Source organism: Apis cerana, linkage group LG4, assembly GCF_029169275.1.
Source record: "Apis cerana isolate GH-2021 linkage group LG4, AcerK_1.0, whole genome shotgun sequence".
NCBI lineage: Eukaryota > Metazoa > Arthropoda > Insecta > Hymenoptera > Apidae > Apis > Apis cerana.
The window spans coordinates 10,307,987-10,595,178 of record NC_083855.1 but is presented as its reverse complement, the minus strand read 5'-3'; the positions used below and the strand labels follow the sequence as shown (position 1 = coordinate 10,595,178).

Here is a 287,192-nt window from a genome sequence, read left to right as displayed (position 1 = left end):
CCGGGAGCCGTTATCCCGTTATTTAAAAATCCAATAGCGCTCCACTCGTCGATCGACTTGCCGCGCGTCGAGGCAGACGTCTGCTCAAAGCAGATCCCGTTTCACTTGGCCGGCGAGCCTGTCCCAAGGCCGTTACTCGTTCGATCGACCGACGCCTTTAAACCAGAAACCACCATTTTCCACCACCACTTTTCGGACACCCCATCAAACACCTCGCCGCCGCCGCCGCCTCGACGTTGCCAGACAGTTCCATCGCCAATTCCCTTCCTTAACTTCTCTCGCGATCAAACGCTTCGCTCACTGCATCCTCCTCCAACTCTTTTGCCAATCTCCGCGCGACTGCTTCTTTTTTTACAGCGTGAACCCGATTAAACGCGCGATCAAATATCTTTATCGTCTCCTTTTTTTTTTTTTTTTTTTTACGGGTCAGCCACTTTAACGAACCACTTCTCCTTCAAAACGTACGAGAGAGAGATACTTTCACGTACGTTTCGAGTCTCGAAAAGGAGTTACAAAAGATTCGCGCGTTTAATTCACATTTTTTTTACCAACTACTTAGCCCAGTTTTTCCCTCCTCTCTCTTTTTCTCTCCATCCACGCCCAATATATCCCTTTGTTCGTTTTTACGTGTATGCTGCGACGAACGAACGAGCGAGCGAACGCGTGCAAAGAGTAAAATTTAGATCGTGACGAAAGGACAGAGGAGGGGAGGAGAGAGGGAGAGATATAAAAACGCAGGGATACAAAGGACGTTACACGCGATTATCCCGATAATCAAGAATCAAGAATCGATGGATCGATCGACCTCTCGAGAGTACTTGCGCGCGAGCAAGGTTTCGGCGAGCAACGGCTATGCGCGCATCTCGAAATCCCCTTGAGCAACTGGGCGTACGTGAGCTGGATAAAGGATTAGCCTCGTTTAGGGCACGCGAGTTGCGGCGCGCCGCCCGTGAAATCTTATTAACCGAGAAACGGATAAAAAAGATGGGAAGATAAGACGCGATCCAAGGTGAAACAAAGATCTCCATCTCCGCGGATGGAACTTTCGAGAGAAAAGAGAGAGAGAATGTTCCCCTTTTCGATGCGGACAAACTTGCCAGATTGGGACGAATGAGAACAATTACGACATACGCGGTTTTCCTCGAGTTCCAGAGGAGCAAGTTTCAACACTCGACGAAGTTTCGAAATGCCACACGGGAGATCGGCTACTCAAAGAACTGTTCCACGTTGCTCACCGAGCGAAGAGCGGACTCCTCTTTAGTTTCCCTTCCCTTTTTTCGCTTCCTCCTTTCTTCTCCCAATGTTTCGTTCGACGAACCAAGCGAGCATGGACAAAACGGAACATTCAAACGGATGGCTTAATTGGCGAAACGATTGATTGGCCGCGAAGTGGAAAGTTCTCCTCGATAGATCTCCGCTCCGTTGGTTCCGTTAACTTTTTATACATATTACGTGCTCTCGTGCTTCCCTTGTTCAAAGTCCCTTTCATCCTGCCGGCACAGACGGATAAGATGGCCGGAGAAAAATTCGTTATCGTCGACGCGCGACGTGGAAAGTTAATTAATTAAAATCGATTGGAATTGGAACTGCGCGAGCGCGTGTCGGCTCGACGAGTGAAAAATGACGGGGGAAATATACCCGTGCCCTGCCGATGTTCACTGTCAGCCCGCGTCCGGCACAATTGGCGACGCGTTCACCCGAATAGAAAGCGGGTGGTTCGCGTTCAACGAGCGAGGAATAAACACCGGCTGTCGCAATATCGGATCGCGTACCCGGCGGTTGGGAAGTCGGCCGAATCTAGATTACGATGGACGTCGATCCCAAAGGAGCGTCTCCAATCGATCGAAAGAGCCTTCGATGTGCAAAGGTGACGCGCGCGTGACAAGTTTTGTGACGTGATAACACGTCTCGAATGAAAATTTAAAATTAGAACCGCGGAACTTGCCAGACGCGAGATGTTTCGCGAGGCTGATCAAACGGAAGAAAGCAAACGAATTCAATGAAGCGCGTCGCTGGAACGGTGCCCGAAACAATCGCGGCGAGTTTTGGTAAGCCAGTTTTCACTCGCACGTGCGTTTTAAAGGGGGCCGCAAGGTGTTGGGGGTACTGGCTCGATAATTTCGATATATTCACGCCCGATCACTCTGCTCTCCGTGACTGTTAACGAAGAACAAAGAAGTTCGAAAATTAATCTCGACTCGTAGTCGCCATGTTCGAGTTAATTAGCAACAAAATTTTCCCTGGCAACAAGTTTCCCTCGAGAGAAAATGCGGGAGTTGCCGCGGACAGGAGGAAGCTGTTGTAAAACTTGCCTTCGATAGGATATCGGAGAATCGGAGGGGGAAATTTGACGAGGAAGAGATGGCCTCGCATTCGTAAGCACGACTAAGCACTTTACGGACAGCGTGCAACGTAAGAGCGTGTCGGACGTTATCCGCTCTCGACCTTAAGTCCTTCCTGCTCGCCTCGATTCGAGTGGTAAGTGGGTTAATCAGATAAGTACGCGAAGGCTCGGCGTATAATGCGGCGTGAACGGTGGAAACGATGGAGGGAGCGTTCTCGCCTCCGCCATCCCGGATATAACCTTTCAACGGTGAATACCGTTCTAATCTGGTGTAAACACGGACGTGGCGCGAATCGCCATTCTGACACGAAAACGCGGCCGAAAATTTGCAAAGTGATAGCACCGTTCCGGCCTGGATTAGTCGACGCGGAATGGCGTGAATGCCACTCCGCAAACGTCCTCGCTTCGAACACCCACTTTCCTTCGCGCCGTTTTCGAGGCTTTGGCCGAGCTTACTTAGCGTCACCAATGAGAGGGTTAGGGGAACGTCGAAATCTGCTGAGACGCGTTAATAAAATAATTTTTCTTTCGTTCGGGTATTTTTCGAGTCCCATCCGAGCGGATAAAAGAATTTTCGACGCAGGTGAAAATAAACCATTCGCGAAAATTTCTTCTTTCGCCTCTCTATTTTTTTCTTCTTTTGCAATTTTTCGATTCTCTCTCTCTTTTTTTTATTCGTGCGATTCGACGACGATTTTTTTTAATCTGCATCCGACGCGTTTCCGCGACTCGTTTCGGTTGTCATTTAACAGGGGCGACACTTTAAACCCCGTACAGGGTGTAAAATTTACACCTATTACGCTCAATCAACTCGGCGGTGCAACATCTAGGGCCCCCTCGGCTGTGTGACCTGGTTCTCTGTGATGCGCGTTTCAGCAAAGGATGCTACGCAGTATTTCAGTAATTCTTGTTTCTCGGCGAAATCCAGATCCGTGTTTCAGTTTATCCAATAGCGACGCTCGGCTATTCGTAATTAAACGTCGCTTAAACGTTACCGAGTAAGAATCCTTCTCAACTTGGCTCGTAATCGTCGACACGAATCAAGAATCCAAGCTCCTCGACATAGACAGAGACTAGCCAGTTACACTCTCCTCTCCTTTGCGTATTTTTAAGATCGAAGCTATCGAATAGTTTGCCGACCTGCCAAAGTATTCTTCTACACCTTTCTTAACCTCGAAACGTTAAAGCAACGTTGCTCGTTCCACGAACGAAGGAAGAGACCGAGCGAACGAAAAAATAAACCAAGCATAAGCCGTAAATAAAAACATCGCTGGCTTCGGAAGGAAATAGATTTTCCTTCCTTCCAACGGGTTACACCCATTGGTGGGGCAAGCACCGACTCGAGCGAATTCTTCTTTTCTTTGATTAACGACTCGTTTTTCCGGAGGAAAACAAATTTCAGGAGGAGGGGGTCGGCGGTTGACGGATGGCCGCAGGCACAATTCCCCAGAGGAGGGGACGATTTTAATATTTTCCCCGGGCGGAAAAAGGAATATCTGGAAGCGTGGCGACGCGAGTCACGTTCACGGCCGATTAAAATCGAAGCGGGGGCGTTCGGCGGCAACTCGATTGTCCGTTTCGTGACGCGCGAAAAACCATATCCCATTAGCGGCGCGCTTCTCTTGTATGACCATCGAATTATCGGCCCTCGCCTTCTCCTTCGTCCGAGCCTGGTACGCACGCACGTTTCATTAAATCCGACTCGAATTCCACTTCCAACCGGAATTCTATTCGAGCTCGATGTCCACACGCCATTTCCTCCTTCGAATATCGAAGCGGCTCGCGCTTCTGTGATTCAACAACATTAATTTCTAATTCTAGCAAACGTTTTTCAAACGTTACAGAAATTTGAACTCTGCCGAAATTTTATTTGTGGTTTTATTATTGTGGTTTTATTATTGAACGTATAGCCAGCGGCACCGCTGTTCCATAATTGTTTCGATACGTTTCGATACGTTTGAAATAGCTGTTTCGTAAACAGTCAGGCCCAATTACGTATCATTATATGCATTCGGTCGAGTACATTTTATTTATCTTTCTCTGTTAGTTCAGTCAACGCGAAAGTTCGAAGAAGAATTATCTTATAAATTTTCCACCCGCGCGACAAGAAAAAACAAAATATTCTCATCTTTTAAATATTTCTCTTCGGACAAAAACCATCCATATTCAATTCCAATTGGAAATTTTATACCACCTTCCTTCTGAAACGTCTTCAACTCGATCGAGTAATCCCGAAACGAATTTTCCCCCCAAATTAATCCTCATTTGTATCCGATCGATACGCGTGAAACGGACACCATTATACGCTTGATATTCGATGTGCATTCGTACGCGGTATAAACATACTTTGCGGATGACGTGAATGGTTACGTATGGACTGAACGAGCCATTGTCGCACCGCCGTTGGTAAATAGCTGGCGCGCTAATAAAAAAAAAAGCATTTGCATTGGAAAGCGTGATAAAAAGCGACGTTCCTAGGCGGAAACGAGGGAGGGAATTAGTTGGAATGCGAATCAAGGTGACGGGGACTCTTGCTTGGGAACAATACGCTGATAAAGGAGAAGTTATGCGGAAGCGCTTTGCGATTGTGCTCTACGACACCGCTACCACCATCGTACCAGCTCGAAAAGAAATCGATGTATCGGGTAATAAGAGGTTACTCCGTCGAGACGCGCGTTCTCCAATTTTCTTAACCCGTCGGCCGGTTCGTCAAGCGAGTTAAAGAGGGCATTTTACGATCCTCCTTCTCGCCCGGGCGAAATAAAGTCAACGTGCCGGGAATATCGGTGGCCGCCCTCGGCTCCCCGTGTGAAATATCGCGAGACGGCAAGGCTCGCGCGACTCCTCTCGTAATTAACTTTCCGATTACGCCCCTTGAATTAACGAAGGTCATCCGTATTCGAGCAAAGGGGAGAAAAATCCAGGATGGGCCATCGAACGAGGGAGAAACTTGGTCCCTTGCTTCTAACTACTTTGCAACAAGACGGATATCCGTAACCGTTGGCTTCGAGTTAATTTCTTCGACCTCGACGCGAGTTATGGGTCTACGGGCAGAGAGCAAATTAGTTTCTTCGCTTTTAGTCGCCGCTCTCGCCCGATTTAACCGGCCGACGAGTCGAGAAGAGTTGAGTTATTAATCGGCGTTAAAAAGAACTCGAAACGTTGTTGTCTTTATTGGATATATTTATAGGAAAGTGATCGAGCGACACGTCGTTGAACAAACCGTTGTTAAATAAAGTTAGCGGAGGAGAAGAACCGGCGTGCGAATTTAACGAAAGCGATAAAAGTTGCGCGTTTGTTATATATTACTTTCCAACCTACTGAAATGCCGGTGAACTGGATTTATGAGATAGGGAAAGGGAGAAAGAGATTACGAACTTGCTACTACGTTTAATCCTAATCCCATAAATCTAGAGCGACGTGTATAGGTAATGCTTTTAGCATTAGCTTGTCTACTACGGATCGCCGACTCGAGTCCTGCATATGCACGAATCAAAAGTTTCCAAATATGCCGGCGGACTGACAGGCTTAAGTCCGAGGAACAACATCGTCGCGAGCAAAAACCATTTCCTCCACTTATCCCCGTAATAATTACTTGAGTCGTTCGTTTCGAAGCAGGGGAGACCCCCTGTCATTCGTGTCGCCAACGATTAATTCTCGAGATCACGACACACAGATCCTTCCATTTTCGAATTTTCGAATCGCTGACGACGATCTTTCGCATCGACAGCCCGTCGCGAAAGATGATCGAATCGAATCCCCCGAGGGATTCCCTCGCGAGCCAGGAAATTGCCGTCGAGGGTGTACGTTAATTAGCAAGGATGCGTCGCGTTATTTGGGTGGAACTCGGGAGGAAAGTTGGGGCGCAGCGCACGACAGGTTGGTTTCGTCTCGCAGGAGGCGTGGCAACGAATAACACACGACCGGTGCACCTGTCGCAACGATGCGTCCTTCTCACGCGAGCGAATTGATATCTTGGAAAAAATTGGAGTGACGTGGGGCGTCGACGGGGCGCGTGGAATACGCGATGGATCTCATTGGAACGTTTGCTGCCTCACGTACGCAACAAATTGTATTTTAATACAGCAGGGATATCGATCTGCTCGATACGGCGGATAGGAGACACTTGATTCTCTCGTAGAGATCTCGTAATTCGATTTGCACGGCGGATCGAACGTGGGGAATCGAAAGTACGTTAAGGATCGGTGAAGATGTCGAACAGCAACGTCCACAACGTCCGTTTATACGCGTGGATCGATCGAAGGCGCGCGGATAATCGGTTAACGAGCTTTAACGCAAAAGAATCGAGTGGAGTGGAAAACGTTGGAAGCCGAGTCGAGAGCGGATTGTCGGACAATCGCGAAACACGACGCTCCAGCAAGCTCTCCGTCGAATATTCGCGAATAATCCGGATTGTTTGAGAACAATCCCCGAGGGATAGTTAGCCTTCATCACCTTCATCGCGAATTCAGCGCCAGGTATATGCGATATTTATTCGAGTTCGACTCGTAGCGTAACTCGACTCCTCAGAGTGTTTGCGCTCCGCTTCCTGTTTCGTCAACGATATTTCGTCAACGATTCGGCCGACCGATCTCCTTTCCCTTATTCTCTTCTTTCGGCCCGGAGAGTGAGAGCGAGAGAAGTTTCCGAGGATCGGGGTTGTGCTCGGTTCGAGGGCGTATCTCCGAGGATTGTTGAAACCTGGATCGAACGCGATAATCAGAGGCACGATAATGGGTGGGCGAGAATGCCGTGTGATTGATGGATGAGAACATGCACGTGTTACCTGCTGGCATTGTGACGTATCGGAGCCAGGGGTTAGGTTAGGTTTAATGCACGTGCAACGGATCCGCGAAGGTAATTAATCGTGGACGCGCCATTTTTGCTGATCCGCGTGTATCCCGTCCACTGGCCCAGGAAAGATGCGTCCCGTGATTGAACACCGAGCAACCGTGTCCAGAGGCCGGCGCATCATCATCCGGGGAGAATCGACTGCCAACTCTCGCCGCACGACGAAGTTGAAAGTAGCGGGAGAAGAACCGGAGGGATCGAACGTTCGAAATCCTTGCGGTGTAATCGAAGAGGAGGAGGGGAGGGAGGAGGAAGAGGAAGGGCGCGAGAGTCGAAGAAGACGAAGTAGGAAGTCAAAGTTTGAAATCCAGGCTTTCGAACCGAGTGCTAATTTTCTGCGAGTTTCGCGTTGTTGGCAAGTTTCTCGAGTCGTCGGGATTAATTCTATCCGAGATCTTCTTAATTTTGAAAGATTCCAGGAAGGAAGGATACGACGCGGTTGAATCGTAAAGTTGAACGGATGCCGGTATAACCGAATGGTTTATTTAATAAGCTTGATCCGTTGTCGTGTCGCCTTGTTCCATCGCTGCGTCAGTTTATCGCGCGCTCAAATATTCGTCTCTTACGCCCTCGTTATTGTCGTTTCGCTCGTAATTTCCGAGCGAATGGCAGTAGCGAAAGGAGTTTTCGATTTTTAAAACTGTTAACTCCATCTCCGCTGCCTTCGTCCCGCAACGATTTTTCATTTTCATCCCATTCGAGATATCGGAACGGAATATCAACGAGTTTCGACAGAAAGGACGCCACCTATATACGTAATCTACATGGGCAATTATCGAATTTAATTTTCGAACAATCAATCAGGACGAGGACCGCGATTCGGATATAAAATGAAAAATCGGTATTCTCTCGGCCTTTTTTTTGTCCTTTCCATTCCGCTCATCCCGATCAATCGTCTTTCAATTTCCTCTCGTCGTTCGCTCTCTTCGGTTGCTTTTTTCGCGAGAGAGGCGCGAGGAAACGAAGGACTTAGACCTTTCCCCTTTTTTTGTTTTCGTCCTCGTCAAGAAAGAGATTCCCCTCCCGAAATTCGATTATCGCGGATTCAACGGTCCGAATTACAAATTTATCATTGTTTCCATAAACGAGACGTCGTAAATACAGTGGCGCAAATGTTCCCTGTACGGTGCAAACCAGATTCTGGAACAATCTCGTATTTGCCATTCCTGCGCGTGCAACGATATATTATTCCATGCAAGGCCTTGTAAATGGTTACAGAACTGTGCTAATTACACATTCCGAATAACGTTGCCGCTCGTGTATAACTTGGTTAACACATTGGCAATTTTGTTTATTGACGAGAGATAACCCACCGTTCGTATAATCTCTCAAATATTCTTCATATTCTTTGATACTGGAAACTGCAGCGAAAAATACTCGCTCATCGAAATACATGGAACCGATGGAACAGAGTTTCTTTATAATATAATTGTTTCCCTGACTTTAGAAACTCGTGGAGCGAGGGGAAACTTGCACGTGTAGATCATTTCCCTCGATTGATTCGATATCTATCCAATCCTCGGGGAGGAAACTTTCTGAAATGTCCACAAGTAGTAGGTAGTGGTCGTCAAGCACGATGTTGGAGAAAGTGACCGGCAACTTTGATCACGAAATGGATGCAGCGGGGAGTCGGTCAAGGGAAAGTTACCAATAAGTTCGAGCTTCGAAGCACTTGTACGAATCGAAGGCGAAATAGTTAAGCGAACTTCGATTCGAAATATTGCTCCTTCTACCAGGAATTCCAACCTGGAACGATAGCTGTTTAACGAGCTTTCGCGCTCCGATATATTCTTTAACCATAAATATATATGTATATATATCGAAAAGCATCGATCTCTGTATAACCATTAATAAAAATCCTCGCGAAGAATAATTTACATTTACGAAACGAACACGATTGAAACGTTATTAAAGGTAAAAACGTTGGAAATTTTATAAATCGCTCGTCCGACTGGACCCCGCTCCGAGCCATGTACGAAACGGGGATGGAAAAACGTGGCGAAATTGGGGGTGAAATTTTAGGTCTGACCGCGCAGGATGTATTAACCACGGAAACGGGGACCGCTCCGCTCTTCAACCTACTACATTCAATAGTGGTTAACGTAGCGTAAACTGTGCTACCGTGAACGGTGCTCGAACTGTGTGAGATCGGCGGTCAGCTTAACTGAAATTAGCGATTCCATGCTCGAGGGTAATAACGTTTATATCGCTCCACGCACCAAACCAGATAGGTACGAACAGAAAATACCGATGCTTAAATTATCATCTTTCGATCCTTCGATCATACATATACATGCACGCATAATATGATATAAGATTCAATAATAAGAGGCAGATCATCTCGTTACCATCGCGTTTGCACAGCGCGCAACCGTTTCCGCTTCGATCAATCTGATGGACGGCGCTCGTTAACTCATTCGTCGGACACACCTCGATCGGGAGAGGGGGAGAGGGCCAACGCGACAGGGGAAATTGCGCGTCAGGATCGGATTTTTCCTCGACTCGAGGTCGTCGCGGTCAACCCGTCACAACCCTCGTTGTTCCTTCCTCCGTTGGAACGCGTGAGGAAGGTTCACGAGAGAGAGGAGCCGACAGATTCGACGAGTTTGGTTCGTATTCGGCGGATAAAACGGACGAGCTGATAGGGAGATAACGATAACGATCGGACGGACGATAACGTCACGGAGACGGATGCGCATTAGTCGCAACTTGCATCCGATTAACGCGAGCTGTTATCCAACGTTAACTGGCTCTTGCATCGATGCAACGCGCACAATTCCCTGCGAGGCGGAGGATGCTCCTTCACGCGCAGATTGCATCTCAATTTGAGGGGACGAGCCGCGATGAAATTGAAACTCTCTAATTGAACCCATTGTATTCAGCTTTTAACGGACGCTAATGGTAGTATCAGCGCCGATTACCGGTATAAAGCCGATCTTTGTCCTTTGGCAGAAAAAAAAAAAGAAAGAAAGAAAGAAAAATAAAGTTTCGACGGGTCGGAAAATATTCCTTTCAGATATATAAAATATATCTCTTAAGCCTCTTTACTCCTCTTGCCTGGATCCTCTGTTTATTCGAGAATTCTTACCGTGGAAGTAGTATAAAAAAAGTAATCGCGTCTAAAGCCAATTATGAACGGAATGCATTAATAGTTCTTGATAAACTATTAATTTTCCCGGCGAATTTGTAACGATCGGAACGGGGAACAGTTGACTTAGCGGAGCATACGATAAACGTCACGGTACGAGTCATTAAACTGTTCATATTGATTGATAGCGTATACAAGAGGTTCGCAGCTTCGATTCAACAATGTTTGCGGTTATCGGTGATAATCAACGAGTGGGAACAATCCGTGGTTCGCAAGGATGCAGGCTGGAACAATTTCATCTCGAAATCTGCGCGTCCAATTTAAGAAGAATGCATTTCTATAATGATAAAAGAAGAGAAAGAAAGAAAGAAAAGAAAGAGAGCGAGAAAGAATCGAAGAGAAAGAAGTGAATAACGGACGGGAAAAATCAATTAGGAAAATTTCAATCAAAAAGTTCATCGTAAAAACCGAACTACACGTCGTGCGCGTTTCGTAAGCGTTTTTTCCCCTCGATTTTTTTTTTTTTTTCCTCTTTTTTTTTTTCTTCCAACTTTTTCACCCGGAGGATGAATTAATCGCTCATTGAAACGCGTGGAAAATGAATTGAGCGCAGCGACGGCGATGCCGGCGAATGGCGGCGAGTCGTCGCCATGCTAAAATTTTCTCCAACGGTCGAGGTTCCGAACGGATCGACCGTTAACCCCGCGAAATCTGCGAACTCGCGCAGCCACGTTTCCCGATTCCCCGCGCGGTTATCGCGACGTTTATTGGCGATATTTTTACCGGCAACAGCTTGCCCCCTACTTTCCATTGTTATTCGAATTCACGGCATAACGTATTTCCCCCTCCCCCTCCCCCCAACTTCCGCATAAGCCATTAAACGTGGATTTTGGATAAATTAAAAGTACCTCGCGCGATTATCACGAACCGAATATATATATATATATATGTATGTATACAGAGAGAGAGAATAATATTTTAAAACGCCGCCCCATTCTTCAATTCGTAATGTATTTTTATGCTTAATCCAATCCGACTCGTACATCGTGCCGTAAAATCTTCACGTATTAATTTCATTTATACGAACGAAATTTTACCCGCTATTTCCGAGCTTCGCTCCAATTACGTGTAAATTCTTATTAACCGGACGAAAAATCGTATCGCTGGAGGGAAGGGAAAATTAAACGGAGTCTAATTATTATGTAAACGGTTGTACGATTCCACTGGCCGTGCTCCTCCCTCCTCTCTCTCTCTCAAAAAAAAAAAAAAAAAAGAAAGTTCGCTTATTTTCGGTTCAAAGTAGACAGGAAATTTTAATTTTAAACAAATGAAAAAGTTTTGTTGCATGCAAAAACTGTCGTTTGAAGTTTATCTTTCGAATGATACGCAATTTAACTTTGCGTTGGGTGAACTCGATACGCGGGCGCACACAGCGTGACGTATCGCTTCAAAATTCAAAGGATCGACCTTTCTGTTATTTTCTAAACTGCCCCGTTCGAGCTCCCCTCTGAAATTTCTCTTACACATTCGTAACGATCGAATTAACTTTTATACGATGTTGCGCGGGCAACGCGTTGGAAAGGAGCAGATTGGTTGGAAACAGGTGGGAAGAAACGGGTAATAATAAGATGGGGGAGGGAACAAATCGGTGGGCATTAACGCGGGAAATCGTGGGCTATTTAAACGTAACGCGGCCCGATAAAAGAGGGAGGCCCCCTCCTTTGTTCCTTCCTCCATTGTGCCGACCGCGAGCAATTAAAATTAATCCACCAAGGGCGCGAAGGGTAACGAAATAATAACCAGGGAGAATGTTGCTTTTAAGCTCGATGAAGGAAGGAAATTTGGGGCGAAGCGAGGACACCGATTAACCGTTAGGACGTCGATGGGGGAGGGGGGTAATTCGTGGCAATTTCGACCCTCGATTTCGCGTGTCCGCGAAGAGGGAGGCGAGAGATAAAGATGAAACGATCGAGATGATCCGCCATTCCTCACGCGGCTGAAAATCGTAAGAAACGCGGATAGAAATTCTCCTTGAAATCCGTGATGAAAAATTCGTTAACTTATCTTCGAGGGGAGGGAGGGGGAAAGGAGAGGTGGTCGCCCGGTCCTCGAGGAAAAGGAGAGATTTCTCCGTATGAAGAATTCAGAGAAGAAATATATCGTCCCCGATCCCCAATCCTCCTGATAGGGGTTGTTTAATTTTTGAAACGAGGCGAGATTTCGAGGAGATTGTGACGAATACCTCTCTTAACGTCACAATTAATACACGATGCACGAACGATCTAATCGTCCGACCGGTTCGTATAAATGGAAGTAATTCGAAATCGAGTCGGACACGTTTTTTCGAAACAACAACGTATAGAATCAATTTTGTGGAAAAACTACTACGCTGGTTAAACGCTGATCGAACGAATTTAATGGAAATAAAAGCGCGTGGACGGGAATCGGTGTAATTCGATCATCGTTTTTTTTCCTTTTTTTCTCTTTTCGTCTTCTCATCCACTCTGATCAATCGACAATTGGCCGATAGCGGCCAATCCATAGGTGCGATTTATATAAGCTCATATAACCGCGAAAATAACGCGGGATACGGAGACAAGAGTGAAGATTCTATTAAATTGCTGCGAAGAAAACAGCATGGAAATCTTGCCAAATTTAGAAAGTTGGATCGAATCTCGATAATATTCCAACTTTTTTAATTATCTTCGAAATGGAAAGAGAAACCATCGAATCTTATCCAATATCTACGATTTCTCTCCCTTTTCCCCGCTCCTCTCTTCCAACTGATCGATAATTTACCTGAAAAAAAAACCTTCTTCCATACTAGCTGCAACTGCATACGATACGATTCGTTAATATTCGCAGTTCATCCACATAATGTCGCATCACAAAAGATTAAATACTGCAAGCTCGATCATTATACGTGCTCCATTATACAATTTTTCCGATTTTTCGCTTCTGCTTCAAGTTCGCAATATTCGTTCAAAGTAGCGGAACAGATGGGTCGAATAAATAGCACGAATCACGCGTGCAATTTTCCAACAAGAATGATACAGAGCTTTGCCTCGAGTTTTCGTCTAGCGAAAGTTGGAGCCGGCGGTTGTTGGGAAACCGCATGCTTCAAAATTTACTCGCACGAGAGAGTTTGTTCCTTTCTCGAGAACGTAAAAAAGAAAAATGACAAAGCGCACCTTTCGACGCACGATGATCGAAAAGGTTTCGAATTGCCGTTCAGAACGAGACGTCGAATGGTATCGATGCCATCGATATCTAGATTGGTAGAGCGGATAATCGTGAATAATTTTCGTTTCGAGAGCGGAAGTTAGTATTCGTTACGAGCGAATCGCGAAGGCTTCGATCTTGGGGCGAGAGAAGAACGAGAGAGGGAGACGAAGTTGGCCACGACGGAATGGCTTTAGGGTCCTCTCATGGGCGTCCCTCTCATGAAAATAGAGTTGTCGCTGGTGGCGTCGTAATATTTCATGTTTGAGAGAAAAGAAAAGAAAAGGAAAGGAAGGGGGGAGAAAAAGAAAGAAAAGAAGGAAAGAAAAAGGGAAAGCGGCGAGAAAAGGGATCACGGTTGATCTAGAACAACAGTGGGGTGCGCGATATATCGAGCTTTAGGTCGGCCATTGGTCCCGCCACCATCGACCTTTCGATTTCCTACACCAATACGGAGCCTTTCCCCTTTGTGCCCCGTATTTCAAGGAACACGGCACCCCCGGTAATCCTCTTTCTATTCCACCTGCAATCTACTTCGCTCGACCGCGACGACGATGCGGTTCATAATCAATCGGCGGATAAAATGGAATCGAACGAGCAGCCGGCGTGGATCAATTTCCCCATAAAATTTTCAATTTCGATAATTCCATCTCTCGTCTTTTGATTCTTTCCCCTCGGATTCCGCGATCGCCTCTTTTTTTTTCTTTATCCAACGATCTGTATCTCGGTTGCCGCGATATTACGAGGCAGGCATCGCGAATATATTCCCGAGAAGAAAAAGGAGAAGAAGGTTTCGAACGGTAATCTCGATGAATCACGAGGATCGAGAATTTCTCGACGACAAGGTTATTCGACTTTCTCGCGATAGAATGGTTGTAGGTAAATGCATCATATCAACGTTTTATTTATTCACGATTCCGTTACTTTTGTTTTGAATGTAACCACGCGTAACTTTGCGCTTTCCCATTACTTGAAAATAATAGCGAGAAATTGGATGGATTATGACTCCGCGTTAATTAACAATGCGAAACTGCGTATTTGGTAACTTTTACGCTCGATAGAAATCCCTCGCGTTTTCTCGCTTATGCGGCTAGTTTTCGAAAATTATGAGGAGGGTCGTAGAAATGGAGCTCGTTACCTCTTTTATTTGCAATAATTATACCGTAAGTTTGGTCAGCCTGAACGCTCGAACTCGACGTAGACGCGTACCGTACACGTGGAAATAATTTATATCGAAAGGGCGTATTACTCTCCTCCGCGAACGACGAAATTTGAAATTCGAGATAACGAATGTGTATACGCACCAATATTGGGAACGGAATCGTTACCACCGTTTGTACAAACCTGATTGCAATTGGATCGTTTATAATCTAATATTTATAATGTAAGAGTTTTCGTCGAGAATATTTTCCAGCGGATATTTTTTTTTCTTTGCTCTTTTTTTTTTTTATCCACCATCGATACACGCTGTCGATCGATTAAATTATTTTAAATGTTTGCTCAATTCGACACGACTCGAATCCATCGAGCGAGTATCAATTTTTTACCAATTTCCATCATATGAATGCATATTTGTCGAGTGAGCGGAGTTGCATCAAAGCTGGGAGCCTTCTATAAATTCGATCCCTAGCAAAATTTCGAATATATATCTTCCTCCTCCTCCTCATGCACGCGCGCACAATGACACTCGAAGCAGGGAAAATAATAGAACCGCGTCGTCGTATTTTGTTTCCTCTGGGAAAACAAGTTATGAAATTACGACAATTGCGATCCAAGGGAATCAATCCTCCAATCTCGGATTTTCCGCTCGATATTTAATTATATCATTTCATTCGGTGAATACGGAGACTTAAATCAAGCCTCCCCTTTCTCAAAATTAATCGTTGCAATTAATGAGAGGCTCACATTATCCACAGACAGGGATGCATCTCTGGAGCCGAAGCTTAGGCCAATGAGCCAATGATTTATCATTATTTCGATCACACCTCTTTGAAAATCTCGTTCCCGAGGTAACCGATTTCAACATCTTTCTCCATTATTGTCTCGAAAGACGCCATTTCAGAGAAATTAATTTTCCAATGCGTAATCCGAGCTATGACCGGTGTAAAATTTCCATTCGTAGAAAAGAGCTAACTTTTCAATCTTAGCTAACTTACACGGTTAAAGTCGCGGGATTATTTGCAATTTTCATTTTAGCTTTCCTCGAGCAATTTTATCGAGAATGAGAAAATGGCGAAAGATCCATCCCAAAGATCCGAATATTTCGAATGGTATTTAAAAAAAGAGAGAAAATTTAAAGTTCACTCGATAAATGAAGTTGCCTAAAAAAAATTTGAACGTAAAATTCGGTGGAAAAGACGATGTTTGATCTCACTTTTCACCAAGTTGGCCAACAAATTCGGGACGTCTTACAAGCGCAAGCAAACTCGCTCGTCCATCTTGGAAAGGATTATCCGGCTTATCGTACCGAGCGTACCGATCGTTCTTTCTTTCTTTTTTTTCTTTCTTTTTTTTCACCTTTCTAGGGAGGGAAACTTTATTCGAGACGCACGTGTATATACCGATAATGCCCGATTTTATTATTCCACGACCTTTTTCTGAATAGAATTCCGGTTTCTCGAGTTCGATCGACGATTCTTTATCGCGCGCTAAAGAGGGGACATTCATTCTTACCAACTCACCAGGGGGGGAGGGGATGAGATTCCCGCAACAACTCGACAATTTTGTTATTCCGCGCAGTCCGTGGAAAGTGAAATGATTCTCCCCTTGAAAATATTCTTTCCACCGATAGATCGTGGAAAGTTGGAAAGTTTACGAGTATTTGTTCAACGTGCGAAATTTGTGAGAGATTAAACCGATATTTCGTTAAAACTGGTGTATCGTTAAAATATTTTTCGATATTATTGCTCGTGTCGAATATTTCAGAGAATATCGAAACTCGGATAGAAAATTCGTTTCGATTTTCGTTTCGCAAAATTTCGCAACAATTCAACGGAAAATTTCACTCCAAAATTTAATCCTTTAAACCGTTTTCGAATTTCATTCCTCTGGAAAAAAGAATTCTTTCTTCCAGCAAGCAAAAGAATCCAAGACAAGACGCAATCCCGAATCACCTCCTTTCGCTTGTCGCGCGAAATAAAACGAATAGCACCGAATCGATACGATCGAGATTCGCGGATACCTGCAACCAATCTAACGCGTCCTACGCGTCTAATGATCGTATTTGCGCGCGACGCATTAGTTGTGCATTAGTATGCTTGGCACGATCGCAAAACGCGCTCTCGCTATAAATAAGCCAGGCGTATCCCTCTCCCCTTCCCACGAACATGACCATAATAACCGCACGACATTACCATAATTCTGATAAGCGAGCAGTGACACCTGCAATTGACGCAATTGTTTCCGCATTATTACTGGCCACGTCCAATCACCGATAACTCGTCGAAAAGAAAACCGCGATCGCGCCTTCGTTCCTCGATCCCTCTTCATCCCTCGACAGAAACAATAACGGAGAATTTATAACGGAGGCTATCGATCGATCGCAATCGTTCCATCGTTAATTCCACGATTTTCCTACGATTCTTCGCGAAGATGGAGAGGGAGGAAGAGACGTAGCGTGCGCCATGCTTCACGCGAAATAAAATAAATAGGAAATTTATCCCGGCCGATCGATCCACGCTCGTCCACGCGGAACTCAACGTCGGGATATCGATCGACGACGCTTATTTATCGAGGAGGGGGGCAATTCGTTGCAGAGCGTTAAACGGGGGGAATGAAATCCCCCGGTAGCTCGCTCCACAGGTCGTTCGGCCCCGCGGTTTTATCGTAACCGTTCGCCAAACTTCACTTTCTCTCTCGCATAAATTTCCTCCCCGCCCCTTCGTAAAACTTTACTTTCGAGGGGAACGATAGACGTTCCGAAAACTGTTACGCGATTTTGATACCGTTTTCGGACGGGACGAGATTTTCGAGCCTCGAAAATCAAAACTTTTCTTTGCCTGGAAATATTATTATTTTCGCGAAATTATATCCCGAGTTAGGTAAATGGTTAACGCCGAATTAAATTTCGTGCAATTTTCCGCGTCGATTTTGCATTATTGGAGTAGACGTCGGGATATTCATGGTGATTTTTTTTTTTTTTTTTTTTACGATAAATATCGAATCGCCGTGTTTGTCGAACTTTGCTCGTGACTAAATAATGGCGTAAGAGCTTGTTGCAAAATACAATATTGTTAAATCGTAACACGTATTGATTGATGGGTTGAATGTGAATATTTTTCGGCGTAATTTTATAATAATTGTTGAAACGTTTTACGCGTATATTTTTACCATTTCGTATTTCCATCCAATCATTTTTATTTTTTATGGAAAAATTTCATGACGGATGATCGGAGCAGGGGTGTACGCGGGAAGGGAAGAGAAAAAAATTTGAAAGGCGTATAAGTGAAAAGTTGCGAGGAAAAATCGCGTGAAAGCTCCCGGGACTGTTTTATGATTTTCGTAGATTCCTTTTTCCCTCCTTTTTTTGGAAAATTCCGATATTGTTGGTTGATTTATGATTTATGCGCGAGAAAGGGCCCGTGCATCCGAACAATGGATTAATCGTTCGGATGCACCTATTCTATTCCGGGAAAGATACCGAGCGCCGATAAAGACCGACCCTTTCCTTTACTTTTTTGCACGTACACGCTATCCATTCGACATCGCATCGACTCCGCCCGCTCCCAAATAATTCATATCACGGATCCACGGATACGCGCCTCCTAATAATTCGTTCCCAATGCAATACGTTCGACACGCTTCACGGTCGCGGCTTTTAATTTCGATTACCACGAATTAATCCCCGCGCCGATCTCGCTAAGGATTAATATCCAAAGAGGCAATCATGGACGCGATATGGAATTTTAATGCTGAATCTCACCCTGATCCACGGAAAAGGAGAAGAAGGAGCGATAAAAACCGCGAATCTCTCTGTACGTGTCGCGGCAGTAAAACGGAGAATTCGTATACGCTCAGAACATTCAGTAGTTGATTCGCAACGTGATATAAAAATCACTGAAACGAATTATTTCGCGAAATTATATCAACGGATGATACAACGTCAATAGCAGCCAATAATGATAATAAATTGGCGATTGATTTCTGTTACCGACAAAACTGTTACGTCGAGTTTGTTGCGTGTCTTGAACACGGTGTACGCGCGATTCCCTTGGAAAATTAATTTTCGCCTCCTTTTCCTCGCGTTCAACGATAATTCCCCCTTCCCTCCTCCTTCTTTCCACTATTTGCATTCGTGTTCATTGTTATATTGTATACAATTGTAAACAACTGTCCGGGACGTGATATCGCGCAACGAAAAAAGAACACGTACAACGCCGCTCGTTACGTTACGCTGAAAATTTCTATTTAAATACGTCTCTCGACGTAATGGATACTTTTTTTAACTCGTTTGAAATTTTCCCCTCTCCGTAAACCGCAAGAGAAAGAGAGAGAGAGAGAGAGAGAGAGCACGTGACGGAATTCGTGATTTTTCGGAGCGGTGGAACAAAAAACGAGGAGCGAGAAGAGCGAATCTAGGGCCACTTTTCCACCCCTTATTTTATTTCGATCGTGGAAATTCGCTCGCAGGTACATTCCACGCCATTATTAAAACGTGGTCGAGAACTTTTTGATCGCGAATTTCGCGTGTACACAAGGAGAAGAGGGGGCGGGGAAAGTGGCTCTCTGAATTTCCCCCTCCCCCTCCCCTCTCTTCCTTTTTCTCCGTTTGAGCCGAGAGAAGAGCCGTTTCGCAGAAGAAAGGGTGGAATAAACTCCGTGTTAACTGGGGAACACTTCCAACGTCGCCCGTAGCCAAGTGGGTTGGGACAAGAAAGTCGGCCGGTACGAGGCGCACTCGAAGCTGGCACGAGAACTTTTCCCTTTTAAAAGGAGCAGCAGTTTAAGTTTTCGAGCGTTTCCTACGTGTAACGTGGCAGAGTTTGTTCACACACTCGCCTTATATACGCGTTATCCTTTCTCGCTCCTATCCTCCCTCCTCTTCCTCTTTCTCCTCTTCTTCTTCGCGGCTTTAAATGCCGCGAGAATCTCCGTCCGGTTTTATGCGTCCTTCCAAAAAACATTTCTGGACCGGTTGCGGAGGAGTTGGACAATGGAACCTCCCGACGACAATGAACCCGTTGTAAAAGTGGCGTCTGCTGCTTCGAAACAGACGCAACGCGAGCGATCTTTCCTCGGGACGCGGATACTCTTTCATGGACACGCGACGTGCCACGAATCGTGGAAGGAAGGAACCTATAGATTGCCGACGAGCGTGCCCCTCGAACGAATACGTCGTAATAAAAAATATAAAATTTTTACGTACGTGTTGTCGCGGAAACACGTTTGGAAAATTGGCGGAAAGCGCGATCGGCTTTGAACGCGCGAATTTCGCAGAAACGGTGGTGAAAATTGAATTGATTCGATCATCGCGCGAATATCGATATAAATGGCGATCGAAACGAGAATTCATTACCAGAGCCAGACGGTCTATTGATTAAACGAGTTTCATCGACGAGAGACCACTCCTTCCCTCCCGGCTATCTCATTTGGACATCGCGTTTCCGGCGTGCGCGTGTCCGCCTGATTCAACTCGAGATTCGAATTCCACGGATGCCAAAGGAGAGAGAGAAAAAGAGAGAGGGAGAGAAAAACTTACGTAAAAAGAGGGAGAGGGTAAAGAGAGAGGGGAAAAATGAATTCTCGTTTGCGCAAAAGAGAGGAGGTCCAAAATTAACATGGACACGGGTGGAAGGAAAGAGGAAACGCGGAGGAGGGAGGAAGAAGGAAGGTTGGATCGCGAGGAAAGGAGGGAACGCATTCACTGTATATTTAGAACGCATACCGAGCATTGTCAACGATTTCAAGCCAGCAAGTGGAGCGTACGATCGTAAACGCGTGATAGCTTCGCGGGAGTATTTAATCGGCGATTCTTCTTTGTTAACCAAAGGTTAACACAACGACCACGGTGCGCAACGATTGCAAGTTTCCAAGTTTGTTTACGATACTCGCGTTCTCCAGTTATCGCGCGCTCCAATTTTAACTCGAGTTAGTGCGGGAGAGGAAATTTCTATCTATGGGAAAAAGAAAGTTAATCGCGCGATTAATAAACAATAACCGAATGGAAAACCGGTGGTAGATGCTCCCTCCCTCCCTTATCTTCTCGATCGTTCCAAATTATACATAAATACACGAGCATTCGCCGGTCTAAGTAGCGGCGAACAACTATGGAATCCATTAAATTTACGTTCGGGCTTCCAACTACGCTTCTTACTCCCCTTATAGCTCCATCTCCTACCCCTCTCCTTCCCCTTCCGAAAGACGAATTCATTATCGCAAAACCGTAGCCGTTGGGCGTGTTACGGGGCTCGTGTTACGTATTTTACACCCGCGGATCTCCTGTTTCTTCGAGACGAGGTGCGGTTAACGTCTTCCTGATATTTATCGAGGAGAGTAGAGGAGAGTAAGGTAATCTAAATCTTCTCCAGCCAAGAGATCCAACGGGTTGTTTTAGAATTGTAAATTGATTTCGCTCGAGAAATCTTATCTTTGTCTTACTCGAAACGAAAGGAATTTCTCGTCTTAAATTCACGGATTGGCGGACGAACGTCTTGATGGACGAGGCAAGGAAGTGCACAAGTTTGCCGGGAAGGATACTTTAAAAAGTACGACAACGCTGAGAGAAGGAAACATCGGTCGGGGAGTACCATTTTCGGCGAGTGCACGTTGATCTTGCAATTAACGTCTCTCCGCTAATGGCTTTACGCACGCGGCGTAAGCCATTTTCACTGGAAAATCCCCGAGGAGAAATTTCTATTGTAAATCTTGGCCGTGGCGGCGGCGTGGGCCGGGCAAAGTCAGCGAAAAAGATGGATGGCGCGGGCCACGAACGAGACGAGAGGTTGCAGGACGTGCAACTCTCGCCGAGATTCGAGCGGAACGGGTTACGATCCTCGGCCGGTCGATGGTTACTGGCTTCGAGCCCGGTTTTCCTTGGAACCGGGCACCATCGGGGTTTCCGGCCACCAGAGTTCGACCAGATTTCTCGCGGTTCACTCGCGAAGAGCTTGCGCTCCCCGATAAAAAGGGAAGGAAATAACTCTCGTTGTAATCTGTTTAACCCGCGTGGAATTAGAGTATCCTCGGGGGGACTCGTGAATTTTTGACAAAATAAGAAAAGGTCGAGCCGCTCGCCGTGTAACTAACCGTGAACCAGCCACGGTGCGCCTCTGCTGAATTTTAATGGAAGAAGAGAGAAAGGAGTCTTAATTTTAGGGAATTTCCGCGGGCAGAAAACATCGAGACGTAAATTTCCCTGCGAGCGCAAACTTGCAGGATCAGGAAAGAAGAAGCCAATCCCCTGAAAGGCGTTAAATTATTAAACCGAATGGAAATGAATACGCTCGTCCTTCATGAACGAGATGCAGACTCGCTGCTTCTCCGCCAATGAATTTCGCCCTTCGTTAAACATTCCCTCGATTACTTTTTAAATAAGCACCGGCAAACCGTACGCTTGCGCCAACCCTCTTTGAAATATCTAACGTGCCGCTGGCTACTTGTAACGTCAGGGTCCCTCGACTCTGTTACCACCGTGGGAGAAACGCGAAACGTGTACATCTCTCCTCATCGATGTTAACGCTTGCTCGATATTGAAACAATGGGTCAACGATCGGATGAATCGGATAAATCGGACCTCTCCTTCCTGTGGATTTCGATCACAGGTTTGTCGATAGTTTATGGAGGAAAAGGGTTTAAAAAACTTTGACTGGCTGAAGAACTGGTTGAAGAAATTCGGGACGAACCGTTCGCAAATCCGGATGTCGTATCCCGACCTGTCTATTCCGGATGAAAGCTAAATAAAATTGAACGAACCTGGCGCGTTTCTCAACTAAAAAATACCGATTCCGAGTGATTTTTCTTTTTTGAAAATTAATCAGACTTGTCGATGACAGGGATTCTCTTGTCGTGAAAATACACCGAAACTGTCAGGAAACTCGAGAACAATCGGAGAAGGAGGAAGATGCGTCGAATTCTTTCTATCGTTTCTGAGAAACGAGATCGTAAATTGGAAAGCGAGCGTTTCACGGGGGAACAGGAGGAGGAGGAGGAGGAGGATGTGGCGGCATTTTAGTATAAAGAATGCACCCCCCGACATGCCTCGGCTTGAGACGAGCAACAACGGATTTTTGTCGACGTCGAGGTCGAGTCGCGGCGGCTAATCGGATTTCCGCCGTTAAACTTTCGATCAAAAAATTCTTTACCAACTCCGCAATTGGACACGAACGTTTCTTGAAAACGCGGCGTTATCTCGCGAGTTTCCAACGCGCCACGAATCTCGGGCTGAATTAATTTGCAACATCCGAAACGGTAATGGAAAAGTTGGCTTCGGTTGTCCGATTCGACTAAGTTTCTTCGAACGCGCTATTACGAAGAAACAACAATCGTGGAAGAATCTCGACGCGGCCAAACTTTCTATGCAAGAATTTCCTCCATCTCCCTCGAGAAGAATCAATCGTTACTTATTGATTCTTCCTTGCACAGATTCTCGAAAGTAGCGTTTCATGTACGTACATTTCCTCGAAAAGCATCCACGAATAAAGACGAACGACGAGATAAAGAAGAGGGATATCGTTCGAATTTACAGCTCGCAGTTTAGCAAATGTCAATCAACTTGTTCATCTTGTTCTTCTCGTGTTCGACTTTTAAATACCTCGTCTCATCCTCCTTTGAACTTGGAGAACAAATATGTTTCGCGAACAAGCGTTGAAGCGTTACTTTGAACACGAACATTTCATTTTTCGTTCACGAAGTTTGGAACGGATCTGTAATCGAGATGAATAATTAATAGCGAGAGAGAAAGGGGTTGGCCGAAGGAAAATGAATTTAGGGGCGGAGATAGGTCGGTCCATAAAGTTGCAGGCAACGAGGAACATAAATCAGACGGCATTGGCCCGGGTTTAACGAAGGGTCGAGTTGTAGATTCCTTTTCCCTCGTAGTTGGCTTCGCGCCCCGGTTCGTTCCTCGTATTTTACAACTGACCACGAATAAAACTCTATAATTCATTGGTAAACAACGAACCAAAGTTTTTGTTTCTGCTCGATTGACTCTACGACCGACGCTTCGGGATATATAGCAAATATTGCTCTTGATTTTGTTGATTCTGCATCTTCTCCCTCTATCGATCTATCCAGATTGTTGACAAATCGATATTTGTGAAATTTATTCCGGTATAAAAAGGTATCGTTCGTTGTAAATATCGAATTTTTTTTTTTTTTTTTTTTTTACGATACTTCATCCCCATCATCTACGATATCGATATTGTGTACAATATCAAATTGTTACGTACATAATAATCGTGTTTTTAATAAAAATACAAATATTTGCATCGATAGCTATTGTTCGAGAGTACGATTCGATCGGACCAATTCCCTGTTGCAACGTTGCCCTTTTTTTACAGGGAGAATTTCATAGCGCGTCCATCGTTGAAGCTAAGAAAATAGAATTTTCACGGACTCGTCGCACACGTCCACGGTGTATCGCGATATTTTGATATCCGAGGCAACGCGCGATTGACAAAAGAATTTTTATTAGGCGGCGAATATTTCAAACTATACAATTTCAAAATGTTTTCTCGCGCGATGGAGTCTGTTATATCTTTTTTTTTCTTTTCTTAAAAACAAAAATTAATCATAAACGTAATAAAAATCCGTAAGAAATGGACACATTATCCCTGAATTATTTTTCAATCGAGTAACGATTTTCATAGCCTGGTCATAGACGATCGGTCGAAAGTTGGTTGGCAAATTTTGTCTTGCAGCGCGATGTAAATCTATGTTAGTTTCTCGAGCGAGTTAGCAAAGTTTCCAATTTGTATAACGTTTCAGCGTTAGTGGCGCAACAAGTTTTAATCGCCATCCAACACGTCCACGGCGGAAACGCACCGTGCCTTGAGTCGAAATTTAACAGACGTGGATCAGGGATGAAGATAAAGGTAAAAATACTTATCGAGCATGAAACGTTGGCTCGATATGAATTTCTAAAAGCGATATATCCCATTCCTTGGGGGAGAGGAATCCTCGAAGACGCGGAAAGATTCCTATATTCCAAAGGATTTCTGGCGCGAAACTTTTTCGATATATCATCGAGTGCTTACCGTTGCGCGAGTATTGGTTGGGAAAGGCAGCTGGAACCCGGCAACTTGGCCAAACAAATAAATTTCTCGCTATTCGAATCGAGGAATAAAACTGTTTCTTCCCTTGCGACGACACGCGCGCAGAGATCAAAATCATTTCGATGATCAAAATCTTAACGGCGATTAAATTGAACGCGATTGAAAAGAGAAAAAAAAAGTTTATCCTTTGGCGAGATTGGCCGTTAATCAAAGAAATAAATAAAAATACGCGGGGAATGTATAATTATAGACTCGCATGTTGAAACAATTTGCATTTGGCAAATATTTGGCTGACATATTTCGTACGGTGTTTTCATACGGTTTTAATTAGGTACACGCAATTTTGAAATATTGATGATACGCGTTGTTATGCGCGATACATGGCGCGTATTTAATTAATTTTCATCCATTCCGCGGTGAATCTAGTCCATCGGGATTATTAACCGCTTCTTTCATAAGAAAATTCTACCAGGAGAACGTAATCCGTAATTTATCTATACGAATAGAAAATCTCCATTTTACAATTATATCATTAATTAATTCACATCTGAAAGTATCATCAAGTTCCAACTCATCCATATCCTTCCAAAATTCGAAACACTCGACGTATATACATATATTTAAATCCATTTCGTTTAAAAATTAGCTTCTTAGAAAAGATTTTCTCACTCATCGCAAACACGTTGTTCGAAACGACCACTGGTTCGGTGTTATTCTCTAAAGAGGCACTTCGTGTCTCGTACGGGATTCCGAGAAAGAAAACTCGGTGGGCGAAACGAGCGAAACTTGGGCGCGTAAACGACGGGAAAATTTATTTTGCAAAATATGATTCGACGGGCCGGTGTTAAATTGTTGTACGCGGTTGTTCCGTTAATTGAGTCTCGGAGCGTCGCCAATTAATAGAACGTTCGGTGGCGGAACCACGTGCAGGCCGGCCTGCGGAGAGAAAATGAATTGGCGGCAAATTAAACGATTAACAAAAGGAGAAAAGAAGGCGGCGCAGCCGGGCCAGATCGTTGCGCAAAACCGGTATCCCGTGGGAAATTATAAATAGAAGGTAATACCGAGTCCGGTACGCGGGCTGACATTGCGGCAGGTAATATAAATAGTTAAACCGGCCTGGCGAATTATACATTCGAATTATCACGTAGAGCAATACTGTAATAATGAATTGAACCGTGCTCCACAGCTAGGAGACACGAAATAATATTGTATACGTAAGGATTATTACTTTATTTACTTATTTTAAGCGATATCTTTATTCCAATATCCTCGACACGCCATTTCCTCGGTTTTTATCGTAATAGTTGTAGTCTTGCGTATTTTATAAGACACTTGATTAATCAAAGATGTATTGTTTTTAAATTTTTTCCACGTTTTCTCTCAAGGAATCTTACAATTGTCTGGGTAAACACTTTTCTTTCGTAGGCCCACCGAACTCGACGAAACTTTCATTCATTTCTTCGATTCACAAATGTATTAGCGATACTAGAATCCCAACGACGATAAAACAGCGCGATTATTTCACACATACGTGGGAACTGGATTGATCAACTACTAAAATATGAAAATGTTCGCGTTTAGCGCGAAACCCGCCAGTGGAACAATTTCCTGGTTGGGGATGGGAAAAAAAACACGGTGATCACGTAGGAAGGAGCACGAGAGCATCGTGGCGGGTTGGAGAAAGAGATGAAAAGCACGAGGAAGAAGCACGCTCGTAAACAACGTGGTAAAACCCTGAGGCGCGCGGAAGAAGAGGGATAATGCCGAGTCGTTCTTCCTCGAGGCATAGCGATGGAAGACGAAACGTGCTTTTAAAGCCGAGACATTAAACGGAAGAGGGAAAAAAAGGAAGAAGACGAAGAAGAAGAAGAAGTGGCGGCAAAAGGAGAGGGGAAAAAGGTAAACTGCAAGCGAAAAGATCGGATTTACGTGGCCAACGTGGCAAGATATACATCTTCTGGCTTTTGCGCGAGGAAATCAACCACGGAAACGCTTCAACCACGCCAGAACTCCTCGAGATCCTCTGGAAAACGTCGCGTTTCCAACATAAACCAGAGTCGCGAGTTGAGTGGTAACTTTAATAAAAAAAGAAAAAGAAAGAAAGAAAGAAAGAAAGAAAGCTTAGATCTTTAAAGCGAGAATTGCGTGTAATTCGCTTTTGAAATTGCAAGCTACACCGCCACGAGTGAATTTCGAAAATTATTATCTCTTTTTCAGAGAAATTAAGCAAATTTGCTTAAAAATTGTCATAAATTATTATAAATAACAACGAGTTTGAAACGACACTGGCGAACGAATGGTGGATATCGGGAAAAGGGCTGAAAAAAGCAACTTTTCCATTTTCATTTTTCTATACCGGTTCCGAGTTTCATGTTTTATCCTCCAACTATAAACACAGAAGAATGAATTGAACGTCGGATCGTCGGACGCATTGAAGCGATAGCACACGAGTAACAAACGTCGAGCAAACGAACGGTGGGCGAGTATGAAAACGTCCGTGTTCGAGTTATAACGTTTTCTCCTTGAAATGCAAAAGGAGGGAGGGTGAGAAAGAAATGGCCAGTCGGAGACACTCACCGTTATCTCACGTGTGCTAATGTTTGCTAATCAAATTTGCAAGTTCCACGAGCAGCTCGTGGTTTGGGAATGCGAGTTCATTCATACGACATTTCGTGGGGAAAGAGTGCGTCCATAAATGATGCAAATTGATGGTCTGGCCGCGAAAGAAGATGACATATGGCCAGTACGGTTAATGAAATTAGAACGTTGCATTTTTCGTTAATATTTTATCGTTCTTTCAAACGAATCATCGAGCGCCAACTCGATGCTCGCGATTACGACATTATCCCGGTGAAAAATCCACTCATCGAGCTATAACTTTTACGAGTTATTTTCGCAGAAAATACCTCGTTTCACTCGATAGTTTAAATTTAATTTTCAAAAACGTTTTCGGCGAATACGTTTCAAATATTTCGAGGAAAAAGGAAAACACTCGCGCGAAAATCTTTGAAATTTCTGCGTTAAAATATCGATACGAAAGAGACCCACGTTTATTTTTTTCCCCCCTTTTTCTCGCGCGAGAAGCTCGAATCGTTTCGACGTGACCCATTCAACGATTTCGCAATTTCACTAGACGAGAATGAGGGAAGGGGGTTGCCACCAACATCGATGGTGGTGGCCTTTCGAGAAAACCGGGCACGCAAAGTCCGTGACAAATCCAGTTACGTATCGAGCGGAATTCGACTTCGTTTGTGCGTCGGCCGATGTCAAATCCAGATCGCGCTGCGTTGGCGCCACTTTGGCGAAAATAAAAAAAGCTCAAACTCTCGCTCCGGGAGAGATCGGTCGAATCGCGAATTTTTCCCAAAATCCCAAAATTTCTCCCCTCTCCACTTTTCCCCTCCCCTTGGGGAAACTAATTTCCAACCAATTATTTCGCGATCCCCATTCATCCTCCATTCCTTCCGTCCCTTCTCCCGTGCCTTCTCATGCGCGAGAAGTCCTAACCTGGCAGAATGTAATTTTCGAAGAATTAAGGTCGACGTTGCGGAAGTCGAGGCGCCCAGCCAGCTAGTTAACCAGGTAGGAGGAGGAGGAGGAGAGGAGAGCGTAAATTTCTGGTACGTGAAAAAATTCGAGGCCTGTCCCTGCCCCCCTTGAAATTAGCCGAGCGACGAGAAATCGATGTAGGCGGATCGAGTATCGTTGATAAAGATATGTGAAACAAATATGTGTAATCCAGGTAACGAGATTTGGACGGGTCGTTAATGTTTCAGTGACTGGGGCGGCCGCGGAAGCCACGCGCGAGGAGGAGTCACTGTGGGAGACGCACGAGGCGAGGAAGGGAGGCCGAACGACCTTTGCATGGTCCTCCAGCACGGAACGCACAACCGGGGAAACGAAATCCATGGGAAAGTTTGACCGGACGACGTCCAGCCACGCGGACACCTCCGATTCCCGGGAAACAGGGAGCCAGGGGTTGGTAAAGGCCGCCACCACCGCGAGCCCCGACGGGGAGGAAAGGGAGGAGAGGATAGAAATGCGGGGGAACGCGTTGCCGACGTCGAGGGAGAGCGATACGGGGAAGGTGAAGACGTCGAATGGTCGATACTCGACCGTGGCTTCGAGGAGCATGGACGACACAGGGCGAAAGATAAATCTGTCCGCCGGCGAGACGTTCGTCCAGTCGACGGCGAGGCGACCGAGCTTCGACAAGAACGTCGTTTTCACCAGAAATTTCGACAACGTAAGTCAGTGTCACGTTTCCTCGCCGCTCAACTTTCGAAAGCCTGCGCTTCTTCCATCCTCCTCGATCCTAGCTCGCGCGATGATCGAGATGGATGCGATGACGCGGCGATCCCTCGAGCACGGCTCGTTCATTGGGAAAAATTGGGGACGAAGGGAAATCTAAGCGTGGCTCGTACGCGAGTTTTTATGAAATAACGTACGTACACACGTATTTCCATATGTATGACCAATAATTTCGATAAATTATTGGCAGGTCGATAAATATAATTTAACGCTATCACGATACCAGTTACCCAAAGCGTCGTTGCCCGGTTATATAATTAACGACCTGACAGCCGAGGATTAGACGTGGATTATCGCTTATCGATCGCGTAAATTTTCGATCCTGTCGCGATTTTAAATTGGCCCGTATCTCAAACCTTCGTCTTCTTCGTTGGCGATTGACGAAAACGAAGGAAAGTCACCGCCCGGTTAACCGCGGCCCGGCTAAACTGTCACGTAACTTTGAAATATGTGCAGATAGTGGCGACGAAGAGAACCAAGTTATCCGAGAATCCTTCGAAAAATCAGTGGAACGCCGATACGCCGAGGACGAAAGCGTACAACGTGAACGACGTCATACGCCGGCAAATGAGGCACGTGCCGGACGTGTGCGACAAATTCAGCGTGGGCGACGAGTCGAAACGGGAATTTTACAGCCCCAACTACCCGGACAACTACCCCAACCTTACCGAGTGCATCAAGATATTGAAAGGTGAGTAAACACGTTCGTTCATCATCCGAGTCGACGCGAGATTCGATCGAACGAAAAATCGAACATGTTACACCGATATAAAATTTCGACATTCACGAGGCACGAACTTGTTCTCGACACTCGATTATTCCCGATATATATATATATCTCGAGTATCGAGTGGCACGTCGACGCGTCACGAAGCGGGTGAAATTTAACGTTAGAGGATCGACTCCCCCATTTATCGGTCCAACTCGAGGAATTAACTCGACTCTTGGTCTCGACTTAACTATTCAAGTTGGGCTGTTTGATAATTCGCTCGTTTCGTATGTATAAGTCGCTCGTAGCAGCTGGTTACGGAGCAAACTTGGAAAATGGGAGAGGAGAGCCAACACGGCTCGGTGATTGATACACTCTGGTGGTTTCCGACGAGGAGAGAGACGCCCTTAAATTTCCCTCCTGCTCGTCGTCGATGCATTCGCGCACGAGTCGACGAGTCGGCAGAAGAAGCGCTTCTTTTTCTTCTTCTTCTTTTCCCCCCTTCATCCCTCGACGATCGAACGTCGTCGAATCGAACGCGAGCACCGAATTCGTAATAAACGTTGGCTGGGTGGGGAGAAGGGAGAAAACTAGCGCCGCTACGAGAATTAATAGCGTCGGCCACTAGACGCGGTCTGTATCGTCGCGACCGATCGCTCGTAAAGGAAATGCATTACGATTCGCGACGGGCAAACAACCGCCGCGCCACTTTTAACCCGGGTTTTCGACGCGATATGCCGCCTTCCTTCTTCCACCCTTTTCCCATTTTTCCGACCAACGTGGGAAGAGTAATTGCGTAAAACGATCCAGCGGCGAATGCGGGTCGGAATGATAAATCATGGACAGAAAGGGGGGAGGGAGAGGGGGTCCAAGTTTCGATAACGAATCGATAAATCTTGGAATATACATATATATATATATATACATGGATGTATCCATTTTCGCGAAAATATTTCTCTGCTCGTGAACGTGGCGCAGCGCGTAAAGACTCGATTCTTTCGAATATTTTTTCGTCGCCCCCCTTTTTTCCCCAAGGTTCCCTAAAGAATACTCTCGGTTTGTATTTACGATTCCGTTACGAATCACGAACCGAGGGCGAACTCGGTTGCTTCTTTCTATTCGTAGTAACTCGGGTAGGAGAGAGAAAGAAGAAGAGAGAGAGAGGGGGGAAAAGATTATTCGCGTTCGAGAAACGGTCGGTTGTTTGAAACGGTTCGAAATGCGGCGTTGGATCGGGCAAACGAGGGCAGCCGGGTCGTGTTCGAAATTGAGTCAGGGTCGGCGAGGCTCGGACCGTCGGTACACGCCGAATCTTCTTCTCGTGTACCGAAATAGTATCCGCCGCGATTTCTGGTCCTCGGCCGAGTTTTGGAAACGATAAGCTCGTCCCGCCCGTCTCCCCCACGAATTTTCCTCGAATCGCGGAATCGTAAAACTCCTGCTCGCCCTCCTCCTCGGGATAAAATAAATACGAAGCGGTGAACGAAACGTTATAAATCATTTATAAAGCGAGTTGCTCGTGGTGAATAAATTCATATTGAACCGCTTGTAAATCACGCGCAGCCGGATATCGCGCTACCCAACACCGATGCGTGCCTTATTTCCTTTCTGCCCGTTTAACGTCCCGTATTGGATTCTCGGATTTACATGGAGGCGGTATTCGTCATGGATTACGCGATATATTACGTATGTACAACGTTGCGCGAATACGTACGAGGCGGCACGTTTTCGTTACGATAATAATATTCTTTTCACGGACACCGCGATAAGGAAACTAAGCCAGCTCCAGAAATTATCTCCTTAACGCCCTCCCTTACGAAGAGATTATAGAATGGGGGGCGATAAAAGGAAACGATCTCCAATTTCGTTACCACTTGAACGACGCGACTATTCGCCGAGAACTGTACACCGGAATACGTAATTTCTAGCGGCGCGACACGACTGTTAGATTTCGCGCGGACGAGGATGGAGGATTTTGAAGAAAATCGGCGGAAAAGGAACGGAAAGAAAGGGTGGAATTGGAGCATAAGATGGATTCGAACGCGCCACACTTGCCATCCCATGGAAGTGATTACGACATATCGAGCGTAAATTACAACACCCAATTATCTGAACATCGATATTGGGTCTGGTAGGGATTTGGGAAGTCTCGCCGGCGCAATTCTCGAATCGCTTCGAATCGTATGAATTATCCAACGCTAAACGGCCGTTGAATCGCGCGCCAAATCTCTTCTCTTTCTCTCCCCGTCGAGTTCGAATTGAAGAGAGCAATCGTTGTTATTTCAAGTACTGTTCTCAGTTCTCGACTCATCGTTTTCCACCATTTCTTACGTATCAGACAGAGAGGGGGACTCTCGTTAGAAAGTTCTCGACACACGGCGACGATTCGTGGAAACTTTTGGAGGATCTCGTCGAGCAAAGGTCAATGTTCCAATTGCCGAATTTCGAAAGTTTAATTGGAACAATTGGAACTCTTCTCGTCCGTGTCGCGATGCGCAAAGACGAGAGATTCGCGCGAAAGACGGGAGATCGATCCGATTCGGTGGACGATCGAGTCAAAAGGCCACTCGATTCGCTCGACATGGCGCGAATAACGGCCGATGCACGGTCGGAATTGGAACCTCTCTCTGCATCCGCGATACGGCCTCAAATTTACATCGATCCCGTTTTCGAAAACGCACGGTTAATCTCGGCTGGGGTGCGATTACCGAAACGACGCGCAGCTTATTCGTCGCCGTTTCCATTTGTTCGAAGAGGTCGCATGGCAAAAGTTTCACAGATTACCGATCATTTCTACGGGTAAATTCGAATGCATCTCGATCCCGCAGTCTCGTTAAGAAGCTTCTAAGAAGACTCTATCGCCGTAACATCCTCGAGCGAAATCTATTTTATTCTTTTTACACCGAACACCAGTCCCCTGATATTTTACCGATATCCTGTGGTACGCGTCGCTAAATCATTACGAGGATACAGCATTCGAATAAAGCAGCAGATCCGGAATGGAAGAGGCGTAAGTTATCCGGGCGCGATGAGATACACGGAGGATCGAGTTTTTGTTGGGAGAAGATCGGTCGACTGTAAACTAAAGATTTCAACTGGTATTCAGTTGCGCGAATAGGAATAGGGGGAGGAAACTGGGTCGAAAATCGAGTCAATGGATCGGCACCGCTATATATAACGCTATATACTCTCCTCTTCTTTAATTCTTCCTTTTCTCCGGCGATTCTCCGTAGATACGGGGAAGAGAAAGAGAGGAGGGATCGCAAACGGGCCAAGTAGCCCTTCCGGTGTACCCGTGGGATCGGAAGGAGATCCTAATTGCACGGATGAAACCGTTTTAATTGCTCGGTCGTGAACACGATAACGCGGTTACACCGGTTCATCATTATGAAATGTGGGACAGTTTTAAGCAGGCGGGAGCCACTCAGCCACGTTAATGAGATCACAGTCGGTTGGAGACCGAATAAGCGACGGATCGAACCTCTTCGAGGGGGTTGGACGTATAACGAAGAACTCGGCTGTGGGAACAGCAGTTCGTTAAACGGGTGCGCTTCATCTCCTTCGAGAAGAGCCGGGTCCAAACGACGCAACTTCTTTTCTAATTAATCCGAATAACCACCCTTCCTCCCCGCCGTAAACGGTCGAAAAATTGATCGATCGCTGCTTGATCGAACATATTATTCTCCAATAATATCTCGCATCGATCCTTCGATCGACGAGATCCTCGAATCTCGAAAACTCGATAAATAAGAGAGAACTCGTTGTCTCGCGAGAAAGGTAAGCAAACCAAGAGGGAGAAATCGTTGGAAACGAATGAAGTTTCGAAAGATCCTTGGACGAACTCGTTTGGAGGAGCAAGGGGAAGCCACAAGACGCAACAAGACGCTGTTTCTCGATACTTGCTCGTTACTTCCTGTCTCGTTACCTTCCACCATTCACCGCCAACCCAACACAGTCGCAATTTAAAACGCGTCATCGTCGGTTTTTCTTACCTCTGCCAAGTTTCGCGTTCCGCGCCGCAACAGACTGCAATAAAAACTTTTCCCACCCCGACGCGTTACATCGAAACATCGTCCGTTTGTCTTCTTCGCCGTTTATATATCGCCATTATCACCGTTTTCCACGTTGCACGGAATCGGGATCGTGCAGGCGAAAAAATACGACCTGGCTACTCGATAGCAAAGCTTATATATATATATATATATATATATATATATATATATAGAGAGAGAGAGAGAGAGAGAGAGTTCCTATACTTGGTTCGAGCACAAATCGCGTGGGGAGGGTGGAAAAAGAGGATGTCGGGAATAGCAAGTTGTTAGAAGCCGGAGAAGAAAGGATCTGTGGAAGCTTGGAGGATGGAAGGAAGTCGTGGCCAAGTTCCAAAGTGGACGAGCAAATCGAGTTATCGACCACTCAGCGAGGTAAGGGAGCATCAAAGAAGCGTTTAATGCGATCCCACGTAAATCAAGGGCGACCGCCCCTCTGCCGTCTCCGCGTTTCGTGGAACATCGAAATACTCTAATGCAAGGGGAATCTCTGCGAGGGAAGCCATTAATTGCGGCAAGACGCTGCGCTTGTCCTTGAACCAAAATGGCGTTAAAGACCACCCACAACCGTCCTTTCCCGATCCATCCATCAATTTTCCCTCTTCCGGCGAAATTGCGCCGATCTCGATGGAACGGTTTAGCCAGTTAAAAGTACGTAACTTTAAAATCGATCCAGATACTTTGCCACGAAAAGAGATAAATCAGCTAAAAGGATCAAGATATCGTTCCACTGCAGTTATTTCGATTGCCGAATTCTCGAATTCATCGGGTAAATTGATTGGAGGAGCAAGGGGAGTTAAAGTCGGCGGTGGTTAATCCCTTCCCGCGGCCGGTTCGTCCTCCATTGTCTTCCATGACGAGTGGCGTCGTCGAACGCGCCTCTAGCAGCAATGAATCACGAAACCGGAGATCTCGGCCGAGCGACCGTTTAAGCGCGTACTACAACGAAGCGCATCCGTATAATCCTCCGTCCATCCTGTCCTGTCGCGCGTTATGACGGAACGACACTGCGTTCCACTTGGCCACGAGAACATCGTCTTCGACGTATCGATCCGCTGTTAATCCCGTTTCTAAACGTTGAACGAGGATCGAGCCTCTTGAAATTATTATCTCTGTTCGAGAAGAAACGCGCGCTCGATTTCTCGATCGGAAATCGGCATATGATTCGCGCGATACTTTGGAATTTGCGCTTTGCCAAACGTCGCGGATACGACAGGAGCGAGAAAAAGATGTTTGGAAGGAATCCAAAGGAGGGAAACGAAGAAACGGGCGAAGTTTGGTATTCGAATTACGTTATCGCGGGAAGGAGTTGTTCTTTTCCGGATTCGCGTCGATCGAGCACGCGTTTCGTCGGCAAAAGCACTCTCGTCCCGGAGAGCGGCAGAGATAAAGAGGAGCGGCACGTAAAACGATCCCCGGGAGGATCCGGCAAACTCTCCCTTTCTTCTTAACCGCGTATCTCCGAAAAAATGGCTCGGCTCTCGGGATGGTTCGTGGTTCATGGTCATCCTCTTTGTGCCGAGTGCTCGTTAAATGTTCTCACTCAACGGGATACGACTCGATGCGAATGTAAAAGAAGCTGGTCCGCTCTATTTCCCAAACTCGTATCCTCCCTTAAGCCGCCTAATGCCATGTAAAATATAGCCACCCCCTCCCCGACCCACCCTTTTCCGCTGTAAAATATCGTCGTCCGGACGTTTTACCATCCGCCGCCGCGTAACTACGCTGGGATCCAATTCGTTATTTTTCCTTCCTCCGCCCTTTAATGAAAATCGTAAAAATGTTTCGCACTTTTTACGCGGGATGATCACGATCCGATCCTTTTTATACCAACTTTTTATACCCGGGCCCCCCCTCGATATATAATAACGTTTTTACTTTGCTTTTTACACCCCGACCAAACACGGACCCTTCTCTCTAATCATTTTTTCGTCGCTCGATATTAGTCGTCACATCGGGAAAAACGATTCCTCGTAAACAACCAATCTATTATCCCCTTTGTCGGCTCGATGCCAGTCGTATGAAAGTTAGACGGCTTATCCGAATGTACCAGCGGTGTATTGTACATCTGAATAGGGCGTTATAAATCATCCGAAAGGAAAAAAATAAAGCGGAACGAGGAAACACTTTTCGACGAATTGGACAAAAAGCGAACTAGGGATATTCCCTTGGAGACTTTGTTCTGGCGTACTTATTTCGTATAAAGGAAAATTGAAGTGGAATCAAATAGGATAAAGTTTGCTCGTTTTCAGCAAATGGAATGAAAGCGAAACACCGAAACGGGTGGAAATTCATTTATATATCCGTCGTTAAATGGTTAGCCGAATATTTTGGCGAAAGTCGTCACGGTGTATAATTTCATCGTTTCGAGAGCAGAAATTGTTTTTATCCGCGACGAATTGGAATTTAATCGAAACAAACGAGAATGGGTATGATAGGCCGTCGATAAAATAATTAGGGCGAAAATTTAGGGGAAAAAGAGATTGTTCGCAAATCCTCCAAGGATTAAGCCGATTTTCGCATCATAAATTTCCCATTACCCTCCAACAGAGAGACCTCTACACCGCCACTCGAATTGAAGAATAACCAGGACGCGTTGTGCGTCGCGAACAGTGCAGGCAATTAACGTCGAAATCAATTGGCAACACTGTTTTTGAACACGGTGTGCGTACATTTCCAAACGATCCTACAATCTGCCGTGTATTCGTAAAATTTACACGTAAAATTCTACTTTTAACCGTATATATATATAAATATAAATATACACGAAATAGTCTCGTTTCCGCTTAAAACTTCGCACCGTGAAATCGAAATCCAACGTAACGTTTTATTATAGTCGTACAGTCGGGATAAAGATATACGGTATAAATGGAATAAAACAAAAATTCGTGTTTTTTTCCTTTTTTTCCTTCCTGAATTAGCAAAACATCTTGTTTACTTTCATTTCATAAAACTTACGCGATATAAAACGGCGCTACGTTTTTATCCACTATAGGAAAAGTTGGTAAATATTTGCGGGCGGTGTACGAGTTGGGAACGTATATCCGATTCGAGGAAAGAAGGAAACAACATTTGACGAGTTTGTGAGACGAGACGTGTGATGATTCAACTGTAAGGGCAGGTGGAAATCGTGTACCTTTTACGGTGAAAAATTCTTAATGGAAAAATTCGAACGATCCATCCGTGGGAAACACGGATCGTTAGAGAACGAAAAAACATCTCTTCGTTTCTTTCTTCTTTCTTCGTGAAAACGAGCGAAACTCGTAAAAGATGCTTACTCGGATTAATATCCGGCGTATCTTCTGAAACTCGTTACATCTTCCAAATCTTTTCGTTTCGCGTTAAATTTGAACGATCGCTTATCGGATATTCAAAAAACGCGATCCTTTCCAATGTATCCATCCTCGTGGATGAAAATCCACGCTTCGTAGTTATCGATCAACTCGTTCGCAATCCCCTTCGAATCGAATCCTGACCACGTTCGAGTCTAGAAATCACTTTCGACTCTTCGGGGAATCACGGTGGAAGATGCGCGAGAAATACAAAAATTCGTATAGATCCGAAACGACATTGGCGAAATTTCAACAGGATTATGAAGGAAGGAAAGGAAGAAATTGGAAATCCAAAGAAAATGACAAATGAATTCCTGAGGGAGGAGGATAGGTCTCGTAAAATTTCAAGGTTGAACGATGATACATTTCGTCGTGGGCATTCCTCGAATTTCATGGTTTGAAGGTTGCCTAGAACGGTCGAAAGCGTCCGCGTTCCCCCCGTGCGATGCGTGCACGCTCAACTTGCGAAAGTTGAGATATCGACAAAAAGTTTGAACCTTGTCTATTTTCCGAATCCATGGTCTCGTAAATAACAAGGTTTTGTTGTTCGCCGATAACCTCGTAGATCGATAGAAATTCGCGAGTATCTCTCGTCGCTGTTACAAATGGCGATGCAAAGTTAGAGATGTAACTTTACACGGTGAAACTTATCTCTTGAATAGGGATGGAAATTACGCGAGAGGGAAACGGGTGCGGACGAGTTTAAATAAATAAGTCTTGGCAGGTGAATATATAACGGCGGATTGCGAAACCCCTTTGAGAATGGTCCTTAATTTCCACTGACGATGATTAGAAGCGGAAGGTGGTACAATCGAAAGATAATGAAGCGCGAAAGTAAGGAAGGTAGGCTTGGATCTCCCCGCTGCGAAAAATGCGATCGATCGGTATTCCGTTGCGACTGCGGTATTTCCATGCGAAAGCGGACGAGATTCCCGCCTCTTTAGAGTTTCCTTCTCCCTCTCTTCTCCGAGAAAATGGTCCAGACGCGTACCTTTCCTTTTTTTCTCCCTTTCCTTCTTTTCCTCTCCCCCCTCCCTCGCCGCCCACCGCTTTCTATCGTTTCTTTCCTTTCCCCCCGCGGTTTCAAAGAAAGCCACGGCTTCGAGCCCTCGCCATTCAAGTAAGAGGGACGCTCGTTGTTCGATGGGAGAAGTCGCGACACTATTGCGCCGCGTACGATTTCATTCTTCGAGAGGATTCGAGGAGGACGCTGAAGGGAATCGTGAATGGCGATTTTCCTCGCCTCGAAAATATTGCGTCCATTTCCTTCGCATGGAAATAGAAGGATGGGTTGATCAGGAAGATGGCCAGAATTTTCATTCATACATGGTTCATAAATATCCATCGCGCGAGTCGCGATTCGTAGAGAATGATTCGCGTCATGGATCTCTGGTCTCTCCTCGATGCGCGAGCGCGATACGTACGGAACGTTCTAACGTTTTTATCATCGACGGGTATCTCGAAATCATCCCGCACATGGAGGATGACCACTAAATAACTCAGGATCGTGTCTTATCTGGATCAACCGGACGATTTATCATCACGCGCGTCTCGACTGCACGCTCGATACACGCGCATGTCGTGTATTATTAATGGAAATCGTTGGCTCGCTTTTAATCGTCACGAAAAAAAAACGACGTCTGTTTCTTCGAAATCCTCCTCCACCAAGAACGAAACGCGCATCCTCCGTAAACGATCACGTAATTCTCACATAATTTCCTCGCTGTCGCGAGGATCCTTCCGTGTAAAATTCCCCCTCGATTGGCGATACATACGAACGAGATATATACTCGCAAACGCCAAATATTTATGATCGAGCCGCGTGTCCATCTACCTTCCTCTTCCTCCATCCCCTCCCCTTTATTCGCGTCCCTCTTTTATTTCACCCATTTCCAGAGTTACGAGATACGAATCGTGCAACGTCGAAACCTGGTTTCGAAGCTTGGAAACAATTTCGCGCGGCGGTGCAAACGCGAGTTTCATTTCCGTGCGTTCCATTTAAATTTTTGTTACGTTGTAAACGTTTTGTTACGTTGAAATAATTATATACGTGCGAGCAACCACATAGAGAGAGAGAGAGAGAGAAAGTTGGTCGCTGGATAATTAGTCGATAGACCGATTACGAAGCTTTAGCAAATGGAGCGAAAACGCGAAAACGCGCGCAGTTGGGAACCGCAGGATTCAGCTCGTTGGTGTAAAGACAAAGTGAATCCTAACGATCGATTCGCGGTAAATAATTTCCGGATAATCTTGCTACGTGCCAGGAGAACGAGAACCGCATTTGCATTCCAACGGCTTCATTACGGGCCGTATCGGGCGGAATTTACGCCGCCATTTCGGTAAGAAGCAGTCTCGTTTCGTCGCGAGGGGAAGAAATTTGGATCGTCGGGGTCGCATTCCGGACGGGGGAAGCATAGATCCATCGATTTACGATATGGAAAACTCGTATACAACCGGTTGGACGAACTCGTCAGCCATTAAAGATCGCATTTGTCGAAGAATGGAGGAAGCTGCTATGGATAACCGTGTTACGAAGACGATAAGCTTCGACAACAGAATTTTCCGCGCCGTTGCCCTTTTAACGATCGATCAATCGTTCGAATCTACGTCTCGACGAACGATTCGCTCTGCTCGTCGGGTAAAAAAGAAGCGCACGGGAAAGTACGATCCACTCCGAATTATCCACTCCTCGGAGCGGAACGAAAAAAAAATCGCGTGACGAATACCTCGAATAATTTGGTCGGACGCCAGAGCGGCATCCGTCGCTAACGATATTAAAATATTTATCGGCCAAGCCGACCAATCAACTAGATTAGTACGGGGAATTCGAACAATAGAGCTTTACCTCTCGATCGTTCTTCTGAAAACCAGTTAATCCGAAACTATCCCTGAATAAAACTGTCGATAAAAATAGAGAGAGAGAGAGAGAGAGAGAGAGAGAGAGAGAGAGAAAGAGAGAGAGAGAGAGAGAGAGAGAGAGAGAGAGAGAGAGAGGTGTCGATACAGATGTAGAGAATAAAGAGATGACACGTTTTTTGTTCTTTTTTTCTTTACACGAAACAAATTGCGAACGGACGAGGAAGAAGAAGAATGACCCGATTTCCCACGATTCGTACGATCGGTTACGATTTCTAACGACAATGTTGGCTCTTTCCTTCGTTTCAGCCGAGAAAGGGATGCTGCTGAGGCTCGATTTTCGGGACGATTTCAAGCTCGAGGAAAGTACCGACTGCCGTTACGATTTTCTCGAGGTACGTGACGGCCAGCACGGGTTCTCCAATCTCCTCGGCAACTTCTGCGGCAAGAATTTCCCTCCCGAGATCACGTCCAAGACGAGATATCTTTGGCTGCGATTCCACAGTGACGAGAGCATCGAGGGAAAGGGGTTCAGGGCCGTTTGGAGTATGATACCAAGGCAAACCAATATACGTAAGTCTCACGATCCTTTCACGATCCGCCCGCCCGTCACGTTGTCGTCCCGTCATTCTGAGATTTTCTTAGCCGAGCGTAACGAGGCCCGCTGAAAATTTGCCACGCCACGCCGTGATAATAATTCACGAGGCGACGCGATTGAATCGGCGAATAATTTCCAACTCCGAGCTGGGATTATTTCGTAGATTGAGAGAGGATTTGTACTTGCGCGTCACGTGTCGATAGGGCTAGGACGTTGGTTAATCAGGAGACAGATGGAATGGATGCTCTCTGTATTTCGTTCGCGCGATCGAAAGTGATCGTTAGATGCGTGACAGGTGCATCCATTTTTAAAATTCAATTCTTGTAATTAAAATTACGTTTAATTATATTTTTGTTTATATGTTCCCGTATCATCGATCCACTTTCTTTCTCTTCTTTTTCTTTCCATATAATTTTCACGCGAAAAATACGTACGTTGTGAAGAATCGCTATGATAATAATCGTAATAAGACGTGTATATATACATGTATTCATTTTCTTCTTTTTATTAATTCACGCCTCTCTCTCTGCCGTAGAACCGAGACCGATGAATAATCATGATTCCGCTTTATTAATGAAGGTTCTACCGTACATTTCACGCGAAATTTCGGTCATTTCGAGGAAACGGAAAACATTTTATGTGACTTTGATTTTAATTGTAACTTGTTTCGGGAACAACGCGAAGTGAAAAGTTTTTGATTCGTAAGTCCATTATCCGAAACAACCGTGCAGTCGCAACGTGTCAACGTTTTATATAAAACGTAAAGAATCCGAGCGTAAAATAAACCGTTTTGTCGTTCAATATTTCGGCCTGGGAAATATTAGAGAGGTATTTTCCGTGTTGATAAATTCCACGCTTCCGCGAAAGTCGGCGCTCTCGCGCGGAAAGGGAGGGACGAGTGGGAATTTATATACCGCGGCAAAAATCGTTGTTCATTCATCGAAAACAAACGTTACTGGCGAGTCGCGGCACTCAGATTAGAATACTCGTTCGGACATTAGCCCCGGCGACATCGACCAACCAATTGGGAAGCTTCCAATCCAACGGGTTTCCCCGGCCACCCAACTTCTGTCTGTGCGGGGGGGAAAAATTTCTCTCTCTCTTTCTCTCTCTCTCCCTCAATTTCGCCAACGATAAATTCTACACTCGCGGACATTCGCGTATGGAAAAAAAAAAAAAACATTCTATAAATAATTTCAATATTAATATCCGTCACCGTGCCGAAATATTACCACTATTTGAATAATTTCTCGGCAACTTGCGAAAAATTACATTGGGAATATTTCGAGTTGGAAAAATCGAGGAGAAATAATTACTCGTAATGGAATGGAAAGTATTGTTAAAAATGCTGTTGAATGAAAATGACAAAAATGTGCGCGTCAAGTATTAATTTGTAATTCGTAATCGAGATCGTATCCGAATTTTCACATTCAAAGTAATTTCGATACAAATTCTTTACCAAACTACGAATCGGTGTGAAAAAATGATCTATAACTCGAAACTCGATCGTTAAATATAAATGTGGTGCAAAACGATTCTTCAATTTCCAGATCGTATATAATCTCTTAACTTAACTCAACGGAACGATTTCTCGTTACATTCGACTTTTCGTCTATACGATAACCGCGGTTTCGAATAAATCAGATTGCCAGGAGCACGGCGTCTCGTACACTTCATTATTTCCCCGCATTTGCGCGCATCCGACGCGATAAATGCCGTTTGAGCATTCGAGTATTGCTCTTAACACGCCCCAAAACGCGTCGCTTTCGAGAATCGTTCCCGAAATCGGTTCCCTAACGAGGGACGTGGATTAAAATAGCGGCGCGTTGATATCGTGGGATTCGAGAGAGGAAATTAATCAGATGCCGAGAGGAGGGAGGGGAGGGGTTGAATCTTTCCGCGCGTTTCAATAACTCTCCCTCCTCGGTGCCCATTGTGCACCGATGCTCGCCAATTTCATAATGCCAATTCGAAACGGGGGAAGGGGGAAATTAATTATCTCTTAAACAATGGTCCCGCGGATTTTTCTCTCCTTTTTTTTTTTTTTTTTGATTATTCCACAATCGGCGTTTTTTCCCTCCTCTTTTTTCCTCTCCTCCCTTTTTTTCTTTTTCTCTTTTTTTTCCCCCCTCGCCAACGCTGCTTGCTTCGTAACGGAACAGGGCTCTCTCTCCTCATCGGCTCTCGACGAGCTCTCGTTCCACCTCGTAAATGAGCGGATCGCACTCTATCCACGGGAAATGAAACGTGGCGCGCGAATAAATATCCGATACAGATATATAGAGCGAGTGTAATATTGTAATAGAGGCGGGAGTGCCACCGGAGCCGGAGGATTGCGTGAGGGACGTGAGCGGCGTGCAAGCGATCATTAGCAGCGAGGACGTGGTAGACAGGAAGACGCTGTCCGAAAAGGAAGGCATCCCTCTCGATTGCTTGTGGAACATCACGGTGAAAGAAGGATGGAAGGTAAAAAAAAAAAATTTAATCATCATTCTCTCTCCCCGTGAACGCCATTTGATCATCGCGTTCCATTTCCTCTCCTCGTTCCTCCGCGATGACAACTGCTCGATCGCAAGCTCGGAGCCGAGAGAGAATGAAATATAACAGGTGCGAATATACGTGGAATGGAATACTTTATGGAGTCGAAAATACTGGATGACGCCGACATCCTTTGCCGCGTATCCTTTGATCCCTTAATTTGTACCGTTTCTTTCCGATCAAACGAAATCCTGGGCCCGTGACAAAAATGCCAGCAATTACGACATTCCCCCTCTCCCTCCTCGGTGAAACGCACCTCGTTCAATCGAGAGAGAATCCTTTGAGTTTTTTTGATTCGTGGATAGCGGGGATGGTGGAGAAGTGGCGTTTATCGGGACACGCGTACAACTTTCAGATTCAGCTGACGTTCTCGGATCCCTTCAAACTGCAACGACCGAACGAGTGCGACGCCAACTTCGTGGACGTGTTCAAAGAACGCACTGACATGTCCTCGAGAGAGAAGAATTTCTGCGGGAGTATCGCCGACACCGTCGTCATCGGGACCAATACCGCCTTTGTCAGGTTTTACACGGAGCCTAAAGCGCTGAACAGCAGCTTCGAGGCCGTGATGACAGCGCTCAGGGACAGAGATCCCGGAGACAAACGTGAGTTTCTCCATTAATTGTTCATCCGTTGTCCGCGATAGCTTTTATCTCATCCTAATAATCGTCCACGGATATATCATATTTCGCGGAGCGAGGGCCGTTCTCACCCTACCTTCTCTCTACTGATTAATCATTCTCACCTCCCCGCTAACACGCCGGCCCGCTTAAACATCGCCTTTCAATTTTCTCCTCGCGCTATTCGATTCAACGATAACTCGAGTATCTTAACGCGGAAATTTCACCGTTTCCCTCAAATTAATTTCACATTCAAAATGGGAAATGTAATTAGTTCAATTTCCAACTTATGCTTTTATTATTGATAATTTCCAGCCTGCGTAGATTAAATTAGTTGCGTGTCCTCGTAACGCGACGAGCGAGTGGCTTTAGAAAAATGCCTGGTTAAAATTTGCATAAATCCGTAGTGCAGTCCATGGTAATTAAGACGTTGTAATTAATTACGTTCGAAATGGCGGTGCGCCGTGCCGTGCGACTTTCACTTACGCTTATCGAGAACGCGTAAATTACGCGAGGATATCGCGGGAAAACGAGATACGCGTTTGGACGAAATGCAGAATTTATTTGTTCGTTTAATAAATTTATTAATTGATTAATTAGCGAAATTGTTGATGAATCAATCCGGGGAAATTATTGAAACTTAGCCGCGAATCAGGTGGAAACGAAAGAGGGATAAATCAATTATATCCCTCGCAACGATTTCCCTCGCGGTAATAGAATATACGTGCTAATAATCGGGATTTTACGCGCGTATCGCGAACAAGAAAGTTTAATTTTCATCATAACGTATGCCGTGCGAGTATTACGCGGAGATCTTTGTTCGCGGCACGCAAGTAATTCCCGATGTTAAGTTTCATTAAATTTAACACCCGTGTTCCTCGTTTGCCGGCACCAGTGTTCGTGCTCACGGAATACGGAGAATACGCTCTAATGGAAATCTATAAATTAACATCGTTGCTCGCGTATTTCATATATATATATATAGCTAAATAAATAAACGACGGGGAAAGGGGAGGAATATAAAGGAGGAAGAAGCAATTAGTTGATTAGTCTAATCGAACGTGAAGCAAGAAGAAAGAAAGAAAGAAAAAAAAGGTCGTTCCGCCATTGTTGATTCACGAATCGTGAAATATTAACAAGGCGAACTCCATTAACCGAAATGACTCGGTAACCAGTAATTATTAATAAAACGAAAAATCGATATGCCAGTGGAACAACAATGGCAAATTGGAAAGTGGAATATATCACGGTTGGGCGGAGAACGCGATATATATATATATATATATATTTCACTCGAACACGAGATCGACGGAAACAATGAAAATTTTCTTACGTTCTGATATCGTCAAACACGCTTCCCCCCCTCCGCGGCATATTTCGAATAGTTCTCTTTTCGCAGGCTGGATGGAAGAATATATATTAAATTTTCCCTCGGGCTCGAAAACCGCGAGGTCGTACGAAATATCGTTAAAATTATATCTAGAGCGACGCGTCTGGAGGGACGAAAGGGGAAGAAAGAAAAAGAAAGAAAAAGAACACGCGTTTATCCCTATTATTCGCGTCGGATTCGAAGGTGAAAGAAAACGAAGCAAACTGGACGAACGCCCGGGGCCAATAATTACAGTGATATCGATAAAAATGAGTTTATCGATTTAACCGGTTCATATCGGGGGAGAGAGAATAATCGGGCGTGAAAGGATTCGATTTTCGAAATTAATGGTGGTAATGCCGCGGTTGAATGGCAAATGGAGCGAGCCGGGCAACGAGTGCAGATACGCGTACCAGGATCTCTCTTTGCACCTGCCACCCCCTAGGCTAGGACTAATATCTTACGAGTGACTTGATCGCGGATTCGGTGCCACCTACACTCCCCTTCCCCCATTCTCATCTCTCGTACGATAAGATTTCGTACGAAAATTTTCTTGTATCGAGAAAGGATCGTTCAACGATCCACGAGAGGATTATCGCAGAAATAAAATTTGTAAACTCGTACGTGCCTCTTCGAATTCAATGGTAACGTTTAAAGAAAAAGAAAAAAATTAATTTTTCCAACGTTCTTCGTTCGTTTCAGCTTGCCTCGATAACGAATTCTACTGCGAGGACGCGACTTGCATCGCTGCCGAATTGCAATGCAACGGCAGGGTGAATTGCCGCTTCCGATGGGACGAAGAGGATCAATCTTGCAGCGTGAGCAAACGTTATATCTCTAAGAGTAAATTCAATAGCGATCCTTCTTACCGTCGTTAAACATTTTCCCAATGTCCGTACTCGAATTACGCTCCACCCTTTTTCGCTCGTATTTCCGCCAACTCTTATCTACGTCACTATTATTTTCCCCTCCGGTGAAACGTCGCTTATGCAAGGCCAGTCGACGCTTTTCGCGTTATCGGAGGAGGGGGGAGTAGCAGGAAAAGTTGAGCGCAATTTTGTTTTATATATGTCAACGTGAAACGGGCAACTTCAAAGATCTCGAGCAACTTTAAGGAACCGTAGCGAAGGGACGGCGAAGTGGGTCTTTAATAAGATCTCTTCTTTTGTCATTGTACCGTTGCGACTAGGCAGACCCATTCGAAAGCACCTCCATTGTGCTACAGCGAGCCGGTCTACTTTAGAGAAGGGCCGGAATGCTCGCGTATACATTGCAATAGAAAATTCCTTGGCCTTACGTACGCGTGTAACGCATTATCAAGGGGCGCAATGTGATTGCGATCGTTTGATGAATTTAACACCGATTTCCTGGGAAAATATGAAATTATCCTCCTCGGGATATTCTCTAAAATTAATCAATTAGTAAACACGGTGCTCTGGTTTGGCATCTGGAGGAAGTGGATAAATTGAAGCAATTTGCAGAAATTTTCAATCGTTTCCTGCGTTTCACTGAGATTTTGAATTAAGCTTTTCCATATCCAGTGCGTACAATCCTAACGAAGTCTTAATATTCTCCCGTCTTCCCCTCCTCCCTTCTCTGACCGCGTGCTGGGTAGTTAATTAATTTATTCAAGGCTGCCTTTGCCTTTGCCTGAGCCCCGGTGGCTCTGCTTTTCTCTCGCTCCCAGCTGCGGACACAGTTTCGCGATACGCGCACCGTCGCAACCGTCCCTCTCCAAGAGGGGAGAAACGCATCCGGTTCCGGGGAGAGGTGTAAAATAGTATGCGCTTTTGGCAAACTGCCGAAACAACAAGCTATCTCCGAAACGACGCCGTTGTGCCATCGACGGGATATTAATCCAGGGCCAAATAATGCCACGCTATCGTTCGATCGCGTCCTCCCCTCTTTGACTTTGGCATCCGATATGCAAATCATCGAGTGCAACCCGTTGATCGGTTCGTAAGAAGTAACGGTTCGTCCTTGCATCGTGTGATCGATGGCCCCCCGTGGATCGATATCAATTCATCGTTTGGTACCGTTTCGATGCGATGGTGTTTCCATGAGAATGAGAAACGATCGTTTTCAACATCAATCGCGTTCTCGCGAGAAGAGAGAGGAGGCATCGAACGACTCGTTGAGAATCCAAGGATAAATCGAACGAGGATGATCGGCGAACGGGAGATCTCTTTCTTTGCCGAGTGAAAAGTCAAAGATTAAGGTAGACGCGAATAAAGTTGGTCGACAGTTGGGGTAAAAAAGGAAGTTGTCCGTTTAAGGGGAGAAGAAAAGGGGGACCCTGTTTGAGGTCACTTGTTCCGTAATATTCATCGGATTCAGAAGACGAAGGTGAACTTCTTGTCCCTGGGAGACGGCCCGCGTTAAAAAGGTTATCCCCTTGAAAGATGGCCGTTCGTGGGGGATTCCTTTGTGCCCGTACGATTTATCGGGAACGCGGGCGTACAACAAAGCCTCCTCTTCTTCTATTTCACCGGTGTGCACGAACAAGAGAATCCATTTCTATTTTACCCGGAAACTTGACGAGCGTGAAAAGCCACGATATAAACAACTCACCCTCGCCCTCCCAACCAGCCTCTGGCCGCGTTCCACCATTTTTCTTTTCTTCTTTTTTTTACACGTTACGTGGCTTTCGTCGTCGTACACGATGCAAATGTTTTTTAATGCACACGATCGTTTTTTTTTCCTTTTTATTTCGACGTGACATTTTCCTTACTACTCGTTCACTCGTGGAAAATGTTTCGAAAGCGTTTGTCGATTCCGCACGTCCCCGACCAATAATCCTGATTTCGCCGTTTCTAATTCCACCCGTTCCAGCAAAGCCGACACAATAGAGCGAAACGCGTTCGATTCATCGAACCGTATCCGTGACGTATACAAGAATCATCATCCGCCACCGTATCGATAACTCTATCGAAACCTGGACCGTGCAACCGTACATTCCATCGCGAATTCGTTGTCTCTCGAGATCGATACATTTACATTCTCGCCTCTTGTTCCTGTTGCTCCTTCACCCTCGATATCTCCTGGCCACCTGACACTGCGGAAGCGGGATCGTGACGGAACGACGTAAAAAAGGAATGATCTCCACTCCATTTCCCTTCCCTTCCGCGATTGTTTAATCTTTCAGAGGGTGCGCGGAGAATTACGTCAACGACCGAGATATTTTTTTTTTTTACGGGGCAAAGATAAGAAACTCGGGATGGATGGTCGGGTCGGTGATAATAATAAATTGTAATATTTCTCGGATTGTGGGTTGCGCAAAGGGGAATATCGGGAATTGCGGTCCGAACGTGACGCCGCGTGCGGCGATAAGTGTCGGGAATTAGAGGGATCTTTAACTTGGAGGTGGTAAAAAAAATAACGTTGATATTCTTGATGCGAAAGAATTATTCCAAGGATAATATTTCTACCGCTTGAATCTACCGTTTGAGAATAAAACGACAAAAGAGAAAATGAAAAATCGTCGCCCTTCGTGTTTACGAAGCAATATTCCCTTTCTCTCTCTCTCTCTATCTAATCATTTCGTTACTATTATTCCCTACCTGATTCCTATCCCAGGACCATCCGCCCTGTCTCGCGACCGCAATAAAGCACGACGAGATTATACGGGACGATAACGGGTCCGTTCGCATGGGAACGCGGCCACGAAATTGAAGGAATAGAACGTGGGACGAAATCGTGGCGAATATAACATGGTAATCGTCCCGTCCAATTTTATTTCTCTCGAATGGAAAATGTATCGTTTAACGTTTCCCCGGTAAATACTAATGGGAGAGCTGGAGAAAAGACGTTGTAAAAGGAAGAAGGAAAAGAAGAAGAAGAAGAAAAAGAAAAAAGAAAAATACAAAAGAATAAATAGAAAAAGAAGATTCGATGGAGAAACGTCGCTAGCAATGTTCCCTCGCGCGTTATTAAACTATGCACGCGATTAGATAAATGGAAGGCAGCCGAGGTGGAACGAAATTTTGCATGGCTGGCTCGGGCGCGAGTTAAGAAGAAAATTCGACGGATCGAGGATTGATAGTCGGGAACCTCCCCCTCCCTATCCCACTGATTAACTTTCGTTCAAGTATCAATCTTGGAGATTCAATTGCACGCGACTCGAACGAAATAAGTCGCGTTTGATTCTTTTTCCGTTCGGCTGGCTTCCTCTTCATTTATATCCATCGTCCTTGAGCCTGTTCGCTTTAAGATATCGATCCCCTGCTACCATGCCGTCGAGATATTCTATGATAATTACCGCCGTAAGAATGTTCTTTAATTATCGGTATTTTCCTATCCTTACCCTTCGGGCAACGTGAACCGGGAATCGGGAACATAACGAAATTATCATCCTCGCCGAGCATTCGTTACTCCCCCTTCCCCGTTAATGAGAAGTTCTTCAGCATTTTTTGCGATCGAGACTAATTATTATTCCTTCTCCCCCCCGAAAGAAGCGAATCCTCGGCCGGACTTGTTATTTGATTAATTTGAACGCGAACGCGAATCCAGTGTCTCTCCAGTGATCCGGGTCAAGAAATGGAAGGGGAGGAAACCTGCGCTCGAAACGGATGTCAGACGATTCTCGTCCTGGCATTAAAGGGGATGTTTGATAAAATTGGGATCAAGAACTAAGCAAAATACGAATTGTAACTGAGGTGGTAACGAGGATGTTGTCCCATGTTGGAAGTAGTTCTTGAATAATTAATTAATCGCGAAAATGTACTGTGACGTTACGCGATTTTTAAGATTAGACTCGGCGGCAAGTCATCACGGATTTGACAACGAAATATTTCCCGCGCCGGAATTTTCTCGTTGGATTGTTACGCGAAATAAAAAAATGCAGACGGGGAAAAAGAACGAGGAGGACATATTCGACCGACAGTTTGAAATTCTTTCATCGTGGAATACGATATACTTGGAATTACGAAAAGAAGAAATTTCGGGCGGAAGAAGAGGATTTTCAAGCGAAGAGGAGCGATCAAAGCGAAGCGTAACGGCACGAGTTACAAAATTTTGCAGAAAAAGCAAAATTTTTCTCGGGTATCTATGCCGCCTCTCGATAAATATCGAAACAATCGAAACTAGCGGGATGCCGTTTCCAGGCCGGGATAAATCCCTGCTCGATACCTGAGGAAAGCATCAAAAGTGTGTCTCTCGTCACGAATGCAGTACCCGTTCAAAATGTATTTTTGCATGGACTTTCACAAACACGCGAAACGCCCGTTGAAGTGTGCTCGCTCATATAAGCATAACAATAAACCTCTCGAGCTTACGGAAGCAGAAAGAGGCATTTCCAACCCCTCGACCAGAGCTTCGCGTTCTCCCCTTGGCCATCCCTTCGTTCCTTTTTTCCCCCTTCACTCGCACCACCACCACCACCAGGTTCAAAGTTTTCCCGAGAAATGTTAGCATCTAATGCACGGAAATCTCGTTCCATAGAAAAAAATGCTTTTCATCCGGTGAAAACCAGGACCGCGATAATTCGGTCTATTTCGGTTAATGTTCGGAACGTGCTCTTCTTATACTTGCATCATCCTTATCCCGGTTGATGTATCAACGTTCAAAAAATTCCACGAGAAATGAAAATCAGGAAATGTTGACCGTCGCGATACATTATATTCGAAGCAACCAACCGTTGATCCCGGCCAACTGTTCATTCCGGTTAATATTAAAGAATATCAGGCGGATTTTTATCCTTTATTATCTTTCTACCCAAAGCGATACGCTCTTTCCCGTAGAACCGTAAAAAGGAAGTACCGTGACCATATTTTTTTTTCCTTTTTCTTTTTTTTTAATACACGTTCGTAAAAGTTATGGAACAAACGAGAGGATTTCAAAATTAAGCCTTTGGCGAAATATGTTCGCCCATACCCCGCTAAATTCCTACCATTTGTTATACTTAGGATGACAACAATGCAACAACAATAGAGATAAGACGAAACAAAACAAAAAGGAAACGATAATCATGCTCCTGGGCGTTGGGCGATATTTCCACAAGGGCGTGCGATAACGAGAATTTCATGCTTGTACTTTAATCTATGCACTCACAGGGAGGCGTATCATCGCGGTGGAAATTTTGGCATGGTTTGAGAATTGAGAAGATGCGATAAACACAGGGTATTTAACGCCGTGGGATCGTTACGTAATTAATCACGAATTATTTTACCTTATTTTCTGCCCACAGAAGAAGAAATCGCGGCTGATCGATTCCCAGCATATCGTTATAATCCTGATCGTTTTCTCGTTGATCATGTTCGGCATGAGTTTCGCCTTCGTATTCAATTGCGTGAGGAAATTGATCCGGGACCATCGAATCATCCAAGTAAGTAGATCTTTCGTCTTTTATCTCGCTTTGCATCTGCAATCTGTAAAAGAAAAAAATCGAATAATTAAAAATAAGAAACGTGTAAAAATATCGTTGGATGTTTCAACAGATGATACATTTTTTTTACAAATGTTTCTCCACCATCTTAACATTTTAATTCGTAGTTAATAACATTTGTAATAAATATATGAATTTATCGTGTATAATTACATAAATATATATATATAATTAAAAATTGGCTTGAAAATTTCGAGAGATGTGAAAATATTGTGTACAATATCGTGGAAAACACGAGACAAACGTCGTATCGACAAATCATGAAAGACTAGAATTTCTTTGTGCATTACATAAAATTCACTCTTGTTTCACGTTCCCAGAATTTCAATTACTTTTCGAACAATGGTGAAATCTCGATTCGATCCACGATTCGTACTTGTCACGTACAATCATACGTGTCTAACATTCACGCAACGCGGAAAAAGGATTGATACGGTACAATTTGAAATAAGTCCATGGTTCGTTTCATCTATTCACGGAGGAACGGAGAACGGAGAAGATTAAAAGGTTTTGAATCACAAAAGATGAGATATTTATATATATTAACGAAAATTAATTTTAAACGAATACTCAACTTAACACCGCGGCAAAAATTATTAACATATCCTGTGATATTTCAATCGTAGCATTTTATTTAATTAGAGTTATGAAATATTTCGCTTCCAAATACGATTTTTCATTTATTTCAACGGGGGAACTAAATATTCCTGTACTATATCCCTCGCGGCAAAACGATACTATTGTTTGATTATTCTGGAATTACGTCATTTGTAATATAGATTAAATAAGGTAACCGGACGCAGGCAGGGTTTATTTTGTTTAAAAAAAATAAAAAAAATTAACGAAGAAAAAAAACATTTAGTAATGAAACCCACGATTTCTGTAAAATATTAATAGAATAATGAATGTTTTGCAATTTTAATCTTTTAATCCTGTAAATCAAAAATGATGTACAACGTGTATTATATTCGTTCAAAGTCAATAGCCGCTGCGTCATTTGCAAAGCTTTTTGAAATTGAAATGAAGAGTGATTTAAATAACGTGTAACGAAATAAAATATTTAAAAAATGGATAATGTTTTATATTTTGTAAAACAAATAGTTTATTGCAACGCGTGTCCACAGTTATTAATCAAATAACCGATGGTGGTTGAAGATAATGTAATTTGTAAACATTCGGGAAATGATGCGCGGTTTAAAAAACGCGCATGGCCACCGCGAACTTAACAGAGAGCGACAACTTTTAACGAGCTTGCGCTATTTATTCTTCGATATTTGTCCGACTAATTGAAAGAATTCGTTTTTCTTGTCCAGGAGCACATCAGACAGTCGAGAGAAAATCGATTGGACGAACTCGGTCGTAAGGCAACACCCTGCCCGATCTCGTCTTCGAGAACAGACATCAGGGACCGAGTGAGCGACTCGCCGAGTCTGGAAGTGATCCCGAGCAAGGAACTTTTACCACCCACTACTTTAATAGCGCAAGATTACACGAAAGATCTGGTGCTCGAAATGGCTTACAATACGAGAGATATGCACGACATACATCAGAGTAACAACGTGAGCAACGCGACGCAGGAACGTTTGCAAGAATCCAGCGACGAGCCAGAGATGCGAGACAATTCTTGTCAAACGCGAGAAAGCCTTTTCGAGACGCGAATCCCTGACAACGTGATGCCCGTGGGATTCACGACGTTCGGTGTCCGCGGACCTAGCTCGCAAAACGGGACCAATCATCTTCATTATCACCGTCATCATCATCTTCATCACCAAAGCCCGCCGCAATCGCGTCAAACATCTCAGCCTTCCCAGCAATCTTCCGAGCACAGCTCTCAACAGCAGTGCTCGGGTTGTAGCCCGGCATCGAGAGGTCGGGACGGCAGCATGGGTATTTGTCCGAAACACAACCCAATCCCCGCACCGCCTGGTTGGTCTACCCACGAGTCTGGTTATTCATTGCCTCCGCATCAAGGATCCGCTTATCCCGAACCCCCGGATTACCCGTCGTACCAGAGGTTTCAAAGCCCGAAACCAAGTAGGGAAAACAGTGTCTACCGTCAATCGCCGAAATTATTGAGGCAAGGAACGATCGGGTCGGGCGAGAGGTACGGCAGTTCTATCTACGGATCCGGCCACGGATCTAGTAACGCGTCGAGCACTCAACACTCCGCTACGCCGAAATGCCCAGAGCAAACGACACCCGATCCTAGGTACAGGGCAGAGGCGGTGATAGAGGTGGATCAGAGGCGACCTTTCAGCATAGAGAGCACAAAGAGCGCGCCGGATGTGATCGCAACGCACTGACGCCGGGGTCCTGGGGATTGGGAGCCCTACAAGAGACGCCATCCCCGTCAAACTGTCACTGATACTCAGTCGCCCGCTAGGAATGACGGAAGCAAGGTCACTGTAGCCACCCAAAGCTCCTTGGACGACGATGCTTCGACCAGTTCCACGATAGAAGCCAACTCGTCCTCCTGATCCACGCATATCGGCGCGATCGATCGGCCTGATCAACTGGAGCGTGCAGATACGGACGGTCTTGGTTCGTCCTTAGACAAATCTACTCAGCGCGTAATTCGGGATTCCGAGACATCGAGATTGTACGGGGCGCAAAATGATCTTCCGTTAGCGAGATCGGTGGAAATGGACGGAATAAAAGAATCAAAGACTTGTTTAGACAACACCGGTGAAATAAGCGATATATCCGTTTCGGAGTCTATCGGGAGAAATACGGGAACATTTCGAAGTGATATCACAGCGATCGTACAGTCGAAGGAGAATTTTCCAGTTTCGTCGGTCCGACTGGCTTTAAAATCGAACGATCTCCCGATTCTGAGGCCCCCGGAGGCCTTCAGGGCTCCCATTTTCCGCTGCAAAATGCCTACGCTGGCGTGGCAGCATTGCGATTGCCCATCGCATTCCCACTTGCCACCGCGAAGATCCTCCGTGATCTGGAGTGCCTTGAAACACTACAGTCAGGAGCCCTTCTATAGAACTTGGCCTAACAGAACCGCCAGAAGGTTCATTCGACCATCGAGGAGGACCGTGGGCACTCAAAGTTCATTGGATGGCTCGCGATCGTCCCTTAGCGCTATTCGTTGCGTGGTCAGATCGATCGATATGACCGAAAGTTCGATGGATCTCGAGATAGGCGCCTCGATACCTTTCTAGTGTTTATTTTTCATCCGAGAGGATTTTCTTTCTGTGTTGGATCGATTGGATTAAGGACCAAAGAGTTTTCAAACGAGAACGCAGTACTATCTCAATTATTGTTGATGTTACGATACGGAACGCTTACAATCGTTTCTTGTTATTCGGAACGCTATTTTGCTAATCAGTGTGTTAGATTGCGAATTATGGTTATCATTACACGGCTTTCGCTACTGCTATATCTGTATATTCTTTTTAACGTAAACGGTACGTATCATATCGCGTCGAAACGAAAACGTATTAGCCAAGTATACGTCGCGTCGTTTGTTTTTCACGAACGTTCGTTTCCCGCCATTTTGTACATTCGCAATATCTTAACGGTCGTTCAATCAAAGAGAAGGACTTACCATAATTTTCACTGCTCTCTTCAATTACATCATACGTTGATACCAATAACTAAAGTACACTTTGCAAAATACAATTTGTGATCTAACACTCGTATTTGTTGAATAAACACAATGATTTTCGCGCGAATAGAATCGAGCCGAACAGAATGTAAACATATCGAGACCGAGACACATTTCGTACTGACGGTAGTTATATCTGGATGTGTGCAGATGGCGTTTCGCGGCGATCATCTAGTTTTAATCGAACTACTTTGAAGTGATCACGTAGTGTTTACACGGTTGAGTATAACTCGAAGTGAAGTGATAGAAAATTTATTGTGAAAAGCTGCAAGCAGTTATAAATAAGTTATCTCGGGCAACGAATAAGTAGATTTCTGATTAAAATATGTCGACTCGCCTAATGAACATTGATACGTTGAACAAGTTGAACATAGCCTAACCCCTTTTTATACACGGTATCGATTTCGCGATTCGATTATCGAAAAAACGTATGGATATGATATTACAATAGGCAAACTATTTTTTCACGGTATTTCCACTAATAGTCGAGCATGAGGCATAGTTATTCGTATCCGATTAAAAAAAGAATCGAAAGAATGCATTTATGAATCGATAACGTGTTACAGCTCGAATATGTCCGATACGAATCGATCGATATCGACTACGTCAATCGTCGTGTTCCTTGAGCGAGTGAAAAAAATTTGTTTGCCAATTTTTGTAAAGATTCCAAAATGACGAATAATCTAATTTCCTAATCTCAGGATCACTAATTTCAGAATCACGTTATAAAGACCTTATCTTTTTACGATAATATATTCGACATTTTTTTTTAGAAAATGTAATCGTGCACGCACGTTTCATTGACAATCGACTCGTTGCTTTCAGTTGTATGCCATTCGTCGATCGATCGATTGATTGAAAGAGAAATACAGGCTTTCGTGAAAAATTGGAATTTCGAGAGAAGCGTGCACCAAACATCTAGTAACAAGGTAAATAATTAAATTAGTCAATTAAATATTAAACAATCGAGCGAGGAAGTGAAACGAAAATGAACGAAAGAGATAAAATCGTGTTCACTGTAAGCGTTGTATACAGATATATTGTGAAGCTGTCAGGAATTTAGCGATTAGTAATCGACAAATTTTCGCTTCTGTACAGATTACGTATTAACGTTCATCGTTTAGGACAGAATGTACAGAGTGTACACATTTGTATATAAATGACACATGATCGTCTGTCCAAATGATACGTCAGACGAATAATAAATAGTACTTTTAAAATAATTCTTATAATTGATCTAACCTCATCGTAATTACAATTTATAGAGATCCAATCTTCCTTTCCAATTTTTCATCGTACAATTGTACCATTTATTATAAAAATTTCTTCAAAACTTTTACGGTACTTTTAATAAAGGTAAGTTCGTATTATAACTGGCAATTTTAAAAAGTCATATTTTTTTCGAAAAAATGTTTTAAATTGCCAAATTATTCGAAATATCATTTTATATTAAACGTAATAAGTTCGATACAAGAGATTCTGAAACGTTATAAACGGCATTTTCTATATTTTTTCTTCAATTATCGATGCTAATGTTTTAATCGAATTTATCTGAAGAATGATAAAGTATTAACAAAAGTATTGACCATTTTATTCGTTTCATTCGTTTAGCATTATTAACTTTCTCAACGCTTTGGGCGTTTCGATCCATAATGCAAACTGCTTCCTCCGTATAGCTTTTAATTAGCTTTAAATGATTTACAAATCGTTCTGGAAATTTATTATTAATAATTAGTTATTCTTTTATTTTCAATTATTCGCCCTTTATCTTTTTAAAGTAAATCGCGTGATAAGATTATCGTAACGGATTGAAATTACTTTCCTGTAAAAGGTATAACTGACTATAACTGACAAAAAGAGTTAATATTCGCAGACTTTGCGCAAGAAAGCATAGCGTTAAACGATAAAAAGAATCCCGACTTACTGCTTCTTTAATGGAAATCTAGTTGTTTGGCGAAGGTAGTTAAAAAAAACCAAATAATGAAGACAAATGAGTTAAATCGCGGCAAAACATTACTCTGTTGAGGCATTGCATCCTACATATTCATATAATATATGTACACGAGCGATATACTATACATACTATCCATCTATGCGGTCATACGTGTACTGTGCTCAGTCACCTTTATCTCTTCCGCATAATTTGTAATTTATGTATGCGCTCGGGTCCCTAATATACACGTTGATCTGGGAAACCATATGACAATGATACACTATTTCGTGGCAATTCTTCGCTTCTCGCTGATATACCAGATAAAATTTCGAAGAAATTTGAATTCCAGATTCCCGTTACGGAATTCTAACAGAAAGGACAATTCGCGTTGATCTTCGTTACTTATTGAAATTTCGAAGAAAGTTTTTATTAGATTACTCTCCCATTTAAATGGAATAAGAGAAACAGACAATCAAATAGTTGTGCTGCAATTTAAATTATCGGATTTTAATTGATTACCTAAAACGGGATAATTACTGTGCGCCACTGTTCGCATTAAATTTTCATTGGAAAGTACATTCAACCGAGGGGGAGAAAACTAGCGAGTGGACACAAAAATACACCAGAAACAAAGAACCGCAACTTGCATTAAACTTATGTACGAAATCTTTAATAACGTCGAGAGTTGTAAAAGAGAAAAAAAATGACGATTAAATTTTTACTTTCGGAGGATAGAGTTTTGCTGCCACGAAAGGACTACGGTTTTTAGTTACGTTTAAAACTTTGAACTTTTTACGATAGTTTCCCTCCATGAAAAATATAAATAAGGATAAATACATGTGTATATCTCTGCTGGTTTTTGCTATATCCGCATTATTTGTAGGAAAAGGCAAATAGGAAACTTATGATGCGGCATACCCTTAGCCTCGTTGCATGTTTAAATTTCATTTGTGCGTACGAATATATATCTAGTAGTCTAACTTTGCCACGATATTGTTACGGGACAGTTGCTACTAACTCTAATTCGCAATACCTTCTCTCATCTCGATTTTCAGCTAAATTCCATCTAATTCTCATGTTTACTGAGTTAATCTTTTTATGCACTTCTATTATTTTCTATTATCTCCGGTAATATCTCGCAATAACATTTGCAATTTGATTATTAAATTCAATGTAAATAATACAATGTATTAACAATATCTTATTACACTATATTTATTTAAAATATCGATTGATCGGATGTTTATACATGCACTATGTAACAATGACTCGCAAAGGTTACTTTAATATTTGATTATAAAATAAATATAAATATTAATAACGCGAATAATAACGAGTTTCATAAAAATCGTCGTTCAAACATTAATCTTCAAATCCCGAGTTAATTTTAATTTAATAGCTACGAGGTATAATCTAAATTTTGAACACTGTATACACGTTCCCTCCCAATAATCCATATGTAATTAAACTCGCGTATTCCGATCAAATTATTCATTACTCATAAACGAGTAGGAAATTTCAACGTTATCACGAATATTCGACTGGTCGTTTGACAAGAACAATAACGGACAAAGTTCGAACATTGATTTCCATCCACTGACTTTTCAATATTGTACGCGATACCAAATTCCGTTATACCGTAATTCCGTGATATCAAAATCGCTTAATCCGATTAAAGACCTTTTAGAGACGAAGATCAACCTGTTACCCGATTCACCCGAGCCTGTAATCTTTCGTCACCTGATAAATTCCTGAAAAACGAAAGATGTCAAGGAGATATAAAGATGAGAGATACGAATCAACCTCGACTTGTCTGAAAGAATGCGCGAGAGATAAAAATTTCTCACCGAGTGTAACGGATATATTCTTTCCATTTCCTCTCTTTTTTATCCTCTTCTTTTTTATTATCAGTCACTTCCGTTCCTTGATGCGACAAGTATTTATCGAGAACGATTACAGATTGGCTTCGGGCCAACGTATATTCCCCCCACCTCCTCGTCCGATCCGTTTCGTACCATCGAATCGATTTACATCGAAATCAACAAAATTATGAGAATGCACAATTCGAAAAAATCTATCTCTAGAAGTGATATGGAACTCACTCTTCCATGCGAGTTCCACGTTTCCGGTGAATGTTTCGTTATATTAAGAAATCTCGATGAATGGAACGAGGTGAGAAGTTCCACTTTCATTCTTGAAAGACGATCGGGCATTGGTACATGTTACGTTTCAACCGGTAAACGAAATGAGCGAAAGAAAATAGAAAAGGAACGGAAGAAACAAGCCTCTACTTTCCACCCCATCTGTATTTATTGAGATGCCCCTGGCTTACGAATCGAAGTCGAAAGTTTTACGCTCATTGAAAGATCGTGCGCCTTTATGACGCCGCCCCGTAAAATAAGCATTTCGAGAGCATTCCTTGCGGAAAGAGGATCTTTTCTATATATATATATATATATAAATACCGAGCTAGAAGTAGAAAAGAAAAGGAATCAGGTTTATATAGAAGAGCGAGAGCTGTTCGAACAGCAGACGTCGCGGTAAATACATATACGTGGCCGGTGCACACAGGAATCGAGGATAGACTCTCTTTCCCAGGGAAAGATCTATGTTTTTGCCGAGCCACACGGCAAGATAAATTTCCCTTTCCTTTTCACCGCGCTGTTTAGCTTACGGGGAGGAAGTACCTTCCTAACCGTTCTCTCGAGAAAAATTCTCGAGATCGTATTCGATGACACGATACAGAATCCATCCGGCTGTGTCTTTTTAAAATGTATTACACAGCGCGGCTGTTCCAACGCCGCCGTTCTGTTTCCACGGCGACAAAAAAACAGCGATCATCGGCTCTCGAAGATTAATGTTTTCGCCGAAGAAAGATTTCGCGATGTAACGATGGTGGTAAATTTATTCGAAAGCGAGAAATAAAAAAAGAAAGAGAGAAAGAAAAGGCAAAGTGTTTGCTCCGCGCGGAGAAGTTGATCGAGAAAGAATTTGCCACGAGAAGAATTACTTATTGCTCTTGGGTAAACGGGAAGAAGAAGAAGAGGAAGAAAGAGAAAAAGAAATTTACGCTTATTGGAGGATCACGATTTCATGACGCTGCGACGTCTCGCGCGGATTGATATACGACCACTAAAAGGACTTTTAGAACGCGTGGTGCCAACTTCGTGGTGGCAAGAATGCCTATTGGAAAATTGCACTCCTCGTCGCAGACGAGTTTGGTGGCCCATTATTCCTTGAAGGGTAGTATATTTTCTAACGTCTCGTAGGGTATAAATACACCTTAATGGCCGTGTCCTCGGAGGCGCGATCGACCTACTTATTTCGCCCGGCGGACCGACGAAAATTGGACAATACGTTTTATCGCCCCCCTTTCTCTCCCCTCCTCCCCAATTCCTCCTCTTCGCAAATATTCCTCGCACTTGAACGAGCTTTTAAACAAGCGCACTAAACTGGAACACAAAAGCTTTTAAACAATCGCTTCTCGGCCAATTATTATTAGATGAATCAACGATTTTCCTTCTAAGATATCGATACCATTGTCGATTATAGATTCAAAGTTTAATCGTTCCAAATGTACGAATGTTTGATCCATTTACACGTCCCCTCGATCATTTCCTCGTTGGACGGCATGGATCTTAACTCAATTACAATTTCACACGATTTCGTTCCCTAACAAAATTAAAAAGCTTGCCGATACTTTAATTAACTGTGATCCATATTAAAATCTGCTGAAACTTGGAATATACTTTGAATACGAAGTTACGTAAATTATCCGCACTACCCCATGAATAACTTTCTTAATTAATATATCTTCGATACCGAAAACTTTCTTGCAACCCCCCTTCCCACTAAGCGTGTCGATACACCTTTTGCCCGATATAATAATAAATTAAAAATCTACCTATTTGAATCTACCAATTATTACTTAACTCCTCTCGACTCCTTCCCCCAATTTCTTTTCTCCCTCTCAGTGTGAAAATAAAGACTTGGTGGTCTAAATTTTCCGGTCGATCTGTCACGGGATAAAGATAGATCGATTCGTATTCGGCCCCGTGTAAACAACCTCGTTTCCCAGTCGGTTGGAAAAAGGGAGGGAAACAAGGGAGCGAGCAGGAAGGAGGACGAGATGAATGTTATCAAAGCGGGTGAAAGGGCGGAGGAGGGAAAATGAAGGGACAAAGTTTCAGCTTTACCGCGTGTTGTTTGGCCTTGCTGTATGTGCGCCACGAGATGGCCGTGGATCAAACCTCGCATCTGCATCGTTCGCCCCGCATCTACCGGCGGCATACCGGCGGTGGACTCGTAATATCGGCGGGATCGCGATTTATGCCCACCACCGTCGGCCGCCGTCACTTTTAATAAAATGTAAATACGCGGGTCCGGCGATATTCTACGGAAACCGCATCGATTCGCATAATTTTATTCGGACGATAAATAGGAAACGGGATTATGACAGCTATTTTTATAACTCTCCTCCCTTCTGTTATCATTTCCTCTCGATCGATTGTTGATTGTATTGCTAATAAAAGCTCATTTTCGTTCTCGATGCGTTCGGAGAGACGTCGGTTCTCGCATGGCACGCGTAAATATACGAGTAGAGAGAATCGTTCCAAGTTTATTGGAATTTTGTGAAATGAAATCGATGCACACATTCTCTTTCTCTCTCTCTCTTTCTCTCTCTCTTTCTGTGTCGGAGAAATTCGAAATTCATATTTCCCGATATATATTTTATTTATTCCAGCTTATTTTATTTTAAGGTTTTAAAAAAATTTTATTCGAACTCGTTTGACAAGATTAAAAAAAAGAGAGAGAGAGAGAGGGAAAAAAGGAAAAAACGAAAATTCGAGAGGAGAAATGTATTTAGCGGCGTTAGATTTAACCGCGTGATTTTTCGCTTGATATTCCCTCGCGTCGTTTCTTCTACGTTTAAATTTAATCCCGTGCATTCCGCGCTCTGTGCAATTTCTCGATTCTTCGAATCGAAACGAGACATTGAAACGAATCACTAGGCACAATTTCCATTTACGAAGATTCGCAGATATTACTTTTTTTCTTCTTTCTTTTTTTTTTTTCGACTTGAATTATGAATATCCAAAAGTCAGCGAAATTAAATGTGTTTCCAATGGAGGAAGGGCGGCGTAACAAATCGCGAAAGAGATGGTGGGGTATTTTGGAAAATTGGGATTGGACAGCGTGATATTTGTTGGGAGGAAGGTCAGATGAATGGAAATTTAATTAACCCGGGTAAACGGGAAAATAAAGGGGACTAGACTGGCTAATTCGATCCGTCGAGCTTAATATCTTTCCTTTCCTCGCGAATCCGCTTCCCTTTTTCATCGAGTTATTCTCTTGCGGATTATCGTCTTTGCAAGGATCTGTTCGTTCGCGTAAAACCTATTGCCGTGTATTATTTCTTATTCAACGTCCCCCTCTCCCCCTTCTTTCCTCCGGCTTCGCTGAAATAAAATCATCGCCTTTTCCTCTCGCTCTTTAAACTCGCCCCACTTGCAATATCGATCGTGCCCCTGACTTTCCCGCTTTCAACACGCGAAAGGAACGCGAGGAATGCATCAACACCGACCAACGGATCGACATCTGCCACATCCAAATTTCATGGCCTCCTAGAATCGAACCTCGTGCCACTGAATCGAAACGGTCGAGCGGGCTAATTTTGCCCGTGGCTCGCTGGAGAAGCTTACGTAGGCCAATGCTATTTATACGCATTTAGGTACGCCGATGTTTTCCGTATAAATTCCGCTGTCCTGTAACCCGCGTCGTCGTCGTGCCAGACGTTTCGTTTCGAATTAGAACTTCGGTTACGAAGTCCGTGAAATCCACGGAACGATCCGAGTACGCAACGCGATATTCCGGGACACGATCGTGTCTTGGATCACGTTTCCGCGCCGCGGCGTAACCTTCTCTCTTTTGTTCGGGACTGCCTGCATTATGCGAGCTTGTTTTCGTGCTTTTCAACTCGACGGTTCAATTTGGTAACCGGAGAACGCGATTCAAACGGATGGATGGGATCGTGGGCAAAATTTAATTCGACCCTTGCGAGCGATGATGTGAAACGAATGATGGAATGATTTCGCGAGTGAATCGATTCAAATTAATCCGATAAATCCGTCGACGGAGACGGAATTTAATTCGGCGAAATGGTGCACGCGCCGACTAATTACCAAATTGATTCCGCCGATGTCTATAAATAAACATCGAAACGGCGAGACGGAGCATTGACGATAGGCGCGCAAAGAGCATCATTTTCGCGGGCGAAGCGCAAAAGAGGAGGCAGCTTGTCCGTCTAATTTCTATGCGAATCGTGAAATCAAGCCGAGCGAGAGGCTTGGAAGAGAATTTGATCACATTAACATTCGACGCGCTCGAGATTATGTAGGATTATACGGTCGAGTCAAGTTTTATAAGCGGTCCGCGAGTTAAGTTTCCAAGTTAGCCCCATTCAACGCGGAATAATAAACTGCGGGGAAGAGTTTGTCCTCGCTCTTGGTTTTACGATCGATTTTATCGAATCGGTAATAACTCGAAGCACCTTTCGCATCCTCTTCTTTCGATCCGCGTCGAGTTTGAAATCGATGCCCGACTACTCGATCGCATCTTCCCCGGTCAATATTCAATTAAGATTTATGGGAAGGGATCAAGTCGCGGAACTTTAATCCCTGTCAAATGGCCGATGGATCGGACGAATTGCGCCTCGATGTATACCCGTATCGGAATTACGAGACACTTGGACTTGAAATTGCGCGATATATTACCCTTTTACTTTAAGCCGTAGCTCCAACGACTGTTTATTCCCTTGCCCGGCTCTTACTGTTCACCGGTTGACAAACTTTATTATCGCTTCTCATGGCGAACTCGACACCATAATGGAAAGAATCGTAGACGGGGAAATTTTCGAAGGAACCGTCGGTTCCCTCATTCTTCTCACGGTTTGGAAAGCGCTCGTGCGAGAATTTCTCCTTTATCACCGCTATCACGACTCCTTTATCTTCGTTACGTTATCGTAAAGTATGGTGTATTTAATACCTCTCGACTCGCTTTGAAGAGGATTTGAAATTTAAGTGGCATGCGATCGATCTTCTCTCGCCGAGAGTGAAAAGAACTTCAGGCGAGTTGTTCGAGGATGCATCTTTTCGTTAAACTTTTTTCTTTCTTTCTTTTCCTTTTTTTTTTCTTTCCTTTTTGCTCTTTCCACCATTCCACTCCTTTATCCGTGAGAGCGTTCGCGTTGGCGAGGTATTTAAACGATGACTCACGGATGAAAATTAACTTCTTGGTGAAATTACCGTTGCTCTCGAATGAATCGCGCTAATTAATGCGAAGATGGCCGTCTCCCGTTATAATTGAGATAATTAACTCGGTTAGAAGGCCGATAATGCAAATGCTAGATATTGTTAATTAATGACACTCAGCCGTATCGGATTTTTCCGCGTTAAAAAACCCCATTACCCGACTGCCACTTGAGAAACACTCGCTTTGTCCACCCGAACGCAGCAACTGGCTAACGATTAATCCTTGTCCCGTGAACGCTTGCTCGTGGATTTGGAATTAAAACACGCAATTTAATCGCGCTTTGTTCCTTCGAAATGCGATTGTGGTCGGAAAAAAGCACTAAAAAAAGAGAAAAAAAATTAGAAAAAACATCTTATCGAAACGATTCGGTTTAATTCGGATAAATTTGGTTTTCCCCTCGTTTCGTGATTCGTACACTTTCCTCCCTAAAAATTATTCACGCGTTGGATCGAAAAGTTAAATACTACATCGCCAAAAAATACAAAAAAAAAAATACTTTCCTTTGAACCCATTTCCGCTAAAGTTTTCATTAATTTGTGGAATCTGTAAAATCTCTGATTTTTATCAAAGATTTTTATCGTTCCTGTTCCGCTCAATATATATTATAGCGTCGACGGACTTTCCGAAACAGCGAAGCATATGCTTCGAAACTTTCTCGCCTCAATTCCATCTTTTGTTATCCCCTGCTCGCGACAATCGAAAAGTTCATCGCTTGTCCAATTCGCGGGGACATGGAATGCGGGCTAAGCGACTGCAGAGGACTACGTTCGTATCGTCTGCACTCGCTTATCATGCGAACGAGGTGTCTAACACGTAGCAAACGCAGCCACGTGCCGGTTTGCTCGGCCCCGGCTCCCAGGTTGACTCGTTCAAATCGTAATATCCCCGTGCGGGGACGTTACGGAAATTCGGGATCGCACTTCTCGATTCTGGAAGGAGATTCTGGATCGTCGACCGGGGAACGGAACAATGGAGGAAGCAGGAGGGAACTGGAATCCCGGCCGAACAATTTCTCCACCATTGTGCAAACTGGGCTGGAAAACAAATAATAGACGGAGGAGGAGGAGGAGGAGTAGTGGATTAATTGATCCATCGGACAAGAAACGTCGTTTGCGCCGTTGACAAGGAGGGATGAGACGTCGGTCGACTCGCTGACCCTTCCCTGAATCGTGACGCGCGATTTAAATCGGATTTGTATCGATGTACAAGCAGAACCTTATTACCCGTTATTGTGCCAACCAATGGAAAAGTGGATAGCGCGGATAAAATTTACGTCGCGTTTATTTACACCGATTGTTCCACGCGAAAGAATTAAAGCGGGGGAGGGCACACACCTGTGTTTTCGTTCGAATGGCCCCTATATATTTACGAAACGTCGAGTCTTATAAAATAGCCGTGACACAAGCGGATCGTTCGTTAAAGTATTAACTGTTCGGTTCGGACGTACGTCGATACGTGGAAAACGGCGAACGAACAAAAATTGCTTGCGAATATAATGGATAGCGACGATCGAATTTTCGTTTCGAAGCTCGAAATCTCGATGCCGGAGCGCGAAACTAATAAAACGCCAATGTCCAATTGTTCGCGACACGCTTTTTTCTTCTCTCTCTCTTTCTCTCTTTTTAACCACGCGCTCATTTTCATTCCGATCGAAAAAATAAATAACGAAAAGCACGCTGATTTGACAGTTTCGAGCGAAATTACCGTGGACAACGATTACGCCAGCACATCATTGCTTAAGATTCGTTTTTTTTTTGATTAAAAAAAAGAAGAATAAATAAATAAAGCGGCCGCCCCTGGTGTTTACTGAGCCTGGTGTTGATCGAAAGCGGTGAATAAGCGGGGAGGGGAGAAAACGCCAGTAAGAGCAAGAGGGAAAGAACGATTCTTCCAACGGCCTCGTGGAAATAAATAATAGCAGTGGCCGAAAGGAAATCTATTATTCGGCCGGAACGTGGAATAATTAATCACACTTTTACGCTGGTTGCAGAAGGGTTCTACTCAAGGTTAATTCTGGTCGAGGCCGTAGCCTGATTACCAGTTAACGATGTTAAACGTCAACTATTATTTCGTCCTTTATTCGCCCAACAATGCGTGCTCCCACTTATTCGCACTTCCTTCGAAATTTCTTCTCGGTATTTCCTCCTCCCCACTCGCCGATTATTTTGTAATCAAAAGAGAGAGGAAAGGAAAGGAAGAAAAAGGAGAAAAATGAACCATTTCCACCAAGAAATACTAAACGTTATTCTCATCTCCGAACAAGATAATTCAACAGAGTTTTATCGTCCAAAGATAAATTCTTTCTCGGTAATCTTTCTCTATTCCAACTTTTCGTTTCCTCTTCACTGTATAAGCAGCATTTTTCAAATTAGCCGAGTTTTTGATTCTTCTTTCTTCTTCTTCTTGCGAATCTCGACTCTAAAAAGTGAATCCGCAAATCTTACCGCTCGACATTCTTTAGAAAATTAAGCTTTATCGTAATTATCAACTACAACGAGATAGCACCCTTTCTTCCAGAATGGCGCAACCGATGCTATTAAGGAAAGCTTTGCGAACCCGCCGTTTTCTACTCCCGTAATTATCCTATGAATTAGTCTCTCTCTCTCTCTTTCTCTCTCTCTCCATCTCTTAATTATATTCCACTAATTCTTCTCTCCATTCTTGATTTTATCTACGAGTCTTATAAAACGGATAAACGACGAGCGATTTTCCACCGCGATTTTCTCGTTTATTCAAACTTATCGTTATTTAAACCGGAAAATATTTCCAATACAAATTTCCCTTTATCCAAAGGGAATACGATACACGTTAAAATATACGAATCTCTCCTTATCCTTTTATTTATTACTCCTGAAGGAAACAAGTAAAACCGAACCGACGTTGTTCAATTAAATACGAGCTCACCTCGACAAACGCGACTCCACCGCGTCGAAATCTATTATTTCATCTCCCAATTTCCTTTTTCTTCGCTGTACGACAATAACGTTAATCACGAACGAGAAAGCACAACGTTTCCTTTCCTCTCTCTTTTTTTTTTTTCTTTAAATTGACCTCGTCCAGCGTTCTCGATGAAAGATCGTCCAGCACCGCGAGCGTGATCCGAAGCGGGATTCGAGTCGTCCGCAAACCCGCTCGTTATGGACGTTATTCCCGGGGGAAGGCGGGAATCCTCTGGCTCGTTTCGCCCCGTCACCTCTTTCATCCCTGTGGGAGAAGCCAAAGGCGGGCGATGCGGCGGCCGCGCTTTTCCAAACACCCCCCCTCCATCGTTCTCCGTCTTAACGGGTCGAGGGAAAAAGAAGAAGACGAGAATTGGTGAAATCTCGAAGATTAAACTTCTTTTCTCTCTCGCCGTCCTTTTCCACATTCTTACGTTCTTACAAGTTTCGAAAGTTGACAGATCCGCGAACGGGTCGAGGGAACGGGTCATATACGAGGAATATTTTTATTACAAGGATACGCTTTGATCCTCGATACGACGGAATATCGCTACGTTTGCTTGGTAAAATATTTACGATTGGAATTTCAAGTCTCGATGTCCGGAGGAAGCGTGGCTTGTTTGGCGAACTTCACCTGGGATAGATTAAATTTTCGATGTACCGCCTAGTTTTCCATTCCAGCTCGCGCAAAGGTATTTCATTTTCTCGTCCGGCGAGCGAAAACAAACGCGCAAAAGGGTTTCCACCTTTTGAGGGAATGTAGGCGGCCCAAGTTTTAACGGATCTGGCTCTTTCGCTGCGGATCTCGGGGAAAAAATTCGAAGAAAACCGTTACGTTATAAGAAAAACCTCGCATCGTATCCCCGTGCACTCTTGATCGGAATCGATGGGAGCGACGCGGCGTCTCTCTCAAAATTTCAAAGGCACGGATCTATGGGAAGAAAAGAAAAGAAAGAAAGAAAAAAAAGCTTGGTTCATCGATCGATGCATTACGCCGACTACATGCGGACGGAATTCACGAATGCGCACAGCTTGCGAATCGGATTGTCAATACGCGGGCGAAACTTGTCGGTTTCCGCGCGAATGAACCGCGATTTCAAGCTGATGAACCGAACTCTCTCCCTTCCTCCCTCTCATCCCCTCTATAGTTCCGCTTTGTCCTATCTCCCGGGATAATTCGCACGAAGCCGTCGATGCGGAGGAGGAAAGTTTCGCAGCCGAGTTGAAGTCGCCGGATAAATTTTGTTTACGGGCGCATACGTACGCGTCGCGAGCGGAATAAAGGAATGAGGGGATGCGGCGTTGCGCCGCAGGAAGGAGGGGTTGTTTCGCGGGTGGAGGGAAAAGGGCGGCGAATCGAAGCGGAAAGCGAGAGGCGAGAATCGCTGGGAGAGTAATAAGCTCGGGGAGACCAAGTGCGCCGAAGATGTTATTAAAGTGTCGGGGGTATCCGCATTGTTAGCCGCGGGGAGGCAACGACGGAGGCAAGGAAATGGAAACGCAATCGGTAAGAATTACGACTAGCCGCCGGTGTGGAAAAGGGAAACGAGTCGGGGGAGAAAAGAAAGATTCTCCCTGCCATGATAACGAAGTCTGGAGAGGGAGGGGGAGAGGGAAACCCTTTCTCGTGTCCTAATATACGTGTGTATATATACATATACGTGTGTGTGTGTTTCGTGGTTATTCGCGCGTTTGAGAAGGGTTTTGCAGGGTTTTAGGAAGGGTGATAGTTTGCGACTACTGGGTCCGCTCAACTATCGGGATGTTGGTTAACTTTGTTCGAGGCGAAGCTCGCTCGATATTTAGCAACGAAGAATGCGTTAAAGCGAACCAACTTTGAGATCGATGCACCGATTTACAGCGTGAAAGTTATTACAGAGGTGGTACTGCGAGTCGGGGTCGCGTCTACCGAGGGGGAATATAATGTAGATAGTGGATGTCGTGCGAGAACGGAGGCCGCGCTTTTTACTAATAAATAATAAGCTCGAACGAGGCGGAAAAGAACGGCGACGTTCGATTATTCGCGCCGGTGCTCGAGAATCGAGCGTGGTGGGGGGAATGACTTTGCGTCTCTATTATCGTATCGGCATTGTCGTATCGGCTCTCGTTTACGTAGCACGTGTGCGAGTTTTCTCCGTAAATTTCGAGTCAATTTTCGAGAGATTTTTCGAATCGGGGAAGAATTTGTCGGATCTTTTACGAATTTTTTAAAGATTCGCAAATGTGGGGAAATTCGATCGCAAGAAGGGTCGATGAGAAGGGGCGGGTGATTATTAAAATTCCAAGATTCGATTTCGAGGATCTCCCCGAGGCGCTGTCTTGACGCTTCTGGCATCTCGTTCTGTTCCAAGTTGCCTTATCGTCTCGTTCGTCGGCCAAACGTAATTAATTCGACGGATGGTTTCTCCCCGAGCTAACTTCCTCTCCCCTAGACTTTCGCGCGTCTGCAATAACGACGACCTATTATCGAAACGCTTTGTCGGTAGTCTAATCCAAAAGCGGCGACGCCATCCCTTTCATTTTCTTCGGGGCTAATTTATCGTTCACGCCGCACTTATGCTCTCTCGTTGCCACGAGTTTAAGTTTTAAATAATATGTAATAAGTTTCGCATATTTCGGAAATTAGAAGAGGATTATATCGATTGATGCAACGTATTTCTGGAACGATTAGCACCATCATCTTCTCGAGACAGAAAACAGAAAGATAAAAACGAGATAAAAAGACGAAAATATCTCGTATCGATTAACAATTTCAATTGTGCCATCAATATAAATACAGCTAATTCGGATTATTTAATAAATTAATTCTTCGGAAAAATCACAAAACTGAAAAAATTGTTAACTTGAATGGGATTAGAAGGAAAACGATTGAATATTCGACGTATAAACATCGTATTACGAATATTCGGATTGACGTTATTCAATTCCGTTAACGAATAGAAGAAACTCTTCTATTAAAAAAAATAAATCGTAAGGCGAACCTCGATTTACAAAAGACTGTGTTATAACCTCTCGTCATTTTCAAAAAAAAACAAAAGATATAAAACATAAAAAACATAATTGTATAATTGTTCTCTTAATTCACAATTATTCACAAACTATATTATCATTATACGATTAATACGATGAACGTTGTATAACAATGAATTATTTACAACGCGTTCCCATTCTCATTCTGTTTTTTTCATTATCCTGCTCATTACGTGGATATGCGTAAACGTGCATAAACGTAACGCGGAGGAATTCTAATAAAATGGCGTGAAAAAAAAAAAAAGAAGAAATAAATGGAACAGGTTTCGTAACGATCGATATACAAGCCGATGCACAAACCAGTTATCCGAATACCGCGTTGATTGCGTTTGGCCGTGTATTTCGTGTTCGATTCGCGGCCCCACACTTGAAAGAACCGCAATGACAATTAAACATTTCGAGAGACGATCGCCGGTAGATCGTTTTTCGTTCCCCGGTTCGAAAACTTCGTTTTCCATTCAACAAGTGTTTCGACACGAGCGGCACGCTCGATTGTTGATGGAAAAACAAAGGAGGAGGGGAAAGGGTAAAAAAAAGGAAATAATATCGCGCGCGATATCGAATAATTCGCGATATAAGAAAAACCGTTTCGATTTCCTCTTCGAGGGACCGTATGTATATTTTCACCCTGGTAAACTTGGAAGCGTTGCTCCACCGACGAGACTTCGGACGAACACTTCGGTTTATCGGTTAACAAACTGATAACTGGAAACACGACAGAAGGAAGTCGGCATATCGAAGTTGGAGAATCGGCAAGGGACAAAGTTCGTGGAAGCGAGCTGCGCCACCTCGAGTTGCCGTGATCTTGAGAAATTTTACTGGTATTGGAGGTAACTTGTTCGAGTGCAACGATCACCCTCCCCGTTGAAACGTTTTCTTGTATCTTTCTCGCTATATACATTAATAATAATAGTACGCATAGTACGCTCTAGTTCCATCGAGATTATTATTGGAAAGCAGAACGATAAACGGTTGCAGCTCTCTGTATCGTTATTTTATGAAACTCTCCTTTCTTATACAGGTCAAAGAGCCGTATAAGCAGAAGAAGTTGTTTCCCTCGAAATCGAAAGAAAGCTTTTAAACAAGGGCGTATATAGTTGGTCAAAAATTATTTCTTTCAATTTTCCTCCCTGCAACGGAGGAACAAGTTCGCACAGTTTTATTTCTTATTCAAGAAACGGTATTTACTTTGATCCCCAAAAGAAAAGTTCAAAAGTCGCTCGCTGTCTCCCTGACCGAACTGGAAAAGATAGAACGGACAAACCCGCGGGCGGAAAGTAAAGATGATAATCTTCCACCGCTCTATTTTAAAATAAAGAGAGAAAGAGAAGAGAGCGTTTAAAGATATATCGGACAAGGTATTTTCCTTTGCGAGAACGAGCTCCTCCCGGACAAATCTTCGAATTAATATTTCTCGCGTCGTGGAAAAAAGTGGTGAAAAATATCCTGGCGCGTAGTCAGGATTCAAGTTTAAAACTGTCTGCGACGCGGGGAAGGATACTATTATTCCCCGATTGGAGTTAATATCCGGCGACTGGGGACAGAATAGGACGTCCAGGAATTTCTCTATCTTGGCGCGGGCGTGAGATGGAGATCGCCGACTTTCGAATCTTTCCAGCGGCCTCGATGCCCAACGTACATAAAACGGTACGTGCCATCGATTGCGCCTAGGCATTGTGCTGGCCGAAACACCCGTGATCCCGGCACAATTCAGATCCCGGCTCAGCTCGTACCAGCTCTGCCCGCGTACCAGCTCTCTTGATCGCGAAAAAAGATCGCGTCTTATTGGGAAATCGATCGGCATTCTTCCCTCCCTACCTTATCGAGCATAATGCGCTTTCTCCCCGCCTCATCCTCCGCCTTTACGCGCTCATTAGATAGGTATATTGCTTCTGGATGAACTGGTTTCCTTCCTGGAAGGATATATATATATATGTATTATTCGAAAATATACGGTGAAAGGAGGATCTGGAAATATTCGTGGAAATAGGTTTTCTTTTTTTTTTTTTTTTTTCCATTAAATGTGTATATAACAATGTGTCATAAAGTCTACTCGTGGAGTATCTGGATATCGAAGTTTGTGAAAAGCAATCGAGGAAAGTAGCGTTGGTAAAATTTAAGATAATATTTTCTGGTAGATGATTTATCGTTTAGGTGGGTAGTTAAAAGTTTTCTCACTTCTCCGTCGAAGAGTAGAACTCTGGCGTTGGAAAATCGGGAGGAGGGAAGAAATAAAACATTGGAAAACACACGCATACACACACGTATACACTGTGTTCACTTCCACCTGTGAGTATATATACTTTGGCGAGTTAAATAAGCGGGGAGGTGGAAGGCAGGTGATTAACTTAGAAAGAAAATGAATACAAAGGGGGAAGAAGGGAAACCTTTTGCAATGGTTTAAAGATGATTAATATCCCAGCTTCATCTGTGTTCAACTTGCGGAAACTCGTTACAAATTAATTAAACCACCCAAGTGCCGGTAAATCGTGATTTATTATGTCGGATCACGAGATATCGCGAATTGTCGTGAAAATTGTCGCTTCTCGAACATAATTTTCGCGATATTTACGCGAAAAAAAGAAATAAAATAAAATCGCACGACATCCCATCCAATCTTTACACACAATCGATTAATTATCGGCGCAAAATGAATAAATAAGAAAATCACTTTTCTAAAATCGATTACTCGACTTTCGGCCAGATTAAATACCGATTTTCCCCTCCTTCCTTGTTAATCCGCCATTTTCGCCATATCCGTTTCACGATTGTTTCGTTAAAACAACTTTTGAAAAAAACCATTGAAAAGCACTGACCGTTTTTCGTCATTGAAGTTGGCTCGGCCTGGCAACGAATTACGAGCGAATCAAATTTTTCCCTCCACTCTCCCGCGACTTTTCGATTTGTATCGACTGGGCCGATCCGCGTCAACGAGACACGGAATAATTTGTTCGGTTCGTATCGATAGCGGCCACCGATCAGCGTACGCGCGTCGAAACAAAACGAGGGGAGGGGGAGAAAGGAGCGTGGTTCCATGAATGAATGGAACGAGGCACGGATCGATCTTTCACGAGTGTGCGAATAACATAATCGAAAGTTGTTGGGATTAGTTTCATCGATCTAGTGGGAGGGGGTCCACCTCGTTGCGGCCTCTCGAGATTTATACGACCTCGCTTCGGCAAACTCTTTTCTGTTTTTCCACCGACCCCGGATGGGATAATATTTTACCCGGATGCACGGCCAATTTCCCTCCTTGCTTACAGATTGTCGGATTGAATTCGATTTCGAGAGAATAACTCCTCTCTCCGAAGAGATTATCTCTTTTCTTAATCCCTTTCCCCGAAGAGATCGTATCGAAACACGAATCGTGGATATCACGCGCGCGCTAAATATTATAAAATATAATGAAGCATTCATCGTCCGTCCGAATGAATTTATTAACAGGCCGACGAGCTTCCGACGCGGTGTATCTCTTATTAATAGGGAAATGAAAATTGTTGCAACGTTGCCCGACGACGACGTAATACCGCGATTGAAAATCGAGATAGCGCAAGCTTCTCGTTCGTATCGATATTTCCAGCATGATCTGATCCAATTAATTCCAATCTTTACGAGTATTACGATCTTACTCTCGAATTTGAAAACAGACGCGTGTATAGGATATTTAGGGAGATTTTACAGATACTTAGCTCCGAGAAACGTTTTCTATTTAGTTTAACTCCACGGGAGAGATTAGAGCCCTAAGTTTACACGCGCAATATAGAGGCTTGTGAAGTTGGAGATTGCTTCGCCAAGTTTGTGCATACAATGCAATATAACTCGACAAATCGGCCGTCCGTGGTGAAACGCTGGACCAAGAAACTTTGGACGAATATTTCTCATTAAGGGTGTCATTAAAGGTATCGTTGCCGAATCATCAATGAACCAACTTCTAATCTGTCTCGACGATCTCTTTTCCCCTCTTCCTCTTCCCTCCCTCATGCGACGTTGTCTCAACACAATGCAAGATGAGCATATTGTTCACCAAGCATATTTTTCTACCTGACTTAATCCCCGCTCCTTCAGGAGCGAAACACTTTATCACAAAAGGGAGGCTAAATTCCAGATAAAGCTTAACTCTCGTTCTCTCGACTTGTACGCGTACTATATATTTATATCGAACTTTTCTCAACTTCTCTCGCGAGGAAAGAAGCGGTCGGATTTTTCCTGTTCGAAAAAAAAAAGAAATTATCACACGATGTTGATATTATATACAATCCGAAATCATTCTTTTCGGCGAGAATTAAATTTCATCCGGGCATTTCGCCGTTAAAAAGCTTAACTAGATTTTTCCTTCCCGCCCTTTATCATCTCGCACGATTTATTACAAGACAAGTTTCTTCGCGTTGAACGTTCACGGAGAAGAGGAAGAAAATGGAAACGGATTCTTTGTCGCGTGGTTTCTTGCAAAGGAAAAAAATCTGATGATGACAAAAAAGAAAGAATAATTACGCGACGACGATTCGCATCCTGTGAAACGTTGCACCCTTCATCCTCCATCCTCGTGGAACAAACGGTATCTTACGCAAATTGTCATACGAGAACGCAATGAAATTGAATCCGCGCGGACGATCCCGTTGACGACTTTGTTCCACGAGTCTCTCTCTCTCTCTCTCTTATATCCGCAGTTGCCCTTTTCTCCACTGAAAAACGAGAAATGTTTATTTCGAAACGTTCGAACGGTTTCATCGAGGTTCGACGCGTTTATCTGGGAATTTATCATGATGTCGCAGCTGCGGCGCAGCTTTGCCTATTCAAACAACGAGAGATGGGACAAAAAAATAAAAAAAAAAGTCGCGGTATCGCGTGCAACGGGTTTACGAACAATCGAAAGAAAGACGTAAACGAAAAATCGAACGGGATTTTCGCGGTATACGAAAACACGCACGGAGAATAATGCTTTATATTCCGTGGTCGAATTCGGGACGAGCGTTTTCCACTATCGGCGATCCAACGTTTCCACCGCACGCGTGTTTCTTTCCCTCTTTAATCTCGCGTCGAGAATTTTCCTAGTGTTTTTTTTCATGAAACGAGTTGGTTAGTTATTTGGCGGGTTGTTTCTCCGTCAACCATCATCGATCTTTCGCCTCGGGCTCGGTCAAATTGACGCAACAAGTAAACTTATGGGAGCGTTTACATATCGAGTAAACTAGCCACGATCGAAGATATTTTGATGCGAAAACCAGCGCAGATTTTCAAAGAAAATTGAGCAAAATGGAATTAATCATCGCGGACGCAACCAAGAGTTAAAGGGAATTGGATCGCGAAACGATTTGTTTAATGTAAAATCATATCTGATAAAGGATGCAGTCTTACCAAATTGTGAAAAGTTCCTTAAACGTTCAAAGGTAGAAAAGAGACAGAGAGAGATGAAGCCAATCTTTTAGGGGGCGATTTTGGTTGTGAATATACATAATCTTTTTTTCCTTTCAAAATGTTCAATTTCGAGACGTAATTCTAAAAGCAAACTTTAAACCCTTGGAGGAAAAAAGGTGTCATTCCTAAAAGTAAGGCGTGTAACGTTGTTCGCGTTGAAAATTTCGCTCCCAGCCGATCCATTAATCCGCTGTTGGCGAATTCGTAGCTCGTGTGTGTACAACTTATTTTCCTCGTCGGCTAATCTACCGACGAATCTGCCCGCCCTGTATACGCGCGGATACACTGCGGAACATGTGCACGCCGTAAGTACACCGAATTCGTATCGACAGTGAACAGATTGCGTTGTATTTTACGTGCCTGTTCCCGCCATTTCGATTCCTGCCCTCTCCTGGAAAAGCTGATAACGTGGCACGGCCACTCGTCGTTGACGTATCGCCACTTTCGAATCACAACCGAAACAACCAAAATCGCCCCCTAAAAGATTGGCTTCATCTCTCTCTCTGTTTCTTTTCCACCTTCGAACGTTTAAGGAACTTTTCACAATTTGGTAAGACTGCATCATTTCACGGAGGAGGTCTGAGACTCGTCATAGATTGGATTTATTAAAAAGTGACGAATCGTATCGAAGAGTTTCATCAAATTTTCAAGTGGTTGATAGAGTGTTCCGAGCGTAAAGAATCGTCTTTTGTTAAAAATATTAGAATTGGACAGATTTCTTTTTCTCTTTGATGCACTAATACTATTTGCGATACGATTATTCAAAATGTTTAAGTCAAAAAAGATCAAATAGATATAATTTCAATTGGGAAAAATTTCATTGCGAGTTCCATGGAGAAGCAAAATGAAAGGAGGAGTACGATCCCTAGAGACGAAGCACGAGTGGCTAATATGGCATTTAAATATCTTACCTCGAGATATTCGCATCGGTATAATGGCCGATGATATATTATTAAAATAAACTGAAAGACGAAGATGGTACCCGAGATTTATTATACGATTCACCGGTTTGCGAGTTATTCATCCGAATCACTACCGATTCTCATAAAATCGAATAATTTCAGAGTTTCTTTTTGCAAATAACTTTTTAGACAAGTTTAAAATAAATATTTAACGAGACAAGATTTATCGTTACGATAAATATCTGGCGCGTATACAACTCCATCCAGGAATTATGAATCATTGCGATGTGGTTTATTCACACTGTCAGTATTCGATGCAAGGGGCGATGATTTTCCGCTCGGTCAGCCGATCGCCGTTAGAATTATCTCAATAACAAATGATGAAAGGAATCGTACAACTCCATACTCGTAATCACAAACGTTGTCAGCGAAGCGTTATTCGAGCGAATAACTAATTAATTCCATCTGCGATCCTCGCTGCTTCGCGATCCTTCGTGGCCGATGATTTAATTCAATCCTTTCATAAATCTACTCCCCGTTGGGATCCTGAATGCAGCGCGTTTCCTCGTGAAAATGTGAAAATCTGGCAGCGGAAGAAGCTTGATTCGCGATGGCAACGCAATATGTATGGTAATGGAGACACGAGGCGAAAACTGTACCCCGGGCTTCGAGCGTTCATCTTCTTTCCGCGAGCCGATCTTTCGCCGCTCCCGACACTTCTCCAAATGCCTTACCGTCAATTGTGTCTCGCGTCCAACAGGATTGAAACAAATTCGAAAATTTCCACCTTTTTTTCACCTCGGCGAACGAGATTTTGACCATTGTTGTTTGCGGTAAACAAGTTTTTTGTTTCTTTTTTTTCCCCCTCCCTTCGTGACAAAACAACTTCGATCTCGGTTAAATTGAATACACCGTTGGTGGAGAGATTGGAATTGAAACAATTCGAATACAACTCGTATTCCTTTCATTCCTTTGGGAGGAAATCAAAAAATGGAAAGTTTGGAAACGAAATATGGAAGTGTTCTTTTGTCGAGGATTATCGACGAAAGAGAAAAAAAAAAGAGCATCTCGAAAGAATTTGTTGGAGGGGAGAGGGAGGATGCAGCATGGAATAATACCACGATGATGAAATTCCCGAGAAAATTAATTAATCGAGACATCCGTCCATTTAATAGTCGAGTGGTGTCGCATTTAAGAATCATCAATTACACGATGGAACGGTGATCGATACGAGAGTCAGTTCAGAAAGTGAAATTTTTTTTCCTCCCTTCGATTCGAAGCGATCGCTTTCAATGGTGGATCGAACGATCGAACGGAACTCGATCATCATTTGTTAAACGTTTAAAATCGATTCGTTCGAATGAATTTAATCTGGATCCGAGCCTGGATGAAAGCGATTCAATTTGAATCTGATTTGTTCTCCTTCGAAAAACCTTCGAATGACCATTCCGAATATTGATTCCAAACGATACCCGACTTCTTTGAAACGAAAAAGATCGAGGATATATTTTCCTCTCTATTATTAATTCTTTAAATTTCGTTCTCCCTTTTCTTTTTTTTTTTTTTTTGAGAAAAAAATTTTAAAACGTCAAGAGAGGCGAATGCGAAAGGGGATGAGAAGAATCGATGCTCGAGACTAGGGACAAGCGAGGGATGCTCAGGTGGCGCCCATTTCTTCGAGGAAATTCTCTCGTTCGGGAGGAACTCGTCGAGATTAGGGACGGCCAGAAGGAAGAAGAGGAAGAAATGGCAAAATCAAGGTTAACCTCCGAGTCGTGTCCCTACCAGACCACTTACAGAGCTTTCTTTTCGAACCTCGTTCTTCGTCTGACCGCACATTTTCCACTCCCCTCTCTTTCTCTCTCTTCCTCCCCCCGTTATTTCCTCTCGATAGCTTTTACACTCCCTCCAGGATCCTCGTCCTGCTCGATTGTCCGAAAAAAAAGACCCGGACTACCTCTCGTTTCCGTTCTCCTCGAACAAAAACGTAAAATAGATTGTCTATTTTGATATTCACTCTCTCCCTCTCTGTCTCTCTTTTCACTGGAATCCGCCAGAAATATTAAATCAGTTTCCTTTTTTCCCTCCCTCTATCTGGTATTATAAAACTGAAATATCGATGCGTTCCACTATTGCACGTACGTTCCTCCCCATAAATCCATAATTTCCCGAGCAGATCGGGGGATTTTCAATCATAATTTTATGAATGTCAGCGCATCGACGGTAAAAACGGAGCGGAGTCTAATCGAGTTTAATCGCACGGATAGCCAGCCGGCCAACCTCTTCCCGCTAATAATTTAATCCTTTTGATCATTAAGCATTCCAGCAGCGGGCTCTGCATCGAAAAGCAAAATTGGAGCTGCGCAAAACAAAGAGAGAACAGTTTCCTGGGTTAAGGTAAAATGCTGACTCGTCGGGCTCTTAAAATTATGGTCGATGGATTTTTAAAAAGCTCGCCAACCCCGTTTTACACTCGTATTTCCATTCTTTCGTTCCCTCCTTCGACTTCGCCTCCTCTATCGCAGAACATAAACAACGATTCGAATTTAATCAACGACCCTCGTAACGAGCCGGCGCATCGAAAACTCGGGAATTTGATCCTCCATCCTCCGAAATCGACCGCCTTCTAAAGATAACGGCTAACTGCTTTCTCCTCTTTGTTTCTCTCCCGTTTTCGTATCGGGCATTTCCGTTTTATTGCAACCATAATTCGGAAGATTCGTTGGACGGAGGAGGGAGGATCGCCGAACTTCTTCCACTCGGGCGAGAGTTCTAAAAATTTTGAATAATTAATATCCCGCGAGAGATGGAAGATGCAGGAGGAGGGGAGGAGCGAGAGGAATGAATGGCAAAGTCAGCCCCAGAACTGGAAATTAAAACGAAAAGACAATGAAGGTAGAAAGGGAGGAACAACGACAAAGAGGAATGGTAATCCTGGAATAGCCGACGGTTCCCTTAATCCTGCTATTTTATACCGCTAAAATATCAGCGCGCCCCTGTATCAATCCTTTACTTGTTATCACGTCCTTACTCATCGTACTCCCTTTCATCGTCCGCGGTGAAATTTGAACGGTCGATACGTAGAAGGGGGATGCGATTTATTTTTTTCATCGTATAAATATTTGTTCAGCGGTCTGATCGATAATCGTTAATGAGAAATCAAACGCCCGCCGTTGCAAGTCGTTGCGCAACGATATGAAAAAGCGGGAGGATACACGTTTGGTGTTCGTGTATGGGGTAATTACAGAAATTCCAGTTGGATAATGATCGTCCTTGTAAATAATACCATTGAATAAACGGTGGTGGAGCCGAAATTAACGGAATCCCGCGCGAGCGTGCGATACTGCGGAGGAGGAAGCAGCGGAAGCTGCCTGAGAACTATTTAATAGTGGCCACCTACACAAATACCAGGCATGCATAATAAAGCCTTCAAACTGAGCGTTAACCGTGTGTCTTGTGTGTCCGAGGATTCGCCTTAAGTAGGAGGACCAAGTATGCAAATACGCGTGCGATTTAATGGAAGATGTACATGCATCGCGAATCCTCTCATCAAGGATTTTCATGGACGAAAAATCAACGTCGATCCCTCGAGTGGAAATATAACGGGGGAAGCGAACGATCCTCTCGATGAGTGAAAAAGGGAAAAAAAGGGGAGAAAAGCGTGTCATGAGAGAGACTCGACGATTGAAGAATAATTAAATCCAGGGAACGGAAAACAACGAGTTGGAAAAGTGTTTCGAAAGAGGACTTCTTACTCTTTCTCGGTCGCGCTTTGAATGGGCGAGGAAACGATTATCGTCCGATTTAAAAACACTGTCTTCGAGGGACTTGGGCCGCGTATAAATGCAAATAAGCCACGGAATATGGAAATTAGAAGGCACTAACGAGAAAAATCTTGTGTATCGTCGATCGAGATATTAAAAGAAGATCTGGTTCACCGGTTCACGAGATTCAATTTTCGCGGTATTAAAGCGGAAACGCTTGGACTCTCGCGTAACCAAACGAGTCGATTGTTCCGCGTTTCGTGCAAAAATCGAAACAATTGAATTTGATTTTTTGCCGGGGAAATTTTCCAAACAATTTTGTCGCGCAGTTTCCAAACAATATGAGCTGAATATTTTTCAGTCTCTCAAATTTTTAATATAAATTTACAACGATACATTGTACGTGGAACAATGAACAAAGGGAAATCGCAGATATTTGTGTGTATATGAAACGAATTGGCCAACTTTCCTTCCTTTTTATCCAACTGTTTCAAACGATTCGTAATTCGTTAAGAAAAATCTTTAAATCTGAGAAATTCCGAAATTAAAAAGAAAAAAAGAAAGAAATATTTCACAAGAATACTCTTATCGATATACCGTTCACTGATAATGCGAATTACTTTTCTTCCGGCCAAGATGCTCCCGTCGAACAGATAAACTGAACAAAACGGTTCAAAACGTTAACTTAGAATATATTCAGAAGTGCGCATGGAAAATGTTTCTCGAAACAAGGAAAGATTCTTATCGATGACAAAAACAATCGAGAAACTTGCCAGGAAACGGGAAAGAACGCAATCCACCCATGGTGGCGTGTTGCCACATATCATGGCCTTGAATTTCCCCCGATTCCTCCGAGCGTATGATATTTGAAATATATCACACTTTAGCTATAATATCGCGGTTGTAATAAATCGCGGCAATAACGGGAGAAAAAAACAAAAAAAAGAAATGGAATCGTTGGAATGAAAAATCTTGCTCGAAATCAATGCGTACTTCGCTCTCGAGAGCTTTTCTCGAAACGCGCGCGAGGCGATCGAACGGCACTCCCTGCCTCAAGCATCGGGAAACAATCGGGGGAGGGGAACAAGACTCGAGATAGACTTGCATGTTTCCACATCTCGCGCGATTCCGTCTAAGCGCTTACGGATTAAATTAACATTTAATTCATTTCCTCGATCGTTGCGTTGAAAGCTGCGGAGTTTGGTGTATTATAAACGATGGTCGAATCGATCATCGCAGGGTGGTATCGAATCGAATCACGATATGATGAAATCCGCAATAATTTCCACGTAGAGGCGAATTTATTTCTGCACGGGCGATTTTCCTCTCGCGGCGGGAAAAACATTGACGAGTAGAATTTATTACACCGCACATATTACAAGCGAATTTCGCTCAACGGGGAAGAGAGAAACTTCTTATTGGAGTCACGTTTAATTAAAGCGTTTCCCCCGTGATTCTCGTGAATTCGCGTGCGTGCAGCCGCATGACGGTGTTTCGCGAATTTTAATAAAAAATTTCTCCTCCTTTCGGTCACGTTTTAATGCACTTTGCATTGGCACGTGCTTCGTTTCGAACCCGTTTATCGTCCCCAATTCCAACGATTGTCGTTTCGAAAAAGTAAAAAAGAAGGAAGGGCGGAAAAACGCGGCGTTTTTTAAAAAATCGAAACAATCCAAGACAATTTTACCGGATCGAAACGGAAAAATGCTCGCGTCGGTTTTCTATCACCGCATCCCCCGTTCGTTGTCCATCGACCCTCCAATTATCGGTTTCGCGTCCAATCCAGAGATTTTCCAACGTTCCAGGCGACAGATCTGTCGAAAGAGATATGAAAGTTGCCGCGTTATCCCGAAATCTCGTATCGTTTCCCCGCTTCGTAATTATCGAAAGCGGGGATGATCTTCCCTCCCCGCGAGGAGGAAACGGAACTGATGCGAATCGATTTTTAATTCGCAGCGGCGATCCTGCGAATTAAAAGTTTAAAACGTTGAATTCCGGGGGATGGCGCGATACGCATCGATTCTGCCCTTGTTCCTCGTAACTATGAGAGAGAGAGAGAGAGAGAATTCTCGTAGGCATCGCGAAGACGGCTTACAATTCAATTACATCGAGCTACGCGTCGCGTCGCGTGTTTCCTTAATGCTTTCTCGCTTTCTCGATAATTAAATTAACCAACTTAATAAAAGCAAATACGTGCCCGACTTGGCGGGAATAGCGATGGAAGCTTCCCCAACTCCGATCGACCTTCCAAAACTTTCCCTGATAAATTCCCTGATAAATTTTTAATAATAATTGTAGAGTGGGGGAGGGTGAGGCAGATCGTCGGGCAAATTCTTCTGGTTAACGGTATGAATTTATGGATGATGATCGATTCGCTGCATCGTTGTGCAGAAATTAGGATTCGGGGAGGATTGATCGAAGAAATTTGACGGGGAATGGGAATGCGTTTCGAACGACGTACAACTCGTCGTGTCTCGGCGATATGAAGAATACGTTACTCGTGCATCGATCAGTGTTCATCAAGGGAGAAGAATAAGGTTACGTTGTGTTGTTGATCGAAGTCTGACAAAGGTTGGTTGTGCAACGCGAAAATGGAAATATCAACGTAGATGGGTAGGTAGGAATGATGGATTTCACGCGTGTTCGCGTGGCGCAAGAAGTTTTAATTAATTGGAAAGTGTTGAACGATTGATGTTTATCCAAGTATTAAATAAATTAATTCCTACTACGGTGCAGCATTTATAACTGATGTTTCGTTGGCGGAAGAAAATTTCCATCGATATTACAATATTGCAAATATATAGATTGATTTTAAATATGTAAATTCAGTGATTGGTGTAATTACAGGCAAAATAATATAATATGTTTTTTTTTTTTTTTTGGATGATCGTTCTTAATCATTTTTCAATCTTTCTTTTCTGTTTTGTCTTTTCCATTACCTAGGAATAGAAATTGACAACAATTCTCGAAATTGTTTTCCCACGATTTTTTCCATGTCCAATGCGGAAACGTAATTAATAGCGGAACAAAAATTGACCTGCGAAATCCGTTTATTTAAAGCTCTATCCGCATTCGGACGATTCAAAATTAATTGTATTGCTCTTATTGTTCTAAATTCTACTTGGACTTAAATTGCGTTGATCCTCCTGCCCTTTTCCTACTCTCGTCAAACCAAATGTTATGCTAAAAACATTTTATTCCTTTAAAATGTTCCTTTCCCTCTTGGCACACGCAAGATCTCACCTCTGAAGAAAAAAAAACACTCTCCTTCGTTCGAATATAAATCGTTTCGATGGAAACATCTTTTCGTAACACGGAATAAATTATCTTTCGTTGTTTTCGAAATTTCTTTTTCGCTACTTAAAAATATAATACTAAAAAAACAAGCAGAAGCGGTTGTCACGGCTCCTGTTTGCTTTTCATTTTTCGATCGAAGGAAAATACGATTTCTGGATGGCGATGAATCCTCCATAAGAGAAAAACAGGAATTTATCCATATAGAGACTCGCTTTTCTCTTTCAATTTTCAAATCCCTCGATAAAAAAAAAAGGTGAATATAGAAACTTTATAAAAAATTATTGCGTCCAATTTCAACGGATCTCCGTATAAAATGGGTACGCTTGAATTGTCGCAGGAGCAGCATTAAGAATTCTCGAATAAATCTCCCGGGGGACTATTCCCCCTTTTACCTCGATCATCTCGCCCACTTTGCCGGCCAATTTTAACCTGTATTTCGTTCCGCGATACCTTTTAATTGACGTATCCAGCCGTGAATTTCAGATGAATTTAAAGGAAGGAGAGAAACGTCTGGAACAATGTATGCAAATTGTCATCGAGCTTGTGAACCGGTACTCCCGTCGAACTTCCGTCTTAATAAACCGTCTGCCGTATAATGATTCGTCTCGCGAGCAACATAATAACGAGATTTATGCCGGCGAAATATGCGGGGTAATAACGGTGAGAGAAAAGAGGGAGGGGAAAAAATGGCTGACATGTTTCCCGACTCGACGAGGAATTAAGATGCCTCTTCGCTCGATTCTCAACTCCGTATTTTCACGTTTTGTTGCCTTCCCTGCTGTTCCCTGCTCGCGCGATTTCTCTTTCCAACCACGAGACAAGAGGCTAATCAGATCCCCTCGCTGTTTCCACGCCCGAGAAAAATATATTTTTCCTTCTCCTCGCCGGGTCATCGTTCTACATATCTTTTCGATCTCTCCTCCGGAGAATTTTATCTAAGGGGAAAAAAAAAAAAGATACGAATCCAATACGAAAGATTTCGTTTACTTAAGAGGGGAGGAATGATATGGCGTGAATAATAACGAGACCTTGTCAAATTCGATCATCCAGAATGTAATCCCGTTAGCTGGTATTCATCGAAGTGTCGAGTAAATTCGACTATTCAGGCTCGAACAAAGCCTAACAATTCCGCGTTAATCGATTGCGTTGATCCGCGGAATAACTTGGTATATAATCTCGTTCGCCAACGTTCTCGACGAGAAGATGGAATCCTTGGTCGAAACTTTGATGACACCTTCGACCCCCTCCGCGCACAAGCCTAAAACGATCTAGCCTTCGCGATCAGATTGGTCTTGAAAAGCACCAGTTGCCCCGCAATTACGGGTTTTACCGGTGAAAAGGCCGGCACCACTGTGCCTGCAAATTGAACGTAACCGGTATTCCATTGTTTGCCACGATCGACCACTTAAATTGTCGCAATGGTGTATGATCCATTCATTGTCGAACTGTCGATATTATAAATAGATCGGCATCGTTAAAAAAAAAACCGAGATTCGTTTCATATTCAAACGGTTTTTATCGTCGCCTCGATAATCGATAATCGATTTTGCGCGTGAACACGCGATTGAATGGAATCGAAACAATCGGTTCATCCGATAACTACTCACCCAGTTATCAAATTATAATCGTTGGGGAAAGTTCCATGGTAGCGACAACGGTTTATATTAACTATTCAGGAAAGTGAAATTAATCCCCCTTTGTTACGAAATGAATAAATTCACCCTGTAGCGTGTAAAGCGAACGACGGCATAGAACCACGTCTTATTTAATAACCGAAAGCGGTGGAAGCAACGAAAATCCCAATTTGCGATTCACGATCGCGTCTTATGATCTCGAATTTCGTCACAGACAGAATTTTTCCCTCGCTTTCTGTCCTCGGCGAAACTTGTGCGAATTCTAATTAAAAGTCTCGATGATTAAAGGAAGCAACTTCTTCCCTTCGAGGAGCTGCAAATCCTCGTAAAAATCCTTCTCGATCGGATCCTCTCGTATTTTCGGATCCGTAAATCTGATTACGACAATCAACGAGTTAATAAGTCAAGGAAGAATCGACGCGGAAGTGAAGGGATTATCGATACGAAATGCACGTAGCGGGAGAGGGAAAAAGCGATGCACGCGTAGAAAGAAAGGAAGGAAGAAAGAAAAGAATCACCGGAAGCGGAATACCGCGTCTGCGTTTAATTAAGCGGTCTACTCGCGGCGAAAATGTTGGGGCGCGTTTAAAAAAGGAGGGTGCAAGAATCGGGGGAAAGAGCGTTGCCGATGCGCCGCGTCGTGAATACGCGGGCAAGATCCTGGGTCAGGGTGGAGTTTGAAGAGCGCCTCCTCGAATCCAGAGGCCGTGCGACGCGCGACGCGCTTCAAGAAGCAATTTTCGAATCTCTAGAGCGACATCCTTGCCGGGGCACACCCACTTCAATGCGTGGTCCATAATTAAGGCAGCGAGATAACGAAGTTACCATCAAGAACCGACACATCGCCGAGCCGGGCTTCACGTCATCATCCACTTTTATCGTCACGTCGACGTACCCTCTAGAATTACGCGTCTGCTTTCTAAACTCCAACTTACTCGAATTCTTTTTCTTATTCGGATCGATCGAATATTTCGTGGCAAAATATTTCGATACCTTCGTCTGAGAAGAAGAGAATCGAAGAAAGAAAATTGCTGCTGCTTCGATTATTGATTATTAAACGACGAACAAGGTGGAATGACGTTATTTGAATTCGTTGCTGGGCCAATGCCACTCGGCGTAATTGGTGCAACCGAATTCGTTAACCTCCTGTTTCTCCATCACGATCTCTATTATGTACGGTTGCAGATAGCGATAATTCATGTCCTGCTCGTACGTGATCCATTTTTCCCTGGGTAGATTCATTTTCAGAAAGTCCAATTGCGCCGCCCGTATGCTCCTGGATACCAAATTCCGTATGAGTCCCGGCTGAGTGGTCGATTTACGTGCATAGTCTCGCAAATATGCGAAATTACGGATATTCGGGGAATATCGAAACTCGTGATTAACACGACACGCGGAAATACCTAAAATTTCTCGCGTCGAGCACTTCTTTCGGCAATCGACGAAGCGCCTCTTTCACCACGGGGCTGTCGTGATATATCACGTCGTCGCTGTACAATCCGTATCTGTTGTATCCGGCCAAATTGAACACGAGCTTCGACATCATGAACGTCCAACTGTTTTTCTTTTCCGGCCTTTTCGGATGCTTCATCATTGGGGTGACTTTAGCCAGCATACCCAATTTCGTGCGGAACATTCCGATCCACGAAAATTCTAACCAAAATTCGTCGAAATTCGAAAGACTATCGAATATCGATTGTCGATCCTCGGCCAACTTTGTCTCGTTTCAACGCGAAAGGCTTCTCGTAATCGGGAAAGAAAGATTTGACGAGGAAGAGGAGAGCCGCTCGTTCTCCTTTTAAAGCGAGCAAAGCCTCTACGATCCAAATTCGGGGAAGAAGCTGTAAAAAGAGTTTCGCGTGCCATCACGGGACAGTGCTCGGCGGAAACGCGTTTTTTTACGCGCTTCTTGTCTCGTTTCGCCCGCGCCTTCGCTCGGCAACCGTTCTAATATCGAGGAAATAGCAAGTTACGGTGTAACAAGGTCGCGTCAAGGAAGGCGAGAAGGCGTTAAAGGCGCGGTCCCACGATCCACTTTCGCCAACTTTTCACGCGATTACCTCGCGGCAGTTTCCTCTGTTTAATATTCAGCTTCCGGTATAATCCGTCTATTACACCCTACGCTCTTTCAATTTTTCCTAAAAATTGAATTTCCCCCGCGAGAAAGGAAAAAAAGCTCGTCGCCTCGCGATCAAAGATAGTCGCCTAATGGACCGAGCGCGTAACCGTTCTCGATAACTCTTGGATCCTTTTTCTTCTTTTTGGACGGGGAGAGGGCTGTAATTCGATCGCCTCGTAGCAGAAACCTTGATACGATCTTTCCTCTCGTAACGAATCGATTATGAATCGGATTGAACGAAAAGTTGGGAAGGTAAAAATCTTTTTAAAACAATTTCCCGCTCGACAACCCGTCAACCGGGGTTGGAATTTTATTCCTCGTAAAAAAAAGGGAGGGGAGGATAAACTAACTGTCCATATAGAACGCGAGAATTCTCGTTTGTCAGGGAGAGAATTCTCGGTTGTCAGGTTCCGGTAACATCGGCAATATCTCACCCTCCTCCCCCACCCCAATTTCAGCCACGGTGCGCAAAGTGTTGAACATTAAAATACGGAGGCGGGTCGCGCAAAAAGCGAACAGTCGGGAAATTATTCTTGCAGTTTTCCATGGGATCCGGAGGAAACGTTGGTCGGGCGATTTATGCGCGAGATCTGAGCCGAGACAAGTCGCGCGGAGAGTACATACGCGCGCATATGTTTCCCCGCTGAAGGAACACGCTCGCGCACGAGGAGAAGGAGGAGGCATCACACGGAGGAGGAATAGGATTTATGTGCGAGTTGGCATCGACTGACCACCCCTTTTTCTCGTTCGAGCTTCCGTTCCACCTCCTCCTCCCCCTCGCTCTCGCGGCTGATCGCCGCTTTCCGCGCGAGCGATCCTTCGGCCCCGCTTATCTCCTCAACGCGTCTTCCATTTTTCCTTCGCCCGTCCGCAATTCGTACACGTCAGCGCGGGAACACGCGTGCAATTTACCCCGTTTTCGAAAACGCGTCCGAAAACCGGACGTGTCGTGTCAGTGGGAACTCATTCGTCATTCCCGTGGAATATCGTACGAGAGTTGCGTTAACAAAACGACGAGGAAAAAAAAAGTGGGCGCGATTAAGCGTTACGAGTGGAATCTTTGGGACGATCGTTCATCGAATGGTATCCCGTCGTGCGAGCCACATTTTCCAGAAAGATGCGATAAATCTCACGATCGACGTCACGTTTACGCGGCGACATTCGTACGCGATTCCGAGATACGATACACAGGCTCGATATATAAAAATTAATAACGAATCGAACGATTTACTTACGTGCTTCTTGAAGATTGGAGTTACATTTTTCGATTGTATTTCAGCTTGAAGAAAATGGAATACTCTGTTCGATACGTAGAAAACAATTAGATACGAGATGTTCTTTTCTTTCTCAATTCGACGGGGGTTGAAATTATTCGAGAAAGATTCTCTCGAGGAGGCATCGCGATCTACGAATCTCTCATTTTTCATCGGATTGATTCGTTGTTGTCACGGCCTTGGAAGGGATAAAACAGGGTGTGCAGGCTGTTCTATAAAAAGTAATCCGTAAGGCGAATAAAAAGACGAAGGGAAACGGAGGGTTCTCGTTTCCATGAAAATTTCTCCTCGGGTATCGTTAGATCGATGAAAAAATTTTCTTCTCGAATTCGCGCATTTTTACGCCACGATTGAAATAAAAAATGGTTGCGAAATACTTTTCCGAGTAAAAGAAGAAGAAAGAAAGCTCGATTTTAAATTAATTAAACGAATTAAGCCAAGTCGAGTAAAATACCTTGTTGTTAATCGGTTCAATTTAATTCGATCGTTTCGCTCGAGGATATACGTATCTCTCCCGTTGATTCGATTATTCAAAGTAACGAATGAATCGATAATCACGATATTAATACTAAACCGATTTACTCATCAAATATGCATTGTCCAACGGAACGTGATTAATTAAGGAACGCGTTTGCTGATCGTTACCTTAAATTTCGCTGGGGGTATAGCTAATTCGATATCCATTCACGCACGAGTCATTATCTCTCTGGTCATTAATCCTGATACACGTGGACGATAGGATTTACGGCGCAACACCTGTTACGTTCGAAATGCTATGCCTAAAGTTTATGTATCTCTTGGTTTCGATGGATGATTCGAAAGATGTCGAAAAAATCTCTCCAAAGATGAACGGTAACGTAATCGGCGAGCTCTCTTTCCTCCTTCGAGCCATCCTCCACTTATTTCCCGCGACTCTCTCGATAACAGCACAAACTCTAATCCTTCTCCATTCGCCCTTTCTGTCTCCAATGTTGTCCTCGACGTTCGCGTACGTGTTCGAAGGGAGCCAAACTCGATTATAACCACCGTTCTATTTATTTTTCAATCGATGTGTGAGATACAATTTGCGAAGTGGACGTACGCAACAAAGACGATAAAGCGTCTTCGATGTTTTCGAAACGCGATCATTTCTCTTCTCAACGATCCGTTCGATTCGAGATTTTGTCAATTCTCGATTTCGGGTTTTCGTCTCGGTTTAAACATGTTGATCAGAAGATTGAAAATCTTGACGAGAGGGTAGCCAGGGAAGCTATTCATCATGAAGGATCCATTTTTAAATGTAAACAAGGCCGAAAATTTGAACGACGAACCGCGGCGTTGATTATCGCGATTCTTCTCCTCCCCTCCTTGTTTCTCGCCTTGGAAAGTTTCATCGGTTTGTCGCTCCCGCGAGTGTTGTTGATCACCCCGGCTGGAAAACAAAAGAAAGAAGCTGAACGCACGCGGATCGAGGTTAAGTTTGCCGTTCAGATTGAAAGCTTGCCTGGGGAATCCGGATTCGCGAATGCCTCGCTGCTTTCTTTCTCTTCATTCGCCCATCTTCGATTCAATTTTCGCGAAGGAAAATTGCCCGATTCCGGCATTTTCCGCCAACAAAGTCAAAGGAAACTCGTCGCCTGGACGTCGTGTTTTTATTCTTCGTTAAATCCTCGACTCTTCTGACTCTTCGACACGATTTTTTTTCTTTTCTTTTTTTTTTTTTTTTCGTTAATTTCTCGGAAAAGTTTAAACGAACTCTTTTCTACCGTCTATCTAGGGCTCGTTACGGCGCCCTTCTCGCGAAGGAAAATTTCTTCCAAATGCAACGAAACGAAAGAATAATCAAGGTAATTGGACCGCATTGTCACTGGAACCCACCTGTCACAAGTTTTTCCGAAGAAATGGCGGAACTTTGTTAAATGCCTCGTTGGAGGGCATAGATTCTCCTTCTCCCCGTGCGATTGCTCGACTCGCGTATTTTCTAGATTCGGGTATTCAGAATCTCCATCCTGAATCGATTGTCCCTTGCAATCGGTGCTCGAGAGGAAGCAAGAAGAGAGCGTGAAGTAGAAGAGAAATGTCGAGAGTATCCTCATTTTAATAAGGATAACCGTTAATTTGAATTATTCGGAACTCGATTTGTGATCGGCTCCGTTCGGTGGAAACCAATTGGCTTTTATAGGAGAATTATTTGACAAATGATTGAGAATTTATCGCGTAGATATGATTGTCGTTTACACGCGCTTTTACGTCCAAGTCTCGCGCACGGAATAATTATTGGAATTTTATATCGAATCGAACGCGAGAAGTGTCTGGCAAATTGACTGGCGTCTCGAGGACGTTCCTATCGAGGACTATTTCCCGGAGAAAGAAATGTTTTCGCGAAAAAAAGGTAGTTTCGCGAAGTTTTCTTACGAAAAGCAAGGTTTCTGGAAAAATCGGTTAGTAGCTTTTGAAGTCAAAAACGCGAGGTATATATCAAAGAAAAGTATATATATATATATATATACACAAGTTTGGCAAAAGAGGAAGGCACAAACTTTATCCAACTATCGTCGTTTTTCAACCAACTTTTCCGCTTCCTCTTTTCGCGTACACTCGTAACATTTTCCTCGGAAACCGGATCGTTTCTTGATCTCGCTGTATCGACCTGATGTCGATGATACACGTGGAAACGATCGATTGAATTCCTTCGATGTTAAAATTATTCAGAGACCAATATATACATAAAGCACGTGAAAGAAGAAAAAAAAAATGTTTCTCTTTCAATCAACGTCTCCTTGTCGCGCACCGCCATTCTTCTCCCGCGAACGAACGAACGAAGGAAGATAGAGAGAAAATTCTGCAGTTTATCCGGCGTGTGAAAGAGCGGCAATTTTTCCCTCCACTCCTTTTCCAGGATCACCACGGCCTCGTTCAAAACCTCGCTAATTGTGAACGGGCCTTAACACGCGACGCTCCCCATTGCATTTTAATGCGACACCGTGTGGACCGTTTCTCGCGTAGTTCGCGTTTCGCGATGAAAAGAGGGGCGCACAAAGAAGCTTCTTATCCAGCAAAAGTCTTCGAAATAAGACCTCTCGTTCCCCCTTCCTCCCCGCCCGCCTTCACCACTGTTCGATGCGCGTGAATGAGGGAGGACTCTCCCTCTATTCGGCGGCTCCGTGATAGGAATCGAACGATTTCTCCGTGCGATCCCTGCGATGCTATTTTTCTTCTCCAGCGGTGTATATAGGTATATATGTAGTGGAGTGAAATTCCAAGTGGAAATGCATGAATATTGGATGGTGGCGGTTTCTAAGAAACGTTTCGAGCAAATGGAAGTGCAATCGGAAGTTTCGAGCCGGGCGCGTGTACAGTGGCCGCGATGTTTCGGTCGGCAATTACTGCGACCGGAAATGGAACGGTGGCCATCACGCGCTACTTGGAAGGGGGAGGGCAAAATCGATGCCCGATAAGGTCTGGTAAATTTGATTTCTCGAGGCCCTCGCCTCGATTTATTATGAAACTTGTGAATGATAATCGTTCACGGAGATAAATTGGACGCTTGGAATTACCCTCTTAAGGATGGTTCCTCCCTCGGTTATTATCGTCGTTGCCGATACGATTGAGCGGGACGGATGGTTATTATCGAGTATGGATTGCTTGGCATTTATTGTCTCCGATCGATACAATTACAAAGATAAGAATATTATGCGCGTTCTACAGCCGTAATTATTCCGGTCGAGCGATATCGTGCGAGCCAGAACGTGTTACACAGATTCTTGAGCTTTTCTGTATTCGAACACGCTTCCACGTTCCACGAATCCTCGAGGTTTTCTCCGAATCGATCCCGCTCTCTCAACTCCGGGAGGACCGTAGCCACCGCCTCCGGGAGTTTCCAGTATAAACGTGTCCTGCGTGGAAAAATATTACAATGTAGAAGGGGACAGTCGGCGATGATCGGCGTGCCTTTCCACGAAAAATAAAATTGGAAATGGCGCGAGAATAACGGAACCGAGTTTCGAGAAGATAGGTTGGGAACAATTCGTATTCCATATTTTCCTCTTTCGCGCCGATTTCTCTCGAAATATAATATCCCGTTCCCGTTTCTTCGATAAATATCGGGGAAAATTTTGTCGCTGAAACTACGCAGGGAGAGAGGAAAACAGGGAGTTGGAAAACAGAGAATTGGAAGAAACAGTTGCGATCACTGATGATAAAATCTTTTACGGGGACGACGATAAAATGCGAATAGATTCCTTGTTGTTTTGCGCTTCCCTTAAATCGGCGCGACAACGTGTCGGTTTTTACAACGTGTTTAAATTTTTATGCAAAGTCGTATTTATTTATACGGCGAAATGGCGAAAGAGCCGTCAGTTTTCTTACCCCTGGATAAACGGGTACCGCCGTTTTCGGCCCGAGATTGATCTTTCTACCGTCGGCTTTTACCAACGTGTTCCTCCCTCTGCTACCCGATCCTCCCCCAGCCAATCCAGGCGGGCTATTCACCCTTCTTTCCGTTAATACGGACAACGTCATAGGCGCTCTGTAAGAAAGAAAACATTGGGAGGGGGACGTGCGACAAATTTCAACCTTCATTTTACCTGAACGTCGTTTCGCGGATAACGCCATCGCCCCCTCGATGGACACCGGCTCCACCGCTTCCGGTTCGAAGAGAAAATTTATTAAGAATGACCGGGTAACGAAGTTCCAGTATCTCTGGGTCGGTGATTCTCGTGTTCGTCATGTGAGTGTGCACTCCTCCCCTGCCGTCCCAGGTCGGACCCTTTTGCGAACAATCATCGAATCAAAATGCCGCGGTTTGAAGAAATGCGCAAGTTGAATCTCTTACGGCTCCGCTGCCCCCGGCGACAGTTTCGTAATAACCCCACTCTTCGGTGCCGAGCGTCACGTTGTTCATGCACCCTTGTGACGCTGCACAAGCTCCGAAAGCTCGAAGAACCACGTCGACCACGCGTTGCGACGTGAGAACGTTGCCACCGACCACCGCTGCCTCCTCCGAAGGGTCCAGTAGCGATCCTTTTGGAATTATTACCTTTACAGGCTTCAGACAACCCTGACGGAGTTGAAAACGAGATTGTTGTGCTTTTCGTTCCACGGATAATAAAGAAAACGATGAAGGAAAATTATGGTTACCTGATTTAAAGGAACGTCTCTGCCCACTATGCATCTCAAACAATAAATCAAAGCGGAAAGAGTGATAGCCCTGGGTGCGTTACAATTGCCCCACACTTCGTACCCTGTGCCGCTAAAGTTTCGATCATTTTTTTTTTAAGCAAAGAATCCTGTGTAACAATTACACCGATATGAGGAGAGGGGGAAGAACTCACGAGAAATCGCAGACCGCTTCACCCTTGTCCACGTCGATGTTCAAAAGGAATTGAATAGGACTGCCATCGTCCAGATAATCGATCGCGGTTGCCACGGTGTTTCCACTTTGTTCGAGAAGCCTTTTCCCGACGGATTTTAACATATCTCTCACAGCAACTTCGGCGTTGCGTTGAATGTGACCCATGTAAGCTTGCACCACGTCGAGGCCGTATATATCGATCAACTCGTTGACCAACGTCGATCCCTACGACGAAGTTTCGTAGCAATTTCTAAAAAGGTACGAATGAGAAAAAGACGGAGACTTGCGTGAACGATTACTTTGTGATTTGCCGCGATCTGAGCCTTGAGATCGCTCAGATTGTCGGACAGATTCCTGGTTCCGGAACTTCCCTCAATTTTGCCCGGTTCCATCAACGCTTCCGTTAACTCTTTCTCCCTGAACACCCCTCTGTGCACCAACAGGAAACTTTTAAATGTCGCCCCTTCCTGCGCAGAAGAGAATAATCCAGTTTTCCCAATTACCATTATTATTAAAATTTCCAATCAATTACCTGAAGCAAACAAGTCGAATGCGGGGGCATGGACCCAGGCGTGATCCCCCCGATATCGGCATGGTGTCCCCTGCTGGCCACGAAGAACACTGGCTTCTCAACGTCCCTGCTCAAAATCACACAAAACGATAACAACTGAGTCGAGTCAGATCGAATAACGACGAATAATAATATTCCAAAATCGGAGAAGAAATACTCGTAAAAGACAGGAGTGATGACGGTAAGATCGGGAAGATGGGATCCCCCGGCCAGGGGATGATTCGCGAGGATCACGTCTCCCCTCTCGAATTCACCCTTGAACGCCTTCATCTGGTATTGAACGGTCTCCTGCATGGCGCCCAGGTGCACGGGTATATGGGGGGCATTGGAAACGAGGCCGCCGTCCGGGCCGAAAACCGCGCAAGAAAAGTCCAGGCGCTCCTTGATATTCGTCGAGATGGCGGTACGCTGAAGGATCCTTCGATATCAATTAAACCGTGATCTGTTATTGATTCTCGTCAGCCGCGATTCTTTGCTCCATCGAGATCTACCTGCCCATTTGTTCGGCGATGCTCATGAAACGATGAGAGAATATGCTCAATTGAACGGTGTCCAATTCGGTGGTGACCTCGGCCCTCGATCCTTGGCCGATCGTTATCCTCGCGTCGCCGCGAGGCGTGATCGACGCGTAGCAATCAGGCTCGATCAGAAGAGTGCTCAGGCTGTCCATTATGATCGCCGGTCCGTGAATCGCGTGGCCGGGCGACAGAGAGCGCAATTGGTACACTTTGGTCTCCTGGTAACCGTTCTCGAAATAGACCATGGTGGTCTAATTTTGTTGGAAAAAGAGATCGAGATATTCGTTTGTTTAACGTTTCATGGATGTTCGTATTCGACATTGACATTCTTGCCTTTTCGAATTTCGGCGGCTCGTTGGATGAAGGTAAAATTGGATCTTCCTCGATATCTGTTCTCCCCGTGCCCCTTATTCTCACGTCGTTTACCACGATCTTTCGATTGGGCATCGTGAAACCGAACTCCGTCTCATACCTTGATTCGAATTTAATTAAGATTTCTATTTTCCATCACTATTGATACCAACTACTTTACCTTTCCAAAAAGGTACTGAGAAAGTCCCCGTGTTTCGTACCCTTGTGTTTGGTATCTTGACTAGCTGTACACATTAGAGCGCAGTCTGTCCCTTCATAACGCAAATGTAGAAAGGGTTCCGTTTTTATGTGAGATTCGGGGAATCCTTGGGCAGCCAACTTTGCACGAACTTTCTTCTCCAAGGCGTCCAGTCGTTCGTCCAAACGTGCGAACGACTCTTGGAGCAGAGAAATAATAAATAAATAAATAATGCAATTTCTAATCAGTATGATATTCGTCAAATTTTGATTTTATTTATATTACTAAACGATACCCTGTTCGTAAACCTCTGCGCTAGGTTCTTGAGCCTCTTCCACGACGTCAGCCAATGCCATTCCGTAGGCCGACAAAATTCCGGCATATTTGTGGACGAACACAGTTCCCATTCCTAAGGAACGCGCAATGGCACACGCGTGTTGTCCCCCTGCACCCCCGAAACACGCCAAAACATGGCGAGACGTATCGTAACCTTTCGCCTGATATAAAGAATATGTATATTTAAATCTTTCCGAAAGTAAATTATTCGTAAATTTTTGATCATCATTTAATCGATAATACCTGAGTGAGGGCTCGTATTGGTCGACACATAGTTTCGTTAGCAACTCTGACGAATCCCATGGCCACCTCCTCGATGCTCATCTTCACGCCGTGCCCCTCTTTCGCTAGAAATTCGTTTATCTACAAATCAGAGGTAATCCCATAAACTACTTGTCGCTTATTCCGACGATATTTTAATAAAAAGGAAAAATAAACAAAGAAACAAACTTCGTACTTGACTGGTGAGAATTTGAAAAGCTTCCATCGTTCGAGACTTGTCCAACGGTTCGTTCTCATTCGGGCCAAATATTTTCGGGAAATATTCGGGCAAAAGTCTTCCGAGAGCGAGATTCGCATCGGTGACAGCCAGGGGGCCGTTCTTCTTGTAACAAGCTGGGCCAGGATGTGCCCCGGCGCTCTCGGGCCCGACCTCGAACAGACCCGATCTGAAGAAAAGCATCGATCCACCCCCTGCCGCAACTGTGTTCACGTCCAACTTCAACCCAATTTTTGTCGAACCGTTTCAATCACTTTCTCTTGTATAACACTCTTTGATTAATTACATCCGACTATATCGAGCCGATTAACGGATTTTGACAAAATTATCGTATCGTTTTCGTAAAGACGATATCGTATTGGAAATTGAGATTTACTCGAATATAAAGGATGTACCTGTGCAGCTTGGATCGTGACACCTGCGGTTGTGCTCTCGTATACATGCTCGTAACTACCACCGAAACGACTGACATCGGTAGAAGTACCGCCCATATCGAATCCAATCACGGGCAAATCGGTCTCTCTGCTGTAAGTGGTGATCGCATAACCGACGACTCCGCCCGCTGGGCCGGAAAGAATGGCCCGAGACCCATTGAATCTACGTAAAAAAGAACTACGCGTAATTACGCGTAATTGTTTTCCGTGGCGATTCGAATCTGCACTCACGAATTCATTGGAGTCAATCCACCGTCGCTTTGCATGAACAGCACGTTCACATCTTTCAATTTATCTTTGAAACCAGAAGAGAATCCCTAAAAATTTGATTTCATCGGATGAAAGATTTATTCAGAAAATTTTTATTTATCAAATTATAGGAATAATATTTTTGAAAAGAAATACCTGTAAGTATTGTTTAATGTGCGGGGTCAAATATGCATCGGCGCAGGCTGTGAATCCTCTAGGAACTATTCTGACCATAGGCATGATTTCGTGCGAAAGCGAAACTTGGGAGAAACCAGCGAGTTTCGCCAATTCCCCTATTCGTATTTCGTGTTCGCCGTATCTAAGACAGATAATGAACGATAATAATAAAAGTAATGGTTGTAGATCGTAATTATTGGTATATATGCGATGACAAACGTGTAACTGTGCGCGAGGACCACGGCCAAACTCTCGATTCCCGATCTTCTCAGTTCCTCCAGATCTAATTTCAACTTTTCCTCGTCCAATTCTCGAGTGATAAATAGATCCTCCCCCGTAGATCCCTTCACTCTGCGCCATTTCTTGTTATCCAACTGACACTTTCCAACCGATGCGGGTATCACTCTGCACTTAACTTCGACTACCTTCTCGTACAATACTTCTGGAGTGATTACTTGCTAAAGAAGAATAAATAAACAAAGAATCTTTCTTGATTTAATTGTATCGTGATATACCGTTGTGACGACACGATAAATGTACGTTAAATATTATACACACACCAAGTCGAATATATCGGGGCGTGCTTGATTCCCGATAAAAAGAAGATCTTTGAATCCTTCGTTGATCAACAGCGCCATTTTCGCGCCTTTTCTTTCCAAAAGAGCGTTCGTGGCAACTGTCGTGCCCATTCGAATCCACGATATCAACGATGCGTCTATCTCTCCTTCGATCTTCTTCCCAGTCTCCTGCAAATTTCTTTAATTACCATCGATCCAGGATCAAGATTATCGCGATACTATAAATATGAATACCTGTTCGAGAATCCTGCGAATACCTTCGCGCGGGGCGTCGTCGTAGTTGGCAGGATCCACGGAGAGCAGTTTCATCACTCGAATTTTCCCGCCTGGACACCTAGCGTACACGTCGGTAAACGTGCCGCCACGATCTATGGCGAACTCGAATTTATCACGATTTTTACTCATTTTTACGCTTCACGCTTCACGCGCCGACGAAACACTCGAGGATTGAATCTGCTCGACTGAGAATCGAGTTAGACGAGATTTCTGCGCAATAATACTTGATAAGATCTGACAAGACTTTAACAATGTGTACATAACAATGTAAACAGAGCGCGCGATGATTTTGATGATTGTTGACTGAACCACGAGGGCACGGAACGATTATTCACGCGACTTTCATCTCCTCGAGTCAACGAAGATAATCAATAAATCAATAATGAACTTTCTCTCGACGTTGACATTGATCGATGACACACTTCTTGATCGATTCGAAGCAAAGTTTCGAAGTTAGTTTCGACGAATGTCCTCCAGAGCACACTAGACACGGTGACGGGAATCGACGCAATACGGATTCTCTTGTATCTTTCCATTTTTTTGGTCTGATAACGAACGCGATTACGTAACGCGACCCGACCGCAAATTCTCTCGCATCGAGGTTGATAAAAACGGTTCTCATTCGGGGAAACAGGTTCGAGGTTAGACGCATAAATCATCACGGTCGGTCACCGGTCTGTATATTAAAATAATCATCTTTGTCGCGTCGTTCCGATCCGGGGAGAAATACAGAGAGTGGTATTTTTTTTTTTAAACGGAATTAATTCGAGCGACTGAAAATTGCTTTATCGATCGTTTTTCTTTTTTTTTTTTTTTCTTTTTTCCATATAAGAAGATTGTATTCCTCTTATCGAAATACGTTAACCGAATTATTGGCTCCGTGAACCGAGTCGTGAGGAAGGAATATTGTATCTGATACTTGACAGACGGCCCGATAACGATGAGGGTCACTGTACTCGAACGGAGACTGCGCACCAACGATTTCTGCTTTTATTAGAGACAATACTACGGGTGGGCGTACTGTAAGGCACCTCCAGGGGACAAAGTCCAGCTCGAATTGGTTTTTTTTTTTTCAACAAGGGGACAATTTATTAAACTATGACGCAGAGTTTCATTTTATACACGGTTACTTTACAGAGTCACAGTCGTTTCGCTCCCTTCCTTCACCATCTTCTTATAAAATAACTTAAAAGTCTTAAAATCTCTAGGAATTCCATGCGATGGACAAATGTTTAAAAATGATCCGTCTAGGCGATCAAAAATTCACCAATTTTTTCAAGAGGTAAGTTTCTTGCAATCGATACTTTTCTTTTTCTTTTCTTCTTTTTTTTTCTTTTTTCTTGAAATACGTGCATCTATTGAAATATTATCTATCTCTTACAATTCTACTATTCCGAAACTTTCTTACAATTTCTGTTATAAGAATCGTAAATTAAAATAGATATAAAAATACGTATAAATGTGAACAATTCTCCGATAGCAAGTTGGCTGATAAAATTTCGTTCGGAAATATTGTTGATATTTATAGACAAAATATTTATAGACAAAAGACAAATCTGTCTAAATAGATTATTCCTCTCGTCAATAAATAGAAATTATACAAGAAACGAGATTGTTTATGTGATTTTTGGTGAACTCGTTAAAAAATTACGAATTCACAATCGAATTTTCCCCTCCAGTATATTGTTGTAAATTTCTTCCGTCAACTTTACGTAGACACCAGAGTTGTCGAGGAAATAAATCGGGTCTGTGATCTGCGGAAACGGAAACGCGATCAAATCAACGTTACGTAGAATTTTAATGTACATTTATCTAAGATAAATTAAAATATTTACCTTTTTAATATCGAATCCATCTTCTTGAAGATCTTTCTTCTTCAATTTAAACGTGCCTGAGACAAAAGAGAAGAGTTTCAGTCAACAGTTCCGAGCGAGCGAGAACAATCAATTGTATTTCAATTGTAATTAAAATACTTGCCAGTCATCGGCAATTCCGACAACACACGAACGAAAAGAGGTCTGGCATAGGATGGTAAAGATTTCTTCACGCCGTCCGCCATTTCTTTGATGTTCAAAGTATATTCTGGATCGTAAATGGCGACCATTCCAGCCTTTCCTTCGGTTCCAGGTACCTGCCAATTGCACAACATCGTAGATCAAGTTATTCTAATAAAAATTGATCATCGTTTCGTTCGATCACCTCGACTCCATATACAGCTGCATCTTTTAAACCTATCACATTGCTGACGACAGCTTCCACCTCGGAAGTGGCAACGTTCTCGCCGTGCCATCTAAAAAAAAAAAAAAAGAAAAAGAAAGAAAAAATGGAAGATAAAATTTAAATTCTTCGCTCGAACGAAGATGGAATAAAATAAAAATTTTACCTGAACGTGTCACCGGTCCTATCTTTAAAGTAGAAATATCCGAATTCATCCATGAGCAAAATATCGCCTGAACAGAATAGGCACGTTTCAATTATGAATTATATTTTTTAAATAGCTCGATGAATTGTCTTTTTATTTCAATTACCAGAATTAAAGACTCGATCGCCTTTCCTGAATACATCGCGAAGAATCTTTTGTTCCGATGCCTTTCTATCCACGTATCCAGAAAAATCGTTCAATACCCTTTTCGGATTGATCTTCCCCACAAAGATGCCCGATTCTCCTTAAAGGAGAAAAAGAAAAATATTTTACCACGTGTATAGATTGGTGTGTCGAAAATACCGATTAAATTTCAAGTTTTAAAATAATAAAAAAAAAAAGTGTGCTATTAACCAGGTTTACAACGAATGCAGAGGCCATCCGATCCCCTCAACGGTTCTCCAGTCTCTTCATCTACTCTTAATAAAGCCACGGGATACAAAGAACTGCCACATAACGGGACAAATCCAACTGCTCCAATCGTGTTATCGATATTCACTGTTCGAAATAATTTAGATAATAATAATTTTACTTAAAAACGAATAATTTAAAATCGTCAGATAATAAAAATACTAAATTACCAAGATTCGAATTCCCTTCCGTTGCACCGTAAAATTCTCCTATTTGCTTCACACCGAATCTATCCACGAAAGGTTTCCATATCTGGGGTCTGAGACCATTTCCAAACATCAGTCGAACTTTGTGCGTTGTATCGCAAGGGGCAGCCGGTGCAGTGAGCAGATATCGGCATATCTCGCCGATGTACTGAGCAACCTATGACCGAAAAAGAATACAAAGAATACACATACGGATAAGACGTATTAACAAGGTCGATATATATATATATTTCTCTTATTTATTTATTTAAGATTCAACGAGATCTAGATCTAGATGGTAGTGGAGGAATAAGTTTACGGTGCACTCGTAATGAACACAATCCGGCCAAAATTTGGAAGCGCTGAAACGTCTGCGAAGCACGACAGTGATTCCTCTCAGCAATGCTTGACCTACTCCAATTAGACCCCCAGCCGTATGATAGAGAGGCAAGGAATTATAAATACGATCGGTTGGCCGTAGATTCAGCATGGAGTTAACGCCGCATGACATCAGCATGTATCTAAAAATGATAATTAATCGTTGATACGTCGAGATGCAAAACGATGATCAAAACAAGAGAGAAGTTCTCGGATAACGACAAGCGTATAAGCGGATGTTGTCTCGACGCAACGATAACGATAGAATTTTAATATTGTCGAAGAAATTAAAGAATTTTCTTTAATTGATACTGACAATTGTTTATTTAATTTTTGCGAGTCAGTGGAAGAAAATATTGATTTTTTTATGCCAATTTCAAGTCTCTGTTTAAATTATTCTTTATATAAAAGGATGGTAAAAGATGTTGAAAAAATAAAGAGACAAAAATAAGAAAATCGTACCTTAAATTTGTTATAACGGCAGCTTTCGGCATCCCTGTGGTACCAGACGTGTATATGTAAATCAATTTGTCCCTAGGAGTACCGTGGCCCACTGTGTCCAGGGGTCCCGAATCTACGCTACTGATTTCCGGGTTCAGATCGATCGCTCCTTCCAGGCACGATGTGTCGGGAAGTTCAGACCATTGATACAAAGCCACATTAGGAATTCTCTCTCTAATTTCGACCATTGCTGAGAAGAGAAAATTGCTATCGGTCAATCTTGTCAATCTAATCCCCTCGAATAATTCACAAATGTTTAAACGATGCTGTTATTCGAATAAAAAAAATATATATATATATTGGAACTAAAGATAAGAAAATGGAAATCTCGGATATGAATGGTAAAAAAAATTTCTTTCCCAAAATCACGAGCTTACCGTCCTTAAAATTCGACCCGAAGATGACAGCCTTGCAATTGGCTGCTTTGATACTGTGGATCAAAACATCCTGTCGAAGATTCGTGTTGAGAAGAGCGCCCACCAAACCGGCTTTGCTCAGACCTAGCCAGATTCCTACGTATTCAGGTCGACTTTCCATAATAAGGCCAACGCTATCTTCGCGGGACAAGGATTTCCCAGTGAAGTAACGTCCAATCCGATTGCTGTATCCTTCCAGCTGCGAATCAAAGAGGATTACATACGTCGCCTCGCCCTCGAGTGCCGCGATAATTAATTCAACTCACCTCTTTGTAAGTCCATTCCTTGTCTTCGAAGATGAAAGCGATCTTTTCCGGATTAGCCGTGGCTTGCCTGCTGAATATCTTGGCCACGGTTAATTTTTGCCATTCCCACCACCATAGCAACACGTTCACCCGAACGAATCTGTACGCGCCCCTATCGCATCGAAACAAAGCCATCTTTTATACACCGGTTGATATACGAGGAATCTTTCATCATCGTTGCAAAATTTCTTTCTCTAAGGCTCTAATATTTTTAAAACTTAATATTGAAATCGAGAAGTTATTTTCCTTTTCTTTTCTTTTTCTTTTTCTTTTTCTCTTTTTTTTTTTTTAAGATAATTCAACGGATATTTCCTACGCGATATAGATTTTCATAACAAGAAAGAGGGATCAAATGAAATGATTAGAAACGAATTACGGGCAATGGATACGATTGCATGTTTTCTGCAAAGATGATACGTATCTCTGTCGCGCCATCGCCACGTTCCTCCCTGACGAGATACGTCCTTCTCTCTCCAGAAAGCAATTGAGTAATTTCGCGCCTCGACACGCGCGTTACATGTGTGTCCACGCGAACGCGATCTTTCCACGATCCTTTTCTTTCCCACTTCTCCAATTATCGTTTTATCGAAGAAAGAGATCGTTCGACGCTCGAATTATTCTTCTTCTCCTTCTTCTTCTTCATCTTCTTCTTTCGATTCGCGGAAGAAGAAATTTCCTCAAAATTATACTCGAGAATCGTCGAAACGGGACAGTTAAATTTAAAAGACAGTTTGAATATATTTACGAAAATTCATAAGAAATGGCATCGCAGAAGAATTGTTACTCCTCCACTCCCCTCCCTCCCCCATTACCTACGCCTTTGTCGAAACTGTCGCATCCGCGGTGAGCATACGATACCAGCGGTCACCCTCTTCCAACGCTTCCACGGTGATTAAATGAAATCAAATAAAATAACGAAACGAGCTGTCCGTGTTACGAGGAGGTATGACCATCATCGGACCATCCGTGCATCGCGGTTTCGTTGCCATGTGTTAATCCCACGACCGGTTAGCAGGATCGTCACGCGGCGATATACTCTTCCAGCAAACATTCTTCTCGTTTTCCTTGAATTCCCGTTTCGTTCCCGTCCCTATCCTCGAGGGAAGAAAAAAGAGGGAGGGAGGGAAGGAGAGGTATCGATGTTACAAAAAGAGTAACTTTTCACGAATGAAATAGTCAGAAATTATTATTGAAAAAATTATTGTAACTCGATCGTGCTACACTTTGCACCAGCCTTCTCTTCTCGTTCGCATTGACGGATCATTGAATCAAGAGTAACTCGTGTTTTGATACTTTGTCATATTTTCCATATCAATCTCCTTCTCTTTCGCTTCTTCTTGCTTGGAAAGATCGATTTATAAATAGTATATATCTCTTGAGTTAAAATACGTAAATCCGTTATTATGTCTGTATTCGATCAACCGAGGAAGAGAAAATTTAAAAATATCGCAACGAGGTCTTACCAAATACCAACGACATGTATATCGTGTCATGTATATGTGGAGTGAAGGAAGGAGGGGGGATCGTATTATACAAACACACAAATTTCCTCCAACTGTTCATTTCTTTTATTCAACGATTATAAAACATATACCTTTACATTGCACTCGCATCGTTCGACAAACAAATTTCCGTGGAATTGAAGGGGAGAAAGAAAAAATAAAAAAAGGATAGGGGAGGGGGGGAGAAAAATTGTAGCCTCGTAGGAAACTGCACCGAGTACACCACTTCGGCACAGGGCAAATGAGACGGTTGCTGTTCGAGTGGCGATAGACCAACGTTTAATGGAATGTAAACGCTGGCATCCACCACTCGTTCGCGGACAAGGCCGTGCCACTCGCTCTGTTTATCTTTCGCCAAGACAATTTTGCAAATGATGTTTGTACGATTATGCGCGTTCCGCGTGCAATAGCAAAAGTAACGAGCCCGCAAAAGTAAACGAAACCATCCTCGCTTGTAACATATGATATTTCAACAACCTGTTGCGGTTTGTTTCTAAGCGACTATACGATACCGATTCCACGCCACCGTTTCTCTCGCATTCGGTTCTAATCGATTTTAATCCGTGGAACGTGGAAATTGATCTTCCATCGCTCGAGCGCGAATATTCTCTAGATCGGTGATCGAGGATCGGGTTATTGGAACTTGGTTCTTGTTCTAAGATCGGAAATTTTGTTATCGTAGAATTAGCGGGGAAAAGATAAAGGAAAATAGAACGATTTTTTGATATATTTTATTTTTAAGATTTGGAAATTTGGAAAGGTGGTACAAGAAAGTATTATTATTGATTATTTTTGCCGGAGGATACGTTTCGTAAGTGAATCGTATGCGTTTTTTTTATCGAGCAACTCGACAACAAAATTAATGTTTCCTTTGTCTTTCGCAATTTAATTAAAATTTTTAAATAATTCAAATTAAAATTCAACCGAGAACCTGACATTTCATATTCAATCGACTGTTCAAGAATTTTTAAAAGCTAATATTTCAAAGTTGTTTATAATTTTATCGATTATTTTAATTACCACGATTAAAAATAAACCATCGACCCATATCATTCGAGCGCTTTTGTACGATCAATGAATCGATCGAATGGACAATCCGCTAAAATTACATCCACAGTGGCACAGTTTCGAATAATTATATAATTCTCAAACGAAACACAATACGAATATTTTTCTAATTTTATCCATCAATTTACTTATTATTCCTTATCTCCTTTTATCAATTCTCTATCAACGTTTAAACTTTCGCGAAAAAGATGTTATTTGAATAAAAAAGAGAAAGGGATAAAGTAAAGTAGACCGATCCAGACGAAACCAGATCTCTCGATACTCCTTTTGCACGATGACCTGATCGAGAATGATGATAGGTCGAAAACAATGTTATTCAGCCGGCTGTTTAAATTCCATGCGCTCCATATTGGCCCTACAATAGTCGTTCACGATGGCACAATGCGCTCGATGCATCCGCCGATGAACGTGCGCGCGGCTACGCACCATGCACGAACAATATTCTCGTGGTCTTGCTAAAGACCCCTGAATCAACCGATTCCGCTTATACGAACTTTATCAATATCGTGACAGATCCGTGACAGATCTATGATGCTTTATTTACTTTACTAACGGATCCTCGGCTGATGACTCTCGAGTTTCACGAGATCGTTCGAACGATCGTGCCACGATCACGCGTTCCCGCGGGACCTTTGAACGCGTTCAATAGTATCGTAAAATTTCTTAAGTGATCTAATTGTACAGGATGAGTTAGGAGAAGGAACTTGGAGTATGTTGCATGTACTTGTCGCGTATAGTCGTGAACCGTGTTGCTCTATTCAGATTCGTTTGAAATGAATGATGGGGTGCGTAATGAGTAAATGAAATGTGTCTACATTTTTTTTTCTTTTTTTTTTTTTTTTGAAAGCGAAAAAAAACTCGACGAACGATATGTAAGAACAATAACTTCGAAAAAAATAAACAAATTAACCTATACAATGGTAATTAACTATTAACGATGATAAGTTGCAAACGATTATACTCTTGACAATCCATTATAATAATTACACGAATCTCGATTATCAACACGAGCACGTGGTCAAACTTGTAAAACGTCAAATGCGATCTTGAAAGACCGATTATAAATGATTGCCAATTATGAATATTATTAAATATATATATATATATACGATTTTTTTATCAATATATTATTTAAATGAATATTTGACGCAAATAATCAAATCTAATATGCAAAATTGCAAAATCGATCGATGAAAATAATTATTTAGATTAAATATGTTTTAATAATTTCGTTAAATTATACAGTATATTTTTTCCTATTTAATTTGCTGAATCATTATTCTTTTTTTTTTTTTCTATTTTTCAAATACTCACAGCACATCTCTAGGTAAGGTTTTGTAGAGCAAGTAAATGAAGCGTCTTCGTTTTCCTGTGAGCAAGTAGGCGCCGATACACACGGTCAGAACCGCGATCACTAATTCGGTCACTCCCATGATTTTCTAATGATTTCTAATAAAAAACGTGCCTCGATCAGGCGCGTGATCGATCGGATGATCGTCGTTCTTGTTAAAAAAAAAGAGGGAAAAAAAGATACAACAAAAAATATAGAAACACACGCTCAAAGTTAATTCGATAATCCGACGACGTGCGAAAGCGAGCAAACCGTTCGATACGGCGATCGAACGACGACTAAACGTTCACTGAATAGATAGTGTATGCGGTACGATTGCATCTGCCGACGTGTGTACACTCGTATTCGTTTCGTCTCGCGCGAAACGTGCTAGTGTTCGTCATTGATAGCCAGCGACGTAAAATGTGGGGGTTCCAATTGGGGGGATCTTGTGTCCCGCGTTTCATGCAGAGCGCGCTTCTGTTTCCCCTTCTTTCCATTATTTTACGATTGTCCTCTCCGTTATTTTCCAAATAAAATAATTTGACGCTTGAATGAAAGGTAACAAGATTGAATCCGATCGAAGTTTTATCGCCTTATCGTTACGATAAATTATGTAACGAGATAAGGAATAAATTTGCGCATTATAAAAATACGAAAATGTTTTTAAATTGTCATCTCTAATATTGCGAATGAATCGATTCGAAAGGCGATTTGCGATAATGGAAACGAATCGAAAATAAAAATAACAATATATGTATTTATATAAACTTATGATAGTAATAATACACGTGAGTAATCCATGAAAGACAGGTACAAATATAAACGTACGCCCGCAATAGTGGTATATCAGTCTGGAGGGAGCCTTGGTTACGAATATTTCACGGCGATGGATACTGAAAAATAAAACGCCCATAATGCGTACACGGTCGATTGTCGGCGAGGTGTCAAAAAGCGAAATCGTACACAATCGAACGATCGAACGATGAATAGTGTCAGAAATGCAACAGGGGCGCTTGATAAATTGTTATGTTGAGTTATGCGAGAAAAATTTTGCAACAACATTGAGAAGATTATCTACTTGTTTGTTAAACAAGGTAAAAAAAAAAGAAGCTAGAAGGATGGAGGCGTGTAAATAGATTATACAGGGGTGAAAAATAGTGATGAATACCTGGAATCGAACGATCGAGGCTCGTTACACCGTGTTCGCTATCTGAGAACCAGGTAAAGCACCATGATGTCCAGAACTGAAAATGATACGCGTCGATCTAACTGAATGAGTTGTGCTTAAAACCATTTTCTTTTCTTTTCTTTTCTTTTTTTTTTTTTTTTTCTTTTTTTTATGCAAAAATTATGCGATCTGCAGTGAGAAAGATAATGCGGTGCACGATGTTCAAGATAGATGAACCTAGACGTTCGATAATAATAAACTGGAAATGCTCAATCGAAATTGGAAGTATTATATGTATTCCATAATTAATTTCTTGGAAAAGATTATTCTATATTTTTAATTTTATTTTGAGAGCAATAATTTTGTTCTCGAAATTCAAGTATTATTTTAATTTAAAAAATAAGACAGATTAAGATTGAGCAGTCCTGTTTTAAATGTTCTGTGTAACACAATAAAAAAAAAAAAACATGCGCTTATCATGCACTTTGAACGATAATGTGCACCATACCGATGATGCAGACGACGACCGTCACTGTGATAGTGACAAGAATGATTCTCGTTTTAAAATTCTGCAGCCACGCCCTTTGCTGAGCTTTCCTCGCCGCTGCCCTAAACTCGTTTCCAGCCATGGTTAAACGATCGCTAACTTCTTGTAAATCTTCCAACTTCTCTCCACGTTCTATTACCTTTTGCACATTTTCCCGCATCACCTCTGTAACTTCTTGTATTTGTAATCTTACGCTAGAAGAAAAAAAAATAAATAAATGAACGTCAGTGATACGATCTTAAATATTTCGTAAGTAATTATCGTTCCTTAGCTTTTAATCGATTATCCGCTACAAAAAATTATGTTGAAGCATAGCACAAAAGCAAATCGAATTCCATTTACGAAAATGGAAGAAACTCTTACCTATCCATCTTGCCATCCGCTTTAGTTTCCGTCACGGACGTACTCGGTCGACTAAAATGCAAAAATGTAATCATTAAAATATAATAGAATCATTTCTACGACAAAGAAATAGAAATAACGATTCGATCCATTCAACTCACTTGAATAGCATATTTTCATCCGGATCGCTGTCGTGTTCCAACAGTAATTCCTGAAACGATTCAAATTTCAATTTCCCGCCACGTCATCTCTCCGTGGCGCTGTCGAAGCTACAGCTTCGCACCAACTTTTCGCACATTACTCACCTTTTCGTCTTTTGCTGCAGTTTTTATGTCCTCCGCGGACAAATCCCACTTGTTACTCGTCGACATGCTGAAGATCACCAAATCGGACGATCACGCGTTGTTAAATCGATCGTTAAATACCTCGCGCCATAAGTAAAGCTTACGTCCGTGCCAAAAACACGCTACAAGAACACTCGACACGTAGCCATATTGCTACGGACACGGACTGCATCGAGAGCTCGAGACACGGTCTGTCTACGAGAGTGTCTCTCTTCACGATAGATGGCGTTGTCGATGTATCCGGTATGATGTGCACGCGGCTACAATTTGATTTCCCGCTATGCGCGTTCTTTCGATCTTCGTCGAGGCAAACTTGATTTAGAAAAAAGAATTTTTTTCAAAGTTTCCTTTTCAAATAATTTTTATCTTTCACGAAGATGATTAAATAAACGAAAGAATAAATTTGGGGAACAAAGTGGTTATGTATATTGCTTTATATTTCGACATAAACATCTAAGATATAAGTTCTACGACAAGTATAGAAGTACATCACGATAGATAACAAAATATGTTGATTGTCGTGTGAACGTGCAGGGACTTATCGCGGAAAACGTTGGAACAATTAAGATATATAATAAATTTCGATAAACGGTAATTTCGTTCGCAAACATCGAAAATTTAATCTCTCCAAAAAAAAAAAAAAAAGAAGAAGAAAAAGATAGGAGAAAAGAGAGCGAAATAGATTCGTTCCCTGCACGATTTTCTCGCATACGTGGAATCGTTCATTCAGAGTAGAAAAAACATCGATCGTGTGTGAATGATAGACCGTAATAAAAAGTATCGGACGAGATTACGTATATATAAAAATAGACCAGCCTTTCATTCATAGATATTCATATAACTGTGAGATATCCACGATTAACGATATCCGTATAATAAATCGTAATCGAGTCAACGCATACCTATGATTCAGAAAATATTTTAATCGTTTACAAACTCTTATTTACGAACCGATACTCTATGAGGAGGAAGGGATAGAGCGTGACAACGATGGCGCGCAAATGTCTACGATTAAATATGAGTAATCGATTGTTTCTACCATATACAAGCCGCTGATCGATATGTGAAGCGCTTATCTAACTTACGAATATTTGTAATACATTATTGCGAAAATTGTTGCAATTTTCGATCGTTATCGATAATCAGCTGGCCTTTTATCAAAATAATAACATTAATAACAATGATACAGTAAGTTTACATGCACATATACCGACGGAAGGAAACTTCTCCATCCGTCTTGTACGTTTTTAGGCCGTCCCTACTCGATTGAAATTTTTCTTTTTTTTTTTCTTTTTTTTTTTCTTTTTCTTTTTCGTTTCGACGATCCTATCGATATTTTTCTAAACACGTGACACCAGTTTTCGCGGCCAAACCATCTTTGTTTCGTGGGAGGGGAACGGAACGGAAATCGAATGCGCGTCTTCCTCGATTGTGGAAGACAAATTAAAAATACATCGAAGATGGATCACCCGCTAAATTTATTTTTAATCAAAGCTGCCCTCTATTTTTAATCGCGGAAAATTACAAGAATTCTCGAGTCAAGACTTCCAGAATGATACAGGAATTCTTGGAAAACAACTTATTCCATATATATAATCGTTTAACTATCAATATTACCTTAATATATCTATACATAATGTCGTATAATAATAAGAAACGTTTTGGACGTCCAGCGTCGCTCGAATTGGACGAAACCAGCGTCCAGCGAGATGAACTAGATGCTTCGATTCTCTTCTCAAAGCGAAATTTCAATATTTCAATCAGAAACCGACATCTACGTAAGAGTGTTTTTTTCTTTTTTTCCATTTACCCAGCTAATTTAATTAATCATGGATCACGGAGATCACGGTAAAGTCTCGATCTCTTGGCAAACGTAATCGCTTTGAAAATCGAGCCAGACGATTCCGTGGATAAGTTTCGCTTTGACGCGAATCAATTTGTTTCGAAAGCAGACTACGATCCGCCCGTTTTTATCTCCGTTAATAGAAATCGTTTAATCGAGAACTGCGTAACCGCAATTATCGGAAAATTCATTCTTTCTCTCTTCATTTCCGCGCAGGAATTCTCCACAAATCTCCACAATGTGAAACGGAAAACGCGATCGTATTGACGTTTTACGAATCACCTTGAATACATCACATCCGTGCAAATTTTATCAACGCGAAATTAATACGCGAAATATTTCTTTGAAATTTGAATTTCGAGAAAATAATAAATGTACATATTCGTGTATGTGTGTGTGTGTGTGTTTTTTAATTAGAAACGAAAAGGAAAGATTGCGATCGATAAGTTATTCCGAAAGACATAGAAAGAAAGTGTAAGTAATAAACCTTGAAGTTCTTTTAACACCTTCCAGCCCATAAAATACCGTGCTTCGGTACTTTTCCCCCCAACTTGTGGAACAAGCGTATCGATCGTTTTCGCGAGGAATCACCCAGTATATAAAGGCAGCGTCACAACAGAAGAACCGGTTGCAACACGAGATACGAGGACACGTGTTACTCATTAAGTCCTAATAAATAATCGAATCGCGCGCGGAACGCGCCAAATTTATTTCTGCTTCCACGATTAATTTCTCGTCCCATTCGTCTTCGATTCTAATTTGATAAAAATTTGCGAAACGAATGAAGAACTCTTTCTAATCGATCCTTATCAGAAAGATTCTTAAGACGATTATTATTTTCTCCCGATTTTTCGTCAAATCATTCGTCGTTTATATTATCTAACATTCTTTGAACTCCAATGTTGCAGAGTTCAACGCGATCAAAAGATTAAAAATTCGATAAATTCGATAAATAATTATTACTATCGAGAAATATCGATCGTTGAAAATTCGGCTAGAAACAATCGCCGATTTTCTTCAATTTTAGAAACGAGTTATCCACTCGGTTGGCACCATTCCGGAGCCAAGCAAATATTATTCGATCAGAGAGGGATTGGTGAAAGTTTTCTTGTTTGCGCGTGGATCTGGACGTGGCACGCATAGGCTCCTGAATTCGTTATGAGAGTAAAAACGCGGCTGGAAATCGATATCCGCGGAAAAACCCGATTTTCTGTGTACACGCTTCGATTCAAACTCCGCCATCTCGCTACATCCATTAGCTCGAACGATTTTAATAAAATCCTCTTAAACCCCGAAATCCCGATCTCGATGATGCAACTTTTCCATTAATGTAATGTCGATGTTTCGTTGATCGATACTTCGCCACAGCACAGTTTTTTCAACAACGAAATTACCGATTTTTCATCGGCTAAAAACGTTCCGCCACCAAAGTTTTTTCCCTTCGATCTCCGCCTCTGCCCTTCCATTCGCGCGATCCATTAGGAAACGAATTGAAATATCGATCGATTTAATCGCCATTATCTCTCCCTTACAACACGTGCAGATTCTCGCAGCTTTTGCTCTTGCTGTCGTTCAAGCACATCTTGTTCAATATCTCCCTGGCGAGATTCAGGCTGAGCGCCGTCTTACTACCGTGCAGCTTCGACAGTATCCTCCTCTTGCTACCCTGCCGTTTCAGCTTCTTGTCACGATTCTCCCGAAGCCGGATCTGCTTGAGCACGCCTACCAGAAGCTCGTCCACATTGTGCTGGATACCGCTGGACGTCTCGATGAATTTGCACTCCCTCGATGCCGCCAACTGCTTACCCTCTTGAAACAAAACCAACGGTGATTCCCTCACTGGTTTACCGTCCATATTTTATTTATATCGAGGAACTTTTGTTTACCAATTTTCGAAAACAGTTCTCGCCATCTTTCCTATTGAATATCGTATTGTTCGAAAAGTTTGGGAAGGAAAAAGAATTTTTCTTTGACTTCAAAGGGGAAAAGAAATCCAGGAACGCATTGAATTTAAATCACTCTCGAGCGGAGAATATTAATTTGAATTAAAAATGTTTGTCGACTCGCGTAATTTATCCGATTCGATAAATTAAAATGACAGAAATTGAAGAGAAAATGAAGCAATTTCTCGAGATAACGAATCGAACAGATATTTTTCTTTTTTTTAATTCCTCTGGCAATTTAAGGGATACATCCACGTTTTTATCGGTTTGTCTGACAATTGTATACTCTCTACAAACTGTTTTCACGCGAGAGAAATACATTCAAGTTGAAATTCACGTGTGACCATTGAAAATACGTATTTTGCCTAAAATACGTTTACGCTTACCGTTGGCCGTGATCGTTCGACTTCTCGCAAGGTCTGATTTGTTGCCGACCACGATCACGGATCGTTCTTGCGTGTAATGCTCCCTCCACAGATAGTTTAAAATCTCCTCGGCGACCTGGAAACTCGTTCGAGACACGGTAGAATACACAACGATGCAGGCGTGCGGCTCGTAGGTGGACAAAGAATTCTCGACCTACGCAAAAAATTCGTAAAAAAAAAAAACGATCGTGGGACAATTCTCTAAAACCTCTCTCGTCCACCTTTCTGACCATGAATCCCCGTCCAAGGATCTTTTTTTGTTTTTTTTTTTTTATTCGTCGTTCAATATCACTTCCAAAAAAAGCGTGGAGAAACGTGTTTACATAATAAATTAATTAAACATATTCTCGTCCCACGAGAAAAGAAATTCAGCCGCGAACGGGTGAATGTCGGCCACCTATTTTCGCTAATTAACCGTCAAATTAATTGAAATATCATTTATTTAAACAGTTCATTTTCCCTGCTTTTGATACAAGTTTTCCCGTCGAGTCTCGTTATTATATTTGTTATTCCTATCCCTCCCCCCTCCTCTCCCTATTTTGTAACTTTTTACCTTTCAACCCTCCCCCATCCCCACCCATGGCGCAAAATTGCGTTTATAGAAATTTTAGTGAAATCTGGTGGCGTGGTACGAGCACACGTGGGCGTATAAGCTCGCTCGAAACGAGAATGGTACTTACGCTCATCTCCACGTGCGGATGATCGATAAACACCATTTCTGACTCCTCGCCGTCCAACAAAATTGACACCGTCTTCTCGCCGAACTCGTCATCTGTCGATCAATGTAATTAAGCAATAAAATGTGCAATAACAAGGGACGATCGTGCAACAACAAGAGTGCTGAAACGAGGATTACAGGGGGAGGGGGAGATATATAAATTCCTCTCGAGATTTAATTAAAACTTGCTTTAATACGTTTCGAGGAATTAAAGGGAAGGCGGGGAGAAACTCATCGATGATAAAACAGAACCATTGTGCGAAGACGAACTGTCTCGTTGTCGAGCGCAGCTTGACTCGGATGAAGGTTTTAAATAAAAACCATGAACTTGTACCCGCGGGTACACGGAGGGATTGAATTTCCGCTTTCCAGCCGAGTGAAAAAGAACGAAACGACGGGATATAACGACGTGTGCGTGTTGTATTCCGCGGATGTATTCCTAATACTTACTTAACAATAACGCACAGACAACTCGTAACGATTCTCAAGATACAAGATTAACAAGCAACGCCAATTTGGAATTTTCGTTGGAATAATTGGTAATCGAATTAAAGTAAGTTGATTTCTCAACTTTTTAACGCAACCAAATTTATGGATAGAGGTATGATGCAACTTTGCTTTCAACCTTTGCTTCTCTTCGTGATATTCTTTTTTACTTTACGTTCGAAGGAGCGACTCGGATAAAAGGGATAGTTTCTCTCTTAACGTGTAAAAAGATATAAGAACCGAATACAGTACTTGCGCAAAATTTCGACATTAATATGAAAATTCAATATCTCGTTTCATTCGGAATTTAATGATTTATTTATTTGCAATGCTTGTTTTTATTATCGCGATTTATTTACTTAACTATATATAATATAAAACCGAATATATGAAATTCGACTCAACTCCCTTTATCGTTGATCGTAACACGAAAATTGTGTTCGATCGATGTAAATACGTGGCACGATCGTTTTTTTTTTTTTCGAATCGATCGATCGTTGAAAAGGCAAACACGCGAAGAATGTAGCGGAAGTTGGCCGTTGAGTATCGTCGCGCATCGTGTCGAGCAATAATTGTCCTGTAATAAGCGAGACAGCTTCGACAGGTGGGTGTACAATCATAGAGAGGAGGAACGTTAACGATCTACATTGGCAGGGTTACATGAAACCGCCATTATCGCATGCTGCGCGGATCGTGTTCGTTTTAAGCGGAAACTGAGCTTTGCTTGGGGAAATCGGGAACCAGAGTTTCCTGTCTGATATACAATGAACGAGAATCGATAACTCCGGCGAGAATGTTCCGCGAGAATCGGAGATTCGTCTTGGGGAATTAAGAAAAAGTAAAAATTAACGGTGGAAATATATGGAAATTCTTCAAAATTTTTCGACTCGATAATATCGATATCTTCTTTTTATCGAAAGCGTTCAAATCTTTCTCGAAAATCAGAGCTTTCGATTCGGTAAATCTAGGATAATCCAGCTAATCCTATGAAAAATCATACAAATTCTGCCCGTCGATAGATTAGATTAGATCTTTATCCGTCGATCGAGTTAGAGAGAGGTTCGAGTAAGAAAGATAACGAAGAGATAACGTGATAGCGATCTGGGCGAATGGAAGTCACGAGCGTGTTAATTAAACGCGAGGATTAAATTCCACGGCCTCGGCCACGATCGCGGCCGGGTGAAATTGTAAGGGCGGTGGATGAATCCGTTAAAAAAATGCCAGCTGGCTATAGACGGGAGTATCGGAATAACGAAATGCTCGTTATATCCACGACCTTCTCCCCTGTGATCTCACGCGTGCGTTTATAATTAACGTTCGGCGTAACCGCGAAACTCGTTTAAACCGGGGATGCATCGAGCCTGGATTTGTATCACCGCCTCTCGACGTCTGAATGAAGCCTTCGTTACGCGTAAATAAGAGAAAGGTTCCATTGTCGAATAAAATATTCAATCCAAATAGATAGTAGACATATATCGCGTATAAATTTCTCGTGATAACGTTTATTAAAAACTAATCCTTTCTGTAATGGAACGATATTACGTGAAAAGAAATTTTGAATAATATCGAGAGAAATTTTTAATAATAATAATAATAATAATAACGAGGTCTCAGAACATTATATTTAATCCAGCTAATAATCCAGCTCGTGACCAGGCATACGATATGGAAATTTTGTAACTTGTTGTGAAACTTACAAACTGGGATTATTCAGAATTATCAGAAAACACGCCTGTCAACAAACACCTGGTGAATTTCACGGCATATTTCTCTCCGCTTTTTCTTCTTTTATCTCGACCACTCTCAACGCGTTAAATTTTTCCATTGGAGCGCGGAGTTGTCGCTCGATCCCGGAATACGTATCGAACGAAACAGTGAGGAGAAATCGTGAGAGGAGAACAACGCGATAACGGATTTATCGGAGGCGAAAAGTAAATCTCCCGTGAACCGGCCACAACCCTGCGAATCCATTATGCGAATGAGTATCCCACCGGCGCCGAATAAAAATACGACTCGTTTCGAGATCTCGTTACCGTGCTTAAAAAAAGAAAAAAAATTGGGAAAATAAGAAACCCTCTTTCTACCTCCCGTTCTATTATTAACTGAACTCTCCTCTCAACTCTGCTCGAATTTTAATCAAGACTCTCCTGGTTACAGGGAAATGGAAGAGAATACACTTAAATTTTGTGCGCCGATCGAGAGATACATCTGAAGCTTACCTAAACTGGCGTCATACGTGTTTATGTACTCGCTGGTCATGAATTGGGAGACGAGGGCTGTTTTCCCGACTCCGGAATCACCGAGAAGTACCACCCGATATTTGGACACCTCCTCCATTTCTTCGCTCTCCGTGCTATCCGCGCCGACGCCTTGCCCGCTGCAACAGGAACCCTCGAACGGCGATCTTTCACCCGAGACGTTGCTATTTCTGGAAAAACAGGAAAGAAGTGTCTTTGGAAATTCTAATACATCAGCAGGATTTAATTCGCGATACGTGTCAAGAAGAAGAGAAACGCGTGGAGAATCGACTAAACGTCAAAGCAATTTCAACCGGGTGGATAACTCGGATTAAAAAAAGGAAGATGAAACGAAGTGGAGGGATGGAGTCTGCGATCTCTTCGATCTAGACACGAGAGAGAAAGATGTGTGTATGTATGTGTATATAGATATATATATGTACGTACGACGGTATGCAAATTTTCAAACGGCGAACCCTTCCATTATCGATCTATAATTAGATCCTTTCCTTTCGAGTTGATAACGTTCACGGAATTAGTTTAACGTTCAAGTATCGCGTATGACTCGAAGTGGGAAGATCCTATTAGCGAGATTTATTCCCGTGGAAATGGATTACGCGATTCCTCGTCAAACGTACATTTGATATTTTGTTGCATACGTAAATAACTTTCAGCTGCAGCAATCGATCAGCTTGCGCAATAATCCTATTATCCCCCCGCTGATGTGAAATCAAACTCTCTGGTTTCTGGAGGAGGAAAGGGAGGGGAACTCGTCGTCTTCCCATACGGGAAATATACGCGTACGAAATGCTCATTGTCTCGGTTTGTTTCAGGAATTTCATCGAAAATTGCATCGTCGATCGTTTATTAAATTGTTAAATGTCGAGAATAGAGGCGCTTCCTTGAATCAGCGTCGTTTATTCTTTTCGCGGGTGAACTAGCAGGCAACGATTGTTGCGAGAGTGATGCAACGATGCGGTTCGATACGAGGGATTTCGGGAAAGGTGACAAAAGTTTTTGGCAATCGCGAGTTACGTTATAGCCGATGGAGTCGCATAGTTGGCGTGATTCGATCGAACGCACCAACGATAGAGAAAAATACGGATCGTTATAAATAACGCGCGAATTTCGAGGAATCTTGCAACGAGGAGCGGATCGTTGTGCGTTTCCCGGATTTTTCTGCCGCGGGGGGATTGCGTACTGCTGCTACTTGGTCGAAAACCAGGTCATCCGGAACGGCGGGGCGGGACCACGAAAATAAGAGTCGAGGAATTTCAGAGGGAAGTCTCGATCGAGGAGGGATCTGACCAGAAAGATGTCCCCTTTTCTTCCCATTATTATCGTTCGTTATTTAGAAACAGGGAGAGGGAGGACGTTCAAAAGAGTACATCTCGTGTAATTGTATCCCGATAGAGAGGGGAAAAAAAAAGGAAGAAAGAAAGAAAAGCGAAAGGTTAATGGACCAAAAGCTCTCGATCTTCCGACCGTTCGAGCAAAGAGATCGGTGGTGGAATCGATTCCATCCGCGATTGGATTTCGACGGAGTCAGCGGAACATTACACGAAACATTACGTAAATCCGGACAAGTTTTCGAAGAGGCGGGCGGTCGATTGGCTATCGGTGGTCGTTCAACGAGTCGAAAAGAAGCGACGGATCGGATCCGGCTCGGTGAACAAAATCGCTACGATGCCGCAGCTCGACCGATTCGTACGCGTTCGCTGAAAAATAAAACTAACTCGGACGAGCAAATTGTTCGACCGATTCCCCGTGTTAGAGATTTTGAGCATTGTTTTCCTGCTGCTACGTTTTTACATGGTACGTAGAATCAAAAATTAATCCTCGCTTTTTTTTTGGTATTTTCTCTTTCCCTTCCAGTTCAGAAAATTGTTTCCATTTAAAAAAAAATCCCCCCCAAGCACAATCGGAGAAATACAGCGTCGGTGACAGTTGGTTTCGACAAATACGTAAGCTGCGAATTACAATTCTCCTGTTCTGAAATTATCAAACGCTTTCTGTTCCAAAGCGCTGAACTGAACCTGACAAAAGACGATATATCTTTCCTCTCCCTTCGTTCTTTTCTTCTTCTCCTTCTTCTTCTTCTTCCCTTCGTTTCGCTCGTTCGAACATAGCCGGGCAAACTTTTCCTCCGATCGGTTGTCGGTGTCTCGCCGCAAGCTCTTATCGATCGCGTGCCTGGGCAACTAATCAAATTTACGTGCATAATGTTGGACACAAAGTGGAACGCGTGGAAAGGAATATCTCCGTGTATACCTGTTCCGTTTCAGGCGAGATTGGTGATCTCGCGCGTGCATGAATCCGAATTTCGAAGCGTGATTCGATTTTTACGCGAGGGGTGGGAAGGAATTGGCAGGAATTTTATTTATTCGGGGGAGCAAAAATTCGAATCGATCGTGATACAGCGCGATAGAGGGAGGGGGAGAGGTAGGAGGAGGGTGAGCGAATAACACGAATGATCGGAACGGTAAAATGGAAATGTAATTTATTAGCAGCGAGGGCGAATTTAAAAGCAGCGTGAACGCATTAATTGAAAAGCGGGCGACAAATGAAACATGTTCCGCGCGAACGATTCCTAGCGTGTCAATGGAAAAGCATCCGCTTTTGTCCGTGGCAATATTTAGAATTCCAATAAAGTCGGCGATAATCGGTGCTTATTTATACCATCGATAGTTAATATCCGGTATTATATATCCATCCATCGTATCTCGATACCACCTTTCCTCTTCGATGAAACTGCCTTCGTACGCCTTCCTCGTACATCTCTCTCGGCACGCGTTTCAAACTCGAGATAATTCGAAATATTCTTGTAGCTAATAACCTTTCGAACGAGAACGGGATCCATTAAATTGATTTGGAACGCTCGATTTAATAATTCGCCCTTTGGACGAATTATTTCCAATTGCTAATTCTTTCCACGCGTTTCCTGTGAAGATTCGTCTCGATCGTCCTCGAGATGCGCGTTGCGTTCTCGGCCAAGAACAATGCAGAGATCGTGCATTCCTCGTCCACACGTGACACGTGTGCAAGCGCTTACTTACACCAAGATGGCGCTGAAAAGGTTATATATAAACGGAGGGGGAGAGGAGGGCGAGAAAGGGAGAGGTATCCGGCGAGAAAACGAAAAATCCGGTGCAAATATTTAGACATCGTCTATTCGAAGAGAGCGGAGAGCGACGTATCGGATCCGATCTCTTTCTACCCTCCTCGTACTCGACGTAATAATTCGCGTAACGATCGATAACGATCGAAAGCGAGAAAGAAAAATTCGATCGAAAATCTGTTATCGTATGGGCGTAATAACAAGTCGAGTTTCGATTCGACGGATAAAAGAGGAGAGGTTATTTCTATCTCCTCTTTCGAGGAACAATCACACTTTTCACAGTCGTGGAATTACTCTCTCCTCGAGTGAATTTGTATGCATTAAAACGAGAATGGGATTAAACATTCGTGTCAATTCGTTCGTGAATGGTGCGTTAACGGAGAATTTAAAAGAATGGAGTTTAAATAGGTTGGAAAGTCAGGTTCAATTTCTTGCATCGATTACCGTTCACATCGTAAACGAATGAAATATTTCTTCTTTCAATTTCCTTCTTGATGCAAATTTTTGACGGATCGATCTTCTAAATCGATTCATTCAAATTCATGGAAATATCACCTTTGTTCTAAATCGTGATGGATCTTCCCCTCGACTTCATTTTACCGCCGATGATATTTCGAATTTCTTATAACGGAATTGGATCTCCAACTGATAACGCATTACCACAGAAGGAAACATAAATTCGAAGAGTTAGCTGTTTCGTAAAAGGTTGATGAGGTAGGAGAGGACTTGCCACGGAAACTTTTCGCCCGATCCATGCGGAACCGACCTCCCTGCGTGAAACTTATTTTCCCGGGCTCGTTCCCTGTGGGATCGCTCTCGGTGCTCTAACTAATGCGGCCCACAAACTAACCCGTGACTATTTTCGGCTATTACGAAGTTTCGAGAGAACCAACCCGTCAAATCTAAAGGAAGCTCGCCATAACGCCAATGTTTATATATATATATATATATAAAACGTGCATATTATTACAAAAATTTAAGAGGGAGGTTCGAGGAGTAGTATGATAGAAATACGATAAACATTAGGGAAATATAATTATATTTTCCTCGCTTAGTATTAATGTCAAATTTTCGGAATAATAATTGTGAGAGAAATATCTTTAATTTTCCTGAAAATTGTTACAAATATAGATGTTTCGCCGCTAGAAATTTCTGATGACGACAGGAAGTCGTTCATCACGAACATTTTATTCGATTTTCGATCGAAATTTTGCAAAACGAAAGTCACCTTGAACGAGCTCGTTAAATTGCGTAGAAATAGCGCAACCTTACTCACATTTTGTTACAACAAATATAAATAAAAGTACTATTCTAGCAGCGGAGATCGGTTTGCCAATATGGGTGACGCCTCGCGCTCGTGTGTACAATAATTAAGAATTCCGTGTCAAAATTTTCCAACGATTAATCGCGATAAATTCGACGTTGAGTGACAATTATCACCAGGCTTAATTCATTTCTGGGTGCACGGCTTTTGGACCGTGTCCACGGATTAAAATTCGAAAACGCCTCGAATCGTTCCAACGTGTATGAATCATCGATTACTATATCTACTCGCGTAACCGGGAAACGATGATGCTCGGCGATCGATTCTTACTCACCGAGCAAGTCTGGAAAAGTGAGCCTTTTAAATTTAATCCGATGTTCTGAAACGAACCGATTCGAAAAAGACGATTAGACAAAGAAGATTCTACCAGATTTCACGAAAACCTGGCGAATATTCAAGATTTCCCGATGTAAACAACTGTTTCTCTGTTGTCAGCGTGATTCAAGCAATCCGAGAGATTTGTGAACATTTTCTGCTCGTAAAGAGCATGACTCAACCGAGATTCAATGAAAACTCTTTTTTTTTTCTCCGATTGATTTTTGAATCGATGCCCAGTTGAAATTTATCTCAAGCGTCTAGGAAATAGAGATTCGATCTAAATAAAAATTACATAAATCATTTCTTCTTGTTCCACGATTCGTTTGATCTCGTCCAACAAAAGTTCCCTTAGAAGACAAAGCGTTGTGCCTCCTCTATATATATCATCTCGCTTACGTGCACGTTCTCTTAATAATCTTTCAACTGCTAGGATACGATCTACACCGGAACTCGACAAAAGAAAATTAAAAATCGGAAGGCGCACCCGTTCGGATCGTTCTAAATCAGTTGCAGGAGGCTGTCTATACGTGGCTGTCGGCCATACGAAAATCAACGGCGATGACTAACGATAAGCTAGACACGCGTCACGGAAGAACATTGACTCAGAGACAGACACGGGACGCATACGCGGCGAGCCATTCGGAAATTCCACGAATATTCCTCACCGCCACCTCGTAAATGCCGTGAAACACGCCAAACGTTTTCACGCCCTCGTCCCCTCCCCCCTGCCACTCGTGCATCCTCACCGCCACGTGATCGCGGGCTTTCCCTCTCCATCCGATGGGTTTAGAATAACCCAAAGCTCCGCGAGTTGTTGGGTCCATTCGCGAGTTCGATCTCGAGTCGTCCGTTTCTTCGACAGGGAACGCGCAACAGGACAAGAGTTTCTTTTTCACCTCGACGATGGAAATCGCCAAAGGTGCGTGGTGCTAATTCGATAGAAACCCCATTCTAACTCGATCCCTTTCGCTTTCGAGAAATGTCGTTCTTCGTCCTATATTTCTATGCAATTTTTCTTTTAATTATTAATCACGCGAGAATTTCGTACTTTGGATTATTCGTTTTTATTTTATTTAGCTGTAGCCTCGCGATATTGATTCGTCTTTGATTCGTGCGAGGAGGATTCTCGTTAATTCGAGAAAGCTTTTTTTTTAAATTTTCAACACAGATTCATATTCACTTTCGAACGAAAATAATAAGGATAAAAGCCTCGTTAGATCTGGAATCTGTCTCTTCGTTCAAATTTCTCCTCCTCTACAAGCTTGATTTCCTAATTATTAACAAGAAACGTTGCTTGCATTCCTCTCCATATAGTGAACGAGAACGCGGGTAGTCTCGTGGAGCAGTCGATGAACATCACGGCGGAATCAAAATCCGTGGCGACGATGAAATCCGTGGAGAGCGTGCAGACGAAATCCGTAGTCGAGTCGTCGACGTCGATCAAATCCGTGACTTCGTCCTCGACCAGGTCTCATCAATCGATGGAGTACGAGGAGACGATCGAGTACAGCGACTAATCGACCCTCCACGAAATCCACGCCGAATCCAAGTCCACAAAATGCGACAACGTACCCTTATCTTTTTTTTCTTTCTGGCATCGAAATCGCAGAGGGGAGAGTCGAGACGCGATAGAGTCTCTGCGAGTCGACTCGAGCTCCTTGCCGAAAATCTGTCGCTCGAACGCTTCGAGTTTTCGAGGATTCGAGACTGGAATAGCCGAGAGTGTGGAAACGTGTGGTTTCGTTCCTGTCAGCCGCTTCTGTCGGATTCAAAGGGAAATGCGGTTAGAAAGCGGGTGGAAACTCTGCTCGCGCGTTCCGCATGCTGATTCGCACGGAGAAGTTGGAAAGGAAGAAGTTGCGTCACGAAGAGGTGCACGTTCGAAGAATATTTTTGGAGAATAATGGAGGAAAGATACGTCGAGTCGAGTCATGGAATGACCGATCGACGGGTCAAAGTGTGGATGGGACGACGGGTTTCAGAAATAACCGCTCCCTTCTTGAGTTGCTACGAGTGATAATGAAAAAAAAGAAGAAGAAGAAGAAGAGGAAAAGGAAGGAACGCGAGCTCTGGCTCTCCTCCAATCGGCGTGGTTCATCGCCAAATAACGACTCGCCCCATCCTTTTCTCCCTTCCTCGAGGATCCTCCATGAAGGTCCTCCATCCCCCTGATCCTCTTTTAAATGTCTGTTTAAGCCTCTACATCATTGTCACGTCTCGCGATCCCACACTTCATTGTGAACTTTCGGTTATCTTTGTATAATAAAGTTTCTAAGATATTGTTCTCTGGCTTCGTTCAATCTTATCCTTCCCCATTATCGCGTTGCAGAATAGCAACGTGATTGCGGCTCGTTATTCGAATGATTTAAAGACCTAAACGAAAGGAGGAAATATTGTTGAAAATTCGTTCAACGATTCCATTCTTTTTCTCAAATTCTTTTCCTCTTCTTTCTCTTCTTCTTTTTATTTCTCATCACCGCGATGCTACGATAATTTCGTCAAATGACACTCGTTTATTACTCGCCCTTAACCTTTGCATTCGATCGCAGGAAAAAAATGTCATCGTAGTCATGACGAAAGTCAGGGACGACCGATAATTCAAGCTGCGGTTCCGGATTCGATGTTGGATTCGAGATCCAATTAAACGACGTGAAATGAAAACCGTGAAAAGGGACAAATTTTCATTTACGATCACCGTCGATCTCTTCGTCGCGAGAAACAATCGAAAATTTGGTCGAATCAAAAATAGAATGTTTCGCCACTTCGACCACGAAACAGTGAATTCGCCAAATTCTTTTAACCGATAGAAGATACTTTCTTGTTGGAACATATTCTGCACCTCGCTGAGATGAACAACAAGATTTTTCACGTCTCCTCGCGAAGAAATAAAGTTGTTGTTGATCCAGTCTCGCGAACAAAGAAGTAGGTTGCCGCTCACCTGGAGCGAATAAATTGTATGGAAGATCGAGAGGAACAGAGGAGCGTTTATTAAGCGAGAAGTGGAGATTGGAAGGGAGGGGAGAGATATGGAGATTTATAAATGATTTTTTTCAGACGTGAGAAAGGAGGAAGAAAGAGAGCGAAGAATCTCTCGATTAAAGAAACGAGACGGAGAGGAGAAGACGAAGGTAAGATCTAGGAGGAAAATCTGGAAGAGAGAAAAATGAACTTGTTGAACGAGAGAGAAACCTACGCTAAACGAAACGTTGACTGGCATTGATTCACGATCCGGGGCGAGGGATTAAAGTGAAAACGAAATTGTGTAGCGAAATTAATTTTTCTTATCGAGTCGATCCGGAATGGAATCTTTCGAAAGCAATTTGATGAAACGTACGATATAAAGCGGCGAGTTAACCGTAGGCGGGATTCATTGAATCCATTCCGGTGCCGAAATTAAGTGCTGTTCCCAGGAGACACGCGGGGATCGCGCGAGTGAAAGTTTTACAAGTTGCCAAGAGGGTTCCCTTCGGGTTTTACGACAGTTTCGAAACCGAGGCTGAACGGTGCTCGCACCGTGGAAAAACAGTTACCGATATCATCTTCCAAATTTTAAGATAATGAATTTCAACGGTGTGGACCGTGAAAAGTTATCGAATGAAAATAGAAAGTTGGCAATCGATAGTTGGCAATCGAAAGATAGAAATTTATAGATCTTAAAATTAGTTTTATTCCAATGAGTTGTGTAAATGTAGCGGACAAAAATTTGGAAAACTTTTCTAGTCTACCTATAGTAGCCTATGTCTAGCGATTTTTCTAATAAATATAAAATTTTAATTCGATTCTTTTTCAACTCTTTTACGAAATATATATTAATATAACTCTATATATTAATATAACTCTTTTACGAAATATATATTAATCACTCGAAACTTTTAATCTCGGTCGATAATGTAAAATTAAAAATTTTCATCCGCGTTTCCATTCGTAAAAAAAATATCAACCTACGTATACAAATTTCCACCGACGTCGAACGAGCTTCCGTAAAAAGTAATTTTTTTATATTTCTCTTTCCTTTTTTAAGGAGATAAATCAAGTGAACGAAGTTGTATACACGGAACGCATAATAGATAATTTCTTCTAACCAACGTAATCTTTATTTATATAGGATGGCTTATAATCTTTCGCCGGATATCTATCAACTAAATTTCATTCCACATTATCTTTTTGTTCTACGTTCTTCTATAAACTTCCTCCTTTGTTTTCCCACCTCCTACGTGAATAAAGTTGGACTTTCATTTTTCGAACAATATTGGAAAATAAATGTTCTAAATATATATATATATATCTCTAGCTACGTCACATTCTAAGTTCTTCCTTGAAATTTATCTCTTTAAAGGAACGACTTACTTTTTCCCTCATCTCGGAAAAATACGATAACTGGCAAGCCGTTAAATTATTCATACGAACGTATAAACACAATTTCACCCGCTAGTTTGGATAATCAAAATAGCATTGTACCCGTGCTTGAAAACTTGGAAGAAGGAAAAAAAAAAGAAAAAAGGGGGAGAGGAAAAATAGACGTTCGAAAGCACGATCGATTCGTTTTTATCGCGAGGCAAAACCCGATAATCTTATCGTGGCTGGTCATCGAGAAACGCGATTCCGAAATAAACAACCCCTTCCTTGGTTCGTTTATCGTGGCCGAATTAAATTTTCACCACGGCAGCCCTGATTGTCATAAATTTTTATCCTGAGAATCGGTTTCACCGAGGGGGCGAAAACACCATTCCCATGGGCACGAGCGATGCTTCTCTGTCAGGAAAGGGAAGACTTATGGACTCTCGTAACGGAAACTCGAAGGGAATCGAACGAACGAGAAAACGTGTCGCGTCGAGTCGCGTCGCGTCACCGCGTTTCGCCGGAAACGTCGTTCCACCCTTTGTGCTCCATCGTCGATGGAAAGGTGAATTTTTCGAAAAAAACTGGAATGAAAAAAAAAACATCGATCGATCCCGTCTCTCCAAGTGAAATTGCTCGTTGAACGTGAAGATATATATATATAAAGGAATAAGTTATTCGTGACACTTTATTTCATCGAGGATACTGGGTAATGAATTATGAAAATAAGTTAAAATATGTCGAGAATATTATTATGTTAATTTTCGTTAAATCCTGTAATTTCTGCTAAGTACAAAGGAATCTTGATGAAGTGGTTTATAAAGAAAAAAATGGATAGTAAAGGAATATTGTTGTAATTGATTTTTGTGGATAACGCATCATCTCTGGTCGATATTTAAAAAGTTGTTACAGAGAAGGATATTTTTAATTCAAACGATATGGATTAATTCGGACAAAGAGAATAGAAATACGAATATTGTGCGATTAAAAGAGGATTGAAAATTGAAATTAAATGTCGGGCCGATAAGTCATTCCCTAAACATAGGGGATGGTGATCGATGAAACGTGCATTTCGCTTGTCATTGTTCTAGACGATCGAAGGGTAGGAAGCATAATCGTGCTGGTGTTCGAGGAACGCGTTTTCGATTATCGGTTTCCCAAATTCCCAAAATTGTGAATCGCGCCCTCGTGCGAGCGTTCCATCATTGCACAGCCCGATAATTTCTTTTCTCGCACGGTGCACAATCCGAATCATTACCGTTTCGAAATTTTTTTTTCAATTACCAAAAATCTTCAAAGAGATTTCAATGTTTAAAATTTTTTTTAATTCTTATCCTCATTCTTATTTATAAATACGTGTATTTGATTAAATCGGCAATCTTTTTTTTTTCAGGGATTAATTACCTGCTACTGTTGACCGAGGTGTTGCTTCTGCTGCGCCTCGAGATAATCGAATCTCCACGATTAACGACGCCTTTATGGGTGATGCTGAATGCCCGCAATCTGTACAGATCCTCCCCCGCTCTCGGATTGTACGCTTTCTCCGGCAGGCTGTGCACTCGTGGCCTGATGTGATCCGGCACTGAAACGTATCGATGAACGGTTAATTAAAACCAACCTATTAGTTCAACGTAAATAGATCTAAACGCGCGGACATTCCATTAATTGGATAGATATCTCCTCGTCGATCTACATTCCAACTTTTGAATTTATCTTTTAATCAACTAGTCGAAATAACGATTCTCTCTTCTTATATGGAACATTTATATAGGATTTATATAGGACAAATATATCGTGCACGAATATTCGATCGGTTAAGAAGAGGGAATAAAGAGGGAAAGAGAAAAGTTTGCGCATCTTGAATTTTTAATTATTTGCCCGTCAACAAATTAATCGATCGTTTTCGATTCGCGTTAAACTATCCATCATCGATTCTCCTTTTTTTTTATCCCCTCCCTCCTTCTTCCTTTTCTCTCTTTAGGTTTGGAAATTTTCCAATTGCGAAACAATCCTCGTGATCAAAGCGACGCGACACGTGGAACACTAGCCATGCTTCTGCCTTCGAGGGCTTCCCAATTTCCTGTCCCAACAACTAACTAGCCAACGTCTTTTATGTCTGCCTGTCAATTTCCATACGTGGTTCTTTCTTTCTTTTTTTTCTTTTTTTTCCTTTTTTTTCCTTTTTTTTTTTTTATATAACACTTGAAACACAAAGCAAGCGCGTACAGCAGCGCGTATATAGGGAGGGGGAGGGAAAAAATGATACTCCATTTTTCATCTCAATCTCGAATTTCGCGTACAAATTCGATTTATCTCTCTGCGCAAATTTCACGAAATTTTGTTTGGTTTCAACAAATGAAACAACATGAACGTTCCCTTCAGTTTCAAAACTAACTTTTATAGTGTACAATTTTATTAAACTTTTTAGAGATTTTTCCTATCCACGTATCATCTTCAGGGCCAATAATATTATTGTACGCGCGGACACAATATTTTGTCGGGCGAACCGGCCATCTATCTCTTCGCAATCCATTTCACGTTTCATGTATATTTGAATATCAATCTATAGAAATATGAAACGATATAGGGACTTGACGTTTTAGGAATACCCGTGATCCTGCATTCACAAAGAGGCGCTCCGAAACGCGACAGCGTCGAAGTATCATCTTCTCCGCCTTTATAACTTGACCACAGCTGACTTATATATATATATTAGATCTCTGTCGGATCTCCGTCGAATAAATTACGACGTAGGTATATAGTTTCATAATTATTTCCATAAATACGCTTCACTTCGAAATCGTATTTATTTTAATTTCGCTTCCCTTTCATCCTTCATTTCTCAACTCTATCCTTTTTTTCACAGAAGGAGGAGCCGTAACGTAGATCGAATTAAATTGTCTCCTTCGTATTGATACATTCAGGATTCGGAATTCGTCCAAGTCGACCAAAGTGAGGATGCCAGAAAAATGCAAAGATGGACGATCCACGATTTCTCTCCATCTAATTTTCTCCGATATTTTCTTCTGCGTTCGACGAGCGATACTTCGTTAACACAGGGATGCAGAAGTTTGAGAGACGGGCTCGAAATGGAGCAAGGGTCCGCGTAGCGTTTGGGCGCATCGACAAAGGTTGGCTCCACCATTTAATGCGGTTACAACTCGACGAGCCACTCAAGAAGTTCGTCTCCCGGACCGAGTAGCTAATTACGGGAACGAGGGCGGGTGTAACTTCGCCTCGACGAAATTAACGGCGAATTTTCGTCGATTCCGTGGGAAATTTCAATGCCAGAGACCGGACTTGGACGGAACAGAAACGTCCTTCGATTAATTAGACGCGAGTTGAATCCGATTTTCTTTTCGTTCGAATCATCGGCGAAAGGATAAAACTTGGACAAATCGAGGTGTCGAAATGCCGAGATATAGAATTGAGAGAAAGATGGGAAGGGAGGTAAATCATAGTTCGCGCACAATTTAATTATCCGCACATAATTTAATTTTAACGAAAAACACTCGGTGGTTGGGTTTCGCTCTCGAAGAAACAGCAATGACGAATAATTAAATGGATACGAGAATGATAAATGAAAGAAGGGATTTTGAGACGTTGGATGCAACGCGTCTTACTCTACTTTCTTTGCTCTTCCAACGAGAGGCAAGGTATATGTGTGTTGAAGTGCAAGTTGACTTTGAACGAAAAGAGATGCCTGAAACGAATAAAAGAGTTCATCCTTTGCTGTTTGTATTGTGAATCTTCGTTTTCAATTATCATCTTCATTTTTGCTTAACTGAGATTGAATTCACGATTGATCAGATTCTCCAAAGGATTGGTTGTTGGATTCTAATCGATTTCTGCTTTCTGGAAACTGTGAATCTTAATTTTCCTTCTAATAATTATTCTTGACGAAAATATAATTAAGAGGGACTTAGAGAGAACGAATGGTTTCCAAGAAACAATGAGTTATCGCGTATATCGTGTTTGAGGGCCAGGATCCTTGCAACTGCTTTTCCGATCATTGATCGCAAGACACTTGACGCGCGCAAATATGATTTATGAAGTGGTTTCCATTACCATTGCATTTCAATAGTTTCTGGAATACTTGCTATTAAGAGTTTGGAACAATATGAAACTTGTTCGTAAATTACTGCTAAGAAATTGGAAAATTAAACTATTGGGAATATTGAAACTATTGAAAAAGTGAAATTCGACCTATCTTACTTTATAGATAGTGATTATCTTTTATTCTTAACAATATATACATATATATATACATGTATATATATGGAATATGTTATAGAATACGTTTGGAAAATCAGATTGTTCGGATTCTAAAGCAAACACAAGAATTAATGAATTATAAACAATTGAAAATTCATTCTTTCTACACTCTCAACTGATATATCAATTTTTGCCTTCGTTTTGGCGAATATGCATATGAAAAAAATTGCAATAATTTTTTTTCATCGAATTCAACACGTATATACCTGATGAAACAACTGATGAAATAAGAATGTTGCGATACTCGTACTCTTGAAATATTTACCAAGCGAATGAAAATACGGTATATACATATTTTTTTTTGCAAACGATATTTCACGTGCCGCGAGAAAGAAAAAAAAACGATAAAAGTATTCGACAAAACCTATCAAAGAACGACTCGTGCAAACGTATCGTATCTGACCGTTGCATCTTGTGTGCACTTTCTCGGTCATTCTTTCCTTTTTGAAAACGAAACTGAAACGTTTTGTTCCCGATCTAAGGATTCCTCCCTTTCACGAATATTATCTCCTATATTTTCCTTCTATATTCACCGCGTTAAATAATACAACTTTTCCTTTAGAGAGGAAAACTCGCCTGTTATATCTCAAGATTGTCCTTATTATACACTATGTTATAATCCTATTGTAGGAGGCGAGGAAAAATGAGAGAACCTCGTGGAATTTGAAAGCCTGCTCCCTCGCTACATTATTGCTCTTTTATGGCGAATCCAATCTCGCGCTATTATTTGAAAAGGAAGGGAGAAAGAGAAAAAAAGAATAGCAACATACGCGTTTTAAAAAAGTCTTACAGGGAAGTTAGTTATATACGTATTTGCTTCAAAATTGGAAAAAAAAAAAAAAAAGAAAGGAAAAACGTATCCATTATCATCGACGATATAGAAAATATTCGAAATGCGCGTTATCACTATTAACAATAAACCGATAATTTTCCCGTCGCATCGATTTTCTATATCTCTCTCGTTAATGAGAATTCAGATTCGAGAAAAAATTCGTTATCGCATCGATTCGTTCGTTTTTTCCACCCTTTTTTCCCCTCCACGAATCACAGCCAATTAGCAACGCTTTCTAATATCTCTGGTTTCAATACCGCATGCTCGGTCCCCGCGGATCATCCAGGGGGGAAAAAAGGGAAAGCCTATCGCGATAGCTTGTTTACGGAAAGTATTTGCCCAGCGACGTAATTAATTTCCAACCTACTCCTCGATACTCGAGGGTAATCCGCCACTTTGATACGCTGTATCGACGTGCACCGTCAGGAAATTCCAGGATGAGCGAATCGACAGGCGCATTGCGAAACATTAGGAGACAAAGCTATTCCTTTTTCGCGACATTTACATTTCCTCGATGATTCCTCGTGGAAAGTTGCTCTCGAAGTCGCGCGGATCGAAAAAAAATCGTTTTCGATGTGAAATGGAAGTTGAACACGCGATCGTATCGACGAGAAGTGGAAACAAATCTATGGGACGGGACTTTTTTCCATTTTTCTTTTCCTTTTTTCTCCTCCCTGTCATCCCTGTTAAACAGCGACGTTTTGACGAATGAACGCTACTTAAATATTGATAAGAAGAGAAAAACCGCGAGGGGAGGAAGTGATCTCTCCTGTCAAGACGGGGGTGGGAGGGAGGAGAGGATCGTTCGAATGCATCAAGTTGAGTACGCGTGCACATTTATTTCGGTTTGACGGAGGAGAGACCTCGTTTCGAATTGTGCATTGAAAGTTTAAACGAGGGCGAGCCGACGACGTCGACGCTTCCGATACGATTCAACGTAAACAGCAAGGCGCGATTAAAAAATACCGGTAACAATACCCGTGTTGATAACTTGACCCTGTTTCTTTTGAATCGTTCAATCGTCGCGCGGCTGTGTTACGAAAAAACTTTTACGAAAGAAGAATCTCATCCTCCTCATCCTCCCACGCGCTTGCTCGAAATTCGCCTTCCACTCTGAGTAAAATTTTTCGTAATGCCCGATTAAGAGGAAAAGATAAGAAATTAACGATACCCATGTCGATAGCTTGACTCTGTTTCCGTTCGATCGTTCAATCGTCACTCTGATCCCCCACGCGAAACTCACCTTCCACTCTGAGTAAAATTTTTCGCAATACCTTATTAAAAAATATCCGTGTTGATAACTTGATCCTCGTTTCTGCTGAAATTTTTGGCGGCACGTGATCGAGAAAAGAGAGAAGAAGATTTAAAGTGCACGCTTACCGGGTAATTCCAAGAAATTAGAAGTTCTCCGCTGCCTGGCACGAGGGTGCGCTGTGAAATTCAATGGGCCCACGCTCTCGTTGCTGACGTTCGACAAATTGGAGCACTGGCTGTCGCGGGAGCCACGTCTGGACGCGAGATAGGCTGCAACACAGAGAGAGAAAGAGAGAGAGAGAGAGGGGAGAATTTGATGAAACCGAAATTCGGGGCACGTGGCGAGCTTCGAAGGGATTTGTCGCGGACGATCGAGGGATTCGGGAGCCACGACAGGTTCACATCGCTAATCATCGTGGAACGAGAAATTACCGAGAAATGCCGATTCACTGCGATCGTGACCGTGTTCGTTTCCCAATCGTGCCTGATTCGAACGGTATATAGTCCCTTCAGGATTAAAGATCGAACGAGATTAGGGGATTAGCCGGTCGAAATACGCGAGGCGGCCTTTCGTTCCCGATGAAAAAGAGGAGAAGAGGAGGGAGGACGAGGGAGAGAGGAAAAAATGGAAGGTAGAGTGGAAAAAGATGGAAAAGGGAGCTTTTTCTATCCCAAAAAACCTTTAAACGAGAATTCAATTGGGAGAGGTAAGACGATCCTGGAAAAATGATTTACATCGAGCCGATTTTTGAGCCTCTCTCCTTGTCTACCGCGCAACCAGATTGAGGGAGGCTGCGCAATAATAGATTATGAGAAACGTGTAGGGCGAGTTGTTCGGATGGATGGAACTTTTCGGTCGGAAATAATTTCGAGGGAATATCGGGGGTATCGCGGGCTTAAACCGTTATAATTATGATCTGTGCGCGGTCCCCACGCTCGGATTGCAATTTATAAGGAACAAAACTCTCCGATTTAGGAAACAATGGGATTTGAAACGGAAAGCTAAGCAAGCAAATCGCGTTCTCGCCCGGAGAAGCGGACGAAATAATTTCGACGAAAGTATGCGTCACGTTTCCAAGATTTGACGAACGAACAATCTCTTCCCTCCTTCCGATTTACCTCGTTTCCTCTCGTTTTGTTTCTTTCTTTTTTTCTCTCTCTCTCTATAACGATACCGCGTCGCGATAACCCGTGTTCCCCATTCTTCCTTTTCCGCTTTATTACGGGATAATTCGAGAGTTCGATTGCGAGGGAAAATTCGAAAAAGAAAAAGCACGCGGCTCGTTATCGACGCGTTACTCGGCAACTCGAGGGAAATCTGTTCGAGACGGGTGGAGGATTAATTAAAACCGATAATCCTGTCGTCTATTAGAAGCACCGTTCTAAAAAAAAAAAAGAAGAAGAAGAAGAAGAAGAGGAGGAGGAGGAGGATAAATATCGATTGTGCAATCGGTTATAATAATTTTAAGCCGATCGACGGATCCCTGTTCTCTCGTTAATCGGCACGCGGGAGTATTGTCCCGCGCGGATGATCCGCCGTTCGAATAATTAGAGACGTTCGGGAAACGATACATCTCATTAATCGGATAATATAATTTGCGATTTCATCGGTCGTAACTCGCCCACGCGATAACGAATCGATAATTAACTCTCTCTCCTTTGCGCGGCAATAGCCCCCGTTAATTGAATCTTTTTCGCGCTCGTTACATTTCGCAAATGCTTTTAAAACGAGGGGATGATTCCTTTGACGGTGGGAGTCAAGGACTCCGGATCGACCTAGTTTGACCGAACGAATATTGTTAATTATCTCTCCGCGCCACTTTTTCCAAATTAACTAATACCCCGACGCGACCTTTATTAACTTGTTTCAGTAGTTATCAAAGATAAATTTGCAATTATACGTACACCTGTGTGGATTAAGTTTTCCCCCCTTTTTTTTCATCAAAAGAAAAAAAACCCACGAAAGTCGAACGAAAATTAGAAAAAAAAGAAAAGAAAAGAAAGATCAAAGAAAAGAAGCACTCACCGAGGCCACCCTTCATGGATCCTCTTCTTCTGGGGCTGGACAACAGAGTGACTTCCGTGTCGGCGTCCCCCATATCGGTCAAGTCGCTGGTCGACCTCCTCGAGATATTTCTTCCATTCTTCCCGTAAACGTCCTCTTGGCTCTCGCTCCGACTATTCTCAGCCTCGTTCAAACACCCTTGACTGCGATTAAAATGACTGCTCCTCTTCCCACCGCCCCTCTTCCCGCTCGGACTATCGCCTCTCTCCCTCGACGAGCCCCCTCCCTCCACCGAAGCTGGCCTCGATCCGTTCTTGTAACTCGCGGTGCTCCCCTCTCGTTGCTCCACGCCCATAGTTTTTTCGCGCTCGTGCTTCGGGCTAGACGATCCGTGGCCTATAGACGCGGCCATCGTCGCCGACATACCATCCCTCTTCGATCCGTTTAACCCGAAACAAGTGTTCCTACGGTGGCCCTCGAAAGGCTTCTTCGAGGCGAAACCCGCGGAGCTGGGCGATCTTATCGGGATCGCGGGTGTACCGCAGGCGGGGCTTCTCGGCGGATAGCTCATCGTCTTCCCGAGATTCTTACGGGTCTCGGGAACGAACTGAAATATCGGCGACTTTCGACCGGGCGAGGAGTGCGCGTGGTCCGGGTTAGGACTCTTGGGACTCCTGCACCCTTGACGCGGGTAGTAGCCGGGGCTCCTCTGCGCCCTCGCCTCGGCCTCGTTCAGCCCTCGCCCAAACTCCTCGAAGTCGAAATTCGTGTTGGGCGTCTCCGGATAATACTCGGGCGGGAACTCGAAGACCAGCGGCGTGCCAGGCGACTTGCTCACCGACAACTGCGTGGGGCTTCTCTGCCCGCCGATCGGGATTTGCGGTAATTGCGGTAGCTGCCGAGGACTACGAGGCGATTTCACGTGTATCGATTGTCCCGGACTGTTCGTGGCCATCTTCTTACCGCGCCAGGGGATAATGGATGTTCCTTCTTGCTCTCCCTTTTCTTCTCGATTCTCCTTCCTTTTTTCTTCTTTGTCTTCTCCTCCTGCTTTTTTTAGTTTTCTTTCCTTTTAATCTAGCGAGAGAATGCAGCAAGCCTCGCGCACGATGAAACGCCGGTGACTCTTTGTTGTGCCACGAGTTTCCTCCGAGCAACGCGCCAATCTTCCGGAGCGGATCGAATTCTCATCTCCGCGTCCAACCTTCCCTCCCTCCTTTCACGGTTTTCTCGCGCTTTTCACGCACTGCTATTAGGGAATGACGCGTTCTATGGAAAAGAGGCCTCCTGGACGAGGGGGTCCTTGGGAATTTTATCCATGGATGGCCAGGTTAAAGATCACCCTTTGGAAGCGCCTGAAAACGACGAACGGTTTTAGAAGAAATTGGAAATATATTCGGAAGAAATCGTTGGAAACTGCGAAAACGTTTCCTGTTATCAAACAAAACATCGCGAACATTTTTCCTTTTCGTGGAAATTAATCCACGATTAGTAATTAATTCGATCGGCCGAGCGAGTATCGGAGGAAAAAAACAATCTCTCCGAAGAATTTCATTTTCCTCGAATCTATCGTGAAACAATTTTTCCATTCCTTTATTTCTTTCGGCAGAGGAAGACTTTGACTATGAGAAAATTACGTATTATTTCCAGCAACGGGTGCAACAGTTTCGGATTCCCGATCGACGAAATTATAATGATAAAATATAAATAACTTGGGATACAATGAGTTCGAGTTTTCGCCTTCATTCTCGCGAATTAATTTTCCAGGTAACCAAAATCGATATTAATTGGCAACCGGTATACCATACTTCCGATAAGCTACATCACGAAACCATCTCTTGAAGATACATATATATACATATATATATATATAAACTAGAACCGAAATTACTATACCTAATTAACCTTTAATTAACCACACTCCAAAATTCTTACAGCTCACATCGTACACGTGTCGATAAACGATCCAACAATTTTTCAAACACGCTCCACCCTCACGAATAATATTATACGATCGCTCTACATTACATACGCGAACACATTCGAGAGAAACTCACCGTTAGTTTCGATTTTCGGCTGGGAAGAATTAACCTGTTGATCGCAACGGTGCGAGCAAGTATCGTCACGCCGCTCTCTCCTCTGTGGCCACTCTTTCCTTCCACCCTTTTCTTTCTTCGTTCGATGCGGACGATTTCACGAGCGAAATCGGATCTCGACGGGGGGACACGAGGTAAGGCGACGGGGCACGAGAGGGCACGATTCGAATATGGAAGAGGGAGGACACGCGGAACTGAACTCGACAGAGGTTGCCGCGTTACTGAGGGTTGGAGCGTGCAGACCTAGAGAGCGTCTCACCCCCCGCCACCGTGATTTCACCCTGCTCGACCTCCCACCTACCCCACGGTCCCCGGGGCTTTTCTTTCTCTTCGCACGTGTCTCTTTATCAATTCGATCCATTTCGCTTTTCCTGCGGGATTTCTGCGGGCCACCATCTCATCCCGCATTTTCATCTTTCCAGGGGAGGGAAATAAAATAAGCAGCAGACGCCTATAATGGCGCGCGTCGAAACATCCCTTTCGAGTCGATTCCTTCCGCTACTTTCGAGTTCGAGAGTAATTAGATCGATCGTGATCGGTACATGTTCCATTCGCGATACTGGTGAAGGTGGACGATGCGATTTGTGAAAATTCTTAACACCGTGCCGCTATCGATAATGAAGATCAACGCGAATAAGATGAATGTTTACTTAATAACAGTTTGTGTTATTATCGAACATTTTATCTATGAATTTTTTTATATCATACTCGACCAGCATTCTTATTACTCCGATTGAAGAATATCGTGGATCGTGTATATTTATCGCTTATCGAAAATCACTTTGATCCCCTTTCGAAATTAATTTACAGAATCGGACGATCTGTGAAAAAATCGTGTTAAACCTGGACATCGCGTACGATTCGAACGTTGCTCGCTCCTCGAATTTATGCACGAGGCAAAATATTATTGGAGTTGGGGAAATTTTATTCCATAATCGGATCCAGAGGAGCACTCGGCCCTCTCGGAGGGAAATTGGATTCCCGTGTAAGACCGCAGCCGGTCACCGGCGCGGCACAACGGTCCCTTTGGGGTAATCGATGCGTCCAACGACACGCTGCATAAACTATGGCCGAGATTGCGCTCCGTATTCGCACCGCAACGCGCGGTGATTGCGCGCGATTCATACTCCCCTCCCACCTCTCCGCTTCCGCGGTCAAACACGTCCAACAGGTAAACGCCGAATCGGTCACGGGTCGTCAGAGATCAAAGCTGTAGGGGGATTATCGAAGAGAGGAAGATTACCGCTAAGATTACTTTTCGCCAAGAAAATTATCTGGAACAGATCTTTGTTTACGATCTACGTAGCTTTGTTATTAGAGGAGGAGTTGAGATATCGATCGCGTTACGATCGATGTTATGTGTTTTACAAGTTTTTTTTTTTGCGTTGAAAATATAGATCGTTGCGTTTCACGTAAATCGAGTTGTACGATAATTATGTCAAGAGTGTATATGTACGAAGGCGGGCAGGAATTTATGATTTAGAAAAGATTTTCAAGATAAGGATTGGAATGAAAACGTGAAACGTTTCTGTTATTTACGGGGTCGTCGTTACGAGAGAGTAGGGAGCGGCGAAGAAATGAAATGAATTCGTACGTGTGACGCGAAAATCGAAACTCCCGCCTTTGAATTATCGATTGCGCTCGTGGAAACGTGCTTTGCCAAAGGGGAACGCTCAATTATCGTTTCAAACTTCGTCTCTAACATAATGATCTGACAATTACAATAAATCCTCGGACAAGTATAAAATTTCCTCCAATTATCGCGCTCGATTCTATTTAGCAAATTTTATCTTCGATTATAATATCGATACATGCAGTAAATCGTGTTTACGATCTTATCTATTGATTCGATGCCTGAATAGCAACACGTTGAAACTTTTGATATAAATTCAATGGAAAGAGTCGATTCGATCGGTATTGAGCGACATCGGAAAAATTTCTTCCGATTCTGTGAATAATCGTTCTTTGAATTTTGATATATTTTTTTCCTTTTTTTTTGCTTTCCGTTCTTTTCTTTCAAACGTCATATGATAATAAACTCGACGTACGATAAAAAAGATTCGTATGTAGTAAAAATAATTCTGACGCAAGTGGGAAATATTATTGGTGCATTATGCCGTCGTTGAAAACTTTTCGCGTAGAATTCGATCGACCAACGGCTACGTATCTTAGTGGCGAAATTGTCAGTGGAAATATTATTGTGAACATAGTGAGAGAGAAAGAAATTAGAGGTGAGTCTTTGATAATGTCTTTTTTGAATTTTAAACATTTTCAATTACTTATTAATGCTAAATCATATTAGTATACTCGATAGAAACTGTAAATGTTGATTGTGAAATATTTGAACAAGTAAGTAAATTCACTAAATAGTTGGATAAATATTATATCCATCGAATGTTTGAATGATGAATCTGGTGATTTTTGACCGATGAAATGATCAGGGGGACCAAAAATTTGATTGTTTTTCGGTTATTTTTGACTATTGAAAATGAATGATAAAGAAAATTATTTGATATAAAAATAATGTGATAATTAAAAAAAATCACATTAATTAAAATTGATTTATATTCAAAAAGATGTTCGAATATTGTTACTTTGCAAATGTAAGTGTTAATATTTATAGATGACAATAGAGATGATAAAATATTGACAATTTGATAATGAAAATTTAATAAAGAGTGTTAAGATTAGATTAAGATATGAGATATATTATACATGAGATATTATTAAAATTGTATTATTAAGATCATATGAAAATCGCAAGCATTTCTTGTTTTTCTTCTCGCCGATTTTTGGTTGTCAAACGAAATGAATATCAATGTTGAAAAAATATTCGAAAACTATAGTTTCATATTTTTCACAAGATTGTCAAATTTTTGAGAATATTTATTTTAAAATTACAACTCGTTTAAATTTGGTTCAACATCACACACTTTACATAGTAGAGAATTATATGTATTATATTTTATATTTATATATTACGTAATCTTAAAAAGTAATAAGTTGAAAGTATGAAAATATGAGAATAAGAATGAAATACTAATCAGTAAAATTTTGTTTGAGATTTTTTCCAGAGTAAATATAGTTAAAGAGAGCAAATAGTGAAACGAGTATAGAGATAAGATAAAATTGCAATCGCGCCATCTCTTGAGTATTTTGAAAAAATATTTTATATTATTTATATTATCGTTCAAGAGATGGGGCTGATAATCAATTCTTACCGTATCTCTATCTTGCTCTTATCATTTTCTGTCCTTTCTATATGTGTTTCATTTGCGGCACTCTAGAGATGGCGCTGATTGCAATAATTTTATCCAATCTCTGTCTTTTTCTTCTTATTTACTCTCTTTGTCTATCCTTTTTTGGCGCGATATAACGAGACAAGAATTTGAATTCATTTTCATCATTTTTCTATAAAAACTAAAATATATGTTATATGTTATCTCTAAAAAATATCTATAAAAAATATATTTACTATGTATATTTACTTGTATATTTTCATATTATAAAATTATACAATTTCAAAACTTTTATTAGTAGAATAAATTTTCAATCTAATTGCCCACAATCTTATCGCATATATATGGTATTAATATTAATATATTAAGTATTAATTTTTAATTATAGGATTATTTTTTATTGCAACCGGCCAAGCTAACGTGAGATGGACCGAATATAATCATATAAGAAAAAAGAAGAATCATAGGCATAATATTGTCTACAGGAATTCCGAAAAATATTTCGAGTTCGAATACAATATAATTGCTAAACACAGAAGTGAGTAAAAGCATCGAAAATAAAAAACTTAAATGTTTAAACAAAGAATCATCGATGAAATTAATAGATAACTAAAATGAATCTATGAATCTAAATATATTATTACATTAATTATATTAATTAATTACATATTTTATAATTTTTCAGCTAATTCGCGGATCAAAATCCCTTTTGGATATCACAAGTATCCATTTAATTTTCAACTACCTCATAATATACCAAGCAGTTTCGAGCATAAATACGGACATGTAAGATATACTATAAAAGCCATAATGGATAGACCATGGAGATTCGATCATCAAACCAAAATAGCATTCACAGTTATTTCAACTTTGGACTTGAACGCACATCGTGAAAAATGTGTAAAATATTGATATTGATATTATCTCTTACCATATATTATATACATTACGAATTCAGATGGATTATTTTATTTTTTGAATAGCTAGGATTGGATGATGAAATAATAAAAAATTTCTTTTCTTGCTGTTGCAATCAAGGATCAATTAATTTTCAAATTAGAATACCATCCTCTGGATACGTTCCAGGCCAATCAATAATCACAATGATGAATTACGTGAATTCCACAAATAACATACAAATAACGAAGATCAGTACAAAATTGTTACAAGTGAGTGATGATCACGATCGAAATATCAATTTCATGATTTCATGAAAAATTATTTATATCTTTTCTCCTTTAAGAAACTCAAATTTTATGCATCTACGCCGCACACAAGATTGAATTCAAGTACTGTTGAAATCGTAACTAAGGACACTTCAGAATCGTTCCTGACTCGTGGACAAACCACATCAGGCATTTTAATCCCACCTATACCACCGTCCTATCTGGAATATTGTAGCATAATAGATTTGAATTACGAATTACTCGTTACTATACACGTTTCAGGAATGTAAGTATTACATAATACCTAATAACATCGTTATTGTTATATCTAATAACAGATATAATCAATGATTTCATTTATGTTTAAAATTAGGCATTTTAAAATGGAGAAAAATTATCCTCTTTTAATCGGAACGATACCACTCTATTATCCGCCTTCTGCACCATCTCTGAACGATATAAATGCATCCACGACGATATCATTTCCAATCCCGACACCAGGTCAATTTGATAGATCGCATCTTCCACCGGAAGCTCAAACTATTGGTTTCGTTTCTCCAGAACAACCCTCTGCTTCTTCAAATAATCTGGATATACGTAAGTAATTAATAATAGTAAAGTTTATATACATATAAATGAAAATGAAGAAAATTGTTAGAATCTATTACCTTTTTCTCCGTTTAGCACCACCATCCTATGAAGAATGCATGTCTGGAACTCAGGATATCATGGATCAAAATGATTCGAAATATGTATTTGGTGCGAATACCCCTTGGGCACCTAGATATCCAGTATTCAATTATCCACAAACAAGTAAAGTTAAAATTTTCTTCTATAATTTTTATCTTTGATCGTATGAAATAAGATTTTCATTTGTATCTTTCTTCTTCAGATATACATCAATGAACGAAAGATCATAACGAATATAGTATCTGCCAAAGTTTTAAAGTCAAGAAAACAAGAATCAACAAATGTGAATCTACTCCAACATAGTATGTTATTAGCACGTTATTATATCTTAATTATATAAAAATTCGCGAGATATTTTTATATAATTTTATCATCGATTAGGCACGAGGGAAAAGCAACAGTTTTACGAAAATGATATATTTACACAATTTATTTTTATATCTCGACATCGCCATATTGTAATCATAATCATCATCGAGTCATATTATAATTAGCAGAAAAAAACCGATTATTATTTTTAAAAAGATGAACAAGGAGAATAAAGAATTTCGCGACAAAAAGCAGTAGTACAAAAGGAATGAGAGATTCGTCGGTAAACTCCGATAAAACAATAGATCGCAAATCGGTCGTTCTCAAAAAGATCTGAATAAAGAGGATAGTAAAAAACTTACAATAGCTCCTGAGCGCGTCTGCTTGTGTAACATAATTGGTTAAGAATATGGAGGAAAGTTAATCAACAAGTTGCGAACATATTTCAGATCATCACTCATATAACATCTTCTACTCTATAATGTATACAATTCAACTTGACGCTTTAGGAAATACACATGGTACAATTCGCACTGTAATCACCAAATGCCCGATAAACGTGTCATTGTAGGAACTGAACCCAACCATCTTAATGTTAAAGGCTGTCTTAAATACAATGAACAGACACGGTTGTCATGCCTTTCTTTTCTTTTCTTTTCTTTCTTTTCTATTCAAATATGACTTGCTATCGGATGACTGTGAAAAATTTTCTTTCAGCTTTATTTTATACTATTAAAAATAAAGTACAAGTAAAAAGATTAATATATCATCGAGCATATTTAAAAAAAAAAAATGCACTTGATTGAACAAAGTCAATTCCAATAGTATCATTACGGTATGACGTTCGTTATGGCTGGTCCCATTTATCCCATACATTTATCACTCATAATTACAACAATCGTTCTTAATAAATTCATTCAATATAATCGAGACAAAAATTTCACTCGAACGTCATTTTGTTGTTTTTAAATAATCATACAATCATAACAATGTTCACAAGAACATCCGACGCAATAAAAAAAAAAAAAAAAAAAAAAAAAAAACAGATAAAATTGTGCTACGACAATTCATTTTTGTTTCCAATATGCTTCATGTATATTATAAGATACGAGTGTGTACTCCTAAATTGGCATTCGGTGTCGTAGAAATATTCGTGATTACTAAATATGAATTTAAAAATCGCATGAAACGTAAATATATCTATTCTTTTTTTTTGTTTTTTTTTTTGTTTTTTCAGTAATTACATTATGCTAGAAATAATTTTTAAAAAAGGAAAAATAAAAGAAGTCAAGAATTAAATCGAATATATTAAGAAATAAGAAAATAATAGTAGTAATAGTAGTAGTAGTAATAGTAGTAGTAGTAGTAGTAGTAGTAGTAATAGTAGTAGTAATAATAATAATAATAATAAAGCGAAAAATATAATCCATAAGCTTACGAGAGAAATAAAATTAATAGTTCAAGATAAAAATAATAAAATTTTTGGATATATTTATGATATTATATAGTAAAAGATAAAATAGTTTTTATGTTAATAACGCATGTTAATACATACGTATGTTCTTGACTCGATAATGTTTCCTGACTTTCTTTTCTTTAAATCTCTGATTATTCTGATTCATCGGAAGGGGAAAGGAACTGTGCGCTCCGACTTTACAAAAATTTGCTTCGCTTATATTACAATAACCTTCCCTCGATTTAAGATATTCAACCCTTAATATATATTATTATCATAAATAAATTTGGTCTATCGGTAATATTGTGAATACGCCGGTATAAATACTGGCAGTATTTGGTTAAGTAAAAAAATCATGATCACTAGAAGAGGTAACTGGTACCGATTGAATTAAACATGAGCGAAACTATTACTTCAATTCCAATTATAAATATTCATCGATGAGAAACGACACGATTTATCAATCTACTTATACTATATTCGGTTGAATACATACACACGATTATTGCTTGAAATATTAGAGATATTTATTCACATCAAAGTTTTTTTTTTTTCTTTTGTTTCAATTTCGTGTTTTTTCGATTGAATAAACTTTTACGTGAATAACCATCTAATATTCTGAGAATAATTTGAGAAATAATTGTGTATATACACTTAAACCAAATATATTGCAAGTAATAAAAGAGAGCAATAATACGACACGCATGTTACAACTTCCAGTAAACTTGATTTAACATTCTTTCATGGGATTATCGGGGTATTGCAGATCTATTCACGATATGATCTAAATTTCTTGCAAGTCAATGCCAGCAAAACTATATGTTATTAATATAACAATGTATAATATACATTGATTTTCTAATACGTCATACAATTTTATTTTTTGAATATATTTTATTCGAGTTATATTACAAAAAAGTATTGCACTCTTCTTTACAATAGAAAAAGAACAGTAAAAAAGTTACTTTTAGTCATATATAAACTCAAGAAATTTTAATATTTCGTGAATAAATCTACTATAAAACCACCGATAGGAAAGTATAGTGAGTCAATATATTCATTTTAAAAACAGCAGTTGTAAAGATGTCTTTTAACATTTCCATTTGATCCACAAAACTGTCTCGTGTATTGTAAACTATGGTGACCCACTTATTAGTTTTTGCAGCACTTTGTTTTAAAAAAATAATCAATGTTGCTGTCGCCACTACATGGCGCAACAGGTTCAAGACAAACATCAACATTTCATCTCTACCATATTTGTATACATACATTCAATACAACATTAACATTAACTGAGATTAAGAAAAGGCATAATTTACATTGTCGTGGTATGTTGATCCAAGTCATGAACCAGAGGACACTGAGTTGTGCACACGTAGTGTGTTTTTTATAATGTGTGTTATGTCTTTACGCAATCACTTTACATTATTACACTTTTTTCAGTCCGCACGCTTCCCAAAATCCTGGAAGAGGAAGTGCAGATACCAGATTGGATAAAAGCATAAAAATAATAATCAACTAATAAAATTTAATTCTTACCATAACTATAAGTGCAACTTTAACCCTCTCTCTTAATGGCACCTGGTGCTTCTGCCAATCCTTTAACTTTAAGTCGATCAGCAGTTTTAAGAAATGCAGGCAATTGATCTTGTGAAACGTTAACTTCTCCTGCATACATAAATTCCAAAATAGCTTGAAGATGACTGTATGCGACATCTTTTAAAATTATGATGGGATGTTTGGACGGATTTTCCTATAAAATTTTGTTACTTAATCCTCTTATTGTGCAAAAGTTATATTTGAATTAGCACAATAATATCATACCTCTAATAAAGATTTAAAATAAGGACTACAAGCAGATAACACCATCTTATGTGCTTTACAAGTTTGACCATCACAAGCTAATGTCACATCCGTGAAACTTTTTTCATCTCGTAGATGTTTAAACGACGATACCATATTAGATTGGAAATCATTCCATTTAAGAAAAAACTGTTGTTGTTCATCTGCCATTGTTGACACCCAATGTTTTAATGAGCTTTGCTTTTATTTTAGAACTGGAAAAACAAGTTTCAATAACATAACAAACTAAGATATATTAAACAGAATAATATGATATTAACAATAACAATAACATTAACATAAACACGAGGATAAATTGAAGGACACATTGAATACAAAAATCTTTATTATCAAATATTTATATGAGCAAAAAAAAAAATATTTATTTAATGTAATAATTAAAGAATCGTAACAAAACAAGAGAGCGAGAGAGCGAGAGAGAGAGAGAGAGAGAGAAAGAGAGAGAGAGAAAGAGAGAAAAGGGGGAAGGAATACACATTATAAGACGAAGGTCAAAGTTTCTAAAATGTAGACGAAACAAAATGTTGCTATCTCGTGTTGAATTGTATGTACCAGATTTTGTTTAGGTTAAGCCTAAAAATATAGAAACGATTCGTATACGATGCGTTTGAAGATATTTAATAAAGTAAAATTAGAAAAAAAAGAAAATGTCACGCTATAACATAAATTCGTTCTAATCTAGTTTTTGAAAATGCTTTGCATGACGTGTTACTTGTATTTTGTCATAACAATACGCGTACATGATACGAATCGTTCCGTCAAAGCACTCGCAGAACCACAACGAACCAACAATACGAAACGCGCGAGAAAAATAACCTATCGAAATTCATTACGTACCTTGGCTTGACGAAGCACTGTATTCTCTGGTACAACGCTGAATCACAAAAAGAACGCGAAGAACATGTATTGCCGAAAAGTTTTCAAGCGAATGTTACCAATTTTTTGTTGTGGCTAATATCACGGCAAAGAAATTCGGTCGAATTCGGATCTTTCCGTTCTAGATCGGTTCGGAAACACTGTACCGACTGGTAATAATTTCGTTCTTCCTCTTAAGATGTCGCTGGCGGCGTTGATTTACGCGCTTGGAGGAATATTCGAAATTCTCGCAACATAAATGTCAATCCAAAATTGTATATCGACGTCATTGCAGCGCGCAAAATGCATTCCTAGATATAACATCAAAGGACGCGGTCTCCTAAAACAAAGATAGAACAGTTAAAACCATGCATCATAAAGTTCAAATTCTCCTCTCGACGAGATGTCGTTCCAAATTTAAACGAAACCGCTCGTAATATTTTACGATACGGATAAAAGACACTTCGGTAATATAAACATCATTTATTATTCATTCAATCCCTATAAAATTCATGCAAAAGATCTTGCATCTAGCACCGATCATATCCTCTCTCTCACTTTGTTACTGCTAATTGCGCAATCTCACGCAAGCAATTGGACAGATATCAGCATGCGCTAACTGACAAATCAAATGTACCCGCTATTACATAGAAATCGGTTCCGATCGAGTGCCCAACGATGACGGTAACGATAATCGTCGAGTAGCTTGTCCCGCGAAACAAATCGCGCATTCTCCATACGTTATATAGCGAACGAGGCTATCGTCGGGAGGCGCATACACAATCGGAAGAGAAACGATTGTACAAGAGAGAAAAAATCGGGAGGAAAATTTTCCAATTTCTGTGGAAAATCCGTGTATCGAAAGGACGGTGGATTCGTATATAAGTTCTTATAAATAGAACCGAGAAAGGCGAGCACCGGAAAAGTTTTCCTGTCGCGCGATGCCGCGACGGAACACGACAGCATGTCAGCCTCTAAAACGAACAAAGAAAGATTTAGCTTAGGAGAGAGGGAAAGAGCGACAGAGAAGGAGGAAGGGAAGATAGAAAGGAGAGGAAGAAAGAAGGAAGGAGTAATTCGAGAAAACTGGAGAGGGAGAGAGAAAGAGCGAACATGGTGGACGCGCGGTATCCACGCTCTTAGCGCGGATCGGTTCACGAGGAAAGAGACGGGGAGAGCGGGTGAGAGGGCGAGCGCAAGCGCAATGAGCCATGGAGTTGCTCTCGACGCACGCCACATTGAAAGCTTGCGACATGCCGCAAAGCCGCTCAGTCGTGCGCCAGCTCTCATGCGGGTGGTATCGTTTTCTCGGTTTCTCGTCATTCCTTGTGGTGTACCGTAACCGCGAGCACGAAAAAGCCCGCGTAGGCGTGGTGAACGCGTTGGCACATACGAACCACGCGGTTTTAAGCGAAGAAGAAACAATCGCGTTTCTCTGAAACGATCGGACATTAGGTGCTCGTCTTCGTCCTCGAAAATTGGAATAGTCGAGGGTCACGTTTTGATACTTGGACCAGTGTCAGATCTCGGCTCGTCCGCACAGGAAAATTCCCGGCTTGCCATACGAGCTCGTTCTCTCGTGGTAAAGTTTCATACCGATACGTTTGGCTCTCTCTCTCTCTCTGTTTTTTTTCCGTGGACAACATCGTGACACCGAGTACGAGAGTACGCGTAATTATTATTAAAAGAAAGTAATAACAAGGATTAAAGGAACAAGAATCGATTTTACGGACAATCGGATATCTACTCGGTAAAGAGTAAGAAAAAAAGAGAAAAAAAAGAAGAAGGTGATAGGACAGAATTGCGGAAAGATATTACCTTATTTGTGATGTGCGAGTGAAGGCAATGGAGTCACCAGTCATGTACGATTCAGCGGCCCATCAGGCTCAGGCCCACGGTGCGGCCGATCTTAAGAAGTCTCAGGTACTCAACAACAACAACAACAACAACAACAATCATCAGAGCAACAACAACAACAACACCAACGCTGCGAATAACAACAACTCGGCTCTTCAAGTGAATCACAATCACAGCCAGCAGCAAAGCGGTTCAGTGGTGAGCAAGGTCTCGGCGAGCAAGGCTAGCCTTCACCAACAGTACGCGGAACATTGCGCCGCGGCCGGCGAGCTGACAGACCTGAACACACCCGAGATATCGTTAGATCTGCAGCACCTGATCGACGACAGCCACTTCAACGACGGCCTGTTGGACATGTTAGGGGCGAACAACGGAGCTGTGAAACACGTGAGAACGCCCGGTTATCCACGCACCACGCTCGCCTACATGCCCCAACCTGTCCACAGCGGGGCGAGTTATCACCAGGGCAGCAACAGTTGTAGCGACAGCAACAGCTCGAGTTCCGAGTCGCCCAGCATCAAAGAAGAACCACTAGACCCGGCGGATTATCGCCGTCACTGCCCGCAATATCCGCCCGGTGGATACAGTCCGGTCACGAACGGGCCGTTCGCGAACGGAGCGCCGACCTTCACCACTTTGACACCGTCCACGGTACCGGGTGGCCATCCCGGTGCACCGGTGCATCAACCACCGCCACGGGGCGGGCCGATGAAACCGGTGATGGCCCATCAACACCACGCCAACACTGCCGCCGCCGTTGCCAGAAAACAGACAAAGACGATCGACAAGGCGAGCGACGAGTACAGAAGGCGTCGCGAGAGGAACAACATAGCGGTGAGAAAGAGCCGCGAGAAGGCAAAGGTACGATCGAGGGAGACCGAGGAGAAGGTGAAGCTGTTGGTGAAGGATAACGACCTGCTCAAGAAGAGGATCGAACTGCTCACGGAGGAACTGAACGTTCTCAGGTCTTTGTTCAGCAGCGTCGGAGTGGTACCGGAACAATTGCACCGAGAGATCTCGAGGCATCTCGATCAGTTCCAGCAACACGCGGTGGGACCCATGTAGCGCACGACGTCATCATCCTCGTCGAGCATCGCGGTGCCATCGCACCGCGTGTATCGCGCCTTTCTCTCGTCCACCGGCGTCGACCTTCGTCCCTTCCCTTTCGAATCGATACCATTGCGAAAGAGACGCGCCTCGAAGCGACTTCCGCTTTCCGGATGCGAGCCCGACGCTCCCTCTCGATCCTTTCGCGTCCGCGTCATCCGGGTAAAAGTAAAGAAGAACGTCCTGGATCGAGCGTCGCGGCCGTTACTGCGTCTTTTGTCCCGTTCCATCACGTGGAGAACGCGAGGTGCACGTGCGTCTCCTCGAGAGAAACGACACGCGGATCGCGGACAGAAGAAAAGACGCGGTGGGAATGGAGAACAGAGAGGAGCAGAGAGGGTCCTCGAGAGGAGGAGGGAAAGAAGAAGCGAGGAATAATAGGAGAAGGAGGAAGAGGCGTGACTCGTTTGAAGAAGAGACGCTCGTCGGTTTCGCCCGAGGAGAAGCTTTTCGGCAGCTGGAGCTTACGTCGACGACTTCACGTGTTGGAAGAAAAGTGCCTCCGCTCATGGCGAACTTTTATTTACACCAAGTGCATCGGACACTTTCTCTGTTCGTCTGTTACACGACGCGTAACAATACGGAGAAAAAGATATGGAGAAAAACGGGGAGAAAAAAAAAAAAAAAAAGCCACGAGCAATTTCGAGATTTTCGCGCAGCCGCCATGTTGCGACTCTTTTCTTTGACCCTTTGGAATTTACGCGAGAGATAAACATAAAAAATTAACATTAAAGACGGACGATCGATTCGTCCGATCTTCTTTGTTTCTTTTTTTTTTCTTCTTCTTTTTTTCGTGTCTAACTTTTATTTTTTTTTTCTTTTTCTTTTTTCTTTTTTTCTCAATGTACGTAAGACTGGGTGGTGATCACCGCGTGTATCGCGGGTTCGCCGCCTCATTCGATCGCGTAATTCGCAACGCGGAGAGACGCGTTGCGACTCTGAACAAATCACGCATCGATGTGTACAAAAGCATCAATTACACTCACTTACACACACATACACACACACACACAACAATCACACCTAAAAGAATATTTGTAATCAACGCGCGCATACGTAAATTCGCTCGCATAAATCTTCGATTCTCTTAATGTTATACATTTTCGATGCACCTTACTCCGACCGCACATACACACGTGCGAAGGAAAACACGCACACGTACACTCATAGAACATACACACATGGCAGAGTACATATATATGTTTACATATTGTGACGATGCGATGGACGCGATGCACACGTGCGCCGCGTTACGTTCAGACGTATATGTATATATAGATATATATATATATATATCGATCGATCAAATTAGATAATCATTCTCATTACCAAGTACCTAAAAAAAGGCATCATACCGAGATACCGTAATTTTTGCGAAACAGTATCGAAATGAAAAATAACGACGTTACCTAACGCTACCTTCTTGACTCGCGCATTGTACTCTTTCTCGGCAGGAGCGATGCGACCCGACCAACCGAGGAAAGGAAACGCGAACGACACCCACATATGCCCACAGAAAAAAAAAAAAAAAGAAAGAAAAGCACACTCTTTATCACACACGCCCTTGTATTATAGCTCTATATTTTAATTTTATTATATTCGAGATGTATGTACATAAAAAAAAAAAAAGCTAATATATTTTGTTAGAGAAACGAAACGAAGCGGACTCGTGTTTTTTGTGAGAGAGAGAGAGAGAGAGAGAGAGAGAGAGAGAGAGAGAGAGAGAGAACGAAAGAGAGAGGACGAAAGAGAGAGAGGGAAGAAGGGAGAAAGAAAAAGAATGAAAGCGAGAGAGAAAAAGGATGAGAGCGCGCGAGAGAGAGAGAGAGAAAGAGAGAAGATTAAAAAAGAAAAAATATAAAAAATTGTCGAATGTGTGCGAGCATGTGTTCAATAAACCGATCGTTGTAATTATTACGTACGTTTTAATGCGAACGACAAGTTAGGAAATATGCGGCGAGAATGGAAGAGAGGATAGATAGATAGATAGATAAAGTCGCCGACGTTACCTGGGACTCGGCCCACAACCGAATCCCTTTCCACTTTGAGTTACCGTAAAAATCGCGTGAAGCGGGCTTCATTCTTTTTTTTTTTCTTTTCCTTTTTCTCTTTTTTTCTTTTTCTTCTCATCGTCTACCTTGTCCCGTAGAGGAACTTCTTCGCGCGCGAGAGAGAACGACACTTGTTACCTTATATACGTACTTGTGCGACAAGTTTAAATATTTCCTTCTTCTTCTTCTTCTTCTTCTTTTTCTTTTTCTTCTTTTATCCTTTTATTTTATTTTATTTTCTTCTCTAAGAAGTTTTTCGGGTCTCTCGGTGATGCACGACTCAAAAAAAAAAAAAAAAAAAAAAAAAAGAAAAAAACGCGTGTACGCGTACATCACACGCAAAACGTGTGTACGCATGTCCGTGAATATCGCGCATACCCGCGTACACGCGTACGTGTACGTTCGTGTGCACGCGTTCCTTGGCGTATGACTGATGTATGTTAGGTATGAGATTACCTGTCACGGTTGTCTTCTTGTCTATGCACAAATATATTTTGATATAAAAAAAATTATGGCATTCTTTGATCATCTTCCACACTACTTTGGTATAATAATCTAACACTTGCTATATCCCCTCCCCTCTCGTCACATCTAATTCAAATAAAAAGTGAGATAAACAACGGCCACCAGGGAGAACGGTTTTAAGAGTACTACTTTATCTCTAGACAACGTACAGATAACGTGGAATATCCATTAATACGAAATCATTGAGTCATTCATAGTTGCTCTCATAATTACTCATAATTGTGCAAATTCGTATCGAAAAAACAAAATATATATACATATATATATAGAGAGAGAGAGAGAGAGAAAGTGTAACAAAGTGTTTCTTATCGTTGTTCTTATACTTATACTTATACAAAACAATTTAAAAATATACATATTTCTACCAATCCATCAATCTTCTACATCTCTCTCTTTCTCTGCAAAGTACAACCATGACGAGACATTTTTATTATTTACAGTGGAAGAAATTTTCTTACAGTTCGCATAAGAAATCGCGGGATTTAAAAAAAAAAAAAAAAAGAAAGAAAGAAATACAGAGTAGATGAAGAGTATTACAAATTTACTCTTCTTTATTCTATAAAAAAGCGACGATAAAAAAGCTTGGCTGGTTTATTAATCGAGCGAATAAAAATGAAGCGTAGTCGTAGACGATGGGCGCGCGAGCGGAAAGCAATCGTCTCTCTGAACCGCGCGAATCCGTCGGCGAATGAGTCAGAAGATAAGTTTGTTGTTAGTCAGATAAATAGATTAACACCATTGTGACGATCGTTCTTTTTGCACCGTGGCGGAACAGGATACGAGCGTGCTGCGTGCTCGACGATCTCGACTTTACACGTGCGAGCCCCGCTGCACCGGGTGAAATTGCACCCGGAAGCGGACTGGTACGCACCATGCAATTGGACAAACGAATTTTTCACGGTAGAGTATGTTAAAGAAACGACGAAACGCTGCGTTTCAACGCTACGTTTCAACGCTACGCAGCGTCGACGTCTATTTTTTTTTTCTCTCTCTCTCTTTTACAGATGCGAACGATTTACGATTTTTATTTACTTGTTTATTTACTTTATTTTTTCTCTTTGAGTTTTTCTTAAAATTCGTATTAATGTATGTAAAAATTACAAAGGTAGATGAGAAAATAGCGCGGAATAATTTTAATCCACGTGGCTCGGAATCGATCAACAGGTTTTCCAACTTGCTGGATGCGACTTGACGCACGCGTGTTCACTTCCTTTCAAACTGCGATGTTACTATTCAGTAAAATATACAGAGATATAAGTTTTATATAGCAAACTGGTGGAAAAAAAATTGCAACTTTATCCACGTTATGATAAATAGACATTATTAGCAATTCAATGCTGGAATAACCATTCCATATATTTACTAGTAATTAAGAATACAAATTCATTCCTCGCGAGACACCAATAGATCGCCTATCATTCGTTACGATGATTATTTTATTTATTTATTTTTCTTTTTTAAAAATTTTTTTTAAAACGAAACGAAAGAAAACACCGTGCAGAATAAGAAATGGACGATTCTTGAAGAACCTTATCGAGGATAAAAGATGCAAAATTTACGATTCGCTTGCCACTTGGCGTCCTAGTCCAGAGGGTAACATAATTAGTCGTTAGCTTACGTCAACTTGTCCCAGGCTAGAACTACCGCGATCTAAATATATCGAAATACGACTGCCACGCGCTGCAAAAATCAAACAACAAGATATTCCAATGGAGAAACAATCGAGCTTAACGCAACTTTCTTGGAACAAAGCAAGTATTTCCTCGATCGTTTAAAAGAGGGAAACGTTGGAAGAACGTGTGCCATCGATATACGTATATTTCACTCGATCGTCGATGTAAATAACGAGGCGCGACTTTCCGTTGGTCTCGTGACGCGAGAGTAACGTTGACACACCTGCTGCGAACTAATCGATACTTTAATTATCCTAAACGTTACGTAATCAAGAACCTGATATGCCCAGTTAATATACGCGTATTCGTTTCGGATTCCAAGAAATCGTTCCCAAGAAGTCGATCATCTTCGAGGAAAACGGGGAGGAGAGGGATCGAACAACAGCGCTTCCGTTAAACGGTTAGAAATTGTCCAGATGTATACAATTGTACAGGTGTACGTGATACCGTGTACCGCGTTAAAAGTGTGACATAACGAGTTTTGACGCCGGGTTGTCTACGTGTACGATGTCGCGGTCGTCGCTAGTTTTAGACGCGAGCAATGCCAACCAATACACGGTCGAAGAGTGGATTTCGGCATAGCCGTGAGAACAACGGCGTGATTCGCTGTTCCATTGACTCGACACGTAGGAAATATGCTAAAAGATTCGTGTTGAAGGTGGCGGACTGACATTCAAGAATGACATTTTGAAATTCTCAAAGTCGAATAATTCGAATGCTCGCATCAATGACGAGCGGGGAATCAGAGTTCAAGAGTTTGGAATATAAACACGTAACATTCGTTTCCCAAGAACAAGGGGAATAACATTTTGAAATTCCAAGACGGATGCTCGATGAGCAAACGAGGAATTCAAAAAATTTGGAGTCGATGATATTTCGCCTCGAAGATGATGGAATCTTGAAATTTTTCAAACTCCAGTAATTCGAACAGTTTCGTCGATCGCGTTTTCTTTCGACGACAGTCGAGTTTTTAAAATATTATCATTAGCTACACGTATTGTACCACTATTGTTTATCCATTTATCATTCGTTCGCTCTCTATTCTGGCTGCAAGAGTATATAGGTTAGGGCCAGGTCTATCGTTTTTCACCCACGCACCCGTTTCTTTTCCCTTGGTCAAAGAGGAACGCGTACAAGCGAGCGTATTCACACTTGGTCTCGGTCTTGTTTGAACACGAGTGTTTGAACGGTATGCTTCTTAAGCTCGTGATATCAGATAAAGGAAAAACGTGCGTATAAAATATATACACACACGTACACACACACACATATATATATACAAATCGATTTGGAAAAATTATAATACCAGCGAAAGCCGATGACAGTATGGTTGACGAATTATCAGGAAACACCGCAACACCTGTTATTACCTGTTATTCCACTAAAAACACAATAATACCGTGCTCGTGTTGCAAATAGCAAACAGCCAAGGTCTTCGATGTGTTATAAATCGAAATGGGAATACCCTCGGTGTGATTATTTCTCGGAAGGATGATTAAATTTTCCTAAAAAATTCCTCGAAAAGTGTTCACATTCTTATCCGCTTTTAATTATCTCCTCTCCAACTCCTTCTCAATATCATCTCGTTGAACCTTCCAAGTTTTATTACTCCGTCGACCCTTTAAGTAGGACATAAAAGATCGTCCGACTCTACTCGAATCGAAGACAACATCGAGTCAAGAGCGAGAGAGAGAAAGAGAGAAAGAGAGCGATCGAGAGAGAGAGAGAGAGAGAGAGAGAGAGAGACTTGAAAAACTAGTGAAAATCCGTTTGTAGTAGGGGGAGACCCTTTGAAACAGGGAGGGAGAAAGGGAAAGAGAGAGAGAGAGAGAAGGTTCCCTCACCTTCCCCTCCGTACGTTGCTCTCTGGGGCCGGATTGAAAAGTATCTTGGCAGCGCGGAGTTAAAAGGGGAGTCTCGTAGATCGGCATCGCGGTTCACTGCTGCGAGCACGATGTGGGTGTGACCTGGTTTCCGAGAGTTTCACTTTCCTGTAACATCGTTGCACGGAGGAGGTAAGGAGGATTCGACCCCAGAGTTACGTCATGCATTGTTATGCCGGCCGTAACGGGTCGTAGACGTACGTGCGGAACTCTGCGGGAATTAAAATAAGCGGCCGACTCTATTTTGCCCAGCGTCGACGCGAGGGCCTGTGCCTAGAAAACTGCCGCGAGGAAGGCAGATTCGTTTCGTTCGCCATCGCTCTTTAGTCACAAAAGCCACGATCGAAACCGTTTTCCCTATTTCCCCGCCTATTTAAAGAAGGAAAACTCTCTCTCTCTCTCTCTCTCTCGAGTAGCAAGGCAGCAGATCACCAATCGATCCTACCTATCGAACGGAGGCGGTTGATCGATTTATGCCGATCGTGCGTCGCACAATCGCGATACCAACGAATTCATAACGCGTACGATGCGTAATGCACGCGCTCGCGTGTCCACGTTGGCGCGCGCGCGTACGTCCACCTTCGCCACGAGCGTGTGTGGCGGCATATATAAAAGAGCGTTCTAGCGTGCGACCTATATTCCACGCCTGCATTGCTATATTAGACGCGTACGACGCATCAGGGACGCGCCTGAAACGCGCCTTCCCCTCCTCACCTGATGCCAATCAAACACCAATTCACCGAATAATTCGGCGGCTTCTTCCATTGTCCGCCCGAGGTGCGGACATCGCTCTTCCCTCGCTCGAGACGGGGACGAACGGAGTAGATATACTTGTCGTTGCGTGACGTACGATTTGGATTTTTTCTTTTTTTAATTACGAACGGAAAGGATGGAACGGTAAAGTGAAATATAACTCGTTTGATTTCGCTCGCGGTACGTTTTCCTGGTTTCGCGCATGAGAGAAAAATAACGGGGAAAAAAGGAGCGTGGTGATTGAGATAATTGAGAAATAGCGATGCGCCGATGCGAGAGCAGAGAAGGCAGACCTACGCGTATAATGATATAATGGTAACGATTCATTCGTCGGGTATACGGGGAAAAAGAACGGTGCGTAACGTTTACGCGTCCAGGCGGAGGCACGAGGAAGCGAAGAATTTATTTTTATCGTGGTTCTTCCCGTAGAGAACGAAACGGTGTACGCTCGCGGCGGCCGATCGATGGACCGGCACCGCAAAGACGACACCGTCCCTTCCAAGTGTAAATTACAATTTGATGAGTCGACAAATGGCTTTACCGCGTTGCTCTATCTCCGTCCAAATACAGGCGTCGTACGCGCTCGCGCGATATAAATACAGATGATCAAACACGGATTGTCATTTCGTTGCTCGACAGGCGCCACCACGGTGGCGGGAAAAATGGAAAACAATCGCAGAAACCTCGCGATACGCGGTTTCCATGAAATCCACTCTGTGTTTGTTTTATACCAGCCGAGATCTCTCGAGTTCCCTTTCAACCCATAAAACCGTGAGTAAAATGAATCAACGGAAACTGTGCTCGCTCCGTGTCGAGAGATAGATAGCTAGAGACAAAGAGAGAGAAGGTTAGAAAAGATCAAGGCGGGTAAGGCAGAGATCGATGGATCGTTCTCAATGGCAATATCGTCGATCAACGTCGATCGATTCGATTGGCAAGAAGCTCGGCGATAGACGGACGATTCGGAGTTGGCGCGAGGCGCGATATTAATAACCGAAGCGAGAAAGAAATGCGACGATTCCGTTGGCCATATGGTCAACCTAAATTCTAAGAGGCCGTCGTAACTAGCATAACCGGGATAACCTACATAAAGAGAGGAGATACTTCAGGGCCCGGCTGGAGTACGTAGCCGCGTCTTGGCGAACCGATCCAACGGATCCAAAGAATCCGCACAGCGCCGGCCACTGTACAACATATGTACGGCGAATGTCGAGAATTCCTTCCACGTTCCTCGACCGCGGAAAAAAAGTGAATGAAACGTCCGGCATAACGAGGCCCCACATCCACGTACGCGTTATGGAGCTTATTAGAACGTCTATCTAGCGTCGATGCTATCTAACAGCGTCTCTTTGCGAGCCTTGGCTCGGCGATGACGATCGAACGGGGCGGAAGACGATCGGCAGAGATAAATTAAGATTCGAGAAACGTGAGATGCTTGGCTCGGTTACATTCGCGCGAATTCGCGAAGAAATTTTGAAAAGAGCGAGAAAAAAGAATGGGAAAGAAGAAAATAGGATAGAAGGAAATGGATCGAGCAAAGCGTGTCGCGTTTCGCGATATTAATGTCCATTTTCGCGAGGCGATTCGATTCGGCGTTCTCTCCGATTCGACAGCCGGTTGTGCACAGTCGTTGTCCTCCTATGGACTGCGGTCGAGACTTCTCCCATTAAATCACAAATGAATGACATTAGCGGTGCTATAATATCGTACCACTATTACCGTGACGGGTATTACGTGTCACGAGGCGTGCTCTCGCTCCCTCTCGCCTCCTTCCTCTTCTCACCAGAGTGGCCGCGGCTTGCTCCGTCTCGCTCCCTCTCCCCGCCAACTCTCTCTTTCCATCTCCCTGCGCCACTCTCTGGAAACACTCTTACCGTTGCATGCAAGGAATCAGGTCACTGCGCTGCAAGAAAGCAAAAGCGACGGTACGAGCCGCGGATTAGTATTATCGAATATATATACCTATATCCTCCGGAAAAGGACGATGACTAAGGCGTCGTTTCGACAGAACTTTCGCGTACACGTACGGCCGAGCATTGGCACGGCTTAGGCGAACCTCGGCGTATGTTTCACGGGAGCATAGCTTTTGTTTGTTTTCTCGGCTGGCTTTCCGACCGGCCGAGGGAATAAACGAGAGCGTTTTTCGTTCAACGACCGATCGACGATGATGATCGCCTCGATCATACGTTTTTATTGGGAACGAACCACTCGCAAGATCGTCGAAAAAATCCAAACGAAAAAAAATTTGAACTCTCGAGACATTGGTCGAGGTTTCTTCAACTCTTGATGAGAATAAAATTTTTATTATTAGGGAACCCTAGAAAATGTTAGGAACGATATCGTTATTGGATCTTTTCAATTCCTTGAAAAAAAAAATAGAAAAATAATTTCGGAATGTACAATTATAAAATAACAATTCTAAATCAAATTAAATTTATAGTAGACTCTTGTCGAGAGGAGTCGTGGTTGGAAAAAAGTCGTCAAAAAATCATGGTGGAAGTCGGGTCATCTAGCCGGGTCGTAGTTCAATGTCGCTTCGTGTATGTGTATGTCGTAAACGGCGTAATCTACGCTACGGGCTATGCGTAATCCGGTTGGCAGACAGAGAGAGAAAGGAAGAGAGAAAGGAAGAGAGAAAGAGTAAGAGAAAAAGAGAGGATGGATTGGTTAGCGAAGCGTGCACCGCGAGATTATTATAAACACTCCGACTAAGCAAAGAACAACGGGGCTTAATTGATCGGACGATTGATCGCCGGCATCCCCGCGGTGGATAACTAAAAAGAAACACGAGTAATAAAATTCACGGGTTAAGCAGCGGGTTCGTTAAAAAAAAACAAATAGAAAAGTTTCAAACCGAGTCGAACTTACGAACACCCGGTTTATTTACGTTTCATTCGACTACGAAACGGGAACGCATCAAACCGGCTTACAACTAGGCTAGTTGAAACGCGCAATAACAAAGTTCGTGTTCCTCGGCCGCGATGCGTGAACGCGATAATTAATTAGAAATGTCGTGCGATTATGCATCCCCGCGGTACGACTTTTAATTATATTCTCGATTCTGCTAAGTGCACGTGTACATGCCTGTTAAAGTTCACCCCTTATTAGAAACGTCGGATGATGCAGCGACTGGCAACGATTAGTACCCATCACACGTACCTTGTTAGAAGAATAGCCGAGTTGAGAGCGAAAGTGCGGCGAGGCCATTTCTTAGCGATCGGCCGCTATCGGCTGGATAAATCATTGGCAACTCTCGTCTTTTTCCTCGGAGTTCGCGTTTAATTTGCATTACGATTATTATCTTTACGAATTTCTATCATATCCTAGAAAATTTTAAGGACAATATCGTCTATATACATTTTTTTTCACTTCACAAATACGAAGCGAAAAATTTGAAATGACACGCGTATTTTATCCTTTAAATGAATAAAAGGTTGGAAAGCTCGTGCAGGGTCTAAAAACGGTCTAATTTATTTCGATCTTAGCAGGAACGACATAAGAAAAATAATAGCAGCCTTTCGTAAGGCGGAACAAGCATAAAGTGGCCGATTGTGAAGTTATCATTATCGATATTATTCATGCGTTCGCAAATTTTTCTTAGATACGTGCCACGCAGAGCGTACAATCGTCGTGTCGGGCTCGTTCACTCGTGCAATTTATGACACGTCGCGCGCCCGTTTGACAGTAGAAAAGGTCGAATATACGAGGACACGAGTCTGACCACCGACGGTACTCTTTCCACGAATCGACGATCGCAGGTCGAAACAAAGCATCGCGATAAATCGTCCCGTACGTGCATTACGACTTGGTAACTGTGCACGGGTGCATCAGTGACGTCGCGTTGCGTTTTCTTTTTTTTTTTTTTTTGCGCGTGGAACAAAATATCGATATCGCCGAGTCGACAGAAAATTTCGCTCTTTCACGGTGGCACAGCTTGGTCTTTTGTCGTGTCATCGAACTGTCGTCACTCCTACATACCTGCCCATATTCGATCGCGCGATACAAAGTTTTATATATATACATATATATATATTTACTTATTCGTTTTTGTTTTCTCTCGGTTTCAGGCGTGATTCGTGGCGGCCCGTTTCCTCTGCATCTTCCCAATTATATAACCAACCTTTCGGTCTGAGAAGGATGATAAAAATGCCACGACGAAAAGAGGACCGGTTTCGCGCGCTCGTGAGAGAACGCTTCTAATTTTCCACAGAGAGAAATGGTCAGCCTCGAAACCACTTCCCGGATTCCACGAGCAAGGACGAACAGATCTCATCCTTCGAGATTTCTAGATCCTCCTCTTGCCTCGCGATCGCCCAACTCGCCACGAGATCCCCCTTCGTCGATCCCGCGCGAACATTTTTTTCACGTTTTTTTCACTAGTTCCCAGTACGAGTCTTCTTCGACTCGTCAGCGAATAGCGACCATAGTTCCATTTTCCCGACCAACGCGATGCACAAAGGAATGATCGTTTTCCGCGAAGCGAACGACGAAGTAAACGTGACTCTACTTGGAACTGGAATTAATCGAAGGAGAAACCTAGAGCGAAACCTAGAGCGCGGTAATCTTCCCGATCGGGTTGGGCGCCGATTTGAAAATTTCGCGAGTCGCGCAAATTGCACGGATAATCGTTCACGATCAAATGATTACGGATAGCAGATAACCGGGCAGTGGCTGCAATCGGCAACAGTCGCAATAATGACGGCGGCTGCGACGACAATGCGATCATAATAATTATTGCATAATGACGACGGTAAAACCTGCCTACCGACGAACACGGTAGCAGTCACTTTCCTTTTTCAGTGGCCTGGATCATCCTATCTTCCTCTCCGCGAGCTTCGCGATCGTTATCGCCCCCCTCCCTCCTTCCTCGTTTCCATCGGCTCTACGAACCTACCAACGAATCGGTACCAACTCTCGACAACGAAGTCATCGGATCGAAAAATAATAAACTCGGTGAATACGTTTTTTCGTCCATCGAAATTCTTTTCGAAAACGAAGAACGCATAGAATCGGATCGAATCGAATAGTTTACTCGAGAAAAATTTTCTATAGAAATTATCTCTCGATTGGATTCAAATTATATTGCAATTAGTAACGAATCAATATATTGAATATTCGAGATTAAAATCGCGAAAATATAAAATTCTCGCGTACCGATGATGGAATTATCTTGCGACCAGGCGGCAAGGTAAACAATCCCGATGGAATCCCAACCGCAAACGATCCCCTAAAATTCGACACCTTAGCAAACTACCTTCGCTCGTGCGAAGACCGCGAAGGGTCGAAAGACTCGTGGCTTCGTCGCGATGCACGCTAGGGATCCAAGATTTTTTTTTCTTTTCTTTTATTTTTATTTTTTTACGCGAAGGAAGCCTCGATCGAGGAACGTACGTGGATCGAGTGACGCGGTGCATCCACTTGGCGCTCCTCGGCCACGTGTCCATGGGCACATGCGTGGTCGCCGTCGTCGTCGTGTTCCACGCAGCACGCACACACACCGGGGATCGAGAACATGCCCAGACACCTTTTATACCGACCGCGAGCCTCCACAGGAATACTAATGCTCTCCGTCCTCGACTGTTCTACTAGCGGCAGCTCTCGAACCGACAGCTTCCGGTCACGTCGATGCGATGAAGAAGCGCTTCGGGAAGAAAAGGTTCTCTCGAGAAAGTAGGGCTCGAAATCTCTTCCTATATATATATATGTACTTATTAATATTTCCCTCGTATCGAGTTTAACTTTAATACTCCTCCAGTGGCGGTGAGTTTAGAAGAAGGATGATCCGTTTATATTTATCCGAAACAATTTCTTTTCCATCGATTTAAAAGAATATCGTCGTGCTCGGCGAGAATCTATCTATCCAGCAACGAGCGTAATTCGTAATCGATCGCGAGGAGCGGTTTCAGCCCGATCGGCGGCGAATTTGCGTCGAGATCAGCGGAATCCGACACGACGGTGTTGCATTAAAATTAACGAATGCAATTTAAAAACAGGCAGGCACACGCCTGTCCTTGGGCCTCGATCCGAATCGCGCTCTTATTTAGGTTACTCGTCTTGTTTAATCGACAAACAATTCCGTCATTTCTCATCGTCGAAACGCTATTGTGGGGCGTTAATAACATAATACAAGAAAATAAAGACGAGTTTCGTTTCCAAGTGGTGACGATGTTTGGATTAAAGGAGAGGATGAAATAGAATATTTGCGTGTTTAATTTTAAAAAAAACACGGGATAGGGAAGCGAACGAGTGAATGATTTGGGTGTAGGAACTATACCACTTTCGATCCTTTCCCTAGCTCTCCAATGCTTCTCGTTCGTGGCTGTGGAAGTGGGTCAACCAGATACGAAGAAGCGTAGGAGAGGAACATGGCAGCACATCGTGTGCCACGAGAATAGGACGAACCACGAGAAACTCCGTTTCTTTCCTATCTTTTCCAATTTCTACCCGCTTCGGTAGATAAGGATTTTTCGATCCCCGAGATAATTACAACAAGTGAGAGACGTATTCGAAGTCGGTAGTTCGATCGGCGAAGCGCGGAGGAGAAGGAAGGATTATTTATCGCGAAATTTCTTTCGATTGTAGGATTGTTGTGACATGTCATCAGAATACCTTGATGACGCGTGCAAACAGCTCTCTTCCGGTCAAGAGATACGAGGCAAAAAGTGATCGAGGTGAGGTCACGACGATAATACGCGACGCATTCTTTCGCCTCTTTTTCCTTCAACACCATTAACTCGTCATCCTCGTCTCTTTCTTTTTCTTCTTCTTTTTTTCCGGAATTGTTCGTGCATTTTGTTTACGCGTACAACTTTCGATACGTTACTGGAAACTGGGAGAATGAGCCTCGAATATCGTGGCACGAATTTTAATAACGAACTGCGCAGAAATCGGTACGAATCGGTACGATTAAAGCGGCGAAGAAAAAAAAGAGATAGCTAGATAGGTAAGAGTGGAAGAAATAACGAGACGAGATAACAGAGGGAGAAATAAAAATGATAAAAGAGCTCGCGTGCTACTTTTTATCGTCACAGACGGTGCGCGTTGATCGCACACCGATGTTTTTATTCTATTCCGTGTTTACCGGTCTAGAAACGGAGAAATAATTCCATTCTTCCCAGTGTTTCCACTCCAATTTTCTAACGTCAGCGAGGATTCTAACGCCGTTTAAGGCGATCTCGAACGCTCGCGCATGTTTTTATCGGTAACGCTTCGAGACTATCTCTAAGTTTTGATTCTCGAGTTGAGGCCCGTACCACATTGTGCTCGCGTGCACCGTATTGCGTCTCCTTTTCCAAGGAAAAATCGCGGTGAAAGATCCGGAAACGGGCGTTCAAAGAAGTTGGACAGATCGATAATTCCGAGTGATTTAGCAAAGATAGGGAATCAGCGAGCGTACAGTCTGCGTCGATATTTACACTTCAAGTCTGTCTTCACTGGCCAGATAAACGATATTTACCAATCATCATCGCACGCCTCGACTTTGCATGTGCTTTTTCGTTCGATCCTTTCAGCCCGCTAGAGGATCACCACGCTCGATGTACCCGGTTACCCGGTTCGTCCAATTTTAACGACTCGTATCGATGCACACGGTCGGTTTCTTGGTACAATTCCGTTATCAGTTATAAATTTCGTTGGATTCGCCGACCAACGCATTCGAATCGATTTTAATCCTCGTGGAAAGCGTTTTAATCGGTCACGATAACGCGAAAGAGAAGCGAAAGAGAAATGATAAGTTCTCAACATTTTTCTACGATTGATTTACGATTATACCATAATCGTTAATTGTTTGTCTCGGAAACAGAAGCGGAGAAATGATAACTTCTCCACATTTTTCTAAGATTGATTTACGACCATCATTATAATGCCGTAATCGTTAATTGTTTGCCACTATGGTTGGTAGTTTTTTGGAGCAACGTAATTGATTCTTTTTTATTTTTTTTTTTTTTCCGACGATAGTCACAGATAGACGGAATCGTACGAGAACGATAAACGTCGATAAACAATCGATAACCCAACGGTAAGAATTTTCAACGTCGTCTTCTATCATTTTTGTGACCTTATCAAACGCGTGCAGATATAACCTTCGATTTATTATTAGATCTATCGGAAACTTTTGAACATTTTTCGCGTTCAATGATTCGTGTTTATGCACCGCTCGTCTGGTACATTTCCAAAAAGAAAAAAACGAAAGAAAGAGAGATACAACAACCCAGCCAAATATCCCGCTATCAACCGGCAATAAATAAAACAATAAAATCAACCGATATCGCGAAACCTTTCGACATGGAACCTTTCACTCGTCGCCGCGAACGTCATCAACAAGGAGTGAAACAAAAGATCGTTCGATCGAGCGGCTCTGCCCGACGAATAAATTACGAGGAACGGCCAGGGCCACCGTTACGAGATCTAATTATGCCAGCGGGAGTAATTCTTGCCGGATTCCCCGAGAGAGGAAGGAAAACGAGGCGCGAGCGTGACCGCGCACGCGCTTACGCGAGGCGCACACGCACATGCGCAGTCCGGACGCACCCGCACACCTCTCCTCCCAGCCCGTTATTCGCGCGTGGCTCGCAAGGTCGTGCAATGTGCATCGTGTAGAGAGCACTCATACTCGCGTAAGGGGAACACGCGCCTTCTTTCTCCTCCCTTTTCCCGCTTTCTTCGCGTTCCTTCTCGCGATTATGCTCGGCTGCGGTATCGCGCGGGCAATCCGGATGCGAAACGAACGAGAGCAGTGGTGGAGATGACGCAAACCGACCCTCGCTCGTGTCGCGTTACCATGTATTTATAGTGACGGTAGTATGAGCGGCCGTTGGAGGAGGGAACGTCGCGAGAAGGACGAGACTCGACCGTCTCATTGAAACGGAACGAAACCGCGAGGAAATGGACATTCGTCGGATGGATGGCCCTCTGAATCACGGCTAGAGCTGCGAACAGGAGAATTTCTTGGTCCAACGACTCGTTACACGTCCTGACAGAGAGAATTTTCGCCTCTGTCTCGACTCTGTTGCAAACAGAGAGTATTATATAGTTACACAGAGATCCTACCTTATATATATATATATATATTTGTAATTTTTGATGATCCATGACGAATCTTGGCAATAACAGACGATTGTTCGCTCGGGTTCCGATTATACTTACGCCCAATTATTTAATCCGTGTTCGTGTACGTGACCGTACTCGACGAATTTTTCCTACACAATGGAAAGGGGGGAAAGCGCGAGGAGGAGAACGTGGAGAAGTTATCGCGGATGGTAGTCGCGTTGGCCTTGGATTAGCGCGTGGATCGGGTGGAGATATCGGGCGTGGAAAAGAAAAGAAGAAGAAAAAAAATACTTTCGCCGCAAATCGAGGATCGGCCGCGTTGTTCCTCCGCGAGCGGAAAAATACGAGGCGGCTCGTTGTTACGCGGGAAAGATGTAAGCGCCGTCTACAATCGCGCATGTTTTTCGATAACGAGAGAGAAGACGCGTAATCTGTATCAACGTAACGAGAGAGCGCGTGGATGTGGCGCAAATACGGGTGTTCCCCGTATCGTAAACGTTCCATCGAGAATTAATTCGGCGAATTTCCAAGACGATTGACAAATGATCCGTTTTTAACCGTAATAGTTTGATAGAATTCTCGATTTTCGAAAGAATACGAATAGAGGAAGAGACGATGCATCAACTGTAGTAGAATTATTATATGCAATAGTTAGAGGTGACATAGCTTGTCGATAACGTATACTAATTAATCGTTGTGCTAATAGGCGACGACCTTTCGCGAGATGAAAGACAAAGATCGGGGATGGGGGACATTAAAGGTAAAGCCTATTGTCTGGCGAGCCGACACGTCGCGCGGATCAAAGTGATCGCAACGATCGAACGCTGGTTCGACGTGGGCAGTCTCGGATTCATCGACACGCTGCGCCCTCTTCGCGATTAACGCGAATTCGTTTCGTCATTCGATCGAGCGGTGTCGTGTTCGTCGTGTAGCATTGTTTGTGAAAGAAGATTGGAGAATCGGTGGCCGAAATGCTCGAATGGGTGGGGAGGGGTGACGAACGCGGAAGTTGGAGAGGAGCGTTTTTCCGTTACGGTTACGAAAAACGACACCTCGAGTTCAAATGTCCTCCGCGTCAGCTCGACGAACGAAAGAAACGGATGGAAACGATGTGCATGCGGCGGCGAAAGTGAGTCATCGAATTGTTGAAACGTAAGTGCACGGAGGCCATTGGCTCGTCGTTAATGACCGTCGATCTGCTCGTCAAGCACGTCCCCGTTTCGCGATAAACGCCTTTCCTCTCTCACTATTTTTCCTCTCCCCCGTGAACAAAAATTGATACGCAACTCCTCGACGAAAAGACGACGACGGGAAGAAAAGCGATAAACACGATTGCATCGTCGCGCTTATCGTCGTACACAGACGATACGACGATAAGATCGTTTCCCTTGAAAACGACGTCGTTGCGAACGACACGTGCAACACGACGAAACTGACGAGATCATTGGCTGGATCGATCGCTCCGACATAATCGAGCACAGATTCCTGGAGAAATTCCATTCCAACTCGAAGGAAGAGGGTTTCAGCGGGAGGGGAGGAAGGGGGATTAGCATCGCGCCGGAATTTAAGCTGGATGAATTAATCGACGTGGCAGAACGCGTGGGTGCGCCCGACGACCCACGTCCTGGCCCACGTGCGCGTCTTCCATCGTGGATTTTAATTCAACCGTCGTCGCTTCCAACGCTAATTACCTGACGAGTGCCCCGTACGTTCCGACGAAATCGCAATCGTTCGACGATATCACGAACGAGGTCGTCAAACTTCCTGCCCTCCCCCTTCAATCTCTTTCAATCACAGAGATATTCGATCATCGATCATCGAGGGATGGACGCGGATTTCGTTTCATCGCGACAATGATCGTGTCGACTATTATCGCATATTGCACGTAAAAATAAGCCCGTTCACTAATCTATGATAATCCGTTGTCTTCTACGAATAATATGGCGCGATAAGTTCGTGAGCAACAAGTGGATCGAGCAACCTTCGTCCCTCTTAGATTCGTTTTAGGGAAAAAAATGATCGCGCTTCGGAGTCGACTCATCGTTGAAAGAGTAGTGCTTTTCGAGTACTTCGGCCATTACAAGTTATTCGCGGTTGTCGTTATTACGTTTCGAAAAAATAAATTATTATAATTATATAATAAGTATAACTTCGACTATTGAATTTTCAAGCCATGATTGGCTTCCATTGGCGCGTTAATTCCTGATGCACGCGGCATAAATACAAGACTCGTTGAATAAACTTCTCGTTGCCTTTCTTCTTTTCACTCCCACCGTCCGATCCCGAAACGCGTAGGTGCGCATACCCTCAACTTTGACAAAGAATCCTCTTAATCCGTTCGAATCTTATTTCTGTCCCGCGTTCTATTTTCAATCGCAAATATTGATTCGATGGGAAAACGTGCGAGCATTCGACGCGATTGCATCACGATTGCATGCGATCTTTCAGCCATTGGTTATTATCCCCTTTACCGATAAACATCGAGCGTTTCGAGGCGAATTTATAGCTTTTCACAAAATTCGTCTTTGCGAACGCGACAAGCTTTTCTCTTCTTTTCGAAGAAAAATGATCGAACGCGTCGATTTTTCGCGCGAAACTCGGGAAATTTCCCGGGCACGCGACGTGATTCCCGACTTTCCTCTCCTTCTTCGTCTTCGTCTCGAGCACGAGGAAAATTCGTTATCTAACTTAAGCTCGTTGTCACGGTTTTACCCATTCTCGCGGCCGGCACAATTACGGAATTACTCCCTCCTTTCGTTTCGAATTATTAATTTCATAATATCAATCGCGAAAACGTAAATAGCCGGAGAATCCGACGCGAGGGAAGGAAGAAAGAAGTATTTTACCATCGGTGCAATTATCTTTAGGAAAAATATTTCCTTATACCTTTTAATAAAGCAAATAGGAATTTCGAGATAAAGTTCGATTTAACGAGTTATCGAGAACGCTATCGTTCAAGAACAAATAATAAAACTAACCGGTTAAATCGCTTATATACAAAGTTCAAACAATTTCAATGGATGATATCAAATTAAATCGTGCATTGTATCAAATTGATTGCATCATAATTAATTAATTTATTTTATTCCTCTTTTTCCTCGCGCTCGCAAACCTATTAGCAAAGACATTACTTTCCCACACTAAACCGACGTTGGATCGAAATTGTGAGAATACGGATCGCGAACAACAATGACGAGATTTCTCGTAATAGCGCGCGATATTGCACGTGCAATTATCGGTCGAAATTACGCGGGCAATTAACATTTCATTTAGCGCGAATCTCTCGCGTTCTTGAGCAGCGAGACGATTACAATGATTCCTCGACGAGATCCCCCACAACGTCATCAACGTCATGAACGACGATGATGCTATACGGTCAAGAAACGTCGTCGCGCACACGTACCGCCTCGGATCATGAATGAATAATACGTCTCAGAAAATGCGACAACGCGAGGTTACGCGTAATCTGCGGTTATTTTTAAACGAGGCGCAGACAATTATCAGCAGATCCTCGCCAGATAACGAGGCTCCCTTATCGATAACGCGAATGTTCCCCCCGTGGGCCGGCGTAAAATAATCGTCACCGAGGACAAAGGTGTCTCGAAGGAGAGAGAGACGTTCGAGAAATGGGGTTAGTCTGACGAAAGCAAGGAGATCGAATTCGTGTCGTTCGTTGTGTCGACTCGTGGCTGTTATCATCTTGCCGCGATAGTCATTGTTTCCATCACGCGTACCTTATCGGAGATAGATATCGATCGAACGTGTCGTGTGGCAGAGACTGATCGAACGAGAACAATGCCGATCGAAAAATCGCGGATCTATCGTTGCAAAAGCTTATACTTTCTTCCTCTTCTTCTTCTTCTTCTTCTTTGGACAGCGCGTTGTCCAATAACAAGTCTGACGATAAATTTCATTTCCAATGGAGCTATAGAGTACGCTATAAAAAAAAATACCTCTGGGAAACTAATAACTTTCGAACGCGTTTTACGAGCGCGAATTCGAATCGAAACGTTCGAGAGTAAACATTTTGTAATTTGTTCGAGAATTTTGCTCTGCGTGTCCGATTGTCGAGGATAATTATCACTCTCGATCCAGTGTTCACGAAAAATAATTGTACTCGATACTTGTACATGTTTCCTATAAAATATATCGCAGGAATTTCAGAAATACAAGCAGATAAGACGATAGGAAGAAGGTGTCGTCGAGGAGGAAAGCTCCGTTCGAGAGTCGGTCGCGATCGAGGAGATGGATTAAGGGGGAATTACTCAATAAAAAACTTAATCCATTGCTCAATTCGTTGCATAATGATAAGGCGAGTGGGCCAAAAGCCGCGAACAGAAGTCGGTGAAACTCGGTGAAACCAGGCGTCTAGCCGGCTGCTCTCGGCAACGTGGAAATAGTCGAGGCCGAAATTTCTCGGTTGACGAATAGAAGAAAGAAAAAAAACAAAATGACAAAGCGTTTCTCACTTTCACTGGATTAAATCCAACCGAACGATTAAACGCTCTGCCTAATCTCTTTCTCTAGCACGCAACGGATTTTTTAATGGGAGCCGGTGGGAATCGAATGGCAATGGGGCAGATATTAATGATACTCGTTTTCCTTTTTTCTTTTTCTTCTTTTATCTTCTGCCCGAAATCGCGCAGGCATCGTTTGATCGTCCAAACTTGGAGAATTTTCGCCTCTCATGGACGAGTGGTAGTTTTGTGGCTGCGCTAGTAGCCAAATATTATTACGGCAAGAACAGCGCGTATCGTTGTAACGGCAATTAAAATATCGTTAACGATTATCAAAGTCCATACTTTCTCCTCGCATTCTCACGTTGCACTTGACTAACAAAGACGAGCACGACTCTCGTTTTCAGGAATATTTACGTAGATGGACAATATATTTCTCGATATAATAATTTATTTATACCTGTTGTAAAAAATTTAAGATTATTTTAAACGAGGAATATATTTGAATCTGAATTAAAATGACAAGTTTTCTTTCTTCTTTCTTTTTTCACGAAAGAAATTCCAAAATTTGACTCGAGATATTTCCCTCCACGCGCCATCAAATTTCCTCGTCTTAACGTACCGAAACATTTGATTTTTCACTCGACGATATAAATAGTAAAAAAAAGTCATTAACAATCTTGATTATAAATATTAGTTTAATTACTTTACCAATAAGATAAACTGGTTATAATATTAATTGCTCAACAATGTAAAAAAAAACTCGACAAATAATCGTCGAATATTCAAAAAAAAGGAAAAAAGAAAGAACAGAGAAAGAGCAAATAAATATAAAACGTAAGATTCTTAAGACTAGAAATATTACAAAATATCGTACACATCGTGACAACCCGCGAAAGTATTGCCGCACAAAATGACAAGAAACGAAATTGAAATCCCTACTCCTTATACACGGCGAATGTCGCGGCGCTGAGGTAAAACGGAGCGCGTCGACGAAGCTAGGAAAAGAAACGAGTCGAGGAAGAAGAGGAAGAAGGAGAAGAAGAAAAAGAAAGAGAAGGAGGTACTTGTACCTCCTCTGGTTATGTAAGGTCCGAGCGATTCTCGGAGTTAGCATACGTCTGTGAGGTCAATTTGTTGCTCGCATCGGGTGTTGATTCTTGCACTCCCCGTGTTCTTGCAATAAAAAAAAAAGAAAAAAACTATAAAAGAAAAAGAAGAAGAAGAAAAGGAAAAGAAAAGTAGGAACGATCTCCACGATAGATAATAATTAATCGCGATTACCATTGGATATTATATAGCGTGGAAGAGTATCACGATCGCGGAGAGAAAGGCTCTGTAAGAATGAATCAAATTTGAACTCGAGGCGTGAGAATGAAAGGAAGAGGCTAGAGAAAGTCATTACCGTGAGAAGCTCAGTTATCGATAGATAGTATATGCACTACGCGCGCAACATGTTACGCGTGCGTGCATTATGCGCGTCAGCGGAGTCACGTGGAATTGTCCTCTCCGTATCCGGACAACAAGGTAACCGGCCGAAACAGGCGAGAGTTTAACGATCCGTGGAATACGACCGAAACACGCATATTCTTCGATCGAGACGAAACGAAATCCATTTTTCGATCTCGCCTAAGCAACGTTTCGACTCGTTCCATCCCACCCAACATACGTATATACATATATCGACAGATAGATAGATAAAAAGCTCGCCACGGGATACGGAGAAGAAGAAGAAGAAGAAGAAGAAGCTTTAGAATCGCGATGGTAATGAGAGGGAAGAGGGAGGGGAAGCCAGAGAAAGGGCGGGAAAGAGCGGGGAAGAGCGGGGAGGACAGCGAGCGCGGTGGATCGTTGTGTGTGGATCGGGCGAGCTTGGAGCCGTGTACGGAGCGGAGTCGAGTGGAGTGGAGTGGAGTGGAGGAGCGCGCAGAGAGTCGAGTCGACATCGAGTGGAGTGGAGTGAAGTGGAGTGGCGTGGGGTTGCGCGCCGGTAAGTGTGCCAAGGTGCACTTCTCGAGAAAGCCGGACCGACCGGACCCGCTACCGCCGCGCGGCGTGCCCTCGCTATCCCGAGTCGCGCGCGCGGATTCGATCCTATTCCATTCCATCGAGGAGATACACGCCGTTCCCTATCCGTTCGATATCCGAGCGTGCGTGAACGGTGCACGGTGAACGGATTTCTCGGTTGCATCTCGAGGAGATCCTCGCCATCCCCTCGCCTCCGAGTTCCATCCGTTTTCCAGCCTTCGATCTTTCAGCGTCGATCCTTCTCGGCTCGGAGTTGGATCGACCGATCTCAGATAAGATCGGATCCGGCGATCGCGGATAACGAAAGCCTAGGTCGTGATGCCTAGGTCGGAGCTATGGATCGATGGGGAATTGACGGATGGCCAACGCGAGGAAAGGTTTTTTCTCTTTTCCTTTCTTTTCCTCGCGCGTGAAAAGAAACGTTTTATCGAGAATCGACAGAGATGAAATTATCCGTCTGTTCGAACGACGTTCTCCAGTTAGGGAAGCAGAGGGTTCTCGGGGAAGAAGAGTGGAGGAGGCGAGAAGAGGAGAGAGGAAGCTCGACTTCCGTCAGGGTTGACTTTCCGTTCGCCCCGATTCCGCTCGATTTTCTAAATATACACGGCCGAAAGCTCGTTTTCGTATCTTCTCTCTCGAGGAACGTCTCGTGTCTCTCTGCTCATCGGCCGGCCTAGGCCAGCTGACCGGTCCTCCTCGCGTGCATCGTTGCCCCTAGACCCTCGCTATACATAGGTGTGTATAAGCACATGCACGCACGCCTACTTACGCATGTGCGTATATGCTGAATATAGATACCGGTATTGAGGGCAGCTACCCTAATAATAGAAGTCGAGAAAATTTTTAGCCCTTGATGCCGGCCGGTTAAACGAGATAGAATTCGATTTGGGTCTCTCGAACGCTGTTCGCGAGTAGGCAACGAGTAAGAGAAAAACGATGGATAAAAGGGGGAAAGGAATATAGACAAGCATTCGGTGTAATTGCAATTTCAACAATTATCGACAAACCGCGCAATTTCTTATCGATACGACGCCTTGTCGACGAGTCAACAAAATATTACTCGGTTTCGCGAGAACCGAAAAAAAAGAAAAAGTAATTTTCCCTCCCAATCGTTATTACGATCGACCAAACCGTTTCTGATCACACAACACGTGACGCACAACCCGTAGTACACGTATTTCGTTCTCGATGCAGCATTAGTCGGCGCCACGGACTTTTCTTTCTTTTTTTTTTTTTTTTATCAAACTTACGTACGATATATCCGCGGCGATAACGTAGCCTCGAAAGAAAAAAAAAATAAAATAAAATAAAGAAAGAAAGAAAGAAAAAAAAACTTCGATCGTTGGTTCGTTTATTTATTTATCGCGTGTAGTTGGTAGGCGCGTGCATTGTCATCTCTCTCGATCATCCTCCTAATCACGATTTCAAGTATATTCGAGATATCGCCCCCGATAATACCGTCCAGTTACACGCACATACGCATACGTAGCACGTATACACACTACGTCAACCTTCCATTTCGAAGATTCATGACGTCGCAATCGAAATCGTCCCGAGGAATTCCCGATAGAGATACACTTTCTTACACGCTTCCGTCCCTGCTCGTAGTCGAAACGTTTATTCCGATTCGTGAGCGATATCAGGCCGAGCGATAAGATACACGCATTGAAAATAAGATAACGCGTTCCTCACCGTACTATGCACGGTCATCGACGCTTACGTGGATCCGAGGAATCGGCGGCGTCACCGTAAAACGTCACGTCACCACGAAAACGGATCCCTCCTAGGTTTATTCACGGAGGAGAAGGATGAGGAGAAGGAGGAGGAGGAGGAGGAGGAGGAACGCGCGCGAGGACAACACCGCTATGATAAATATGGAACACAGGACGCGCGGTGGCCTTTACGCATGTACGAAAAACAGTTGGACGAATTTCAAAAACGGATCAATAGCTTTTCTGTTTCCGCTCCGATGGTAAATGTCTCGCGAGTTACGTGCGCCGCTTTTCCCCTCTCCTCTCTCCCCTCCCTCTTTCCTTCCTTATTTCTTCCTTTCTTCCCTTCTTTCTTTTTTTTAAACTTAATTGTAAGGCGATCGCACGGCCATTTAATTGGGATACGAGCCTCGCGCGCTTCGGCCAAGAGGCCTCGTCGTCTATTCATAGTCGTACTAGAACTAGATTCGAAGGTGTCGCGACTTTGATCCGAAGCCTCGTTCCGCGCGTTCTTAAACGCGTGACTATTATTCCCATCGTGAGATCTTCATAGAGAGAGAGAGAGGGAGAGTAACGGTAATGAATCGTTGACGCGTGCGTTGGAAAAATATTTACGTTGCGAGTAGAAGGAACGAGTTGTTCGAGACGCGATAATGTAGCGATGGATATAGAGAACAGAGGCTGCCCTTTTTTGCGTTTAATCGAGAACGAAGAAGGAACGAGCTATAATTCACTTTCTCGTCCTTGATCGTCCCGGGAAGGCACAAAAGCGTTTCAGTTCCGGTTGCCGGTGAACGCGGGTTTCACAGGGCCCACGTAGGAACCAAAGTGGGTCGTGGTTCAGAGATTATTCGGCGATACGTACGACCCAGTTGATCGAATCTCTTCGAGGCCCGCTCGTATGATAACCGATGATACGCGAGCTGTTATTACGGAGAAGAAGAAGAAGAAAAAAGTGTTGCTCCTCGACGTAGTAACGGAGAAGGGGAGAAGAGAGGAAGAGGAGAGAGAAAGATGTGAAAATTGAGAGGATGCAGAGGGGGGAGGAGGGGGAATATAGAAGCGTATGAGGTTTAAAAGATTAGAAAGAGGGACGAGCGAGCGAGCCGCGTCGGGAAGCCGCGGCGAGATCTAACGAAAAGCCTAGTGTTCCCGTGGGTCGAGGAGGAATCCGAGTTTGCTTGGCTGGCACGCTAAATTTACCGACGAACACCTAGAGGTATTTCGGCCGATCGAGGGATGCCATTCAAGTATTTTCAATTAGAACGTTTCGCCGAAGGGGCGAGAAGCCGTGTTCAGTAGGAGGCGGCGAAACGTGAAGCCATCCGTGCCACGGAAATAAAACGGGCCTTGGTCGCGTTCCCTTACGAGGAATTGATGAAAATTAAAAGAAACCCACGCGGTTACGATAACGATTGGAAAGAAGAAAGGAAGAAGAAGCGAGGGAGGGGGGATCTCGAGAGCGGGGGCGTTGGATGAGCGCGGTCAAACGCGTAATGCGAATTTCCATAATTTCCAATTAGTAATCGGTAGTCGGTAGCTGCGCCTATATTGCCTTCACCTCATCACCGCCGCTGCCAACTCTCCGCCAGAACTATTCGCTTCGATACGCAGCGCGCATTAACGCGCCGCGTTTACAAGCGCACACGCGTCACGTAGGCATGCACCAACACGTAGACGAGCCGTTCGTGCGTGTGGGTGAACGACGGCAGGCCGTGCCTGACCAGTGTGCCACTTTCACTACCTCGTATTTGGGTCATCGCATCCACTTTAACGGCTCCTCACCTCCCTCTCGGCCGTTCTCCTCTCGAGAGGGTTGGAAAGGGGCGCGGTATGCTGTTGTTGTTGTCGCTCTTGCGTACTCTCTCTCTCTCTCTCTTTCATCGTTCATTCCTTTACCTGCTCCTCCTCTTCTCTCTCTACCTCTTTCCATTTCTAGCTTTTCGGCTCGTTCTTCGTTAACCTTTAACCGATCGAGCGTCATTTCCGGTTGTTATTTCTTCGTGCAACGATTCCTCGCTCGAACGATATATCCCCGCGATACAACGGCGACGGGGAACACGATACTCGACATCTTGCGTTTCCCATGCTATCGCCGCGAACGGATCAAACCGCTCGGATAATATCACCGAACTCGCGATCAACGATCGAACCGCGAATCCGTTCGGATATGGATGCTCTCTCTCTCTCTTTCTCTCACATCTTAACACCTAATGAAAACCTGTTAAAAAAAAGAGAAGGAAAGAGAGAGAGGAACGGTTTAATCGGTAAGGTGGAGAAGAGGGAGGGGAGAAAAGGAGAAGCGACGATAGATGTTTAATTTGTAGTCGATACGCGAGGCGAGCAAGAGGCTCGCAAGAAACAGCTCGTGCCGCGTACCTTTTACGAATTCGTGAGGCTGGCCTCTCTAAGATGGTGTGGCTAGTTTAAAGAGAGACACGCGGAGAGGCAGCCTTAGGACACGGACACACACGGCTCGAGTCGGTGGTGCAGGCGCAGATTGTGGTTCTCCCATTTACCCAGTTCCCCTCGCGCTCGCGCGCGCGTACACGGGTTATGTAACCAAGTGAAAGTGGCACAAGCACCGAGCGCACACCGAGAGGACCGACATCGACTTGGACTCGCGCGAGCAACCACCATCCACCATCCGCTACGAGCCCACCTCCGGCACCCATCCACGACCAGATACGATCCTGTTCCACGGCTCGCCCGATAATCCTTGCCTCGCTTCCCTAAAGAGTACGAGACCTCGCGCCGAGGAATAAATCTTCTCCATCTGCGCACCGCCTTCTCTTTTTCCTTTTCTCGCTCTCGTCTACGCTCTCTCGTCTCTTCTCTACCTCGGACCTCCTCCTTCGTACTCGGCCGATATTTGTTTTTCCAACCGCAACGCTCGACCGCGTTTCTTCTTCTTTCGCGGGCAAATTTGAAAATCCGACTGTTCCAGGATTAGATCGAAGGAGGAGGAAGAGTAGGGATCATTTGTGGAACGAAGGATGAAAGTATCGATCGTTATTATCGCCCACATGTACGAATCCCGTATATAGTCGGAATCGTTTACCTCTTTAATAAAAACTGCCCATTATTTCTTCGTTATCTCTGTTCGCGATAATCTTTTCCTCTTAAAGGACGTTTCTAAACGTTTCTGCGTCATCGATAAAAATGACCTCTCCTCCCTCTCGATCGTCGTCTTTTCCTCGCCTCCAACATTCGCCTCCTCTCCTCTAACTTCGAGGCGAAGTTACAAGAGGAAAGAAAAAAATTGTTGAAACGAAGAAGCGCGCACGGACGAAACGCATCTTCGCATTCCTCGCCAAAGGTGGAAAAAGGTGGTCGCGCGCGCGCGTAGTTGACTTCCAATGTAAACAGACAGTGGCGTAATATGTTTCTCTGCCGGTCTGACTCGATCGGTCATCGAGATAGACACGTAGAGTTACTAGCTACCGCTTCGGCTCTCGAGAGCGAAAGGAATTCGCTGTTTTGTCGCGAGAACGTAAGAAAAAGGGAAAGGGCGATCACGCGATTAGATATGCATTACGATCTGCACACCGCTTAACCGGCCACCGCTTCGCCATCTCGCTGCTTCCCCGAGAAATATATTCCTGAATCGAGATCGTAGACAACTCTCCGTAACGGCGAAAAATGATTACTAAGTACTGTGGAATGCTCGATCGAACGTGCGTGTTCACCATTTTCCGCGATAAATGTCGATACATTATAACCTCGACGTTTATTATCTATCAATAAGATGGTTATCTTTGAAAGAGTAAGGGAAATATGATTTAGAAGTAAGGACGTTTAACGTAATTGGATACAGGCAACCGTGGAATCGGTTACGATACGCGCATGCGTTTCGCGGGCGAAACTGCGTGATCGAAGGTGAGGCTTTTTTCGTAACATCTAAAATTTGGATCGTTTATCCTCTTAATTTGTCCTATACGTCTCGAGTATTTTTTTCTTTTTTTTTCTTCTTCTTCTTCTTTTTCGACGATAAAACGCGAGGTTACGTGGCGGAATTTTCGAACGTTGAAAATCGATGATTTCGCGAGAACGAAACGGTTAATTCTTCCTCTTTCGATCCAATTGTCAAGACGCGATAAACACACCCTGTTTACGCTGGAGCCTCGTTGTGGTAAGCGGCGCCGTGTCTCGACACCACGGCCTATGAACTCCGTTTCAACCGGTTATATAACGGCTTAATTACTCTGCCCCATTTTCACGAGGCATTGTCTCGATGGGGCACTTACTTTCGAACCTCGCGCCTCGAACGAATCGTGCAGCGGCTTAGAAGCTTAGAGGAGACTGCGGCTCTCTACAACCACGACTAACCGCAGTCGAGAGGCTTCTTGCGCAAGGGGCCTCTCGCTCTTTTTCTTTTCTTTCTTTTCTCTTTTCTTTTCTTTTTTCTTTACCTTTCTGCCCGGAACTTTTTGCCCGGAAGTAGCTCTGCCAGCTCTCCGTTCCCATTCCGGATTCGATTCGCATCCCTCGTTCGTTTACCAACCCTCTTCGATCCCTCGAGCATCGAAAGAAGCTCGTTACGAAAGAAAATATATTTACAGACAGGGTATCGAGAAATTGGGGAATCCCGAGACATCGTACAACTCGTTTTCGTTACATCATCGTGTTGCGTCCAATCCAATTTCCTTAACGAGACATCTCGCCTTCTTTTTTTCCTTTTTCCTGCTCCATTTTCGCGAATATAGAGAAACCAACGCATGACCCAACTGTTTTCACGCATCTCGATGAATCATGACCTCGTACAATCGCTTTCCTTTCCGTGGAATTAAAAATAAACCGTATCAAGAGTCGGTGAACGACCATCGGCGAGGAGAGGAAAGAAAGGACGAGATTCCCCGATGACCTCGTTTCTCGCGAACTCGCGCCCCGTTCTGACGCGCATACGCGCACGCATGGACAGAGAGAGAGAGAAACAACTCGCGCAGGATGCCGTCGCGGTTCTGCGGAATATAATTAAGCTCATTCGTCATATCCTCCGCCCATCTGGTGGTGCAGCGAAGACTCTGAGAAATCTGTGCCCGTCCGCGGCCGCGTGGGCGATCGACACATTTGAGTCATCCACGGAATTATTGCACGAAGGGAATTCTCTGCCATGGGAAGTTCCTACCGCAACATCCTCATCGTCACTTCCTTCCGACCGAACGTTTCTATTCGCGAGCAAAACGATGGCCACGCTACGAATCCGGCGAACAAGCAGAAAACAGGTAGTGGAAAGAGCTGCTAACCTCCTTTTTCTCTCTCTCTCTTCGGTTTTCTTGCCACGTCATTGGCGTATTATCATTAAATCGGGCTGCCAGGTTTTAACGGTAACGAGTCGGATTAATAATCCGGTCGGTGAGAATGTTTTCTACGGCAATTAGAATTTTTTAACCCGCGTTTTAAGTCGCGTTTCGAAAGAGGCAACTCGGTAAACGAGCGTCGGGAATAATTCATCGTTCCGCTGCACGGATCCTGGATCGCCTTCTATCCTTGGCGCAAGGACGATGATCCCGCTCGCGATCGATACAATTCGGAATCTCGCCGCGGCGCGAAACGAGATGGACGTATATCCGTGCGGCGATAATTACAGTTATCCACTGCGGGGGATAACGTTTAATTGAGCGGGCTCGGGCGTAATTAGCGTGAATATTGAGCAGGATCGCGCGGTACGGGAAACGAGAGACGAGTGGCGCGCGCTTACACGGATCGGCAATAAACGGTAATTGCCAGCCTGTTGCTCAATCCGGCGTGCCGCTACTAGATTTTACCCCGCGCCGCGCCCCATCGTATCGACCTGTTGATGTTTTCTCCGCGTATCGCCTGTCGAAAATTTCCATCTCGTTTCGCCCCTCGATTAAACGCGAGTTCGTTGTGTGCCGGTCCTCTTCCTTGCCGCGGCTATTTCGATATTTCGACCCACCGTTTTGAGCAATTAATTTATAATTAATTGATTTACGAAATCGGGAAATCGGCCGCCGATTCGTTCTCGTTATACCGTCTCGAATAAACCGATCTTGCGTGTCTCGATTTCGAGATATATTATATAATCCACACCGTGGTGGAGCGGATTTTAATATTTTTCTCAGCTATTCTCGGAAGGTCGCCAAGCTTCTTTTAGATACAAAATTATGCACATGCATAAACCGGGAACGACATCGAAGACGATCTTGGAGGAGGAGGAGGACCGTAATTTCTTCCTCCAGAAGAAGACCCGTTACGACGCGCACACCAGTACGTGGCATCTCCAGAAAGAAGGCGACCAGGCGTACCGAAAGCGAAAATCGATTTATTCGACAATAAGGAGAGGACGAGAGAGCGGGGCCGATGGACGATGACTAAGCGGCGAGCGTGTACCTCTCGGCTCGGTTGCTGTTGCCCGATTTCGAGAGAAGGAACGAGAGAAAGAGAGAGAGGGGGAGAGAGAGAGAGAGAGAGCAAAGAGGCTAGGGAAGGCAAGGCAAGGCAAGGCAAGGCAAGGCGAAGCAAGGCGAAGCAAGGCAAGCGAGCAGAGAGCCGAGCGATCCTACTAAAGTAGGCTGTTATTTAACGATTTTAGTGAAACGTTCGCGGCATTATACAATCGGCCTAGATCCCGAGTCACGGAGCGTCACGGATCGTGAACGCTGCCAACCCAGTCACAGTGATTGCCTTCACCGCAGAGAGAGAGAGAGAGAGAGAGAAGCTTCGCTTCGTTTCGCTCCTCGAAAACGAGGATCCCGAGGTGGGTTGACACACGGTTGACACGTGCACGTACCTCGTCCATCCTCGAGAAAGGGCTCGAGTTTTCACCTCGAGATCCAGCTTTATTAAAAGCCAAACGCCGCCTCTGTCGTTTCACGGCTTAGACTCACGCTTATTCCACCTAGTCTTCTAGAAGCGAACGAACGTCTCTCTAGATGCTTCCGACTGATTTCGATTATCTCGGCTACGATCGTGGAATAAGTATAATTAGAGAAAATGGTAGTTTAGATATTCCGTGTTATTAAGAGGAAATGATATGAGAATGAAAAGATAATACGGCCAGATACGTTGCACGATCGAAAATCAGCGAGAGAGAAAGAGAGAGGGGGAATTTCAGATCTATCCCGCTTCTTTTCCACCGAACGAACGCTTTTCGACGTGCGTCAGCAACCGGCGTTTTTTTTTTCTTTTTTTTTTCCTTTCCACGCTGGTACACAGCGTTACTTCACTCGCTAATTTGTTTCGCGGGCCTCGGATCCCTGAAATAAACGTTGTTGCCAAAGATCTCGGTGCGCACCGAATCGTGCCCGCCGTATAAACATTCGCCGCGATTCAACCGTTGATCGATAATTTTCGCGATTAATCCTAGCTTCTGCCTTCTGGACACCGTTACATACTCCGTTCGAAAGTTATTCGAGACCAGTGGCGAAAAAAATGTGACAGGGTAGGATGGTGGCAGAGGGGGTAGAGGACGAAGGTAGAGAAGTATTTTTGGAAAGTGAAATAATCCGCATTTCGCGCGCCGCCGACTTTGCTCGCGCATCGTCACGAATTATGCCCCAAAGGTCGCGCGCATTTCTAATTATTGCCCACCTCGAGGTTTAACCTGGATCGCGCAGAAATCGAGAATAAATCGATCGATTTTCGACATTCCCCTCGGGAAAAGGGGAAATTCGCCTTTTTTCGGACGAGGTTGGAGCAAACAGTCGACCCACTTACCCCGAATTTTCCGCGCACCTCCCACAACCGCGCGTAGATACGCGGTTACGCAACGCGAAGAGAGGAGGATTACGAACGACAAGGAAAAGCAAGCGCGAGATACACGCTCGAGACGCGAAACGCAGAGGCACGATCGCATTTTATTTGCACTCGCTAGACCCGCTGACACACTTAGAGCGGCTCGCTCCGGGAAGCGTGGCTCAGGGGAAAGTGACGATGATCGGCCACGGCGAGTCCAACAGCTCGTAACCGCGTTACGCGCACGATGATGCGCCACCGGCATACCATTACATCCCGAGATCACGTTCCACGCGTTTCGCCGTTTATTAAATCGAAATCGAGGATGACGAATGTCGAACGGCCAGAACGAGGCGTCGAATTACGGCCAACTCGAAGGAATTTTCCAATGCTCGCGATGGATGGAACGTCGGAATCCTTCGATTTCTCGTTTCTCTCCAGCGAGGATGTACTTTCTTATCGCGAGTTTCGTTCGAGATTCAATTGTCGATTTTCTTTCCACGATATATTTCCTCGATCGAAATGGAAAGTGGCGAGAAACACTCGGAGGGAAGAGGAGAATCTGCTCGAATGCGTGTCAGTGGGTCTGTCGAGCGGCTGTCAAGTTACGTCACATAGGAGAAGATTCGCTTCCTTCGAAGCGAAGGCGAGAGGAGACGATTGTTCGGGTTGACGAGAGGAAAGAAGCGCGATGCGATTATTCCCATGCGCCACCACGGGGATTACCTCATCGAGATTCGAGACAATGAGCCGGCTCGAATCGGCCGAGCTTTTGCTTTGGGAAGGACGGAAGCCTAAAAATAGTGGCGTGGCTGCGGATCATACCTAATGAGCCAGCCACAATTAGCGAGTCGGATGCTACCTGCTTACATGCGAGGAGAGTTTCACTTTCCTTCTCGTTGCCTCGACACTTCCGCCGCTTATTTTCGTGTTGCCTCGCGCGCGTGGCTATGTATATAGACATCCGCGACGCACACACGCGCGTGTCCTCCGGAGAAAGTTCCAAATTTCGAGGGCCACGAACGAAAGGGGCCTTGGAGGAGGCCGTGGAGAGCAAAGGGAGGCAATGTGCACACGTGTCGAGCGGGGAAAGGGCTCGGGAAGAAGAACGCGATATACGTCGCGACCGAGGCTTTCCGTGGGATCGCTGGGCGGGAGAGCAACAGGTGGTCCCTGAAAACGGTAACCACGCCGCAGGAACTCGCCGCGATAGAAATATACTCCGTCCATACCGAGTGAGTGGGGGTTCGGAAGGGAGGTACGCGCGGTATCCCTTCGCTCCAAGCCGAGGGAAAATTAATCTCCTCGAGATATCGCGTTTATGGATGGAGGAAACATTCAACGGTGAAGATCCATTTGAGAGAATTTTACGAGGATAGGCAGCAAGCTCGGATAATGGGAGACGAGCCAATGGGAAGGTGGTGTAAACGAAATTTGTTTAATTTCTTTTTCTGCAATTGTATTAGTAATCCTGTAAACGACGTGCGACTATTCTGCCGATTGATGGATTCTGCCTGTTCGAGGAGTTTTACGCGGAACAGGCAGATTCGTATAATAACAATAACAATAATAAGTTTTTTTCCTTTTTTAATTTTATATAGAACGAGGAATTTTGGAATAAAAGAAAAGGAAAAAATTGAATTGGTACGATTTATTTATTGAGTTGACCCATTTAAATTCGAACTCGAATCGTTTATATCGAATAATACTCGATCTTTTAAAAATGTCCCCACTGATTCTTTTTTTTTTTTTCATTTAACATCCTTGCGCGTAATCATCGAATGATTTTATATATAAGTTTTCCTTTTTCAAATTTATATAGAACGAGGAGTGAATTTTGGAATAAAAGAAAAAGAAAAAATTGATGTACGATTTATTTATTGAGTTATAAAATTTAAATAAAATTAAAAATTAACTTATCGAATAACTCGATCTTTTAAAAATGTCCCCACTGATACCATTTCTTTTCTTTTCTTTTCTTTTTTTTTTTAATTTAACATCGTTGCGCGTAATTATCGAATGATTTTGCGCGATAACGTACATACGAATTACGTTGAAAGTTATACACCTATGAGAGATTACGTAACGTGGCACGAATTACAATGAAGCGGGACTCAGAAGCGAGAAACGTCGGGTATACGATTATAAATTTCACGGAACGATGGAATGCGCGTCGGGCGAAGATGATCGAGCTTCTCAACGATCATTCTTCTCCGATTATTCGTTAGAATAATTATGATTTATCTACGACCGGTTGGCGAAGAGGGGAGGGGGCGGTAGAATTAGACTGCAACTCCACGATCCGTGTTTAAAAGTGCGTGGCCGTTCGAGGCCGTGGATCGCTCGCCACGCGAGGCGAACTCTTTCAAAAAACGAAAGTCCCGCCTCTTCCCGTATTCCAACCTCGTGTCGCACCAACGTCGACAGAGTTTCACCCAACGTTCGCTACGTATGCACGCGTCTAACATCAACGAGGAATCGAAAAGTCGCATCGCGAAGGAACGAGGAAGGAGGGAGAAAGAGAGAGAGAGAGAGAAAGAGCCGAGGAAACTTCGTAAGTCGAAAATTAGAATGAATTATCGCCGATTCGAGAATTCGAATTCTCTACGAACCGGGATATCGAGACTTGGATAAATCGAGATTGGAGGAGACGAGAGAGAGAGAGAGAGAAAGAGAAAATAATTTGCGGACGATTCGAGGCGAAAGGGAGAGATAATGGAGGAGGAAGAGTGGAAATCCCCCTCGCTGTTATCGAAATACGTTCCGGGTAAGACTGGCGCGTGAGACGAGCGTCGACGCTAGACGAGTCGATCAACCTCCTCGATGGTCGCGGAGCGTGGCGTCGAACGCTGAAAAAGTGAAACTCGGCTCGCTGCGCGTGTAACCTAGAAACGTGCAAGCGGTGCTCAACTGTGCGGGCGCCCGTACCCATCGCACGATTAACCCGCCAATTAACCGGCCAGGATTATCTCGAGAAAGAAAACACGCGTAAAACCGTCGCGCGTTTTCTCATCGCATTTCCGTCCCTTTTCGACCCGCGAAACGCCCGACCACCGCCGGGGCTATTCCCCTAGCGCCCTATTTCACCTTTGCTCGCCGCTCCTCCCCTTCCGAACCAGGTCGAAGGGGATGTGCCAATTAACGTGTTATACGAGTTTATTTTTAAACGATGGCGTTTAATTCGTTAAAACGAATACGACGAAAATATAAATAGATTTCATCGTAGATGGACGATATTAAGATGGTGGTTTCGTACGTGTATTCTTTCGATGCGTATTATCGTAAACGTTATTCAACGTGGATTAACGGGAGAAGAGGAAACGAATGCAAGGAAAAAAAAGTAAAAGAAAAGGAAAGAGCGGTAGAAAAAGAAAGGCAAATGTCACCCGGTTATCTGGTCGGATCTAAGGAGATAACGGTGACTCTTCGTCGAGGGAGAGAAAGAGAGAGAGAATAGGAGGGAACCAGTTGAGAACCCGGTTCCAAGCTCGGTTCTAGCTAAGCGAGCATAATGCACGAGGTACGTACGATACTTGGTCGGGATAGGACAGGACAGGACAAGGCAGGATAGAGTACTTAGTGAAAGTAGCAGCGAGTAGCAGCGAGCTCGGCCCGACTCGAGCGCCAAGGATCAAGGCCGGCCGCTTAGACGACGACAACCACGACGATGACGAGGAGCGCGGAACGCAGAATGGAAAAGACGCGTTTTCCTCGCCTCTGTTTTCCCCGAAGAAAACGACGCTTTTCCCTCTCTCTGCCTCTCCTCCTTTCGTCCAAAAGAATCCCATCGACCCTTTCGTTCGATCCGCCGGTGTTCCACCCTGTCCGCAAATGAGCGGGAAAAGAGAGGAAAGCGAGAAAAGGAGAAACGCGACGGTGTTCTGGTCGGCTTGGAAAACGGAGGAAACCGCGGTGACGCAGCCTCGAAAACGCACTTGCCGCCGAGTCGCAACGAGTTCGTTGGATGTCATTCTACCGGCCGTACTCGGTTAATCCTATCTCCTCCGCTGCACACCTTTCTCTCTAGTTCCTGGCTAGTTTGGACGAAGCCTGGACCGTTACACGGTGTCGCAACCGCGCTGGCCGAGTTCTTTACCACCGATTTTTCGTGGCGAACGAGAAGAAAAGGAAAGAAAAGAAAAGACAACAACAACAAAGCGTTGTAACGGGAGTAAACCGATTGGATGGATGCGTGGCGCGAAAGTTGGCATGGATACTGTAACGATACTGTAACGATTCGCGTGGCGAATCTATCCTCTCTGTACGTTGATCGACGATAACGCCGCATAATTATTCGATGCATCTGACATTGATATTGTTTACTCCCCTGGTCTTACGAACGCTAACCTAATTCGTAACTTCTTTTCGCTCATAAATAAACCTCGGCCCTATTGAACCACCGGTTGCGACACAGCTTTATAATTACGTGGTCCGAACCACGTCGAGAATCTCCATGGTGAGAAGAAACACGTCGTTCTCGAATCGTGGAACGATACGATTCCAAGGAATTTCCGATGACCAAGGAAACACGTAAAAGGACGTGTTCGAAGTTGAACTACGTAGTTCGTTACGTCCACCGCGGTGAAAAAAAAAAAAAAAGATGAGATTTTTACTTTCGTGCCACGATCTAACGCGAGGCCTTCTTCTTTCGCCTCCGTTCCACACCTAATGCCGCCTACATCGTGCTCCTTCGCACGTATCTGGTACGTGTACATGTACGAGGCGGTCATTCGGCGTGAGAATTTACCACACGATTGTGCGTACCACGCCTCGATTTCCTACGCATTTTTCCCTTTCCACCGATGACAAAGACCGGCCGCGATTTAAGCGATATCAACGCCTTTTCGCGTCCTCGTTAGCAAACCGAACGTATCCGGAAAAGTCGCGAGATCAGCCTTTGCAGCCTCCTAAATCCCGAATCGTTTCACGTCGGAGACGAAGGATTTGCCGATCCTTGGAAAAAGACTCGATTTGGCCGGTTCGAAAACAAGACCTGGTAATTCGAACGTTTGGTCGTGCGAGGCGAAGCATACGGATCGGTTCGAAACGGCGATGCAGACAAGCAAGCGAGATATCTGCAATTCAGAGGCGGCCCGATTATTCGCGATGCCGCATTCACGTCCGAATCGCGCGATTCGAGAAACGCCTAGGACAAACTCGGTTCGAGAAATTTTCACGAAACACGACACACAGATACATCCGTATATGTATCGATACTTATCGTCTAGACGCGGTACACGAGCGGTGATTGTAAAGTAGAAGAAATGTATTATTCCGTTCAACTCGAAACGAAGGAAACTCGACGAGTATTATTTCCTTCTTTCCTTCCACTTCGTGAATCTTCTCGGAGCGAAACGGAAGAGAAACGGAAGAGGAGGACGGACATCGTAACCTTCGCATAGCAAATCTCTGCACTTTTTTTTCCTTTCTTTCTTCCTTCACTCGTCCAAACATCCCAAAGATCTCTCGCTTTTTTCCTCGCATCCGAGATACTTCTCTTCGAATATAAGAACGACTTCTCGACACGTCCCAAGAATTGCAAAATCTACCTACGCGCGTATTCTTGAAACAAAGTAGAAAACAAAGAAACGTTATAAATCATTCGTATAAGAAAACTTCCAATTTTCCAACGTTGATACCCAACCTGTTCCAACGACTCTTTTCGAATTTACTCGAATATTCGTGCGGCATCCTCGATCGAGATCCCCCGATCCTTGAACAGTCTTCGAACGATGCTCCGTTCGGAGAGCTTGTTGCCTCTCCGCGTTGCCCGCTACGTAACGGCGGCTGTTGTGTCGTTACGCAATCGAATTTACTCCGTGACACACGCACCCGTGTGCACGCGCGTGCGTGCGTTTACGTTGGAACGGTAACGGCTCGCGCCAAAGGTCACGATCAAGCGCGCTTTTTCTCTCCCTCGAGTCGCCAAGGACGACGCGTGTCGGGATCTTGTAGGAGGAAAGATCGCACGCGAAAAAGATTCGGTCCGGAGCGAAGAGGTTTCGGGGCGGAGGTGTCAGAACTCGCTGCGTAATCGAGCTACTATTTGATCCAGTCGAACTTTTATAAAGGGATACAATAAGAGAGAATACTTGTATTAGGATAATAGAATTATTAAGAAGGTATTAAGAAATGCTCTTATCTTCTTTGATTTATTGAATTAAAAGAATGGATAGTTTTGGATGCATTAGAAAATTTCAGGCGATCTACAGGACGTGAAAAGGAAAAATCTGAGCTAATTGTTACAGCGTAACAAATGATAAAAAGACTTCAGAGACTGAGGAGAAGTAAGCCTCGTTTCCGGGATTGGTAACAGGAAGAGCTGAAAGTCGTCCGTACTCGGAAATGTAAGAACGTGCGCGGACGATATAAACCTGAAATTCCTTAACATATTTGGAAATAATAAACCGAATCGTACGAAATTGACGCGAAAAAGTATCCATATACATTTCGATATATTATAATCGAAACGAGCCTCGAACCCAAACAACCTCATTCCAAATCCATAAACATATTCCCACGATTATCGATCGAGTTAAAATTGAACACGAATTGAAATTGAATATGAAAAAACATCGCATCGCGGCGAAATTTAAAAAAATCCCGCGATATTTCTACCGTACGAAGCGCAAACGGTTTCATCCGTGGCAAGTAAAAACGAAAGCGCGATGGATGAGCGATGGCTGGTCGGCGAAAGGATCTCGCGAGCGATCGTGGCCGCGATCGGTGGTGTGACGTAAACGCGGCAACATCGGCGGCCGGGCGCCGATAAAAGCGATCTCCCCGAGAAACGAAACGAGGGAGAGATATTCGCGCAACCGCCACGTAACATTTCGCCGCTCGTACGTGGGTTGGGTTAGGCCTAACAGCTGTTTCGCGAAACCCTGACCTTGCCTCGCTCGCGCCGTATGTACGCCGGCCTACGCCAAACAGACAGGCCGGTCAGCCACGGCTAATCAGCCAGCCAGTCAGCCAGCCAGCCAGTTAGTCAGTCAGTCAGTCAGTCAGTCAGTCAGTCAGTCAATCAGTCAGCCAGCCAGTCAGTCGGTCAGGCGAGCAAACGGATTTTCGCAATCGGCGTTACTGACCTACGCTTGCGTCCTACGAAACAAAGCCCCTAACGAGACTGTTAACCGTGGAACACGAGTGATCGGCTCGGAGCGTTTCTTTGAATCGGTGTTGCGACACGCGAGCAGGGAGTCGTTCGGCTCGTGTTTTGCCAACAATTAAATTCGCGGCTCGACTCTCTCCCTCCTCCTCTGACACACCGCGAAAATATCGGGGATATAAATCGTACGTACGTCTGTGAATTAAATAATGATAAAGCTGTTCCTTTCTTTCCTTTTTCCTCTTCCCCTCCCTGGAATAAACTGCGAAATTTTTAGCGTATTATTTTTACGCTACGACGACGGTGATATCGAAAAACGAAGAGACGAGCAACACCCGTTTCGAATCGGGAAGCGCGAATCCGTTCTCGTTAGGTTCCGCCGAACCACGCGGGATATATTTAGGTTTTGGGAGAGAGAAAGAGAGAGAGAGAGACAGAGAGAAACAGGCAACTCTTCGCAACTTTGTTTCCTCTTTTTCGCACGAGCGGTAAACGCTCACGGTCGTATTATCGTAGGTCGGGAAACTGTGAAACTAAAAATAGAGCTGCCGCCTTCCGAGGAGAAGAGAATCCCGCTCGATTCTGCTCGAGAGCCGGCTACACGGGATATATCGCGATATCATGATCTACGATGATTCAATTATCACGGCGGAGATCGTTTCAGGGTTAACGACGAGACGTTCCGTTATTATCGCGAGCGCACGTGTGCGTCTAATACTCGCGGATAGATAACTTCTCCTTTATATATTTCTATTATTTAAAATTGGATCTCCTCGATACCGTGCAAACGCGATAATATTATTTATATAAGCGGTGGATCGCGGTAATTAAATTGTCAACCGGCTCGCGAATAAACGCGAGGAAACGTCGACGACGAGAGGGGAAATGAATGGAGAGAACGCGTGCACTCGTAAAGGAACGTGCGCGCATCGCGTGTGAGAATGGATCCAGACGACGGAAACGGCGAATCCACGCACGCGGTGAAACGTGACTTGGAAAACTGCGAAAGAAAATCCTTCCAAATATTTCTGGTCGGTTGCGTTTTGCCTCCTCCGTTGCTCTCCGTGTCATCGGGCGCACGCGAGATCGAAGCGAAAATATCTAGAAGCGGTTCTGGTATCTAACGGCGACGCGATTCGTCCACGATTCGTCGACCAAACGTAACGTTTATACCTGTCCCGTCCCCGTGCACGAGCAAAAACGGGCGCGCGTGCAGGTACACGAATGTTTACCGACACACGGCCGCGTTTATTTATGCGCCCAAGCGGATTTGGCCGGCCGCCAAAATCGCGATCGATGTACGAAAACTAGACGGCTGCCAGGCATTTTCTACCACCGATTAGAAGGGACCGCTCTCTGCCCTGTTATTGCGGCGAACCAACGGGACGCGGCCACCTTTCTCGGTTTCCTGGAAACCGGGGGAGGGGAACCGGAGGTCGGACCTTTTCAGAGGACGATTTCGATGCGCGGCTTGGAACCGGGCCGTCGACCTTACCTACACGCCTCGAAACGGACCGTGCGCTCTTCGCCTTCCTAACGCTCTTCCGAACAAAGGATCCGTGGAAACGGGACACGAAACTTTGCCAAGATCCCCGCGCAATCTCGTTAAACTCTCGACACGCGACGTCCGTCACTTTGCCATTTTAGATGGATTCTAAATAAGAGGAGGAAGGGGGAAGGAACCACCATTTCTTTACGATTAAAATAATCGAATATTTCAGATACTTCAATGTATTCCTTTCGGGATCATGTTAATGATCATGTCGACACGAGACGTTCGTCATTTTATCATTTTACATGGATTCTAAATAAGAGGAGGAAGGAAGCACCGGTTCTTTACGATTAAAATTCATAACAATCGAATATTTAAGATACGTATATTTCGATGTTTCCTTTCAGGATTATAGGAGAAGAGGACGATCGGACGTGGTCGTGGGCGCGATCAGAGCGAGGGAGGGACGGAAACGAAAATTGTCGCGTCCCGTGACGGGTGGCGAGAGACGCGACTTTATAGGTAGCGTGAAAATGATGGAAGCGGCAACTATTTTAGTGGAAGGTGGCGTGTGACGGGTCGTTGGCCTGCAAGAGCACACGGCAAGACAAGCAAACAAGCAGACATGATCCCCCTGCAGGCCCCGCCGACGGAGAGAGGCGTTCCTCGTTGGGCCTCACCTGCACCAAATTCCTAGCTAGCCAAGCCCGGTCGTTGAACCCGGTCGGAAGAACACGCGAGGCACACACTCGATCCCTGTGTGCACTATATGCCCACGTAAGAAACGAGATATCGGTCGGCCAGGTAACGTCCACGCGTATCCGAGCGTGTCACTCCGAAATCAAGCACTTTCGGTGTTCGATATCGAGACTGGCATCATCCCCTTGGATGATATTACAGGGTATCGGGTGTATCCCGACCCATTTCGCCTCGCACGTGTCCGCGATGCATAAAGCGTCGCCGATCTTTCCACGCCCGCTACGCCTACTTTCCAGTGCAACAGTTGGGTCGAGTGGTACGTAGGGGATGATTTTTCGAGTCGAAAAGAAAAGTTTGGACCGAGGAGCGAGAAAAGATCGAACGATCGAAACGTTTTCTTTGTGAACGTGAGCGAACGTGAGTACGATAAATTACTCGAATGACGGGGGAAAAAAGAAAAGACGAGTTGTAGAGGTAAATAGTTCGTTGACCTTCGATTAATCGCATCGAACGCGTATTCGCGAGTTTGGAAAAGATGCGTCGCGGCGGCATTCGCGATTACGATTGCCGGTTGCGAAACGCGCTCGCCAACCGGCCAACTATATATTTAGAATGAAAAGCTAAATACGCGTTATTTCTACGCATCGAGACCCATTGTCTCCGTCTCTGTCCCTCGTTCGCTTTTACACAAATCGATGAGAGAACCGGTCGTCGGTGCGTCGAATTACGGCGCGCACGTGGGCCACGAAAAAGAAGGAAGAGGAGGAAGAAGAAGAAGAAGAAGAAACATCGAAAACCGTTTCTTCGTCCGAGAACGGGATAAACGTGCTTCGTAGAATTTGTTGGAGGAAAATTGACAGAAATTCCCGGTGTATCCATCGCTGATGTCACGCCAACTCCGTTGCATAATTAATGACAATGGACCTCGGCGAAGGTCACGAGCGAGTTACGCTCGAAGGAAATCCCACGAGTATAAGAAAATACTCTATCAGCGTGCAACCGATTCCGTTCGATTCGACGTCTCGCCGCTTCCTGTCTCGCGAAACGAAGCGATCGACGAGCCACCGATTCTTCGTTTCCATTTATTCCATTTTGTAACGTTTACGATCGAAGGCTGGCCACGATGGCGCGACGAACGACGACGCGAGGCGAGAAAGAAACGCGTACGCGCGATCCATGCTGTAACCGCTTCTGGTGGAGGCACGATCGTTGTCGTGCGAACCGATCATCCATCGGAAAGGAAAGTTGCACCGCCAAAAGCGAATCTCATTGTGAACCTGGGAGTGCATCGCAAGTTACGTAACTCATTGGCGGCTTAGAATTACCGCTAATACCGCCATCGCCCGACCGAACAACCATTCAAATGCCAGAAACCCCTCGTCCATCTCTCGCTCTTCCACCAATTATGCGAGACGGATGCGAGACGATCGTCGAGACGTATGCAAATATCTCTTTTCTTTTCGTTTTTCGATTTTTCTTTTCTTTTCAAGGAAACAATATTAAATTGGAATATCTATATAATCGAAAGGAGGATTGGAATTTTTCAATTTCGCTTAGAAACTTTTTTTTTTCTTTTTCCGCTTCTCGAGAGCCGCTTGGCCTTTCGATCCAGCGTCGCACACGAGCGTTACACAAAAGTGTGTGGACAATGGAATCTAGGAAATTAGCCAACGAGAAAGTGTCGAGAAGAGGAATCGAGCGAGCACCGGCTCGGTGGTCCTCGAGTTTTAAACGATTTTCGACACCTTTCCTCCTCGTTTCTCGAGCCTTTCGAACGCCCGCGTCGAGTATCTCGTCGAGCTGAGAATCACTGTAGCGTCGAGGCTTCCTAAACAATACTCGACTCACTTTCACTTCGTCCCCACCGGTTTGCTAACCCGTCGTTCGTTGTTAGTCGTCGTCATCGTTATCGTCGTCACACTCGCGCTCCATTATGCGTTAAAATGTATAACACGGTTTTCGATATCGATTAATTGGCGAAAATTCGAACGGAACGGGGAACGATGGAGGCCGATTCCCGCGGGAAAGGCGTCGCGCGAGTCGTAAACGGCCGATTAATAATCCGACGATTTATCTGAGACGATAATTGAGGCGCGTGCGGTTCGTTCACTGACTCGAAAACTCGTAATACGCGCATGTCCGCAGGAAAAACGATCTAATTATAGAATATATCAGCCGAGCGGCGATAGCGAAACCGATGCTGTTTTAATTCAGACGAACGATCGAGATTTGCAACGCAACGCGCAATTAAATATCATTAACCTTTTACGTGTATAAATATTCATCGTGCATTATCGAGCACAATGAAAATCGGCGCACCAACTTTGAGACGAACCGATTCTATTCAATTACGAACCGATTCGAACCGATTCGCGCTTGTTCACGTATCCTATTTTTAAACCTATGATCCACTGGAAAGTATCGTTTATGCGAAAAATTTGCACCTTCGAAAAAAGCCCCGATGATATTTTATTTCAACGAGTTTGAATCGATATACAGAAAGAAAAAAAAACACGACAACGTTCCTTCCGAATCCTTCGTTTCGTTCGAAAAATTTGCACAAATTCGACTGTTTATCGAAACAGTGATTAAGATCGAGATCGAGGTCGCGTGTCTCACGGTGTCCTGATGGAATACGATTATTAGAAATATCTGGATCCATTTCGCAAGGATCTCCGGTGAATTTGCAACGTCGCTCATTGTTTCGCGAACTTTTGTCGGGCGTCCCTTCCGAAGCGTCGATTGGCGCGCAAGTAGAATCGAGCCTGGGAAGATTGCAAAAGCGGAATTCTTACAGACGACTACAATAGAAACGGACGACGACCGTCGAATCCGCTCCAGATTCGCGGGACGAAACCGAATCTCTCCCCGTTTAACCGCGATTATTCCCAACCTGTTGCCTTCCATTCCAACCTTTCCGTTATCCCAACGAATTTCTATCGAATAATCGTTTCGATAAATCCTTTCCTCGCGTATTACATATTACCTTCGTTTTTATTCTTTTCGAAAGAAAAAACAGGAATTTTCTTCTTTCGCTTGGCAATTTATTTAACAGGAGGAATCGTCGTCCAATTTCTCCGATTTTCCAACATTTTCTACCTTGTTTTTCTACCTACCGGGCCATATCAGAAACATTTTGTCCCGATTACTCTAGCGGAATGGTGTCAGTTACATAAGGACTCCTGCCGTGCCCAGAAGTATCGAGGGTTGTTGGAGGGGATCGGCGCGATATCAGAGAGGCGAGAGGGAGGAGAGTGAGTCCAGAAGAGAGGAGCAGAGAAAGAGAGAGAGGATCGATCCGAGAGTGAAAGGAAAAGAGTGAGAGGAAGGGAGGGAGAGAGAGAGAGAGAGAGAGAAGGAGAGGGAGGGGGGCGGGAGAGGAGGATGAACGAGGGGGAAAAAAGGAAAGGAAGGGAAGAGAAGGAAGGAGAGAGACGGAAAAGATCCGCGGATGGAAGGGAAGTCCAATGAACGAAGAGATCCAACGAAAATGAACCAATGACGACGTGGTACCGCCATGGCGCTTTTTACAAAGCATCGAGCGAAGGGGAGGGGTGAAGACACGAAAAAAGTGAAAGTTTGCGCCAACACCACGGAATAGCCGACACCTTGTGTACCCTCCGCTCTTCCTCGCCACGATTCAGCCCTTCTCGAATTTTTTTCTCCTCTCTCTCTCTCTCTATCTCTCTATCTCTCTTGCACACGCCTCTCTTTACTCGTCCATACACACGTACGAATATCATTCCGAATCCCTCGGAATCGACGCGTTTCAAATCTCCAATTTCCAACTCTCTCGCCTTTTGCCACCTTCCACTCCACCTTCCTTTTCGACCGACAATTTATCGATCCTCCGTTCGATCGTTTATCGACAAATTATCCGTATCGAATCGAACGATCGACCCAAAAGAATCGCGAAAGAATTTTCCTCCATCTTTTTCTCCCTCTTTCTCTCTCTCTCCCTCTTCTTTGTTCGACCCATATCGACTAATATTCCGTCGCTATCCAAAGTAACTCTCGTCGCGGGTATGGTGGGGTGAACGTAGACCGCGGCGAGGCGAAGAGCCGAGCAAGCACTCTGGCGCCCTCGATTTCACTTTCATTACGAGGCCAAAGGAGCGCTTCGCTTACGCTCATTCACTCTCGTTCCTTCATAGCTACGTGTACACGTACGGGGCTCATGAGCGCGCGCACTTAGCCTATATTTTTACGCCTGCTTGGATACACCGATCGCGAAACTGGAACTCTTCCTTTCCCCTCTTTTTCCGCTTCTAATATACGCGCTATATGCGGTATACACAGCCGGGGCAACCGGATGCGTTTTTCTACTTACGTTCCTATATATATATATATATATATATATACATATATATATCTCGAAACGCAGTGTAAAAGGCATGCACGCGAGTGTAAAAGACATCGCGATAAAGCGGCAGAGACATCGGCTCGCTCCAGATTAGAGAAATGAAGCGGTGAAGGTATAAAATGAAAAAAATTGAAATTTAAACGCGCCAACGTTTTGTTTTTTCGTTGCGTCTTGATTAAAAAAAAAAAGAAGAGAAAGAAATTGCGATTGAAAAAGGCGTACGATTCCAGGCGTATATGTGATCGCGTATATATCTGGAAATTGATTTTGGAACGTAGGATGCATGGACAGGGAAGGAAATTCCCCGCGTAACAGAGGAGAAACGTAGCAATTAACGCGAATTACAGGAGGACGACGGGTTTCCAACAAACGTTTAACCTGATACGTAAATTGCTTCGCGCGGCCTGTCATTAAAAGATAATTAAGAAGATTAAGCGCGACCAAAAATGTCGTTCGTGGCTTTTCAATCTTCGAGCGTCGAGTCGAAAAGCGTGGCCGAGCGTGGGGGGAGCGATGAAATTCAATCGCAAAAATTCTTACCTCTCATTGATTAACCGTTTTATTTAAGAGGCGCATTTAATACGACGTATAAAAAAAATAAATAAATCGTTCCGTCTCCGACAGTCTCGAGAGAGATCGAGAATCTTTCGTTTTATCAGAATCCCTCCTCCTGTTTTTTTTTGTTTCTTTCTTTCTTTCTTTCTTTCTTTCTTTTTCTCCTCTTAATTTCTACGTTCTTTTACGAAGCGAAACCGAGTCGTTTCAATCTTTTTCTCTTTTTTTTTTTTCCAAATTTATTTTTAAAACGGCAATTTCAATCTTCGGTTTCGTACCGTACCGAAGAAGATAAGAACCAATTACTGCAGCATAGTTGAATTATCATTAAAATATCCTTCTCGCCGCGTAATCTGTTTTAGCCGCAGAAAAAAGAAGACAAATTACCAGCAATTGCGACTTGGACGATTTTAAGATTAGGCAAGCGAAGCTCCGTTCGAGCCGAACCCCGTTTTTTCGCTTTGCGGAATTGAAAGAAATCGGTTCGCACCCGATTGCACATCTAGGATAAACAAACCCACGTTCGAATCCCTCTTACGTTCGAACCGGAAGAGGCGAATCTCGACCACCTGCCACCAGGAGGAATCGTTATCTCCGAAATTTAAAAGAAAAAAAAAAGAATTGCCGCGATCACTTGACTCGAATTTCCGAAATTCGGGCGTTCTGCGACGGGAAAGAAAGAGAGGGAAAAAATCAACGGCCATATAACTATCCGATCGACGCGTAGGTATTCACGGTGGAATGAAACTAGACACGAAATTAGCTTGGTATATCTGGCCGTGCGGCCAGGTAAGAGCAGAGGCGAGAGGAACTCGTAGGTGAGCCCGTCATGAGGCCACGAGCATTTCGTAATGTCAACGAAGAAAACAGCTTCGCTGCCAGGAATTGACATAATCGGTGAAAGTAACCCACTACCTTGGCCTTAGGTTAGCCAGCCGCGCTTAGGATAAATGAAGTGTGTAAGGAGACCCCCGTTTACTCCCATAACGGGGCACGGTAGAACGCGGATCGAGCGGCCCGTTTAACGCCTTGTCACTTTTACACCGTGCTCCACATGCGTGGCGAGCGCCCGACCAAAGTGGGCCGGCTCGGGACGTTTCTCGCACATGCGATTCGCTCTCGCCTTCCCAACGCGAAGGTCAAGGTCGGTGGCCACGTCCTATCGCGCCACCCTCCCGCCCCGAGATAACCAAATCGACGACCCGCCCGATCTCCGCTTCCTTCCGCTCTTAGGACGCGAGCTTTTATTTCTCTTCGCGAGTGGACAGGTTGTTGTGCGACGTTCGCGGGTCAAAATCAACGGGAGATTTGCGAAAAATTCCACGTTCCATTACCTCTACTTCTTCTCGTATCCTCCTTTCGTTTATACGTAATTGTACCGATTTATTATAGACTCTGGCCGACTTTTCTGACTTTTCGAAAATTCGGCTCTCGATAGTGGAGAAGGGAGGATCGTCGTCTATCACGTCAGAAGAATAATAAATTAATATTGGACAGGGATTGGATAAACATCAACACTGTGGAATATTTCGAAGCAACCGGGGCGATCTAATAGAGGCGGATCCGACGTTAACCAGATTTATCCACCGCCTCCTTATCTCGGACACTTTTTCGAGAGAAGCGATTCTGGAAAAATGGCAAAACGGGACGTCTATCTCGCGGATGTACTCGAACGCACGACGAAACCGAGCATGAACACGTCGCTCGATATAAACTGGCGAGACGATAACAGGCTGGTCACAAGACCGTACAAGTAATTTCGTCTCGACTTATTTTTAATCCGCGTCCCGAGTGCGATTTCCCCGACAAAAGGAGAGAGAGAGAGAGAGAAGAAAAGAAAAGAAGAAAAGCAGATGAAAGAGGTGGCCGGGCGATCGTCGAAAAATTTGACACGTTCGGCGAGAAGCTTGGCCTCGCGACACCCCCGATCGCTGTTGCCGGTTTCGGAGGTGGAAAAAAGGATGGACGCCGGTGGCCAGCGCTGTAACGTGGTCCACGCGTGATATCCGCGACTTTGCTTCTGACGACAAGTAGCTAGTAATGCCGTGACCTTGACTCTGGCTAGCCAAGCAGCTGGCTGCTAGGCCAGGAATAAGCTCGATGCGCGGTTACCATGTTGCCACGCTAATATTAGCGTACACAGCCGCGTGCACCACGAGTGACCGAGTGACCGATGTGTTCCTGGTGCATCTGTTTCATTCTGCTTACTTTCCCGTGTCGATAATAAAAGAACAAAGGAGGGTTACTCGCGATGGGAGAGATCTCGACAGGAGGTCCTCCTTTTTTTCTTTCTCCTTTTTTCCCCTTTTTCTTTTTAGGTAGGAAGGGGCTCTCGCGTACGTGGATACCGACGATGGATTCCTCGATCTCTAATTCGAGGAAAACTTGGCAAAGTGGAAAACTAGAAGCGAGGAAACCTGCGTTACGATTGGACACGACGACTCGTAAATGAACGTAAGCGTCCAGACAGGTAAAAGGTCCGTCGTGTCTAAACTGCGTGCGTCCTTAAAGCTAAGAATAGCTCTCCTCCCAAGCTTATAATTTGCTCTTATAATTTCGAATCTCGGTGTAAATTCTTCTGATCTTTCGATTCGATCGTCGTCCGATTGTTGTCCGCGACGAGGAGAACAGCAACAACGAGCGCGTTCCGACCGCGATCTTTCGACCAAAGAACACGCTAGAGAGAATCCCCTGGGTAAAAGGAGCTACACAAACGTGGAATATACCGAACGCCAAGTTAAGGAGCTCGGCGACGTACGCTCTCCGATCAGTGGAATTATTCCGGAGGTCGAAGGGTCAGCTAGCGTATAGAAGATTAAATCTGTTAATTATATTCTTTCATTTTTAACCGCGATTCCAGTCGGCTCGTGCGTTAAATGGGGGACCGAAAGTGATGTTCGGCCGATCACCTTCGCGTTTCCTTTCTAATCGATATACCTTGGGAGCCACGAACGATATTACGAGCATCGACATCCACCGATAACGCGAAAATATTATGCAGAAATATATCTAATTTAAACCGAAGTTAATCCTTCGATCTAACGCTTTATCTACTTGACCTTTTTCAATTTTTTTTCCCCTCTCTCCCCTTTTTCCCCTCTGAAAGAGCCACGAAACATCGTGATCGATCGTACGAATCGAAATCACGTTTCGAACGCATAGGACGATTGGATCCGTTTATGACGGACTCGGCTATGACGATGATTATTTCGAAGGGTCGAAAGCGATCGGGGAAATTTTTATTTTATGGAAAAACGTCCAAAAGCGGGTGCAAAGGCGAAGGTCAGATAAAATCTTTCCTGTTGTTCCGCCGCGAGATTCCACGAGCCAATAAAGAAGGAAGATACGGTCGCGCAGCTTGTACTTATCAGCATAACCGAGGCGGCGAAGAAGAGACACGAGTGAGGTTAAAAAAAAGAGAAGAAGAAGAAAAAAAGGAGGAACGATCGATAACCCCGCCATGGCACCGATGCTAGGGTCGCATTATTAGTGGACTACTGACGCAATAGTATCGCGATATCCGTCGCAGGGGGTCCCCTGGATCGTTGTTTCATTGTTGTTTTCCACTCGGCACGATCTTCGTCTCGCGCGCATATCCTCCTCTCCTACGTCGCTTCTGCCTGCATCCCGCCAGTAAACGCTCGATTTTTCATTATGGTAACGCGAACCAACTTATTCCACGTTTCAGTTATCAGGATTTCGACGTCAATGGCGCGTGCTGGATTTCTCGGAGGCGCTCGATGATGAAATCTCCTCGTCTAATTACCGCGTTGCCGATCGAGTATCGCGGAATGTTAAACGTCGCAGCTCGTGCAGTTTAAAAAAAAACAAGAAACATGGCCCGAATCGACTCCTATGCTCGGTCTTCGCGATATCGGTTTTCGATATCCTCGTTGGATCGTTGAAAGAAAGGAGAGGATGCGCCCGAATTTGATTCGATTCAACGAATTTAATCCTCTACTCGACACTATCCATCCTATTTCTTAAACGGAAGAAGCGTAGTCGATGTAAGGGTCATTAGGACGAAAGGAGCACGAAGAAATATTAATTAGAGAGAGAGAAACTGGTCCTCCTCGATAAAAGTAGCCCGTGTAAACTTGGCGAATTGTTGTAATTAATTCGCGTTATAATTCGCTGACTCGATGGATATCAAGGTGATGGAAGATTTGGGACACGGGAAGGACACTTTTCTGTATCTGATGACTACACAAATTCCAAGAAACACCCGGCCCCGCGACGATTTACCCCGCGTACGGCTCCCGAAGAAGTAGGTTACGGTTCTCGTCGTTTTCCTCGTAAAACCCCCTACATGCATACCCGCACACCTACCTTCATCAGGCCCACTCGTGCCTACACGTTCCACCGAGTGGGCACGCTTGTATACGAGTCCGGTGTGACGAGTCAGCGCTAACCGAGATTTCGACACTCGGATCTCCAGGTATTCCCTGATCCGGCTACCTTCGATAAATGGAGATATCGATAACGATCGTGGCCGCGTTCAATTTTTTTTTAATTCTTTCTCCTTAATTCTTTCTTCTCTTTTTTTAAGAACGATTTTTACACGCGCGGGAGGAAGAAGAAAATATTTTTCAAAAAAATGTGTTCGTGAACCACGGCCTCGAGTTCGTTATTGCATCATACTCCCGGACATCTCTGTTGTGTCTCTGCCTTTCGGACGTTGATAAAAAAACTACCTCTATTCAACTCTCTTCGTTCGCCTACACCTGAATGAATCTCGACGATCCGCGATCAAGACAATTTATACAATTCCCGCGTGTATCGAAGACGCGAAGAAACGGACCAACGACTCTGCGACCTCGATTAGCATACCTACTCGCGAGTTGCACGGGTGAAACGGTTCAATTATCTGAACGCTCCTCTAAATGATGAAAGAAGAAAACGTTTTACGCCGGTTGCATTAACGTAGAGGAGAGTACGTGTCGCGCGTTTTTTCCACGACACGAGGAGAGAGAGAGAGAGAGAGAGAGAAAAGGAAAGGTGGGAAATCGGTGATCGAGATGGAACACCGCGGTCGTTGGTCCACCACGGTAGCCGTCGTCGATCAGCTGCAGTTTGCTCCGCTGGCGGCCGCTACTTGCTACTCTCGCCGCTAACTGCTCACCTTCACCTCGTCTCTTACTCAACGATCGTGCCGAGTTCTACCCCGTTGCGTAATTACCGGCGCGCGATTATTACCGAGTCAAATCGTCACTCGAGCGGAATAAGTGCGTATACCGATCGATGCAAAATTACATTCGCTCCCCGCGCCAACTACACCGGTGAGAGAGGCTCGTGAATTATATCACACGAGTCTCGAGGGGCCTCGTGTATCCCTCGTGAGAGTTATCGGGAAGAGACGTGTTATCGAGGCGAGTTTAGTTAGAGGGGTTGCCCTATGTTCATCGTTGCTGATGCAACCATCTTAATTACCATCTCAGACCATCTCGTAATCGCGAGTGGATAACGAACAAGCTGGCGTTTCGATTTCTATGGCGCGCGCGCGCGCACACGTACGTGAAAATTACACGTTGCAAGATTGATGTTCGCGTGTATTTGTAATTGCTGGATCCTTTTCTTTTTCTTTTCTTTTTTTCCAGTTCACAGGCAATCGTCGAATTAAGTTAAAAAACAATTTTCCGATAATTTACCTTTAAAAGAAAGAGTAATTTTTAGGGGGAGTTCGTTTCGCGGTGTAATTACGGGGATCGGAGCCTTTTCGAAATTAACCTCAGATAGCTCTCCTCGTTTCGAGAAAAGATTAACCTAGTGCGAAGATATGGTTGTTAATTTTAGAACCGGCGCTTAATTATTGTCGGTTGAAGAAGATGGAGATGGAAACAGCGTAATAATATGCCGCACGTGTAGGTTCCAAGGACCTTTCCGATTTTTTCGTAAGCCGGTTCAACCGCTTCCCGATAAGAGCCGCCTCTCTTTGACTTTTCCGCGCGCTCGTGAACTCGTGTCTTGGAAGCAAAGCTCGCGTCCTTGCACGAATTGAACGTTGAACCCCGACAATGACACGAACCAGCCAGCATCTTTTCGCTCGCTGATCATTGTGAATCATCGGTCGGTCACGAGTCTTCCATATTACACGACAACGAGACTTATATCGGCGGCTGATTTAGATAAGTATTAAGATTTTTTAGAAGGAAACCGGATCAACTTTGCGAGTTTCATCAGTAACCGGCCACACGTGAATCAAGATTAAAAGAGAGAGGAGGAAGAGGGGAGAGAGAGAGAGAGATTAATGGCAAGAATGGAGAGGAGAACAACAAATCCTCGAAAAATAAAAAGGGATAATTGAACATGAGATGATGTGAAATGAACATTCATTATTGATACGCAATAACATCGGAGAAAACATGTTTTGTCCACGTCAATGTCCGTATCAATGTGTGAATCAACAACATCGGCCGTATTAATGTTTATTTTCCCCCGTCAAACTTATCATCCCTTACGCACATCTTACGTCTGTAATTTTTTGTTTTCCACGAATAAAATCGCCAACATGAACTTTGAGATCAGTCGAATCGTAAAAATATGTAACGTATATACGAAGTTTGGTGAGAAAACATCAAGGAAAATGACGACCGAAGGACTCGGATGAAGCGGTAGAATGAGAAAGCAGTTTTAACTTTTATCGAATCTCCGAGTCGCACCATCGACCTCGACGACCCTTAAAACCCGATAAAACGGTCAGCTTCTTCTATTCGAACATCAAATGCATTTGCGCGTTATCGAACATTTTATCCGGTGGTAAAGCTTCGTCTTCGGGAATTCCATCAATATCTATCGGTTATTTGACCTTATATCGAATTTTTTGAAAACGAGGTTCCAATTCCCCGATAAATTTTTGACGAGCACGTGATTATGCATGAATATCTGTTATAAAAGTGTGACATCCAGTGTCTCGTTCCATTAATCTATGTAATTTAAATCGTTAATATAGCGAAATTAAAACTCAAAAAAATTAAACAAATACACGAGCAAAAAATATATGGTGGATATGGTTCGACGTTGTCGGAAAGTTTTCATATGATAATCGTATCAATTAGTACGTCCGAGGCTATCTTTCTCGCTCCAAGTATTCCGTGAACGGATAATCCGATCTTGTCTGCCCTTAACCCACAATCAAAATCATTACACGTGACCATGTAAAGATTGAAAGAATTTCGCGTGTAATCGTTTCCGTAATAAAAAGTAAAAATACTAGAAAGAAGAAACCTGATCCGCGGTCACAGCTGATTCGTAGAATCAACGCAGAACTCGGATTTGAATTATACATGTATTGCAGAACAAAGATCTGATTAGAATTCGATGGTGTCTCGCGTATAATTCAAGATCATTATCGTCCCTTATCTTCAGATACCGTTTTTTACTGGTGCGTATAACGTGATATTTAACGAGATCCGATAATATAAACAACGAGAATAAAAAAAATACGATACAATAAACAATTTCGATTTAACGTAAGTAAACAAAACGATTATATAGAACGTTACGATCGACACAACGAGAAACAGAAAAATTCATCAAAAGATCGAGTCGATCTGTAAGAGAGAACCCGATTACGCGATTTCTCCTCGATGCATTAAATGAGCGTTTGGAAAGGGACCAGAACGACGATAATATTACTAGAAAAATGTGGAAGAATGTTATCGTTATCGTTGTTCCATGGCAGGCAAACATCGACCGCTTTAATACAGAGAATCGCAAGGAAAATATGCAGTAATATATTATCTTATTTCGTATTGTAACACGTCGTGCGTAGACCATATGGGTGGTGCGATCACGGTTCAGACCAATGAGTGAATACGGTAATGTGCCTTACCCCCTTACACGTGATCCCATCTTCATCACGCCTACGTCATATCGCTGACCCCACGAGCAAAATAATACGCGATATTTAACAACGTTTTACCGAAACACCAACATATTTTGTGCTCCGACGGTATCAAAATGTGACGTGCCCTCGCTTTTGATTATCTTAATGTTATAAATCACGCGATACATGGACCGTGGAGTACGCCTCCACGTGGAACGATATGTCAACTCGCCGATCGGGCCGCGTTCTACTTGAACGAAAAGTTCGAAGGTTTCTTTCTTTTTTTTTTTTTTTTCGGGAAACCCGTTATCGTTATTGATACGGATAATCCGTAGTAATAAATCAGTCCTGCATTATAAAAGTTTTTTCATGAATACGAAAAAAATACGAGAGAAGTAAATATTACGCTTATAAAATAATCTTAGAACGCGATAGAACAGCGGTTATGTTTTTCACGTATATAATTGAAAGAATTATGCACAAAATAATCTACTAAATTTATGTTATATATATTTCTTAATAAAATATATTAAAATAATTAATCAAAATAAATTTAATTCTCACCTAATTCTTGATGTTTATTACGATTTCCTCAAAAAGATGAGAGAATTCAAAGTGATAATCCCCTTTGCGTTTCAAATTCATGTACTACTAACGCCATCAATCGGATTAATCTAGAAATAAATGCAACGGTATGTATGTATATGTAAACTGTATTAACAATAGTTGATCAATAGATATTCTTAAAATTTTTTATAAAAAAAACAATTATTTTATTCGTTAATGTTATTCATTTTTATGTAATAGTTTAATACAAATTCTATTTAAGAATTAAGCTTAAACTAACCCTATTTTTCTTATCCATAACCTGAAATTTATTCCATACGATATAAATTTCATTAAAAATAATTTTTACTTACATTTCTCCTTTAATATGTAACTTTTATTCATTCCGTTATATCTTCTGAACACATAATGAAACTGAATCACACTTTTTTTTCTATAAAATACTTATTTCACTAAAAAAACTCACAAAACTTCTCTATGAAACGCAATAACTTAAAATCTACGCGGCAAAATGGCGCTAAAGAATATGGCGCCAAATGCGCTCTCTGTCGTGAAAATACGAATTAATAAGATGACAAGCATTCAACACCATACAACTTATTACAAAAATGGCGCTTGCTGAAGTTTGTGGTCTGAAATCATTTGTTGATTTTAATAACTCTCGCGATGAAGATTATTATTTGCGAGAAATTGAAGGATATAGTAAAAATTTTTTAAATAATGCACAACTAGCAATACCACCATATATAAATGTAAGTAAATTGTACAATCTGTATTCGTTTTTCATAACCACTCTTATAATTTAAATTTGCAACATCATGTTATATCATTTTTTTTTAAATCAATTTCTTCATATGTGTAGCCAGCAGAAAAATTGGCTCACTTCGCAGAGGCACCAGATGAAGCAGGAAAACATCTAAAGATCAGATTTGATCATGGTACTACCACATTGGGTTTTCAATATCAAGGTGGAATTATACTTGCTGTTGATTCACGAGCAACGGGAGGCCAATTTATCGGTAAATTTATTATAGTACCAGATATTGTATTATATTTTTATTATATTTTTTAATGTTAAAAGAATTTATAATACTTTTATCGTAGGATCATCCACCATGAAAAAAATTGTTGAAATCAATGATTATCTCCTTGGAACATTAGCTGGCGGTGCTGCAGATTGTGTTTATTGGGATCGTGTTTTAGCAAAACAATGTCGTACGTATGAACTAAGAAATAGAGAACGTATTTCTATTGCAGCAGCCAGCAAACTTTTATCAAATATGATATATAATTACAAGGGAATGGGATTAAGTATAGGTAAGATTCTATTTTTGAGTTAATTATTAAATAAATTTGTTCAATAAAAATAACGAAATATTATTTATATTATTTAACGAAACAATAGGTATGATGCTTGCTGGATGGGACAAGAGAGGACCTAGTTTATATTATGTTGATTCAGAAGGTGCTCGTACACCAGGAAAAGTATTTAGTGTAGGATCAGGTTCAATTTATGCTTTTGGTACATTAGATTCTGGATATCGTTGGGATCTATCTGACGAAGAGGCTTATGAACTTGGTAAAAGATCAATTTATCATGCGACTCATAGAGATGCTTACTCTGGTGGTATTGTAAGAGGTATGTAATTACAGAGAAAAAAAATTGCACGATATATTACAAAAAATGAATCTTTTACAGTGTATCACATAAAGCCAACAGGATGGGTACACATTTCTGACGAAGATTGTAAAGATCTTCACTACATGTATCAAGAACAAAAAGAAAAGAAGCTTAATTAATAATATATATGGCTTATTATATCTTGTCAAATGTTTTCTCTAATAAAATTTTCTTTTAAATATAAAATTTTCAAATTATTTGTTTCATCATTTCAAAAAATAATATGAATATAATTTTTCAATATTGATAGTAAATTCTAATAAAAAAAAAAGTCTATAAAACTCAATATTTAATATAAAAAAACATAGAATTATCAGATGATGGAAAATAAACACTTGAAAATTATCCTCCCCACTGCTATCATCTATATACTTGTTACAGCGCCAGCCGCCATCGTGCCAGTGTGATTGGTACCTCAGTACAAGGCGTTATTCCGTAAAATACAATAGGTGTTTTAATTATATTTTAGCTTACTAATTAACGTTAATTAGTAATTAAATGTCAAGTCCAGAAGAGTGCAAACTTAAGGGTGGACATCCTCCTGCAGGTAACTAAATCGTTATAATTTTCTTCAAAAGTGAAAAAGGTTAATATGTTTACTACGCATTGAATGACGTCGTATGCACCTGTCTGGATATTTCAAGGCCATCTGACGATATAACTTTCTTTCAGTAAAAAAAATTTATTTTATATTTTTTTTTCACAGTAAAAGCAGGCGGAATGAGAATCACCCAACACAAAACACCGAAAGAAGATCGGGAAATAAAACCACTTAAGGATGTGGATGAAAGTAAACCATCGAGTAGGTAAATATCTTTCAATCTTTGATAACAAATAATTTCACTTTTCAATGTAAATAATAATCATTATGCAATGTAATTTATGATTATTCGTTAAAAAAATGAAAATACCGATAAAAGTATAAATAACTCTTGAGACAACATTTGTTTAAAATCGCTAATATGCGTAGCCTAATATTCAATATCTGCCATACTTGAGATAAATCGTCACAATCCGTATTACGCGTTAAGCTGCAATATAGGACGAACAAAATGGATATACATATAACAAAAAAAATAATGTCGAATGTTATCTTGAAATAATTAAAATAATTGAAAGAATAATATTATTTTTTATGATTTTTTAATAATATGATTAATAAAATTTCTTTTTTTTTTTTCCAATTTTTTTAGTCCACCTAAAACTCTGATGATTAGTGGAGTTCCTGCAAAAGGAAATGCAGACTTTCCTCCAGAAGCTGTACAAGTCTTCCATGAAAAACCTGTACCAACTCATGATGCACGTCCAGCTCATTGTACACGTCCCATCATTATTCACCAGCCAAGGAAGTGAATGATGTGCTTATTGTTTACCAAATATAGGCTATTGGAAAAAAATAGCCTATATACTTATTCATTGAATAAAAAAAAAAAAAGGAAAAAAAAAAGAAAGAATGAATGATAATAAATATCTATATGTGTACTTAAAAGTTTCTTGGGATATAGACTTTATGTATTTGCAAATTTCTAAACATATTGTTCTTCATCCAAGAAGCTTTGATTTCATACGATATGAAACAGAGTACCTCACGAGAGTTTATTACTGTTATTAAAAAAAAAAAAAAAGAATTTATCTTTAATAGCAGCGCCGACGAGATTCCTGTATCGGCATTTAGACAAACTTATTGCATTTTATCGAAGTAATGTATCATTCGAACGCAATTTTTAGATTAGATTGTAACATGATAGTGTGCTTTTAATCTCAAGTTATATAATAAAATGTTTTTAATTGTTCTCGGGACCAGTATTTCAAGTTGTGTAATATTGCGAAAGTTATATACTGTTTAATTTCGTGCATTTTATCCTTACTTTTTTTTTTAAATGTTATAAGAAATTTCATTAACGTGTATATCTTATTGTATAGTTTTCCACTGCGATAAAGTATCACATACTTAATAAGCATAATTATTAAATGCGTAAATGTCGAACGAGATTCATAATCGTTGGCCACAGTTTGTACGAGACTTGAAGAAAAAAAAAAATATATATATTTACGTTCTAAACGTAAAAAATTAAACGTATTTATTATTTTCCTTTTTCTTACTTTTATTCCCTACAGACATTGGACAAATAGTCACGCAATGTCGTTGGTAACCATGAGTAGCATTGAATATTGTCGTCATAGTAACTGGCATGAATTCTATAAACATAGCCACATTGATGTGTCAAAGGTCGAATGAAAAGCTGATCAAGTAGAGCTTCCTTCCTGATGTGTAAAGATGTGAATGCGTTACGGTCCTTAAACGCCGTTTCCGTCTGAAAATTTTCGTACGTCCTCAATCCTTCGGATCGCCGTATCAGTTCGTAAAGTTTCATCGTTTCCACCTTTAATCGCGATGTCGTCAAAAAATACCAACGAAAAGGTTTTGGAGATCGATGCACACGTCAGCAAACATTATGACATCGTTCGACGTCTTGGCAAAGGGGTAATTTTTTCTTCATTTTATTATTTTCACAATTTCGTGTATTTCTTCAATCACAACTTTTCAATTCGTCAAACAATTTTGAAACTTTTTATTCCGACATTATTTTTTCCATTTCCTCCTCTCCATATATGAAATATTTAGCATTTTAAAAAGCGTTGTAAAAAAATTGAAAAGATTCTTCGATTCATGGTACGATCGAAAAAAAAGGGGGAAAAAGAAAGATTATTTTCACGTAATACAAAGAATATGCTGGAATTAGTAAACGTGACATATGTATAGAATTATCGATAACAGTTGTCGTGGTACGTCCATCGCGGAAAAGTATAACCGGAAGTAATCGATAGTCGAGCAGTTAGCAATGATAATCACGATCACGACGACACGAATCATGCCTAAGGCTGCGTGTATCCACGGTTTGCGTTTCGTGACAAATCGGAGTAAATTTTGCCGAAACGTTTCATAAAATATACACGCGTTGGACAGAAAACAATGTTCTCGATGTTCGATCTTCCTGCAGGCTTACGGTATCGTATGGAAGGCGATAGACAAGAAAAACAAGGACACGGTAGCGGTGAAGAAGATCTTCGACGCCTTCAGAAACCAGACGGACGCACAGCGCACATTCCGTGAGATAATGTTCTTACTGTCGTTCGCCAATCACGACAACATCATACGATTGATCGGTCTTCACAAGGCGAACAACGACCGGGACATTTATCTCGTGTTCGAGTACATGGGTGAGTTTTACCCGGTCCGAAGAAGAAATACGAAAAAAAGGTCACATGCCGCGGTGATTCTCAGACTTTTGGCCTGAAACCCGTTTCGGCCCGTTTCCCCAGAAACCGATCTCCACAACGTGATTAAAAAGGGCAAGATCCTGAAGGACCTCCACAAGGTGTTCATCATGTATCAGCTGTTTAAGGCGATCAAATACATTCATTCGGGGAACGTGATACACAGAGACCTGAAGGTGAGACGGTCTACACAAAATAATTGATTTTAATACCCATCGGAATGACTGCCACCACGTTTACGTTCGTTCCAGCCATCAAACGTTCTGCTAAATGCTCATTGTCATTGTAAAATCGCTGATTTTGGACTGGCACGGTCGGTCACTCAAATAGGCGAAGGAGATGGTGAAACTGCCAGCGATCCTACGCTCACGGATTACGTGGCGACTCGCTGGTACCGGGCACCGGAAATCCTCGTTGCTTCGAAAAGGTATCCCATTATGCATACACGCATACCCACGTTTACGTAAATTGATCGACTATCGGTACGTATTCAGGTACACGAAGGGTATCGATATGTGGTCGCTCGGATGTATTCTCGGCGAAATGCTGCTTGGAAAACCATTGTTTCCTGGTTCGTCGACGATAAATCAAGTGGAGAGAATAATGGCCACTCTTCCGCCACCTACAAGAGAAGGTAATTACCTTCTCATGAAATCTGAATACGAGAATATATATATATATGTATAAATGTAAACGATGGATCTCACTCGATCCATCCACTGTGATATTTCTTCAGATCTGATTTCGGTTAGCGCCGGATACGGCACCAATTTGTTGGAAAAAACGCCGAATGCACCGAGACGCTCGTTGAAGGAATTGTTACCAGAGGTGTCGGAGAAAGCATTGAGCCTCATCAGCAATCTTATAGTATTCAATCCTAATCACAGATTAACAGCTGTAGAGGCTCTGGAACATCCTTATGTGGCCGAGTACGTACATCAAAAAGAGAGAGAGAGAAATAAATCTATCCATTAACGACGTTATTCGTTTCGCAGTTTTCACAGAAGAAGCAACGAACCGGAAAGAGGTTCGAGCGTGGTACCTCTGCTCAGGGACGATGTACAGCTCTCCGTCGACGAGTACAGAAATAAGCTTTATTCGATGATGGACGAGAAGCATCGCAAGCATAAGAATATGTATATATATATATATTGATACTTTGCCGTGATAAACGATTATTACTGTAATTTAAACCTGTATCGATCATGGGATGTATTAACAGGTCTAAGTCCAGAATCAGGCGATTATCGGAGCACATCAGGAAGGAAACAGTTAGTAGTAATAGTAATCCAGTTATCGGTCAAGGCGACGCGATTGTTGGTAAAAATCTTACACACTCATATCAAGATTTACGTAAGGAGAGAGGTAGAAGCGACGCATACGAGCCCTCTTACGTAGAAGGTACGTTGTTTAGAAACGATTTAATGTTTGAACCGATTGATTGATTAATCGAAATTGCGTTTCTTTACTTTTGACGCAGTACGTTCGCAACTGCCAAGCAAAAAGACGACACGGCATTCGCAAATTTTTAGTGATGAAAGAGTTACGAAGACGAGATCGATAACTATGGAGATGCACACGCAAAATCCAAAAAATCTTCGACCACCTGGTAAGTGGTATTAATCGGTACTTTGGACAAAAATTGGAGAGAATTTAACGAGAATCTTTCTTTTTCTTTTTGTTTTTTTTTTTTTTTAATATCCACCAGTTAAAAATGTGGCAACTCAGTACACGCACAACTTTGTGAACGGCAATCTGACTAATTTGACACCGAGCACGACCAAAAGCTGTTTATATCTGAATCAACAACACCGACCATTATCCAAATCTCAACGTTCGATACAATCCGATCAACCAATGGTGGTAAGAGAACAGAGAATTTCTTTGAAAAAAGAATCCTTTCGATTTACGTCTCTTCTTTCTTTGTACTTGCTCATAACTCCTTCGTCCTTCGCTTAAAAGTAAAAGGAGGATTCTGTCGTTACAGGCTACGTGTCGCGTGGGATTCATTTAGGTACCGTAATCATTTATACAGTGTCACAAATCACTGCTTCTCGCACGTTTAATTCGACACGTTATCTTTCCCATACTCGAAATTAAATCGTATCAATTTGTTTCACCCGTTCAATTCACCTTCGTCCCCCGATACGTCTCTCCTCCGTTTCCACCTAATTTCACGTTTCATTCACAATTCGACACCGCATTCTTAATTTTATCGATTTTTCTTTCTTTCTTTTTTCTTTTTCTTTTTTTCTCCTCTCGTTTTTTTTTCTTGACAATTTGACAATTTCAGTGTGCTCCTGGAAAAAGAGCGAATCAAGCAGGATCTAGCAATCGGGACAAATTGCGAAGGAATAACAAACAGATCCGCACGACGAATCGACTCGTGTCCGAGACGAATTGGCGCGAGGAGGATCGGCAGAGGACTTCGTTCGGTTACGAAAATCCGAAGGGGCCGCAGACGAAGTACTTTGCGAGGACGCCTGACAGCACACCCTCTTATTACCTTAAGTGTCACAGCACCGTCAACAACAAGAATAACGCAAACAACAGCACCGAATCTTTGTACAATACTTACCATCCCACCGTGAAGAATTTAGCTATCCGAAACTATTTGAATCAGACGATACCATCGCGCGTGGAAGAGCAAACCCAGTCGTTCCCTTGCCGGACGAGAAATAACACGGATTGCCGGATGATACTTCGAAGTAACCCTAGCAATATCGAGAAGCTGAACAATCAGTCTATTAATTATCAAACAGTTAACGGGAATAATCGATCGAGGAACGGCCCGCTGAATCGGTGCCACGTCGTAGGGACACAGTCGAAACATTTTATCGATGAAATCGGTACGAGCAGCGAGAAGAAATTGACGCCTATACGGGACTCCCCTTTCTTAGAATCCTATACCCAGAGTCACGGTGTGATAACGGCGTCCGCGTACAAAGATCTACGAAACGGGACTATAAGATGGTAAAATGGCCAGGGTCGAACTTCCGAAAAAAAGAACGTTAATAATAATTCTCGTGTTACTTGCGTAAGGAAAAAATAATATATATATATATATGTGTGTGTGTGTAAAAGAATGTACGATTGGAATCAGATTCCTTTCTTTCGAAATCCTCGTAATGGATTCAACGTAACGGATGATTTGGTTTTGGGAATTAAATTATTCTGGAACAAGCGTTTCTTCCTTTCTCCCTCTTCTTTCTCGAGCGAACGCGAATGTAAATAATAATAGAGAAAAAAATAAATAAATAAATAAAAAATAAAAAAGTAAACGGCGAAACGAACAAGTGAATTGGCAATTGGTGAAAGAGCGGCCGTTCTTTTTTTCGGAAGTTACGAATCCGGCTCAGGTAAAAAAATAACGTTCCTTCCCTAAAATAAATTTTACAAGAAGTTAAATAAATTATTTAAAAAAAAAAAAGATAAAAATGTACAACAACAACAACAACAACAACGTATCGTGCAGTCGCGCGATATTTTCGAGTTCCTACGGGGATAAACTGCCGGAGCCTCATTAATATACATATAAACGAAGCCATCACAAGTGCAAGCATAAATAGCAAAATATAATATGATCTCGAGGCAAATGATACTTTAAGCTCTTAGGTAAGAAGAATTTTGCGATGTATGATCACTTTATAGTTCTAAGATAATAAACGGAAGAACATATTAAAAAAAATAATAATAATAATAAAAAAATAATACGAATATAGTCGATTTTTGAAGGTTCACGATTATCGAGTTGGATAATAAGTAACAAAAAAAGAAAAAAAAAAAATAAGGACAAATGTATAAGTAAATAAAGATGGAGCCAATTTTCACGGGGCCAAAATGGCGTAACGATGTGTCATTTTTTCGTGATATCATCGACATTTGTCCCCATCCCGAAGCGAGAAGCTAGGATAATACAATCCTTTCCTCTTCGCGTTCATTGTTTATTCCTCGACTATATGTAGCGTGTAAATTTCTTTGTAATATACCTTTTTTTGTGATACTTTTATGCGGCTATGTGGTAACGTCCAATTCGTATGTATTACCTGTCGTGGAATAAATTTTTATTAAAGGAATGCAACTTGTTCGCATTTTCTCCTCAAGATCAAAAGATTTTCCCGGCGGGAAAAAAAAATTGCATCGTGTCGCAACGAGAATGTTCTTTTTCTCTCTGTTTTCATTTTCCATCTCGTGATGTAATTCTAACTCTCGTTCACGATCGTGTTTCTTTCGAAAGTATTATCGTTGAAGTGTATGTGTGTATATATATATTATTATTATTATTATTATTAATACAAATGTTATCTTCTATTATTCAGATTTGTCAAGGCACGAGATAGTAAGTTACATAAACATAGAATTTCATCATAACTTACTTTTACTTCTACGTACTTTAACATGTTTAAAGAAATGCCACAAGTTTCATCGTTCGTCGCATCAGACTTTAAAGAAATATAAATGTTTGCATGAATATCTCATTGTATTTATCTTCAATTTCAGTACAGTAGTTGTGTTTCGAAATGTAAAAGTTTGCATCGCGAGTATCATGAGTACCATCCTTTAACGTTATCATTTATATATTTCGTTCGATTAAATCTTTGCTAAAAAGTTGGAAAATTCCTACGAAACAGGAAAAAAAAAAAGAATTCATTACCTCGATTGCTACTCGTCCCTTGTCGGCCATCGATATCACGCTGGATTAATCAAAGTGTACGATTAATCCGATACGTTGAAACTACATATACAGAATACAAATGAGAACGAATCATACACGTTCTATTTCTAAAACGAGAGCAATATCATTATCGATTGATACGCATGCATAATGATTCCTGTGAAAATTAATGAAAGTAAAATAGCTAATAATAATGTTACTCTTCAACGATAATCGCTTCGACGTTGTTTTAAATTTCAAGGAAATCATTGGCACACGTTCTTCCTCGAAATATTTCGCAAAACGATCTTCAAACCCGAGGAAATTCTTTTCGCTTCTATTTTTACGGAGGTCAATTCAATTCGAATTTAATTGAACCGGGTAATACCATCAATGTCAAGCCATAAAACGAACGAGTTTACTCAACGCAAACAAATATTTGCAAACCGTTTGTGTTTATTCAGTCTCGTTACGATCCTATTACAACCCTTTTAGCATCCTTCTTCCTTATGGACTTACTTTCAAAGTTGAACGAATGCGAATGACAAGGGTTAAATAGGGTGGAAAGTACGGTACGAAAAACTCGTCACTGTTTCAACATATTTCCTTCCCGAGCCTAGCCTTATTTGCTTTCTCCACTCGGCCTCAGTTAACAAACTTACCCTTTAGCCCAGCTTTCTCGTTAACTACTGTGTCTACTCGCTTTCCTCGCGTATATCATTTAACGTAACATCGCTACTTGATGTACACAAACGGAATGTAGATCACTGGAACGAACTTCTTCTTCTTCTTCTTCTTCTTCTAAGAAATTAAACGTGAAGGAAACATCAAGTATTTCGTGAACATAATAATTTTATTCTTTTCTTTTCGAGAAGATTAAAAATCATCCCAACTGAACTGTTACTCGATTTCATCACTCGATCATCGTTCACCTTTATATTCGTGCGATCTACATCTAATATATATTATTATATACATATATAATAAATTTCCAAAGAAAATATTTCGAGAAATGATTCTCCTCTATTTTAATCAATCACCAGTTGAGTCCTCTGTTTCCATTTACATCATCGATCTTTGTATGTACAAACCGAATATTTACAAACACGTAAACGACGTAACGACTGTGTCTGTGTAAGAAATCGACTCTCACTAATCTCTCGTTACTCCTTAAATTAACTAAAATATTTTTCATCAATGTTTTTCGTCCGTGATAATCAAAGTGTTCGCAGATTGAACGGCCTTGCTCTTCTTCTCGCAACTGGTCTCCTGACTTTTCTTTAACTGTATATGCCCGATCGCCGTGTCCGGCCTTCCTCTAAGACTTCGCAGCATGTAACAACGACGATGAGGGCTGTGCCTCGTGTAAAAGCTGTCGCAGCTGGTGGTGGTCGTTCGTCGAAGGGTTAAAACGGCGTGATGGCCGCCGATCGGCAATCCACACCCGCATCCAGGTAACATTTTTCGCTTGCGAAGTAAGCTTCGTCTTATCGTGCCACTGGCACTGCCCGCGCACATATCATCGATCACTCCAGTCCCTTGAGCACCCTGGAACAATAGATCAGAACCACTAGAGCTGGTATGACGCGTCTCTTAAAGTTATTGCTTCTTCTTCTTCTTTTTCTTTTTTTTTTTTTTTTTGTAAATTAATCCATCGTTTATTATCGATTTTATGCAATATTTGACTAACAATAATATCGTTCACGTACGCGTTTTTCTAGTTCGTAGTTCGATTTATTACTGGAGAAAAAAAATTGTTATCGTTATCACCTTTTCTTTCCTTTTTTTTAAATTAAATTCCATCGTGCTTGCGCCAATTTGTAAAATCTATTCGATGATGTTATCGTGTATAAACGTTTTACGTAGATTTATTATTCCAAGATAGAAATCGTTATTGCTTTTTTTCTTTTTCTTTTTTTTAAATTATTCCATCCGTTTGTATCAGTTTCTGGAATTTTACGCGATACTTGATGATCTACGACGTTACCGCATTTCTAATGGATTTATTACACGAGAGAGAGAGAGAGAGAGTGGAAATAAACGTTATAGACATAGAGTTTTAGAACTCTAACAGTATCCAACCGACACGATGCGTGTACATCGAGATCGCTAATCGAATTTGTATCCCGTGTAATGGAAAGTTAGCAAGTTCACTCAGCAAATGCTCAATTGGATACATGAACGTCAATTGTGGTTATTTTCGAAAAGTTAAAAGCGAATAAACCATTAGTTTAAAAATCTAATCTCTTCAAAAACTTCACTTCGATACTCGTGATAATATTATCTACAATATAACAAACATCTAGAGAATATGTCTGCAGCGCGGTTACACGAGGAAAGGAATAACTTTACGAACGAACGTCGAATTATGTGTACATATGTTGTACATCAAGTTCATCGTGTTTATTTTCTCGACAAAGAATACGATTTTACTAGTGCGCTTGCACGTGGAACCCGGCCAATTCTCGCAAACAGCGCGGGTAAGATCCAAGAAGACGTGTCACGCTATGATTTCTCGAACGCTTGCGCGAACAATTTATCATTGGAATTCGTTAATTGCGATACGTCGCGTATAAATTCCTGAAGATTCCTCTTTTTATCTTCCTTCAAGACCGTCCGATCTCGTAGATCTTTTTCAGATAACGACTCGCGACGAATACCATTTTGATTTCAGGCCACGTGTCGTCAAATATTGGAGAACCCTCGAGCCAGATTATCGAAATTCGAGGCGAGCCTTTTTTGCGTTTCAATAAATTCGAGTTCGAACGCGATATTGATTAGAAATATTGAAAAAAAGAAAAAAAAGAAGGAAGAAAAAGAAACTCGAGCGAGATTGAGTTTTTAATTTCGAGCATCGCCAAAGCGTGACAGAAACGTTTTCATCGACATATGTACGCACGACCAATTATACGTGCACGCCGTTTGTTTGTAAATTTGTAATTATATCTTAAAAAAATATATCGACGTTTAAAAGTATATTTTCCATTTCTAAAGAACGAAATCCGTGGCATAACAGGGATTAACAATTTTGATGTAAATCTTATATCGAGATAGATATAAAAGGATTTTTTCTTTTTAAATGGTACGATCGGTACATGATTGGGGATCGAGGAAACTTACCCTTCGATGAGTGGTTCCACGTGTAAGCCCACAGGGGCTGCGGCAGAGGATCTCAGTCACGTTCTGACGAAAATTACGGGTCATAAAACAATACACGGTGGGATTCAATGCGCTATTCGCGTGTCCTAGAAACAGGCAATAAGAGATAGCATTGTTCCACCCTTCCGCTTCTCCGTTCTCTGTCCCTCTCACACCTGCAAACAATTTCGGTTTTATATCGAAATTTCATCGGTTCGATTTTTAGAGGAATCGAGTGATAAAATGTTCCCTGCGATACGAATTCAACGAAAGCGTGAAAGTGTTGAAGTTAAGGTTAGCTAGTCAATTATTCTCAAACAAAGAGAAATGGAATTAAATTATTATGGTATTTTATAAATATTTACACAATATCCATCGAGAAATAGTGATTTTCCAACATTTTTATAAAGAATGATTACTCACTGATTATATTACACTGATAGTCTCTTAAGAGCATTGAAACGTTACGATTTGAAAGCTTTATATTCGTCGATTTCTAGAGGAATGTTCGATGATCATGCTCTTTTATTGATATGGCTAATTAATTATTGTCAAACAAAGAGAAATGGAATTAAATTATTAGCGTTTTATTAATATTTATACAAATATCGATCGAGAAGTGGTGATTTTCCAGCACGTTTTATAAAGAATAATTATATCCAAGTCTCTTAAGAGCAATTTCGTGGCTTTATATCGAAATTCGTCGGTTCGATTTCTAGAGGAATCGAGTGACAAAGCGACACGTTCGATGATCTTCCGCTCTTTCGCGTAAAAGTTAAAGTTAGCCGATCAATTATTTTCAAACAAATAGAAATGGAATTAAATTGTTATAGTATTTATTAGTATTTATACTATCGAGATGATTTTCCGGCACGTTTTATAAAGTGAATTACTCACTGATTATATCCAAGTCTTTTAAGAGCATTAAAACGTTATACGGGAGCCAGCAGAGGGCAAAAAGCACAGCCAGAAGAAGCAGTATCCAAGCGATTCGCCTTCGCTCACGTACCAGTCTGAAACTCTGCGAACAGAATGCAGTTGCGCTTTGGTTGTAAACGTTAGCTAGATTTAGATCAACATCGATTCATCGTTTAATCGTCGACAAGAGTACAAAGGCGAGCAGATATATCCGGTTCGACAAAACCAGGAAGAAATAGAAATGAAAATTTACAATGGAGGAAACGCGGCTGTTCGTCGCTGAGCAAAGCGAATTCTAGGAATATTAGAAAATCAAATAAGTGATATGGTAAAAATAAAAAAAGAGACAACAAGAGATATGATTTTTCTTTTTTTTTTTATTTTCTTTCGATATATACTCGAGCTCGTCGCTCGAAACCGTTTCCTTTCCTCGAATTCTAATTATTTCAGCGCCTCCGTTGAATAGGCCTTAACGAAGCAAAGTTAGAAAATTAATAGGCATCGTTCGATCGAGATATGTATTCAATTAAATACTCGTTAAGCGCACGTATCCATCCTTGCCAATTCAATCATCCACGACGCCAATTCGATTCTTCGGCGTTGGACGATTTTTCCCTTAAACGATCCGATCGTCAAATTGTCAAATTCCAAAACTTTCGACTAACCTGTTGCGAGCTGGCACTTCCCTGGGCACCGTCACAATCGAATGGCGGTTTCCTGGCGCACAGTGTACGGCCCATCATGATGTACGACAGTACCACGACGAAACCTACGCAACAGAGATCGAGAAAACAGGGAAGATTGCATAGAGATTGAGAAAAACGATCGTGCTTCTCCCTTTCGAAAGGAATGAAACGTTCGAGTTTGTTGAATTTGTCATCGATTGGCATGGTCTTGTCTTACCAGGAATAGCGTAAACCAGCACGAAGCACATGGTGCCAAAAAGCGGGGCCTCGATACCCACGGATTTGAAATCTTCCAAGCACATGTAGAAATACAAATCGGTGGAGATATTTTGTGCGAAATTCGACCCGTGAAAGGATATGTTCCTGAGTATCATGATACCTGGATTCTGAAGGGATGTCTGGAAAAAAAAAGAAAGGAGACAAACATTCGTCGATCTTCGTAATTTTATTTTCGTCGGTGAGAAAGAAACGATGATGTTTAATGCTTAATGAATAAAGATGAATATGAAACGTTTCTCTTTACGTCAAAAGAGTACTTTACACGCAAGAACGTCTTCAAAATACTAACCACTCTGAGAAGAGGAGCAAAAATGATCAAAGCGACCACCCAGAGAGCTATGATAACGAAGACCGTGCTCTTGCGGTTGAAAACTCGTCGAAATGCTATGGGGCTTCTTATCGCTAAATATCTGTCAATGCTCATCGCGGTGATAGTAAAAACCGAGGCAGCTACCGCAACACCTACGAAATTTTAAATATGTGGATATTAACATGTTGGGGTAAAATGTTGGAACATCGATTAATTAGAGATTCTTGGGCTAATTTTAAGCAACATTTTCCTTTAATTATTAACAAAAAACATTGCCAATCATGCATAGAGTTTCGAAAAATATGCGTGGAAAATCCGTTGAATATAATATATTTATCGAAAAAAATTATCTTATTAAATATAGGACGAATAAATGGAACGATATCAAATTGCGCATAAAAAGGCAAATATTAAATTTTTCTAATAAATCAACGATAAATAATACGTGTTTGAAGGATATTTGAAGGAAGAGGAGAATAATAAAAAAAGGAGAAGGATAATAAAAGAGGACAGTGATAAAAAGAAAGAGAAAGAAGAGAGTGATAAAGAAATTGAAATTACCTCAAGAATCTGCAATTAACTAGTGTTAATCCTATATTTGAATTGGGTGAATAAATGTGTAAGGAAATATATCAAAGAAATTATCATTTTAAAATCACTGTTATAAATGCCCGTCATAAATTCGATCCCCCAATTCAAACAATTCAATTTTTATTGGATTTGAATCTTTGTAGTTGAGCGTGGGTGGTAAGGTCGTCGTCGGAATAAAGAGAGAAATTAAAATTGAGCCCTAGTTGTGGAGGGAAACATTGAACCGCAATAAACGTGGATGTACGCGTGCGTGCAAGAACGCACACATTCCAAGTGAATCTTTTCTTGCATATATCGCCCACGCCTCCTAAAGAGGGGGAGGGTGTTGTATCGCGACAACTCGAGGCTGCGAGACGTTCTCATTCATGTCACCTTACATTTCCGCGTGAGAGTTGGATAAAATAGAGATATGTATCTAAAAATATCACAAAAGAGTAATCGGCGATATTTATAACAACGTACAAAGATTCTAATCAATTTCAATCGGGCGTAAAATGAAAGACAGATTGTTACAAGATCGGTTGAAATTACCCTGTAAGTAGAAGGAAAGTTTACACATTACTTCGCCGTGGATCCATTTCAACGAGACCGCCTGGCTGACGGCAACCGGCATGCAAATCGTGGTAACCAAAAGATCCGCCACGGACAGATTAACCACGAAGTAATTAGTCACGCTGAAAATAATAAAGGAGATTCTTTTGAATCTTTTGAATCATCTTCGTGTTCGCGTCAATCGAAAGCACACAAGAGGATAAGATGGACTTTGGTAAGAACCTTAAGGCCAACCGATATTGGACACTCACGATTCGTCGAAATACAAACGATATTTTATTAATTATTCGGGTTCTCGAAAGCAAACGAGAAATTTTTTCCTTTTTTTTTTTTTTTTTTTTTTTTACGTTAGAAAACATACATACGTGTTTTCACCATGGTTCGAAGAGGCGACGAATTTTATGCCGTGTCAGAAAATAAATAATTCGCGTACAACCGCTCGTTAAACATTCGTTTGGAGAGTTTTCAAGGAACGTGTACTCTCTGGATTATTGTTATCGTTGCAACGCGTTGTTGGTTAGTATCAAAGTTTTCGCGCTCGTATTCACAGGGAACCCTCCGAAGGCGAGCAGAGAGGGCAACAATTTCTGCTTCATAAATAAATCGTGACGTTCGTTCACGTATCCCGACGAGTGCGAACCGATCGCTTATTTGCACGGATGCTTCATTCGTTGTAAGCACACACTCTTACAACACTCTTTCTCCGTCTTCTGCGAGCGAGCTTAATACATTGTCGCGATTTTTAACGTCCGTGAAATTTCGATCCGATCTTATTTGTAAGAAGCATGATAAAATGCGAAAAAGAAACAGAAAAAAAAAAAAGAAATCACAAAAAAATATGAATATTAATTAATTTAAAAAATTGTAGACAACAAATAGTGACATTTAATTAATTCAAAGAAGAATATCAATATTATTAATGAAATTTTAAATTAAATTTTATCAAAACCATTATTTATGATTCGTTGTATTCATTTTTTTTTAATTCGTTACAACAGCTGAACAAAAAACCACGAGATAAAGAAAATTAATTTTATTAATTAATTTTTCATTCTTTCACATGGTATGATATCACGTACAAACCGCAATTCTTTTCTATTAATAAATTTAATCTACGCTCCATTGTTTACTATTAACTCGAATACTATATTACATTCCCTTGAAACGGTTGGAAATGCATTGTTGATATTTATTATACTCGTTCATCTTCGATTGTACCTGCCCTGACTTTATCAGGAGTTAGCGTTAATCTAATTAATCGTCCCTCAACACCCGTTTACGTTATAGTTTTCGCCAAGTTCTTTCCAATGAAACTGGGTCAGGTGAGGTTTATCGCGAGAATCGTCGTGAACGCGTTTAAAGAACCGAGAATGATAAACGATTCACAATGGATGACGCGCAGATGCTTCATTGCCATTATTTTGCGACATGATCCAACATTCTGTTTCGTTTCGTCGCTTCGTAAACTTTTCTCTTTTTCGATAAACGATAGAAATTATAAAAAAAAAAAGAATAATACCACTTGGGCAAAAATAATATTATAACTCGCCCGAAGTTATAATTAATAATTCATTCACGATTTATTTATTTTTTTTCCCCCGTGAGCGAAAGCGTCAACTTGATAATAACAACCACGACAAAGCGTCAACTTTTTCATCGACCGTTTCAATCGAGCTGTCGTCACATAATAGTCGAATCTCGATTGAGAACTTCGTTTCACAATAAAAAGTCTCGCAAAGTTTAAATTACTACGAGGCGAGGAGTTAATCGCCTTGTCTTCTATCGTTCGTTCTTCGAAATTCTCTCTCTGTCTCTCTCTTCCTCTCTCCCTCTCAATCGTAACTTTGAATTTCGTTAAACATTCTCTTTAAAAGTTATAAAGTAAGAGATTAACTTTTAATCGAATTGCGTTAAGTAAGTTTCACAAAATCTAATTATTTCCACATACCTACGCATGTAATGATACTTGAAAACAACCGCGATGACGAGAATGTTGGCCGTCACCGCGAGCGCCATCACGAAAACATAGAGGACGATCAGCAAGTAATTAGTTTTTCCTTGAAACTTGGCGAGGAGGTGGCGAATTATATCCTCGGTATCTATGTAGCTTATGTTCGAGAATATCATCGCATCGTTGTACGAGTTATTAAATTCCAACGAGGAGGGTGTTGATATCATCATTCTCGAGCCGTCGTTCACGTTCGCCTATTTTATTATTTTCTCTCTTTTTACAATCCATCAAACTCCTTTATAGGATTTCACGGAGGATAATTTGTTCCTTTGACGGGGGTGGATGGCACATCCGACTTCCGCTTGCTCGTTTCGGAAGGAGGATCATTGGATCGACGATGTATTTTGATCACTCGAGACGACGTTTAATACTTTGTTATCGTAGTACCGTTTTCGTGCCACCGTTCGATTAAAATAAATTTTTATTACGCGATTATAAAGGGAATCGTGTCAGTCATAATCGAGTCATCGCGCATTATTGAGAAAGGAAAGCGATATCGAATTCAACAACTTTGTTATTCCGTTTAATAATACATTTAAGCCATTCCCACTTTCGTGGATGAAACGCTTTTCGTTTTTTACGTCGAATGAAATCAAAATTTATACGTAATTATAATTTTTCGACCAGTCGAGGAAAAGTTTATTCGTCTATCGCGTGGAACTGTAGGCGGAATTTCATGGTTATTTAAAAAAAAAAAATTCAGTTCAAAGATATTGTTTCTGTTAATTCGTACGATGGCATGCACGATTAATCCTCGATATTTCTCATTGAACTTATTTTCATCGTCCATCAATCTTGTAATAATAAATATAATACGATAACGAGAATTTGAATGTTTAATTCTAATTGGAAAATAAATCTGTGAAATCTCGCCTTCTCCCCCTCGCTCTCCTTATCCCTCAGTGTTCTTTCCTTTTTTTTTTTTTTTTGATATGATTCAAATTCAAAGTCACCCTGTATAATCACGACAGGTTTTGTATCTGTGATCTAACCATCGTACATATGTCTACGATAAATAATTTTATCTGCCCAGCGACGAGATAACAAAAAAAGGGTAAATAAATTTGAAGGAAGTATCCGCGATATCCTCGGGAATTTTATCAATGTTTCGGGAAGTTATAAATAATGCAAAAGTAAGCAAAAGTAATACGATGATTGATGATGACTGTTTTTGATAGACAGAGCACGCGATAAAATGTTTACATCGAACGAAATGTGTCATCGAACGCGTCAAACATTAAAAAATTCGAATTTTTCGAGGAGGAACGAACGAAATAATTAATGTAATTGTAAAATGTTTGCGAATCGCGATTTCTTCACGTAGCACGAATTTACGTTTATTAAAAAAAAACTACGTTACACACACGATCCACTCGGCAAAGTTCTTTTCAAAAATTTACATCGAAAGAAACATTACGCAAATGGAACCATTACACGCGTAGTTTCAACAATATCTCTTGCGCTCGTTTTAAATATTTACTTTCCCGAGTAAAACTAAACAGATTCGCATGCTGAGTATCAAACAACCGGTGTCTTTTAACCTTTTAAAGTCTTTTACTTTCGATATTCCGCCAATTATTCTACCAATTATCTTCACGACTCATTCCAATTAATTCGAATCATTAACGATCAACACGTAAACTCTTCGCCACTTCGTATTCGAGTTTTTTTCCCGGAAACCATTCGGTTTCTCCTCTTCCCTCAACTCTTTGATAAACACGATTACACGTGTTTCACTATCCACCGTAATTTTCTACGAGAAATTTTACGAGATTCCTTCGCCCTCGCGGCGAAGAATAATACGCGTGAAAAGTTTCGGAAGCGGGGCCACGATAAACTGAAAGGAAGAATCGCAGCTCCCGCCGGTGCTCTTGAAAGCATTAGAGACGTTGGACACCACTCGCGCACGTTTCCTTCAACCGCGCGCCTGCGTTCTGTACGTTCTCTCTCAATCTTCTCCGTTACCCTTCCCGCTTCCTGTGTTATTCTCCACAGGAGATCTGTCGAAAAATGTCCAGATCCGGCTTGATCCCCTTGATCCATAAAGTTCGACAGGCGTCGTTACCGGCCGGAAAGGAGCATCGCTGTTAAAATCATCGTGTTCCCCTCATTCGTCCCCGTCGTCTCTCCCTCTCGCGTTACACGTGTCCTTGCCTCTTCTTCTTTTTTTTCTCTTTTTTTCTTTTTTACGTGCCCATTTTTTCGGATTCGATTTCCAACGGAGCTAGTTTCCCCTCGCATAGAAACGTGATCCCAAACTGCGAGTAAATCTCGTAATATATTTTCACGTGATATTACACGTGATGTAGTACACGAAACGAAATCTCGTGCGTATGCAGAGAATCATTGCTGGGATCGAAATCTGTTTCATTTATTATCACGAAATTTTCTATATCTCGGAATCGATGAGTGAAACTTTTGTTGTTCGAACTTTTGTTGACCGAAATTTGAATAAAGATCGAACCACCAATCTTTCGGATAACGTGTGATTAACTTGCAACTTTTATTTTAACGAAACTGTATGAATAATATCAGAATTGTTGGATATTTATATTTAATTAGATTCGTTCTTCCTTTCTTTTTATAGATGAAAAATTTCGAAAGTAAGGAAATTACAACATGTTTTAATCAAGTAAGCGAGTCAATCGTTGGCCAATAAATTTTTATTCTTGTTAAAAATATAGAAACTGCATTCAACGATAAAAAAAAATAAATGAAACAAAAGATTTCCAATTTCAAATATTTAAACATCTTGGCTTTATTTACAAGTAATAAAATCGTAAATACACAATCTTGTTTACTTGACATAAATACAATAATATCGTAAGGAGCTTTATACATTTCGTTAATGAAAAATTTATAAATCACTTCTGTTTTATATCCTATATGAAATTCAGTCCACAAGTCTACGAGTCTCCGAACTCTATGAAGGAACATGTATAAGATACATTGATCAATAAATCAATGTACATTGTTCCAATGTGTAGCATCTCGTGAATATACTCACGAAAAAAGAAGATGAGACAAAATTCACACATATTCCGTTACGGCGGCGAGTCGATCGCATCTATTGTCATCCTCGTGTCGCTTCACATTAAAGGTCAACGGATAGATATGCAAGATTAATGCTTTCCTTTTTTTCTCCCCTCTCTTCCGTTTCCTATTTCGTACTTGCTAATGCAACTTTTGTTACGATTCTTTAGATGGAATCGAAACGATAAAAGTATCGTGGAAATCTTGGAGGAAGTTTTAAGTAAGGATCACCAAGTACGTTGTTATCGCTGAGAATATCTGTAAAAGATATATAAAATCAAATATATTCCAGTGAAACACTCGATTATTTATCCTCGCGTCGTTTCTTTTCTTTTCTTTTTCCTTTATTCCTTTTTCTTTAACAACTTTTCATTTTCGTTCGCATTGAATGCTCACCGAAAGCAGAAGAGGAAGATCGACGCGTATTAAACCAGCAACGGTAAAAAGGTGTACTTTCCTTAGTTGGAAGTAAGCCGCTGCTTCTATATTTTCCTGTAATTAGAATCAATAGAGAGAGATAGAGAATACAAAGGCTCGAAAGAGTGTTCGCTTCGTTAAGAGCTAGAAATCTAATTTAAAGTAATTGATCGTTCAAGGGAACAAAGAGGAACTTATAGGAAGAGCCGGGTTAGAGAAAATAACGAGAGAAGAAGAATGTTGCGAGAATGTTATCATATTATCTAAAACTTAAAATTTCATCGATATTCTTTTACTTTTTATTTGTTTCTTGGAGAAGAGATAAAGAGGGATGTAAAGGAGTAAGGTTTGAAGAATAAAATTTAGATCAAAACGATCAACGATCAACTTTTATTAATACGATATTAGGGTATTGCTTACCTGTAAATGTACACGTTTCAGAGAAACGGAAGAGTAAGGTGAGAAAATAAGCTTGCCGACACGATTCGCCTAAACAAATAATAAAGTTATATCGCCATACGCGTGGCGTTCGGGAAATTTCAGTTTGGTTTAGAGAAAGATCTACCTGATGAGCTGTCATGTGACACACGGTGGCAATCAATACGAGGTTCCACGCGCAATCAGTCACCAGCATTGATTCCCTGATCTTCCCGTAATCCGATAATTTGAACACTTTCAACGAATAAATCCTCGACATCAGGTTGAACGACATAGTCGAGATCCAAAACAACAACTGGATCGCGTATACGGAATTAATTATTTCGGTAGCGTTCGCTAGAGAACAATGAAGCCACCATATCTGTTGTAACGTCGAATGCCTAATTGATCGATGCGCCTCTATTATCTTGTCAGCTGGTAACATTGGGGGAAAAAACGATAAAAATAATTGTTTGAAAATAGGAACACAAAGGTACGATTAAACATTCATTCAAACTCGTTAGCCCGCGTCGCTCATGACACGATTAAAATCCTCGATAAAAATCCTACGATTTGTACTGTCATCGAAGAAATGATCGAGATACCGAATCGTAATAAAACGAGTATCGAAGAAATTTTCGATTTCGTTCAGGGACGCGTGATTTTCATGATTTATTGTTGTTTTAAACGAAAGATCAGACTTTCATATGAATTTGTAAGAAACAAATTTCAATGATAATAATCAAACATACGAACGAAACAGAATAAAATAAGAATTTATAGAGTGCCAAGATTCTTTATTGTGCAACATGAAGGAAGAAAAATATATAGATTAAAGAAAACGATCGACTACGGCTCAAATACGATTAAACGATGCATAAAACTGATTGAAAATAAATAAACTTGTGAATTTTAACACTTTATATTCGTTTAAGAGATATAAAAAATAAGAAATAAACTCACCCTTAGAGAATTCTATCATTGAGCAGAGATGACGGAATCGTTCCTCGATAAGGAATAAAATACACACGAATATCAAAATTTGCGTATTCATCGAGGCATCCATGATGAAGTAAATTATTCCGCGAAAAATTGGCACTCTCGGCTCGATTCTATAAAAAGGAAAAATCTAAATAAATATCTACATATCTAAATATTAAAAATCTCAATAAAATAAAATTTTATTACGTATACATTTAACGTTTTTATAGTTGCTTCAACATTATTTAACAATTTATGTTGAATACATTTATACATTTATACAATTTTTCAACAACTCTTATCGAATTTGAGATAATCCTACTTTATTTTCAATTTTTAAACGATAAAAATTCGAACATTTATACGATATAATATATATCGTAAAATTCGATGTTCGATTCTTTCTTTACAATATCTTACCTGTACGTGAAATATCCTACTATCGCCCAATATGAGAAACTGACGAACACTGTGACATGACAAATGATACGCAATTTATTTCCTTTTGAAAAATCACGAAATTTTGTAGCTCGATCAAAATTACGTAACTGCGATAGAACGGATCGAATCTTCCAATTCCATAAAGTTGTCACCGATGCATCCGTGAACAAGCACAAATAAATAAGAAATACTCTTATTATGACGATAAGCATACTTTTTAAATCTGAATCTTCGTACGAGAATACATAAATGTACATTACTACGAAACTAACTAAATACAGAGTCATTGAGAAAACGATGAATATTATATCTCGAAGTCTTCTCGCTTTTACATTGTCCTTCGAAGCACAGAGAGCAGTACATCCTAATATTAAACCGGCATTAAAAATCGAATTTGTATCTCCAACGAGCACCATTATTTTTACAAATTTTTTTTTTTTTTTAGATTTTAAAATATTATGTTATGCTTAATTCAAAATATAAATACTTCAATAACGATATAATTGACGAATAGTGTATAATTTTTATTCTTATTCATGACAAAATATTAATTGTAACTTTCTAAATAGTGGAAACGAAACATGTGCGTCAGACGAGCAATAAATATCGTTTATTACGAAATCTGAAGAAAGGTTCTACATCGATTTTGTAATCAATGGATAACATATTTATAAGCAAAAAGCAAATAATGTTTCCATTGGCATTAAAGAGCTTAAATACATAATGTTTTTATATGAAATCAAGATCTAAATTTGTTTCATAATTCAAAAGAATGAAAAAATGTACTGTGTGGCAAATACGGGCAAGTTTGAAATGACATAATTTCAAATACAACTTCAAATGACATGTTATTTCATTTTATAATTATATATATAATTTTTTTCAGATTTATAAATTTTCAGATTTAAATTCATAATTTTTTTCAGATTTAAATATATTTGAAATGACAATATTTGAGACATTTTTTTCAAAACATATTATTTATTATAATTTAAATACTCTTCTAATGATTTATCAATTTTATGATTTATTCGAAGTATAATATGTTTTACAAGATCCTCGATCTAAAGATATATTATAAAACTGAAAATATATTAATTATATTTTTTATATTAAAAATTAAGAATATTGAAAAAATATATTAAAAATATATTATAAATATATTGAAAAAAATTTTGAAAAAAAAAATAATGAAAATGCGTTCAATTAAGATCCTCTATTTTGTCTGCGATTAATTATGACAAAATTAGATAAGATAAATAATGGAAAAAGGACAGATATAGGATTAAAAAATTAAAGAATTAGCATTATCCGTAAAATATTATAAATTAAATACATAAAGATAATGTAACAATTAAATACAGTGCCATCTATTGAATCCTTTATCTTACTCTATCTTTAAAGAAATGTCTATGACATTTAAGAGATAGCGCTGACAGTAAATTCTTATCCTATGTCTATCCTTCTCACATTATCTCTTTTTCCTACATATGTTTCATTTATGGCATTCTGGTGATAGCATTGATTTCGATATTTTTAAACTATTTCTCTTGTTGCTCTTCAATTATTTATCCTTTTCGTCTATGCATTCATTAGATCTAATTAATCTAATTTCAATATCTGATTAATTTTATTGTCTTTTTATCTGCTCTATTGATTAAAAATTTTAATAGAAACTATTTACATTCTTATATATAATTTTTTGTGTAACATCTTCGAAATGATAAAAGATGTTTTGTCCTTGTACATTTTCTTATCTGTGACTTCGAATACTTCCTTACACATTCTGTTATGCTAATAATAAGTCGGAGCTTTGAAAATCCAAACATGAGATGGCACTGATCTTTGAAATTTTTTTATAGCTGTTTCATTTATCAGCTTAATGTAAGTAAATATTTATTTAAAAATTCATAAAATATAAAGAACAAACATTGCAAAAATTACAATGTTGATAAATATTTATTTGAAAAATAAAAAAAAACTTAAATTTGTACATTAAAACAAGTATATTAAAACAAAATACTTGTAGAAATATTAGAAAAATCATAGAAAAAAAAATTTATTTATATATAAAAAAAAAGAAGACAAATAAGATAAAGATATAAAAATATATTTAAAATATAAATGGAAAATATAAAAATGAAATAGTGTATATAAAATATATTATGAAATTTAAAGATGTAAAATATACAGTATATAAAATATAATATAAAATAAATAATAAATAATATATAAAATATTATTAAATATATATGTGCAACATAAAAACAATATATGTGTGTGTATGTGTGTGTGTGTGTGTATAGAAAAACTATAAAATATTTTATATAATATTATATAAAATACAATATTTATATAATATTATATAATTTTATATAATATTTTCCTATAAATATAAAAATGGACAGATTCCTTGCATAATTTTAATATATACTTGTAATATAAAATTTACATCAATACAAATGACAGCAAATTAACATGTTCTTTATTTCACAATTGAAAAAATTATAATTAAATGAATATAAAAATATTATAAAATATTATAAAATATTGCTAATGTTATTTATGTTTAAAATATTGAAATAAGAAGAAATTCATATTTATCCTTGTACATATTGACCGTATATCATACTTGCATACTTACGATATAATATTCAGAATCAATTCACAACTGAATTTGTTATTTAATTTTATTTTTCATAATGTATAAATTTCATTCCTATTTTCACTAAATTTGTTAGTAAATTTTCAATATTTTAATTTTAACATTATAATTTAGATTATTTTCGACTATAAATATTGACTAATCTTTCAATTGCGAGGTAGTGTTCTATGGTTCTAAGAGAAATTGAGTTGATCATCTGGATATTATAGATATTCATTAGCTGCTTTAATTAAAATGTAAGATAATATTTATCCAATCTTCATTATTTTTAATAAATCAAAAAATTTTTTTGTAGTATGCATATTTACGTATATATTCATGAAACGTTATGTGTTGTAACCCAAATTTAATAATTGAATTTTAGCTAAAATATATTCTTTGTTATTATGTCTTCAAAATAAACAAAATTAAATTAAATTAAATGTGTAGAATATAATTATTGTACAATATATTGTGATATGTGTTTATATAAATATAAATACAAGAAGAAAGAAAATATATATGTATATACTATATGCACAGTGAGTACTTATTAAGTGGTTAGTATATCTGACATTGAAAATTATTCTACTTATAATTTGATTGTGAATAAGTTTTATAAATGTATGATTTTCAAATAAATTCACATCATTGTAAAATTTTAATATTTTAGAGTCAAAAATGCCTGGAGAACCATCTATGAGTGGAAATAAGAGCTCTGGAAAAATTAAACGCATTTCTATTCCAAGAGTACAGAGTAGCACAGATACAGAATTGCAATCACAAAGTGGATCTACTCCATTGCAACCAACTGCACTTCATTATGCAGCATTTCGTACAGATCCTGATGAAAGTGTATTGCCACCAACTTTAAGATGTCGACTTTTTGAATTATTTCAACAAATAGAAAAAGAATTTGAAGTTCTTTACACAGAAAATTTAGGATGTATGAATATTACTTTTTTTATATATTATTTATTATAAAATATTATATTATGTATATATTAAATTCAAATTTGGAGAAAATATTTTTTTTCATTAGGAAAACAACTTTAAATTTATATTATTAATTAAAAATTATATTTATTAATCCAGTACAAGAAAAAATAGATACTCTTAGTGAGAGACTTGAAAGAGAATGTTATGGTTCTGGAGAAAGGAGTTTACCTCTTGGAGATGTTGCAGACTTTCCAGATACAAAAAGTCTTTCCAAACAAAAATGTAAGAATGTTTAATAAAATTAATAAAATATAATAAATAATAATTACTTTAAAAATTTTTCTTAATTTGAACAATTATTAAATTAGATTATTATATTTATGTTTATAGCTATGGCAGGAAACTCAGCACCAAAAACAAAAACAACTTCTAATAAGTTAAAAGCTCAAACTAGTAAAATAGTTTCCAGTTTTAAAACACCAACAATGACTTGTAGTATGCAAAGAGAATATTCTGGACATCGAGATGGTGTTTGGGAAGTTTCTGTTGGAAGATCAGGCCAAATTATTGCTACAGCTTCTGCTGATCACAGTGCTAGAGTCTGGGCTGTTGATAGTGGACGTTGTTTATTACAATATATTGGTTTGTTTTTATTTAAAATTTTTTTATTGTAATATAATTTATTTTAATTTATGTTAAAAAATAATATTCCTTATTATTTGATAAATTAACATTAGAAATATTATTATTACTTTTAAAGTTTTATTATATTTAACATTTTTTAAATTTTATATATATAATCAATTTTAAAAATTTTAATTTTATTTTTATTTATTTTATTAATTTTAATATTACATTTCAATTGATATATTTTTGGAATAAATATGTATTTATTATATGAACTAAATATGTATATAAATATGTATATTATATGAACTAAAATATTTTTCATTTTATAGGTCATTCTGGTTCTGTTAATTCCATACGTTTTCATCCTACCAAAGAGTTAGCACTCACATCAAGTGGAGACAATTCTGCTCATGTATGGCAAGCTGCTGTAGATTGGGATTTACCCAAAAGACAGAATTCATCTGAAGAACTTTCAGGCTTGAGTTCTGATAGAAATCTTAGTGGAGTGATTGTTTTAAATGAAGAGCAAGAAGAACCTCCTACATTGAGGTAAAGATTAAAAGAATAATTTAAATTTTTTTTTATTTTCCAATCAGATTTTTAATTTATTCATTGTATTTTTAATAAATATTTTAAATTGAAATTGATCTTTTTTGGATATAAATAAAATTTATCAAATCGTAACGATTGATAATGAACATATTGAAATAATTTATTTGTGCTGTTTTGTGAAATATTATAGAACTCCAGTACGAGAATTATTAGGTCATACGGGTGTTGTTATGGCCGCAGATTGGTTACCTGATGCAGAACAAGTGGTTACTGCTTCTTGGGATAGAACAGCGAATCTTTACGATGTAGAAACTGGAGAAATTATTCATACATTATGTGGACATGATCAAGAACTTTCTCATGTATCAACTCATCATACACAAAGACTTTGTGTTACTTCAAGCAAAGACAGTACTTTTCGTTTGTGGGATTTTAGAGAATCTATTCATTCAGTTTCTGTTTTTCAAGCACATACCGAGTAAGTAAATTTAATAAATCATAATAAAATAATTATTATAAATAATTAAATGAAATAATTATTATCATTTTAAATGCAGAACTGTAACATCAGCTGTCTTTACACGTGAAGATAAAATTGTTTCTGGTTCGGATGATAGAAGTGTAAAAATATGGGAATTACGAAATATACGAAGTCCTTTAGCTACAATTCGAGGTGATAGTGCTGCTAACCGATTAGCAGTATCAAGCACTGGCATTGTTGCAATTCCACATGATAATCGACAAATTAGATTATTTGATCTTAATGGTCAACGATTAGCTAGATTGCCTAGAACTAGTAGACAGGTAAGTAAAAGTTTAAATTTAGCTATACATATATATCCTATAAAATTGATTTCAGGGACATAGAAGAATGGTCTCATCGGTAGCCTGGGCTGATAGTGGTGTCTGTAATTTGTTCTCTTGTGGTTTCGATAGATTAGTCTTGGGATGGAGTATCATACCTCTTAAAGAATGTTAATATATATGTTATAATATGTACATTATAAATATATTTATTTAATTTAGTTTAACGTAATATTGAAGTAAGATTATAAAATCAAATTAAAATTGAAAATAAATAATTAAACTAATTCTAAAACTTTAAAAATTGTAAAGGAATAGTTAGATATACACTTGTATACTACCATGCCTATTCCCAAGATGATTAAGGATTCCAGTTTTTCATTATTAGTAACCACTGAAATAATACAATATACATTAATATATGTAATATGCTTAAATACAATAACATAAATCATAGATATATGAAAATGAAATTTCTTACCTGAATAAGCTGTGAGTAAACAAAGAATAATATATCCCAATATAAGTAAGTAATGAGGTGTCAGAAAAATATGTCCCCAAGTAATTTCTAATAGCCCTAACAATATTCCAGAACCACCAATTACTAAAGCTTTCATAAGATGTATTACACTACATGTGTTTGCATTATTTGGATAAAAATACCATTTAAATTTGGTCAAAAAAATAACAGTAAAGACAAAACTAATAAGCGCGAAAACGGTACTGAATATTATTAAATAAAGATTACAATTTCGATTAAAATTAGGTTGAAATGTTTTCCAATATTGAACATATTCATTATTATTGTTACACAAAAAAAAATTTCGAAAAGATTCAATAAGCCACAAAATTATTGCTAATTTCCAATAATGTTTTATTTCGCAATTATAAAGCAAATGTCTGTATGCTTGTCTTTTAAGTAATATTAAATCAACTAAAATTATCACTGAATCGTATTCAATATATTTATCAGCCAAGAAACCACATGTTTCCTAAAATAAATAAAAATCAATTACTAATTAGAAGAAGAAAATATTTTTCTGTATAAAAATTATTTTATAAATATTAAATTTATAAAATTTCGGAAATATAAATAAAATACAATGGTCATATAAATTTTACTAATAAAATATTCGTTATTAATATATAAAAAAAATAATTTATAATACAAGAAAATTTATGATACAAGAAAATCTATGCAAATTATTGATAAATCATAGAACATTATGTTTTATTTAAGCAAAAAATAAAATAATTACGAAAAATTAATAATTACGGTAAGTATAATATCTTTATTGATACGAATCAAAGAATAAGAGCAATAAAAATTTTCACACAGTTACTAATTTAAATTAGTATAGTAATTATTATTAATATATTTATCAAACTGCACATCAAAGGACATTCTATTTATATATAGAAATTGAAAAAAACATTAAATCAGATGATAAAAAAAGATATTGGAATTTATAAAAAATTACAAATATATATCAATGAAGCCTTGAAACACCGTAATTTTTACAGATGAGAATAAAGGACTCTATTCATTTTGTTATGTGTTTGAATTTTATAAATAATTAAAGACAATATTTATAAATAATTTTTTATAAATAATTTTTATAAAATTTTTATAAATAATTAAAGACAATATTTCATTAATTTATGACATTTTCTATTGATTTTCGAATGAAAAAAGCGTTAAAATATAATTAATTTAAAAAAGAAATTATAAAAAAGAAATTTGTATAACATACACATTTTAAAAGTTTTAAAACATTTGGAGAGTATCTTCTGTAAAGTTCTTCTATTTCAGCACCACAATTTACACATCGATACATTATTAAATCAATTATATTTCTTTCATATTTTGTTTTTTCTTCAATAAAATTATCTGCAATTAAATATATATAACCTAAAAAATAATATAATTTTGTATATCAAACTAAATAAATATATATATAAATGTTTATTTTTATTTTGCTTACAAATTTTTGATAAAATTTTATGAATTTATATTCGAATAATTATATGAAGAAATGAAAATTAAATTATTATATTAAATATTATTTTGTCCATAAATTAGATAGATTATTTCATTTTTGTTTTCTTTATAAAGAAATATTAGATAAAAGAATATATTAATATATAATTTAGCACGATAGATTGTGATTGATAAATATCCATTTATTTCAAGGATTACATACTTAAAGTGAAAGTGAAATACGCTTTTATAAAATGGGAAATGAATACAATCTTTCAGTTGTCTGGCGAAGTTTATATCGTATAAACGTTATGGAAAAAAATACTATTTTGCTTCCAAATGGAGAGTTAATGCCAATAATTGGTTTTGGCACTTGGCAGGTAAAATTCTTTTATTTTATATCAATTTTTTATATTTATACTTTCAATAATTTTTTAATTTTTTTTTCATTTAAAGAAATGTCATATATTTTTTATAACATATTTTAATGAATTAAAATTAATTATTTTATTCTAACAATAAAATAAAATTTGTTCGAAGTAAATTCAAATTTATTCAAGATAAAGAATGAAAAGAATAATATTGAATATAAAAATTATTTTATAATATTCTATAATTGTATGTATTTATTATATTAATTCTAATACATATATATTTAGAAAAATTTTGTATTCATTTCCGAAACTATGTTATTATTTTAATGAAATAATGTATCAATATTAAATGTTAACATGCATGATTTTGATATGAATTTGATAAAAATAATAAATGATTGTATTTAATTATTATAATAAACTAAAATTATAAAAGTTATGAATTTATTTATATATATATATATTTATTAATTGTAAAAGATTATTAAAAATTATATATAAAAATTTATAAAAGTTATGAATTATATATATATTGAAAATAATAGATAATAAAAAATTATAAAATTTCTTAATACGATTTTAACTTCTTGAAATTAAATAAGTTTTCTTGAAGTTTATTTTTTAAAAAAATTAATTTATTTTCAAAGAAAATAAAAAAATATATTATATTTAAGGCTCAAGAAAAGGAATTGGAAGATGCATTAAACATTGCTTTAGAAGCAGGATATAGACATATTGATACAGCAACGTCATATGAAAATGAAAAAGTAATTGGTGACGTTCTTAAAAATTGGTTTGATTCTAAAAAACTTAAACGATCTGACATATTTATTGTTACGAAGGTAATATTGACGATAATTCATTATATCATATATCCATATTTATAATTTTGTAAATGTTTTAAAATATTTTTATGTGTTTAATAATCATAAGAAATAGATGTGATTTTAATAAATAAATGTTTTACATTGATTTAATAAGATTGATAAAATTAATTGTCAAAAAATTATTTTTTATTTTTTGCACATATAGCTTCCTGCTGTAGGAAATAGAGCAGAAGATGTGGAAAAATGGATTAAAACATCATTACAAAATTTACAATTAGAATATTTAGATCTTTACTTGATTCATGTTCCAATTGGTTTTGAAAAAGTTGGGGATATTTTACATCCTTTTGACGAAAATGGCCAAATTAGACTTGATAATAATACAAATCATGTAGAAATTTGGGCCGAAATGGAGAAACAAGTGAAACATGGCCGCACTAAAGCAATTGGATTATCAAATTTTAATATTTCTCAAATTAAGCGAATTTTAAAAAACACAAAAATGAAAATATCAATGCTGCAGATTGAATTGCACGTTTATTTTCAACAAAAGGAATTGGTAAAATATCTTTTTTTAAATCTTTATTATAGAATTATTTGATAATTTTATTTTATAAAAAAAATAATATTTTTTTAGGTAAAATTTTGCAAGCAGGAAAATATTCCTATAACAGCTTACTCGCCACTTGGATCACGTAGTCTTATTAAATTATTAAATAAAACGGAAGAAATTTCAGATATGTTACAAAACGATGTAGTAATAGAAATAGCAAAAAAATATAAGAAATCATCTGCACAAATTTTATTAAGATATATTGTACAAAATGGAATCGTAGTTATCCCTAAAAGTATAAATCCTCAAAGAATTAAGGAAAATATACAACTTTTTGATTGGGAACTTAATCCGGAAGATATGAAAAAATTATATAATCTCGATCGTGGTGAATCTAGTAGGATTTGTGATTTAAAATTTTTTAAAGGAATTGAAACTCATCCCGAATATCCTTTCTAAATTTATATTATATTATGATATTTAAATAATAATTAAAAATTTATATTATATTATATCATAATATTATGGTTTAATTTGTATGGTTTAATTTTTATGCAATTATGAAATATAAATAACAATAATGATTTACTTACTCGGAAGATGTATTTTAATAGCATTATGTAGAAAAAGGAATAATTTTATATAAATAAATAAATGTCTATTAACTTTGTGTGCTTTAAATTATTTAAAAAATTATAATTTTAGAAATATATCAAAATAATATTACAAATAGGAATGATTAATTTTCACCGCGGAAAGGTTAGAATCGTGAATATATGAATTTGAATACATATTGGCAACGTATTTGTATTAATATTTAATAAATAGCACATAACATGTATGGACTAAAGATATTAAAATCTAGTTAGAAATTTCGTGTTCGATAATAACACTATATGATGTTATTTTATCTCTATCTTAGATCATATATTTTTGCAGACGCAATTTCAAACACTTTGAAGTAAAGATAAAATTATTTATGTGATGCAAAGTAATGTGATATGGTCAAAGTAATAACAGAAATTTTCAAAATAATATATAAATATTTATGTTTAATCAATGTTAAGTCTGAAATTTATATTTTATTTTATGTTAATTTAATTTTTTCTCTATTAATTTTTATTTTATTTTTATAATTTTAAATAGTACTCATGATATATATTTTGAAAATTATAATTTTTATTTTTTTAAAAAAATATAAACAACAAATATTTAGACAAAAATTATTTATTTATAATTATATTATAGATTCTAAAATAATATAATTTTTTAATGTTTATTTCTTATTCCATTATAATTTATTAATAAATTATTCTCTTTAATCGCAAACAATCGCAAATTAATATTTATTAGAAATTCAAAAAGTATTAGTAATTAATGATTCACAAATGACATTTTCCCTTATTCTTGCTTTAGTGTGATTCATAATTCTTTATATATGAGTGCTATCTATAAGTATATAATCTAAGTCTATAATAATAATATATATACACACAAGTTGTATTAAAGTTGTATTCTCAATAAAATGGAATATATATAATATTATAATATCATTTAAACTTTTATATAATAATATATTAATTATATTAAAGTTCATAAAAAAATTAATTTCGTTTTTTATAATTTTTATTTTTCATTTTAAATTATGATAATCGAAAATGTATCTTTTTTTGAAATGTAACTTTTACATCATATATATATTACGTTTAAGATCATATTTAATAATGTGTTGTGTCAACAATAAGGACGCTTCTATAATTGTTAAATAACAATTTATAATGTTTCACATGTAAAAGAAAATTAATTAAAGGTAAAAGATTGTTATTAACAATATAATTTCAAATAATTTTTATCTAAATTTTTTATATTAAATATTAAATTATTTTAAGATTATATTGCCACTCCCTGACACCTCATTTATGTAGTTATTTGAAATATTTCTCTTATATATAAATATATTTTGAAAAGGAAACTTTTTTGATAAATATTTTTTTAATTTTATGTTTTATTGATGAATTTTTATTTTTTAAATATTTTGTTTTATTTATGTATAATTAATAAAATAAAATTTATAATAAAAAATTCAAATAAATTCAATAAAATTCGATTTTAAAAAAAGAATTGAAATTAATTATAAATATTTGTATTTTTTATTAATGTAATATTGGAAAGTTAAAAATATAAATTTGAATAACAAATTAAATTTTTTGAATTTAAGATACATATACGAAATTGCCATTAATTCGTTATTTGACGTTTATTATGTTTATCATTAATTTTTATGAATCCAAATAATATTTTATATTAAATTATATATATCTTATAAAAAATGTATTATACATTAAAATTTTTAATATTGTGAATAATTTTATTATAAAATTATTATATTATATTGTATTATATTATATTATATTTTATTTTATTTTATTATAAAAAAATTATTTATTTTTATATATATATTTATAATATTATATATTTTATAAAAAATTTATTTATTTTTATTAATCCAATCAAAAAGTTATATACAATTATATTAAAAAATAAAAAATAGTTTTTAAAATTTTTATAAATGCATAATAATTTATTTTTATTTTATTTGAACTTTAAATTATAATTATATAGATTAATAATATTTTAATTTTATAATGAAAGATTGATTTATTTCTAGAAAATTTTTATAACAATTATTTTTACATCATTATATTATACATTCTATATAAAACACAATTATTTATTTAAATTTAAAAAAAAATTGATAATAAATTAATGAAAACTTTATATTATATTATATTAAATATTAAATATATTAAATATCAAATAAATTTAATCAAATAAAAATATAAAAATCAAAATAATATATTAATGATAAATTTAAAAAAATTTTTAATATTTAAAAAAAGATAAAAATTATAATTTATACATAAATTATTTGATAAAAATAATTAAATTAATAATATTTTATTTCAGATTATAACTAATTTGAATAAACTTAATAATTTTCTACTTATATTAAAATAATAATAACTAATAATGGATTGTGTACCAAAGATTTTAATATATATTTATATTTTGTCATATAACACATTTGCACAAAATATCTTGTATGAAGAGCTATATCAACATTGTCCACAACATTGGATAAAATTTCAAGAATCATGTTATCGTTTTATAAAAAGTCCTATTAAGGAAAGACAAGATGCTAAAAGAAATTGTGAAGCCTATCAAAGTGATCTTATTACAATTAATTCTTTGGAAGAACATGGGTTCATATTATATCAATTATTATGGCAAGATCCACAACATCGTAAATGGTATACTGGTGTAAAATATCAAAATGGAAATTGGATAAATGAAGGTGATAATACTCAATTAGTAAATATGGATAATGCATTTTTACCTGAACCACTTGATTCATTTGATAAAGATTATTTAATATACTCTTATAATAATAATTTACAACGTTGGGGATTAGAAAAAGTAACTGGTAAAGAAAAACTATTATATATTTGTGAAGCACCAATTTCTAATTTATATAACTTAATAGATGATGATCGTACTTATCAATATGGTATTGAAATTGATAATCCTAATGAAATACCCAGAGGACCATATTTTATTAAGCAACCTACAGATAAAGTATTTGATATGTCAACAAGAAAAATAAGTAATGATGTTTCATTGAGCTGTTTAGCAGGTGGTTATCCTACACCAACATATGAATGGTTTAAAGAAGATTATGAAAATGATAAATTGATTGCAACAAAAATAGATCCATTAAATAATGTTAGATATACAATTAGTGGTGGTACTTTAATTATTTATGAACCTGATCAAGTAAGTATTTTAAATTTTAATAATTTAAATTTTATAAAACTTATGTGAAATTAAAGAAAATTTATTTAATTATAATATAAATTAATTATTTTTAGACAGAAGATAGAGGTTCATATCATTGTAAAGCAACAAATAAATTTGGTACAATTATATCTGAAAGTGTAGAATTGTCTTTTGGATATATTTTAGAATTTAATTTAAAGCGTTCAGAAGAACGTGGAGATCAAAATTGGGGTAAAGCTGTATATTGTGATCCACCACAACATTATCCTGGAGTAAAATATTACTGGGCACGTGATTATTTTCCTAATTTTGTGGAAGAAGATAAACGTGTCTTTGTTTCCAATGATGGTGCACTTTATTTTTCTGCATTGGAAATGATTGATCGTGGCAATTATTCTTGTAATGTTCAAAGTGTTGCTTCTGATACTGGTCGTAATGGACCATTTTTTCCTTTAAGAGTTGATCCACATTGTAATTATCTTTTTCTTCTTTTGTGTATAAATTATTCTTCAATCTTTGCATCAATTGTATTTAATATTTTTTTTATGTTTTAGCTTCCTTTCAGCAATTAAAATTCCCTAATAATTTTCCAAAAGCATTTCCAGAAGCTCCAATTGCAGAAGAGGAAGTTAGACTTGAATGCATTGCATTTGGATAGTAAGTTCAATTTTTTTTTAAATTTGATTTATGATTAATAATTTTATAGATATATGTATAAAAATTTATATCAAAATTAATTCTCAAATAATATATGATTTTATTATATATTATTTACATATATATATATATTATACATTTTTTAATTTAATATAGTCCTGTTCCATCATATAATTGGACAAGAAGAGGCGCACCATTACCACGTGGAGCTTACACAACTAGTTATAATCGAGTATTAATAATTCCTAAAATACATGTTGATGATCAAGGAGAATATATTTGTAGAGTTTATAACGATAGATTATCAATTGAAAATTCTGTAACGCTAACTATACAGGCAGCTCCGAATTTTACAATTCCATTAGTAGATAAACACATGGATAATAGAGGAGAGTTAACTTGGACTTGTGAAGCATTTGGAATACCAGATGTAACTTATAGTTGGTTTAGAAATGGTGAAATATTAAACATGGAAACGCTTTATTCTGAAGATAAAGATCGATATTCTATACAAGACAATGTTTTAAGTATAAAAAATTTGGATCCAGAACGAGACCAAGCAATGTATCAATGTCGTGCAAAAAATCAATTAAAAACAAGATATTCATCTGCACAACTTCGAATTTTATGTAATTATTTAAATATTTAATAAAATTAAAATTATTAATATTAAATAATTATTTAAATATTAGTTTAATATAAGTACAGTAATATAAGTACATTAATATGAATTTCGAAAAATGTTAAAAAATAAATATACTAAAAAATTTATTAACACACATACACACATATATATACATTTTTATAAATGATTTTAATATTGTTTTTTAAATAACAGCATTAAAACCATCTTTTAAAAAAAGACCTATGGAACCTGAAACTTATGCAGCAGAAAAAGGTAATATTACAATTATTTGCAATCCTGAAGCTGCACCTAGACCGAAATTTGTTTGGAAAAAAGATGGAAATGTGATTGGTTCTGGCGGTAGACGAAAAATTTTAGAAACTGGTAATCTTATAATCAGTCCTGTATCAAGAGATGATGAAGGCACATATATTTGCACTGCAACTAATCAGTATGGAAATGATGAAACTCGAGGACGGCTAATAGTATTACGTAAGCCAACATATTTTACTTTGTATCATTATCATTTTATAATACTTAAATATTATATTACTTATAATATTAAATATTATAATACTTATACATATATATATATTTATATTTAAGATATTTTAATCAAATTTATTTTAATCAAAGGTGGTCCACAATTTATGGAAAAATTACCACAACAAATTACTACAGCGGTTACGCAAAATCAAACATTACGTTGTACGGGAGAAATAGATGAAATGCTAGATGTAGCTTATATTTGGAAACATAATGGTTTACGTATTCGAGATGAAGATTTAATAAATAATCCTAGGCTGAATATTAATGGAGAAGAACTTAATATAATAAATGCTACATTTGCAGAAGCAGGAGAATATGAATGTATAATTAAAAGTGCAGTAAGTGAAATTTCTAGTAAAACAATAGTTACAATAGAAGGACCACCAGGACCACCTGGTGGTGTACAAGTTAAAAATATTGTAAAAACTTCTACAACTTTACGTTGGACTGATGGTGCTTTCAATGGAAAACCTATTACTATGTATAGCATAAGCGCGAGAACAAATTGGAATCATACATGGTTTATTATCATAGAAAGTATGTATAATATAATTATTTATAATTTTTAATTTTATAAATCTTTTTTAATAAAAATTATTTATATAAATATTATTTCAGACATAACTGCTATTGAAGTAGATAGATATAATGGTAGAAAGGAGGCTTATTTGGAGAATGTTTTAAATCCTTATACTACATATGAGTTTCGAGTATCTGCTTTTAATGAATTAGGATATAGCTTACCATCATCACCTTCTCCACAATATAGTACTTCACCAGATAAACCAATGAAAGTTCCATTTAATATAGGTGGAGGAGGAGGAAAAATTGGTGATCTTACAATAACATGGAATCCTTTACCACCATCTGAACAAAATGGTCCTGGAATCTATTATAAAGTTTTTTGGCGCCGAAAATATCACGAGACTGAATTTCAATCATTATCTTTAAAGAATTATGGTAATGTTGGAAGAAGTGTTGTTCCAATACAACAACAATATTATTATACAGAATATGAAGTTAAAGTTCAAGCAGTTAATGCATTAGGTTCTGGACCAATTTCTAATGCAGTTACAATATTTAGTGCTGAAGATATGCCTCAAGTAGCTCCTCAACAAGTTGTTGCACAAAGTTATAATAGCACTAGTTTGAAAGTTAGTTGGAAACCAATTGAAGAGACGCGTGAAAAAATACGAGGCAAATTGATAGGTCATAGAATAAAATATTGGAAAGAAAATAATAGAGAAGAAAATGCAGTATATTATTTATCTCGAACAAGAAGACCTTGGGCTCTTGTAGTTGGTTTACAACCTGATACTTATTATTATGTTAAAGTAATGGCTTATAATTCTGCTGGAGAAGGCCCTGAAAGTGAAAGATATTTAGAAAGAACTTATCGTAAGGCACCACAGAAACCACCATCTTCTGTTAATGTATATGGAGTAAATCCTTCAACAGTTCGAGTTGTTTGGCGTTATGTACAACCAAGTTTAGAAGAAGAACCATTAATAGGTTATAAAATACGTGTTTGGGAGTTAGATCAAGATATGAGTACTGCAAATGATACTATTATACCAGGTGGCTCAAAATTAGAAGCTGATATTACGAATCTTAGTCCTGGAAAAGCATACCATTTACGCGTACTTGCATTTAGTAAAGGAGGAGATGGACGTATGTCAAGTCCAACTCATACATTCCAAATGGGTGATGCAGCTGCTTTTAGAAGTAGTGCTGCTAATAAGATTTTGAATGCTGCTTTAGGCATATCATTGTTACTATTATTAAAAATTTATGAATATATATAATATGACTATACTTTTTATACAATGCACTAAATAATTATTAACAGATTAAAAATATATATAATTATATTAAATATTTTTATGAAAATCTAAATAAATTAGTACGCGATTATTAATTTATCAAATAATATTTAAAGTGAATTATAATGCTATTATTGATTAAATTTTTTTGCAATGAAATCTAATTGTCAGTAATATAATAATATAATAAGTAATAAATAATATTAACAATTGCAACATTTCTAAAAGAATATAACACAATATTAAAGTTACAATTGATTATTGTGAAATTAAATATTGTTCAATACAATATTTTATATTAAATAAGTAAATAATAATTATTAATTATGATATTGGTATGATAATAATATGAATGAATGTAAAATATCAATTTTTTAAATTTTTATATTTTTTATAAGAATAGAAAAATATTTTCTAATTATAATTCATTTGAAAATATTAAGAAATTTAATATTTAAATATAACATAAATTTTTATATAGATTAATTTTATAAATTAATTAGAAATTAAAACAAAAGATTTTTGTAATATTAAACATTTTTATATAAGAAATATCTATCCGTCCATAAATATCCAAATAATGAAATGTAAATAATAATTATCATATATAATATTTTTTAATGTTATATTCTTGTGTAGACAATAATAAAAAGCTTAATTTTCAATACTTTATATATAAAAATTTGTTTAAATTTGTTATTCAATTATATAAAAAAAAAATAAGTTTATGTAATTATGTCTTTATTGATATAAGAATGTCTAGTTTGTGAGAACAAACAAATGGATAACTTTTTATATTCATATATTAATAATAAATATCTTGTATATGTTTTTTTTACAAGAAAAAATGATTTATTTTTCTTTTATCAAATTTCCTATAATTGAAAGAATATATATTGTACATAAAAAATATATTTTATAGTTAAAATATAGTATAGTTTTATATAGTTAAAGTATAAAACAATACACATACAATAAAAATAAAATTTGAAAAAAAAAATTATTAAAAATATAAAGTTATTAATTAAAAAAATTGATTTTTCATTATTAAATTATTATATATTAGAAAATGATAAAAAATTTACAAATGTACAAATATAATTTAAATATAATATTAAATTAAAATATAATTTAAATTATATATGAAATTAGTTTAATTATTATATATAAAATCAGTATTATTGCAAATAATAACTTATTATTATGTTTATATTTTTATAGTACTTTCATACATATATAGTTACATAAATTTAGTTTAGTGTAGAGGTTACGAGAGATAATTAGTTATACTACGTTAAGATAATGTAGTTTAAATTCATATAGTATAATTCTAGAAACAGATGATTATTTTAGAAGTACAAATGATAATTTACTATGTGAAAAATATATGTATTCTATAGAGATAAATCTTATCTTAAATTAATGCCAATGTGTGTGAGTTGTGAATAATTTTCAGAATTTAACAGAAAAATATTTTTCATTGTTATTTTGTAAAGTTTTACTTTTAAAATTAAATATGTTGCGATTTGTAAGCCGAAAATTACGTTCAACTCAAGTGTTTAATAAAACTTTAAAATTGAATACTAAACAAACAAGAAATTTAAATTTACTTGAATACCAGAGCAAAGAACTTTTAAGAGATTGTGGAGTTTCTGTACAAAATTTTGCTATTGTAGATGATTTAAATAAAGCAAATTCTGCTTTACAAAATTTACGTTAGTATATTTTTTAATTTTTTGCATTTAATTAATTTATCATTTATTTAATATTAATAAATTATAAGAAATATAAAGTTGATTGTTTTATAGTATGTTTTTTTTATTTTAAAGTTTTTAAAATTTCATTATTATTTTATATTGTGTAATGTATATATGTATATTAATTTGAACATTTATTTTGTAAAAATTATTGTATTAATTTTTTTTATTTTTATAGATGCAAATGAATATGTTATAAAAGCTCAAGTATTAGCTGGTGGTCGTGGAAAAGGATGGTTTGATAATGGTTTCAAAGGAGGTGTACATCTTACAAAGGAGTAAGTATAGATATTATAATATCTAACATAACAATATGTTTTTTATATATATATATATATAATATTATGTTTTAATGTTAAATATTTCTTTATAGTCGTAAAGCTGTTATAGATGTTGTGAAAAATATGTTAGGTCATCGTCTTTTTACAAAACAGACTTCAGAAGATGGTATATTAGTACAAAAAATTATGATAGCAGAGTCTGTAAATATTGCACGTGAAACATATATTTGTATTCTTATGGATAGACAATATAATGGTCCTGTATTAATAGCTTCACCAGCAGGTGGTATGGATATTGAAACAGTTGCTGAAAAAAATCCAGAATTAATAAAAACAATACCTCTTGATATATATTATGGAATTGATGATGAAATCGCTAAAGATGTTAGCATATTTCTTGGTTTTATGGATCCAACAGTACAACAGAAGGCAATATATGAATTAAAAAATTTGTGGAAACTATTTGTAGATATTGATGCCTTACAAGTTGAAATTAATCCATTGGTTGAAACTACAGATAACCAAGTTATAGCAGTAGATGCAAAAATATCATTTGATGATAATGCTCAATTTAGACAACAAGATTTATTTGCTTTAGAGGATAATGATACAAAAGATCCTAGAGAAGCAGATGCATTGAGGTTCAATTTGAATTATATTGGTATGGATGGCAATATAGGATGTTTAGGTATGTTTATATATATATATATATATATATATATATATATATATGTATTTGTAATATAATGTTAATAATACTTATAATAATATAATAATAAAATTAATATAATATAACTTTTTGATAATTTTATATTAATTTATAATTTTTAAAAAGTTATATAAAGTATAATGAACAAAAAGTTATTGTTGACTTTAACTAATATAGAATTCAAAATTATATTTAGTCAATGGTGCTGGTTTAGCTATGGCTACTATGGATATAATTAAATTGAATGGTGGATCACCAGCAAATTTTTTGGATGTGGGTGGAAGTGTTAAAGAGGATCAAGTTTATCAAGCATTTAGAATTCTTAGTGAAGGTATGTACTCTAATAAAAATTGAGATTGTTTTTCTTAATATATTTATTCTTTATATTATTCAATATTTTTCTTTCAATATAAAGATAAGTTAAAAATATAGAATACAATTTTTTTATTTTTTAAAAATTTATTAAATTTCAATTGCTAATTTTTTTATTTTCCCTGTTATTATTATGTATATTGTAACAAAATGTTTAAACAAATTTTATAAAAAAATTGATAAAACTATATAGATTTATTAATAATACTATTAAATATTTTAAGGAAATAATATTTAATTAAGGAAATAATATACATTTTTTTGTAAAAATAATTTTGAATATTTTGTTTGATATCTCTAGATCCAAAAGTAAAAGTTATTCTTGTAAATGTATTTGGAGGTATTGTAAATTGTGCTACAATAGCAAAAGGGATTATTGCAGCATCTCATAATTTACAACTCAAAATTCCACTTGTCATTAGACTAGAAGGTAATTATTTTTTTGTTATTTATTTTATAATTTTGTTATGTTTTTTAATAATTATATAGAATATTATTTATTTATTTATTTTATATATTTTTTGTTATTTTTTTATAATTTAAAAATTAAATATTATTCATTATCATCATCATCATCATTATTATTATTATTATTATTATTATTATGTAATTTAATAACAATTCCTTTGTTGTTTCAAAATAGGTACTAACGTTACAGAAGCAAAGAAACTTCTTGCAGAGAGTAATTTATCAATTATAACAGCTAATGATTTAGATGAAGCTGCAAAAAAAGCAGTTACTTTTGTGAAAACATAAGTTTATCAAGTTTCTTCTGAATTGAATTTTTTAAGACTGAGAAACTTTGATTTAAAAATATTTATAGATGATATTAAAATATTTCAAAGATTAATTTTTTTTTATTTCGTTTTAATATTGTTTATTTTAGTTTATTATTTATAGATTATTTGTTAATTATCTTTTGGTTGTATCTTTTTTTATATGCTTGCAAAGTGGTAATCCATATATGAAATTCATTGTATGAATGATTTAATTAAATATTTTGTTAATATTAGTAAACATTATTTTTTCCTTATTATTATATTCCATTCTTTCTATTACGTTTTCATAAATAAATAGTGATATAGATATTATTAATTGTATGTTTTTTTTATATTTTAAATAAACAAATGGAATATCTTTATACATTATAAATACTTAAGGAATAAGATATGGATAACAGAAATGAAATTAGAAAGAAAAGGGATAATAACAGAAACAGATAGATCAGTATATGTGTGTGTTATATATATATACACATACAGAGAAAGAGAGAGAGAGAGAGTTTGCTCGTTAGAGTGGGAGGGTTGAAGACGAGGGGATAGCTATTCTCGGAGTTCGTTCGGTATATTTTCCCTCTCTTCCAAATTCGGCGGCGGTAAAACGTCAGTAAACCTTTCTAAATCGCATTGAACAGTACAAAGTATTTCTTCTCTTTCTTATATCATTTGAATTTGAATTGTTTTGTATGCTTAAGGTGTATCAAAAGTATGAAAGTGTAAATCACATTTGAAAAAGGATTGTTAGTGTGAATATATATATTTATATATACGTATACTTTACTGATAATTCCATTTTATTCTATATATAAAGTAGTGTGTAAAATATTTGTATAGCAATGTTTATCGCTTAAAAAAATATAATCAACGGATTCTTTACTTTATATATACAGGGCGGGTTAGTATAATAATTATAATCGATTGGAATTTGATTTTATATAAAGAAATAAGAAAAATTTGATTTTTTCGTTCGAGACTTCATTTTTGAGAAAATCAATTTTGAAAATCGATAAATGATAAAAAATGCGAATGACTGACAAGTAATTTGTTATAATTTCATGATTTTTAACATTGAATGATATGATTTAAATTAATAGAAAAATGTTTTCAAAATATTTTTTTAATTTAAAAAATATTTTTTTTATTAATATAATTTATTTATTTTTTTTTTATCGTACTATAACTATTGTTGATATGTTGACATTTTCAATAATATTTTTTAAAAGTTTCTATTTATCAGCAATTCTATAATTTCTCAATCTGATGATATCTATTATCAATCTATATCATTTGAAATTCTTATCTATTTATTTTAAATGATATTAATTTACTTGTAAATTGAATAATTATACGAAATGATATTTATGTCTCATCGGTTTAACAATTGAGAATTAACATGTCATCAATGTATAAAATGATTTTTAAATCGATTGATAAATAGTAAGACAATAGATATTGAAAAGTAAAATTCATAAATGATTGATTCAATTTAAATTACGAAGTGAAATCAAATAATATAATATAAATTTTACTTTTCTTATTTTTCTATTATATTTTTTTTTCTCCATTTGTTGTGTTTGACAGTTAAATTTAATATAATATGTAATATAACAATATTTTTTAATGATAAAATTTCTTTTGCAAGATTAGACCTTGAAAAAAAGCACATACATGTATCTATTCTAAAAATACTTTGGCTCTAATGCACATCGTAATTTAAAATATAGAATTGATTAATTTCCTATTATGTACATTTATATAGAATTATTTATGTATATTCATATAATTATTTAATATAATCTATTTGATTTATCAATATATATATATATATTTGATTACATTGATTCTCATTATAAATATTTTACCATTAAAGTTATATTTATTGCCGAAATAAAAATTCAACTATAATGACTACATATATATTTAATTCTTTATGAGTTTTATTCTATGCAATATTTGTTCTGATTTTTTGCTAATTACTATTTTGAATATATGTATTATCCAAATCTTAATTGATAAAACTTAATTTGATAAATAATTTATTCATATCCTTTTCATTCATAATTGTATTTCTGCTTATCAATCTTTGTTTCTTCTATTTTCACGATTCCATTTTTTTCTCGATTTAGGTAAAATATTTTTTCACCTGTCTTAAAATATATTACAATTATAGTGATAGTGAATCAGATAGTGACGTGGTTAACACCGATCAAGTGTCTTACGTGTACATCAAAGAATTGATTCATCTGGATTTTATTTGGATTCTGGTTTTCGAGGCATTCAGAATAAAAATGTTACAAACGTAAGTTTTTATAATTTTATAGCGAGATAGATTTCATTTTATAAATTCTCTTAATTTTTTTATATCCTAAATATCCTAAGTATCCTAAGTATCCCAAAATTTTGATATTGGAGTTGTGTAAAAATATTCGAAATAAATACAAATTTTTGTTGAATCTCAAAATTTATTATATATTATAATGAATAAATTTTCTGTTTTCAAAATGTTACAAAAAACTACTTTGTCCATCATAAATTTGTTTCGAACAACAAGACGATTGTCATATTTATATAAACAATTCCGTCATTAACGATGAGTCAGAGTTACAACTTGCATAGGGTCACTTGTCAGACATAGAAACGCGAGAGTTAAATATGGATCAAGCGTAAGCGTTTTGTCTTTGCTGATAAATATTGTGAATATTGCATGATTGATGCCGTCTAATCTCTTTCTTTTTTTTTCAAGGATCGTGTAATAATGATAACCTATTAGACAATGATTATTTATTTACATTTGATTTTAACTTAATACTTGATTATAATCCATGATTTGATTTTGATAGGGATCTTCTGTGTAAAGATTTTTTAATAATTTTCCATTGTTCTTTCATTGCTCTCTCAATGTAATATTTTCTGAAAAGAAATTCTGATTATTCCATAAAGAGATTGAAATAATTCAGGGAAAAATTATATATACTGGTTGGGTAGAAAATTCTTAAGATTTATAACGCAATATTGTTAAAGCATACAAACGATAATGATTGATTAAATATATTCCTTGTTTGTTTTGTTAAATTATACAAATCTTATAAAATCTTATAAAATCTAAAATCATGAGTAATTATTTACATTATGTATTTATATTTTATATTTTTAGGATATTTCTTCTACTCATTCTTGGAATCAAAATTTTTTAATAAAAGGATTAGAAAAGAGTGGAATAATAATAATTTTTTGCAATATCATATGCAATAGGATTTCGGAAGATGTTCAGTTGCCAGATTTCGAAACTTTCTACGTTATTATTTCTATCATTATAGAATTAGTTGCAGCACGCGGTTGCTTGTCACAATGAAATATGTATTGAGTGGAATGAGTCAACCAAAAATGAGAAAATGAGATGTTTGTCTATATATTTTCTTCTTTTATCTCTTTATTAAATTCTCTTTTATCTTTACTTTCAATACTTTCAGCAATTTCTTTTTTCAAAAGTTCAAATAAAATTAATTACGCATGCTATTCATTAATTACGAATTTTAAAAATTTTATAAGTTCATATCATGTCATTATTGCAACAAATATGCGATATGTATACATCCATATATAAAACAATAAATCTATATTTCATAATTTTCATATCTAATGCTTTCAATAATTTCTATGTAATAAATAGATTTAATTTTAAATGAATCGTATGTATTATGTAATTCGTTCTTTTTATAGTGATAAAAAAAGTAAAGTGTAAGTAAGTAAGTGTAAGTAATAAATTAGTAATTTTCGAGAGCAAAAAGAAAATTGTTAAAATCAATTTTGCAATTGAAAATAATTTATCAACAATTTATTTTGAACGATCAACTTATTTGTAAGTTGGAAAGGAACGTAAGATTCGTGGCTAAAACTGGAATCTTTTCGGAAAAGGAAGAAGAAGGTGACTATTCCATGAAAGGAATCCATGCTGCGATTCTTACTATATCGGATGTTATTCATTGCCTACGTAATATCAAGTATTCTTTTTAAAATTATTACTCAGTTATATGACATGTGTGCAGATATATTTGTATACACATATATCAAATCATTTAACAATCCCTTTTGTTTGAGTGCATGATTTGTTAATAATTATAAACATGGGTAATATCGTGATTTGCTTTTTCTTTCATTCACCTCTCATTGATCATTTTATTAATAAAACATTGAAAAGAAATCATCGATATATCATTATATTATCAACTTTTTATTCTTTCTTTAATTAAATTTATTTCGTATTAAACAACAATAATATCTTATTTTCTCGAATAGAAATTGATAATTAATTTTATCTTGAAAAATTTTTAAAAACAAAATATCAAAATGACAAGAAATCAATTATGATTTTATCTATGTTTAAAAATGTCTACAAGTATAATTATTAGAAGATAAAAATATATATGTATATAATGTACTATATCTGATAATGAAAATCATTTATTCTGAAAGGAATATCACGTAGAAAAAAATTTTTATTCGTATCTTCAATTTATTTTTCCAAACAGGAAAATTAGTATTAAAAATATTTCTCTGTCGTTTCAAGTAATAAGCAAAAATACCGCTTACAAAAGTCGCGTAGTTGCAAGAAAAATCATAACACGGTGTTCGATAGTTTCTTCACTGTTGCATCGCCTAGCATTTTTGCCGACATGTATCACCATGCACACTGAAATACAATATATATATATATATTTGACCACAAAATTACCCGATCACGTCACAAATATCCATACGCTTTATATTAAATTATATTAAAAAAAAAACGAGAATATTCGATATAAATGCAATATAAATATCCGATATAAATATTTATTATTTTATTCTTCAATTGAACATTCTATTAATTTGAAAATAAAATGTAATTATTATAGTTTTTTGAAATCAATTACCTATATATTTAATTTTACGCAAAACGGATCAAATACCTAATGTGGTCGGATACTTTTGTGATCATCTTCAACGTAAGAAACATATATATACATACACACACACACAAGAGAAGATAAAGTAGAAAGAGAAAAGTAACAGACTCGGATAGGAGAGGGGAGGACATTGAGCGGGAACGTGTGAACGCACACAAGGTAAATACCACCACCATAGCGCTCACCTTTACCAATGTCGTGTCCCGTAGGAGCGAGCCGGCCGATAAAATGTGCGAGAACGATAAGTCAGTCAAGTGCGAGAACGCAGAGGAAGAGGACGACGACATGTACGAACAAGATTTGCTCGAGGATGCCCAATGGAAACGGACGCAGCAGAACACGTTCACGAGATGGGCGAACGAGAAGCTGAAAACGGTGAACAGACAGATCGATGATTTGGAATGTGATTTGTCCGATGGCCTTCTACTGATCAGTTTGATCGAGGTGCTCGCGCAGAAGAAGCTACCGAAGCACAGTCAAAAACCAGTGTTTAGATCACAGAAGTTGGAGAATGTGTCGGTGGCATTGAAATTTTTGGACGACGAGGGAATAAGGATCGTTAATATCGGTGAGTGACCAATCGTATCTTTCTTTTCATTCTCTTTAATTCTCGTCCCGGCTTCGTTTCGTTTTCGCGGTTAAAATCTATTCGTTCGAATCGCTACCGCCATAAAAAGTCTATCTGTTTTCTCTCTTCTACCTTCTCTTTGGAGGAACGAAGGAACGAAAAGAAACAAAATGAGAAGTAGAGAGAGGGACAAAAAAAAAATAAGAAAGAGGACCAAGACGTTTTTCTTAGAAATTTAGTTTAGTAAAGTGAAATTCGAGATAGATGATTTTTCTTTTCCTTTTTTATTATCTGCATACATTTTAGTTATGTTATTTGAACGTGCAAAATATACGTTTTTTAGTTGTTAAATTAACGTGTTTATTGACTCGTGTTAAAGTATTAATGTTGTTTGTTTTGTTCAATATAAATATTTCATTGACATTGAATGTTTAATAGAAAAAAACGTATTGGATAATTTATGTTTTGATCACAATTATGTTTATACTGTAAAAATATGTTTCTGTATTATTTCATTATTGTAATTTATCACCTTAGTTCCGCGCGATTGTTAATACTGTTTATAAACACGCTATTAAGTAAGATTTGCGTGGAGCATAGCTTAAAATATCAGTTATTGTCGATTATTATCGACGAGACGAGAAAGTGAGCTGGGAAATTATTAAATTTAAGAGGCAATTACGAGATTCGAATTAGTTGTAAAGAAAACAATGATGTCTTTGAGAGAAAAATTGGATAATCAAAAAATTTATTCAAAAATTTCTCAGAACAATCTTGTTTTTGGTAAAAAATTTAAAAAACGATGAAATCAATTTCCATGCCATTAATTTAATTGCTGAATATGTTTTGCTTCAATCCTATTATCAAAAAATTTATGAATTAGTTCATGAGTTCATGAGCATAATTTTAAATAAGATTGTTTGTTATTTTATATCAATCATAGCTAAATAAAGTACTTAAATCATGGTAAAGATAATGAATTATGTATTAGTGATAGTATTGTTATTGTAATCTATATAAATATTTCAAATCTTGCAGCACGTAATATAAAATATTGGATCTTTAATTCAGTTATAATTTATTTAGTTAAATAAAAATTTAGTTTAAAAAATCTGGAATATCGTTTTATATCACTTCATATAATCAAAAGAAAAAATTTTATAGTATTTAGTATAATAGTAATAGTTAAGAGATTTGTTTAATACTCTAACTTAAAAGAAAATTAATTTTATTATATTGACTTTAATAGGTTTTATTCAAAAAATGATTATTACAAATTTTACTTTTAAAATTGCTGTTAATTACTTATAAATTTGTATAGTTTAATTATAAATTGTAAAGTGTGTATTTTGAAAAAAAAATCTTTATTTATAAAATGATTGTAAATATAAAATAATTCACATAATTACAATAACTTATTTTTAATTGGAATTATAATTATCAATTATTAATATTCAAATACAAATTTGTCTAATTCCATTTTTTTATAACTACATTCCAAGAAAAAAAATATGATTTTTCAGTTGAATGAATCATCATACAACTATTTTTTGAAAGGAATATAAATCTTGAGGATGAACTGATAATTAATATAATTAGGCACGTTTTTATCATTTTTACTTGACATAACTATGATGTTAAAAATTCTTATATTTTAGCGAGTAACGATTAGATGATAATAAGAAAAAATATTTTTAAAAATACTTTTACATGACTGATGCTTCACAGTAATAAGATGAAGAGGATGCATTCTTGAATGACCAATATGAAATTAAGAATATATGTCTGTTAAATAAAATCGAAACAATTTAAATGGATAATAATCAAATAAAGTCAGGTTAGAGAAATGATTTAATTAATAATAAAATTTTATGATATCATAATGTAGTAAATATTAAGTCATAAATCAAGCTATATTAGTTTTTTAAGTATGTAGATTAATTTAGTTCAAAATCTATTAATAATATTGTTCTCATAAATATTTTTGAAAATCTGAGAGAAAGAGAGAGAGAGAGAGAGAGAGAGAGAGAGAGAGAGAGAGAGAGAGAGAGAGAGAGAGAGAGAGAGAGAGAGAGAGAGAAAGTAGGCATGCAGACAGGCAGTCGTAGATGAGGTGAAGGTCATATTTGCTCAGATACAAAGCGGGACGTCATCCTCGGTTTCGTTTTACCTACCAAAATTATTCTTTTGATAAGATACTCTTTTCTTAAAATGGAAAAAAATTTAACGAAATTTTTTGAACGTTAGTTAAATTATGTAATACATAATTATGTAAATAATACATAATTGGCATTTTTATATATTTTATAAATTTCTTTATTTAAATTTAAAGATATGCTAATTCATTAAAAAGTTCATAATACATATTTTCAAATTATCTTTTAAAAATGATAAATAATAAATCATACATATTTTTTTCATTTTATACATAACTTATCAAACATTCTCAATACATTTATCACGGTATGAAATGTTTCATTCGTTTGGTTCAATATAAAACGTTGCACATCCGTAATAAAATTACTTTAATTAAATTTATTTATTATTTAATGTCAATGCTTTCATTCATTAGAAAAAAATTTATAAAAATAATCTTATAACAGTCGTTTGCTGTTCTGAATTATTTAAGAAAAAAATTTGACAGATCACTCGATATGTATATATATTTTTTTTTAATATAAAAACCCAAGAAAATTGATCATTTGAATGTGTCGAGTTGTCGATCGCACTCTTTCTCGAGCGCCCATGACGTTTTCCTCGACCGTATTCCACTGCGAGTTTAGACGATGACGTCACTGATGGCTAACCGGTTACGTCATTGAATTCAACGTGCATTAGGTGCCCGTGTAGGAGATAATTTCCAACTGTATCACCGATCATGCTCTCTGTATTTTTTTTTCAAATTTTTAAAGATGAATGTCAAGAAGTGAATTAAATAACATTTTTTATCGCGATCGTAAAAATTAATAATAACGTATTTATTTATATTAAAATTTCTTGTATTATCAAATTTGCAATTGAAATGGATTATAAATAAATAGATTAGTATAAATGCATAACAGATTTTTTTTTCTCCTGTGATTTATCATTAGATGATTCCAACATATACCTATTTATATGGATCTAAATTGCTTTTAATATAATTTCGCTCCCACAAATGTACTCATCATTATACCGGATCTGTGTAAATAACAACGTAAAGTGAGATGTCCCATTGTGTACAATATGAATAGAATTTTTTTCGAAATTAAAGTCTATTGTGTACGATGTACATATAATTTTCACTTTTATTTTATTTGATTATAACTCGTAATTATTTTCTGCTTTATTTTAATTCGATTAATTTTTGTCTCTCATTTTCAAGATATTACATAAGTGTAATGTTTCAATTAACTAGAAAGGAAAAATGATATATTTCACATTTGAAGATGTCAAGAAGAATTGTTATCTAATTTTAATCGAACTAACAATGCTGCGAATGTGTTTTACTAAAAATAAATTTGTCAGATACCCGCGTTAAACGGTTACAGTGAAGTTGCCAAATTTGATTAAAGCCAATGCAATTGCCGTGGATTAAATCAAATCTGACTGCGGTTATTCGATATCTAATAATATCGTTGGTAAGGAGTTACAGTTACCCAAAATACTCGGATGAATCGTTTTTAATACGCTTAAATAATCAGCCTTTCTTTTTTTACGTTTCATTATCTGGATGAGGAAAATAAAATTAAAGTGCTAATAATATAATCATAATCTGATTTGATATCTAAGTCTAATTGAAAAATTCGTTCATGCTATAAAATCCGTTCATTTCGTGTTGATTATAATAAGTAGCACGAGTTGCAAGTTGGAAGATGGTTCAAGGTCTAGTTGCTTATTATGTTGCACTATGTTCGAGTATGTGATAAACATTGAGATGATTCATCGTTGATGATAAAATTGAAATACGATTAAGAGAATTTGCAAATGAAGTAATATTGAATATTGATTATATGTAACGCGCTATTACGATATAATTACATATTATAGACGCTAAGACAACAATTCGAGCTTTGATTTACGATCACGTAATAGAGTTGCATCTTCATCTATGATTAATCAACTTAATAACTTTTATACATATACATGTATATATATATAAAATATTTGGAGCAATACATATTTTACTTCGATGTTTCCTATGTATCTCTTTTTGAATTAAAAAGAGCGAAGAATTTATACATATTTTTTATCATCAATTTTCAATTATTATTTTTTTTTTATTTCTTCGTTCACGTTAAACTTAATTTATTTTTTTCTCGGAATGAGCATTGATTCATTTTTACGTGTAAGCGTTATTTCTCAGCCGTTGTATCACTAAGTAGTTATTCCATAAATGCAAGGATTACGTATGTATATTTCAGATTATAATATTTTACAAAAAAAAAAAAAAAAATAAATTGAAATCTTTTTCTTCTTCTTCTTCTTCTTTTTCTTCGAATTCTCGCTTACTTTTGAATCAAACTCATCTCTCTCCTGTAAAATAATTTTACAGATTCATCGGACATCGTCGATTCGAAATTAAAGTTAATTCTGGGTCTAATATGGACGTTAATTTTACATTATTCGATATCGATGCCTCTGTGGAACGGGGAGGAGGTGTCCCAGTCCGAGGGACCGAAACAAAGGCTAATCAGTTGGATAAAGAGTAAAGTCCCAGAATTACAGATCAACAATTTTACCACCGATTGGAACGATGGCCGTGCGATCGGTGCTTTGGTCGACGGAGTCGCATCAGGCCTCTGCCCCGATTGGCCGAATTGGAATAAAGCTGATGCAATTCAAAATGCGTCGGAAGCGATGCAATTGGCCGATGATTGGTTGAATATACCTCAGGTAAACGATAATTATTCCATTATTGAATATAATTATAATCCAAAATTGAAATGTCGCGCGGAGAAAAAATCGAAGAAATCGAGGACTCTTTTTTATCCCTTTTCTTCATTCTATTCTATCTCTAACGCATCTTTTTCACGCAGCTTATCAAACCAGAGGAAATGGTTAATCCGAATATAGACGAAATGTCGATGATGACGTATCTTAGTCAATACCCCAACGCCAAATTGAAGCCGGGGGCACCTCTTCGACCACGTGCCAATAGGAACAGGTATGCAAATTGATCAATTAATTTTCAATAATATAAGTTTCAACAAAAAATCCAGATAAGTCAAACAACAATTCGTAGATAGAATTTCGTTGAAATGGGAAAAATTGATTGTATGATTAATGAATCTATTTTGTTTTCCGATTCCAGTATCCCGCCACCGCGGTAAGTTGCGTAGATATCGTGTTTTGACGTTCGTTCTTTTTTTTCTTTTTTTTTTTTTTATAGCTGTTTACACTTTTGTCACATAATTAATAATTACGCACAGTTTGATCACGCAATTAATTCCTAACTATTCGATTAAAATAATTGTAATAATGTTCTTGTAGTTCTTACGCATTAGACAGTTATATTTTGTTGTTGTCCATTTTGTTCTAATCAAACGCCTTAATAATCGTCTTAGTAATAGATCGAAGCAAGAATTTTTTTTCTTTTTTTATATATTAATTTACCACGGATAATAACGTAAATATGCGTTAAAAAAGTCTTTCTTTTACATTTTCATCTTTATTTATTTATTTTTAACAACGATTAAGAATACGTATCCACTATTATTGTTACGAGGCAACGCTGCGAAAATGTTTCTTTTTTTTATAAATAAAAATTACTGTAAAAAAGTATAAAAATTTAGAAATTACAATCATAAATTTTGTAGCTGTACTTTGCAAATTGAATATAATTTTGCTCCATCTAAGTAATTTTTATGTTTCTTGCTTTATTTTATTTGAAATAGGAATTAGTTTGGAAATAAAGTTGAAATGTTAATTTTTATTTACGGGTACAATAATTTTTGATTTAGAGTACGTGCTTACGGGCCTGGTATTGAACCAACCGGTCCAGTTATAGGAGCACCGGCTAACTTTACCGTCGAAACGTTTTCTGCTGGTAAAGGGGATGTTGACGTCATCGTAGAAGATCCTGAGGGAAACAGAATACCGGTAAGAATATAATTTGTCACGGCTCTGCCAATCCATCGTGCATAAAAAATTGTTAATATTCTTTAATTATTTCATTCTTTAAAAAATTCTGACGTGTTAGCAAGCATGTATTTATCTACTTATCACGTATAATATGGTTAACCACCATTCAGGAAACTTCTAATCGTTCGTCTAATCGCAGCTAAATTAGATATAAACCAGGATGCGGATGACGTAATAGTTAATTTTATAATATTTTTATTCATTTCTTTCTTACGGTTGTTTCGATCGAATTCACGAAATTATTTTATTATTATTTAAAAAAATCATGCTCGAAAATCGAGAAATACACAATTTATTTATCGAAAACGTATCGTTGTCCACGTTTTAAAACGAACGTTCAAAATGTAAACAATTAAAACCGTTCAAATTACAATTCTGGCACGTGTGATTTAATTGTCAAGTCAATCACACGTTGGCACGTTTCTGTACCTCTAAAAGAAACCGCATTCGCATAAATTATATCGCTAACGATTAATTGTCAGATTTTCAAATAAACACGTGGTCAGAGCTGTGATTAACCCGTGTTTTTTTTTTTTTTTTTAATAATCATTCTTAATAATTCTTCTCGAAGGTCGACGTTAGATTCAACAAGGACAAAAATCTCACCTATTCCGTGTCGTACACCCCAAAGAAGGAAGGGCCGCACTCGATAAAAGTACTTTTCGCTGGAAGGGAAATACCGAAGAGTCCTTATACGGTGAACGTGGAGGCAAAGGGAGGGGATCCCGGTAAGGTTACGACAAGTGGGCCGGGATTACAGCCAGAAGGAGTTATGGCGAACAGACCCACTTACTTCGATATCTTCACGAAGGCCGCTGGACGCGGTGTGCCGGAAGTTATCATCTTGAACGCGCAGGTAAAGCGTGTAATAGAAAGAAACGAAAAATTTAACGCACTCGAATTTGAAAAACGATGAAAATTTTCAAAGGAGTCAGAGACAACCGTACCGGTGAGATTGCGCCAACCTTTACCAGAGGTGTGGGCATGCGAGTACACTGCCCCCAAGAAAGGCTCGTATTCCGTAAATGTGTTCTTTGCCGGGAAACCGATACCCGGAAGTCCTTTCAACGTTAAAGTAGGCTCAGTGTCGGATACTAAAAAATGCAAAGCCTATGGGCGAGGTCTATTGCCGAACGGGGTTCGCGTTCAAGACGATGCGGATTTCGTTATCGTCACGAACGACACAGGGGACGACCTGCCCATAGTTAAAATCATCGGTCCAGGAGGGATCAATCAACCTGTACAGTGAGTCATTGTTCTTCTTACTGGTCTTTAAATATAACAAATATTAGATAAAGGAGCACGTTTCCACGTTTCAGCATGACCAAAGTCGACCAGAAAACGCACAAGTGCAATTACGTGCCGAACAAAGAGGGGAGGTACGTGGTGATGATCACGTACGGCGGGAAGGAAATCTCCAAGTCGCCTTTCGAGGTGAACGTCGGCCCTTACAAGGACTCGTCGATCAGAGTGTGGGGCCCCGGCCTACGAACCGGGATCGTCAATCACACGGCCAAATTTTTCATCGACGCGAAGAAGGAGAACGCCGGTCTCGGGTTCGCGATCGAGGGCCCTTCGGAGGCGAAAATATTTTGCCAGGACAACGGGAATGGAACCGGCGTTATATCTTATTTGCCAACCGCTCCTGGCCAGTACGCGGTTCGCATATCGTGCGACGGCGAAGACATACCCAAGTCGCCCTACATCGTCGACATTTTACCGAAAGGTGACTTCGATCCTGACAAGGTTCGATTTTACCATACTTGCTACGATACTTAATAAAACGGAGAAATGAAATTTGAAATGATTTCATCGTTAAGAAAAAAAGAAAGAAAGGAAATGAATTGTACGGTTTTCGTAAGTTGGATCGAGGAACTTAATTGTGATCGTACCACAGGTTGAGGTATACGGTCCAGGAGTGGAATCTTTGCTCAGTACCAAACCAACGAATTTTACCGTGGACGTGAGAAAAGCTGGCCAAGCACCTTTGGAAGTGATCGTTCAGGACGGGGACGGAAGAGACGTTGGAGTTCGTTTGGAGGACAAGCACGATGGAACGGTCCAGTGTCATTATAATCCTATATCTAATTCGGATCACGTTGTAATGGTGAGAAGAAAGAAATTTGGTATTCTATGAAATAGCTGCGCGACAAATTTTATCATGTTCGACTCGCGTTTGAGAATAGAGAGTAGAAGATTTATATCCGTATATGTGCAGAACATGTTGGAAATTTGTTTGTAGGTGGTGTACGGAGGAGTAGCGACAAAGTACTCTCCTTACAGAGTGAAAATGGAAGGAGTAAATCCTTCGATGGTAACGGCTTACGGGCCTGGGCTGGAGAAAGGGGTGAAGTCGAACGTGCCGACTCACTTCACCGTCAATTGCCGCGATGGCGGCCCGGGCGAGCTCCGGGTGAGCATTAAGGACAGCGAGGAGAAAGAGATCCCGTTCTCGGTGACCGATAACAAGGACGGCACGTACACTGTCACCTACGTGGCACGGGAGCCAGGCGCCTGCGTCGTAAATTTGAATTACGGGGGCGTGAATATACCCCAGTGTCCCATAAAGGTTAACGTGCAGTCAAGCGTCGATGTATCGAAGGTCAAAGTGGACGATCTTGCGCGAAGTAAGTATAAAATAATCTGTTTTTCTCTACAATCGTTACGGCTTGATTATTTGAACCGGTTAGAACTCGGTGATAATGGGGGAAAATTTAATTTAGCTACGGATAAAGTTACTTCGATGAGTTATTGTTCGATACATAATAATAATAATAATGATCGCGAATAATCGTAGCGGCGAAAAACGGATCGACGATAATAACTACGAATAAAATGTAATTTTAATTAACGAGTAATAATTATTCAAAGTAACTTTATTCGTAACTTTTAACTAGTTACATTTTCAATGCCCGACTCGGTCAGAATTAAACGGCATAAAACTTTTCGCACAGGATGTTTTTGAAACACAGGAAAAAGTTGGAAATTTAATTTTTCGTTAACTCACGAACCGTGTCAAATTTACAACACACGCAAAATTGTATTCCGATTTTTACTTGCAACCACGAAATCATCGTGTCCAACTTGTGTCACACGTATCGAAACGATAACGACAATGAAACAATATCGACGAGGGTAAAAAGAAAGAATCGAGCGATATCGAAAGATATTTATTTTACTCGAGATCGAAGAGAAAAGGAAAAAAGTGAATTCGAAACTGAATCCATGTCCATCCAGCCGCTCCTGTGAACAGCTTGCAGCAATTCCGCGTGTTGACCCAGGACGCGGGCAGGCCGGCGGACTTTCAGGTGACGATCACGGCTCCATCGGGGAATCGCGTCAAGGCCCACGTGGTCCCGACCCACGAGGGTTACCTGGTGAATTTCACGCCCACGGAGCTCGGCGAATACCTGTTGGCGATCAGCTTCGGCGGAGAGCCCATAACGAATCAGCCGTATCGATTGACCTGCGTGCACGGATCCGACCCCGAGAAGGTTCGTGCTTCCGGGCCGGGCCTATCCCACGGGGTGGTGAACAAGCCGGCCGAATTCGTGATCGACACCCGTGGAGCTGGCCAAGGTAACCTCGGCGTCACCGTCGAAGGCCCCTGCGAAGCTGCCATCAATTGCCGCGACAACGGCGATGGCACGTGCTCCGTCGCGTACCTGCCGACCGAGATCGGCGATTACGGTATCAATATCACGTTCAACGAGAAGCACATCCCTGGATCACCGTTCCAGGCAATCGTCGTAAAAGACGTCGATGTGTCGAGGATAAAGGTCACCGGAACCGGCATTCAACCGAACGGTACCGTGTTTGTCGTGTCTCAGCGTGTTCACCGATCTCGATTTTGCTTCTCAACATTAACAGAGATCTCCAGTCTTTCCTTCTTCCTCTTTCTATTTTTCTAATAAAGTTTCCTATACGGAATGTACCGCCACTTAATTCCTCGTTTTAATTCACCTCGTTGTAAACGGCACATTATGCATGCTTTGTGGTATTTTTATATTTTTTTTGCTTTCCGCTAGAAAAGGCATACGACTCAGGCGTTGAATTAGATAATCTAGAGGAATTATCGTCATCTAGAAGTTGAAGTCGCCCATACTTTCGGCAGAAACGAAGGTTTCTTCCCTCCTGCCCCGATTACTTATCTTGTCCCTAGACTATTTAGATTTAAATACTTTTCTTTCCATTCGCAGCAAGAAAATTTAATCGCTTTATCGATTAGCGAGCACCGAGTTCTTCTTGCGTGATTGTTTGTTGTTTCTTTTAATTCAGAATTAAAAAATTCCTCGAATATTAATAACACGAATTTGTGAATTTCAGGTCCGTGCGTTAATCGTGCAACGGAATTCACAGTCGACGCGCGAGCCCTCGCGAAGGGGAAAAACGAGATGGACAAAGTTTCCTGCAGGATCAACAATCCGAGCGGGAACACGACCGAGAAAGTGATCGCTCTGCAAAGTGACGGGACGTATTGCGTCAGTTACGTGCCATTCGAGGAAGGCCCTCACACCATAGACATACGTTACGACAACGTGCCCGTGCCTGGTTCACCGTTTTCCGTCAACGTTCAGTACCGCAGCGACCCGAGCAAGTGCAAAGCGTACGGGCCAGGCTTGGAGAAAGGGTTCGTGAACAAGTACAACGTGTTCGTCGTAAACACGAAAGGTAAAAGAAGAAGGTTGGAAGAAAAGCGTGGATTCGAATCGATTCGGTCGTCGAGGCAATGATTAATTGTTGTCGACAATGTTCAGATGCTGGAAACGGGGGTTTGGCTATATTGATGGAGGGGGATGACGGTTCGGAGGTGATCTGCAAGGAGAACGACGACGGAACGTGCAAGGTGCAGTACTACACGTCGGCGCCCGGCGAATACGAGATATCCATCAAGTTTGCGGAACAGCACATCCCCGGATCCCCCTTCCAAGTGTTGGTCGTGGACGAGACGCAGGCGAGCAACGTGACCGCTTACGGGGCGGGTCTGGAAACGGTGAGAGAGGGGATACCTACGAAATTTATAGTGAACACGTCGAAATGCAATTCGGCGCAATTGGATGTAATGCTGAAAACGAACAAGGGCCGCGTTCAAAAGCCGGTGATCAAAAACTGCGGGAATGGTATATACGAGGTCACGTACCAGCCGCCGGCTGCGGGAAGCAATTTGCAAGTCGGGGTCAATTTTGACGGCGAAAATATACCAGGAAGCCCTTTCAAACCGATAGTTTTGCCCACTGTCGAGCCAAATAAAGTCGTCATCTCGGGACCCGGCGTCTCGCCTGTTTGCACCGCCTCCTTCCCCGTCGATTTCATCGTGGATACTTCGAAGGCTGGATACGGGGATCTCGAGGTTCAAGTATTGGTAAGTTGAGATTTTTAATAAACCAATTTTTCTTCAATTTTAAATCCTCGGCTTTCCTTCTATCCAGGGTCCGGATCAAATGCCTCGTAGGGTTGAAATTCAAGATCTCGGGGATGGGAAGTACAAGGCGACTTACTTGCCCGATGATTGCGGCCGTTACAAAGTCAACGTAAAATACGGGGATAAAGAGGTGCCTGGATGCCCAATATTCGTGCAGAGCGTGTCCACCGGAAAAGCGGAGAAATGCAAGATCAAAGAGGGTATTCAACACACTTTGGCTCAAGGCGAAGAGTACTGCATCACCGTGGACACCGAAAATGCAGGCCGTGGCGCGGTGACTTGTCGTATACGATCCACTTCTGGAAGGTGAGTTTCAATTTCTGTAAAATCAAATATATATATATATATAGTTTAAGAAAAGCAAAATTAAGTTTGTGCGATTATTAGACCGTATATATTTATATATTCTGTTAAAACTAGTGTATAGAAAATATTTCGTATTGTGTAAAACGTGTGGTAAAAGAAATTTTGTCATTAAAAATCACTTGGAATGTAGAAGAAACTGTACCTTTGAAGTCACTTTTTGATTCGTTCCGATATCTCAATCGGTTGCCGAACTATAAGGATTCAAAATTTTCATAATAGTTGCACGAAATGTTATGAATGGATCAGTGATCTATATATTTTTTCTTGGAAATGCGTATTATGTCCTTCCGGTCACTTGTCTGGAGTTTTAGGTCAGTGAGACGATCGAGAGATAAAGATGGAGATATCGAACAATTAAAAAATTATCTTTTTCTTTACGCGACTGTATCTCGAGAATTGAAAGTCGTATCGAGATAAATCAAAAAACGTTTCAAAGGGGAATGTTCTATGTTTCTAACGAGTTTTTATTCGTTGATTTTAAGTCATTATTTTCGGAGTTAGAGCGGTTCAAAGTTTTTCTAATTTTTTAATAGGATTGAATCAAGTTTGAACAATTAAAAATTATCTTTTTCATTACACGATAATATCTTAGGAACTAGAAGTCACATCGAGATAAATCAAAAAGCGTTTTAAAGAGGAAGCTTCCCTGCTTCTAATGAGCTTTTATTTATCGATCGAAAATCATTATCTTCGGAGTTACAGCGATTCAAAGTTTCCTTAATTTTAATACGATTGAATTAGATAAATGAGTAAAAACTCGAGAATCGGAAATCGTATTGGAATAAACGATTTTACCATTTTAAAAGATAAGGTTTCTAACGATTACTCGTTATTCGAAATTTTATTATCTTTATAGCGGTTCAGAGTTTTTATTAATTTTAATAGACTTAAGAGAATTTCAAGAAATAAATATGTTTATCTTGTGTTTACTACAAAATATTATATAAAATTGCAGAATATATGAAAAATATTGATTTATATGAATTATTCACAGTCTAATAATTAATATATATATATATTATATTATCTGTGTATTATTAATAAATATTTTTACTTTCATAACATAACATACATTTAACTAACACGAGATTAACGAAGGTATAAGTTAAGTCATAAAACTTTCACACGATCTATTGCATTTGAGATATTGATACGTTTATTCTAACTAAATTAGCATTTTGGCACAATGTAGAAAAGACCAAGTGTCATTTAAAATGATAGACATAACATATCTTGACGCGTCTTATTCAAGAGAAGAGTTGTAAGAAGATATTGTGTGGAAATCTTATAATCGATATATTCTATGAAAATTATTTTATTACTTGTTGAAAATTATTACGTTAAAGTAGAAATTTAATGAATTTTACATGTATATATACATATATATAAATTATTGAGTATAATATTATGATCGTGTATTCAAATTAATGTATTAATGTATAAAGGATTTTGAGTCCCTTATAAATGAATGTTTTACATTTTTTTGTGAATTTTTTTATATTAAATTGTTTAAATTGTTTTTTAAACAATTTAATGTTTTAAAATCGTTTAATATTAATTTTAATACAATTTTAAATATTTTATTTACGAGTATACCTAGAATACCTTTGTATTCGTGCTTAAGATGTCAGAAGATTGTATCTCTAATAGTCAGCCACGAATGAATAAGAATAGGAAAAATCAATCAAATTTATGATGTAAACTGATATTTCCATTTTTTTTTTTGAAAAATCGGACATTACAATTCGAACAATCTGCTATTATTATATTTATTGTTCGTAATTATAAGTATACGGATTTAATTTTTATTCATGGTGTTATAAAATATGATAATTGATTGTACAAACACATATTTTAAGAAAACACTATGAAATCTTATTTGATATTTTAAATTATATTATAAAAAAGTACATATGTTTTCTATGCATAGAGATTTAATAATAGGAATAGTGCAATATAAAACAAAATCCATGAAAGATCATTTTATTATTGTCGTTTTACGAGGCGTCAGATGGAACAGTTCTGCGATTTCTATAAATATAGCTTACATACCAACGGATCCAGAGGCATAGTTAAGAAATCGTATCAAAAGACTCAACATCGATAAATTTACGTTTCAAAAATAAATATCGAGGTCACGGTGAAATTTTTAAAATAAGAGAAGGCCCAAGATATTTCAGTGAAATGTTCAGTGAAATAGCGTGAGAAGAAGAAATATAGAAGGGAATAAATAAGAAATTTGTTAAATGTTATTTCAAAATCCTGTTAAATTGTTTCAACATTTGGAAGAAACAGAGATACTCGAGCAGGGGGTGAGAACATGGGCGATTGATTTTTCATCGATTTTTTTTGCTATCAATTTTAATATCGCGATCTCTTGTCTTCTAGCGAGGTAGTGGATATCGACATCGAGGACAACGGGGATGGCACAGTGAACATTTATTACACTGTGGCGGATGCCGGTGACTACACTCTCAATATTAAATTTGGTGGTCAACCGGTACCGGAAGGATTTTATACGTTCACAGTAAGTCACCATTTCTTATTTACTTTATTTCTATCAATTTCTACAGATTCTTTTTCTTCTTCTTTCTCGAAGATCTCGAACGGATTTAAAAACTATCTCACGAGGTTTTATCTCGCGTGGTTAGAATAGAAAACGGATTATGTTTGCGCGTTTTATCTTTAGAATGTTTTGAAATTTACTTTGTAACTGATATATAATTTAATTTTATCGTTTCTTCGGTCGAATCTGGAATCAGTGAAAGTGGTGAAGCTTTGAAACGATTCGAAACGATTATCGGAAAATATACGAACACGATAGAACGATAAGTGCGAGGTATATCTCGGGAATAAAATTTGTATGTTAAAGAATTATTGTCATCGTCTTAACTTTTTTAAAGGGATAAAAATTGTACATTTGTTTTTCACGCATACGAGAAAGTAACACGGTGAACATAGTTGATTGGGAGAAAAAAAAGTGCAGCTTGATTAATTTTTTCTTTTTTTTTTATATAAAACAGCTATAACGTTTCTTGGTGAAGGGTGGGGCGGCAGATATCTAACTATAGAGACAAGATATACTGCAGGATATATTGTCGCCTTTAGTTTAGTCTCCAGTGAAACAGTTCACTTCGACGGTTCATTGGAATAGTGTCTGTCATTTTGACATTACTCGTATCTTTCATCTTATGTGAAGTTTCTAACGTTCCGTCCAAGTGCTTTATTTAAGCACTGTCTATTTTGCAACAGAATCACGCCAACAGTTTCAAGTATCAAGTTTAACGAAGAAAATTTAAGTAAGTATCCATTGACACGTAGAAAAAGAGAGAAAGAAAAAAAAACAAGTTCAATCGAATATTTATCGAGCGATTTAATATTTTGAAACTATCACGTTTATCACGTTTGAACAATCTATTCGATATTCGTGATGAAATATATAATATAAGTTTATATTAGACGTTGTTTTGATTCGATTTTTTAAAAATATTGGACGATTTGAATTCGTATTTAAAATCTTTCGAGAAGTCGAAGTATTCTTCGCAAGAAACTGCACTGGATTTATACAAATTTTATTTGTAAACTAATCTAAATCTGGCCTCCATTCGAAGTAGTGCACTTCTGCATTGGTACGATGATACCACTCTATCAACTTCTGCTCTATATGCCTCAAATACGTTCCAAAAAACATCTCGTTTGTAATTCTTATTTTCTCTTTTTATTTTTTTTTTCTTACATTTTTATTTATTAAAATACATTCAGGAATGTGGCTCTATGTAATTGGACGATAAAAGCAAAATGATTGAAACACATTTACGAGAGGGCATTGATATATTACGTAGTTTGAAACGAAAACAATTGCTCTTTCACTTTTTATACGTATTTCGAGATAATTAACGAATTTACCTTAGCAGCACGTTCTGACAAACGTCCAAACATTTATATTGGTGACATTTATATGTTTTTGTATTTAAATCGTCGTCGTCAATTCGATATAAAGAATGTGCCAAAAAATAAATTTCGTGAAAAATCGGATATAATTCAGGAAAGCATTAATTACTACATATATTTTTCACTATAATTTCTTATAGATTATTTAGTAAATTTAGTAAAAAGTCGTAAGTCGCAAGATATAAAAAAAGCACGAAAGTTTTCAATGAAAATGTTTAAAAAAAAATCTTTTAAGAATTTAAAAGAACTTAAATATGAAAATTTTTCAAATGATTTTTGATGTACTGTCTTAATTTTTTTTTCCAAGATGTAAAAGTTCCTCAAACTTCAAAGATATCAAATATAACGTACTTGCATTCTTCTAAAAGCATAAATTTTTCAAACTTAATAAATTAAAAATAAATATTCGACAAAATTAATTTATTCAATATTTCATTGATTCAATGTATCTATTGATTGAAGTGAGGATAAAAATGGAGGAACAGAATATCGGATATAGGTGTAAATAAAGTATTCTCAGAGCGGAATGGCACAAGGATGAGCGACAGGAAATTACGATTAATCGAATCGTAATAATAATTTATATGCAAGATTATGATATTTCTACAGAGGGAGCATAGGAAGAATTTTATGTGAATCTCTTAGTGATCTAGTTTGAAATTCAATACGCATCTGGTACGATGGCGGTCTCTTAAACTATTTTGAGTACAAGTCAGGCTTTCCCAAATTTATAAACAGAAACGTTTGGAATAGATAGAGGGATATTGAATTAATACAAGTGATGGTTCAGATTAAAATTCCGTCTCCGTTTGTCGGTCTGTTTTCTAAGTTATCACGTTCGAACACGAGAAAAGTCTCTCCTCGTATTAAAAGGAAATTTCTGTAAATTTCAAGAAGACTAATCGTAATAATCATTTCGAGAAGAGAAATTCACAAAATTCCACAGTGATATTCTTGATATTATTCCAACTTGAACGTGTCTCTTGTACTTTTTTCCTCTTTGTATTAGGTAATGCTGTGTAACATTATATCGAAAATAATAGATAAATCTTCAAATTCAATTACAAAATTACAAGAGATTTCTTGGACAAATTGTTCCAGCTACTTGATTATTACTGGAATTAAGCAACATTTCATTTTCTGAAACTACATTGGAATTACTTGTCATCGCTTTATTAATCGATGTAAGTAAAAATTTTATCTTAATTTGACACAAATATGTTTTTGGATTATTATAACAAATAATGGATAATCGTTACATCGATCGCACGATGATACCGTTGAAGAGAAGTGAATTGAAAGTTACGAGTTGGGATGGAATAACAATGGAAAAGAAGGAAGAGTATTCCAAAAATTTTCTCCATTATGGTGTATTGTCTTGTCTAGTATTGTGCAATTAATATCTATTATCTTTTTATAACGTGGTTGAGTGGGGGCTAGCCGGCTATTATGGTAACATCGAATACACAGCATTGTGCCCGAAATTACCGTCAGTTAGCACGAGTTCCGTGACGACCACCGTCCAGACTGGTTCCTGCTGTACTATATTATCTCTTTAACGCGCATATCAAGGTACGCACCTATCATCGAGATGATCCACTGTGAATATATAAAGGGGGAAAAAGAAGAGAAAGAGAAATTTTGTACGGAATATTAATAATTAGAAATTAACACGGTTAACTAACCATAGTGTCGAGTGTCCTGATTTCAAATATCTTTTAAAACATACGTGGGAAAATGTCAATTGAAATCGAAACGAGATACCAAGATTATTTGAGATTATCTGGCTTTTTGGAACGTTGTTTTTGATACCGTTGTTTAATATATATAGCTATACGTACACGTGTACATATATTTTATTTATGTCATTTCGAATCAGTGTTCAGATCTGCTTATGAATTCGGTGCTACTTACGAGTATCGCAAAAATTTCACTTTTTATTATTCGATTCAAATTCGCAAAATTAATTATTTATTTTACGTTTACTTTTTTTAATAATTGTGTCAATCTTGATATCGAAATCTTGAATCGAGAAAATAATGACAACGAAAGAACGATCGAAGAAGGATCGAAAGAAAGAATATGTAATCCGATTATTTTTATTTAAATTTAAGCTTCTTCAAGATCAATGGAATATTTTTTTATTTTCGTATATAGCGAAAACATACGGATAAAATGAATCAATATCGAAATATCCTTTGAGAAATCGTTGCTTTTTACCGATCAATAAGATATTATAAATTAAAAATATACGGGATTCAACGACAAAACAGGTGGAAAAGCGATTTAGCAGGTGTGTTTACAAGAGATCTTGTAACGAATTTTTCACATGACATATATTTTGCAATAATCTTGTCTTGATTACATAATAAATTCTTTACACCTAGTCTCTGCTTTGGCTTGCTACCAGTCTCAAAATACATAGATTCTATCGTAATGAACTGTAACGCGTATTATCGCTTGATTTCAGAAATTCCTATGTAATTTTATCATTTATGTCAACGCGTGCCTCAATCGTATTAACCAACGTTCATATTCAATTTTTTCGAAAAAGCAAGCACGTAAATGGGTGAGACACAAGAGGAGTTGCAAAGTGTTTTTTGAGGATTAATTTTTCTATTATTTCCATTATTTCACAAAGATATCGGAATGATCTCCTTATTTAATTCACTCGTTACTTTTTCAAATTCTCTTATATAGGAAGAGGAGAGTTGCACGTTATTCGAATACGAATCCTTTATACTATGATTATTCCTCCTCCCAAAGTTTTAGAGAAAAATAAAGTTGTCAGAGAGTTGACAGACTTAAAAAAGGGAATTTAGAATTTGAAAAACATCGAAAGATTTATATTCTCCATAATCTTGAAAATTTCGAATCGTTTGAATTTGTTCTTGGTCCCGCGATCGAGCCGATAGATTGAATTTTCCGAAAATCTGTCTAAGCGAAAAATAAACTTCAGAGATGCGCAAACAGGAGGGAAAACACGGATATATCCGAAGTAAACTGACCTCGCCTTCTTTTCCACGGACGAGCTATATGCGACGTGGATATTATAATTTGTTTTTTGAAACAATGTTCCAGGCCTCAGAGGAATATCGAGAGCATAGCACGCATAAAACCCAGAGAGCGAAGAGGACTAGGCAGAAGCAGGAGCAACGCATAGTAGAGCAACACTCTTCCACTATCCAAGAAAGTTCGACCGTATCGAAGAAGAATTTCGACGTGGTCCGGTTGAACAACATCCTTTTGCCGTTGCTGGAGGGAACCGTAACGTGTAAGTGTTCATGTAAACGAGTCCGAATCTTTCCAACGAGTCTATTGTTTCTCGTTAAATCCTTAAGTTGAGCCATCATTGGAAAATGTTCAAGAATAATTTTCATCCAATTTTTTGAAACAATAAGTGTCTTTAAATAATCGTGCGATTTGTACGAGTTTGATAGTAAATAATTTAGGTTTCTTGGCAAGGTATAGCGAATTCCAAACACCAGATTTCCACATTATTATTATGTTTTTCAAATTATTTTTCACGGAAAGGAGAACCAGTTGATGATAATAGGAGAGGAAAGAGGATAGAATAATATTTATCGTGTAAAAAGAGATTCGAAATAACGTTTGTAAATGAATTTTTCACTTTTTATTGAAACGGTCTCGCAACGATAACGCCAGATAGAATTCTAATTAAGTCGTGAAACGACAAATGGACTTTTGTTGCTCGATTATAATTCATTTTATGAGTTGCGTAACTAAAAATTAAATTAGAAATGTTATATTTTTTTTTCACACACTCCGTTTACAATTTGTCCACGGATTTGCAATATTCTTCTTCAACGAATGTTAAACAAAATGATAAAGCGACAAGTGTTAGCATTATTCATCTTGCCTCGTGGCAACTAGATATGCCATATTTTACTTAGCTTAGCTTCAATCCTAGCAACTGTTCGTTCTACGTCTCTATATTCGCGTGCTTTTTCACGAAAAAGTATAGTTGGACGGAAAGATGAACGGATAGAAATATATCGAGGGGAGAAGAGAGAAAAATGAAAGCGAGAGGGAGAGAGAAAGGTATGTCGACGGCTGTGTCGGAAGCGAGGCGGTGATATTAATACTGGATGATTAAGTGGCTCCGGATGTGCGGATTCGTCACTGGCCCAAAAATCGAAGCCCGAGTTTCAAAATTACTAACTAGAACGGTGGAAATCTTCGGAGGTTGCTTCTCTCCATTATCTTTGATCTTCGCCTTGCCGATTATCAAAACAACATCTGCACGAAAGCTACGAACACGAGACAAATGAATCAAGAAAAGGAATCGAAGAATAGAAATAACATAAAGTATAAAAAAAAAAAAAAGAAACGTGTTTCGAATTTAATTATATATCAACATCAAGTTTTATCTAGTTGGCCAACGAGAAACTCGGCTTTTCAAAATAGCGAAGGCGATAAAAATAATATCGGGGGGAAAGTTAAATATAAATGAGAGAAATTTAATTATCTCGATATCAAGATTCTCGTTTCGACTTAAGAAATTAATCCGTTGGAAATTTAACTCGAGGCGAGGCGCACCATCGGGGTAATAAAATATGGTGCCGGTAAATAAAATGTACCTCTCGTAACATAGTTGCGCGAGGTACATATGCTAGATCGAGGTGTTGACATTGTTAATCGGGAGCGTATTAAGTCCGCCAATTAATTCTCTTGGTGCGCGCGTTCATCGATATCTTGAGAGGAACGATTTTAACCAATTTAGACGCGCAATGAATAACGCGACCGTCGCGTAAATTCATCGTATCACGCTTGTTTCCAATTAATCAAGAGTCCCGATTTCTCGTGTTACCCTTGGCACGCGTTTAAACGTATTACACGACATATATATATCCCCTTCGCTCGGGACTACTTCCTGCGCGAGGTAGAGAAGAGGCGGCCAGTGTCTAGGATGCGCCAAATACCTCTCCCCTCGATCTGTCTCGATGAGAATTCTTTCCTTTATTCGTTATGTACGGCCAATTATGTAATTTACGATGCAGCAGGGTGAATTAAATTCGATCGAGTCGTTTCGAAATTATTAAAATGGACGGTCGGTCAATAGACGTGTCTAACTTGTGTTTAAATTGTGGTGAACCGACGTAAGTGTATCGGATAACCAAGTGTATGCGTTCATCTATCAAAGTAACGATAATATATATACGTATATACATATATGTTGTAAGGAGGGAAATACGAGCAACCTGTTGAACCCTACGAATATAATAATATTAATCCCTCGTAGCCGATTTTGATTTAACTTGGCTTGGTTAAATGGAGATAAGGATAATCGGATAACGAAGGTTAGAAGGTTGGTGGAACGAGTTTGGGATATGAATATATCGGGGTTCAAGGGGGGTTAAGTTTTACGAGAAATGGATTTTTTCCAATTTGGAGTGCTGGGTGATCAGCTTAGTATATTTCACGTAATATGTCTTATAATTTGAATATAACCGTGAAAGCGCGATGGGGGTAGTATGCCTTTAACAACGATACGGATTTATTGGATTGGAAACGTGTAAATGTTGGCCCAATCTAAAAATACGGATTTATTCCCAGATTCTCTACGTCTCATTAACTTTGAATTTATTAACGTTCATACTGCCAAAAACCAATCACATTTCTCATGTTACAAACCATTTACATTGTACATTGCCGATCCGAAAAAGTTATAAAAGTTGTAAAAATTATTTCCCGTGAAAATAACACGATTAACGTATTCCACACAACTCCAATCGTCAAGTCACGATCAGTATATCGATAATTACTTCTTCGAAAAGAAACAACTTAAGTTTCGTTTCCCTATCGAACCGATTCGCAATACGCAAAATTCCAATTGGAATTTTTTTCGAAAAAAGTTCGAAGCTTTCATCTACTTACCAAAATGTGCTTCCGTAAACGTTATCCAGATCCATCGCGCACGCGATTCTACTGTCGAAAAATTAGAGAAAAAAAAAAAAGAAATTAGACAAAAAATAAGATAACAATTCGTTCCATACTCTCGTGTTCCATGCACGAATCGGTCCTTTCTCGTTACCTGTATCCTCCTTCGCGCGATCGCGCGACCCAAAATTCGATCCGTGCACGCGCGTATGACAGAGATAGAAGAGATTTATTAGACACGAGGCGACCACCGTGCGATACAAAGTCCGTTGGTAGGTTGTTCTGGAAAAAAAGAAGGTCTCCCCGGGGCTCTGGCATCGTTTACTCGGTAGCGATGCCCGGCTTCATCGTCAGTCGCGCCAGAGATGTGCCCTCGAGAAGTCGATTAAACTTGGCGTGTCGATTCACGGCTGGAACCGATATCGGGGGATACAATAAGTTTTTTTCTCGCGTTCAAAATTCCTGGACATTCCGAGAGATTAAATTAAAAGAGATAATTTGTCAAGGAAGAGAGGAGGAATCGAGGAGGGATTTTCTTACCGGTGTAACCCGTTCGGTCGGTCTTTCTCCTCCCACGATTTAGAACGTGACTATCTCCGCCGTTAAAAAAAAAAAAAACGAAAACACTTTTGCATCATTATATTTTTCTTCTACACACGCCCCAGAGATACGATTTCGTTTCTCCACCTCCCTCGAGGAATTCGATCGATACGTTTCGATGGAGGATTGTATCAGTGTTATTCTTCTTTTTTTTTTTTTTCTCTCTATTTTTCAAACACCGAGAGTCGTCCCTCTTTTCTTTTAACGAAAGTGTTTAGGATGCGAATTTTATATCTCGGTATATTTGATGTACGATAGCGAGGGTGCATTCGTGTTTTTTTGGGTGTACAATTCTCTTCACAATTCTTTTTCTCACTTTATTATGTGATTTTTTTTTAACGTTAAATTGAAAAGTGGAAACGGACGGAAGATGTAAATAAAGGGAAAGAGAAACGTGGATAAAGTGGATTTTTGATCGATTCGTATGCATGTTTCTTTATATCATTATACGATCAGCAATACTGGAGATATAATTTTCGGCCATCTATTTTTTTTCGTTAAAAAAATAAAATTTTCTGATAATAATATGTATCACGAACTAATTATTAATCGCTTAAATCGGTGTAGTTGATTAACAAATTATTTCTTCCTTCGATACTGTTCTCTAAACCCCATATTATTTCTTTAAAAAAATAACAATTATCAAATCAATGTATCCTTAAATCATTCCTTTGGATAAATTTCGATAAAAGAAAAAAAAATCGAATTAATCTGTTTACTAATTTTATCTTTTCCATCGTGGAAAACGTGTGTTAAAAATCTCATAGAGAGATCATCAAGATCGCGGACGTTTATAGATTCAATTTCTTTTTTTTCCCCAAATCTAATCAAATCACACCGTTTCTTTTTTCTTTTTTTTCGTTTTGTTTACATATCACACACAATCTTTCACATTGGATAGATGTAATAAAACGTCCGCGATCTAATTATCCACCCATTCAAAATTATACGCGTTCGACAGTCGATTCGTCGTATCGTCACCGATCGTATAATGTTATTCGTATCAGTGAGTGGACCGATATGGTTTGGGAGGAAGAGGAGGTCGAAACCACGTGGCAGGAGGTGTCGACCTTCTACAGATACGGATTGAAGAGCGTTATATGCAGTCAATACGATTACGCTGAACGTGGACCGATCTGTTACCGATCCAGGATTGATCCGGAAAACGAAGGGACGCCGCCGGGGCTCGATTTCTCTCCGTTAATATTTCAGAGCCTTTTCTACGTGCAAACGAAAAAAGGTTTCGATGCTCAGGAAATCATGTGTTTCCTTATCGTTTCACCTCGTAAACCCTCGTAATTTCGCGAAACATGCAATTTAACTATTTTATCCTCTTAATGATCGTAACGATTAACTTAGAGAATCTAAAATTCTGAAAATACCCAAATACGAATATTTAATTATTATACCCAATATTTTTCCCCTGTATCTTCTAGCCGAAGTAAAAATGCCGAGCGGGAACATGGATAAACCAGTGATCGAGGACAATCACGATGGCACAGTGTCCATTAGATACGATCCCAGGGAAGAAGGGCAGCACGAACTTTCGGTCAAATTCAATGGCGAACATGTTCAAGGTTTGTTCGAATATAATCGGTGTAATAAAATGTGTCGTAGAACCAATAAATTAAATTTTGTTTCTTCTATTCGCGAATATCTGACTAACTATTATGTAGTTTCTGATTTTTCTGATAATATGCTTTCTTTTTATCGATCATTAGGCTCACCGTTCAAATTCCACGTGGACTCGTTGGCGAGCGGATACGTGACTGCGTACGGGCCAGGTTTAATATACGGCGTATGCGGGGAGCCGGGAAACTTCAACATCTCCACGAAAGACGCTGGAGCCGGTGGGCTTTCGTTGTCGGTGGAAGGACCCAGCAAAGCTGAGATCTCGTGCCACGACAACAAGGATGGAACAATCTCGGTCTCCTATCTACCAACCGCCCCTGGGGAATACAAAATCGGTGTGAAATTTGGCGACAAACACATTCGGGGCAGCCCTTACGTTGCCAAAATCACAGGTACGCGATCATTTTTCTTCACGATCGCGATCACGTCTGAAAAATTTACAAATAAAAGAAAAAGATACGAAATATCTGTCTCGTGATCTTTTCTAGGATAAAAAAGCAAATCAAATTTTAAAAAGAATCCGTCAAAAGTCAGCTTAAGCATCGCAGAGTACAGTATTGCTCGATGAACGAAGCGATGAGCGAGAACACCTACCTATCCCCAAATAAATATCGTACCAGCGAGATAATAAAATGTATTTGGAGCAAGGAAATAATTTAGTAATCTTTTCTAGGCGAAGAAATCACAAAATATCTATCTCACGATCTTTTGATGATCTTGTAGGATAAAAAGAAATTAAATTCCCGATGAAAAGAATCTTAAAACATCGCAAAGAATACAGTATCGTTCGTTAAGTTATTCGCTCGCTCTTGTTTCTTGCTCTTTCCTTCGACAAGCGATGAATATCTACTTATCCCCAAATAAATATCGAATCAACAAAGAAACAGTCTTTTTTAGGCGAGAAAATAAAAAAAGAAATCAGTAAAAGAAAAAAGAAATCACAGTGTATCACAAAATATCTATCTCGTGATTTTTGCACTTAAATGAACGAAACGATAAATGAGAACACCTATCTATCCCCAAATAAATATCGAACCAGTTTATTACGGATAATATTGTGAAATAGTTTAAAAATCTTTTTGAGGAAATCAAAAAAGAAATCACATTGTATCACAAAATATCTATCGTGATCTTTTCTTCGCTCTCGACAAGTAAACGAGAATACCTATCTCATATAAATAAATATCGAATCAGCTTACTGAATAATACTATTTAAAACAAAGAAATAATTTTTTTTAGACGAGGAAATCAAAAAAGAAATCACATTGTATCACAAAATATCTATCGTGATCTTTTCTTTGCTCTCGACAAGTGAACAAGAACACCTTTCCCATATAAATAAATATCGAATCAGCTTACTGAATAATACTATTTAAAACAAAGAAATAATTTTTTTTAGACGAGGAAATCAAAAAAGAAATCGAATTTCCAATAGAAGGAAAAAAAATCATATTGTATCACAAAATATCTATCGTGATCTTTTCTTTGCTCTCGACAAGTAAACACCTATCCCATATAAATAAATATGGAACCAGTCTATTGCGGATAATATCGTATACCTGGAACAAAGAAATATTTTAGTAATCTTTTCTAGGCGAAGAAATCAAAAAAGAAATCGAGTTTCCAATACAAGAGAAAAGCAAGGAAGGGAAGAAAGATAAAAGTATGAATCCGCGATGATGTTTTTCAGGCGAGGGCCGCAAGAGAAATCAAATCTCGGTTGGTTCGTCGAGCGAGGTCCAGTTACCGGGCAAAGTGACGGACTCCGACATAAGATCGTTGAACGCTTCGATCACGGCCCCGAGCGGCCTCGAGGAGCCCTGCTTCCTCAAGATGATGCCGAACGGGAACATGTGCGTCTCGTTCACCCCCCGCGAGGCCGGCTCTCACACGGTCGCTGTGAAGAAGCTGGGCAAGCACATCCAGAACTCGCCGTTCAAGATCGACGTGAAGGACAGGGAGGTCGGGGACGCGAAGAAGGTGAAGGTGTCCGGGGCCGGTTTGGTGGAGGGGAAAACCCACGTGGAGAACTTCTTCTCCATTGACACGAGGAACGCGGGTTTCGGCGGCCTCTCGTTGTCGGTCGAGGGGCCCAGCAAGGCGGAGATCCAGTGCAAGGACAACGAGGACGGCACGTTGAACATCTCTTACAAGCCAACCGAGCCCGGATACTACATCATCAATCTGAAATTCGCCGACCACCACGTGGAGGGTTCCCCGTTCACCGTCAAGGTGACCGGGGAGGGCAGCAACCGCCAGAGGGAGAAGATCCAAAGGCAGAGGGAGGCTGTGCCGATCACGGAAGTGGGAAGCCAGTGCAAGCTCACCTTCAAGATGCCCGGCATCACGTCCTTCGACCTCGCCGCCACGGTCACCTCGCCGGGAGGCGTGACCGAGGACGCGGAGATCAAGGAGGTGGAGGACGGCCTGTACGCCGTCGCCTTCGTGCCCAAGGAGCTCGGGGTGCACACCGTCTCGGTTCGATACAAGGAGATGCACATACCTGGGTCGCCGTTCCAATTCACCGTCGGCCCTTTGAGGGATGGGGGAGCGCACAGGGTGCACGCGGGCGGCCCTGGGTTGGAAAGGGGCGAGCAGGGAGAACCGTGCGAGTTCAATATATGGACGAGGGAGGCCGGCGCTGGTACTCTGGCCGTGTCCGTCGAGGGACCCAGCAAAGCTCAGATCGACTTCAAGGATCGAAAAGACGGCAGCTGTTACGTTAGCTACGTCGTTTCCGAACCTGGTGAGTGTCTCTTTTTCGCTTTAGTCGCGCTTCGTTCGAGGGCAGATAGCAGACGTGGCCTCCTTCTTTTTCTTCTTTTCTCTGAATATATTATCTATCGACGTTAAAAATGAAGAAAAGTATTTTATAAATTATTTTACCATTGCATTGTTCCCTTTTGCACGATCGGAACTGGATGGGGTGAAAAATTAATTAGTTTAAATTTAGTGTTAATTTAGTGATAGGTTTATTTAAAATGCTTCGACCGCTTTTCGATATTGCTTGTTCGTTGTAATTAATTTGTTCGAATTTTTAAATAACGAGCGAAAAAGGACGAGATTATTTATAAATAATGATCTTGAGTCAAAATTTACCTATTCGGTTTAAAGAAATTCGAATACTTATAATTTTTAAAACGTGGTATAGTATCACACCTTCGTGTGGCATTTTTCATTTTTTTTCAAAGTAAGTCAATTATATGCGCGAGCAACAAAGAATTAGTTGAATAGCGCAGAAACAATACTCCCAGGAATATTGTTACGAGCAGTTTGTTGTTACTAAGTAATAGATAGTGAAAATTCATAGTTCGCTAATTGCAACATAAGTGTTCGTAAAACAGTCTACCGTTTAACTCATTTAAGTCGTGGATGTTTGCCAACGTCGATAATTCATATTTTAGTCGGTTAGTCACCTTGAAAGTTGTATTGCCCATTTAGACTACTAAATCATTTTCAAGTGAATCATGCAAACATCGATGTTAATTAAATTGTTGCAATGTTTGTAAACTCCTGTTTACATGTCATTAGGAGCTTAGTTAAAATCATTGCAGTTAATATTATCCTCTCTTAGCGTTTCGTTACGTATCGTATATAACGAATAAGAGGAAAGAGGGAAAAAATAAAGAAGAAAAATTTTAAATAACGCAAATTTACGTTCTCGTAGATTCGATTTTTTTCTTTTTTAACCACTTTATTATCAAAGAATAGAAAAAACAATTAAAGAAATTTACTCCTTCGATTAATTTTTTTCTTCGATTAGATCTTTTTTACAATTTTTTTCATCGGGATCCGGTCCAATTTCTTTTTCATTTCCCTCTTTGCGTCATTAAAAAAAAAATAAAATAAAATAAAATAAAACTGTTCAAAAAGCAGAAATTTCCGAGAGATTTGGAAAATTTTTGGATTACGTATTAACGGAATGAATGAACGCCGATAAAAATGGAGCATACCAACCGTTCCGAAGGAGCGGTGGACAAGGGCCTCTCACCAGCCTCTTCATCGGCTGTTCTTGGCCGATCCAGAAATACCTTCTGGTCTATATTTGCGTCTAAGGTGGATTCATATTTTAGTGGCTAAGGCTGGACGTGAATTAGCCGTGGGCCGTTATATTTGGGTGGTGTGCATCAAATGAGGGAAAGAGACGGAGGAAGAGAGGAAGACGGAGATACCGAAAGAGAGAAAGCGTGGACGAATCGAGATCAGAAGTTAGAATCAGGCTGAGGAAAATAGTAGTTCGCGGATTTAGCTGCGCCTCAGTTCTCTCCACTTTCCTCGTTTTATCCTCTTTCTTCGCGTTTCTTGCTTTGTTACACCCCTCCTCCGTTCTCTTCCTCCTTCCCATCTTCTATTCGCTTCTTCTCCCTCCCGCACTTTCAACTTTTCTCTCGCCTCTCTCATTTCCTTCCTCTTTCTTCCTCTTCCTCCCTCCCCTCCAATTTTCTAATTACTCTATAAATAATCGCAAATCTTTTTTCTATATACGAACAAACAGAATAAAATATATATAAATATTCTCTCCAATTTTTCTTTTATTCGTATCAGTGGATATAAAGGATGGACACCTTTACCGCCACCACGCGAATACTCGTTTCTGGAAATGAGTGCGATAATTCCGAGGACGATGGTCAGTCTATTGTATATAGGGGGGAGGGGGAAAGAAGGATGATTCGATGGAACGATCAATGTCGAATTAGTTACGTTAAATAAAAAGAAGAAGAAGATAGGAGAATAAATATGAAAAAGATACGAAACGTGATATAAATATGGATATTGGAATAACTTGTCCTCTTAAATTTTCAGGCGAATACAGGGTAGGAATAAAGTTCAACGATCAACATATACCCGATTCCCCACACAAGGTTTACGTGTCACCGGCGATGGGCGACGCTCATAAGCTCGAAGTGGCGCAATTTCCGGAATCCGGCGTGCAACCGGACAAGCCAGCCACTTTCCTCGTTCGCAAAAATGGTGCCAAGGGTGAACTCGACGCGAAGGTATCAATCATTTTTATGAAACGAGAATATATAATGAAAAACGTTTTATCGTTTATAAATATAGATTAATAATATTATTATTTTTGTAATAATAGATGATATTAGAAATTTGCCTACCCTTACACGCGTTTATGTTTGCGCTTATAATTTATTATTGAAATTGTATTATATATATATATGTGTGTGTGTGATCACGTTTGATCGAAATTAAATACAGCTACGAATTTATTTACTTTTAGTATGGAACTTTTGATAGTTCCGGATCGAAACGTAAACACGAAATATCGAATAAAATTTTAGCCAAATAACTAAAATCATCAAACAACCTTCGTTTTTCTTAGAAATCTGCACAAACATTTTAGGCGACAATGTCCTTGCGAAAATTGTGCGCTCTAAATAACTTCCTCTTGTGAAACAACGTAGTCAACATCATATTGCGTAGGTTTTCGCCGCATGCGCCTACAGCCACTCGCGTCTCGCTCCTACGTGTTTCATTCATACAATTAAATAACTCATCGTCGCTCTTAATTAGTTTCAAAAATAATTTTTTGAAAACAAATTTTCTATTTAATTTCACTAGGATAACTCAAAATATTTTCAATCCTATCGTAACCTTGAATATTTCGCGTGTATCTAGAATACTAGATTCTAGAAAAATCTATAGGGAACTCTAGCGATTCCTAGTGTCCTCTAGATTAACTTTTCGTATATTTACTATAGTGAACTATATTTTTGATCTTGATCTTGAATATTTCGCGTGTATCTAGAATACTAGATTCTAGAAAAATCTATAGGGAACTGTAGCGATTCCTAGTGTCCCCTAGATTGACTTTTCGCGTATATTTATTATATTGAACTATTATATTTTTCTACATAGATAGTGTCTCCAAGCGGTATCGAAGACGATTGCTTCATTCAAGGGATCGACTCTGACACTTACTCGGTCCGATTTATGCCGAGGGAAAATGGGATTCACAATATCCACGTAAAATTCAACGGCGTCCATATGCAGGGCAGTCCATTCCGCATCAAGGTCGGGAAAGTGGAAGCAGATCCGGCCGCGTTGCACGCATACGGTAACGGTTTGAAAGAGATAAAAACCGGACAAAAGACAGACTTTATTATCGACACCTGCAACGCCGGAAGTGGTGCGCTCTGCGTGACCGTGGACGGACCTAGCAAAGTCGCGATGGACTGCACGGAAGTCGAGGAGGGTTACAAAGTTAGGTACACGCCCTTGGTACCTGGCGATTATTACATAAGCATCAAATACGATGGATACCACATTGTCGGGTCACCGTTCAAGGTTCCTTGCACCGGTTAGTATAAATTTTGACATTTATTTCGAACAATCGAAATTTATATTCCATCCCAATCAAAAATTCGAACGAAAGTACGATCACAGACTTCTTGCGATATATTAAAAATGCAAATTGATTTATTTAAAGAATGCCATATACGATCATCATGTACAATCTTGATAAAATTGAGAATAATTGTATCGTAGGTGCGGATCTAGCGGAAAGGGGTGCTCAAGAAACAAGTTCGATCGTGGTCGAAACCGTTCAAAAGATTTCGAAGGCGAAACAAGTAGGACCAGTTTTGCCACTGTTCAAATCGGATGCTAGTAAAGTAACGAGCAAAGGAATGGGTCTGAAGAAGGCGTACTTGGGCAAACAGAATGTTTTCACTGTGAACGCTAGCGATGCTGGTGATTCATTAATTTTTTTTTTATATATTTGAATTTATTAATATTTCAAATCACGTATGAAATGTGTACGAAACGTTTCGTTCCTTTTACAGGCAATAACATTCTCTACGTTGGCGTGTACGGGCCTAAAGGACCATGCGACGAGGTGTCCATGAAGCACACGGGACGCAACAATTACAACGTCAACTATTTGGTTCGCGAAAGGGGAGAATACATCGTTATTGTAAAATGGGGCGACGAGCATATCCCTGGATCACCGTACAAGGTCGAAGTATAGATGATGGCGTGTGCCTTTCGATCGAGGAAACAAACTGAAACGTTATGATTCCAACGAAACTCTACGATAGTTTTGCTTTATACCATGGCCAGACTCTCTCTTATATCGATTGTTCCATTTTTAGAATTGAAGTATTTATCTACTTGAACGAATAGAGTAATAAAAATGTTGATCTAGGGATGATAATGTTTGAAATAGGAAAATGTGTTTCGTATATTTTTTCTCTCTCTCTGTCTGTCTCTCTCTCTCTCTCTCTCTCTCTCTCTCTCTCTCTCTCTCTCTCTTTCTCTCTTTCTTTTTCTCTCTTTTGATAGTTTTCTCACGTCGCTACAATGTTACGTGTACATATGTAGCTTTTTCTCTCGTCCTGAAACAATACAGGTATTATGCGTCTGATATATAATTAAGTGATAATACAAAAAAAAACCGGAAATGAATGCGGACGCCTCGACGACAACATTGAAAAATAAAAAAAAAAAAAAATAATTAAAAAAAATATTGATTGTGCCTTATATTTTTAGAATAAGATATCTACTTCTTCCATTAGAATGCGTTCTGTAGATGATCCATCAACAATCTCTCCACTGTGTTATATTATTTTAATGTAATTATATCGGATAAAAAAAAAGATTTGTCCAATGTTATTCAATCAATGATTATAAATTATATAAGAATGAAATAAATAATACGTTTATTAAACGACTCGGCTTTACTTTACACTCCAAAATGTACTTATTTTTGTTTTATTTTTCGCTCTACAATAAATAATCTGTTAAATCCTACAGAATTCTATAGATGTAGTTTAAATCCATCAAGTAAATGAACCTTCTAATTCTCGAAAATTTAATAAATATATATATATATATATTTTTTAATACACGTTGAAGTAAAATTTATCATGGAAAGGTAAGTATTTAAGTAGTTTTAATATCATTTTAAATCATTTTAAGATTTTTGATCAATCTGAAAGAAATTTCAGAATAAATATTGATAAACGATAGAAGTGGAAAATATTTTTAGCGAACGTGTGCGGTCGTTTCAATATCGACGTGAGAACATTGTCAACGTTACTGGCAGGCGTGAAACGAACATAACGCTTGAACGATTTAGCTTATTCTCGTTGAATAAATTTGCATTCAAGAGGAACACGATTCGCAACTTGTCATCGTTAGACGTATCGTACACCTGTATAACCATTAATGACGATACAGACAATTTTTATCGCCCAAGACGCGTACAACCGATTGCATTTTACATAGCACAGCTTATCATCATTGATATTTGCCTCTTAGAAAAAAAAAATAACGTAAGAACAATTTTTATTTCCTGATGCACGCAATTTTTAACGAGTAGTCCAAGAGTATCGGGCAACTTTTGATTTATTCAAATTGTAACAACACAACCTTACGACAAGATTACGAATAAATGAAATTGTCAATCAAAATTACGACTCTTTGTCGCGAGCATAAATTAGATAGCAAATAAAATAACAACATCACAAAACTAGGAAGACAATAATAATCAAAAAGATCCACTCTCCCTCTTTCCCTTCTTTATATTTCCTAAATACATAAAAGAGAGAGATATTATACGATTAATTTACACACCGATACAAGCGTGTGACAATTATAAAATCGTGGAGTGACTACTACTAGCAGGGGAGGGGAGACTCGTTGACTCGTTGACACGGATAAGAGCGGAAATAGGGGCAGATAAAAAGGTGGAGTAGCGAATCGAAGGATGCTGTTTTCGCTGGGAAAAGAGACGATTCGACTCCCCCTTTATCTATTCCAGCAAGCTAAGATAGAAGAAGGGAAGAGATCATCAAACGAGACACTCTGTCGCCCCCCTCTCCCTCGCTTGAGCGGAGAAGGGGGAGAGGAAAAGGGGAAAAAAGCCGTGTCGAACGTCTTTCTCCCCCTTTCACCGACCGGTCCGGGATACGTTCCCCTGGCGAAGTTGTCGGAGGTCGTAGGTGGGTAAAACGGGTAGGTGGATAGGTGGATAGGTGGTAGAGGTCTTCAGAGGTGCGGATTCTGTCCGTTTCGATAGGATGGTAGGCGGTCGCAACCGGTTTCATACGGTCCCTTACGCTCGAGTTCGCAGGCGTCGAAAACAGGTGCTTGACTTGCGCCGTCGTACGGCCACCCGTTTCGCTTTTCCTCCCAGAAACACGCCCTTCCCTCGTGGTGGAGCCGACGCCTCCGACGCCACACCACCCTTCGCCGCCCGCCACACGCTCGCCAGACGCCAACGCGTCCCTCTTTCTTTTATTTTTCCTCCTTTGCCACGTTTCTTCCTCTTTTTTTCTTCTCTTTTTCTCCTAACGCTCGCCGTGTCTCCATATTTTTCTATTCGACTATTATATTCGTGTATTTCGCATTTTTATATTTCCTCACTTTTATCGGAAAGTTATTATCGTCGATGTAAAGGTACTTAAATTGGTTTGCTTAATTGAGGAGATTAAAACGATTTAAGTTCGAAGTCGGTAACATCATGGATATCGAGCGAAGGAATTATTTTTTTGTTTTATATTTATTCTCTTTCGAAGGTCTTTTATTTGGAATATTTTATGCACGGAACGATTCTCTCCTCGTTCCCTCTATAGTCGGTAGATTATTTATCATCGTATAAAAAGTTTTCGCAAATTTAATGCGGAAGAAGCATGCCGCCACGAGTAATCGCTATTTAAAATTTTACTATCTATTGGAATATAATGGTGAATAAAAGAAAATTGGTAGTAAATCTAAAAAAACAAGAAAAAAAAAGCGGAGTAATAAAGGTGAATTTAAAACGCCCCTTGAACAATATTGCATATAATTTTTTTCGAAAACAACTACATCTCGAAAGGTACGATATAATTCGTTACTTGAGTAGTAGCAAAGGTCAGTTTCAAAGTTTCTCTTCGATATCTCGTAAAACTTCCCGTTACGATCCACCAATTTCTACCCATTTCGTTCGCATAGAACGATCACGACAAGCACTTGACTTCTTTTAAACTCGCCGATTGACCCGCGACACTTAACGCGTCCAATTAATTATTGGAACGTGCGTGGGACGGGCTGGGAGCAATAAAGTCGCGACCAAGCGAAAACATCGAGCGAGCAAGGCGAAAGGGGGCATGCGGTAAGGTCGAACGATATCGGGGCCTCGCCGGGTACTGGAAGAGGAGTTTAAACGAGGCCGACCACGAAGAAAGGCGAACGAAATTACGAGTGGCCGGAGGTGGTGAAGTACGGTGGAAAGGTAGAATGGCACGTGAATTGGC

At 40.0% G+C, this 287,192-nt stretch overlaps 20 protein-coding genes and 2 long non-coding RNA genes across 64 annotated transcripts in view; 13 read left to right on the top strand and 9 right to left on the bottom strand.

The window, feature by feature from the left end:
• Positions 1-56,318, top strand: part of LOC107996135 (neuropilin and tolloid-like protein 2) — a 73,208-nt gene extending 16,890 nt beyond the window's left edge. For 3 of the 6 annotated variants that reach the window (XM_062074108.1, XM_062074107.1, XM_062074106.1), the window contains 8 exons: positions 28,495-28,964; positions 29,486-29,720; positions 40,285-40,548; positions 42,879-43,039; positions 43,467-43,716; positions 45,803-45,918; positions 51,285-51,422; positions 52,796-56,318. In XM_062074108.1, the coding sequence (XP_061930092.1) occupies positions 28,495-28,964; positions 29,486-29,720; positions 40,285-40,548; positions 42,879-43,039; positions 43,467-43,716; positions 45,803-45,918; positions 51,285-51,422; positions 52,796-53,785 (2,624 nt within the window). In that variant the 3' untranslated portion in view covers positions 53,786-56,318. Of the gene's footprint in view, positions 1-28,281; positions 28,301-28,494; positions 28,965-29,485; positions 29,721-40,284; positions 40,549-42,878; positions 43,040-43,466; positions 43,717-45,802; positions 45,919-51,284; positions 51,423-52,795 lie in introns of those variants that run through there. The other 3 variants (XM_017054048.3, XM_062074110.1, XM_062074109.1) reach the window with 3 other exon arrangements.
• Positions 56,319-85,761: 29,443 nt separating this feature from the next.
• LOC107996058 (cytochrome b-c1 complex subunit 7-like) lies at positions 85,762-87,188 on the bottom strand. The gene is made up of 2 exons (XM_017053925.3): positions 86,727-87,188; positions 85,762-86,599 (listed from the first exon to the last, which is right to left on the bottom strand). The coding sequence occupies exons 1-2, from the start codon at positions 86,957-86,959 to the stop codon at positions 86,404-86,406; spliced, it is 429 nt and encodes a 142-aa protein (XP_016909414.1). The 5' UTR covers positions 86,960-87,188; the 3' UTR covers positions 85,762-86,403.
• A 5,144-nt stretch (positions 87,189-92,332) lies between these two features.
• LOC107996089 (5-oxoprolinase) lies at positions 92,333-98,984 on the bottom strand. The gene is made up of 21 exons (XM_017053973.3): positions 98,195-98,984; positions 97,943-98,128; positions 97,602-97,840; positions 97,362-97,524; positions 97,188-97,273; positions 96,918-97,119; positions 96,481-96,741; positions 96,267-96,386; positions 95,983-96,184; positions 95,670-95,886; positions 95,471-95,609; positions 95,111-95,388; positions 94,777-95,037; positions 94,581-94,686; positions 94,348-94,515; positions 94,029-94,273; positions 93,835-93,946; positions 93,530-93,754; positions 93,282-93,463; positions 93,064-93,223; positions 92,333-92,591 (listed from the first exon to the last, which is right to left on the bottom strand). The coding sequence occupies exons 1-21, from the start codon at positions 98,363-98,365 to the stop codon at positions 92,448-92,450; spliced, it is 3,867 nt and encodes a 1,288-aa protein (XP_016909462.2). The 5' UTR covers positions 98,366-98,984; the 3' UTR covers positions 92,333-92,447.
• A 313-nt stretch (positions 98,985-99,297) lies between these two features.
• LOC107996091 (long-chain fatty acid transport protein 4) lies at positions 99,298-107,343 on the bottom strand. Its single transcript, XM_017053976.3, has 13 exons — positions 106,739-107,343; positions 102,816-102,966; positions 102,511-102,748; positions 102,095-102,323; positions 101,574-101,775; positions 101,240-101,432; positions 101,013-101,156; positions 100,765-100,902; positions 100,620-100,686; positions 100,436-100,526; positions 100,214-100,367; positions 100,072-100,127; positions 99,298-99,990 (listed from the first exon to the last, which is right to left on the bottom strand). Exons 1-13 carry the CDS (start codon positions 106,855-106,857, stop codon positions 99,892-99,894), a joined length of 1,881 nt encoding a protein of 626 aa, XP_016909465.1. The 5' UTR covers positions 106,858-107,343; the 3' UTR covers positions 99,298-99,891.
• LOC133666043 (uncharacterized) lies at positions 99,379-100,739 on the top strand. The gene is made up of 2 exons (XR_009829569.1): positions 99,379-99,518; positions 100,364-100,739. It is a non-coding gene; the product is annotated as an uncharacterized LOC133666043 (long non-coding RNA).
• Positions 107,344-107,494: 151 nt separating the features above from the next.
• Positions 107,495-109,352, bottom strand: LOC107996092 (vesicle-associated membrane protein 4-like). Of its 2 annotated transcripts, XM_062074094.1 has the most exons (6): positions 109,120-109,337; positions 108,976-109,025; positions 108,836-108,886; positions 108,434-108,666; positions 107,926-108,022; positions 107,495-107,650 (listed from the first exon to the last, which is right to left on the bottom strand). In XM_062074094.1, the coding sequence occupies exons 1-5, from the start codon at positions 109,183-109,185 to the stop codon at positions 107,964-107,966; spliced, it is 459 nt and encodes a 152-aa protein (XP_061930078.1). In that variant the 5' UTR covers positions 109,186-109,337; the 3' UTR covers positions 107,495-107,650; positions 107,926-107,963. The 2 variants fall into 2 exon arrangements, with proteins under 2 accessions (XP_061930078.1, XP_016909467.1); XM_017053978.3 differs by lacking the exon at positions 107,926-108,022 and having other exon boundaries at positions 109,120-109,352.
• Positions 109,353-109,577: 225 nt separating this feature from the next.
• On the bottom strand, positions 109,578-136,832 carry LOC107996090 (uncharacterized). The gene is made up of 8 exons (XM_017053974.3): positions 136,332-136,832; positions 134,296-135,629; positions 132,396-132,539; positions 127,313-127,490; positions 116,793-117,001; positions 114,050-114,141; positions 113,331-113,523; positions 109,578-112,810 (listed from the first exon to the last, which is right to left on the bottom strand). The coding sequence occupies exons 2-8, from the start codon at positions 135,227-135,229 to the stop codon at positions 112,530-112,532; spliced, it is 2,031 nt and encodes a 676-aa protein (XP_016909463.2). The 5' UTR covers positions 135,230-135,629; positions 136,332-136,832; the 3' UTR covers positions 109,578-112,529.
• Positions 121,910-134,268, top strand: LOC107996093 (uncharacterized). Of its 4 annotated transcripts, none has more exons than XR_009829568.1 (5): positions 121,910-122,489; positions 122,885-124,698; positions 127,302-127,510; positions 128,512-128,658; positions 128,775-134,268. It is a non-coding gene; the product is annotated as an uncharacterized LOC107996093 (long non-coding RNA). The 4 variants fall into 4 exon arrangements; XR_009829566.1 differs by having other exon boundaries at positions 127,302-127,539; XR_001765722.3 differs by having other exon boundaries at positions 127,302-128,658.
• Positions 136,833-137,794: 962 nt separating the features above from the next.
• On the top strand, positions 137,795-142,826 carry LOC107996145 (arrestin domain-containing protein 17). Its single transcript, XM_017054060.3, has 8 exons — positions 137,795-138,601; positions 139,998-140,147; positions 140,295-140,509; positions 140,593-140,778; positions 140,853-141,061; positions 141,149-141,372; positions 141,460-141,588; positions 141,668-142,826. The coding sequence occupies exons 1-8, from the start codon at positions 138,484-138,486 to the stop codon at positions 141,679-141,681; spliced, it is 1,245 nt and encodes a 414-aa protein (XP_016909549.2). The 5' UTR covers positions 137,795-138,483; the 3' UTR covers positions 141,682-142,826.
• LOC107996098 (longitudinals lacking protein-like) lies at positions 141,881-203,870 on the bottom strand. Of its 2 annotated transcripts, XM_017053981.3 has the most exons (7): positions 203,703-203,870; positions 203,347-203,456; positions 157,517-157,700; positions 145,931-146,288; positions 145,055-145,287; positions 144,770-144,983; positions 141,881-144,693 (listed from the first exon to the last, which is right to left on the bottom strand). In XM_017053981.3, the coding sequence occupies exons 5-6, from the start codon at positions 145,241-145,243 to the stop codon at positions 144,789-144,791; spliced, it is 384 nt and encodes a 127-aa protein (XP_016909470.1). In that variant the 5' UTR covers positions 145,244-145,287; positions 145,931-146,288; positions 157,517-157,700; positions 203,347-203,456; positions 203,703-203,870; the 3' UTR covers positions 141,881-144,693; positions 144,770-144,788. The 2 variants fall into 2 exon arrangements, with proteins under 2 accessions (XP_016909470.1, XP_061930079.1); XM_062074095.1 differs by lacking the exons at positions 145,931-146,288; positions 157,517-157,700; positions 203,347-203,456; positions 203,703-203,870 and adding an exon at positions 145,646-145,665.
• LOC107996095 (CCAAT/enhancer-binding protein-like) lies at positions 146,604-150,569 on the top strand. Its single transcript, XM_017053979.3, has one exon. It carries the CDS (start codon positions 147,794-147,796, stop codon positions 148,868-148,870), a length of 1,077 nt encoding a protein of 358 aa, XP_016909468.1. The 5' UTR covers positions 146,604-147,793; the 3' UTR covers positions 148,871-150,569.
• Positions 203,871-205,216, top strand: LOC107996096 (proteasome subunit beta type-5). Its single transcript, XM_017053980.3, has 5 exons — positions 203,871-204,101; positions 204,212-204,368; positions 204,454-204,666; positions 204,755-204,988; positions 205,049-205,216. Exons 1-5 carry the CDS (start codon positions 203,958-203,960, stop codon positions 205,147-205,149), a joined length of 849 nt encoding a protein of 282 aa, XP_016909469.1. The 5' UTR covers positions 203,871-203,957; the 3' UTR covers positions 205,150-205,216.
• A 185-nt stretch (positions 205,217-205,401) lies between these two features.
• Positions 205,402-206,658, top strand: LOC107996123 (death-associated protein 1). The gene is made up of 3 exons (XM_017054030.2): positions 205,402-205,577; positions 205,737-205,836; positions 206,224-206,658. The coding sequence occupies exons 1-3, from the start codon at positions 205,529-205,531 to the stop codon at positions 206,381-206,383; spliced, it is 309 nt and encodes a 102-aa protein (XP_016909519.1). The 5' UTR covers positions 205,402-205,528; the 3' UTR covers positions 206,384-206,658.
• A 313-nt stretch (positions 206,659-206,971) lies between these two features.
• On the top strand, positions 206,972-212,385 carry LOC107996124 (extracellular signal-regulated kinase 2). 5 transcript variants are annotated; one of them, XM_062074092.1, is made up of 12 exons: positions 206,972-207,515; positions 208,033-208,252; positions 208,355-208,485; positions 208,561-208,736; positions 208,804-208,943; positions 209,046-209,238; positions 209,305-209,445; positions 209,532-209,710; positions 209,790-209,918; positions 210,018-210,172; positions 210,297-210,323; positions 210,603-210,769. In XM_062074092.1, exons 1-11 carry the CDS (start codon positions 207,426-207,428, stop codon positions 210,321-210,323), a joined length of 1,581 nt encoding a protein of 526 aa, XP_061930076.1. In that variant the 5' UTR covers positions 206,972-207,425; the 3' UTR covers positions 210,603-210,769. The 5 variants fall into 5 exon arrangements, 4 of the variants coding, with proteins under 4 accessions (XP_061930076.1, XP_016909520.1, XP_061930077.1 ...); XR_009829565.1 differs by having other exon boundaries at positions 210,018-210,323; XM_017054031.3 differs by lacking the exon at positions 210,297-210,323 and having other exon boundaries at positions 210,603-212,385.
• Positions 212,386-213,797: 1,412 nt separating this feature from the next.
• Positions 213,798-223,379, bottom strand: LOC107996125 (RYamide receptor-like). 2 transcript variants are annotated; one of them, XM_028665857.2, is made up of 8 exons: positions 221,386-223,379; positions 219,417-219,559; positions 218,274-218,446; positions 217,923-218,103; positions 217,685-217,788; positions 216,999-217,122; positions 216,084-216,277; positions 213,798-214,511 (listed from the first exon to the last, which is right to left on the bottom strand). In XM_028665857.2, exons 1-8 carry the CDS (start codon positions 221,616-221,618, stop codon positions 214,158-214,160), a joined length of 1,506 nt encoding a protein of 501 aa, XP_028521658.1. In that variant the 5' UTR covers positions 221,619-223,379; the 3' UTR covers positions 213,798-214,157. The 2 variants fall into 2 exon arrangements, with proteins under 2 accessions (XP_028521658.1, XP_028521660.1); XM_028665859.2 differs by lacking the exon at positions 221,386-223,379 and adding an exon at positions 219,803-220,386.
• Positions 223,380-224,174: 795 nt separating this feature from the next.
• Positions 224,175-227,364, bottom strand: LOC107996070 (uncharacterized). 2 transcript variants are annotated; one of them, XR_009829563.1, is made up of 7 exons: positions 226,717-227,364; positions 226,279-226,427; positions 225,464-225,750; positions 225,319-225,387; positions 224,878-224,973; positions 224,456-224,739; positions 224,175-224,371 (listed from the first exon to the last, which is right to left on the bottom strand). XR_009829563.1 is itself a non-coding variant. In XM_017053937.3 (6 exons), the coding sequence occupies exons 1-6, from the start codon at positions 227,151-227,153 to the stop codon at positions 224,698-224,700; spliced, it is 1,080 nt and encodes a 359-aa protein (XP_016909426.1). In that variant the 5' UTR covers positions 227,154-227,364; the 3' UTR covers positions 224,175-224,697. The 2 variants fall into 2 exon arrangements, 1 of the variants encoding a protein (XP_016909426.1); XM_017053937.3 differs by having other exon boundaries at positions 224,175-224,739.
• An 889-nt stretch (positions 227,365-228,253) lies between these two features.
• Positions 228,254-232,610, top strand: LOC107999805 (WD repeat-containing protein 37). 8 transcript variants are annotated; one of them, XM_062074078.1, is made up of 9 exons: positions 228,254-228,621; positions 229,767-229,941; positions 230,055-230,327; positions 230,477-230,602; positions 230,711-230,962; positions 231,280-231,499; positions 231,693-231,980; positions 232,060-232,306; positions 232,362-232,610. In XM_062074078.1, exons 2-9 carry the CDS (start codon positions 229,917-229,919, stop codon positions 232,479-232,481), a joined length of 1,551 nt encoding a protein of 516 aa, XP_061930062.1. In that variant the 5' UTR covers positions 228,254-228,621; positions 229,767-229,916; the 3' UTR covers positions 232,482-232,610. The 8 variants fall into 8 exon arrangements, with proteins under 8 accessions (XP_061930062.1, XP_061930067.1, XP_061930065.1 ...); XM_062074081.1 differs by having other exon boundaries at positions 228,580-228,621; positions 229,767-229,923; XM_062074079.1 differs by lacking the exon at positions 228,254-228,621 and adding an exon at positions 229,342-229,638.
• LOC107999807 (protein ARV1) lies at positions 232,500-252,098 on the bottom strand. 8 transcript variants are annotated; one of them, XM_062074091.1, is made up of 4 exons: positions 252,021-252,098; positions 234,061-234,197; positions 232,788-233,298; positions 232,500-232,700 (listed from the first exon to the last, which is right to left on the bottom strand). In XM_062074091.1, the coding sequence occupies exons 2-4, from the start codon at positions 234,142-234,144 to the stop codon at positions 232,585-232,587; spliced, it is 711 nt and encodes a 236-aa protein (XP_061930075.1). In that variant the 5' UTR covers positions 234,145-234,197; positions 252,021-252,098; the 3' UTR covers positions 232,500-232,584. The 8 variants fall into 8 exon arrangements, with proteins under 8 accessions (XP_061930075.1, XP_061930073.1, XP_016915318.1 ...); XM_062074089.1 differs by having other exon boundaries at positions 234,061-234,218; positions 252,021-252,096; XM_017059829.3 differs by lacking the exon at positions 252,021-252,098 and adding an exon at positions 236,635-237,375 and having other exon boundaries at positions 234,061-234,218.
• Positions 234,532-236,707, top strand: LOC107999806 (1,5-anhydro-D-fructose reductase-like). The gene is made up of 4 exons (XM_017059828.3): positions 234,532-234,667; positions 235,336-235,503; positions 235,694-236,047; positions 236,126-236,707. Exons 1-4 carry the CDS (start codon positions 234,542-234,544, stop codon positions 236,498-236,500), a joined length of 1,023 nt encoding a protein of 340 aa, XP_016915317.1. The 5' UTR covers positions 234,532-234,541; the 3' UTR covers positions 236,501-236,707.
• On the top strand, positions 237,738-244,214 carry LOC107996141 (contactin). The gene is made up of 8 exons (XM_062074067.1): positions 237,738-237,851; positions 239,009-239,875; positions 239,971-240,349; positions 240,433-240,535; positions 240,692-241,164; positions 241,374-241,652; positions 241,797-242,246; positions 242,328-244,214. The coding sequence occupies exons 2-8, from the start codon at positions 239,072-239,074 to the stop codon at positions 243,512-243,514; spliced, it is 3,675 nt and encodes a 1,224-aa protein (XP_061930051.1). The 5' UTR covers positions 237,738-237,851; positions 239,009-239,071; the 3' UTR covers positions 243,515-244,214.
• Positions 244,383-247,668, top strand: LOC107996066 (succinate--CoA ligase [GDP-forming] subunit beta, mitochondrial). Its single transcript, XM_017053933.3, has 6 exons — positions 244,383-245,247; positions 245,468-245,567; positions 245,663-246,258; positions 246,476-246,610; positions 246,953-247,081; positions 247,295-247,668. Exons 1-6 carry the CDS (start codon positions 245,049-245,051, stop codon positions 247,405-247,407), a joined length of 1,272 nt encoding a protein of 423 aa, XP_016909422.2. The 5' UTR covers positions 244,383-245,048; the 3' UTR covers positions 247,408-247,668.
• Positions 248,012-284,623, top strand: LOC107996106 (filamin-A). Of its 13 annotated transcripts, none has more exons than XM_062074053.1 (25): positions 248,012-248,325; positions 249,601-249,729; positions 252,586-252,944; positions 257,479-257,819; positions 257,963-258,090; positions 258,238-258,252; positions 258,887-259,025; positions 259,639-259,923; positions 259,996-260,312; positions 260,387-260,813; positions 260,965-261,174; positions 261,310-261,694; positions 262,305-262,874; positions 263,394-263,738; positions 263,825-264,429; positions 264,497-264,795; positions 267,244-267,382; positions 271,888-272,080; positions 276,744-276,884; positions 277,029-277,331; positions 278,630-279,685; positions 281,743-281,936; positions 282,814-283,255; positions 283,444-283,647; positions 283,740-284,623. In XM_062074053.1, exons 2-25 carry the CDS (start codon positions 249,719-249,721, stop codon positions 283,922-283,924), a joined length of 7,293 nt encoding a protein of 2,430 aa, XP_061930037.1. In that variant the 5' UTR covers positions 248,012-248,325; positions 249,601-249,718; the 3' UTR covers positions 283,925-284,623. The 13 variants fall into 13 exon arrangements, with proteins under 13 accessions (XP_061930037.1, XP_061930040.1, XP_061930042.1 ...); XM_062074054.1 differs by having other exon boundaries at positions 248,014-248,325; positions 249,557-249,729; XM_062074056.1 differs by lacking the exon at positions 258,238-258,252.
• The last annotated feature ends 2,569 nt before the right edge of the window (positions 284,624-287,192 follow it).

Coding starts and splice junctions, on each gene's coding strand:
- LOC107999807 (XM_062074091.1), bottom strand. CDS start 234,144: ATGTATCGATGTGTAAATTGTGGTGCTGAAATAGAAGAACTTTACAGA. Junction 233,299..234,060: donor TTTTAAAACTTTTAAAATGT/GTATGTTATACA, acceptor TATTTATTTTAG/GAAACATGTGGTTTCTTGGC. Junction 232,701..232,787: donor TTTACTCACAGCTTATTCAG/GTAAGAAATTTC, acceptor GTATTATTTCAG/TGGTTACTAATAATGAAAAA.
- LOC107996145 (XM_017054060.3), top strand. CDS start 138,484: ATGCCGTCGTTGAAAACTTTTCGCGTAGAATTCGATCGACCAACGGCT. Junction 140,148..140,294: donor TATAATTGCTAAACACAGAA/GTGAGTAAAAGC, acceptor ATAATTTTTCAG/CTAATTCGCGGATCAAAATC. Junction 141,062..141,148: donor ACTATACACGTTTCAGGAAT/GTAAGTATTACA, acceptor GTTTAAAATTAG/GCATTTTAAAATGGAGAAAA.
- LOC107996096 (XM_017053980.3), top strand. CDS start 203,958: ATGGCGCTTGCTGAAGTTTGTGGTCTGAAATCATTTGTTGATTTTAAT. Junction 204,102..204,211: donor CAATACCACCATATATAAAT/GTAAGTAAATTG, acceptor TCATATGTGTAG/CCAGCAGAAAAATTGGCTCA. Junction 204,667..204,754: donor GGGAATGGGATTAAGTATAG/GTAAGATTCTAT, acceptor ACGAAACAATAG/GTATGATGCTTGCTGGATGG.
- LOC107996066 (XM_017053933.3), top strand. CDS start 245,049: ATGTTGCGATTTGTAAGCCGAAAATTACGTTCAACTCAAGTGTTTAAT. Junction 245,248..245,467: donor TTCTGCTTTACAAAATTTAC/GTTAGTATATTT, acceptor TTATTTTTATAG/ATGCAAATGAATATGTTATA. Junction 247,082..247,294: donor ACTTGTCATTAGACTAGAAG/GTAATTATTTTT, acceptor GTTTCAAAATAG/GTACTAACGTTACAGAAGCA.
- LOC107996124 (XM_017054031.3), top strand. CDS start 207,426: ATGTCGTCAAAAAATACCAACGAAAAGGTTTTGGAGATCGATGCACAC. Junction 208,253..208,354: donor TCTCGTGTTCGAGTACATGG/GTGAGTTTTACC, acceptor CCGTTTCCCCAG/AAACCGATCTCCACAACGTG. Junction 208,486..208,560: donor TGATACACAGAGACCTGAAG/GTGAGACGGTCT, acceptor CGTTCGTTCCAG/CCATCAAACGTTCTGCTAAA.
- LOC107996091 (XM_017053976.3), bottom strand. CDS start 106,857: ATGGGAGTGACCGAATTAGTGATCGCGGTTCTGACCGTGTGTATCGGC. Junction 102,324..102,510: donor CGGGTCGAATTTTAAGGACG/GTAAGCTCGTGA, acceptor TTCTCTTCTCAG/CAATGGTCGAAATTAGAGAG. Junction 101,433..101,573: donor GTGTTCATTACGAGTGCACC/GTAAACTTATTC, acceptor TTTCGGTCATAG/GTTGCTCAGTACATCGGCGA.
- LOC107996095 (XM_017053979.3), top strand. CDS start 147,794: ATGGAGTCACCAGTCATGTACGATTCAGCGGCCCATCAGGCTCAGGCC.
- LOC107996092 (XM_062074094.1), bottom strand. CDS start 109,185: ATGTCGACGAGTAACAAGTGGGATTTGTCCGCGGAGGACATAAAAACT. Junction 109,026..109,119: donor CTGCAGCAAAAGACGAAAAG/GTGAGTAATGTG, acceptor GAATCGTTTCAG/GAATTACTGTTGGAACACGA. Junction 108,887..108,975: donor GATGAAAATATGCTATTCAA/GTGAGTTGAATG, acceptor TTTGCATTTTAG/TCGACCGAGTACGTCCGTGA.
- LOC107996123 (XM_017054030.2), top strand. CDS start 205,529: ATGTCAAGTCCAGAAGAGTGCAAACTTAAGGGTGGACATCCTCCTGCA. Junction 205,578..205,736: donor GGGTGGACATCCTCCTGCAG/GTAACTAAATCG, acceptor TTTTTTTCACAG/TAAAAGCAGGCGGAATGAGA. Junction 205,837..206,223: donor GAAAGTAAACCATCGAGTAG/GTAAATATCTTT, acceptor CAATTTTTTTAG/TCCACCTAAAACTCTGATGA.
- LOC107996106 (XM_062074053.1), top strand. Junction 261,695..262,304: donor AGTGGACGATCTTGCGCGAA/GTAAGTATAAAA, acceptor ATGTCCATCCAG/CCGCTCCTGTGAACAGCTTG. Junction 264,796..267,243: donor ATACGATCCACTTCTGGAAG/GTGAGTTTCAAT, acceptor CTTGTCTTCTAG/CGAGGTAGTGGATATCGACA.
- LOC107996125 (XM_028665857.2), bottom strand. CDS start 221,618: ATGATGATATCAACACCCTCCTCGTTGGAATTTAATAACTCGTACAAC. Junction 218,104..218,273: donor TTGCTCCTCTTCTCAGAGTG/GTTAGTATTTTG, acceptor TTTTTTTTCCAG/ACATCCCTTCAGAATCCAGG. Junction 214,512..216,083: donor GTGGAACCACTCATCGAAGG/GTAAGTTTCCTC, acceptor CTATTGTTCCAG/GGTGCTCAAGGGACTGGAGT.
- LOC107996098 (XM_017053981.3), bottom strand. CDS start 145,243: ATGGCAGATGAACAACAACAGTTTTTTCTTAAATGGAATGATTTCCAA. Junction 144,984..145,054: donor ATTTTAAATCTTTATTAGAG/GTATGATATTAT, acceptor AAAATTTTATAG/GAAAATCCGTCCAAACATCC.
- LOC107996090 (XM_017053974.3), bottom strand. CDS start 135,229: ATGGCCACGAACAGTCCGGGACAATCGATACACGTGAAATCGCCTCGT. Junction 114,142..116,792: donor CACGTATGACGCCAGTTTAG/GTAAGCTTCAGA, acceptor ATTGATCGACAG/ATGACGAGTTCGGCGAGAAG. Junction 112,811..113,330: donor TCGAACGATCACGGCCAACG/GTAAGCGTAAAC, acceptor TTTTGTTTCAAG/AGGGTAAGCAGTTGGCGGCA.
- LOC107996089 (XM_017053973.3), bottom strand. CDS start 98,365: ATGAGTAAAAATCGTGATAAATTCGAGTTCGCCATAGATCGTGGCGGC. Junction 98,129..98,194: donor TTCGCAGGATTCTCGAACAG/GTATTCATATTT, acceptor AGAAATTTGCAG/GAGACTGGGAAGAAGATCGA. Junction 93,947..94,028: donor GAAGCGGTCTGCGATTTCTC/GTGAGTTCTTCC, acceptor TCGAAACTTTAG/CGGCACAGGGTACGAAGTGT.
- LOC107999805 (XM_062074078.1), top strand. CDS start 229,917: ATGCACAGTGAGTACTTATTAAGTG. Junction 230,603..230,710: donor AAGTCTTTCCAAACAAAAAT/GTAAGAATGTTT, acceptor TTATGTTTATAG/CTATGGCAGGAAACTCAGCA. Junction 231,500..231,692: donor GAAGAACCTCCTACATTGAG/GTAAAGATTAAA, acceptor GAAATATTATAG/AACTCCAGTACGAGAATTAT.
- LOC107996058 (XM_017053925.3), bottom strand. CDS start 86,959: ATGTTCCGCACGAAATTGGGTATGCTGGCTAAAGTCACCCCAATGATG. Junction 86,600..86,726: donor CTCGACGCGAGAAATTTTAG/GTATTTCCGCGT, acceptor TTTGGTATCCAG/GAGCATACGGGCGGCGCAAT.
- LOC107996141 (XM_062074067.1), top strand. CDS start 239,072: ATGGATTGTGTACCAAAGATTTTAATATATATTTATATTTTGTCATAT. Junction 240,350..240,432: donor TTTAAGAGTTGATCCACATT/GTAATTATCTTT, acceptor TTTATGTTTTAG/CTTCCTTTCAGCAATTAAAA. Junction 241,653..241,796: donor AGGACGGCTAATAGTATTAC/GTAAGCCAACAT, acceptor TTTTAATCAAAG/GTGGTCCACAATTTATGGAA.
- LOC107996070 (XM_017053937.3), bottom strand. CDS start 227,153: ATGGTGCTCGTTGGAGATACAAATTCGATTTTTAATGCCGGTTTAATA. Junction 225,388..225,463: donor GTCACATGACAGCTCATCAG/GTAGATCTTTCT, acceptor TTATTTGTTTAG/GCGAATCGTGTCGGCAAGCT. Junction 224,740..224,877: donor ATCTTCCTCTTCTGCTTTCG/GTGAGCATTCAA, acceptor TATCTTTTACAG/ATATTCTCAGCGATAACAAC.
- LOC107999806 (XM_017059828.3), top strand. CDS start 234,542: ATGGGAAATGAATACAATCTTTCAGTTGTCTGGCGAAGTTTATATCGT. Junction 235,504..235,693: donor ACATATTTATTGTTACGAAG/GTAATATTGACG, acceptor TTGCACATATAG/CTTCCTGCTGTAGGAAATAG. Junction 236,048..236,125: donor ATTTTCAACAAAAGGAATTG/GTAAAATATCTT, acceptor ATATTTTTTTAG/GTAAAATTTTGCAAGCAGGA.